Source organism: Pelodiscus sinensis, chromosome 16 (genome assembly GCF_049634645.1).
Source record: "Pelodiscus sinensis isolate JC-2024 chromosome 16, ASM4963464v1, whole genome shotgun sequence".
In the NCBI taxonomy this organism is placed as follows: domain Eukaryota; kingdom Metazoa; phylum Chordata; order Testudines; family Trionychidae; genus Pelodiscus; species Pelodiscus sinensis.
Window position 1 is genome coordinate 14225306 of NC_134726.1, and position 288358 is coordinate 14513663.

Sequence of the window (288358 nt, forward strand, 5' to 3'; positions counted from 1 at the left end):
TATTCTCCCTACTCATTAGTAGCCTGTGTGTTCAATCACCTAAGCATCATGGAAATATCATAAATTCTTATCGCTCCTGGAGTATCACACATTTTGTTGCCTGAATTGCAGAATCAGTGTATTTTAATCTTATTAGCATGTAATGTTGAATCTAACAGATGACTGATGCATAGTCACCTTTCCTTAGCTATACTATTACCTACAGGCTTATGAAGATCAATGTAAGCTAACAGTATTGAAAAATGTCACTGATATCATAGTATAAATAGTAACAATTATCTGATATGGCAGTGTTTGGAATAATCAGCAGTTCTTGCTCTCTGTGGATCTGATCTTCTGTTCAGAATTCAGTTCTTTCGAGTGCAAGTTTCCCTTCAGGAATTAGCCAGATATATGTACACATTTTAAACTCTTTTCAGCTAGAGAAATACATTTTGCTCCACAGATCAAGACAACTTTATTTTTAAGAACAGTTAAGGAAAATACATCACAGGAAAAATAAGGTAAAGTAAAAATGTTCAACATACATATTTCTGAACCCCATTCTTCCAATTTATGACAATAATTCTGAGCAACTGCTATTGAATATTTACTTAATGTTTCCCTCACTTAAAAAAAACTACTTTACGGTAATCCCAGTATTGACTGGAAAATCAAATGTCAAAAAGAAAATGTTTTTTTTCTTACATAAAGATCAAAATATTGAAATCCATTTGATTTAAAATATCCAAAGTAATTTAGCAGTAAGATTTCAAACTATGATATATAAAGATGCATCTGCATTTTGTTTGTAACTACCAAAAGGCAACAGATTAGATCTGTCACCTAAGGCTACATCCTGACTACAAGCTTCTTTCAGAAGAAGTTTTTTTGGAAGATATCTTCCGGGAAAACTTCTTCTAAAAGAGAGAGTCCACACTTAAAAGTGCATCGAAAAAGTGATCTGCTTTTTTGAAAGCGCGTCCAGATTGAATGGATGCTTTCTTACATGTAAGCGGAGATTACTACGAACGGAATGGCCACCAGGGCACCTGGGCTTTTTCCTCTTTCCTCTTCTTCCAAAAGACCCCCCACTTCCCCTCCACACATGCCTTTTTGCGAAAGAGCTCTTTCACAAAAAGGCTTCTTCCTTGTAGAAAGAGGATTACCAATGCCGGAAAAACCCTTCTGTTCTTTCAATTTTCTTGTGGAACAACGCAATTGCAGTGTGAACGTTCCTCAAGTTTTGTCAGAAAAACGGCCATTTTTCCGACAAAACTGTAGTGCAGATATACCCTAAGCTAATGTACATGATGTGTGCTAATTGTTTTGTAATGGGAATCAGGTGGGAGAGCACAAGGAATGGCTATTTTTTAGCATCTCAAAAATCTCACTTTTTGTGCTCTTCTCTTAGAAAGATGTTAGACGACGAATTAGTTAGAAGATGAATCCCTCTAGAACAGATCAAATGGCTGAATTGGAGTCCTACAGAATAATGAAATGTACTTTCGTTGTTTAATATAACCTTCAGACTTAGCATTCTGATAAAGCAGCCAGAGTTTATTGATCTGGGATGCAAGATATTGTAATTGTTTTAATTATATTGAAATTATAGTTCAAGACTTGGGATAAAAATGAGATTTGTAACCAAACAACAGTACTCTTATGTTAGAATAAAAAGTACTCTTATGTTAGAATTACCCTGGTGTGATTGTAATATAACGACAAATAAGTGTAATAATTAAACTTTCTTCAGGCTCAATAGTCTGAAAATCTTTTCTTCTTATAATCTGTTGTAATTCATGGGTTTCATGGATTCTATTTCTCTTTTCCATACTGTTGCTTCTAGGTTGTCAAACACATTTTTTTTCATCTTCAGGGTTGACAGTTGCCATTAGAAGCAAATTCAGACTGCAAGTAAAAGGTGATACAATGCTAGACAGTGTGCCCTAAAATCTCAGATGATAAAAAGGCAATTAGTGAACCAGAGTATAAAACAAGAACAATTTAATGTCACATTCAACTAAGACATCCATAAAAAGGTTCAATGGAAATAAAGTTTCACTGGATTATCCCAAAGCAGGACAAGAAGTTTTACTTACACTATGAATATGTGACTTTGTACATTTAAAATAAAATTAGTCCATCATAAGCATAAGACTTTGTACATATAAAATTAAACCATCCATGGAAGGTTTTTTCTTTTTAACTAAAGTTTAAAAACAGACAGGGTTCAATGCTGAAATTCCTACTTAGGAAAAACTAGCATTCAAACTAGTGTGAGGTTTTTTTGAATGAGAAATGCCAGAATTGGCCCGAATATTTGTTGATAGGACCCTAACTTTACTAAACTTTTAATGAATTACATAATTACTACTATTAGCTGATCTCACGGACTTTGCCATCTGCCTGTTTTAAACATTGTTTGAATGCAACATTAACTAAATATTCAGTGTCAACACACTTCATATATGTATCTAAAATCTATTAGATGGAGCCCAAATGAAACAGATGCATAGTCACCTTAGTTTTAGTGGATTTAGAATAAAGTCCACATGCAAATTCTGCAGCTACTGATTTATCACTAACTCCTCTGAGGAGTGTGTAATGCACATGCATAGACCTAGAAGTGCGAATGCATATGTGTACTGAGTGTTCTCTTGATAAATCTTTAATTATGAGGCCACATCCAGAATTATTTGCTGGTTTTCCCCTGTGGTCATGTGTAAAAGAATCTCATACACTTGTTTTTGTAGATTGTTAAAATGTAATTTTATGTGTATACTCACCAACTAATCAATCCTTTGCGGTAGCACTGAGTTTACAAATGCCAGGTAATAACTCTTCATTTCATGTATCAAGAGAGCCGCAATTTTTTTTATTTCCAAGCCTCAGCAGTGCATTCAGCAGACAAATTAGTGCAAATCTAAGTGCTTCTATCTTGGCAACTGCATAATTGCCTATCTGCATAATCCTATCAATTACAGTAAATGTTTTTCTGTGCAATAAACAAGTTGAAAATGGATCTTAAATTATTATTTGGACAAATGTGGCATGGCAATGATTTGTATGGTTGTTTCCTTTCATGTTCTCATCAAGGGAAAGTGATGTAAGGATAGCACATTTCAGAAGGTGATTCTTCTTTTCCTCCAACAAACTAAAGGACTGTACTCTACGGGTACCCAGAAGCCTCCTGCTACGGGACAAGCCCAAGAAAGAAACCAACAGAACACCATTGGCCATCACCTACAGTCCCCAGCTAAAACCTCTCCAACGCATCATTAGTGAGTCTATAAGGTGCCACAGGACTCCTCGTCGCTTTTGCAGATTCAGACTAACACGGCTACCCCTCTGATACTCTACGGGTGTGTCTAAACTACATGGTTCTGTCAACGGAGCCATATAGATGAGGCTGATCGGCAGAGGGAAATGCAGCCGCGATTTAAATAATCGTGGTTTCATTTAAATTTAAATGGCTGCCACACTCTGCTGACCAGCTGATGATCAGCTGTTTGTCGGCAGATAGGGGCAGTTTAGACGCTTCCCCATCGACATGAAAGTCCTTTCTCAACCTCCCTGGTAAACCTCATCCCACAAGGCATAAGGGGGAGGTCGACAAAGGGCTTTCATGTCGACGGGGGAGCGTCTAGACTGCCCCGATCTGCCGACAAACAGCTGATCATCAGCTGGTCGGCAGAGCGCGGCAGCCATTTAAATTTAAATAAAGCCACAATTATTTAAATCGCGGCTTCATTTCCCTCTGCCGATCAGCCTCATCTACATGGCTGTCGACGAAGCCATGTAGTTTAGACACATCCTACATGTCTATCAGGGATGGTCTAGACAGTATTTGGTCCTGTCATGAGGGCAAGGGACTGGACTCGATGACCTCTCGAGGTCCCTTGCAGTCCTAGTATTCTATGATTCTATGGAAATAAAATATTCATTATTGAAAACAGCTGCAGAAGATTATAGTCTCAAATGTTTCCATACTTGAAGCTATTCTTTATTGTACTTAAGTTGCATATAATGCAGAACAATAACCCATGTCAGCAGTTATAGTAGGCTTTTAATTATTTATGTATCTACTGTAGTCAATAAACAATACATACAGTTCAAAAAGGGTGCGGTTATCTCTAATACGTGGAAGCAAAGAAAGATTAGGTATGATGTAATAATTCAGGAATGTATGTGATTATGTGAACATCTAACCTACAGGATTTATCAAAACACTGTAGGCTGCTTTTGCAGAAAAACTTGCCAGCTGTCTACACTGGCCGCTTGAATTTCCACAAGAACACTGACTTCCTACTGTAAGAAATCAGTGCATCTTGCAGAAATACTATGCTGCTCCTGTTCAGGCAAAAGCCTTCTTGTGCAAATCATTTGCGCAAGAGGGCCAGTGTAGACAGCACAGTACTGTTTTGCGCAAAAAAGCCCCGATGGCTAAAATGGCGATCGGGGTTTTTTTGCGCAAAAGTGCGTCGAGATTGGCCAATCCGTGCCAATCTAGACGCTCTTTTCCGCAAATTCTTTTAACGGAAAAGTTTTCCATTAAAAGCATTTGCGGAAAATCATGCCAGTCTAGACGAAGCCTGTAGTGTTTGCATGTAGCTGATTGTTTAGCTACTAGCATTGCACATGTGTTTAAAATGGCACTAGGATCAGCACTAGAACTACTGTGTATTGAGGCAGAGAACAGATGATTCCATACATGGGAATAACAGAAGCTTTCTCTTGCCATTGAGAAATGATCACTATAATTCAGCTGCTTTGAAGAAAGAAAACAATAGGGTAGTAAGAATATAGGTGGAATAGTGAAATATGCTACTCGATATGCTGTTGGGCACCATCATTTAGAACAGATGATGGGCCTTATTCTGATTTTCACACTAGCATAAATCGGGAGTAAGTTTGCGGAGATATGCGAATATACAGTAGAGCCCCAGTCTTCCTCTAAATTTCTCAAGAGTATGAACATACTTTCATCTGGGCAGTATAAAAGGTTACAATTCCTGAGAATCACTCCTTTTGAAAGTTTTTCTACCTCTGCATTCTAAATAGCTGCATTCTGAAATAATTGATGGCTACATCAAATCCCCTATTTTAATCTTGTAATTTTAAGAACAATTAAGGAAGATGAGCAGATTTCATTAAAAAAATGGAAGGAAGGGAAACTTTTTTTGTATTGTTTGTTTTTGAATAACAATATATATATAAATATATTGATAAAATGAGTCTAGATAAATTATTCAGAAGAAAAACAAAATATCAAAGCAAAAATAGCATTACAAAATCATGGGGGGGAGGAATCAGAATCAATTTATAATACTGTAAAATGTTTTCAATAAGCAAATTGAAAGGAAATAAAGTAGCCAGCAGGAATAAGAAATGAGAGGTTGTGATGATCCATTGAGTGATAAACAAAGGCTGAATAATAAGACAAAGGGACAAAACTGACCATGGAAACAAGCAAAAAAAAAGTGAGAAATGATGTTTCTGTTTTTACTTAGAGCCATATTACTAGACAACTTTTGCATCTCCCAGGCAGAGTGTTTGGAATGAACAGAAATGAAACTTACCACACTGAGAAGGAATTTCCAAGGGGACGAAATTTCTGCTGCACAAATGAACAAATGCAGCTGCCAAGTTGCAGACAGCTTTCAGTACATTGGAATCACAAGCATCATGCACACACATGCTGTAGAATGGTTCAGGGTCCACCTTAAACATGAACAGAGTTATATTTAATGTTTCAAGTTACATGACGCACAAGAACACAATTCTTCTAACGGTTCGGTAATAATTTGGAAATATGAATAAACCTTCCAAATAAAGACAATATATTTCAAGAAGGTAGACTTACACACTCAGGGAGATGGTATGGGATGCAAGTCTAAGGGGGAAAAGAGTTATAGAGCTGGCAATTTTTCAGAGCCATTAGGAGCACAAGAGCAAATGTTTCCACCATGCACAAAAGATATGAAGACCAGGCTAGTTTATTCAGGAGATCTCCAATAATCTAAAAATTTAAAAGGAGTCCTACAAAAAGTGGAAACTAGATCAACTTACAAAAAGATTAATATAAACAAATAATATAACTACAGAGAGACAAAATTAGAACCTCCAAGGCACAAAATGAGATCAAACTAACTAGAGACATAAAGAGTAACAAGAAAACATTCTACAAATACATTAGGATCAAGAGGAAGCCAAAGTAATGATCCTATCCGTTCCTCAGTGGGAGGTGGGGGGAAATGGCGGAGGTGCTTAATAAGGATGTTATGGACTAGTCAACTATCTGATAAGCAAATGCTTATTGGATAGTCCAGTCGACTAGTCAATTCTCCCCCTCTTGCTGCCTCTATTTAATAGAGGCAGCAAAGTGGGGGGGAGGGGGAATGGGTTACTTCAAAGCCGCAGGGCTGCATGGAGCCTGTACTCCAGGCTCCATGTGGTGCTGCTTTGAAACGCCGTGGTGGTGTTTCAAAGGGGGCAGCACCGCACAAAGCTGACCCTGGGCTCTATGTGGCGCTGCCCCTTTGAAATGCTGTGGCACTATTTCAAAGGGGCAGCACCGCACAGAACCCGGGATCAGTTATGCGGTGCTGCCCCTTTGAAATGCTGCCACAGCATTTCAAAGTGGCATCACTGTGTGGAGCCCAGAGTCAGGTAGGGACTCCCTAGCTGACTCTGGGCTCCCTGTGGCATTTACGTGGAACCTGGAGTCAGCTGGGGAGTCCCCAGCTGATCCCATACCCCCTGAGGCGCTGCCACTTTGAAATGCTGTGAAGACCCTTGGCTCCGTGCAGCATTTCCACAGAACCTAGGGTCAGCTGGGGAGTGCCCACCTGACCCCAGATCCGTTGGCATTTCAAAGCAGCAGCACTGCATGGAGCCCGGGATCAGCGGGAGACTCTGAGTCCCCAGGCTCCATGCGGGTGCTTCCACTTTGAAATGTTTGAAAGTTTTGTACATTTCAAAACTGGCACATCGTGTGCAGTCCAGGGCCAGCAGGAAGTCCCACTGACTCTGGGCTCCACGTGGGCACTTCCGCTTTGAAATGCTCAAGAACCTCTGGGAGCCCACATGGAATCCGGAGTCAGCAGAGTTCCGCATTCCTACTTTGAAATGTACAAGAGCCCCTACAGGGGCTCTTGGGTATTTCAAAATTGGAGGTGCCTATCCACTAGTTGAGTAGTCGGAAATTCTATCAACTATTTGACTAATAAATTGTTATTTAACATCCTTAGTGCTTAATGACTTCTTTGGTTCAGTTTTCATCAAGACGGTTGATGGCAATTGGAAGTTTAACATAGTGAATACCAGTGAAAATAGGATAGGATCAGAAACTAAAACAGGGAAAGAATGAGTTAAAAATTATTTAGACAAATCAGATATTTTCAAGTCACCAGGGCCTGAAGAAACACTCAAGAAGCTGACTGACGAGCTATGTGATGAGGTTCAAAATGGACAACTGCAGAGACCTGCATTTGGGATGGAAAAATTCCAAGCACTGCTAAAGACTGATGACTGATTGGCCAAACAGCAGTTTAGCAGAAAAGGACCTGTGGATTACAGTGGATGAGAAGCTGGATATGAATCAACAATGTGCCCTTGTAGCCAAGAAGGCTAACAGCATACTATGGTGCATTAGGAGGAGCATTGCCAGCAGATCTAGAGAAATGATTATTCACCTTTATTCAGCACTCATGAGGCCACACCTGGAGTATTGCATCCAATTCTGGGCCCCCCATTTCAGAAAGGATATGGACGTATTGACTTGAGTCCAGTAGAGTGCAACAAAAAGGGAGCACATGGACTTATGAGGAGAGACTGAGGGATTTAGGCTTATTTAGTCTACAGAAGGGAAGAATGAGGGGAGGATTCAATAGCAGCCTTTATCTACCTGAATGGGGATTCCAAAGAGGATGGAGAGAGGCTGTTCTCAGTAGTGACAGATGACAGAATGAGGAGCAGTGGTCTCAAGTTGCAGCGAGGGAGGTCGAGGTTGGATATTAGGAAAAACTATTTTACTAGGAGGGTGGTGAAGCACTGGAATGGGTTACCTAGGGAGGTGGTGGAATCTCCATCCCTAGAGGTTTTTAAGTCCAGGCTTGACAAAGCCCTGGCTGGGATGATTTAGTTGGGGTTGGTCCTGCTTTGGGCAGAGGGTTGGATTCTAAGACCACCCTGAAGTCTCTTCCAACCCTATAATTTTATGATTCTATGAGTCTGAGCCATTAGCTATTATCTTTGAAAAGGCAGGAGAAATTCTAGAAAATTGGAAAAGTGCCCATCTACAAAAATAAAGACAACCCAGGTAATTACAGACTTGTCAGCTTAACTTCTGTACTAGAAAAGATAATGGAGCAAATAATTAAGCAATTTGAAAACATCTGGAAGATAATTAGATGATAAGAAATAGCATGGATCTGACAAGAATAAATCATGTCAAAATGTATAGCTTTCCTTGACAGGATAATAAGGCTTGTGGATTGGAGCAAGTGCTAGATGTCATATATCTAGACTCTAGTAAGGCTTTTGATACAGTCTCTTCTACCAAACTACTGAAATACAACCTCCATGGAATTACTGTAAGGTGGGTGCATAACTGGTTGGATAACTGTTCCCAGTCATTCTGGAAGGGCATAATGAGTATGATTCCACAGGGATCAGTTCTGGTTCCAGTTCTGTTCAATATTCTCATCAATGATTTAGAATAGATAATGACATAGAAAGTACACTTACAACATTTGCAGATGATAGCAAGCTGAGAGAGGTTACAAGTACTTTGGAGGATAAGATTATAATTCAAAGGGATCTGGACAAATTGGGAACATGGTATGAGGTAAATAGGATGAAATTCAGTAAGGACAAATGCAAAGTACACGATTTAGGCAGCAGCAATCAATTGCACATGGGAAATAGCCTAAGAAGGAATATTATGGAAAGAAATCTAGTGGTCATAGTGGACCACAAGCTAAATATGAGTCAACAGAGTGATACTTGCAAGAAAGGCAAACATGTTTCTGGGATGTAATAGCAGGAGTGTTGTAAGTAAGAAATGAGAAGTAATTATTTTGCTCTACTCCACAAATCAGGCAAATCAACTGTAAAAGAATGAAATCAAGAACTTCAGAGAAACTGACTTTTTCTTTCCACATGTCCGTTGTCTGACATGAGTATTAACACATCTTTTATTGCAACTGGTTCTAGGGCTTTATGTAGTTCCAGACTCTAGACCATACATTATAATGTCAAGGCAAGATGATATTCCATAGCTCAGAGAAATGTATTTATGTGGTAGAGAGACTGTGACATTTGGTTAGTAATTCTGTGATACCATTCTGATCACTAAAGCGATTGAGTTTTCAATTAAACTGATGGTTAAAAGCAATGATACTGTGTGGCATTCACTTGTCCTGGAAATTTTCATAATTCAGCAAAGCAGCTTTGAAGAAAGTTGCTAGAAGGTACAACCTAACTGAGTCCTAATAGTACTTACAACTTTGAAGCAGTTCCTAAGAAGAGAGTGGGGATCTTGAAAAAACATTTTACAAATGTTTGTCTTAGCTGTGCTGGAACATGGCTTTGCTTTCTTCTGCACGTAGCTGCAATGACTGCTCACCTGAGAAAACAAGACTAGTCAATGAATAAAGACAGTTTTTTTAAAGCACTAACATGCTGTAAACCCTTTCAGGTACATTGGGAGATATGACTGACTGCAAGTCATTTAGATTAAGGCTTCTTAGACTTATTTTTCTTTATACCACTCTGAATACTTTTTTATTGTTTCATTATATTAATGTAAGCAGGGACTGAACTGCTGCTTGCTATCAGCCAGCTAAAAGGAGAGAGCTGCCCTGGGGTGGGTTGCCCCCTACAATTGTTTAGCTCTGAAAGATAATTAACTGTTAACTGTTGATATGTAAATACAGCTCATGCCAGGATGGGGAGACAATACGAGGTGTGGCTATGTTAATCCAATTCAGCCAGGGCTGATGGAGGATCAGTGTTGGAATGGAATGTGGTGTATTGTAAATAATTTGGGGCTATTGTGGGGGGGTCACAAATCATGCTACAGGGGTACTGTAAAACATGCCACCAGTGCTTGCAGGAGAGACACCACTATCATTGTAACAGGTCTCCGTGGAACAAGCCTCCCCACTTCCAGAGTTGAGTGGACTGAGCTGGGGGAAAGAATTAAAGGGCTAAGACTGGCCCAACCTGCCCCTTTCCCCCTTTCATTTAAGGACAGACCTATAGCAGACTCTATGTAGAAGCTGGAATCCTTTGCCAGTCCAGGTGCTGGCTAAAGCATTGAAATCACTAAGAGCTGAAATCACTGGTTTGGCTGGGAGCCAGACCCATTGCAGCCAGCGAAGCGGCGGCGGCCAGCAGAGTGGCTGGTGGGAATCATTGGCCGGTGGTGTGGCATGGCCGGTAGGAGTGGCAGCAGGCGAGGAGCGGCGACCAGCGGTGTGGAGTGGCAGTAGGCGAGGAGTGGTGACCAGCAGCATGGCTTGGCTGGTAGAAGTGGCGGCAGGCGACCAGCGGAGCATCCGGTGGCGTGGAACGAGACAGCTGGTGGAACGTAGTGGAGTGGCTTGTAAGGTGCCCCCTATCTATTCCCCCACCCCATTTCTACCCAGGTTGGGAGGTGAAACCCTGCAGGTGAACTTTTGGACTCTGGGTGGCACTGACCAGAGACAGAGACTTTTGAGGTGTTGGACTTTGGGTGATTCTTGGCTGGGTGGGGGGCTTAGCTCATGTTTGGGTCATGAACCCTGTTAGTGGTATTTTCCCAAGTTAATGCCGTATGACTTCTCTCTCTGTTTCATTAAATGTTTCTTTCCTACACTCAGACTCTATGCTTGCGAGTGGGGAAGCATTGCCTCTCAGAGGCACCCAGGGCTGCATCTAGACTAGCAAGATTTTGCGCAAAAGCATGTGATTTTGAGCAAAAACTTGCCAGCTGTCTACACTGGCTGCAAGTATTTGCGCAAGAACACTGACTTTGTACTATACAAAATCAGTGCTTCTTGCACAAATACTCCGATGCTCCCGCTCAGGGATAAGCTCTCTAGACAGCCATATTAATTTCTTGCGCAAGAATGCCCGATGGCTAAAATGGCTTTGCAAAAGATGTGCCAGTGTAGACGCTCTTTTTGATATTGAACCCGGTCCTGATTGCTGCCAGGCCTACCTGGCAGAAGGGTTACATTAAGGTGTGGCTTGCACACTTTATAAACAAAACAAAGGTGGTATCATCCTATAAATATTACAGGTTACAAACACTGTTTCCTTTTTCTGTTGATTTTTGTGATTCATTATAGATTTTTTTTCTTTTTTATGGCTGCTGAATCAAGTTGTTGGCTAGCATTCTTTTTTTAATCTTTCTTTAACCTTTTTTTAATGATGCTAGTAAAAGCACTTCTTTTAATAGGTCCTTTTATAGAGAGCAGTTACATAGATTCTGACAATGTATATTCTTTTTAATAAGTGAAATAAATTTTAAAAGAAAATTATCACAAGTGAAAGCAATGACAAATACTTCTGGGCTGCATCTAGACTGGCAAGATTTTGCGCAAAAACGTTTGCTTTTGCGCAAAATCTTGCCATCTGTCTACACTGGCCACGAGTATTTGCGCAAGAACACTCACCTTATACTGTACAAAATCAGTGCTTCTTGCGCAAATACTCTGATTCTCCCGCTCAGGGAAAAGCATGAACATTGCACATCTGTGCATAAGATTGGTACACCATGACTGTGTCTACATTGGCAGCCTTTTCCGGAAAAGGGATGCTAATGAGACACTTCGGAATTGCAAATGCCGCGGGGGATTTAAATATCCCCCGCGGCATTTGCATGAACATGGCTGCCGCTTTTTTCCGTCTCGGGGTTTTGCCGGAGAAAAGCGCCAGTTTAGACGGGATCTTGCGGAAAATAAAGCCTTTTCCGGAAGATCCCTTATTCCTACGTTCCGGAAAAGGCTTTATTTTCCGCAAGATCCCGTCTAGACTGGCGCTTTTCTCCGGCAAAACCCCGAGCCGGAAAAAAGCGGCAGTCATGTTCATGCAAATGCATTTGCAATTCCGAAGTGTCTCATTAGCATCCCTTTTCCGGAAAAGGCTGCCAATGTAGACACAGCCCATATGGTCAACTCTATATTCAGTTAAAACACAAAAGCAAGGTCATGTTCTACTATCTCCTTAAGGAGAGAATTTTAATGTGACAATTTAGCCTCCCAAACAATTATTTTTCTATGCAGTCATTCAGTTGCATGGCTCCTGGCTTATAAAGTCTCCTTTTTAGCCTCTGCTTGTCTAATGGCGACTAATTCCACAACTAAGAACTGAACAGATTGTGTTCCTGTGACACCATTAGTGATGTAATTGTATGGCATGGTTTGAGTAGTAAAGGCATTACCCACTTACCAGTGAGCACCAAATCTATCACTTTTGCAACAGTATTTGCATGATTTTCACTGACCTACAATGTAAGAACCCAGAGGTGAGTCCTATAAAGCAGAATACAGCATATTGTATTCCTTCAGGCTGGTCTCTGACCAATTATAACATATGTTCCTGCTGCTTCCCGTTTCTGGCTCCTATTATTAAGCCAAGTCTCCTGATCAGGAGGGAGAGAAGTAAGCTCCATTTTACAACTAAATACATTAACCAGCAGATTATTTCTGATGTATTGTCTCATCCTATAACTTTAAAAAAGTTTGTACTAGTTAGAATGAGTTCCTGGCCATTGCCTTAATGATCCACAACAATGGTACATCATCATCAAGTCAATCTTTTCAGTACTTTTTCTGAACAGGATATGAGTCATATTGACTGCAAGCAGCACAGAGTTCAGCTAAAATCATCTATGAAGGATAGGCAGGGGAAAAAAGAGAGGAGGTGTTGCCTTGTATATTAAAAATGAATACACTTGGACTGAGGTGGAGATGGACATAGAAGACAGACTTGTTGAGAGTCTCTGGGTTAGGTTAAAAGGGGTAAAAAATAAGGGTGATGTCATGCTAGGGATCTACTACAGACAACCAGGCAGTAGAGGTAGATGACACTTTTTTTAAACAATTTAAAAAAATCATCCAAAGCACAGAATTTGGTGGTGATGTGGGACTTCCAGCTATCCAGACATATGTTGGGAAACTAACACAGGAGGGCACGGATTATCCAATAAGTTCTTGGACTGCACTGGAGACAATTTTTTATTTCAGAAAGTTGAAAAAGCTACTTGGGGGGAAAGCTGTTCTTCATTTGATTTTAACAAAGAAGGAGGAACTGGTTGAGAATTTGAAAGTGGAAGGAAGATTGGGAGAAAGTGAGCATGAAATCATAGAGTTCATGATTCTAAGGAATGGTAGAAGGGAGAAGAGCAAACTAGAGACAATGGATTTCAGGAAGGCAGATTTTAGTATATTCAGAGAGCTGTTAAATGCCATGTTTAACTGCATACCTCCATCCATATTAGAATTAAAAACTTCAGAGGGGTAGCTGAGCTAGTCTGTACCTGGAAAAACTTAAACAATGAATAGTCTAGCAACACCTTAAAGACTAATAAAACATGTAGATGGTATCATGATGGACACATTTCCTCCACCTTATACCAGAAACCTACCGACTGCTTCACTTACCTTCATGCCTCTAGCTTCCATCCCAGACACATTTCTCAATCTATTGTTTACAGCGAAGCCCTAAGATACAACCAGATTTGCTCCAAACCCACAGACAGAGACAAACATCTACAGGGTCTATACAGAGCATTGTTAAAACTGAAATAGCCACCCGGAGAAGTGAAAAAACAGATTGGCAGAACCAGAAGAGTACTCAGACATGAACTACTTCAAGACAGGCCAAGAAAAGAAAACATCAGAATTGCTTTTGTCATCACCTACAGGCCACAACTTAAACCCCTCCAATGCATTATCAACAATCTACAACCTATCCTGGAAAATGATCCCTCCCTCTCACAGGCCTTGGGGAAAGGCCTATTCTCGCTTACAGACAACCCCCTAACCTCAAACAAATTATTTCTAGTAACCATGCAGCATACCTATGTCATAATCATCCAGGAATCCATTCCTGCAATCAACCCTGGTGCCAACTCTACCCACACATCTACACAAGCGATTTCATCACTGGACCTAAACACATCAGCTACCATATTAGAAGCTCATTTAACTCCACATCCACTAATGTGATCTATGCCATCAAATGCCAGCAATGCCCCCACTGCCATGTATATTGGCCAAACCGGACAGGCTCTACAGGAAAAAATGAATGGACACAAATCAGATAGCTGAAAAGGTAACACACAGAAACCTGTTGGAGAACACTTTAACCTGCTTGGGCACTCATTAACGGATCTCAAAGTCATTGTTTTGTTTCAGGCCAATTCCACAAGACAAGTACACAGGGAAGCCTTGGAATTTAACTTCATTTACAGGTTTAGGATCCATCACAAAGGTATGAATAAAGACATTGCCTGGCTAAACACTACCTTCCACATATTAATGACTTAAAAAACCAAACAATGGTTACTTCAGAAAAGTTTGCACCTTCTCTATCAGCTTCATGTAAGATGAACACTTTCATTCACTTTTTTTTCCTTTTCTTCCCCCATTCCCTATGTATTTCGAAACTGGAACTTTAATAACACCATTCATCTGAAGAAGTGGGTAATACCCACGAAACCTCATGATACCATCAACATGTTTTGTTAGTCTTTAAGGTGCTGCTACACTATTCATTGTTTTTTTAGTTTTTTCATATTAGAATTGTGTGCATGTAGTTGTACTGGCTGAAAACACAAAGGGTATGTCTACACTACAAAGTTAATTCGAACTAACAGACGTTAGTTCGAATTAACTTTGATAGGCGCTACACATGCAAACCGCTAGTTCGAACTTAATTCAAACTAGCGGAGCGCTTAGTTCGAACTAGGTAAACCTCATTCTACGAGGACTAAGCCTAGTTCGAACTTGCTAGTTCAAATTAAGGGGTGTGTAGCCCCTTAATTCAAACTAGTGGAAGGCTAGCCCTCCCCAGATTTCCCTGGTGGCCATTCTGGCCAACACCAGGGAAACTCTTCTGCCCCCCTCCCGGCTCCGGACCCCTTAAAGGGGCACGGGCTGGCTACGATGCCTGTACCAGGTGCAAGCCTGCCAGCACCCAGCTAGCAGACCCTGCACCTGGCACGGCTCAAGCCAGCCACCCGATGCCCCCCAGCTCTCCCCCTCTTCCTGGGACCAGGCTGGCGGCTCCCGGGAGCTTGCCTGGGACCGCAAGAGGTGGGCACCCGCCTGGACTAGTGCGGACATCGTGGACCTCGTCCACGACCTCCGCACTAGGCACAGGAAAGCGGCCGTCTAGGGCAGGAGAGCTGCCAGCCTGGCCACCCAGGAGCAGGTGTGCATGAAAATCAAGGTGGTCCACTGAGACCCCCGACCCTGAACCCTGAGCTTACAATGGCCATACTGGGTCAGACCAAAGGTCCATCTAGCCCAGTAGCCTGTCTGCCGACTGTGGCCAACCCTAGGGACCCTGGAGGGGATGGACCGAAGACAGTGACCAAGCCATTTGTCTCGTGCCATCCCTCTCCAGCCTTCCACAAACTTTGGGCAGGGACACCACTCCTACCCCCTGGCTAATACCACTGCATGGACCCAACCTCCATCACTTTATCTCACTTCTCTTTAAACTCGGTTCTAGTTCTAGCCTTCACAGCCTCCTGTAGCAAGGAGTTCCACAGGTTGACTCTTTGCTTTGTGAAGAACAACTTTCTGTTACTAGTTTGAAGCCTGCTACCCATTCCTTTCCTTTGGTGTCCTCTAGTCCTTCTATTATGGAAACTAATGAAGAACTTTTCTTGATGCACCCTCTCCGCACCACTCATGCTTTTATCGACCTCTATCATATCCCCCCTCAGTCTCCTCTTTTCTAAGCTGAAAAGTCCCAGTCTCTTTAGCCTCTCTTCATATGGGACCTGTTCCAAACCCCTGATCATTTTAGTTGCCCTCCCCTCTCCCAGCCTCTCTCTTCCCCTCTCCAACCTCCTTTTCCCAGTCTCCCCGAGTTTTGTTCAATAAAGAGAGATTCTATTTTTGACCACACGTTTTCTTTATTTTGTACATCAGGAAGGGGGGCTAGGGAAGGGTAAATGGAAGAAAGTGAGGGAGGAATGGGGTACGAGCCCCCGATGGGGAGGACTGGGCTGGCTCTGCGGGCTTATGGGGGTGGAAGCTCTCCTGCGGCCCCCCAATTGCCCCCTCTCCCCAGATGGCAGCCTGTGGCAAGTGCAGCCAGTCTGATGGCCGAGTGCTGCTTTGCAAGCGGGGCACCCCTGAGAACTGTCTGTCCGGGGTGGGGTCGGGTCCCTTTAAGCACAGCCCTCAGCTAGCCTGAGGCAGCAGCTCCACGCTCTAAGTCCTCATCTGATGTCCTGCCGGCACTGCTTCCAGCCATCCTTAACCCCGGTTCAGGGTCCACTTAATATGGACATGCTAGTTCAAATTAGCAAAATGCTAATTCGAACTAGTTTTTTAGTCTGGATCCGTTAGTTCGAATTAGTTTAGTTCGAATTAACTAATTCGAACTAAGTTAGTTCGAATTAGCGCTGTAGTGTAGACATACCCATCGAGAGGAACTGCATGCAGAAACAACCAATGTGATGTTTAATAGGTCATAACTGATGCATTTATTTACTTAAATTGTCCAAGAAAATTCACCATTAAGCAGATACCAGGCAGGCATGGAAACTTTCAGCCTAGGTGAAAGATTCCAAAATTTCCATACTTGATTTCTGTCTGCAGGTGAATTTTCTTGGAATGTTTAAGCACATAAATGCAGTTTTCCTCTAAATAAATGGAGAGTGAATATTTTGGCCCACGTTGCCAGTATTCTGTGGCTAACTCATCTGTTTCCATTTTCACTGTGCAGTTTTAACCATTTCAGTAAAATAGAACTCTGTCGCATGTGTGTTACATGCAAACCTCTGTGTTCCAAGTGCCACATGTGCCTGAAAAGACAGATATTTTGCAACTGTCCTTTCAGATAGCAGTGAGGTAGCCAGTATACCTGCCAGCTCCTTGTGAATTCCTGCATGCTACCAGCGTAGGAGTGATTGGGAAGCATCCATTCATTTCCAGCTTCATTATCATTGGTACCAAAAAGACCAGCTGACACACCTGAAATCAGATGAAAATAGGGTAAGACAGGAATGGAACCATAGAAAAACTCTGGTTTTAGAAGTCACCACTGGCCTCTTGCTCTCCTGCCTTCTATAGCTGAGGTGAAATGCAGAGGTGATGTATTTGGGTTCCTGAAGGAGAGCATCCCTTGGCAGAGTAACAGGTTGAGAGGACTACATTATCATCCTGTGTGCTAGTCTTCACTCTGCCTTCCTGGCCAGAGAAAGGAGCTGCCATGATGGACAACAGATTTCTATAAAAATTGAGGGTGATGTGCTGTACAGCGGGGAAGCCATGACAGCTTATATTAATAAGACCAGAAGGATGCTTTTGTATAAATGTTCATGTGCTCTGTTATATCTGACACAGGGGCATAGCCACACGCAGGCCTGGATGGGCCGTGGTCCACTCACTTTGCATCCAGACCCACCCTTCTCCAGTTTACCAGGCGCTCCAGCCAAGAAGCAGGGTCAGGGCAGTGGGGCTTACTCTATTCTACCTGCTGAACCAACGGGGGAGTGGGACCAGGGTGCTGGGGCTCCACCTGGTGTTCTAGCCAAGGAGTGGGACCAGGGTGATGGGGCTTTCCCTGCTCTGCCTAGTGTTCCAGCAGGGGAGAGGGGCTAGGGCAGTGGGGCTTACCCCTCTCCTTCCAATAAGCCAGGTGGGGAGCAGGAGTAGCAGGGCTAGAACCCACACATGATCAAGTGCCAGGCAGGCAGCGAGCGGAACAAGGCAAGCCCCTGCATGAAGACCCTGCTCTCTGGGTGCATCCCTGGGTTCCCTGGCCAGTTGTGTGCGTGTGGGGGAGAAGTGGCCCCATCCCTCCTGTCCTTCCCCCCCATTCTTGCCCACACACTCAGGGGCTGTGTCTACACTGGGCCACTTATTCTGGAAAATCAGCCGCTTTTCCGGAATAAGCTGCGAGCTGTCTACACTGGCCCTTGAATTTCCGGAAAAGCAACGATGCTCTACTGTACAAAATCAGCCACTATTCCGGAAAAACTATTCTGCTCCCGCTTGGGCATACGTCCTTATTCCGGAACACTGTTCCAGAAAAGGGCCAGTGTAGACAGCCCAGTAGTCTTTTCCGGAAAAAAGCCCCGATTGCGAAAATGGCGATCGGGGCTCTTTTCCGGAAAAGCGCGTCTACATTGGCCACAGATGCTTTTCTGGAAAAAGGGCTTTTCCAGAAAAGCAGCCTGCCAATGTAGACGCTCCTTTTCCGGAAAAACTGAAAACAGAATAGTATTCCATTTTAAGCATTTCCTGAAATTCATGCCAGTGTAGACACAGCCAAAGTCAGGGTCCACCCAAGTCAGCCTTTCTGGCTACAGCACAGATTATTTTGACATAGAAGAGAGCAGCTCTCAGACTGGCTTGTGGAGGTGGACTGGCTGGACACACAGTACTGCACCGCAAGCGGCTACGCTCAATTACAAGACAGCAAAATTGTAATTATTCTGTGTAAACATTCGTTGTTGTTACTGTAGGGACATGTTATATGTTTCATCACATTCATTGGTAGGATCTTGTGCCAGGACTTGAAGGACAGGCTAGTTCCGGTCAGCCCATAGTCTGAAACCTGAGCGTTCTAGAATTCAGAGAGAAAAACAAATCAGAAGGAGATGGGAACAGCTGTGCTGAATGTTTAGTGGTTACCATGATGCCATCCATCCAGTGTAAGAGTACAGAGATCATAGTGAAAGTCACAGGAGACAGAAACTGAATTTTCATTCGATACTTCTATTCTGTTAGCCTCCTTTCTTATGGTGAGTCCGTTCTTTTCAGACTGATTCAGACTGAGGCAGTTCTCCTCCAGCAGGGAAATATTGTAAATCTTGTATGTCTGTTTTAAGATAAGAATTTTCAGGGTAACTAGCTTAGGATGGATCTTGCAAGGTGTTGATTCCCCTTAACTACCCAATAGAATTGTACTTTCAAATATTTGAAACATCATTCCTGATTACTGGGTGAGCTCAGCTTGCACATGTGCAAATGGATGGTCCCATTTATGCCCAGCCCTATGGGGAAGGTAATGGTGTTCCTGAGGGACCGGTGAAGTGCGAAGCCTCCCAGCTGAACAGAAGCTTGTTCCTCCAAGAGTAGGTGCTGTTGTTCTTCTTGGCTTACACAGGATATACAAGAATTGGGAGAAAGGTTCTTTGAGCCTTCTCTACCCCATGTATCCACATACAAGTCAAGAAGAACATGGCCCATTATTGATAGGACTGATTGCCTTATTGAGGGCTATTCCCTTTTGCTGAGATATTCACTGTGTTTGCATTAACTTATGCGAGCCCCTGTGTGCTAAATCTGGGGCACAGATAAAGTCAGTGTTTGGCTTCTTTGTCAAAGTGCAGTGATTTCAGAGTTGCATATTCTCTTCTGGAAGGGAAAGAAGTTTGACTCTCCTGTCCTACCTTCAATCCGGGGTAGATATCAATGGTTGTCCAGTTCATTTTCACATGCAGTGAACCCAAGCCACTACTCTCCTGGTTCAGCACTACAGTAAATGTGTTGTGAACAAAATCCTTGGCAAGAAGCACACTGCACCTCGATGTCAGATCATACATTCTTCCATCAAAAGTCCTGATGTGCTTGTTTCCCATCAGTACAGCATGGTCTAGAGCATGGTATTGCAAAAGCAATGTCACAGTGTTGTTCACAGAGCTCATCGGGTAGCACTTAACTGCTTTCCAGAATCTATCTATTTGTTCTTAGGAAAAATGTACCCATTTCCTTATAATTTTATACCAGACTGGATCTCAAAGTCCTAGAACTTTGGAAAGTACGAAAAGAGGCTCCAAAGTTTACATTTGAGCCTATCTTGGTTTATAATCTTAATGCTAATTATACATATTCATAAACAGAAAGCAGGAATAAAGATTAAGAATCTGCCTTAAACAGAGGAAAGCCAGCAAAATCAGAGGTAAGACTGATTTTTATAGGTGCCAAGCAATGTTCCCTGTAAGCTGAGAGCTTGTGCAGCTGCTCAGAATTAGGAAAGCTCCCATAGCTAGGTTTTTGTTTCTATGGGTGGTTCACATTTGCAAATGTGTGGGTGCACATATTAAAATTTATTCAACAATTAGGTGGCAAGAATCTGCACATGGGAGGAAAAAATTAGAGGCACATTTGTGCCAAGGAATCTACATCAGCAGAATTCAATGGAAACTAGTGCACACCTCTGAAAATCTTACAGTCCACTCTTAAAACCCTCCAATCTGCCCAGATACTGGAGCTAATGAAGCACTGTCCAAAGCCTACTGTTTCTGGGAGCTCTCTTGTCTACTAATTGATAGCCAGATGTTCAGTGAGGACTGCTATCAATAGCAATGCTCTCTGTCTAATGTGATCTCTGAAGTTTCTACACAGCCAATCTTATACACTCTGAAGTTAACGGGAATTATGTCACCGACTTCAATGAAATTAAGATCAGGTCCTCAATGTGAGATCCTCAGCTCTGAGACCAATCATCATACCTCCTCACAATGGGATGTGGTTGAGATACCGATATATTCTACCTGCTCATTTCAAGCTTCCCAACAGAGTGGTGTTATATAGGCCTGCCAATGCAGTGGGGATGAGGAGGGCAAAGGGACATTTGTACCTGGGTCCAGTAATTCAAAGATTTGGGATTGGTCCTGCCTTGGGCAGGGAGATGGACTTGATGACCTCCTGAGCTCTCTTCCAGCTCTATGGTTCTATGATTCTAAAGAGGCCTGGGACTCCGGACCACTGCTACTGCTGCAGTGGTAGGAGCCCCAGGTCCCTTAAATCGCTGCCAGAGTGGGATGCCACACTCTCCTCACAGCTCTGCGGGCCAGAGTGGCTCAGTGTGGTGGTTCAGACAGCGCAGGGCTGGCTGCCCCATATCCCACCCCTTCTGCCCAAAACCTCACCCCTTCTTGGGGCACAGAGCTGCCCTCCCACCTTGCCCAGGGGCTCACGGAAGCTTTCAGCACCCCTGATGTTATAACACAGCTTTTCTGTACTGTATGTAATTAAAAAATAAGAAAAATTCACATGGAAGTTTGCTGGAGCTGAAAGTTCACCACAAATGGCTTATTTACCATAAGTGACTGCTGCGCCACCAAAATATCAATCTACATAAAATCATTTAAAATACGACCCAGAGAAATATGATGTTAATTAACAATCCTCTCTTTGTATGCAAAATTCTATCTGGAGCTCAGAGGAAAATGGGAATAGCTGATTAGAGCTGCCAAGGAACCTACATTCAAAGGGGCTCTCCATCAGCCTCTGTTTGATTCTATAATACTCAGCAACTGGGTTGATGTTGTACAGGTCCCGGAGAGGCCGCATTAGCTTTTCCTCAATGAGGTAGTTAGTGATATTTGCCAGGCCCACAAAGTGGTCTCCTTTAGGCAGCACTGGCAGTTTCACTGCCATTGAACAGTTCCTGTGGGATACAAATGATTAACTTGTGGTGTTACTGGTGTTAAATTGATTAAATGTAGTCAATGTATCAAGTGGTATAAAATGGAAAAGAAAAGTGCTTCTTAAAGCTGAGTGTAGCATAGCTATATCATTTGCTGCTGGATATTTATTCTCCAAAGTGGGGAAAGCAGCCCATGACAATAGATGATAATATTACTTAGTATAAAGGGAGTCCAAAGCACAGGGTAGCTGCTGAGTTCTGTTCCCTAATACTGTAATTTGATGCAAATAACCGACAAGTATCTGTTTAGAAGACTATGCTGGGTGTAGAGCTTTCCCAAACGCTAGACTGCCCACTGTTACCTGGCTGAAAAACTGTACAGATTTGATAACGGTTTCCGGATCTTGTTCACAGCTCTGGAAATCCTGGCATCTGCCCATCTCAGTAGCTGACGTGTTGCCTAGTGGGGACACATCATTAAAAAACTTCAACACTGAAGTGGTTTTTGGACATGCTAAAAGGACTATCAAAGGACTATTAAAAACATAACACTTGACCCTCCCTCACATTTGTCACTTGCCTAACAGCAAGGCTTCCTGTTATTTAGAGGTGGTTGGTGAATGAGAAGTTAATCACGTTGGTATAAGAGAGAAATATATCCTCCTGATGACAATGCCATTTAACATGTACGCAGGCCCACTACTGGAGGGGTAAAGGGGGGGGGTCCCCAGAGCTATTTACAAACTATAGTGTGACAGGAATGACACGCATACCTCTGAGGTGGGAAGACCGCAACCATGTGGGTGACAAGCACACTGCTAGTGGTGTCATTTTGGCCAAAGACATCAGATTGACACACCCTCTAATATTAAATGTGCCACTGAGGTACCAGGCCACTTTTTCGAAAGTAGCAAACAGCCAAATCCATATCCTAGAGGTATGTGCACAAAGCAGGGAAGTGAAAATCTACCTGTGCAATTTGCATACACAGAAATGTTGCTTAGAATTTAGGTGCAATTTTAGTAGTTAGTTTGAGATCAGGTTGAGGCATATGGCCCTTGAAGTCCACAAAAAATGCAAAAAACCTTGAATTTTATCTCGTGTGAAGAGCCCCAAAGAAGAAAAGGATCCAATGGTGGCATCAGCCTTGAAAAGATGCATGATGAGTCAACCTGAATGGAACCTGAACCTGTATTTTGAAGCTGATGCTTAGCTCTGTATACAATCCCCTCTGGACCATATAAAAATTAAGCATTATTTTATACTAACCAAATCCAAGCTTGTTTTCATGGCTGTTAATGCCACCTGGATTGGTTCCATTAACCACACATCTTTTACAATACTGGGCACAAAAGCCTGGATTTTCTTCATATATTCCTCAGTTTTCTCTTGCCAAACTTCGTCCAGTGACTTCAAAGTCACATCATAGTAGGCATCCTTCAGGGTGGCTAATGGTTCTGAAACAAGTGTGAAACTGACCTTAGCAAATACATTTTAACGTGGACCTCAGTTGTAATTCAGGACAAAATCGTCACCACCTCAACAAAGGAGGGGGGTATTCTCTGAACACTAGGTTATGGGACAGGCTATGGAAAACATGGCCAGCCCTGATCTGCCTCCAGCATCCAGAAGCAGACACTGAGGAGGCAGGGAGTGCATGGAGCTCTTTCAAATCCACTGGCAGGCACGTTAGATGGCACTCCCATCAGGCTGTCCACATCTGCTTTGCACGAGAAAAATGCCGCCTCTGCTCTACCTCTGACACTCTACCTCCCACCTTATCGCCCTCTGAGGAGGAGCACAGGGACAATTTGGTTATTATAATTGAAAGCACAAATACACATTGCACATGTAGACAAGGTCTAAGTGCTCTTTATTGGCATTGGGGGACAGATCATGTTCCGTAGCTCCAAGATCATGTACCAAAGTTTTCTCTTGTGCCATAATCAGAGATGGATACAGTCCACTTTATTTTCCTCTGTTAGTTTTACTGCAAAAATCGTCCTTCTGAAACATCATGGCTACGTCTAGACTGGCATGATTTTCCGCAAATGCTTTTAACAGAAAAGTTTTCCATTAAAAGCATTTGCGGAAAAGAGCATCTAGATTGGCACGGACGCTTTTCCACAAAAGCACTTTTGCACAAAAGCATCCGTGGCCAATCTAGACGTGCTTTTGCGCAAAAAAGCCCCGATCGCCATTTTCGCAATCGGGGTTTTTTTGCGCAAAACAAATCTGAGTTGTCTACACTGGCCCTTTTGCACAAAAGCTTTTGCACAAAAGGACTTTTGCCTGAACGGGAGCAGCATAGTATTTCCGCAAGAAGCACTGATTTCTTACATGAGATTGTCAGTGTTCTTGCAGAAATTCAAGCGGCCAGTGTAGACAGCTGGCAAGTTTTTCCGCAAAAACAGCTGCTTTTGTGAACCGCTAGCTCATGTGAACCGCTAGCAATGGAGCGGCTGGCAGCACCCTAACCACAGAACAGATACAATGCCCAACATCTCGTTACCATTAGTCCTAGCACTTTACTCCTTCAGTTAATGGTTTAAGTCCCAATGCGGGAGGAGATGGGGAGAGGGAAAGGTTGGCAGGACATTTCAGCATGTACTCCTTGACTGAAGAATCTGCTTCCAGCCTTAGTCTGACAGAGCCTAGATTTACTGACATTCAGGCATGAGTCAGAGACTACACTTACCATGCTGGATTTCATTAGTGGATGTGTTAAACGGGGGCTACTTGGAGGCTTTCTTACTGTGGCAACTAGAGAAATGATCTATGTGAATATGGAGTCCAGCGGAGCTTGTATATATTTATACATAACTGAGCAGAACCCAGAGCTTTTTGTAAGATCAAATAAAAGCATTTGTGCTATTCAGCCCCTTATTTACTCAGTTTGCTAGGCCCTGCTTCCTCTCTGTGCTACATATCCCCTTCCTTTAAGTGTCTCTGCTTACTTTGTAGTTCATTTTGCATTTGCTGTACAGTCTCTTGAATTTTTTCCAAGTACAGTGGGAGGTTGTTCCGCAGAGCTTGCTTGATTCCACTCTGCTTCCACATCTGGGTGACAGCTCCCCCCCCATTTTGCAGGATTCCAGCAACTTCCCGGGAGGCTTTCAAAGGCCAGCCAGCTGCTTCATACAGGAAATCAATTTGCTGCACCTACAGTGGGCCCCAAACAGCAAGAAATGTAGAAATATGCTATGATTTTTAGTAAACTTATGGAGCATGTTGTCTTGCGACAATAATGAGTGCTTGGGAAGGAGAGCAACAGAGACCATATCCTAAGCCTGATCCTCTCATGCTAACCCAAAGACTTTAAGATTCTGCATGCGAGGTTATGAATACATTGTTAGCTCATATTGAAGAGGCTGCCTGATGTAGCTGCAGATATAAAGAGTAATGCATCCTGAGGGTATAACGACCAAGCCTCCCACAGGAATATGGTCAGTCTGGGCTTGATGTAGGGAGTCACAGGCTGTGTCTAGACTGTATCCCTCTGCCAACAAAGGGATGCAAATCAAGCACTTTGGAAGTGCAAATGAGCCTGGAATTTAAATATCCTGGGCTTCATTTGTGTACTCACCTTCCGACGCTGTGCCGATCAGGCTCAGTGTCGAAAGTGAAAGTAAAGTGTAGCCGCGGTTCTGCCACATTTCCGCTGACAGCGGCGGCTTTTCCGACAGATCCTGTACTCCTCAAAAAATGAGGAATAATGTTAATTTAAACCAAGGGGTTTGGTTTGAACTAACGTGACCCGGCGCGCACTTTCATTTTCAAAACAGCTGTTAAGCAGAGAAACGCGCCAGCGAGATCATGCTAATGAAACGTAGGATATTTAATTCCCTGCTTCATTAGCAATTTCAGTCGCCTACATTTGCAGCCCTAGTTTGAACTAGGAAGCAAGTGTAGACGTACCCTTAGCATGTATTCAAACCCATGTAGCCTTGATTAGGCAAAAGTTGTTAAACAGTCTGGCTACGTCTAGACGGGCATGATTTTCCGCAAATGCTTTTAACAGAAAAATTTTCAGTTAAAAGCATTTTTGGAACAGAGGTCTAGATTGGCACGGACGCTTTTCCGCAAAAGCACTTTTTGCGGAAAAGCGTCTGTGCCAATTTAGACGTGCTTTTCCGCAAAAAAGCCCCAATCGCCATTTTCGCAATCGGGGCTTTTTTGCGGAAAACAAATCTGGGCTGTCTACACTGGCCCATTTGCACAAAAGTTTTGCGCAAAAGGACTTTTGCCCGAACGGGAGCAGCATAGTATTTCCACAAGAACACTGACAATCTTACATGAGATCATCAGTGCTTTTGCGGAAATTCAAGCGGACAGTGTAGACAGCTGGCAAGTTTTTCCGGAAAAGTGGCTGATTTTCTGGAAAAACTGGCCAGTCTAGACACAGCCTCTGTTGTAAACAAAGGCATCTGTGTTTGCTTCAATTTACATATAAGTAATAAACAACATCTTTGAGATTGCAAAAGAGGGGTAAATCTTTGCAACAATAAAGGACCAGTTGCCTCTCCTAGCCAGGTGTCAAAGATTACTATAAATTACCAGTCAAGTGACCATTCTTGGACAATGAAAGGGGCCAGGTTTGAGGGAACATTGAGCAAGAAAAGACGGATATGTAATTTAGCCAACAAGATGGAATCTCTTTTCACCACAAACCTGCATGTCTCCATCTTCACAAGAACTTTATCTACGGATAACCCCCAGGAAAATGCATTTCAAGGGGGAATGGACTACAAAAGTGATGGACAAAAACGCCCCACAGAATCTCTCTTTCTTTCCCATCAAAGACAACAAAAGAATCAGCCTATTGACTTTGGGAGGGATCCTGACATGAAGATTTGCTGGAAATATGTGGCAAGGATTTTACCTAACTCCTAGAATAAATTCTTTTTATTTCTCTTGTAACCATTTTTTACTCTCTGGCTATGTCTAGACTACATCCCCTTGTCAAAAGAGGGATGCAAATAAGCCTGACTGAAAGTGCAAATGAAGCGCGGACTTAAATATCCCACACTTCATTTGCATATTCGTGTCTGATCGCTGTTTCGAAAAAGGGTATTACAAAAGTGGAATTGCAGTTTAAACGCAGTTCTCTCTCAAAAAAACCCTTTTTTTGAAAGAACCCGTACTCCTGAAAAAATGAGGAGTATGAGTTCTTTTGAAAAAGGATTGTTTTTTTTTTGAAAGAATTGTGTCTAGACTGCGGTTTCACTTTCAAAATACCCTTTTTCGAAACAGCGATCGGACGCAAATATGCAAGTGAAGCATGGGATATTTAAATCCGCACATCATTTGCACTTTCGATTGGGCTTATTTACATCCTTCTTTCGACAGAGGGATGTAGTCTAGATGTGCCCTAATACTTGTACTTCTTAATCTCTCTCTTTGTAGTTAAATAAATGTCTATTGTTTTTATTCAGAACTAATCCAGAGCTGTGTTTAAACTGAACTGTTTGAATAACTCCAATAAGAGAAGCAAACTGTTGGATATCGACCCCTTGCAGGGGCACTGGACCTCTCATAGCTGAACTGCCTAGGAGAGGGCTGGACTGTGCAGAACACACATTGCTGGGACAATTTGAGACTGGGAGTGTGTTGGGATCATCCTGCAAGCAGTAACTAGGCTGGTGGATGCAGTGTGACTGGAGTGCTGCTAGCAGGCTGCTGGTATCAGAGCTGTTAGTCCAGGATCACAGCTATATACAGACCTCAGGCTCTTACCTGAATGCTGTTAGGCTGTTTGTGAGTTGCCCACTGCAAAGCACCTTGAGACACACACGGTTGCAAAACAGATGGTGAGACTGACCTGGATTGCAGCCCAAAATGACCCCTTCCCAGAAAATATCAAAGATGCTTCTTGCACCGCGTTCCATGGTGTGCTCAGGTATACTGCATGACTGCATGGAACCATCCTACATTAGGTGATTTGGCCATTTCTAAGATATTTATCATGCTAATTACTTACTGAGCTCCTGAATTTCCAAACCGATTCATCAAACTTCTTGATCTTCTCCATGAGTTTGGCTTTAAGGTGGCACCCAATTTCATTAAGTTTATACTGTGAAAATACGAAATATAAAGATTTTATGATTGAGGAAACATTTGTGCCAAGCTAATTAAGAATCTAGTCAAATCCAGGAGGGGTGGTTGACCTACCAGTGCAGAAACTAGCTGAACGTGAACATTGCTTTAAAAGGAGCCATAGGGGAACAGGAGAGACTTGTTGACTCTACAGCTCTCTGAAGACTTTTCCCCTTGCAGCGCTCCTATGAAGGCCTTTCAGGAGTTCACAGGCTCAGCACTGAACTAGGACTCAGGAAACCTGGGTTCTATTCTTCTATTGGTGCTGAATGACATTGGAAACTGCTTCTCTTTCCCCTTTTGTCTGTCACTTCTATTTGTGCTGTCACTCTGTCTCTTACAACATTTGCACCTAATACAAAGACCACCCACCTGAGACCTGGGATCCTAAATTATATTGTAATACATATCATCTCCAACCTCAATGCCTAGCACACAGGAGCCAGTATAAGGGAAACCCTACCTGTCTTTCACAGAGGTAAATCAGAGGTAATTCTTGCAATACAAAGGGCCTTGCCAGTGCAGTAAGGCATGTTTAACATGTCCCTGCAGAATCTGGCCCACTATTATTTCACAGTAACACTGTTACACATGTTCTATATTCTCCCTGGGATCTGAGCAGAGAGCTCCTATTAGTTTCAGTAGAACTTTTGTGCTGTAGAATGTCTGTACTGACTTTCTGGCTCTTGGCAAAATCCACCAAAATGTTGACTCATCCCAGTTATAAAATGGTAACATAATTACATTGCTATCAGGGGAGAATCCCAAACACGTCTAATATGCCATGTTATTGGATACAATCCACAAATGAAACCCCTCTGGAGGATGTTCCACTAGTTTGATTTTAAGAAAAATATTCTGTAGCTTGAAATGCAGCACTACTATCAACTGCTGCTGAAGGCATCTCACCTCAACTTTAATTATTGAATTTCCACACCCATGAGCTACCAAACTCAAGCTCTGGTTAATAGCAGTTAGGGTCAATTGTCCCAATCTTTCTTGCCTTACACCATTAACATTGAGATAGGTATTAATGGTAGCCATCCGTTGTCCATCAATACATGCAGTGAGCTCTATTCCTTCCTCCAAGTCTCCTGGGTAAGTAAAAGGAGATATTCATTTGCACAGACAACATTGACAGGCATTGTTGTTTTACAGCCAGCTTTACAATTAGAGTGGGATTTATGCAATTATTATCGAGGTTGTGTGCTGCAGAGAAAAGAAAGGACTATACAGGAGAAACATCAAACCAGCTTCATTAGGGTTTCTCCTTGGTATAACTTTACTTACTGTATATACTTTACAGTAAATGTGTGCAGGCTTTCTGAAGCTATTGGCTAACTTAATAAGGTGACATTCTACTCTCAGATCTTCACAATGACTCAGGTCATAGATCCTGCTGTCTCTTTGACTTCACAACTGGAGATTTTCATTCAAATCCTGCTTAGGGCACAAACGAAATGTGTTGGGCAGTCTGATTGCTCATTCACCCATGAAAAGGGGCTAAATGAAGGAAGCACTGATCAGTTACAATGATCAGTTCCTTGCTCAGTTTCACACACTGAGCCATTTCTGTTCAAGAGACTCCCAAGAATGGAGGACTGAGGCATTGTGTGGCTTTTGCAGGCATTTTTCCTGCTTCTACATGCACAGGCTCTGAGTCAAGTCATTACCAGCAAACCTTGATTTGCACATTGAACCCATGTAGGCAAGAGAAGGATCAGTTTACTTAAGAAAAGTTTTCAACTCCATCCCTGCCTATTCAAATACAGACATGGTTAGTGGTTATACCACCCAGCCTACAGGAAACAAGTTGTTGGGCTCAGTCTATAGGGTCCAGATAGTGACAAACCTACCATAATTGGCACCCTTGTTCATAGGCTCAACTGCTGGGATTGAATGGCAATGACAATGGAAATGAGCTGGCTCTTTCCTCTCCTGTATGTGCGATGCCATGGGCTGTCACTCAGCTTATTTTTCATAAACAGCAGCTCTAATACATTTACCTTTTACATAGCCCATGTAATACTGGTGACACTCCTTTGCTTTAGACACAGTTACTTTTACTTTCTCTTTTCGATCAATATTTCCCTCCATCAGGATTTGGCTTTGAAGAGCAGAGGAAACAGCAGTTCCTGACAGGCCTAGCCAAATATCTTCAGATGCTTTCAGCTGCATTCATGAGAAAAAAATACACTGATGCCGAACCAAGACAAAGAACAAATGAAGCAACATTCAGTGAGGTGGTCGGAGTGCCGCTGAGCTCAACATAAGATCAAATGGCATTGGAGATACTTTTCAGCACCTGTGCTTTGCACACAGGAGCAAGCCTGTGCTGAAAACCTCAAGCAATAGGATTGTTGGCTCGAGACAGAATAGTTTGATAGCGCTATAGAGTCAATAAATTACACCACTGCAGACTGTGCCAGGTATGAGGATAATCTTTTCAAGCTAGCAATGAAGGAAACAGTGAAGATCAATTACTTGCTATGTTGCCAGTTTGTGCCGCTCATTCCCAGTGCATGTACCAGTGTACAGAGTCCATAGGCAGGAACTGAGTTCCCCACCTTTAATATCTCTTCTTTTGACATAGTTCCTTTAGAAGACTGTCCAAGCCATTAGAATATTTCAAGCAGTAGCTAATGTTCCATAAAATAATGATGTTTAGCTATCAGTTTCCTTCCCAAAACATGTTCAAGTGTCATGATGCCGTTGACAATATTTTTCCCTTCCCCATGAATCTATCTGGATTACTTGCATCTACAAGTTAAAATACAGGGAAAGGAAGGTGTTTGGCTGACTGATGATCAAAATACCTGGCAGTTCTCCATCTCTCTTGCAGAGACCAGTGTTGTGTTCTGGCAACAGACTCTTTGTCTGAATCTAACATTGTGTTTCCCTGTGAATAATGTATATTTGCTTTTGCTAAGATCCTGTTCTATGCTTTGCCAAATAGGCCAGTCACTTAAATTGCAGATGCTGAATACAGTAGCAGGCTGTGGAGGCCATTTAAAAGCATAACATTCACTCCAGGAAAGAAATACTGCATGTCACCAAAATCTGCAGCTGACTAGTCTTAGTATTTTCTTTTCTCTTCTGGTTACACTACCTCTGCAGTGCAAGCCAACACAGGAAAGGGGATTGTTACTGAACTCAGGAAGCAATTTTTAAAAATTATTTTTAGCTTGTATTTCCCCCCATTTCACAACCTTTTTAGTCACTGGATGTACTTACAGAGTGTACACACTAGATGGCAGTATACCTTCAACAAAGAAAAACTAACGGGGTGGTGGAGGAGGGGGGAGGGAAGGAGGTTGCAATAAAGCTGATATCTTAAAAAACTTCACAGATGTCAGTGCCCAGCATTAAACTCACTTCAAATTCCATCAAATATTTCTTCAGTTCAGCTGTGCTGTTATTCTTTAAGGCTATTGTGATCACCCTGTCGTCTCTGCCATCACCAGTAAGGCGGAGTCTTCCTTCTGACTGCAGGATGATATCTCCTCTGTTGAGCTGATGCTTTCCAGCAAGAACAATTACCTAGATATGGAAAAGGTCACTATTTAGGCTTAGTTCTGCTATGGAAAGTACAAGTAAGAAAATATGCAGAAGTTGCCACAGATATTGGCATTCTCTTGGTCACTTAGCAAAATAATCAACTATACTTGTCATTTTGGAAACCAGCCCCCTCTTACTTCACTATGCCTCTAAATCTTTGTAATTTAACCACTGCACATTCAGTGATCATTTATGTGTACAACACTAGATGAATGGCTGAATTAAAATTGCACTTCCAATAAAACAAGTGAATTTCTTTTTGGTCTTGTACTGAACTACTGTACCCGTCATTCTTACAGATACTATTTTTTATATAGACAGAAGATTTTTAAAGCAGGAAGATGCATCAGATTTTAAATTGTCATTTTAAATATGGGCCAAACAACTGCCGAACGTTGAAAAGTGTTATTGGGATCCAGATGAGAACCCTATCTTCAACCTGCTGTGCTTGCCAACAAGGGAAGCAGCTGGGAAGAGAACAAACTGATTTTACAAATACAGACTTTAAGTATGCTGGTGAATATTGTGAAGCTTTTAATATCTATAGGAAGCTCTGGAGTCCAAGCATGAAAACAGGACAGAACACAGAAAGATGTGCGTGTAAACTAAAAACAAACACCAAGCATGGGACCAAAGCTTGACCTCCATGTTCTTCCACCAGCACCACATCAGGATGGGAATAGTCTCAAGGCAGTGTAGGGATGAAGGATAACTGGGTGTATTGGTCTCAGCTGACCTCTCTGACCAACTGCAAGAACTGCTAGGCCAAGGCCTTTGAGGGAGGGCAGGGAAATAGAGTCACTGGCATTTTTAAGGGCAGAGTGATCATGTTTTCCTATGCTAAATATGGGACACCTGGTAAAATAGCTTGTATTCAATCAAGAGAGTTAAATGACAATCAGAACTACTCAGTACAAATATTCAAATTAATATCAAGTTGTCTGAGCCCGTTTAAAAGAAATATTGAGTAGCCAGAGTCTTTTTCATTACCTTCTTATCTTTAAGATTTGCATAGGCAAAGGAAACAACCGTACCCACACCACCTTCCTTGTACACCTCTCTCACATGAGGTTAGGGATGGTCGACTGACCTGATCCAACCTGGTGCTCTCCACCCTCCATGCCTGGCTGGGCTGCCAGACAGAAACCACCTCTCCTGGTACCTGGTGCCACACTCTCTCAAGGCAATGTATGGGGGCATGCAGGTTTATGCCTCCCTTACCCTCCATTTCTGTGAGGGTTCACACCAGAACAGCAGCCTTTTGGCACTGTGCAGGAGGGAAGAGACGGGAGCTGTTTCCAGGTGTAGGGGAGTGAGGATGGGGAATAGGGATGATTTGGCCTGTGTCTTCGTAGAGATCATCTCCTACCCCAGCCCCCCCACACACACTCCTTTGTGGCTTGAAGAAGCGTGTCGTTTCCTGCCCATAGAAAGGCAGCTAACACCTCCAAACTTCTAATGGTCACCCACATAACCCAGCCAACTCCTTTTCTGTTGCTATAGTGTGTGCAGGAAGGGGTTAAGCCCTAAGGATGCCTTGGTCACCATGGCCCACACAGGGCTTGGTTCCTCCTGGCCAGTGTCCTGGGCCAGAGGGTCTTGAGCTCTCCCTGGCTGCCAGCCCAGCCAGAGGCAGTGGGGGAAGGAAAGGAGCCTGCCAACCAGGCTGTTGGTGAGCTGAATGATCTGACTAGGGGTTGGTTCCCTCACAGTGCTGAGAGCAGGCTGCACCCTGCAGGTGCGGATATGGAGGAGCAGCAGGACAGTGGGAGGGTGAATGGGCACAGCAGGGAGAGGACGGTGAGAAAGGAGCATGTAAAGAGCCAATGGGTGGGCAGCGGAGGTGACACTAAGGAGTCACCACCTGCCTGCACTCACCAGGCACTGCAGCAAGCAGCCAGTGCTGGCTGGAAATGCGATGAGGGTGAGAGGGGCCTGCTGGCCAAGAGGAGTCACTCAGCAGGAACTGCACTAATAGACCAGCAGGGGCAGCAGCCAGCCCCACACACGGCAGCTTTGCCCAACCACCAGCCTTACACATCCACTGCAAGCATCAACCACTGGATCCCTCCCACTCACTGCTGGTGGGGGGTAGCTGGTGAGCAAAGATCTGGACAGCAGCAGGATGCACCCATACTGATTGGACAGGAGAGACCAAAGAATAGGAGAATTTGCCCATTTTTCAGAAAAAAATAGTGACAGCTGCAAGAGAGCTTAAATGCAGGACTGTCCCTTTAAAAACAGGACATCTGGTCACTCTATTTAAGGGGGACTAGAAAACCTGGTATATATAGAAAAGTAATAAGAGTCTAGTGGAAACAACTCTTCTTCCCCACTCCCAAATCCCATTCAATATGTACTTAAATTTGCTAAATTCTAGACACAAATATCTAGTGGTAATTTTGGGGGCTGAAGGTCAATGAAAAATAAGTCATTTAACTGGCAGATTCTTGAGAATTACACTAGCAGCAATACACTGTCAGACTTACATTTGGAAGGTCACAAAGGGCAAGACTCATGTAGTAATCTAGCCAAGTAGAGAAGTCTGTTCCTATTTTACTCAGCATGTGTTGCTTGCTGCATGAGGTCAGAAAAACATTTTCCAAAGTGACTTCTAACAGAAATTTAGCTGGATACAATGGTCTGTTTCTCTGTATTAAACCAAGGAAATACTCTGTTAATGTAGCAATTGAATGAAAAAGTATAGTTATCCAAACCAATAGTTTTCCCCAATACATCAAGTTGCCAACTTCCCTCCCCAAAAGACGGTCCGATATACATAGGTAGCCAGCTAACTGGTTGTGTCACTTCCATGTAACTCCCAGCTCCTGTGACCCGAAGAGCTAAAGCTTCAACATAAGCCACAAATACCTTCTTTCAATATGGGAGCATGATGGTTTCTTAGCTGGGCGAATGTATAGCATCCCTACAGTCTCATGGTACATGCAAGGCAAAGGGGAGGCCTGCATTTTATTTCAGTTGATTTATTCTTAGCTATTATGCAATTCTCTTTTTTCTATGTGAAAATAAAGGGAAACTATTAATAGTGATAATTTACAAAATAATAAGAGTAACCTTTAGCTCAGTGGAAGATGTTTATAGACAGTGTTTCAAATTCCATTCTATATTTTTCACTGAGTTCTCAGGTGATGCATGTGAAATTCAAAAACTAAGGATAAACCCATATCTCCACAGAAATTGGTGCTGCAAAGTAGATGATGAATAAACAGATATGGTAGCTTTTTGATACCTCATATGTCAGATTTTGTCTGATATTTTTTCCATCCCAGTTCAGATCTAGATACTCATTAAGGAAGATTGTTGTTTGTTTTATAGCCCCACATGCCTGAAGACTTCCTACAGTTAGTACTTTCTGAAGCTGGAAGAGAGAAAAATAGAAGATACATGTGGATGCCTTTGCCTGTCTTATATTTTCTTTCTGGAAAATTAATTTACAGATATACACAAATGTAGTTTATAAACTCTTAGATAATTGCTATAGTGGAATGTGCTCCAAAGTAGAATCAATTCCAGTACAGACAGCTATTGCAAGTGGAACCTATGCACAATTTAAGTCCTGCTTTGCTCCCATTGCAAAACTTAAGTGGTGTGTCATAATCATCAGTGCAAAAGTGCATTTCATCCCAAATGAAAAAAATAGGTTTGGACTCAAAACAGAATTTTCCTGAACATTTGTGAGTAATACAGTAAAGATTCCACAGAGGTTTTATTTTACTCACTGATTAAAAAAAAGTCTTACAATCAAAGCTCAGATTTTCATGACAACAGATGGAAAGAACTTTCAATTCTCATAGCAATGAAAGCTCAGAAAGTAAAGCATGTTACTTTTAAACTCCTATTAAACTCCAAATTCATACCTGACCTGAAGAAACTACCACACAAGCATCCCACAGGGTGATGCTGAATTTAGATTTGTCTTCTAGAGTAATTTTGAAGTCAGCAGGCTTCCCACCATTCCAAGTAAGCTGCATCTAAAACCAGAAGAGATAGATTTTGACAGTGATCCTGGGATGCAGGGACTAGAACTAATGGAACAGCCAGATAGAATCCCCCCAAGGAAGATGTCCAGAGGAAACAACCATATTTGTTGCAATAACTACTATGGAAGGCCAATATTTTCTATTCGCAACATTTTGAGGCATTTCTAAGACTGTTCTAAGCATGTTCCATGTCCTAGAGTGTGAATACTTTACCAAACTGCATGCTGTCAAGCCTCAAAAAACACCTTCTGCTCCTCTTGGCAAGTCCATCAGTAAATTGCATTTTTAGAATGAGGTCAATGAAAGTCTTTCATTGATTTTATTGGGAATTGGATTGGGCCAATAGTCCTCCATCCCCAAAATTACCTTTGAAGTTAATCATTTCGGTGGAGCCATGTCTACACTACAGAGAAAATCAAAGCTGCTTGATCTTCTGGGGTTCAAATTAACAGGTGTAGTAAAGACACACTAATTTGAACTGAGAGGGCACTCCTGTGGACACCGGTATCTTGCGCCTATGAGGAAAAGAGTGTGTTCCCTTCAAATTCCCACAGTGTAGACGGTGCCAAAATTCAAGTTAAGATACTTTGACTCAAGCTACTCAATTAATGTAGCTAGAGCTATGTATCTTAATTCAAACTTATCCCCTAGTGTAGACCTAGCCTGGGAGTTTTGCCTATGTAAAAACTGGACAAACAAGACCTATCCCTAGGCAAATGCTGTTCATTGCAGATACAATCACTTTTTTATGAAAACAAGTTGCAAGCTTTGTTATCTGTGCAAGGATCAGAAAAGAAATCCCAAGCCCCAGAGACAGCCCTGCACAATTCATGCAGCTTAGGCTACATCTAGACTGCAGGCTTCTTTAGGAAGAAGCTTTTCCAGAAGAGATCTTCCAAAAAAAAACTGCCAAAGCGCATCAAAAAAGCGGTCTGTTTTTCCAAAAGATAGCATCCACACTGAATCGACGCTATCTCGCATTTCAGCTGTGATTACTATGGACAGAGTGGCCACCAGGGCACCTGTGCTTTTTCCTCTTTCCTCTTCTTTCAAAAGAACTCCCTCTTCCCCATCCACACACACCTTTTTCCTAAAGCTCTTTCGGAAAAAGGCTTCTTCCTTGTAGGAAGCCCTCTGTTCTTTCCATTTGTTTTTCAAAAGAATGCGATTGCAGTGTGGACATAACTGGAGGTTTTTTTGGAAAAACAGCCGTTTTTCGGAAAAAAAACCTCTGTAGTGTATACATGGCCTTATTATTGGGCATTGTCATCAGCTTAAGGTGATGACAATATGCAAAGGTCCTGATCCAACATTGCAAAAGCTATGTCACACATATAGCCTTTAGATAGGTCATAGAATATTTTCCATTTCTAGCATAAGCACTTGGCAGACAAACCTGACAAAAACATACTTAAATCCTTTTTATGAATCAGCTTTTGTTATGGCTCCCCACCTTCTTTTGGGTGTGGGACTTTTATTTGGAGGCTAAACACTGAAGCTTTGTATGTTCTGTATATACATTAAAGAATTCAGAGCACTTTTTAGAGGAATAGGGGTTTGTGTGGCTGTTCTAGGCCCAAATTCATTTGGCCCCTTCCCTACTCCACTGCTGTGTCCTTCATGGTGCTATAAGTACACCTCAGTAAGATGTTGTCTATTCCCAAGAGCTGCATGCAAAGGTCTCTGATAAATCACAGCATGTGTCTATACTTAGAGGAAGAAATAATGAAGGTATTTGTAACCCTAGGACATGGCATGCCTTGGTTAGTTCCAGCGTTTTAATGATTCTCACTGTATATGAAGATGTTGGATACAGATATTTAATTTGAAGCATCTCTGATTATCATACCTGCTGGTTGTACTTTCCACCGATTCTTTCAGACAGGGAACTGACCTCCAGTTGCCTCAAGGTGAAATTAAACGGGTGAACAATAGTGACTTGGTAGTTTACATGCTCTTTTCCAAATTTCAGGGATGATGAAACTAACACCTGTTCAACATCAACAGACACAGAAGTGGCATGAGTAACAAAACTCCTTATACTAACTGAACTGGGAAACTAGTTCGAAGCTTTCAGTAGCTTTCACTCACATGAATGACAGGCTTAGCATTAGAAGTCAGTTTTAGAACAAGGTTATTCTGACCACATAATCTCCTCTGTGGTTTCAGTGGGATGCACTTTACCACTGTAGTAAGGCCATAATCCTGCAAAGACTCACACAACTTTAAGCACTGTAAACAGGTCCATTGTCTTCAAAAAGACTTTGCATTGTATGTGAAGATTAAACATGCATAAGTTTTTGCAGAATTGGGGTCTAAATTGTGTATGTTATGTGAGAATTGTTTAACATCACACACTACATATGGAAAGAAACTTCAGGGAGTAGCCAAATTAGTCTGTAATGCAAGAATCTTAGTACCTTTCCTATCTAATTGCGATCCTTGGATCCTTATCCGCTTCTTTTTAACTATCCGACCTTCAGATGCTTATAGATTACCAGTTCTGCATACTTGTTTTTCCCTTTGATATTTTCATAGCTTCTGCTCCTTGTTTCTCAGCCTCTTCCTTTTTTTCCTTCCTTCTCTCTCCCTTCTCCCCTATTTATTTTGGGTCTGCACATCCTAAACTCAAAACTCCAGTCATCTGAAGAAGTGGGCTGTGCCCACGAAAGCTCATGATACTATCTACGGCTACGTCTAGACTGGCATGATTTTCCACAAATGCTTTTAATTGAAAAGTTTTTCTGTTAAAAACATTTGTGGAAAAGAGCGTCTAGATTGGCATGGACGCTTTTGCGCAAAACCACTTTTTGCGGAAAAGCATCCGTGCCAATCTAGACGCGGTTTTGTGCAAAATGGTTCTCAGCTGTCTACACTGGCCCTCTTGTGCAAAAGCATTTGCGCAAGAGGGCTTTTTCCCAAATGGGAGAGTCATTGTATTTGCGGAAGAATACTGACAATCTTACATTAGATCGTCAGTGTTCTTGTGCAAATTCAAAGCAGCCAGTGTAGACAGCTGGCAAGTTTTTCCGCAAAAGCAGGTGCTTTTGCGGAAAAACTTGCCAGTCTAGATGCAGCCTATATGTTTTGTTAGTATATAAAGTGGTACCAGACCATTTGTTGTTTTTTAAGTTTACATATGGAAAGACAGTATATATTTTAGCAATGGTTGAAGTATTCCCTCTATAGTTCTCTTCTAAATTTAATTCGGGATTTTGGTCTTTGTATATTTTACTCTGAGGGAAGCTTGAATCTTTATGGAGACAAATTCATTTTCCATTAGGGTAATGTGTTTACAATTCACTTTCCTCTTCCCATCATTAAGAAAATAATGCTCTTTGAAATATACCTGTCTTGAGTAACATTAGGCCAGTATAGCAACCCGTTTAGTGTCTCAAGATGTTAGCAATTATACCTTAGGTACAAATTCAAAGTATACACAATTTGCTGTAAGTTAGAGCTTGAGATAAACTCAACAGTTCACCTGTGGTTTTATATTATGACTGAGATGATTCTGATTAAATTAGGTCCTATACCAATTATTTTTAAAGGCAAATTTGCACCTTTATTTTGAAAATGGAAACTGGTTTACCTGTAGTGTAATATGCATTAGATATTTCATGCCAAATGTATCATTCTTATTGCTAATTAGGAGAAATCAAAGAAGAAAAGGCAGTGACTACATCACTAATGTTAAAAATGTTGCCACTTGTAGTATTTATTGTCTAACTCCTGTTAGAATGAATCTGACCCTCTTCATTGAAAGAAACAGTCTTTTAATCTCATACAACTACCTCCCCCTCTTCAGTGGCTTCTCATCTAATTAAAAATTCTTCTTTTGGCTTTGAAATTCCCTCAAAGACTTGCTTCATTCCACTTTTTTTTTTTTAACCTTAGATTGCCCTCTTTCCCATCCTGGTCATTTGCTCTTCCAAATCGTAGCCTGTATGGGTACGTCTACACTACAGTGTTATTTCAAAATAGCTTATTTCGAAATAACACGTCTACACACAAAATGCATTTCGAAATAGCATTTTGCTATTTTGAAATAGTGCGTCCACATTGAGTGGACTCTGAATCACATTTAAGGCTGGCCAGAACCAGTTCCAGCAGGGCACCAGGTCAGGACTTACTGAGGTCTGTGCTTAAAGGGACACCCCTTCCCCTGCCCCCCTGGACAGCCAGTTCTCAGGTTTCCCTGCTTGCTTGTCTACCTCGATGAGGGACAGCAAAGCATTTTGTCTCTGCATGCTCTGGTTGCCCTCACTCAGGACACCACAGAACTCGGCAACATGGAGCCAAAGCTGCCCCTGGGCACTCTGGTGCTTCTCTTGGACATGTTGCTGTGAACCTGGCTGCACTTTCTGTAGGCTGACATCCGGGAGGTCCATCGGGGGGCTGTCAGTATCCAGGAGGCCCTGTGGGAGAGCTTCCACCCTGAGGAGCACTAAGAATCTCCCTGGTCTGCCCCACTGAGGGCTTGTGCCACATTCCTCCCTCAAGTCCTTCCACTTACTCCTCCCTAACCCCCTTCCCGATGTCAAATAAAATACACGTATTTTCATGAACACAAACTCTCTTTATTTAAAAAAACTGGGGGGGAGGGAATGAAACTCTGGTGAGACTGGGGAAAGGAGGCAGGAGAGGGGAGAAGAGAGGGTAGGAGAAGGGAGGGGAAAACCTGGGAGGAGGGAACTGGAAGGCGGAAGCAAGGGGAAGAAGGGGGAGGGGTAGCTCAGGGCTCAGGGTTGGGGGGCTCGCCGGACCAACTTGATTGTTATGCAAACCTGCTCCTGGGTTCGCATGTGGCCTTTGGTGGCCAGGTTGGCAGCTATCCTGCCATAGACGGCCATGTTTCTCCATCTAGTGCAGGGATCATGGATGTTGGGGGCATCCCCCCCGAACCTGAATAAGGTTCATGATCTCCACCCTGGATCAGGAAGGTGCTAGCTTTCTCCAGGCCCTGGCAGGCTCCTGGGAGCTGGCAGACTGCTCCTGGGGAGCGGTGGAGGGCTGGCTGCCAGTGGCTTGCTGGCTCATGTTTTGGGGCCATGTTTGGGGCTGCCAGTGGCTTGCTGGCTCATGTCAGGGGCAATGACTGCTGGCTCTGGGCTGACAGGCTTGGAGCTGGCATAGGCACTGTGGCCACAGTTTACCCGTTTAAGTGCTCCGGAGATGGGGGGAGGGAGAGAAGTGTTCTTGGTGTGAAAGCAGGCTCTTTGCTGGCCAGGCCTCTCACGCGTATTGCCATCCAAGCAAAAGGTCAACTTCCCCTTGATGAAAACCCTTACACTATGTAACTTAAAGATCAGCGACGAACAGGAACCAAAACCAGACCCAAAAAGTTCATGTAAAGTTCGTGCTGGTTGTGCTGACTGTGCCATGCCCGATAAGGCAGAAAAGGAAAAACAGGAAACCATCTTACCCCCTTACTCTTGTCACTTAACAGACAGGGTCTGCTAGCCTATCACAAAAAGTGCGCAAAAGCTTTCTCTATAAAACAGCTTCCCCTCCTGTATCAAATTGAGGAATCCCGAATAAACATTGGATGGCAGAATACGAGCCAGGCCCAAGGACTGATCACCCTAAGGCCACCTCCCGCTCAGCAAACCAGAGTTCCTGTAGAGCGTAACGTATACCGACTATGCTGTTGTTGCTGTTGTACTTTGTGTTTTTTCTAAGTGTGAGTATTGCTATCTAAACTTAGTTAAAAGTTTTGTTAAGTAGTATTGTTAAGAGTTTTAGATAAGTAATTAGACTTATGAGTAAGATTAATGTAAACATAACTGTTGATAATCCCTGGTCCCTTATTGACAACTATTGGGACTTAGAAAAAGCTCAGGGAATTTTCATTTATTGTATTGCACTTTGCTTATTGCTCCTACTAATAGTTATTTGGCGGCCACGCATGTAAGAGACTAATAAAGAAAAACTATAATTGGAAGTATTCTAATAAAAGTTTAAAAGATATTTAGTAATAGTTTGCCTGTTTCTGTGCCTCCCTGGGACTAGCCACATTTCCGAACCTTTTACTTTTAACCACACTTGGTTGAGTCCACAGTGGCCACCAGGGCACCCTGGGAAGGCTGGAGGCCCCCTATTTTGAAATAAGTGTCTACACAGCACTTATTTCGAAATAGCTATTTCAAATTTGGCATTATTCCTCGTAGAATGATGTTTACCAAATTTGAAATAAGCACTCCGCTATTTCAAATTTATTTCGAAATAGCGGTTTGGCTGTGTAGATGCTAGGAAAGTTATTTTGAAATAAGGGCTGTTATTTCAAAATAACATTGCTGTGTAGACATACCCTATGTTATTCTGAACAGCTGGTTTATGCCCTTTCATTTGGGTTGAAACTGCTTCAATCTCCCATTCTGAACAATGTCCATTTAGCCTTTGGATGCATCTGCACAGAAGTTTGTAGGCATTGCATTGAAGTAATTCTACTAAGAATAAGGCCTGTTCCACTTTTGTTGTTTTACAAAGATCTTAATATATCCACAGTTTTTCTCCTGCTCAAATTCCTCAACTATCTTTTATGTCTCATTTAGCCTTTTTAAACACACTTGAAAGTCCATAAATCTCTTCTGGCACATAGCTTTCTGTGCTGTTGTACCTGGTCTTTGTTGTTCCAACCAATGGTGATATCATCCTGATGACAGTGTGTTGAATGCTCCACATATATATTGACCTTGGAATGCTGGGGAAAAGGGATGGCAAAAGGATGGGAAATCTCCACTGAAAGGAAGAGTTCAAACAGGTTAAGTTCAGATTACAGCACTGGTTTTCTGTTACTTTGAAAAGGTACATGGAAGAACGCCGTTTTCTCTTCAGATAATTGTGCAGTGTGTTGACTTCAGCATCGAGGGCCATATGGTCTTTTAAAAAAGGTCTGAGGTGGGAGAGGGCCACTGCCCCAGAGAGAACACCACAGGTAATGTGCACAATGACCAGAGGGTTGCTGGCCTGCCCTGGTGGAATGTAATTTACTACAAGTTCGTTCTGAGGAAGGTCATATGAAATAAACAAGTTGCTTTCCAGTCTAATCCCAAATGATGGAAACAAAGGACTCAGTCTTGAAGACTTACTACTTGAAGTCATTGACAACTTTGCCTGAGCAAGATCTATAGGATTGGTCTGAAAATATTTGAACCTATCTGGCATTAAAATATTTAGATAACCAGCTTTTGTGTCATTCTCTTTTAAGTTTCCTTTATTTTTAGCTATCAAGGCTTTGTAGAAAGTTGAGTAACCTACCCTTAATGTCATGAGCTCCAGATAACTTTGGGAAGAATCCATTGTAAGTGGCTGTTACTTTTCCCTCCTTGCCGTCCCACAGTACAATGTGTCTCAACAAATGAGTTCTGTTATTTGTCTGGTATACTGTTATGAAGACAAGCTGCCTTGGAAGGATTTTTAACTGTAATTAGAGGGGGAGAGAAGACTCCATTAAAACTCAGGGTTTAGGAGACAGAAAAATCTAAAATGTGTGATTTTGGGTTAAATTCACTAGGGCCAGTGGTCATCTATTACATAAATATGTATTACATAATACATGTATGTAATAACTGTATGGTGTCTGGAACAATGGAATGTGGATCCTTCACTAAGGCTTTTAAAACATAAAAAACAGCAAATAGTCTAGCAGCACCTTAAAGACTAACAAAACATGTAGATGGTATCATGAGCTTTTGTTGGCACAACCCATTTCTTCAGATGAATGGAGTTATTAAAGGTCCAGTTTTTAAGTAAATAGGAGTTGGAGGGGAAGAGAAGGAAAAAAAGGGAAAGAAATGGTCAATTAGAGTCTGCATGTTACATGAAGCTGATAGAAAAGTTGCACATTCATCTGAAGAAGAGGGTTGCACCCACAAAAGCTCATGATACCAACCACATGTTCAGTTAGTCTTTAAGGTGCTACTAGACTATTTGCTGTTTTTAAAGTTTTTCTAGTTACAGACTAACTCAGCGACCACTTTGAAGCTTTTAAAGCTTTTAAGTTAGTACCATTATATAAATGACAATGAATGTCTGCAGTCAGACATGCTTCTTTCTCTACTGTAACCAAACATATGCAGTGAAACATACTGTGCCCTCTTTGCAACATACGTTTTCAAACACATTTCTTACTCCACCATCTCTATTTGACTACACATATAGCAGTACTCTGGTGCACTCACAGTATCACCATTTAAAAATTTCCAGCATTTGTGCAAGCAGTTACTGTGAACAGGGGTGTAAGAAGTTTCCAGTTTTCATCTGTACGTGGACTAGAAAGCATGTTTAGTAACTGTGCAGCAAGAGTTGGCCAATGTTCAATTTGAAATATTTTAGAATATTTTTTTATTTTTTCTATAGCATATTTTGTATACGCTGATCACTGGCTTATATGCATACACAGAGAAACCAAACCAAACCAATCAGTGGTTACATTGTTAGACATAGCCTGGTCCTGCTGCTGATATAGCAAAGCTCCTTATGGAGTTAGTCTTGAGCTTATACACAAAATGACGGTGGGCATTTAGCTGCTGATACTAACCTGGGGCATTGTGTGCATCATTTCAATGACTTTTCTGTATTTGGTCTCAGTGAAAGTTAACTTAGTTGCAACATGGAAATCCTTTTTTTCAATCCCGATAGAAAGTCTGCCTTCCGCTTCCTTTCTGGAGTAATTTACCTGCAGGAATTTCAGTTAAAGGAAGAGAGAAACCTGACCCTAGTCTCTTGTATCTGTGGCAGAGTGGACAAATGGCCCTGGTATTTTTTCCCTCCCATTTTGCTTTTGTTTTTCACACCCAGTGCTAGTAGCCAGTTTCCTTACTGATTGTTATGTTTTATAATAACCAAAAATTATAAATACAACTTTGGGATTCAAACACAATTATTTATAATACAAATTTCTACCATTGCTTTATCCTTTGCTTAGTAAGTGGTATCTAGTGATATAAATGGATCCCTCCTATTATGTTAGGAATGCCAACAATTATTGTTTTGGAACATCTCCAGCATCTTGGAAATGTGCAGTACTAATAAATAATAACTAAACTGAAGTTAGTGTTAGAAATCCTGCTGTTGGAATCTTGAAAACGTTAGAGGGGGAAAGCAAAGATGTGGAAGGTGGATAACCTGTAGATAATTTACCTTTGAGGAAATTTCAGTTGAACCAGGGAGGTATTGAAGAAGGAAGGGGACATTCTGTAGGACCTTTATATTCAGTTCTTCACTAGAAGAAAGAAGTGCATAGTTTGTTCACAAATATTTCTACATTTACCAATAAGTCACTGGAACACAACACTCAAAAGGGTACTAACTCAGTGCTGGAATAAATGGGTGCAATGGCACGAGCTGCTGAATCAACTAAAGTTTTGTGAATTATGAATTGTTCTTAATAGATTTGTTCAAGCCAAAAGAAACTGAACAACGAAATTTGACCTCTATGGAAGATATGCATGTGTATTCCAAAGAAGTATATGGCCCAATGTATAAGCATATGAATTACTTGGAATGTTTCACATGTGCATCACTTATTTAATACGAGATTTGTACTAGGGAATATAAGCTATTAATGCATTCAGTTATTCAGTTATTGTTTCCAGATGAAAACTTGCTATTGTCAGAAATTCTAGCTAAAGGTGAATGAATTCTTTCTTGGTGCAAAAGTCCCTGCTGGGATATACTGAAATACATGAGTAGTATTCCAGAGCTTCAAGGGCCAAAATAATACATTTCTTTGACCCCTTAAAAAGCTCAGAAGTTTGTGTTTTAGTCTTCCCCAGACCTTTCTATTATGATATTTACTATCTAAGGGTATGTCTACACTACCCCGCTAGTCCGAACTAGCGGGGTAATGTAGGCATACCACACTTGCAAATGAAGCCCGGGATTTAAATTTCCCGGGCTTCATTTGCATAAGCGGGGCGTCGCCATTTTTAAAACCCCGCTCATTCGAACCCCGTGCAGCGTGGCTACACGGGGCACGAACTAGGTAGTTCGAACTAGGCTTCCTAGTTCTAACTACCGTTACTCCTAGCACAAAATATCCATCCACTTTCCCAAACCCCTGTGTTTGGAGCAGGCCAGGGGAACATCACCAGCTATTAGGGACAGATACCACTATTCAGCCCTGCATACATTTCCTGGAGCTAACGGTCTGTTTATGAGGGCTATGTGTTTTATTTAAGATTTTATTATATACTTCATTAGTATTTGGGCCATTTAAGAAGGTCTTAACTGTGTTTCTGTGATCTCGCCAGCATAATTAAACCTTTACAATTACCAAAATCGCTCTCTCACCTTTGCTGTTTGTTTTTCACATGGATAGAGAGTGAGAGGCTTGTATTGAGCTCATAGGTCAACTTCAGAGAGCCTTCAATTTCATTTTCAGTCAGGCCTTCAAGGAATGCTACCTGGGAAGTAAGCAGAAAAATATCAAACAGAATGAATAAAGGGCAACCTCTCACTATAAGGCTCTCTGATATAAAGCAAGTCTATTGTGTTGGAGCTGCTAACTCATGCAAACCCAAATCAAAGTACGTCCTTAGACAACACACAGTAACATGTGCAGGGTCTTTTAGCGCTTCACAATAAGTCATATGGGTTGTGTGCCCCTTGCAATGTTTCTCGGAGTTTCCCTAGTCATGATGTTGCTTTAACAGATCTTAACATGTTGGGCAAAGAAATAAAGAGCTGACCAGTGGATGACAATTCTGCTTCATGGAAGCTTTCAAGTTTTCAACATTTGTTTTCATTCTGTGAACAAGCCTTCTGACTGGCTGAATGAAAGAGGGAATGTGCAAGACTCGGTCAAGCTCACTTGATGTAGCTGGCTGGTCAGAGCACAGGCTTGCGGAGATGGGGAGCCCATGTTCAAATTGCTGCTGCCTGATTCAGAGCAAACGTTTTCATCCTAAATCAAGCAGAGTGAAGACATGAACCTGCATCTCCCACAAAAGGTTTGTGGAAACTGACAGAGCTTTGCAGAATAGCTCAGCTTTAATAAAGCTGAATATTTGTTGAAGCAGCTCTACAGCTCACACAATTTAATAGCTGTTGATTTTAAAACTGAGCTATAGTGGGGAGCAGCAGAAGACTTAAGCCATATTAAATGGAATTTCCTGCTTTAGCAGTTATAAGTCTGACTTACATTTCTGTGAGTAGGTTGTTTCGGAAGTAGACTCCCTCTTTTTTCACTTTGATCCCTTTATCATAGTTCATCATACTTAGACAATGCAGGCTCAACTGCACTGCATTAATATTGTATCCATGAGCATCAGTTAACAGAAATGTAACCATAAGATTTGAATGCTTGTAGGCTTATTGGGAGGTAGCTCATTTAGAGCTTGACCCTACAAGCTGCTGAATTCCTCTTCACGGTCAGAATGTTTTGCGTACACTGTGTCAGCGGTCAGCATTAGCTGGAGTGTTTAGTAATTCAGAGTTATACTCTTGCTTCATACTGAATTATTAGTACTGCTTCTATGTATGTTAAGGTAAAGGAGACATTCCAGTGTAGGACACTGAAATGTGCTGTAGTCATTACATTTGGTCAAACATCCATACTAACAGCCTGCAAATGACTTAAACCAATGTGAAGAAATTCTAGACACATTGGCTGTGTCTAGACTGGCCAGTTTTTCCGGAAAATCAGCCACTTTTCCGGAAAAACTTGCCAGCTGTCTACACTGGCCGCTTGAATTTCCGCAAAAGAACTGACGATCTCATGTAAGATTGTCAGTGTTCTTGCAGAAATACTATGCTGCTCCCGTTCGGGCCAGTGTAGACAGCTCAGATTTGTTTTTCGCAAAAAAGCCCCGATTGTGAAAATGGCGATCGGGGCTTTTTTGCGGAAAAGTGCGTCTAGATTGGCACAGACGCTTTTCCGCAAAAGTGCTTTTGCAGAAAAGCATCCGTGCCAATCTAGACGCTTTGTTCCAGAAATGCTTTTAACGGAAAACTTTTCCATTAAAAGCATTTCCGGAAAATCATGCCAGTCTAGACATAGCCATTGTGTGTAGAAGCAAAGTCTTTCTGGTTTGCTAAGAATCTGGCCACATTAGAAAAATGTGATTCCCATGACTTATTTTAAATCTGCTCCTTTCTGAAGTATATGTTTGGACATGTAAGAACTACCTACTGGATTTATTTGAAAGTGGACTGTTAGCTCTGCATGGTATTTACACTGAGCCAAAACCTGCTCTCACCATTGTAAATCTGAAGAACTTCCACATAAGTTATGGATCCATGCCAGTGTAACCAAAATTAGAATTATTATCCATGGTAACGCAATACACTCCTCTAATCCAAGCACACAAAGCTATCTAGCTAAGTTTTATTACCTTAATCATGAAGGGAAGTCCCAAATCCTTGAGGGAGGTTATTGAATGTTTTACCTCTGCCATCAGTTCAAACATACCATATAGTTCAAAGTCAGCAACAACACCCATATTCAAAGTTATATATTTGTCATCGTATCGAATTTCAAGAGTTGTCCTGGCTTTTTTTTCTAAAAGCAATGAACACATTATTAAAGATGCCATTTTAATGGGTTCCATACCAGTCAGTGCAGGTTTTTACAAAAACAAAAGTGCCAGTGAACACACGCCTTTGGAATAAAGCCATAAAACACCAGCCACTCTAAAATGACATGGTCTGTGGTCTTGGGTTTGCTGAACCCAAACTCTGGCTTCTTTAACTGCATTTGCACATATTAAGCACTTAAGATTTTGGTAGAAATGTAGCCGTATTAGTCTGGTGTAGCTGAAACAAAATACAGGACTATGTAGCACTTTAAAGACTAACAAGATGGTTTATTAGATGATGAGCTTTCGTGGGCCAGACCCACTTCCTCAGATCAAATAGTGGATCTGTTCATTTTTTTTAATTGTATCCTTTGGTATATATGGTTGTGACTATTTTCTTCCACTATTTGATCTGAGGAAGTGGGTCTGGCCCACGAAAGCTCATCATCTAATAAACCATTTTGTTAGTCTTTAAAGTGCTACATAGTCCTGTATTTTGTTTAAGATTTTGGGTAACTTAAAAATGCAAGTTGTCACACAGGAGTCAGTGTGCTTTGCGAAATCAGGGCTTTATTGTCTGTCAATACACATGATTTTCATAGCATCCAGCAGACTGATATAGTTTCCTTTAGCAAATAAGACTTGTTTTGAGGTCAGATGCAAACAGAGATTAGCATAATTTTTCAAATTAATTTTTTTGTTCTTTCTTTCATTTCCATTTTTTCAGTAACAAAATGTAAAAAGGACATAAAAGGAGGGAAAAACAGGAGGGAAAAAGGGGGAACCTGAAAGCCAGAAAAGGTTTAGAAAAGCAAGCAAAAATATAGAAAGGCATATGTGAGGCTTGTGAGCCACTCTCATTAGTGGCTGGCTCAAGTGAGAAAGAGGACCTAAAAACAGCTAACCTTTTGATGTAAGTAGTAAGGGCTTTAAGCAGTTGATACTGAGAGCATTGGCTTGGTCTGCTGACCTCCATGACACTTTTGATTAGGAGACTGTTGTTTCCTTACATCATACAGAGTTTACTTAAAGGTGACTGTTCTGCCATTTGAACACAGAAGACATTTGTTGCAATGGGAGAGAGGAATGCAGATGGATGTGCTGTGCTCTGTGATGGCCTGCAGATCCACAGGCCACGCCATGTGGTGGGGGTAAGATTTATGCTTGCTGTAGAGAAGACTACTATAGTCCTTGACACAGAACTGCTGGTCAGTTCTCCTAGGCTAAGCGAAGTGGGACCAACAGATTCACCAAACCATTGGGCAAGGTGTGATGGGGGGGGGGGGAGAGATGGCTCTGCACCCCTGGAAGGGCAGGGCTGGAACTAGCCTCCCTCAGGCAGCCCCACTGCTGCCCAGCGCACATCGCACATCACCCAGGCAGCCTGTAGCACTGCCTGGTGCATGCTGCATTGGGCTCCAGCAGCAATTTGAAGGGCCTGGGACTCCGGCCACCACCGTTGCCATTGTTACAGTGGCAGCAGCCTGGAGCCTTGGGCCCTCTGTGGTTGGGCCGGGCCAAGCCTGCTTACATGCTCTTGGTTCAGAGACCAGGTTGGGCGTAGGGGGTACAGTTTGTGCCACCTCACCCCCAGGTTTTTCTGCTCAAAGTTCCATATGCCACAAAGCTGAGGACCATGGGCCAACCACTTCAATGCAATGGTATGTGCACGCAGAGCTGCAACGCCACTCCAATTGGCCTGAGGGGCCGCTAGGCCAAATGGGGTCAGCAACCCCCCCCACAAGGAAATCTGCTCCTGTGCAGCAGAGTCTGCCAAGAATCTGACTCTTGGCTGGCTACCAGCATGTGTTGTGTGGGTGAGAGGGGAGACTCCCTGGCCCTCCCTTCCCGCAGGAAAAGGTGAGCAGGAACCAGGATCTGTGTCAATGACCCTTTCCTTTTATCTAAGAATTGTGGGACAAATGTTAATGATGGTGTGTGACCTGAATGAGTGGGCTGTGTGCCCACGTGGGCTTGAGAGATGGAACTCCCTTCCTCTCCCCAACTGCCTACTCTCTGTGGCCAGGAGTGCAGCAATGTATGCTCCAACCGAGCCCCTGCCCTCCCTATTGACAAACTCACTCTGCACTGCAAATCCCTTTGGGTCTGTGTTCTGCTACATGGTATTTGGTTTCTGTGCACTGCATGGGGTCGCTCAGTCCTACCATTCCCCTACATACAGAAGAACTCCCTTGGTTCCCAGTGGTCCGGGATCTGCTACTAAACCTCAAATGGAAATCTCATCACTGCCAGCTGCTCTGCATTTTGGGAATGAAAGGAGAATTTCATGCTGCAAGCGTTGTTTGATAGGTCTTTGAGTTTTCTTTGTTTTTTGTATGCTACAGATGGTGGTGGACAACCCATTAATCAGATTGATCATTAATGCTTGCCTTTTATCAATGCTTGCCTTTTATCTCCGCTTTTATTATCTATTATATATTTGAGAGAGATTTAACAAACAACAAATAGTCTAGTAGCACTTTAAAGACTAAAAAAACATGTAGATGGTATCATGAGCTTTCATGGGCATAACCCACTTCTTCAGATGACTGCAGGTTGTGCCCATGAAAGCTCATGATACCATCGACACGTTTTGTTAGTCTTTAAAGTGCTACTAGACTATTTGTTGTTTGTTAAGACTAACGCAGTGACCCCTCTGAGGATTTTGAGGATTTTTGTTTGTCTGTCTCTTTGTTCAAGAACTCCTAAGCTGTAAGAGTTCAGACAACCAAATTTGGTATGCAGCTTCCTCTTATCATAACTAAAAGCAAGATCAGGGTTTGGTTGTGCCAGGAAAATGGGATGTGTCTGGAATGAGATGGCTTCTCATTAAGCCATATAGAAAAGAGACAGAATCATCAGGCAGGTGAAAGGCGCTCTGTCCAAGGCAGCTCCAGCCCCGACTCTCCCACTTCCCAGGCACCCTTTAGGAAGGTCACAGGGGCTGAAGCTTCCCCCCAATTTGTACCAGAACATTGCTGGCTATTTCCCATTGTCAGGCAGTGAGGGGAAAGTGCACATTTTGCTGAATTCCTCACTCTGGCTGGGTAGTACGAGGGTGCAGATAAACCTGGATTTGTTCGGGGGACATACACCTCTCCCTTGCTGTGCCAATGGGGACTGCAGTGGCCATGGAGTGGTGCTTCTCACCCAGTCCCAAGCTGATGCAGTGAGAAAGGACTGGGGTAGTCCTTGCTGCCTGATGCAGCCTGCATACCGAACCTGCCCACCCCAGCCACACCCCCAAGCAATCATTTAAATGAAGCACATACATTTTCATTTTATTTTCCAAAACAAAAAATAATTGATGTAAGGACGTGGGCAATGCTTAGGAAATCTTCTAGTTGTTACATAAAGGAAACATATTTGATGGAGACACATTTGCAGTAGTTTGGCTATTTAAAAACAAACAAACCTGGAAACTCATCTTTCTCAGCATGAATAAACCCCAAAACAGCTGAATTGTTTTCAGTAGAAATAGCTAAATAATCCTGTAAAAGCTGGCTGGAAGATGAAGACAAAATTGTACATGATGCAATTTGTAGTACAGCAAATTCCCTTTTGGGGTTAAGGAGCAGGGCTCTGGTGATTGAGTCCAATGCCACCACAGCCAAAGATTCTCTGTGTGACCTGGGGCAAGTAATTTTTTCTCTCTGTGCCTCATTCCCCCATTTATAGCACAGCAATAATGTTGACCTTTCTCCCCCAGTCTTGCCTACTTCAGTTGTGAGCTCTTGGTATAAGAACTGGTGTTTTTCACTATGTTTGTCCAACATCCAAATCAATAGGGCCCTGACCTGAGCTGGAATACAAAAAATAATAGATCGAACCCATCTGAGAACACACACATTTAAGTGCTACCATTTGTATTGGCAAAAGGAAGTACTGTGCCCTTTTTGACATTTCAGCAGCAAACAGCAATTCAATTTACAAATAATTACGCAAACAGTAATAACGTATACAAAACCCTGTTACATAAAACAGCTACAACCCTTCCCCCCCCAGCATCCTACCTAGTTTCTGTAACACGAGAGTCAGATTGGTCGCCTTAGGGTAGCCAAACGTCAGTAGAGCCTCACTGTTATGTAAACATTGGCAGAAAAATTCCATTTGCTGGCCAACGTAACGAGAGTTAACTGTGTATGTGACTGATGTTTGTCCAGCCATAATTTGCATATGTCTCTCTTGAGAGGAATTTAATCTTTGAAGGGACACAGCCATCTGATAAAAGACATGTAGATGTACTGAGAACAGACATTCAAAGATAATATCCTGGCCTGTTTCTTAGGAGGACAGTAAAAGGAAAAGTTACTTTTATCTATAACGGTTACTGAAATCTACTCCTAAATAGCACAGAGTTTTAACCCATTCATTCATTATCTATAAACATTTCTAGTATCAAATATACCCAACTAAACAAACTGCAATTTAACGTAAGTGTAATCAGTTTGATGTCACAAAGGGTATGTCTACACTACCCTCCTAGTTCGAACTAGGAGGGTAATGTATGCATACCGCACTTGCTAATGAAGCCCGGGATTTGAATTTCCCGGGCTTCATTAGCATAAGCGGGGAGCCGCCATTTTTAAATCCCCGCTGCTTCGAACCCCGTGCAGCGCAACTACACGGGGCTCGAACTAGGTAGTTCGGACTAGGGTGCCTACTCCGAACTACCGTTACTCCTCGTGAAACGAGGTGTACCGGTAGTTCGGAGTAGGCACCCTAGTCCGAACTACCTAGTTCGAGCCCCGTGTAGTTGCGCTGCACGGGGTTCGAAGCAGCGGGGATTTAAAAATGGCGGCTCCCCGCTTATGCTAATGAAGCCCGGGAAATTCAAATCCCGGGCTTCATTAGCAAGTGCGGTATGCATACATTACCCTCCTAGTTCGAACTAGGAGGGTAGTGTAGACATACCCATATTGCTCAAGTTACCTTATCCCATAAAAGGATGAAAATATCTCAAGATTATATAATAATCATCACAAATATACGGTTTAGAAGACAGGAGGATTTTACTCTTAATTCCATGAGAGATAGGATGACCAGACACCCTGTTTTCAAAGGGACAGTCCCCTATTTAAGCAGGGGAAATCTGTCCTATATTTTCTGTCTTCCCACATCAGTACTGATGGATCCTGCTGCTGGCCAGATCCTTGCTCACCAGTTGCCTGTCCATTAGCAACGAGTGTGGTGGATGGGAGTGGGGCAGTGACCAGTGGAGCTGCAAAGCTGGTGGCAGGGTAAAGATGCAGTGTGTAGGGACAGCCATTCTCCCTGCTGGTATGTCACTGCGGCCCTTGCTGTGTGCTGGCTCATGGCCAGCAGAATCTTCACTCCGTCCTGTTTCTGAATGGCACTTGCTGTACTGTGAGCTGCATGGGCAGGTGAGTGCAGATAGGTTCCAGGTGGTGTCTGGTTATGTGGTACTCTGGTGCCCACCCACTGGACTTTTATGTGCTCCCTCTTGCTGTTCTCTCCCTGCCTTGCCTGCTCATCTCACCTCCCAGCTCCCCTGCTCCTCCATATCCTCCTTGTGGGGCACATCCTTCCCCTAGTACTGTGCAGAGAACAAGCTCAACTCACTATCAGCCAGGCCAGCGGCAGATGATGATTTTGCAGGGCCCACCGCAGCACAATTTCGCGGGGCCCCCCCTTTGACATGGCGCATACGCGGGGCTTCTTGAAGAGCGGGGCCTGGGGCGACCGTCCCACTCTCCCTGCCCTATAGCTATCCCTGCAGCAGGCTACTTCCTTCCCCACTGACTGTGGCTGAGCCAGTGCCCCAGGATATCCCACAAGCCTCTGGCTGGGCCTGGCTAGAATGAGCCAAGCCCTGGATGTGCCATATCCCCGCTCAGTGCTGTCATGGGGAAGCCTGTCCACTCCTCAACTAAGCTCTGCAGTGTTGGGGGGGAAGTGATTTCCCTGAAGCTGCAGGCTCCACAACAGCCCCCCCCCCCCCCCCCACCTCCAGACAGGCACTTTCTTCACTCCTTACTTCTGGGTCTTGTCCTCAGGGACTGCAGAGCTGCTCCATCCCCTAAGAGCTGAGCCACCTCTCTGAGTGGGTTCACTGAAGCCCTTGCAGTCAGGTTCTCTGGGCCCTGGTGCATAATAGCGATGTACAACCCTCTTTAATCAGTTAACCAGTTAAGCGTTATCACTTAAAGGGAATCCTGTGGGAGGGAGGGGGAAGCTGGAATGGCTGCTCCAATCTGGCTGGGTCACTGGTTAACTGGTAAGCATCAACCAATATGGATGATGCTTATTGGTTAACTGGTTAACCGCTGACAGACCTAGTGAATAATGCATTCTTAGGGTTTAATGCCTTCCTGCCCATGCTGTAGCCAGGGGACAGGTGGTAGCTGGGTTAAGTTGGTGACCAGCTGCCTTTTGAAACTGTGTGGGCAGGAAGGGACAAGCTACTTCCAGCCATGGGGAGTTGGAGGGGAGGGGAGAAGAAGAGATGAGCTCTGCAAAGACACAGGCCAGGACATCCCTCTCCCTCCCATTTTCTTCTCCAGCCACTGGAAGCAGCCCATCCCTTCCCTCCTGTACAGTGCTGAAAGGTGGCTGCTGACCACATTCTGGTGTAAATCCTGGAAGAAATAAGGGGTGGGGCAGGGGAAATGCAACCTTCCCATGTTACCTTGAGACGATGCAGTGCCAAGTAGCAGAAGGGACGGGTCTGTCCCAGGGGCCAACAAGACATGGAGGGCAAAGACAAATGGGCAGGGAAGTTTGAATTGGTTGGTCATCGACATGGGAGAGAGAAGTGTCTGGGAATGTGTGTGACCTCTTCACATGTGTGTTGGGGAAGTAGGAGTATCTGTGTCACCCTCCCCATGTCAACCCTAAAGCCTTGAAGATAAAGATGGTAAATAAAAGAATCCAACTACACAGAAATTCTTTTTAACAGGTTCAGTCAACCTGATGTTAATTTGAACATTTGTATTGCTTAGCTCTGGTAGGTTGCAGTTGAACTCACTTAAATTTGAGTGTTTTTACCAAATGTCCTGTATTCAGCATAGGGAAAATATAGTTACCACAGTAAGGGGACATTGAAGGAAATATTTCCCTGTAAATTTCACAATTCCCATTAAAATAATGAAAGTTATATCTCCTGAGCAATGCAATGCTCTGAAAAATGTATTTCTTCAGGACTTGCCTTTAAATGCCTTATCATTATATGCTCTGTAGTATCAATTATCAAAATGGACCAGACTGGTTCACAAAGCATCAAATTCATCCTTAAGACTCACATTTTTTCCTTGTAAGGACAAAAAGATTGCCAACTTTGGGAGTAGATACTATGTTTATGTTCTGTGTGTGCAGAATGCCGAATACAGAAGGGTTCTAGTTCATGACTGGAGTTCCTTGGTGCTACTGACACACAAATAATAAATAACAAGTCAATCAAACTATTTTAAAATAAAGAATACCTGGATAGATGCTGAGACTCCAAGTTGTGTCAGCCATGGCCAAGTATGCTGGAAATTCCCAGTCGCGTTAGTTCTTGACTCAGACTTTTGGATTTGTCCTCCAAGAACCAACAGACCAGAACCATAGAGTGTTTTGATATTGAAACTCTTGCTATCTCTCAAGTCAATGGTAGCCTGTATGTGATAATATCAATTATATGAAAAAAGGGTGATTTTACAGAAATTAGAACTCTCGTTAGTCAGGATTCATTGAATCCTAGGGCTGGAAGAGATCTCAGGAGGTCAGCAAGTCCAGCCCTCTGGCCAAAGCAGGACCAATCCCATCTAAATCATCCCAGCCAGGGCTTTGTCAAGCCAGGATTTAAAAACCTCAGGGATGGAGATTCCACCGCCTCCCTAGGTTACCCATTCCAGAACTTCACCACCCTCCTAGTGAAATAGTTTTTCCTAATATACAATCTAGACCTCCCTCATTGTAACCTGAGACCATTGCTCCTTGTTCTGCCATCTGAGAACAGCCTTTCCCCATCCTCTTTGGAACCTTCCTTCAGGTAGTTGAAGGCTTCTATCAAATCCCCCCTCACTCTTCTCTCCCGCAGACTAAATAAGCCCAAATCCCTCAGTGTCTCCTCATAGGTCATGTATTCCAGCCCCCTAATTATTTTGGTTGCCCTCAGCTCGACCCTCTCCAATGTATCCACATCCTTTCTGTAGTGGGGGACCCAGAACTGGATGCAATACTCCAGATGTGGCCTCACCAGTCCTGAATAAAGGGGAATAATTACTTCCCTAGATCTGATGTCAATGCTCCTCCTAATAGAACTTAATATGCCATTAGCCTTTTTGGCTGCAAGGGCACACTCATATCCAGCTTCTCTTCCACTGTTATTCCCAGGTCCTTTTTTTGCTGAACTGCCACTTAGCCAGTCAGTCCCCAGCCTGTAACAATGGGATTCTTCCCTTTTCAGTTCAGGATGCATCTTTGAGATGAAGTGTAAAAGGGAAGTCCCAGGAGCTTGTGGGTCATTGAGGATCACATGGCACTTGTAGAAAGGAAAAGTTAACGTAGGTGTTTAGCATGAAATTCCAGTTTCAAATTCACATTCTACCTCAGGGTTCCCAGCCTCGGTTACTTCTAGACTGTTTCCTTGTTCAGAGTTGTTAAACATGTAGCATCCTATTACTCTGCATTACCTCTCTGTTTGCTCTTAGGTGCAATTCAAGGTGCAGTTGATACTGATTTATGAAACCTTAGCAAGTTTGGATTCCTGTTACCGGAGGAAGTTTGCCACTCTCTTTGTGCATCAATACGCTAGGAGAGTGCAGCTGGTTGCCTGGACACTGGCATAGTGGAGGACCCCGGGTTCTGGAATTCAATTTCTCCATGACAGAGCCCAAGCTCAAGGTGTAAAACAAAGCCAGTCTTGCCTGAGATGGCACTTTTACTTCCCTTACTCCTTTTAGCTCAGTGAACAGACTGAGCCTCATGCATTATCCATACATTTCTGTTTTGTTTTGCAAATGTCAGTGCATGTACCCAGAGACCTACTGTATGAAAGACATTTAAAAAAAATTATGACATTTTCCCTGCATTTTAATGCATCAGCTTTTCTCCATCCTATAATGTAGAGTTGCTATATGCTGTTGAACAAGTTATTGTGTTTCAGCCCAGCGGGGAACTTAATTTGATGATGGATCCTTGCGTATGATGAGTGATGTGCTTAGAGGGAAAAGGCATTAAGTATATGTAATATTACTAACTAGAAGAATATTACCAGCATGAGGCCAGGATAGCTAATTGTAATTATTGGTTATTAAATAGCACAGCATGAATTTTTAAGGAGGATAAGCATAAGATGTGATGTTTACAAAAAGAAAATTAAATTGTATTTTCCAGAGACTCCGTGCTTTACAAATGACTGTTCATTTGTCTGTCTAGGCTAAAAAGCCAGTTGTACCAGACATTTTTACTGGGTGTCTGATGATTGAGCTACAATTTAGAGGAAGCATTCAACTGTTTTCAACTTCTGCTTCCTACCCCATAAATAGGATGTGTAATTCTCTCTGTTTACTTGGCAAACCCATAAGAGAACCATGCTTCAGAGCCACATTTTCCAAGTATTTTTGGCACTCCCTCCTCTTCTTGAAGCCGCTTTTATTGCAGAGAAGTTTAGAGATATTTGAAAGCCCCACATTTTCTTCATACCTAGACAGTTCAACCCAGACATTTGTTGGTAAAGTTTATCTTATTCTCGTCCATCCAGGTATGCTGTTAATCAGCAGCTGGTACCATTTCATGGGCCTCTTATCTCACAAGGGCTCTCCAGTGTTTAATTTCAGTAGGCCATTTCAGCTACATATAATTGAAACAGAAGAGCCCAAAACCATATGAATAAAAACACTATCCAGTTCTACACATTGCACAGCTGAAGTGGCTCACTGCATGTGGACCAGGACTTATTTAGGGTGTGTCTACACTGCACCATAAGTCAAAACCAGATACGCAATTTGAACTATGCAAATTGCATATTTGCATATCTTATTTCAATGCTAATTCGAAATAGCTTATTTCGTCATTTGGCACTGTCTATACAGTGCCAAATTTTGAAATAAAGTTCTATTCCGAAACATCCCTTACTCCTCATAAAATGAGGTTTACAGAGACATCGGAATAGCATGCCCGAAATAACAGGCTTGCTGTGAAGACACGAGATAGTTATTTTGGTATATTCCAGTATCCCGAAATAGCTTTGCAATGTAGATGTAGTCTTAATGTGCAGAGGAGAAGAGTTAGGGGTAGCTCTCAAGTATCTGAATGGGGCTTCCAAAGAAGATGGAGCCAGGATATTCTCAGTGGTGGAAGCTGACAGGACGAGGAGCAATAGTCTCAAGTTGCAGTGGGGGAGATCTAGGTTGGATGTTAGGAAAAGCTATTTCATTAGAAGACTGGTGCAGCATTGGAATAGGTTGCCTAGGGAGGAGGTGGAATCTCCATTCTTTAAGGTTTTTACGTCCCTGCTTGACAAAGCCCTGGTTGGAATGATGTAGTTGGGGTTGGTCCTGCAGGAAGTTGGACCTCCTGAGATATCTTCCAACCCTGTAATTCTATGTTGATAATCTGGGGGCTGTGTCATACATCACCAATGTATTGCGTAGGGTGATTCATGTTGCTTTGGAGAAGAATGTCTCCAGGAATTAAAGATTGCTCTTCAATTAAAGATTACTACAGGGTGCAGCTCCACGCTCTCTATGCTTGTCAATTTCCCTGTCTCTGGGGGTAGGCAGGCCTGGCTCTGCCCCTGGCTGCACCATCCTCTGCCCCTGTCTCTGGGGGCATACCAGCCCTGGCTTCTCACCTCCCTCCCCCACAGCCACCGAGGAGGGGAGCACCAGGACCGTGCCAGCCCTGGCCTCTCAGCTCCCCATATACCCCGGCTTCTCGACCCCTCCCAGTGCCCCAGCCGCAACCAGCCCTGGCCTTTCAGCTCCCTTCACAGCCGCAGCCAACTCCGACCTCATGTCCCCTCCCCACCAGCCAGGGCTGTGCTAATCCCTGCCACTTGGCTCCCCTCAGGCCTCTTGGGTCCCGCCCCAGCTTCTCACCCCCACCCCTTCCACCGACTGCCAGGGCTGCACCATCCCTGGCTTCTTGGCTCCTTCCTGGCCTCTTGAACCTCCACTGCCTCTGGCCGCAGCCAGTCCCACTTCTCACCCCCCTCTGCCCTCTGGTTGTTGGGACTGCAGCCATCCCCGGCCTCTCAGCTCCCGCACAGCCTCCCGGCTCCCCCAGTCTGTCACCTCTAGCCTGATACACCCGCTCCCTGGTCCACAGCCCTGGCCTCCCAGCCTCTCCCCCCCCCACACCCTTCCCCGGTCACAGTCCTAGTCTCTTGGCCCCCCTCTGGCTGCCGGAGGAGGGCCAGGACTGAGCCAGGGGATGGCGGGAATGGTGACAGTGGCTCCTCGCTGTTCTTTGGGGCCCTGACACTCTAGGACCCAGCGGGGAACTACCACCTCTGCCTAGCTCGTACTCAGGCCCCTGCCTGCCAGGCACTCTAGCCTCAAACAACCCCTCTCCCCCAGCAAGATTACAGTGTCAGTGTCAACTTCCTGCAGGGGAGAAGAGGAAACCCCAAGGCTCGTGCTGGATTTGGCTTGTGGGGGAGCATACATGCTGCTTTGGAGAGTCTATCACAATGTTAAGAACATTGTGCATGCAACCTGCATCTCCTGCAAAACCGTCACACACTGGGGCCCATTTGTGGTACCAAATTGCTACTCATGCTAATTTAACTTTTGTTGAACAGAAAGGTTAAATAAAGTTGTATTCTACAGCTGCTCCAGTGTCTTGATTTCTTCCAGAAGGTATGTCATGTTATTGGATTGTGAGGGGAGCAGCCGGGTCACTGCTGCACCCATGGGGGGGGGGGGATGTTGCCCCAAAAGTGGTACAAAGGGGGCCATGTGAGGGGTCAAACAAAAGCTTACTTTCTTCTGATTCTGTATCTGCTCTTCATATATCTGTATAATGTCTGTGTGTGTAGTTAGGAATCTGTACTCTGTATGGAGACTGAAAGTCTCTCTGAATGTGCTTGAGCGATGGGCTCGCCCTATGGACATGCTAATTGGCAAGGTTCCAGGGACAATAGGACCCTTAAGTACCCAAGACCCACCTGTGAAGGATTAACTGTTACTCCTCAGGAGCTTATCTCGGAATCCCGTTTCTCTGCCGCGTGTAGATGTGGGCAGTTACTTCGGGCTAGTCAGTTTCCAAAATGGCGACCGGCCGGGATTATGCTAATCAAGCATGGGATATTTAAATCCCACGCTTCATTAGCAATTTCAGTCACCCTCCTTAGCCTCTCTAGTTCGAACTAGGGGGCTAGTGTAGACGTACCCATAGGTAGTAGGTACAGCACACAGTAACATCTACAATCCTCTTTTTTTTCCCATTGCAGTTCTGTTGTATACTTCCATACAAACCAAAGGACAACATACCTGCAACTCTATCCTGTCTTCTATTCTCAGTGCCTTCAGTGCCTCTATGTTATGTGTGAGCTTGTAGTTAATCGACACATGGTCCAGCTTCCAAATGAAGTTCAGTTCTTCTGTAATCTGTTTTGTCAGCACAAAATATGTTATCACCTGTACACAGTGCATCTCCAGCATAGACTACATAGTGACCAATCAGAACGATCATTTCTGATCATTCAGTATTCCCTTCAGTTTTTAGAAAAACAGTACTTCCCAGAACGATCATTTCTGCTGGATTACAGAAAACATTTCCTAACAGAAAATATAACATTTGTATAGGCTATTAATGGAATGTGAATTTTGTCAAAATTACTGTTTTTCTAAAAATGGAAGGGAATGCAAAAATGATGGTGTTGCACAAAGACTTAAAAAATGAAGAGTTTTGCTACCCCTTTGGTGATTGGCATCATGTATCATTCCTAACATTTTCAAAAGCTTCAAACCTTTAGGGGGTAGCTGAGTTAGCCTGTAACTGGAAAAACCTAAAAAACCAACAAATAGTCTAGCAGCACCTTAGAGACTAACAAAACATGTAGATGGTACCATGAGCTTTGGTGGGCACAACCCACTTCCTCAGCTATTTGTTGTTTATTAAATGCCTTGTTATGGGGATAGTGCAATTTGAAAGATTGAAAAAAAAAACATATTGGAGACTGGGCAGGCTAATAGTTAAGGCCCAATTCAGTGTCCATTGAAGTCAATGAAAATCTTTCCATACCTTTAAAGGACATTGGTTTGGGGGACTTACACTTGATTTAAAGCTCAGTATAGTCAGTGACTAAATGGACTTTAGAACAGGCTCTTAATTAGCAGGTCTGGCGACAGACTTTGTTGGGCCCTGGGCAGGAGAGGGGAATATTCTCCAGGTCCTCCTGATGGGGGAGGGCTCAGTTGGAAGGGGCGGGACCTGGGAGTAGTCTCCCTCCACTCAGCCCTCAGTTCCACCTAGACCATGGGCTCCAGAAGCACTTTAAATGACCCGGGGCTCTGGCAGCTGCTGCTGCCACAGTAGCAGTGGTGGCAGCTGGGAACCTTGGGCCCTTTTAAATTGCCAGAACATGGGGCAACTGCACCTGCCCTCCCCCTCCACCTATGGCTACACTAATTGGTCAGACTTTCTGTTTGAGAATGTGGCTAAATATCCAGGGTAAGTCACAGAGGTCTTGAGAATGGTCTCATGCTATTTCTGGATGGGCAAGTGTCCATGGTTCAGTGACTTTCAAGCCTTCTTTAACTGAAGCTTGTAAGGCCATGAAAGAGCCCCCACACAGTAAATCTTTTAATGCATCATCCACAGTTCTAACCAGGAGCACTTTGTCACCTATGCCAAATAAAAAAAGTAAATAGTCATCAAATCATCTCAATGTTTCTAATCTTTACTCTGTGCAACAGGGATGTGGTGACACTTACTTCTTTGCCATCCACACTAAACTGAATGAATCTTCTATAGAGGTCCCCATTTTTTTCTGAAGTCATATCCACTAATGTTCTTGCAGGAATGCCAACATCAATGGCTCCTTGAATATTATGAGTTATTAAGGCATCCAGCTCTTGTTTATCCTGTTAACAATTTCAAACACACATAGTTTTGAACTAGGAGGGTCTTCTTCACAGAAAGCCTTCCCTTGTGGTTTATAACCAGCTCAAAGAACAACTCAGTAAGCCTCTATCTCCTCACACTCTGGAGAAATAATTTCTGTAAGCTAAAAGTAATAATTGTATTGATACTAATGCCATTATACTGCTCATTCTCTGCTATCTAACACTATCTGAAAACAAGTAAAGCCAAGCTGTACAATGGTAAAAGCAAGGTGAGCTATAATCACCATAATTTTATTGTGTTATTGAAGAAATAAATAGACGATTGAACTGGCCACTACTCTATCAAGTTCCACTTTTAAACTCAGTGTTCTCTTTATTAATCAGAAACCTTTTACTTCTTGTATGTACACTGCTGTAGACTTTTATGGTGTCTATATGATATTACAGTAGGGAGATATATTGTAGCTTCTGTAGCATTGTATTGAGCATAGTAGTTATTGTCCAAATATAATAAAAGGCATAAAAGTACAATATAAAAATAAACATCTACAAGGAACATAAGCAAGTAATTCAGAAACCTGAGGTGGGGTGTATTATGTTAGCCATAGCATTTGACTTACAGTACATTATAGCAATTTCCTAAATCACATGCTGGGCTTTAATGTTGCCTCAAACTATATATTTGTTGTTTGTTAGTTAAAAGACAAAATTGCAGTTTCCCTACCTGTTTTTCCTAGTAATAAAATAGTTGTTTGTAGATACAATCGCACTTTATCTCATACTCATTCCAATAATCAGCATGATACTTACGTCAGTGGCTTTTAATATAAGAAGTCCCTGTAATGTCCTTTCATCGACAATGATTAGCATTTGTGAATCTAAGTTCATTTTATCTATCAGGATGTATCCTGATCCATCAATTTTTATTGGTGTTCCAAGATCCTGTAATAATTAAAATAAACATTCCACTTGAATCTTTTATGTTTATTTAACCTTTTTTCCCCTTAATAAATGGACTATGGGGCATCTGGCTAAGAGACTAGTAAATCAGACAACATGATTATCTAGTCAGTGCATGGTAAATATCAGAATTTTTTTTAAACAGTAAATAAGTATACATTGCTTCTTCTTCTTACCTATTTTAAAATGTTTGCTTATATTTTAATATGTGGAATAGCATAAATGGGGAACAAAATAATGTGAAAGATTTTCATGATTATTCTGTCAGATTCAGTGATGTGCTTTACATTGCTGTAGTGACAAAGTAGCCATAAATTGAGTGAAGCCAAGTCTATGGCTGCCATGCATGTGGTGCAGAGCAGCCAGAGTATTCTGGGATGTCTGGCTCATTCAGTGATTACAAATTTCCAAAATTTTCCATCTTAACCTCTTCTTCTTTTCATTTATATCTCTAAGCACAGCGGTCTATGAGATGTAGGCTCATGGTACAAAAATGTAGGTTTTCAGTAAGATTTTCCATAAAGGACTATATATTACTTAGTTTAGCTGCCTTTTTACTAGGAGTCTGATTTTATACACACATAGCACATGGGTATAAATGGTGCAGAACAGTAATGTGCTGCAGAGCCCAGAATGGCAGTGTTTTGCACTCATTTCACACTGGTGTATACAGCTCACAAAGGCTATGTCTACACAGCTTCCTTCTTCCACAAAAACCTATCCAAATTAAGCACAGATTAGCATATTGCTGTGCTTCATTTGCTTAATTAATTAGGAGCCATTTTTGCACAAGAGGTTTTTGCTCAAAAAGGAGCTGTCTACTCAGCACTTTCTTGTGCAAAAAAACCCCCTTGTGCAAGAGCCATTCTTCCTGAAAAAATAAGGAAGCCTCATGCAAAAGCCTCTTGCACAAAAAGCGGATGCTCATTAATTATGCAAATGAGGTTTGGCAATATTCCACACAGCCTCATTTGCATATTTTTAGTGCAAAACGGGTGCAGTACAGACATAGCCCTAGTGAGTGTAGTTCACTGTTCTATGTAGTGGCGCTTAGACCACCTACAGTAAGAACTAAGAATGAGTGAGCTCTATAGCCTAAGCTGAGAGCCAGCTTGCTTAATAGTTCAAGCTGTAGAGTCTCCTATACTAAGGTCCTAAGTTCAAATCTGCCAGCTGGTGGTTACACTTACATGGATGGAACCTTCCACTTTGGAGGAAAAAAAGTTACAGCACTTCTCAGGGCATGTCTTCACTACAGGCCAGATTTACAGGGCTCCAACCAACACAGGAGGGGTCAATTTATTGCATCTAGTATAGATGCAATAAATTGACAGTACTTCACCTCAACAAGAAGCAAAAGGGGAATCAACAATAGTGCAACTTTAGTTGACACACAGCAGTGAAGAGATTATTATAAGTAGATCTAAATACATTAACTTCAGCTATGTTATTCACATAGTTGAAGTTGTGTAACTCAATCTCCCACGGTAGTGTAGAGTAGCCCTTAGACATTCTTAGATTATGATAAACTGTGGTGAAGAAGATATAATTCTTTAGGGCTAAATATCTACTCATGTTCATTTGCTCCAAGTAACTGCCATGCTATGAAGGTTAGCCCCATGAGCAGTAAATGACAGCCCCATGAGCAGTGATTAATCACAAAACAAATGGAAACCTATTGCATTTATTGACTAATATGCTAACAGTGACAGTAGCAGGGCAGGATCCCCCCCCCCCCACACACAGCATATATGGCTGCAGTAAATCTTGACAGATTTAGGGTTTTACCTGTGAATGACACAGATGAAGAATACTCATTAAAAATAAAATATAAATGAATTAAATGGCAGATGCTAATGGGATATTTGCTTCCTGATTCTTTTCAGCTATATCAGTCACAGCACCATTGATTTAGTATTCTGCCAGAAATGCTTGGTTTCCTGCCAGTCTGCCAGTCTGCCTCGGAGTCAGGGATCCTAGGACTTCAAGGGTCCACAGCTCTGGGCCAGTCACCTGGCAGACTGCCCTAGAGCCAGTATTCCATTTCCTTTTGTGGCAAAAATTGAATTTTTGGAGTTTTGTTTCATGCAGATTTTTTAAATATTGAAATCTTCCATGAAACTGAATTACCTTTCCCTGTACTGCTCTAGTTTTCACTCTGTTTCCCTTGGCTAGTGAAGTTTTTATGGACAAATAAATCAGACTTGTTTTTGATGAAGCTGTCCAGAGCCACAGCATTTCATACTAGTCATAAACTCCAGGGAGAATTTTGTAGTTGGACCCAAAGACAGCTGTGCCATCTGATTAAATACAGTTGGTGAGACAGGGGAGATTGTAGTTTTGGATTCTACTCTGGGGGAAGTCTGCTTGTCACTTGGAAGGAGTGTCTGTGGTCAGTGAGGGGGAGAGACCATGGTATAGTTCACCCTGGAGCCATAACCCAAACATTTTGAAGAAAATTTTGAAAAAAATCCATGATTTTTTTGTTTTTGTTTTCAACCACCCTTTTGAATAACTCATCTCTAACACTACGGTATGTGGCAACTGTTGGTAAATACTGACCTTTCAAGTCTGATTTCTAAGCAACCCATTTTTTAAATAAGACTATTAGCAGTCTCAATCTTGTTTTCTATAAAGATGCATGAACATTTCCATAACTTGAAATTATCTGATTAAAATTCTATTTACATTTTGTCTCTGCACGTTGTTTGGATATTTTTATACAAGTCTCAGGAAATGCTTTTCAGCAGTGCTGAGCAACCCCAACTCTAGCTAAAGCCAGCATGAGTCCCGTGTTTTGACGGCTGTCCCTTATGAAATAAATTACCAAAGTATTTTACAGTAAATTTCCACAAAGAGTAAAGGCCAAATACTACAAATCCATTCACTTTTGAGTGTAAGTCAGGGCAGAATTTGGCCCTGTGCTTTATGAGAGCATTGCTACAGTTTTTTTTCTTTTGCTCTTATAGTGGGAACGTTTTTTTATAAAGCCTTCTTCTTTAAACTCAGAAAGGAACATAGAGTCCCTATAGGATTCATTTTTGTTACATTGACAATTTTCTAAATTTCTGTATAGCAAAGTCCTAGCGTCACCCTCACTGACGTCATCAGCAAATCCTCCATTGACTGCAATGGGAGCAGCACTTAGCCCTGTGTTCGAACTGGGTGCAGCTAGTAAAGATTAAAAACAGCTCATCATTAATATGCCAGGCAGTACCTGCATTGTTTTGCATTTGTTCTCAATAAGCATTTTCCATTGAACTCTGTTTTCTACTTGAAGGTCCCCATTGGCTTGAAGTTCACAAATGCCTGATTTCAATTCTATGTGAATACTGTATTTTAACTCTTTTTCTGCCATGATGGACAACTTATTTTCTCCTGGTATTCCCTTCAGCTGAGGCAGTTCATGCCTGAATTCAATTTCCATAGTGACCTTTGGCTGGCTCTCCGTTCTCACTTTCAGATAGGCAGACTTGCCATCCGCTTTGAGGGTACAGAAAAGTTTTGCTTGGCAGCCATCCCTCTGAACAGATCCAGTGAGCTGTGACTGAGCCGGGATATTGAGATCCTACCAAAAGAGAAACATCTTTTTGAATTATAAATCCACATTGAGACTAGTTTACTCCCTCCCCCGCCCCAAGTTTGAGACATGAGATGGTCACAATTAAATATTCAGGGACAAAGCCTGAAGTCTTTATCCAGACATTTACTCAGGCAAAATTGACACTGCATCTAGTGAAATGCAAGTTTTGTTTGAGTTAAAGACTGAAAAAGGACTTTGCAATTTGATTCTAGAATTTACAACTTCTGTATAGATCGGGGTGGGCAATAATTTTTTGCCAAAATTTTTGAAGTGGCCCTGGGCTGCACTGGAAGGGGTGTGGCCTCAAACAGAAGGGACGGGCCAGGATGCATCCGGGCTTCCCCACCCACAGACCATGAGTGGTCTGGGGGTGAGGGAGCCCTTTTGCCCCCCACCCCCAGGTTCTCCCTAGGCCCATGCCTCTAGTAGTGGGAGGAGACTTCCTGTGCTCCCCCACTCCCAGGCCAATCAGGGCCTGGGGGTGGGGATAGGGCAGAGGAAACTTCGTGCACTTTCCCCGCCCCCAGGCCAATCAGGGCTTAGGGGATGGGGAGTGCGCGAAGTCTCCTTCCGCCCTGCCAGGAGTGCGCAGCGCTTCAAAGCACCGTGTGCTCCTGGCAAGGCAGAGGAAGCTTCCCCTGCCCCCAGGCCATAATTGGCTGGGGAGGGTGGAGGAACGGCAGGGCCTCCGCAGGCTAGATCAACCCACTTGGCGGGCCAGATCTGGCACATGGAGGCACTTTTGTACACCCCTGGAATAGATAGTATAAAGTCTTAAAATTAAAAGAAATCAAACTTCCTAGTTCCTCTATCTAGAAATGTCTATTGACCAGAACCATTCTGAATTTTGAGAATACCCTAATCTGCATAAAAATAGATAAGGGTATGTCTACACTTGCAGCCTAAGTCAAACTAGGGCTGCAAATGTAGGCATTTAGAATTTCAAATCAAGCCCGGGATTTAAATATCCCACGCTTGATTTGCATCTTCCTGGCCAGGCACCATTTTTTTTTTTAATTTACAAGCCCAAAGCAACTGCCTGCGTCTACATGTGGCAGTGAAATGGGTGTTCGAAATAAAGCCCTAGTTCGAACTACCTGTTAAACTTCATTGCAGGAAGAATAAAAGGTAGTTCGAACTAGGGCTTTATTTCAAACGCCTGTTTCACTGCCACGTGTAGACACGGGCAGTTACTTCGGGCTTGTAAATTTCAAAAATGGCACCCGGCCAGGAAGATGCAAATCAAGCATGAGATATTTAAATTCCGGGTTTGATTTGCAATTCTGAATGCCTACATTTGCAACCCTAGTTCGAATTAGGCTGCAAGTGTGGACAGACCCTAACAGAAGTTCTTGCAAGTGGCATTCTATGCAACCCAATTGAAAAATGGAAAAACAATTTAGCAAAACCAAGTGAAATTCCAAAACTCCTTTGGAATGGTTTTTCATGGTTCAAAATTGATTTCTTTCCCAAATTGGGACTTTGATTTTTAGTTTTTTCTTTTTCTGTCACAGAAGGCAACCCAATGAATGGGATCAATTATCTACCTTTTTCCTTTTGACTCTTCATAGCCATTTTAAAAGAAGATCATATTGGAAAAATAGTAGAAAAAATGAAAAATTGGACACAACTTCTCCCCCATGGGCCTTGGGAATCATTCTTTCTATCATATTCAGCAGGGATGCAACAGAAAGCCCAAACATTTCAAAAATTCCAATTTTAATGAAGAAAAAAAAAGGAATTCTTGAAAGAAACAAAAACTTTTGATAATGTCCGCTAGAGTCTGACATTCAAACTTTATCATGGTGATAACGGGCTATAATCATCCTCTAGTTCTATTCTGTAGAGGGCATCTGTCAACACCTGAGATGTGTAGTTTTCAGAGTCTCTATCTGGTGCTGCAGTTAAAGACTGAGATGAGTTTGCAAAGCTACACAGAGAGGCTTATACAGCCCACCCATAGCGTATTATAGCTAAATCCCCATTAGTCCTTCACTGTATTTATCCAGGATCTCTTTTAAAAGTTGCCCATGTACCTGCAGTAGCTGACATCCCATTTCTGTCTCCAATGTCCATTCAGTTCTATTCTGGGTCTGTAAATCTCCTCTTGCCTTGAACTTGCATTCACCAGCCTGTAGCAACAAAAGGCCCTCAATTGCAGATCCTTTAGCTGCAGAAAGTAGAATGGAGTTTTGGGCAGGAAGCCCTAGGTCACTGAACTGGGGAACAGAGTGCCTCAATATTCCTTGGAAAACATGTTTGTGTCCGCAGGAGCTCTCTATTTGCACATCAGCTGTTTTGCCATCACACTGGAGGTTGATTGTTGAGCTAATATTACGGGTGTTCACAATGAATGAGCCCCAGGTGGCTAAAGTCTGAGGTAATCCCAACTTCTGTGACAGAAGAAAAAAGTTGTTTCAAACAAATAAGCCACATATTCTTGTAAACACAGCTGCCCTGTTAATTGGATTCTGAGGACTGGCTCAGCTTTCCTGCTTCAACAAGCCTGGGGATGGGATGAGTAAAACTCTGTAATAAATAGTAGATATGGAAAAGTAGATTTCCAAAATTCTAATTCTAGAATGAAAGAATATGGATTTATTAAAACTACAGTTCTCAAACCAGGAGTCAAAACTTCTCAGGGGGTCATGAGGTATTACATGGGGATTGCAAACTGTCAGCCTCCACTCCCTGTTCCCACTTCACCTCCAGCATTTATTACAGTGTTAAAGAAAAAAATGAGTTTTTAATTTATAACATGGGGAGGATCACACTTAGAAGCTTGCTATGTGAAAGGGGTTACCAATATAAAAGTTTTGAGAACCTAGAGTCTAGGAGGAAGAATTTTTTTAATTACAAAGTTGAGATTAAACATTATTTTATGGTAATGACAGTAGCATCTGTCTCTGTATTACTCCAAACTTTCAACTTTAGAACATGTGTCTCTGCAAACACTCTCACTTGCTGCTACTGCAGGGCACCTTTGATAACCCACCTCTACCTGTTCCACCTAAAGAGCAAGATTCTGCCACCTTTCCAATGAGTAGCTTCTTACTCCAGCAGTAATTGTGGCAAAGGGTGTTAAACATGGAGAATAGGAGGCAGCTCTCTATGCCCACTTAGAATTAAAACATAGAGGCTAAAGCACTTTATAGAAAAATCAGCTGGGCAATTACCTGAAGGGTGACACATGTATTCATCAAAGTAACTGTCCATTCTATATTGGTTTCATTTTTTGCTGGTTTCACTTCTCCAGCTGCTTTGAAAGTGCACTGTCCAAGGACAATGTCCATCAGGCCCTTATATTTGTCTCCTTGTACTGATGACATCTTCACTTGGTTCTCTTTGGTTATGCCAAGAGACTGAAGTTGAGGCAAGGAATGGTTGAAGCCAATCTCCACACTATGCTCGAGGCCAGAGGTGGCATGCAGGTGCAGGCGGATGAAGGCATCATTGGAAGAAACATGACCAATGAACTTGGCTGTAGAGTTGCTGGTGATCAATGACCCATTAAATGAAACTCTTGCTGGCGTCTAAAATGGAGAACTATATATATTGGCAATGTTGTTGTCATGCTACATTACATATTGTTTTAACATGGCCCTTTGGTGAAAGAGAGTCTGATTCTGTACTGCAGTGAACCTCATGTAGTCATTTATATTTGTTCTAATAAGATACAAAATGCTAGCATCAGTGTGAGTGAAGAATTTTCATCTGGTGTCATACTATACCCAGTACACACAGGTATAAATGACTACACAAGTAGAGAATCTGAGTCTTCATACTGAGTTTTTCCGTCACTTTCTTCATAAAACAAATAATACTAATGAAGTAAGACTGGAGTTATTAATTTGGAGCGCTCAATATGGTTAGCTGCAACCAATAGGCAGAATTCTGACCTCAGACAGATTCAGTTTCCCAGTGACTTCTATTGCCCAGTGTTAGTGGGGATTGGATGCGTGCAAGTGAGGTTAGAATTAAGCCATGTTTGTCTGTTGTGCCCTGTGAAAAGCTGGGAATAGGTGACAGGAGATGAATCACTTCATGATTACTCCTCTGGGGTACCTGGTATGGCCACTGTCAGAAAACAGGATACTGAGCTAGATGGATCTTTGGTCTGACCCAAAGATCATGTGTTCAAGTGCATCTATGAGCCTTCTCTTAACCACACACATCTCTTTTATTCTGATGCCAACTTTAATATCCTACACATGTTGTTAACTGTAAGCATATTTTTAATCAAATGTTCAGAAAATATTAGAATATAAGAGATGTCTGAATTTGCAGGTATCTTCCCAAGCAAACCACTACATAGGAAAAAAAATAGAGTTTGTACGAGAAAATTCAAACACTATGAAGTGCATTGGTAACAGGCTACACCAGATGAGGATGAGAGGATAAAAACAACATCAGCTGTGTTAATTTTGTCTAATATGTTTAGATTAAAAACACTGGCTATATTTACTATCTGTCACTGAACCTGTTGCCTTTGAAATAACTGATCTAAACAGAAAATACGTGATTTGTCAAATCCCAACACATCTTGGCCATTGCAAGATTCAGTAACTAAAGGTCTCTCTCAGTTTTGCCTTTTAAAAAAATAGTTCTATTTTTGCAAGTCTTGAATGTATGTAGTCTTAAAAAATGCTGATTTGGAGAGTCATAAACAGTCCGGCTGTGTCTACACTGGCATGAATTTCCGGACATGCTTAAAACAGAATAGTTTTTGTTATAAGTATTTCCGGAAAAGGAGCATCTACATTGGCAGGCTGCTTTTCCAGAAAAGCCCTTTTTCCGGAAAAGCGTCCGTGGCCAATGTAGACGCACTTTTCTGGAAAAGAGCCCTGAGTGTCATTTTCGCGATCGGGGCTTTTTTCCGGAAAAGACTACTGGGCTGTCTACACTGGCCCTTTTCCGGAACAGTGTTCCGGAATAAGGACTTATGCCCGAACGGGAGCAGAATAGTTTTTCCGGAATAGCGGCTGATTTTGTACAGTAGAGCGTCGTTGCTTTTCCGGAAATTCAAGGGCCAGTGTAGACAGCTCGCAGCTTATTCCGGAAAAGCGGCTGATTTTCTGGAATAAGTGGCCCAGTATAGACACAGCCTCCCTGTCTGTGGTTCTTCAGCTTAAGAATCTGAGTGCTGGCCATTTCCCAAGAGAACAAATGTAAAACTTTATTTTCAGATCAATCATATTAGCGGTGTGGGCATGTGTGGCAGGCAGGGGGAGGAAGAGATAGCTATTAGCTGAAAAGGCCAGGCCCATGTTCCCACTCATTTTTCATGTCCATGTGCAGAATTACTTTTTTTCTGTGCACCGATAAGGCTCTGTCTACACTACATTGCTCTTCCAGAAAAAGCTACGCAAATTGCAAACTGCAAATTGTGTAGCTTTTTCCACTTCTTTTTTTCAGAAGAGGCTTTTCTGACATTTGGCCCATCTACATTGGGCTAAATGTCAGAAAAAAAAACCTTTTTCAGAACATCCCTTCTTCCTCATAAAACAAAGTTTACTGAGATGCCGAAAAACCATGTCTGCTCTTCTGAAAAAAATTTCGGAAGAGCAGACACATTCCCTGGATGCCACACAGTTTTTCCAGGATACCACCAGTATCCCCGAAAAACTCTGTAGTGTAGTCATAGCTATAGGGAAGTGATGTATCATACAACAAAAGTCATTTGGCACATGGACATTGTGTGGTGAGGGTGGGGAGGAGGAATTGGGGTGAAGGTTCTAAATGGGGATTCCAGGCTGGGGCAGATAGTTGGGGTGCAGGAGAGGGTGAGGGATCTGTCTGGGGATGTAGGCTCTGGAGTGCAGGAGGGGCTCCAGGCTGAGGATTGGGCCGAGGCATTTGGAATATCAGAGGGGGCTGTGGGTTAATGCAGAAGATTGGGGTTCAAAATGGGGTAAGAGCTCTGGGATGAGCCCAGGGATAAGGAATTTGGATGCAAAAGGGGGCTTCCAGTTTGGAAAAGGGTTCAGGCCTGGGGGCTTAGGGTAGGGAAGGGATGGGGTTCAGGCTTACCTGGGTGGCTCCTGGTCATCAGAGCTGAGCCAGGGTGCCTGGCACCTGTCTGTCCTAGGGCACTGTGCTATGCTCAGAAACAGTCAGCAGGCCTAGCTCCTGGGGGGAGGGGGGGGGCATAAGGCTCTGCAGTGCGCAGTGTGCACTGCTCTTGCCTGCTAGCACCCCTCTCCCACCCACCCCAACTCCCACTGGTCAATGGGGGTATGTCTACACTACAGCACTATTTCAAATTAACTTAATTTGAAATAGTTAATTCGAATTAAACTAATTCAAAATAGCACATCTACACACAAAAACTATTTCGAAATAGCATTTTGCTATTTCAAAATAGTGCATCCACACTGAGTGGACCCTGAACCGAAGTTAAGGTTGGCCAGGACCAGTGCCGGCAGGGCATCAGGTTAGGACTTAGTGTGTGGGGCTGCTGCCTGAGGCTAACTGAGCTCTGTGCTTAAAGGGACACTACCACCACCCCAGACAGACAGTTCTCAGGGTTCCCCGCTTGCTTGTCTACCTTGATGAGGGACAGCAAAGTAGTCCTGTCTTGGAGTGCCCTGAGTGCCCGCACTTGGGACACCATAGAACTAAGCCACATGGAGCCAGAGCTGCCCCTGTGCATGCCGGTGCATCTTGTGGGGTTGTTGCCATCAAACCGGCTTCACTTGCTACAGGCTGCCATCCAGGGGTCTATCAGGGGGCTGTCAGGATCCAGGAGGCCCTGAGGAAGAGCATCTACCCCGAGGAGCCCTCAGAGCCTCCCTGGTCCTCCCCACCGGGGGCTCGTGCCCCATTCCTCCCTCACGTCCTTTCACTTACCTGTCCCTAGCCCCCTTTTCTGATGTCAAATAAAAGACACGTATGTTCAAAAATAGAAACTGGGTTTATTGAACCAAACTGGGGGCGGGGGATGGACCTCTGGGGAGACTGGGAAAAGGAGGTGGGAGAGGGGAAGAGAGGGTGGGAGAGGGGAGGGGGAAACCTGGGAGGAGGGAGCTGGAAGGGGGAAGCAAGGGGAAAAAGGGGGAGGGGAAGCTCAGGGCTCAGGGTTGGGGGTCTCATCGGACCAACCTGACTTTCATGCAAATCTGCTCCTGGGTTCGCATGTGGCCTTTGGTGGTCAGGTTGGCAGGTATCCTACCATAGACGTCCATGTTCCTCCATCTAAGGCTGAGATCATGGAAGTTGGGGGCATCCCCCCCAGACCTGAATAAGGTCCATGATCTCCACCCTGGACCAGGAAGGCACCCACCTTCTCCAGCCCCTGTCAGGCTCCTGTGAACTGTCAGACTGCTCCTGGGGAGCGGTGGAGGGCTGGCTGCCAGTGGCTTGCTGGCCACTGCTGGCTCTGGGCTGGCAGGCGTGGAGCTGGCACAGGCACTGTGGCCAGGGTCTACCCCTTTAATGTCTCCGGGGCTGGGGGAGAGGAGAGTAAGTTTTCCTGGTTGTGCCCAGAGTGGCCACCAGGGCTCCCTGGGAAGGGCTGGAGGCCCCCTATTTTGAATTAAGTGTCTACACAGCACTTAATTCAAAATAGCTATTTCGAATTTGTCATTACTCCTTGTAGAATGAGGTTTACCAAATTCGAAATAAGAGCTCCACTATTTCGAATTTATTTCAAAATAGCTGTTTGCCTGTGTAGATGCTATTAAAGTTAATTCGAAATAACTGCTGTTATATTGAATTAACTTTGTAGTGTAGACATACCCTGGTAGTGCAGAGCCAGGGCAGCATGCAGAACCCTGTGGTCCCCCAGGGCCTCTGACCATTTCCCTGCCAGCCTGAGTGTGACTGAGATCAGTGCTGGAACACCAGGCATTCTTTCAGCACAGCCATTAGCAGCTTTTTCATCTGATCAGATTCAATATTGTATAGACTCTCAGACACACATCCTCCCTCTCCCCCAATCCCTTTCCTAGTACCCCAAATCCATCCTTCTGCTATGCTGCGAGGTCGCTGTAGTCACAGCAGTATTACCCCTCAACATGTTGAAAAGTAGGTAAGTGGTAGTCTCAATGGACAAGAACCTTCCTATGAATTTCCTACCCTGCTCAGAATGGCAGAGATTTCTTATCCGAACAACTCTACTGGAAATCCAATGACAGCATTTCACACATGCAAATTTGATTCTCTCACTATTACAGCCTCTTTCTGGGTGGCTCTCCTTCTGTCCTGTGTCTTCTTGGTGGGATGAAAGAGGATGAAGGGCCATGTTAGATAACACCAAAGAGCAGTTCACACTACAATTAGTTCTTTGCTTTTTTCATGCATGTCAATGGCATAAAAAAAGGATGAACAGGGAATTTGGGGGTAATCCAGACACAGAGATGAGTCTTTTTACACGAGTCTTAAACTCTTTCTTTTATCATTGGTCCAAGGGCCAGTGCTGAAGGGAAAAAACTTTACTGATTCTCAAATCATTTGTAATTGGCCTAATAAAGTGTCTAGGTCTTTGTCAAATGACATGAATATAAACCTTAAAAACATATCAATTTGTTACCCTTTTACCTTTCCCCACTTCTATTCTGATATATTATTTCATCATTAAAACTATTATTTATACTACCTGAAGCTAAGATTCTGTGAGCTTTCAGATAATAAAAAGAACTGGTTGGCAAGGAAGTGGCCTCAGAAAACACATTGGAAATAAAGTGGCAGGGTGAGGGGAAAGATAACAGTCAGAATGATGTGATGATAAGAGTTGCTAACTCGTGATGTTTGAGACACAAAAAATGTCTTCTATCATGGAAAAGCTGAACATACCAGCTTTCCACTGGCATATGAGTTGTCTCTCTAGCTCTAACAGCTGTCAGGATAATGGATTTTAAAATTGCTTGTTCCTCAACTGAACGTTTTAAAAGTGCTAGTTCAGGACCAAATATAGCAGGTCCCATAACTTGCTCCAGTGTAACTGCAGATGTCTGCAAGTAATCAGGTGTCTCATATTTGTGGCTGCAAGACAATATCAATTCAAAATTAAGCTCAAAGTAATCTAAGCTCATTTCTGGACACTGGTGCTCCCTCCCTGAGGGCTTTGGGGCTTGAGCACCAATGGAAAAAAAGTGCTTAGTAAATACTGGTGGACCATATGAATCAGCTCCTGCCCTCTTTCCCCATCACCTCCCACTTGCCATTGGGTCCTATTGATCAGCCCCTCCCCCCAGCTCCTCCCATCCACCACTGATCAGCTGTTCAGTGGTAGACAAGAGGCAGTAGGAGAGAGAGGGAGGAGTGGGAGCAGGAAGAGGTGGAGCGAGAGCGGGACACCCTTAGGGGATTAGCTTCCTTTTCCACATCTAGATTACAGATATAGTTGGTTTTTTAGGGTTTACCCAGTAACATCAATGAAACTCTTTTGCCTTTGCTTTTACGTGCTCCCTAATCATAGAATCCTAGGGCTGGAAAAGACCTCAGGACGTCATTGAGACCAGCCCCCCGCCCAAAGCAGGACTGATCCCAACTAAGTTTCATGATGCCACTGCATTCCTCAGGTATGACTGCTTGCACTGAGTTCTGATTGTAAGCAATGCAACTTGTCTGCTAAATGATGCTCAAAAATTACCTTTGAAAGTGCACTTACCTGGTCTGTAATCTGCTTCCCTGCCCGCTATGAGCTTTAAACTAGGTATATATAGATGTATCAAGGATGCAATCTGTACTACTGGAATGTAGTTTTACCCATGCAGCTGTGGTAAAATGGAACATTAATACGTGCATGGCCAATTTTTGTTTAACAATGCTTTGACCTGCATGTCCCTTGTGCTATTAAAGGAGTGAAGATATTTGAAAGCATGAACAAAACCTCCTGGTAACCCAGACCCATTTCTGAGCCTACAACAACCTTCCATATTTACTCTGTGGGAGCTAGGTCTACACTGTTGGTGGAAGAGTTCTGAATATCAAACTTGTACCTCAAATAAACAGCTTGTAACCTCTCCATAGCAATGTCCAGAAAGCTGATCAGAGGTAGATTCTCCATTGCAATTGACCTGCAGGCATGTCAGTATAACATGTTATTAAAAATATGAGTAAAGCAGACTAAATACTGAGCAGATGTACAAATGAGTACATTAAGAGATTGCTTTTCAGGAGGAAAAAATAGCAGCCTAAGTTAAGGACAGTAGCTCAAAAAGGTAAGTAGTAGGTGAGCTCTAATGCTAAAGCTTGTCGTTAAGCTGACCCAATTTACAGGAATGAGTAGAATGTCTTCAAACACAAGCAATGTCTATTTACTGAACATAGAGTGAGGTCCATTTTAAAAAATAACTATTGAGCATATAATGAATTTGATTTTGCCACGTTTATGGTCTTTCCTATATTTAAAATGAAAATGACATGGTAAATGGAATTATCAGAATAAATATTAATGTTTCAATACCACCTGCTGTAACAGGAACATATTTTCAAGTAGTATAGATTGTAGGATCTATGGGGCAGGGATTGTGTTTGCATATTTTGGCCAGTACTGCAAATCTTAATAATGAACAGTAATAGCAGCTGGACCCACAAAATCAAGCCTGCTTCATCTGTAAAATCCCATATTAGAACATGAGTTATGAGGCACCTGACTACCTGATAATCACGTAAATGAGGTAATGCATTTTGATGGGGTGAACCATTATGTCTCACTTTGAAAAAAAATTGCTTAAAAGAACAGTGGGATTTTGAATGGTGTTCAGACTTTTCATACTGGCCTCATTTGGGAAAAAGTCTCCTCTTCACTATAAGATTTTAAATTTGAGAAACAGAGCATGAAAGACAGTGAAATATATCGCCTATGCCCAAGGCAAGGGTTTTCCTGCTAACCTGTACCACAGTTGGGACAATGGTAAGCAGTCCTCTCAGGTCATGGTGGAACGAAAGGACAATTTCCACAGTACTCCTGGTGCTTTTCTTTTCTACTCCCATCTTGAAATGTTCCTTCTCCACCCTGGCTGTTACCCCAGCAGCTATCTTCTTGCTGAAGTTCTGAGCAGAAGAGAAACCAAATGGTGAGAAAACCCAAACAGCAATGTAATAGTAGCAGCTGGCAAACACGGAAGAGTTATTTCCACTAGCTATGAACACAATGTGTCTGCAGAGAAAGCACCATTTAGAATCACGATTAAAGGGACACTGGACAGGCTTGGCTTTATCTCCAAGTTGGAATCTTCATGTTGGGCTACATCCTGCAAACTGCAAGTTTGGGATCCCCTGCTCTCTGGATCCCAACCGGTGTGAAGAGCACTCAGCCCTGTGAAGGACCAGATCTCAACAGCTTGCCTGATTACGATATTACTGCCTGAAAGAGCAGTTGCACGGCGCTCCTTCCCATAGTATCTGACTACACCGTTGCCAGGAAGGATCTTAGCCTCACAACATAGTCACGCAGAAGGGATAATACATTGCACCTTAGTTTCCTCCATTTACATAGCAGAGACTGAAGAGGTTGTGCTTTGCTACAGCAGAGGATTGTGTTTAACCACAACAACAGACAAGGAAATAGCACAGGGGAAGAGAGAAAGCCCATGTTGATAAACAGCTCTGAAGGAAAGGGACATGAAGTTCAGCTCTTTAGAACAGATGTTAAAGGGATTTTGTCAAGGTTGGTTACTCCAATGTTAGATCCATCAGAGGCGCTTTGGTTTGTGGGCACTCTCCTGACAGCAGCTGTCCCTCTAGGCTCTGCCTACTTGCTTCATTTTTCTGTACAATCAGGCCTATACACATGGACAAGATTCTGTTCTTGTACAACAGGCTACAACTTACATCCAGAATTTAACATATTTCATTTAGTTTAAATACAATCTAGGTTCGATGCAAAGCAGGGGTGAGGAACCTTAGTCTTGTCAGAGGCAGGGGAACGGATCCTGCCTGTGGACTAGAGGTTCCCAACCCCTGAACTGTAAAGTATGACTAGAAGAGATGCAGAAATCTTTCTTCAATACAGTAATTCAGCACACATGAGGAGGGACTATTCCACTCCCACTAATTGGAATGAAACGCAGCCCATAAGAACAATCGTAGAATCCTAGGGCTGGAAGAGACTTCAAAGAAGTCACTGAGTCCAGCCCCGTGCCCACAGCAGAACAATCTATAATTGTTTCACATGATTCTGCCTGAGGCTGAACTAATCACTCTTTTTACCTGGTAATAGCAAGCACCTTCTATAGTAAAAGGGATACCATGTTTCTTTAGCTTTGTGATGTTGTGCTTCAAACTTGCAGTTAGTTGTAACTTAGGAGATTCTAAGGACAGTCTCTCAACTCCAAGTGCAGCAACAATCCTTTCGCTGCCACTCTGTAAGGCTACAGTAACAGTGTGGTTGGCAATGACATGGTCATATATGGCAGTGATAGTACCATCTGTAGGAAATCCTGTTGACAGAGAGCCAAATAAGAAAATATAATGCATGATGCTGAAAAGAACCATGCAAGGAAATTTCAGTACTGTTGAATGGCTAGCAATTATCGATAAAATGTAATAAACAGAGAAACTGAGTTTCTTCCACTTTTCATAATAATAGCATAGCTTTTGCTTATACCACTACAGATCAGTGAGTTGCAACTTCTACAATGAATTCACAACATGCATAGACGGCAATGAAACCCCCTAGAGTATTAGGCTACGTCTACATTGTGCTTTCTTGCACAAGAACATATGCAAATGAGGTGTGGCAATGAATATCGCCATGCCTCATTTTCATACTTAATGAGCCGCCATTTTGCACAAGGGGCGTTTGTGAAAGAAGGAGCAGTCATTTTGTGCAAAAAACCCCTCTTGTGCAAAAGCCATTCTGCCGCTTATTTTCAGGCAGAACGGCTCTTGTGCAAGAGGGGGTTTTTGCGCAAGAAGGAGCAGTGTAGACTGCTCATTCTTACACAAAAGTCCCTTGTGTAAAAATGGAGCCTCATTTGCATATGTTCTTGCACAAGAAAACGCAATGTAGATGTAGCCTTACAGTATTAACAAAGGTAAATTTAAAGACTTTACTTGGATTTGGAATGTATTTTTGGAAATCAAGGGCTCCTCTTTCCTAAATAAAGAGATAAGTGATTCTTAACTCTCCTACTCTTTATAGTTTTTGAGAAGCTATACCTCAGGCTTGGTAGGCCATTCAAAGGAATTCAGTATGATACATGTACGTTGTCTGTGGTTCCACCATACTGCTATTAGAACATTTCAAGGGGAAAAAACTGTGAAAACAACCAAACCAGACCATTCAAGGCAAGAGAGGTAGGTGCATTCAGCCTGTAGGAAGTTATCAAAGTCTACATGCCAAATAGGACCTGGTTTATTTTTACTCTACAAATGGATGTTTAGAATACCTCATTCCACAAGATGGTTCATTCTTACATCCATTCTGTTTTATTTTCTTAAGACTATCGGTAAGACTGTTGTTGAAGTTAAGGTGAAGATGGGGAAAATCTGGGCCAGAAGTAAGCAAGTACAACCCCACTGACTCTAGACTGTATGGGCTTGCACCCATTTACGTGCAGTATAAATTCTTTTGTTACATGTTGTGTTACCCACCGATTTGACTGAGTTGTAGTTTTCTCATACCTGCAATTTTCAAAGAGCTGATGTTATGTATGAGAGTCCCAGTGATTCCTCTGTGTTCCCGATTCATGACATTGGAAACATCCATAGAGAGAGCTTGCCCATCCACCTGAAAACTAGCTAGACCCCTTTTGACTCCTTTATTGAGCTCCAGGTGTGTTTTTAACTTTGCTTCCATTGGGATTGCCTGGCTGCCGTTCTGGGTCAATGTGAAAGTGATATTGTGCAGACTGATGTTCCCAAATACATTTCTGTTCCTGAGCTGCAGCCCATACAGTGCCTTATTGAGCACCACACTGATGTTACCTGCAAGGGACAGAAACAGTAATTGCACAGAGCCCTTTGGCTTGGGAAACTGGCACGAGAGGAGAAAAAATAATCAGATTGGACAACCATGAAGAGTAACCCTTTAATTTAATATAGACAGGAATTAAGGGCATGTCCATCAGCTGTGATAAATTATTTAGCTCATTCCAGTTAGGCAATCTGCTTAGTGAAAGAGAGAGACAGCAATTAGCTAGTGGAAGTACCTTTTGATGAGAGCATTGTATTAGCATTTCTGATTAAATTAGCATTTCTTAAAAATTAGCATATTTTAAGAGCCAAACTGCTTTCCAACACCCTGGACTGAGTATATTGCATCATCCAAGGCAGGGGTGGGCAATAATTTTTGATCAGGGACCACTCCAAGATTTTGAAAAGTGGTCAAAGGAGGGTGTGTGGGATTTGGGATGGTGGTCGGGTGCAGAAGGGAATTTGGGGTAGGCGTCTGGGGTGCAGGAGGGGATGTGGGGTCTGAGAAGGAGTTTAGGTGAAGTAGGTGATTGTGACGTTGGGCAAGGGATTAGGGTGCTGGCTGGGTCTGGGAGGGAATAGGGGTGAAGGAATGAACTTTGACCTGGAAGAGGGGTGTAGCAGAGGTGCAGGCTCTGGGAGGAATTGTGATCTGGGGCAGTGTGCAGAGGATTTGGGTGGTGTCCTGGGGCAGGGAGTTAAGAAGTGGGAAGGGCTGGGGTGCAAGAGGCAGGAGCTGAAGTGCAGAAGGCAGGCCCTGGCTGGGAGTCACTTACCTTAGGCAGCTCCCAGCCATCAGTCCAACAGGGTCCCTGAGGCAGGATACCTCCTGCAGCAACCCCAGTCACAACATGGTTTCCCTCCATGTGCCGCTCAGGATCATGCGTCCCTTGGAGGCAAGAGACTTTGCACGCACTTCCATGCCCTCTGGCCTACCAGGTCCTGGGGGCAGAGGAGCGCGCAAAGCCTCTCTCCCCTGTCCCCCTCCCGCACCAAGGTGGGCTGCAGGCCAGATGGTGCCAAGCCCTGATCCAAGGGAACCTTGTAGAGGGACTGTGGCACAGAAAGCGCATGGTGACCCAAAGGCACATGGTACTGCTCCCATACATGGTGGGGATGGGACCATGTGCACAATCCCTGTGTGCATAATCCCTCCCCGACCTCTGCAGCACACTTTCAGCAATTCCTCTGTTGCAATCCATAGACCCAGCCTAGAGGGGGAGGGAGCTGTGGGCCAGCCTCACCCTGTATTTTCTGTAGAGACGGTTGGGAAATATATTGCTCCCAATGAAAAATGGCAATGGAGACAAACTTGTTTCATTTTCCTCAAAATTTGTTCAAAATGTTTTGGGGTTTTTGTCAAAAAATAAAACTTTGAAAACCCAAAACATCTCATTTTAAGTCTAAAAGAGTATAAAATGATTCCCATTGAAAACCATGAACATTTTCAGTCAAAACAGAAACATTTTAATGATCTGTATTGCCAATTTCCATTTAAAAACAATTTTTATCTCTACCCAGTGGACAGCTGGTCACATCACAAGAAACTCACCATAAATATTAAATTGATGCTGTTAGGATATAAATTTTCAGGCCTGTGTTAAGGGTCAATATATTAAGACTTTAGGTATTTTTATCACTTACAGACGTCTAGACTGGCATGATTTTCCAGAAATGCTTTTAATGGAAAAATTTTCCGTTAAAAGCATTTGCGGAACAGAGCGTCTAGATTGGCACGGACGCTTTTCCGCAAAAGCACTTTTTGTGGAAAAGCGTCCCTGGCCAATCTAGACGCGTTTTTGCGCAAAAAAAATCTCAGCTGTCTACACTGGCCCTTTTGCACAAAAGTTTTGCACAAAAGGGACTTTTGCCCGAACGGGAGCAGCATAGTATTTCTGCAAAAAGCACTGATCTCTTACAGAAGGAAGTCAGCGCTTTTGCGGAAATTCAAGCGGCCAGTGTAGACAGCTGGCAAGTTTTTCCGGAAAAGCGGCTGATTTCCGGAAAAACTGGCCAGTCTAGACACAGCCATTGACTACAGACACATAAAAACAAAGAATCAAAATCACAGTCTGCCTGTGTATGGGCCTTCTCTCACTGTGGTAGTCTGTGGTCTTATTCTTAAACCAAGGCCTTTGGCTAAGCAGCAGGGGCAGCCACAGAGGCGTAATGAGGGGAGGCGGGGGAGGAGGGGCAGTTGCCCCTGGATGCCATGCTAGGGGGCAACTGTCTGAGGTGGGAGTGCACAGCCCCACACATCATTGCAAGTCCAGCACTGCTGGGCCACATGCTCCCAGCTGAGGCAGAGCTTGCTGATGGGATCGGAGACTTCTAAGTTAGGGTTACCATCCACCCGGTGCTTGGCTTTGCAGGAGGGGGTGGGGGATTGGGTTAGAGCAGTGGGGGGGCCTAGCTCTGAGGGTATGTCTACACTACCCCCCTAGTTCGAACTAGGGGGGTAATGTATGCATACCGAACTTGCTAATGAAGCCCGGGATTTGAATTTCCCGGGCTTCATTAGCATAAAGCCGGCTCCGCCATTTTTAAAAGCCGGCTTGTTCGAACCCCGTGCCGCGCAGCTACACGCGGCACGGGCTAGATAGTTCGAACTATGTAGCCATTCCGATCTATCTGTACACCTCGTTCCACGAGGCGTACAGATAGTTCGGAATAACTACGTAGTTCGAACTATCTAGCCCGTGCCGCGTGTAGCCGCGCGGCACGGGGTTCGAACAAGCCGGCTTTTAAAAATGGCGGAGCCGGCTTTATGCTAATGAAGCCCGGGAAATTCAAATCCCGGGCTTCATTAGCAAGTTCGGTATGCATACATTACCCCCCTAGTTCGAACTAGGGGGGTAGTGTAGACATACCCTGAGGGAGGGGTAGGTGCATTGGGTTAGAGGGGGAACTGGGGTGCCTGGCTCTGGGAGAGGGGCATTGGGTTGAAGGGGGGGAGGGGCTGCAGTGCCTGGCTCTGGGGTAAGGATGGCTGCATTGGGTTAAAGCAGGGGGGCTGGTGGTGCCTGTTTCTGGGGGAGAGATGGCTACATTGGGTTAAAGCAGGGGGGCTGGAGGTACCTGGCTCTGGGGGACGAGTGGGTGCATTGAGTGTACTTATAATTTTTTTAAGGGATACTTTACAAAAAAAAAAAAAAAAAAAAAAAAGCTTGAGAAACACTGCTCTAACCATTCCTTTCAGCCTCCCTGTTTCCTTTCTCCTTTGGCAAGCTGGGCAGGCAGCAGTTTTGGTAAAAACATATCAGACATGTGCGCACAGTTCTTGTGGCCCCTCAGCTGGTGCTGGATAATCAGGGCCTCAGTTCAAAAGGAGGTGGCATTACTGAGGTGATCAATCCGCCCACATTTTGTTGAAGATTTTCCAAAGAAAATGCCGGTGTTTTCTATAGGTCACCCACATCTCCCAGTCATAGCAGAGACTTGGGATTAACATGGCTTTCTCAACTAAAAGTTGTATATGTATTCAGATGTTGTGATTATGAACACCTGGTGAGGCAGTCTGCTCAAGGCAAGTCTGGTCTCAAATCTTGACATCTATGGCTTCAGTTAAATGGCTTATGTGAAATTTGGAAGAGCAGCTCAGAGAGACCTCTCTCCTTTACTTAAGGATAGACTTTCACGGCAGCCTGAAGGAAAAAGTCCTCGTGGCAGACAGAAAGCCATGCCTGAAGTGTAATCTCAGCCTTAGACTACTTATTGCTTCAAGTGCCCTGAAGAGAGTGAGGGCGATTGTCGTGTTGTGTGTTAGTTTTATTTAAAAGATTTTCTGTGTGTTATTTTAACAGGTAAATTAATCTCTTACATTCATAACTATGATGTAGTTTATCGCTGTGCGAAAGTATGAAAACCAGCTAGGTTGACTAGGTAAGTAATTACGCAGTTAGGAAGCATTACAGATTTCTTACAATAAATTTGATATGCTCAAAATCTTTTTACCTTTTATTCATTAAAGCAACGAGTTACTCGTTTGCTATAACAGTGGTTTTAAATGCTTGATTGAAATATAGTGATGAAATTCATATTTAGGTTATATAACATTTATTTCTCTTGTGTTTTATAATACTTACATATTTTAAGAATTTGACATTTTTAATATAAAAGACAAGAACGTCACGAGAATGGGATACGAATAAATTAAAGAGAAAAAATTATTTAAGAGAATGTAAACCACAAAAAATCTCATTTATATTTGTCTGTAGTTAGTAAAATAAGTAATTCATTAAACGATAAATATCCTAAGAGGAAGATTATTTACAGTAGTGTAGCAAGGGGGGACAGGGGAGAGTTGCCCCTGGGGCATCATGTTGGGGGGCCAATTTAGTCCCCCTCCACTCCCCCATCATATCTCAGCTCACCTGCTCCTACTCCACCCGCCCTCACCGGCTGGAGCCGCCTCCTCCCTGCCTCTCCGCCCCCAGCCCAACCTCCTCCATCTCTGCCGGTGGGTTAGTGCGTGCAGGGGCCTGGCCCCAAACTGGAGAGGGCGGGGGAAGACATGGTACAAGCTCCCCCCCTCCCAGGATCGGGCTCGGCCGTGAGCCAAGTTTGGGGCCCTGCTGCGTGGTGGCAGCGGTGGGGGGGGGGGAGGGGGCATCACAAATGTTGTCTTTGCCCCCAGGCACATAACACCCTCACTACACCTCTGGGAAGACAGTAGCTGGGAAATCTATAGTCACGTCCTCACACTTCCCAAACCAATCACACTGAAATACAGCAATTCTGGGCCATTTGAAAGGCAATATTATCTGTTACTTCCAGATAAAGAAAAGAGCCTAGAAGATTTAAAGAAAACTTGGGTTTATAGCTTTCTGTCTGACAAGGGCTGACTTATCAAATGTTGGGTTTTAAAATCCTTGTTTCTTTATTGTTTTTGTCATTTTAGTCCCCACTTCTTTATTCTTCATCTGGATGGTCTCAGTCTGGTTCTTTGATTATTTCTGTCTGCCGGGTGCGAACCAATCAAAGTAGTTGGATATAAATGGTTAGACAATCATGGTACAGTATGTTTGGATTCATTAGTTAAATTTCAGTAAAATGATTGGTTAAGGTATCACTGAGAATATTACTATATAAATTGGGGAAAAAGAAGATATGAGGAAGAAAGGAAAAAAGAAACTGGATTCAAGCTTGCTGAAAGCTAACCTCAATAAACATTGAGTTTAACCTCAATAAAACTCTCTGAATTCCGGAAACTGATGCTGTCTGTTCATGCGAGAAGGACGAGAGAAGTGAAGGCATAAGCCTTCTAAACATCTGTTTTCTGTTCTAAGCTGCTAATAGTGTTAAATACATAAAAAAATCATGGTGATATTTATACTCAGTGTATAATAAGAAACCTCCCTTGGTAGCCACACACATACAACTATCCTCTTGAATTTAAGAGGAATAAGGGATCTTCCGGAAAAGGCTTTATTTTCCGAAAGATCCCGTCTAGACTGGCGCTTTTCTCCGGCAAAACCCTGAGCCGGAAAAAAGCGGCAACCATATTCATGCAAATGCTGCGGGGGATATTTAAATCCCCTGCAGCATTTGCAATTCCGACTGGTCTCATTAGCATCCCTTTTCCGGAAAAGGGTGCCAATGTAGACACAGCCATAGTGAGGAAGTACCTTCATGAATGTTGTTCTTGCGCTTCAGAGATCCATTCAGAGAAAAAAACTGTGGTATGACCTCCAAGCCACCAATGTTGTGTTGGACTTTCCCATACAGGGACAGGACAAGACCAACTTTCTGCTCCTTGGCTCCCACAAAATCTAGATGAAGCCTGTTCTCATTTAGCTTCAGCTCAGAAGATAATAAAAGTCTAAGAAGGAAAGAAACAAACACAAGTATCTGGCGTAACATTATCAATAAAGATGTGTTATGAGCATTCAATATTTAATATCACTCTACCTCTTTATTAACGTATGGCAAAACTGAACCTCCATTTTGCACAGTGGCTGTCTAGTGTATATTCTGCGCTTATGCTAGATAAGTGTTGAACATGGTAAAAGAAATCCATGAAACAAGTTGGAGAACAATTTTTCCTTCATCTTTGGTGACCATAACACACCAAACATAAGCAAGCTTCCTTATTTCCATTTGCTTAGAGCAGACTCCACTGCTTCTCACTAGAAAAAATAATTCTAGAGATTACATTCAAAAGGTCAAATTTCAAACAAGACTGAAGGCCACTCCTATTTATTTACATGCATATTTGTGCAAGCAACGGAGCTTGTCTGACATGCCACTATTGGTTGACTGCTCACTGTATTCCCACACCCTTCATGAGTATGCACAAGAGACTCTTTATGTGTACAAAAATGAACACTTAGGCTGAAAGAGTGGTCCAATGTACTTGGAGAATTTTTAAAATCTCCCGTGGAGTAAATTTTAAAAGTTTGTACCATGTTCAACTAGCCGGTTACACCAGCATGGTCTAGTGTACAAAGAGAAAAAGGACTTTGCAGTGTTCGATTGAGAGTGCATGAGATGCACACATCCTGCACCAGAACATCCATAAGAACATATACTTGAAGTAGTAATTTCACAATTTTTTCTTCCCCTGCCAATGGAATTTTGAACAAAGTACTTGAATGTTTATAAAAATTCAAAGCCTCTTTCAGGAGATAATTTTACACTGGGGAGATATGAACAGAATTGCTGCAGGAGTGAAAGGTGGTGCTGGTGCCAATGCCGTCTGTAGCCACCTTCCTAAACTGTCAGGGAAATCTGTGACTGGTGCTGGTCCATGGACTGGTTGTTGAGAAACTGTGCTCTAAAAGAGGCATGGTCCAATGGATTAAATCCAGGGCTTGGTGTTAGACAGACTAAGGTCTACACACCGGTCACTGAAGGTCCTTCACAGAACTTTTCAGATATTGGGTAATACTGATGCTTCTCACTATGCCTCACTATGCCTCCTACTCCCAGGGAAGCTGGCAAATAGCAATTCTGCTTCACTTGCCAGAGAAAAATGAGAAAAAAAATTGATGACCTAACATGAAGAACTAATTTACTCACAGGGTTTCTCTCCTGCTCTCTACTTAATCTATGAACATTGATCTAAGAAAGCAGCCAGTAGAGAGAGGCTTATAACATTGTTCTTGTGTTTCAAAAACTCAAAGAGCAAAATATTGCCATATCTAGGAGTATGCAAAGAACATAGTCTCTACTCAATGGCTTTCTGCAGATGTCAGAATGCAAAATTTCATGCTTAAAACTGAAAAAACCCACATATATATTAAGGAGAACTCTTCAGAATGTCCATTATGGAAGGTTACTATTACATTGTTTTCTTTACCTTGTTGGAGATACTTTGCTCATTAGCTGCAGCTGTACTGACTCTGGTTCTGTCAGAATTGCCTGATACAGAAGAGCGCTCACTCCAACAACCCTCATATTCTTTCTATTCTCCTTGCTCATATCAGCCTCCAGCAGCACTAGATCCTTTCCACGAGAACGAAGGTAAAGTGATCCTCTGAAGCTGTTCTCACCATAGCTCTTAACAGCTGCATGGGCCTAAGTGCAGGGGGGGGGAGGGGGATTGAGAACAAGACACTTACCGCATTAGGAAAGTCGGTTGACACATGACAAAACAATGCAGTGTCACATTCAGTACCCCTAATGCTGAGAGCGATGTACAGATGGAGGGTCTCAGAAATCCCGTGTTAAAATCTAACCAGTGGAACTAAAAGGAAGGCTGGAGTGATTTTGCTCTCTCTGGACACTGCTAAATCATTATCCATGGGGCTCAGAAAAAAATACTTCAAAGCAACAATTTGCTTTGCCTTTGGTGATTACTGAATAGGTATTTCCAGTACAGTTTCCCACTGAAGGATAGTACAAGATCTTCACCAACACAAAAAATTCAAGTTATACAACCAGCACACTAGGCTAGACCAGTACTGCACTTGAGACATTTGAGAAAAGAAATATAAATATCTCCAGTGAGGTGCATTTAATAGAAGTTTGTTTGCCAGGTGCTATCACTTACTTCCTTGCAAAAGCATTTTTGATTAAATGGGAAAATGATCAGATTCCCTGACCACTCATTCCACTATTTTAATCATACAATCCAGATATGAGGGATTTATTACAGGCTGGAGGGGAGTACTTGATCAAAATACAGATCGTATTTCACTGGCAACAGTGAGTTAAATGACAACAGTTGGAAAAAAGGGAGACCTGTTGGCTCATTTAGGAGATAATGACTTGATAAGAGACTATATAAGATCTTAGCCAGAGCGTTACCTCCATGTCAGAGTTTTAACTTGAACTTGAACTTATTGCACATCTGCTTGTGATTAGAATGAAAAAGTGGTTAATTACCTTTCATAACTGTTGTTCTTCGAGATGTGTTCCTCATGTACATTAAATTTAGGTATGTGTGCATGCTGTGTGCACACACTGTCAGAAGGTTTTCCCTTCGCAGTATCAGTTGGGCCAGCATGGGGGGCCTTTGAAGTGGTGCTGCTATTTCGGCTAATATATACCCCTGCTGGCCCACCACCCTCTTGGTTCCTTCTTACTGGGCAGGATTTGGAATGGACATGAGCAACACAACTCAAAGAACAACAGTTACAAAAGGCAAGTAACCATTTTTTCTTCTTCGAGTGATTGCTCATGTCATTCCATGTAGGTGACTCCAAAGCAGAAACCCTAAGGAGGCGGGATCGGAGTTCTTACCTTCAACTGAGCGGAAAACAACCCTACCCATGCCTGATGGGCCAATGCAAAAGTATGGACCAAATCACAGAATCATAGAATACTAGGAATGGAAAGGATGTCGAGAGGTTATCGAGTTTAGTCCCCTGCCCTCATGGCAGGATCCAGTACTGTCTAGACAATCCCTGATAGACATTTATCTAATCTACTCTTAAATATCTCCACAGATGGAGATTCCACAACCTCCCTAGGGTGTTTAACCACCCACAGTTAGGAAGTTTTTCCTAATGTCCGAACTAAAACTCCCTTGCTGCAGTTTAAGCCCATTGCTTCTTGTTCTATCCTCAGAGGCTAGGAAGAACAAGTTTTCTCCCTCCTCCTTGTGACACCCTTTAGATACCTTACAACTGCTATTATGTCCCCTCTCAATCTTCTCTTTTCCAAACTAAACAAGCCCAATTCTTTCAGTATTCCTTCACAGGTCATGTTCTCTGGACTTTTAATCATTCTTGTTGCTCTTCTCTGGATCTTCTTCTATTTCACCACATCTTTCTTGAAATGTGGTGCCCAGAACTCCCTTATCCACAAGACTTGTTATCCTATCAAAGAAAGCTATCAGATTGGTTTGACATTTGTTTTTTACAAATCCATGTTGGCTGTTCCCTATCACCTTATTATCTTCCAGGTGTTTGCAGATGATTTCCTTCATTACTTGCTCCATTATCTTTCCTGGCACAGAAGTTAAAACAGACTGGTCTGTAGTTTCTTGGGTTGTTCTTATTTCCCTTTTTATAGATGGGCACTATATTTTCCCTTTTCCAGTGTTCTGGAATCTCTCCTATCTTCCATGATTTTCCAAAGACAATAGCTAAAGGCTCAGATACCTCCTCTATCAGCTCCTTGAGTATTCTAGGGTGCATTTCATCAGGCCCTGGTGACTTGCAGATATCTAACATTTCTAAGTGATTTTTAACTTGTTCTTTTTTTATTTTATCACTATGTTAGGCATTCCTTCATCAGACTTCTCGGTGAAGACCGAAACAAAGAAGACATTAAGCATCTCTGCCATTTCCAAGTTTCCTATTACTGTTTCTCCCTTCTCCCTGAGCAATGGGCCTACCCTGTCGTTGGTCTTTCTCTTGCTTCTAATATATTTATAGAATGTCTTCTTGTTTCCCTTTATGCCTGTCACTAGTTTGAGCTCGTTTTGTGCCTTTGCCTTTCTAATCTTGCCCCTGCATTCCTGTATTGTTTGCCTATATTCATCCTTTGTAATTTGTCCTAGTTTCCATTATTTTATGACTCCCTTTTTATTTTTAGATCATGCAAGATCTCTCGGTTAAGCCAAGGCCGTCTTTTGCCATATCTTCTACACAGCGGAATACAGGCAGTCCCCGGGTTACGTACAAGATAGGGACTATAGGTTTGTTCTTAAGTTGAATCTGTATGTAAGTCGGAACTGGCGTCAGCCGCTGCTTAAACTGATCAGTTCTGACTTACATACAGATTCAACTTAAGAAACCCAGGCGTCCCTAAGTCAGCTGCTGCTGAAACTGATCAGCGGCTGATTCCAGGAAGCCTGGGGCAGAGCAACTCTGCCTCGGGCTTCCTGTAGTCAGCCACTGGTCAGTTTCAGCAGCGGCTGACTTGGGGACGCCTGTGGCAGAGCAGCTGGGGTGCTGCTGGGTTGCTGGTCTGCAGGGAGACGGGGAACAAAGCCTTGGAGCACGCCTGCAGCGGGACAGCCCAGGCACGCCTGGGCTGTCCTGCCGCCAGCTTCCCCCGAGGCAAAAGCTGGTGCGCCTGGGCTGCCCTGCAGCCCTAGCCCCTCCGCGGCTTTGCAAAGCCTCGAGGGAAGCCGGCGGTGGGACAGCCCAGGCGCGCCTGGGCTGCCCGGCTGCCCGAGCCCCTCCGTGGCTTTGCTCTGCGTCTTCCTGGTCTGCAGACCAGGGAGACGCGAAGCAGCTTTTCTTGCCCCGGAGTACACGGGCGGGGGGACCCAAGGTCCCGCAGTCCGTGTCCTCCGGGGCGAGAAAAGCCCCGTTCGTAACTGCGGATCCGACATAAGTCGGATCCGCGTAAGTCGGGGACTGCCTGTAGCTTGCTTTTGGGCCCTTAATAATGGCCCTTTGAAAAACTGTCAACTCTCTTCAGTTGTTTTTCCCCTCAGACTTGCCTCCCATGGGACCTTACCTACCAGCTCTCAGAGCTTACCAAAATCTGCCTTCCTGAAATCCATTGTCTCTGATTTGCTTTTCTCCTTTCTACCATACCTTAGAATCACGAACTCGATGATTTCATGATCACTTTCACCCAAGCTGCCTTCCACTTTCAAATTCTCAACCAGTTCATCCCTATTTTTTAAAATCAAATCTAGAAATATCACGTGGCAGCCTTACAAATGGCCAGAATAGGGACCTGAGCCAAAGGCCAAAAAAGAGGCCTGGGCCCTAGTAGTGTGAGCTGTGATGGGAGGAGCTGGCACCCCAGCCAGCTCATAACACTCCTTGATACAGGACGTGATCCACAAAGAGATCCTCTGCGAGGAGACAAGCTGCCCCATCAACTGTAGCGTGATTGCTACAAACAGCTGAGGGGACTTACGGAAGGGCTTTGTCCTATTTCAATAAAGTGCTAAAGCTCTCCTAACATCTAGAGTGTGTAACACATGTTCTTTACCAGAAGCATGGAATTTGGGGTAAAAAAACTGTGAGCAAAATATCCTGGGAGACACAGAAACAAGACACCATTGTTGAAAGAAAAGCTGGGTGAGGGGGGTTACATGACCTTAACCTTAAAAAACTTTAAAAACAACAAATAGACTAATAGCCCCTTAAAGACTAACAAAATATGTAGATGATATCATGAGCTTTTGTGGGCACAACCCACTTCTTCAGATGACAGGAGTGTTAGAAGAAGTTTGTTTTTCCTGTTACACACTAACTCAGTTACCCCTCTGAAGCTTATTCTTAAAGAAAACTGTATAAGGGCAGGGCCTCCGTTTGGATACACATCTGGCCAACATGATGGCTACCAGGAAAGACACCTTGCTGGAAAGGTATGACAGTGAACGTGTCGCTAAAGGTTCAAAGGGAGGGCCCATGAGTTTGATCAGAATCAGGTTAAGGTCCCACTGAGGGATGGGTTGATGGACATGAGGATAAAGTTTGTCCAATCCCTTCAGGAACTGATGGACCATTGGTTCTGTGAAGAGTGTCTTGTCCCATGAACCCAGGTGGAAGGCTGAGATGGCCGCTAGGTGCACCTTAATTGATGAGGAGGATATTCCTTGGACCCTGAGGTCCAGTAAGTAGTCCACGACCAGCAGGACTTGGGCATCCATAGGTGATACCCCTTTCTGGATAGCACAGATAGAGAAATGCTTCCACTTAGCCAAGTAGGTGGCCCTAGTGGAAGGTTTCCTACTTCCTAACAGTACCTCCTGTACCCACTGTGAGCACTGCAGCTCCCCTGCTCTCAGCCGTGGAGCAGGGATGCAGGTTTGGGTGGAAGGGCCTGCCAAAGTTCTGCGTTTTCACATTCGGGTCCAGCGGAAGGGCTATTGGCCTCTCGCAGGATAAGTTCAGCAGGGACATGAACCAATGTTGTCCGGGCCATGGCGGCACAATGAGAATGAGGGAGGTCCTGAATTCCCGAACCCATAGGAGCACTTTGTGTACCAAGGGTGGAAATGCATAAAGCAGCCCCTTGGGCCAAGGGGTAACGAGTGCATCTCCCAGTGACCCCCAACCCAGCCCCAAGAGGGAGTAGAACCTGGGACACTTCCTATTCTGGCAGGTCACAAACAGGTAGGAGAAATCCCCACCTACGGAAAATTTGGAGGGCCACATCCCCCAAGGGACCATTCGTGGCCAGAGAAGGACCTGCTCAGCTGGTCCGCCAGCGTGTTCTGAGACCACAGAATGTAGGAAGCAAACAGGTGAATACCCTCCCCAATTCACACCTCCCAAAGCTGGAGGGCTTACCGACACAGGGGAGGGGAATGGGCCTAACCCAGCCTGTTTATGTAGGAAACTGCGGAGGTGTTGTTGGACAGGATAAGAACCATTCTGCCCCTGAGCAGGGGAAGAAAGCCCCGACATGCAAGACAGACTGCCCGCAGCTCCCTGTGACTGATATGCAGGGAAAGGTCCTCCCGCAACCATATACCATGGATCTGCATGTCACTGACATGAGCTCCCGAGCTAGAATCAAAGACGTCCGTCATCAAATGAATGATCAGCCATGGCCTGGAGAATGGGACTCCCGTGCAGATCACCTCTAGAGTCCACCAGTCCAGGGAGTGGAGGATGTTGGGAGGGGAACAGTCACCACTCTGTCCAAGAGTGGAAGGATGGGTTGTGAACTTGTGGCAGCCACAACTGTAGTAGGTGCATGTGAAACTTGGCATACTGGATCACATAAGTGCAGGTGGCCATGAGTCCCAGGAGGTGCATGCAGTTCCTGGCTGTGGTCATTGGGAATGCCCGCATGGTCATGACAGTTTCTCTGATAGCCAGAAAACGTGACCTGGGCTGGGAGGGCATGGCCCACGTGGAGTCCAGCCAGGTGCCCACGAACTTTATGACCTTAGTGGGGACCAGGGTAGACTTGGCCACATTCAGTAGAAGACCCCGTTCCTGAAAGAGTTCTCATACCATGCCAATGTGGGCCAGCACCTGGTCCAAGGAGGGGTCCTGGACAAGTCAGTCATCCAGGTAAGGGAACACTTGGAAGCCCCACTTTCTCAGGATGGCGGTGACTATGGCCATATATTTCATGAGGAGCCATAGAAAGGCCAAAGGGGAGAGCTATAAATTGGTAACGGTCCTGGCTAACCATAAAGCGGAGGAACCATCTGTTGTGAGGGGTAGTGGAAATATGGAAGTAGGCATCTTTTTGATCGAGCGCAATGTACCAGTCTCCAAGCTTTAGGGATAGGATGATGAATGCCAGGGTCACCATCTTGAACTTGGCTTTGGTAATGAAGGTCTTGAGTTCCCTGATGTCTAGAATGGATCGAAACCCCCCTTTTATCTTCGGAACCAGGAAGTACTGGGAGTAAAAACCCCTACCCATGAACTCCTTGGGGCCCGAGTATCTTAAGGCAATGCAGATGCTGATCAGTCTGTTCAGAGAAAAGGGACTGCCTTTCGAAGGGGAGGTCCTGAATAGTAGCCTGGAGCTCAGGAGGGACTCCAGATCCCTGCAGCCACGAGCTGAATCATGAGACCAGTCCCATGGCCATGATGTGGGCCACTGCAACCATGGCATCTAGGGCAGCTCAGGAGATTACCCTGCCCTCCGCTGAAAGGGACCTAAACTCCAACCGGAGTATATATTAGCCAATATAGCGGTGCCACTCTGGGGGCTCCTCTGCTGGCCCAATGGATACTGTTAAGGGAAAATCTTCCCACAATGCATGCACACGGTGCGTGCACCTACATGGAATCGACATGAGCAATCACGCAAAGAAGAAACACTGTTTTGTTTTGTTTTTTAAAAGTCCTCTTCCCTCACGTTATAAGGATTTTGGCTGCATTATTGTGTGTGTGTATATATATATATATATATAAAATATATATATATAAAATACTAGCATATTAATTGCTTTAAGGAAAAACTTTTTCAGTATAAGTCATGAGTGCCTTTTGGAAAGATAGTAATAGAAATGTAGCCATGTTAGTCTGGTGTAGCTGAAGTAAAATACAGGACTTTAGAGCACTTTAAAGACTAACAAGATGGTTTATTAGGTGATGAGCTTTTGGAAAGATAAGCACTGCTTTAGAACTGCCATGTGGCCCTACTCTGATCAGACCAGATGCAAGGGGTTAGCCATATTTCACTATGTTTGGAGTGCGGAATCGGAGGAAGAGAAAATACCATCCTTGACTGTGGTGACTAAAACTGCCTTTCTTGAGAAACCAGTAAAGAAAGCCTCCCCCTTCCATTGTGCATCACCCCTCAAAGACCCTGTGCTGCAGCCAGTCTCACTCATGCCAAGGTAAGCTGCACCCAGATCCTGCTGACAGAACAGTGTAAAAAGGATGCAATCAGCACTAATTCCAGAGCAAACTGACGTCAAGATTCTGACCATGAGGTTAAATGGTGCCTGGTCGTATGCGAGACAAAGGCTACAAACTGTGACTTTAACTCAGATGGTCAAAATACTTCTAGTAAACTGCACAACCAATCTCAATATAGATGAGGTAGGGTGTGAGCTACTGATTCAAATGTCCTGGATATGGAGTGATTGATATTGGACATTCTACAGCTGACTCCAGTGACTAAATGTCACCACATGGGTTTTGTGTTTCATTTGCTTAACTAATAATACAACTGAAAAGTAGTCAAAGAAGGAGAATGAAAATAGAGAGAGAAAGAGAAAGCATACTCCAATTACAGTTTCAATTAAATGTAGTCTGTACCTGAAAGTCTTGGGGGAATTTTGTTTGATATGGATGAGTAAACTGGGAAGAAAATCCGAAGTGAGTGTTTGATCCATTTAGCTGAGCAGTAAACTGTTGACACAAGAAGAGTCACACTGCTGAAATCAAGAATTATGGTGAAATTCCAGCACAATTTAATTTGAGTTTCAGGATAATTTACTTCAAAATGTTCTGAATTTTAGCAAAATGCTGCTCCCAGTACATGAGTACACACACAGCTTTCAACACCTATTTAGGGGCATGTCTACACTGTAGAGTTAAATCAAGCTCCTACTCTGAGGTTGGCTGTAATCCCTTCCTAGCCACACAAAACCTAGGTTTGATGCTTTTACCCCCAGTAGGTCAACTAACATGGGCATTAGGCCAAAACATGGATGCTGATTTCATTTGGACACAGTAAATTGGGTAGAGCTTGCAGTGATCACCCGAGAATACTGTGCAGTGAAGACGTACATGCAGGGGCAGGGAACCTCCCAGCCCAGGTCAAGAGACTCAGGTGAGAAGGGCTTGCACTAGACTTAGCTGCATAGACAGCACTTGGAAGATGCATCTCAGGCTGGAGCTCAGGCTCTGAAGAGCTCTGGGTGGCTTGAAAACTTGTCTCTTTCACCAACGGAATTTGGTCCAATAAAGGATATTTCCTCATGGACCTTATCTCACTAATATCTGGGGAATACATGGCTAGAACAACACAGTTTTTAATGTGGCTCTATTTCTAGTTCTGAAGAAAATATCCACTTTCTGGCACTGATACTTTCAACTAGCAAATCTTTTCTGGGAGCATTTTATGTTTAGAATGTTGTTAAACAATTGGAAGGTTTCTATAGTTTCAGTAACAGAGGTATTTTATTTGAGGAGAAATTCCTCATAATGAAGAACTTTCTGTAAACTTTTGAAAGTTTGCGATCTCTGAAATAAAAACGAATTCCAACTGTGCAAAGGAGTCAAGCCACAATCAAACTCAGAACCCAGCTAACTGCTCTGGATTTCTCCCTCTACATAAGACTCATCTAATTCTCTGAGAATTGCATGGTCTTCCAAACCCTGTACTCCCCTCCCTAAAAGCCATTCTCCAAGAATTTATAGTGTTAAACCAGACCATGTAAGCTTTACAGTAAGTTAAATTCACTCCTATGGAAAAAGCCAACACAAGACCTATGCACCATTCAAAATAGGTCTGAAGCAACACACTGGTTTTATGTGTGCCCTTTGCAGGAATGAATTACTGAATAGGAGCCTAGAACATTAACAATATGAAGGCATACCACAATAACTCCAGCTCATGCTGTGGAATCTCAAGAACTAGTAACCTGACCTGTAAAGAATCATTTCTGTTGATTGTGACTTTCGTATTCAGACCATAATCAAAGACTCCCAGTTTGGTTTGTGTAGAAAATAGCTCTCCACCCAGGGCCAGTGCTTGTGGAAACTTGAGCTGTTTAGTAAGACACAATGTTTACATAATGGCTACTTTTATACAAGTTCACTTTCATCATTTTCTAGTCTTACTTTTACTGCGAAGTACATGAGCTGTGTGTGTAAACCAGTGTTTCCCAATTTTATTTGGCCACGGAATCCTTTTAAATTCAAAAGAAATTTGCAGAATCCCTAATAACAGACTAATATATGGAGCTGAAAAAATAGACCACAAATAAGTAAGGATAATAATAAACAAATGCTAAACAAGGTCATGAGATCAACATTTAGTTTAATTGCACATAATTAAAAACAAAAATCACATAATATTATTTTTTTAAAATCATAAAATATTATTTAATGGCATATTCTCGGGGAACCCTTATTTTCATTTCGTGGAACCCCAGGGTTCTGCAGAACACCATTTGGGAAACACTGGTGTAGACAAATGTTTTATTCAATATATACAATGACCCCTTACCAGTTTCAATAAACCTCTTAATTATCACAATGAAAAAACAAATGGATAGTATATTTTAGCTCCCCCCAGAAAAATTATTTATTAATTATTATTATTATTAATTATCTATATTGTGGTAGAACCTAAGAGCCCCAATCATGGACCAGAATCCCACTGTGTTATGTGCTACGTAAACAAAGAAAAAATTAACATTAACTAGAACTCTCCAACCCAAAGGAATGGTAAAGAAAAGCAATGGCACTGAGTGATAATTTAATGGCCAAAAGGAAGACACATAAAGAAAGGGGAAATTATATTTTGGGGGCAGGGAGAAGGAAATAATTGCTCTTAGTAAGTCAGTCAGTGTCAGCGCAAATACCTGGAAGGAGTGAGCCATGTCCATGTGTAAGAGATGTCTGAAATCCGTCTCACTGGATTTGTTCTGGTACTTGCCCAGAAGCCTGAGGGCATCTTTCTTATTGACTTTCAGAACAGCTTCAACCTCATGCTTTGCCTGTGTGTTGAGATTTGAGTTGTTAGAATGAGCAAATCAAGTAGACTATTCTAAAATGGGAGAGCTGTCCATTTAGTATGGAGCTATTGCTTAGGACTCAGAAGGAACTTGCCGAGCAGTGTAAGAAAAGAAAACTAATATTGGTAATGAAGGTGAAATGACTTGCCCAAGGCCAGGATTTGAATGTAGAACTTCCACCTTCCCAAAGTGCACTCATAATAATACTTAACATCTATTTGCACAAATGTACTTGTTCCAGTAACACAAAGGAGACCCATCCCAAAGTAATTCACTTGGTACTTCAGTTTCCCCACCTAAACCAATCAAACTTCTAAGTAAATTGATAGACTTCAAATTGCTGTGTTACTGACATATAATGGAGCCTTCTTTATGAATTAACCCCAATGTGAAGTTTACTTACACTTTGGTGATTTCGGGTTAAGGCACATATTTCTATGTTTTGGGGGAAAATCTTGCTGTTATAAGGATGAGCTAAGCCAGCACAAATCTAAAAAAATGAGAAAAGCCAGACTTGTGAGTTATATAGAATAGTCTGTTTATTTTCTGGCTGTCACTTTCTGAACTTACAGGCAAATTGTTACATCAGGTTCACTCACATAGGGATGTTCAGCTTGATAGCCAAGTGTAAAGGTTTGAACTGATTCATCCAGCCCATTTATCAAAATTTTAGTCTCCAAGAAGTAGTGGCTTTGCTTTTTGTCTACAGTAAATGTCTCCTGGAGAAGGAAGCTCTGAGGAATGGGCAGTTTAAATGGATGTCTGGGATAAAATAAAGAAATAAAGATCGTAAGGAAAAATCACAGAGGAAACCCTCCCCCCACACACAGTTTTCATCTTCAGCTCATACTTCTAGACTTCAATTGCAAACATCTCTAGTGTCAATTACTTAATCAAAGCAAGCCTACATGGAAGGTTGGACAATTACAGGGATAGAGGAAGGAGCAAGAAAGGAAAAGAAATGTGTGAGAATGGTACCTGTATACATGTGATAGAATGCCATGCATGGTTAGTGGTAGAATGCCACACATGGTTAGAGTTTCACTCTAGTTCAGAATGTTACCTCTGGGGGCAGGAACGCTCTCTTTTTAGTTTGTATTTGTTCAGAATGTAGCACAATGAGCTCCTGATCTGTGACCAGGGCTCCTTTGGTGTATGGGAATACAAAGAATAAATAGTACATAAAACAGAGCTACAAACTAGCCAGCATTTCTGATGGAAAATTCCTACTCTAGACCACATGCCATATCCAACATCTTTCAGCATGTGAAGTCACTGACATGATGTTGCATTCTATGGTGTATGCAGGACAGGTACAGAGCACCTAAAGCAATGCCTCATGTATCACTCTCACAGGGACTTCGTGTATCCTATAGACAAAGCCTCCAGAAAGATATGGCTGCACAATTCCCATTAATTTCTAATGAAAAGGTACCCGCTATTCTTTAGGCAACTTTGAAAATTTCAGCTAGCAAGTACATTTTTTTTTTATTCTGGAGAAACAATATAATTTACACTGAACTAATTTAGTTGTCCTGGGAACAGATGGTCAGCTAATTTATACCCTTCTGTAGCACTTATTACATGGGTGCATCTTTGTATAGGCAACTTTGACTTTAATTAGCTCAGCTGAAAGAGATATTCATATTTATAATGCCACACTGGACTGAGTTCATGCACAGTTGGACATCTGACATCTTTTCTCTTTTTTCAATCATCTATTTTTTCCATTACTTAAACTACCTCTTACACAACCTTTCAGCAGCTCCTAAGCAATCCTAGTACTTATATCTCCTCCTGGCCTCCCTAGATATTGAGAATGCTCAATACCTCTCTGGAGATGGGTCGACATCTCATTGAATTGAGTCCTGAATTTCTGTAGGATCCCTGAAATTACATTTCAGTAGTTACATATCAAGGGACAGATTCTAGGGGTCCCTCTCCCCTCCGACAAACAGCATTTACACTGCCAGACTTTTCGTAACATGGACGTATTGCTAAAAGATGGGATAAGTGTAGGCAAAGCCTCAGTCTCCAGACATAGTCTGTGTGTGTCCACGTTGTCTAGGCATATAGACAGATGGGGACTTTTGTCTTGCCAAGCACAGGAGCTCTAAAACTCACATTAAAATGCAAGGTGGAGATATGAAAAAAGTCACTACACCTGAAATGGATAGTTCCACGTTTCTGGTAGAGCATTTTATCTTTCTTCAGCTCTTCTATCTGACCCTCCAGCAGCAACACTACTGGCAGACTCTTGTGGTCCGTCCATTGGGCCCTCACAGAGACATTACTCCGTTTAGGCTTCAGTCAATGTAGCAGGATCATCAAGGTAACATTGAGAGAGAAGAATTTAGTCAGATTTTTTAGATTCAGTGTGTAGAGAGGGCCAATCACAAACCACATAGTAAACCAGGCTGAAATGAGGTTGTTGTTTTACTGAACAAGCCCATTGCTGCTCCACATAAAGCCAACCACAAAGCCTACAATGGCCCAGTTCTGACCTTATATAAACATTGGTAAATTCTAAAGACTTCATTGGAGCTACTCCCAATTTACACCAGTTTAAGTGATGTTAAGATCTTAACCAATTTCAGACCTTAAATTACCCCATGGCTGTTACAGTTTTTCAATGGAGATGCTCAGCAAATTTATGCAGCAAAACACTGGGCAAAAATGAGAGGTAACTTCTACAATACTTACCACTGTACAACAAAGTAACCAAAGATTGTTCTGGAGCACAAATATTTCTATGTATGATTTTAAAACATCAAAGTAAATTTGAACATGGTTCTTTTATATCATATTAATACTGGAAACAATAAGTATCCATCCTGCAAGATGCTGAGCAGCATTGATTCCAACTAAGTTCACTCTTCACAAGATTGGGCCTACGATACCAAATATATTTAGAATGCTATGTCTTGTAAACGCAAAACAAGCAAGAAAACTCTGAATTTACTGCCTACTGTGTATTAGTCTTAAAACTTGAATGCATCATACTTGCAGAATATACAGTGCTGCGTAAGTTTCCATTTAAAAGAGTCATCATGCTGCAACAGATTAAAGCATGTTCTTTTCTCAGAAGGGCAAAAGGAGTTACCTTTGCAGAAATGCAAACATGAAGTACATATGCAAATTACAGGATGACAGATGAAATTGTATTTTTTCAGGGATACAATGCTCATGTTTTAGAATGGATAAATTAAATTATTGTATTTTAAGGTCAGTTTCACTTTTCAGTTAAGCTGGTTTGATGTAGGAAGCATCTGAGTACCATGAATAGAACAGGGCTGACCAAGGAATCTTTTTAGAAGGTAGGCTGTTGATTATCTGTCATGTGCTATAGACTCCAAACATTATTTGTACATTTAAAGGCTAGTTTCTGATATTAGGCACACTGCGGTGTGAGTAAGTGGTGTGCATAAAATGAGTTACTTGTTGCTAGAGCTGGGTGAAATTTTTCATCCATTTTCATTTGTGAAAAATGCAGATTTGAGTCAAAGAAAACATTTTTGTGAATTAATGTTAATTTCCACAAAGCATTAACAGTAAAAAATCCAAGACTTAAAATTCTAAAAAAAACTCAAAACATTTTGTTTTAAGTAATATTTTTGAAACTAAAATTTTCAATTTTAAATCACTTCTTCTTGAAATTACCTTTAATTTTATTTTTAAATTTAAAAAGAAAAAAGATCAAAATCAAAACAATCTTCTATTTGACCCAAAATGAATTCTGTTTTTTGATTCACAGCAAATTTTGAAATTTTCCTTTTTAGGTCAACTTAAAGTTTCCCCTTCCATGTTTCACCCACATCAAAGCTTCAGTATTTAGGTTTCCTATTTTCTGTAATTTACCCAGGAACACACCATCCCTCAGCACTTAGTGTGTGCCACTGGCTTTTAAGGGTGCACCTTCACAGAACCTTAAACTCAAAATAAGGTACTCAATTTGCACTATGCAAATTGCATATCTTATTTCGACTGAATGTAAAAATAGCATATTTCAAAATTTGGCACATCAAAATTTCAAAATAACACCCTATTTCAAGACATCCCTTAACCCTCATGGAACAAAGGTTACAGGGATGCCAAAACAGCACATCTGTAATTTTGAAAAATAACAGGCAACTTGTTAATATGCAGGGTAGCTATTTCGAGATACTTCCAGTATCCTGAAATAACCATACAGGTTAGACATACCCCAAGAGAACAGAGAAGGGCACAAACTGAAGTACACTATAAAAATGGAGGAGAAATCTAGTGATGACAGATTTCTTAAACCTGCATTAAGTTGCCTGCTTCATGCCAGTAATGTAAAGGGATAAAATAACTAGCTACAGGTGTGCATGATTGGAGTCTAATAAAGGAATGACGCTCCTCATCAGGGAATACTTGAGAGATATAGTCCCAAATCCAGAAAAGTTTAATATTTCTACAATCATCTTACCCCCTGCAGGTGTAAATAATCAGCTGTCAAATTAAACTCCTGCTTCAGAGTCTTTATCTTAAAGCAGAAAAATTTGGCTTGCTTGCTATTCTCCAAATGAACCTGATTTCTCACAAGCTGATTCCATACAGATACCACTTCATTGTAGCTATGCAGAACATTTCTCTCAAGGTGATTGACTGTGGATGCCTGAAAGATAAAGAAATATTTTGGCCTTATTGAGTTACAGTAGGTAAAATCCTTTTCTCTCTGCAGCACAGCATTATAAACAGCACCTACTAGAGATAAATTGTGAGCATTTTCATTGTAAAAACAATAATCTCACTTCAGGGTATTACAGTTCTCACGAGGAATTCGCTATTTATTTTTGTTCTGTTTATTTTACGTTCCCCCCAGACAAGGGAGGGATAGATGGCTGGACATCTTCAAAGAAATTAACAAGTAAACCAATTCTTTCTTTGCAACAGCCTTCAACTGGAACTAGACCAACAGAGATCTAATGGGGAAAGGGTGAGACTCAAAGGACTACCCTAAAGTATTGAACATAAGAAAATGGCCATACTAAGTCAGACCAAAGGTCCATCTATCCCAATATACTGTCTTCTGACAGTGGCCAATACCGGATTCCCCAGATGGAAGGAACATAGCAGGTAAACCTCACATGATCCCTCCCTGTCATCCAATTCCAGACAAACAGAGGCTAGGGACACCATTCCTACCTATCCTGGCTAATAGCCATTGATGGACCTAACCTCCATGGAGTTTGTCACATCACGAAAGACTTTTTAGATGAAGGCTGTCTTTTGTGAAACACTGACCAATCGTTTTAATTCTGAACAATGTATGCTATAAATGGACCTGACCCTTCAAGCTGAAGAATCCTATTCTGATCTCATTTGCATAGGGAAACCCAAATAATAGCAAAACATACAGGCTGTGTCTACATTGGCCCCTATTCCGTAATAGGGATGCAAATGTAGCACTTTGGAATAGGCAAATCCACGGGGGATTTAAATATCCCCCGCGGCATTTGCATTAACATGGCGGCCGCTTTTTTCCGGCTTGTAGATAAGCCGGAGAAAAGCGCCAGTCTGGATGCGATCCTCCAGAAAATAAGCTCTTTTCTTGAGGATCTCTTATTCCTACTTGAAAATAGGAATAAGAGATCCTCCGGAAAAGAGCTTATTTTCCGGAGGATCGCGTCCAGACTGGCACTTTTCTCCAGCTTATCTACAAGCCGGAAAAAAGCGGCAGCCATGTTAATGCAAATGCCGCGGGGGATATTTAAATCCCTATTTGCCTATTCCAAAGTGCTACATTTGCATCCCTATTACGGAATAGGGGCCAATGTAGACACAGCCACAGAGTTACTCCAGGGAAAATTTAGTGTTTAATGGCAAATGTTAGTTCTATTGTTTCATGCACAATGACCGGCACTCAGAGGCTGTGTCTAGACTGGCAAGTTTTTCTGCAAAATCATCTGCTTTTGCGGAAAAACTTGCCAGCTGTCTACACTGGCCACTTGAATTTCCGGAAAAACACTGACCATCTCATGTAAAATCATCAGTGCTTTTCCGGAAAAACTATGCTGCTCCCATTCGGGCAAAAGTCTTTTTCTGAAAGACTTTTGCGCAAAAGAGCTAGTGTAGACAGCATAGTACTGTTTTCCGCAAAAAAGCCCCGATTGTGAAAAAGGCGATCGGGGCTTTTTTGCGGAAAACTGCGTCTAGATTGGCCACGGACGCTTTTCCGCAAAAAGTGCTTTTGCGGAAAAGCATCCTGCCAATCTAGACGCGCTTATCCGAAAATGCTTTTAATGGAAAACTTTTCCGTTAAAAGCATTTTCGGAAAGTCATGCCAGTGTAGACATAGCCAGACAGTATGAGGTCATGTTCATGGCATTAGAACTTGTATAGATCACAGTTGTGTTAGTGTGATTAGAATCAGTCATAGGATCAGTAGACAGAGTCTTTTGTTAAAATCTATTCTGCATGTCAGGTATTAGAAGAGTCGCACATCCAGTGGCCCAAAAGCTTTAAAGAAAAGGGGGTACGTAGGCTAGATTAGTGACGGGGTAGAACTTCATTCCCAAAGTGCTTTGTGCAAGAAGAGATAAATGTCACCCTCAGGAGACATGTGGGCTACGTCTACACTGGCACCTTTTTCCGGAAATGCTTAAAACGGAACAGTTTTCCGTTATAAGTATTTCCTGGAAAAGAGCATCTACATTGGCAGGCTGCTTTTCCGGAAAAGCCCTTTTTCCAGAAAAGCATCTGTGGCCAATGTAGACGCGCTTTTCCGGAAAAAAGCCCCGATCGTCATTTTCGCGATCAGGGCTTTTTTGCAAAAAGACTACTGTGCTGTCTACACTGGCCCTTTTCTGGAACAGTTTTCCGGAAAAAGGACTTTTGCCCGAGAGGGAGCAGCATAGTTTTTCCGGAAAAGCAGCTGATTTCTTACAGTAGATTGTCAGTGCTTTTCCAGAAATTCAAGGGGCCAGTGTAGACAGCTCGCAGCTTATTCCGGAAAAGCGGCTGCTTTTCTGGAATAAGTGGCTCAGTGTAGACACAGCCGTGTTGCATATGCATGCACGGCTAGCACACTTCTCATTTTTCAGAACTGGCTAAAAAGCATTGACTATGCTTGCACTGAAAGGTGGGGGAGAGAGAGGTTTAACAGGCTTCCATAATGAGGATGGAAAGCACACTATACAAGCCCAGGATAAGGCTGAATGCATGCTTTTCAAGACACTATCTGGTAGATTCACACACAAAGATCATTGCAACATGTGTGCTGAGAATTGCTATATAACTACCGCTATAATAGCCATCCATGCTGGGCACTACATACGAAAAGAAACTATGTGTTACCAACCCGCAGGTATGTAGTAGTTGGTGTATAGATATAGATTTTCCCTTCTTTTTCATTGTCTTTGTCTTTACAGAAGATTTCCACCACCAGGTTCTTGATGGAAAGGGCTTTCCCGGTTGTTAGCTCCACAGTAGACAAATAAGTAGCTTGCTCAGGTTGGTGTAGTTTGTGAGCTACATACAGATATAGCCATGGGGTGTCCATGTTTAGTGCACCTGAAAGCAAGTAAAATAGTTGTAGTAAAGCTGATAGAAATGTTTGCTACTTTACTATAAACCTGCAACAAAACAGACTTAGACTGAGGCTAAAACATGTTGGTATACTGACAGGGTGTTTGGATTATATGTGCTGCACTGCTGAAGGCTATTATGGATGGGATAAAATGTCGTCTAGTGGTTACATGGCAAGGAACATGGATTCCACTGTATGATCTGCCACAACGTGTGTAATCACATGGGCTACGTCTACACTGGCCCCTTTTCTGAAAGGGGCATGTTAATTTCACAGGTCGTAATAGGGAAATCCGCGGGGGATTTAAATATCCCCCGCGGCATTTAAATAAAAATGTCCGCCGCTTTTTTCCAGCTTTTAGAAAAGCCGGAAAAGAGCGTCTACACTGGCCCCGATCCTCCGGAAAAAAGCCCTTTTCCGGAGGATCTCTTATTCCTACTTCAAAGGGCTCTTATTCCTATTCAAAGTAGGAATAAGAGATCCTCCGGAAAAGGGCTTTTTTCCGGAGGATCGGGGCCAGAGTAGACGCTCTTTTCCGGCTTTTCTAAAAGCCGGAAAAAAGCGGCGGACATTTTTATTTAAATGCCACGGGGGATATTTAAATCCCCCGCGGATTTCCCTATTACGACCTGTGAAATTAACATGCCCCTTTCGGAAAAGGGGCCAGTGTAGACGAGCCCATGAAGCCATTCTTCATAGCTTGTAATATGTCCAAGTAACTCACAGATAAGTATGTGCTATATCAAATGATATTTATGGCCAGATGTTGCAAACCTTTGAAAGAAAACCTCAAAAAGCAACTTGTGAGGGATTAAATTAAGCTTTTGTGTGATTCAACTAACCTCAATGGAAATACCGCTGGGTGAATTTGGCTCTTTACATCAGACTACTCAATTTGCAACAAAATGTCTGTGTGCACACACAAGTGAATTTGGTGCAGATGACTTTGGAAATGTAGATCTTCAGGGCTGAATACCACACAACATGTGACCATACTGAAGTCAATGGAGGGTAAATTTGGATGGATTTTGACCCAGTTTGTTTGATCAATAAATGTCAGAAAATTGATTTTTTTTTTTTTTACAGACAACAATGAAGCAGGTAAATCAATGCAACGCACACTTAGAATCATAGGGTTGGAAGAGACCTCAGGAGCTCATCAGTTCCAAACCCCTGCCCTAAGCAGGATCAACCCCAACTAAATCAGGGTATGTCTACACTACAAAGTTAATTCAAACTAACAGACGTTAGTTCGAATTAACTTTAATAGCAGCTATACATGCAAACCGCTAGTTTGAATTTAATTCGAACTAGCGGAGCGCTTAATTCGAACTAGATAAACCTCATTCTACGAGGAGTAATGCCTAGTTCGAATTAAGTAGTTCGAATTAAGGGCTGTGTAGCCACTTAATTCAAACTAGTTGGAGGCTAGCCCTTCCCAGGCTGCCCTGGTGGCCACTCTGGGTCAAACCAGGGAAACTTTTCTGCCCCCCTTCTGGCCCTTATAGAGGCACGGTCTGGCTACAGTTCCCGTGCCAGTTGCAAGCCTGCCAGCACCCAGCCAACAGACCCTGCACCTGGCACGGCATGAGCCAGCTACCCACTGCCACCCAGCCCTCTGCCTCTCCCCAGGATCAGGCTGGCAGCTCCCAGGAGCCTGCCCGGGGCCGCAAGAGATGGGCGCCCGCCTGGTCTAGTGTGGACCTCATCCAGGTTTGGGGGGAGGCCTCCAACGTCCACGACCTCCGCACTAGGCACAGGAATGCGGCCGTCTAGGGCAGGATAGCTGCCAGCCTGGCCACCAAAGGCCACATGTAAACCCAGGAGCAGGTTTACATGAAAAACTAGTTGGTCCAGTGAGACCCCCCGACCCTGAGCTCAGAACATAAGAACGGCTGTACTGGGTCAGACCAAACGTCCATCTAGCTCAGTAGCCTGTCTGCCGACAGCAGCCAGCACCAGGTACCCCAGAGAGGATGTACTGCAGACAATGACCAAGCCATTTGTCTCGTGCCATCCATCTCCAGCCTTCCACAAACAGAGGCCAGGGACACTGTTCTTACCCCCTGGCTAATAGCACTCCATGGACCCAACCTCCATGAATGTATCTAACTTCTCTTTAAATACTGTTATAGTTCTAGCCTTCACAGCCTCCTCTGGCAAGGAGTTCCACAGGTTGACTATATGCTGTGTGAAGAAGAACTTTTGCTTATTAGTTTTAAACCTGCTGTCCATTCATTTAATTTGGTGTGCTCTAGTCCTTCTAGTATGGGAACTTATGAAGAACTTTTCTTTATGCACCCTCTCTACACCACTCATGATTTTATAGACCTCTATTATATCCCCCCTCAGTCTCCTCTTTTCTAAGCTGAAAAGTCCCAGTCTCTTTAGCCTCTCTTCATATGGGACCTGTTCCAAACCCCTCATCATTTTAGTTGCCCTTTTCTGAACCCTTTCCAAGGCCAAAATATCTTTTTTGAGGTGAGGAGACCACATCTGTACACCGTACTAAAGATATGGCGTACCATAGTTTTATACTTCCCCTCCTCCTTCTTCCCCTGGCTTCCCCCTTCCAGCTCCCTCCTCTCAGGTTTCCCCCTCCACTCTTCCACCCTCTCTCTTCCCCCTCCCACCTCCATTTTCCAGTCTCCCCAGAGGTTAATTCCCCCCCCAGCTCCAGTTTTGTTAAATAAAGAGAGTTTCTATGTTTGAACATACGTGTTCTTTATTTTTTACATCAGGAAGGGGGGCTAGGAAGGGGAAAGGGAGGAATGGGGCACGAGCCCCCGATGAGGAGGACTGGAGTGGCTCTGCGGGTTCCTCGGGGTGGAAGCTCTCTTGCAGGGCCTCCTGGATCCTGACAGCCCCCTGATTGACCCCCCCGGATAGCAGCCTGTGGCAAGTGCTGCCGGGCTGATGGCAGAGTGCTGTGATGTCCTGAGTGAGGGCACTCAGGGCACTCCAAGTCAGGACTGCTTTGCTGTCCCTCATCGAGGTAGATAAGCAAGTGAGGAACCCTGAGAACTGTCTGTCCGGGGTGGGAGTCGGGTCCCTTTAAGCACAGCTCTCGGCTAGCCTGAGGCAGCAGCTCCACACTCTGGGTACGTCTAAACTACATGGCTCCGTCGACGGAGCCATGTAGATTTGTTGTTTTGGCAAAGTCAAATGAAGCCGCGATTTAAATGATCGCGGCTTCATTTAAATTTACATGGCTGCCGCGCTGAGCCGACAAACAGCTGATCAGCTGTTTGTCCACTCAGTGCGCTAGTCTGGACGCTCCCCTGTCGACATCAAAGCCCTTTGTCGGCAGCCCCGGTAAACCTCATCCCACAAAGAATAATGGGGCTGCCGACAAAGGGCTTTGATGTCGGCAGGGGAGCGTCCAGACTAGCGCGCTGAGCGGACAAACAGCTGATCAGCTGTTTGTCAGCTCAGCGCGGCAGCAATGTAAATTTAAATGAAGCCACGATCATTTAAATCGCGGCTTCATTTGACTTTGCCTATGTGTCTAATCTACATGCCTCTGCCGACAGCCTTAACTTCGGATCCGGCCAGCCTTAACTTCAGTTCAGGGTCCACTCAATGTGGACATGCTATTTCGAATTAGCAAAACGCTAATTCGAATTAGTTTTTAGGTCTAGATGCACTAGTTCGAATTAGCTTAGTTCAAATTAACTAATTTGAGTTAAGTAAGTTCAAATTAGTGCTGTAGTGTAGACATACCCTCATTCCATCCAGGGCTTTGTCAAGCCGAGACTTAAACACCTCGAGGGATGGAGATTCCACCACCTCCCTAGGTACCCCATTCCAGTGCTTCACCACCCTCCTAGTGAAATAGTTTTTCCTAATATCCAACTTAGACTTCCCCCACTGTAACTTGAGACCATTGCGCCTCATTCTGTCATTTGTCACTACTGAGAACAGTCTCTCTCGATCCTCTTTGAAACCCCCCTTCAGGTAGTTGAAGACTGCTATCAAAAATTCCCCCTCACTCTTCTATAAACTAAATAAGCCCAAATCCCTCAGCTTCTCCTCATGAGTCATGTGCTCCAGGCCCCAATCATCTTTGTTGCCCAAACAAGTCTGGAAAGGCAAGAACATAACAATAAAAGCCTAGTTCTTGTATTTGCTAAAACAAAAATTTAAATATTCAGACACAAAGATATTGCTATACACACTGAGATGAATTATTATGGATACTCAAGTTACTGTTCCCTCATATTTTTTGCTTTCTTGATTGTCAATAATGTAGATCTGGTCGGTACCTACTAGAGCAAACTATTCACAATGTGGGTCCGCCTTTAAGAACAATTAATTACTTAATAAATTCAACATATATCTAGAGATATCTGCTTCTAGAAAGCATCTCACTAACTGCTCACAGGAAACTCTCTACAGCTAATTCATTAAGATACCAGGAGCCCCTTAGCATGACTGCTGTTCAAGTCAGAGGTTGGAAATGTTTAGTGGTACTTCACCTTCCCACTTCCTAAGGAAATTTCTGGATGTATCTTTCCACTGCAGTCCTGCCACAAATGGCATGCGGTCATTATACTGCACCTTAAAGTTGGTGCTACTCTCCGATCGGCCCTGAGAGATATGAGAGTGCTGCAGCTGGGTTCTGTAATTCACCTGCTTTTCAGGGACTTGCATGGTAAACTGGAAAATAACAATGAATTCTGATTACAATTGGAAGCATTTCTCATCATCTAAACTGTCAAGACCAAGAGAACATTTACAATCTGATTCAAAGCCCACTAAATTTGATGGAAAAATTCACATTGAATTTAGCTGTCTTTGGATCAGCCACTCTGTGATTTTTAAAAAATCATTATAATTCCATGGCATTTGGTACTAGGGTGGTCAGGTAAAATCTGTGTAATGTACAGTACTGGAAGATTTTAAATATACAGAACTGGAAGATTTACCCAGCATTGCTCAGGTCCTTTTTGTTTTTCTTCATTGAAATCACTGTTCTAGGGTGGGTCTGGAGATGAGGGGTTCAGTATTCAGGTTGGCCCACAGAGAGAAGACTACCCCAGCTCTCTCTCTCCATAGCAGCTTGGGGCCAGGTGAGAAGCGTCTCTCCATGGCTGCTGCAGGCCCCGCAGTCATAGCCAGAGGAGCAATGCATCTCCCCCTGATTGGGCAGGTTCAGGTTTGTCTGCCCCTTGCGTTACCCAGGCAGAGTGAGGAATGCAGCAAACTGTGCACTTTCCCCTTGTTCCCTGATAAAGGGGAACAGCCAGCAATCTTCCTGTACAAATAAAATGGGTCATTTCAGCTCCCCCGGCCCTCCCTAAATGATGCCTGGGGAGAGAGAGGGCTGGAGCTATCACGGACAGATCCCCTTTTCACCTGCCTGGTGAGTCTGTCTCTTCTGTATAGTTTTATATGACACAATCCTATTGCAGGTACATTCCATTTTCCTGGCACAACCAAGCCCTTACCTTGCTTTAACTTAAAATAAGAGAAAGCAGCATACCAAATTTGGTAATCCTAGCTCTTACCATGCAGGAGGAGTTCTTGAACAGACAGATAGACAGACTCCTTCAAATATATAGTAGATGATTTATGATACTTCAACTACAGGCCATATGAAAAGGTCACCATCTATTCTAAAAAACAGTGTATGTTTTCATGTGCAGCTATTGTCTGAGATTTGTAGCAGCTATAAAATCTGTGCCCCTGTGATGGGGGAATACCTTGCCTTTGTGGTCCACTCAGGCCTACTGACAGACGAGGGGGAGGGGAGGGAGGCAAAAGGGATAGCTGCCCTGGGAACTGGCAATTCAGAATGGCCTGGGGCTCCTGGCTGCTGCTACTGCAGCAGCAGTAGTGGCCGGAGCTGTGGACGCTTTTGATAACCAGTGAAGTGCCTCACGATTCTGAGGGATTACTTGTGGCAGGGTGGGAGGGCGAGGGCAAGACACAGCATGCTCTGGGAGACATTGAGGACTAGCTGCCTCCAGCCCCACCCCTTCTCTCTCAGGCCATGCCCCTTCTGGGAGCAACAAGCCAGCCCCTCTGCCCAAGGCCTGGCAATTCTGTCTGTCCCTTTGGATCCACTGCCAGAAGCTCTGCAGCCCCAGGAGTAGATGGCAAAGGCCTACCTAGAAGGACAGCATCGAATCACTGAATTAGAGCCCAGGATGTTCAGATAAAAGGAGCTGCAATGCCTTACCAGGTAATTCCTGTCTGGGAACAGAGGAGCAAGGCAGAGTGCTCCTCTCTGGCCAAAGATACTTGGAGGATAACCAAATATTGGTTCTGGCTGAATTTGCTTCAGTTGGGTGGGAGAGGACCTAAGAAGTGTAATCTTGAGATATGGCATGAAAATAAAAGGCTAACAGGAAAGAGGCCCAGGGAAATAGCAGCAATGAATTGAAGCGAGTGGTATGAAGCTCCTGTTTATAATGTCCCTGGGCAGGCCGGCATTCCCCTTTGGCAAAGTGGTATAAATTCCAAAAAGGAGACAAGGAAGCTTAAGTGAAGGGCTAAATTTAAAGGCCCCAGAGCTGTCTGAAGAGCCCAGGTGAAGGCGGATAGCAAACATCCAATAAAAACATCGACCACAGAAGGGGGTTCATTTTCAACATTCTGACTTGGTTGGAGGGTTGAGACACAGAAGGTCTCAAGCCTCTGAAGATCTGCCAAGTGACACTGACAATTTATAGAGGGCACCAAGAGCAGGAAAAGGACTACAGTACTGCATGCAGCAGCAGGATGCACTTAAGAGGTGACTGTTTCTTGTCACCGTTTCCCTAAGAACTAATTTAGAAGTTTATATGCATAGTTTCTGTAAAGATCCTGTATGGATTTGTAACAGAACATGGGTTACACAGGAATTACCATATGATCTATTAATCTGTATCTTGCAGCATTTAATAATATGCTTCAAAGGAAAGCACAAATTCACCATAATGCATCTAATTATTCTCTGCTACATTATTCGAGAAACATTTTTCTGATCCTACAGTTTATGTCTGGAGAAATTTGAAAGATGGTTTTGTACAGCAATGGAAATTCTACAAAAAGACTTCTACCTAGATAGTATATGCTTTGAACCCCTTCTTGTGTTAAATTGCTAACTTTACAGATCACACTGCAGTATCTTGTGAACCAGGTAAGCTTTTTTCAGATGGGCAAATCAGCTTACGTAAGCCAACCAAAAACCTAGAAAAAACTCAAACCAAATCAAGCTTGACTTTTTTTTTTGAGGCTTGAAAAAGTCCACTGAATGGGTTCTTATTGTTTTCATACAGCTTTGAACTTCTTGGTCTCAGATGGATCTCAACTTCCACATATCTGGTTTATCTAATCAACACAGCAATTTTACCTTTAAAAACTTTTAATAGGACATATATCCCATTCATGCATCTTATTCAGTATTTAATGTCATGCAATCCACATCAAATAAGAAGATATCACATGAATTAAATAGAAAGTTTTCAAGTAATATTTGTGCAAGGGTTTAGTTCAGGGGTGAAAACCTTTTTTGGGTTGGGGGCTACTGACCCACAGAAAAATCAGCCGGAGGCTCCGCACAAAAAAACTCTCACTGACATGGTGCCCGAATAAGAAGCAGAAGGACACTCCCCACATTACTCTTGCACACCAGAGCCTCGGGGAGCCCAGCCTAGTAGATTTTATGTGTTCTTGCCCTGTGGTGGGACAGCAGGAGGAGGGGAATTTGGAGTGCCAGCACAGGCTCCCCAATGCTGGGGGGGGGAGGGCTCTGTACCTCAGGGGCCAGATCCAGGCATGCCAGGGGCCACATTCGGCCCTCGGGCCTGAGGTTCCCCACCCCTGGTTTAGTCACTGTCACATAAAATTCTGACTTTATACAAATAATAACATTTGATGAGATGGTATCCTTCAAAATAAGCAGAAAAATAAATATACAGTAGACTTCCGATAATCCGGAACCTATGGGACCTAGGTGGTGCCAGATTATCAGATATACCGGAGTATCAGGAGGTACTATAAGCTTGTTATGTATATACTGCATACAGTATATACTGTATATAAAGTGTTCTTAACCCTTTTTATTGTACATACTGTATACAGTATACTATAATGTTTTAGTTTTTTTAACCCTTTTTTACCCTTTTCGCTCAGTTCAGCTGCTGCCGCTGTTACCTTGTGACTCATTTTTTGCCGAAGCTCACTCACTAGGCTCTTGCCATTTTGATGCCGGACTATCAGGAGTGCCAGACTATTGGAGTTTTACTGTACAAGCAATGGAGCCGTCTCACTCAGACTGTTATTGACGAGTGCTCCATCAGTTTGCTTTAATGAAAACAAAATGTTTAAAGGGCTAAAACTGTTGAGAGGGAGTGGGCTGGATTCTATTCCCTGTGTTCTGAGAGAATTTTTCAGTAAGTTCCATTTCCTGTAGCCAAGTTGTTTGCACAGGAGTAAGGCTGTGTCTAGGCTACACCTCTCTGTTGTCAGAGAGATGTAGATTAAGCACATTGAAATTGCTAATGAAGCGGGGATTTAAATATCCTGCGCTTCATTAGCATAAACATGGCCACCGCTTTTTTTTGAAACTGAGCTTTTTTGAAAAAAATGGCAGTCTAGATGTGGATTTTTCTAAAATAAACCCTTTTTTGAAAGATCCTGTATTCCTCAGAAAATGAGGTTTATAGGATCTTTCAAAAAAGGGCTTATTTTTTGAAAGATCCACGTCTAGACTACCAGGGTTTTTTTCCAAAAATCTCCGTTTGCAAAAAGAGGCAGCCATGTTTATGCTAATGAAGCACGGGATATTTAAATTCTCTCTTCATTAGCAATTTTGATGTGCCTAATCTAACATCTCTCTGTTGACAGAGAGGTGTATTCTAGATGTACCCTAATGGAGGGAATCATTTGAACAGCAGAATTTTTATTATTAGTGATGATGGTTGAGATCAGACGAATTCATCTTGACTCCCAGTTCCAGGTTGAGTTTGCTAATGTGGTAGTCAGAAAGAACATCTTTTCATTGCAAGCTGAATGTATTTGACCTTCAAGGAATTGAAAGAAACATGGCTGGCCACTATGCCACAATCACTTTTTCAGAGCACAAGCACACACACTATGCCTCATTCCACATTTTATATGTTGTTTGCGCTTCATATCCTGGCAACATAATTGTCATCCATTTGCAGCTGCTCTTACCTCCATTAAGTAGTTGACCTGAGATGGGGTTGAACTATTTTTAAATGTCTGGCTGATCAGTAGCTTCTTCTTGTTGTTGATTTCATCCCAGTGTTTGCCATAGCTGATTTCCAGCTGGGAGTAGAGCTGAGATGAACTCTTTTCATGCCTCAAATGAGCCTGAAGAACATAACATGTAATTTCCCGGTGTCGTGCTTTTCCCCCTCATCAATGGTGCCATGTAAATATAAAACACTACTAGCCCTGCCTGCAGAAATATCCTTGGGTAGCAGGCAAGTGATAGTAAAAAGTTACATCACAGCTAATGCTCAATATTTATGCTAGACAGAATTATATGCTATTAACCTTTAGAATCCTTAGGATGAACTGAGAGCGCACAGGGTTATGCAGGACTCACTAAAAGTAGAAATTTTGCTTCAGCTCTGTCTCCTAACAATTTAAAGAATGGGCAGTTATGAAGATGTTAATCAGCTAATGGTTATTTAGTTTACATTGCAGCATACTGAACTCTCTACCTTGTGGTTATAGGATGGAGTCTGTGTACAGTGAAGCTCATGCCCCAGATCCAGTTTATACACTTCATTTGGACTGGTCTCCTCTTTAATTTTCTGTCCTGCATTACATTCATGCTGAAGATTTTTTGCATTTCCTGTTTGAGTCAAAACAGGCATATATGTAAATGCTTTGCCTTTCCAAAAGTGAAACATTCAACTCATACAGAATAAATGATCAATATAGCCCTAAGTCTGCACTATAGTTTTCACTTAATGTAATCGTAACACCAGGTTCTTTACAGAAATATAATTACTTCATCCTAAAAATCTTGAGGCAGGAACACTCTCATGGTCACAATGAGAATGCATTTAGGGATTATGGCTTTGTGTTTCTACATGAAAAATTGCCTCTGAAAATGAAAATGTTAATTAATAAAGTAAGAACCAGATGATAAAGAAGTGTGCACTTCATTCATTTAAATGGGTTGATAGTTTGTAACCCTCCTCTGAGTCCTCTTCTGATTTAAACCAAAGGTTCACAAATACTGATATGTATTATTGGTAACAGCATTTCAGCATTTTAATCCAAGTGTCCCATTCTCCCTAACATGCCAGGGAGCTGTACAAGTTCTATAGTAGAGTAGAGTGCATGGAAGTATGCATGAAAGGTATCTAGCAGAGGCTGTTTTCGCTGAGGAAAAACTGCTTATGAAAGTTGGGGAGGACTGGATTAAGGTCATAGAAACTTTCATTTATCCCACAAGTTCCATTAGAAATTAAATCCTGAAAAGTTGGGCCACATTATAGGATTTACTCATGACTTGGCCCTCTGTTTATTTTATTTTCTAATAAAATAAAAGATGGTTCCAAGTTCAGGAAATTGGAAACATCTGTTTTACATCAGAAGGCAAAATTAAAACAGTCACATATTTAGGCTGATATTTGCCTCGGGAAACTCAAGATACTGCTTATGTTTGCTCTGCCTTATTTTCTACAATTTCTTTCTCCCCCTACATCTCAGCAGTAAGAAAAACATCCACATACTAATTTTACTTAATGAAAATTTTATCTGGATAAAACTTTTCATAATCTGAGCAAGCAGAGAATTGCCAGAGTTTTTATTTTATTATGGGTCTGAAAATACTTGGTTTTTGTTTTTAGTTAAAAGTCTAGCCCTTGGAGCCACATGGGGTGTACCTAGACTATACCTCTCTGTCAACAGAGAGATGTAGATTAGGCACATTGAAATTGCTAATGAAGCAGAAATTTAAATATCCCATGCCTCATTAGCATAAACATAGCCACCACTTTTTTTCGAAATGGAGTTTTTTTTAAAAAATGGCAGTTTAGATGTGGATCTGTCAGAAATAAAACCTTTTTCAACAGATCCTGTATTCCTCAAAAAATGAGGTTTACAGGATTTGTCAAAAAAGGGTTTATTTTCAACAGATCCACATCTAGACTGCCAGTTGTTGTTTTTTTTAAACTCCATTTTGAAAAAAGTGGCAGCCATATTTATGCTAATGTGGCGTGGGTTATTTAAATCCCAGCTTTATTAGCAATTTCAACGTGCTTGATCTGCATCCCTCTGTCGACAGCCATGATGACATGAAAATCTTGGCTTTCAATTAAAAAAAGGAATGGCTACTGAGAAAAACTCAAAAACTCAAACCCTTTAGTCTCAAACACCAGAAGACATAAAATACACAGAAATAATGTATAAGTATATCTGGAATTGGTCCTTATTTTTAACATCAAGCTCAAATATATTTGCTTTCAATGGGTAACACTATAAACCAGAACAGTCATTGTAATACACAAACTCTTCCTATTTACTGACATGATTTAAGAATATTTGTGACCCTGTAGGTGATATTCTAATTAACATGTGACTAATGATGACGTTTACCAAAGAAAAGCACTGTACTGGTTTAAGAAGAGTTAAACCACTACACATGAACCAGCATTAGTCTGTCATATGCACACACACATACATGCACACTATGCACCAACTGCTATCACTATTTAGCAAAAGCTATAACACTCCTTTTATTGTCTGACTGTTTTTGCTGTCCAGTACCACTTTATATCCAGGTATTTCTAGTCTACCAAAGGGAGCTGGAGAAATACTGCAATTGAAATACTGAAATTTTCTTGAAATATTTTCTCATTTTTACATGAATTCACTAAATTTGTGCATCTATTTTGTTTATTTTTATAACAGTTTAGCAACTGTGAAAATATTTGCAGAAGCAGTGTATTTACAGCAAACAAAATTTCACAGAAACCACATTTTAAATTCATTTTTTTTTCCCCATCGGAATTCCAAGAGTTACAGTTATCCAGTTGGGGAGCAGAAGCATGCTACAGACCTTGGATGACCACGCACAACCTATAAATCACAAGGCATCCATGTTTTCCTCTCCTGAAAGAAAAGATACCTTGACTATATAGGAAAATAATGTGCAGAAAAATGTGAGGCAATTCTAATATTTTGGCTTTGCTCTTTAGCATAACAATAAATGTCATTGACACAGTACCTAGAAGTCCATATTTTATTCTCAGAGCACTAGACCACATGCTTCCTCGTTGCTGCAACAGACCAATGGTATGAGATCCAAGAACACCTGGAAAGTAGGTCTCCCCTTCAAGTGAGAACTGCCTCAATTTATCATCAACTTTCTTCTCCAGAAATACTAACAAAAAAAAAAAGCAGAGGTTACCCTGGAGCAGTGCAAGATGAGAACTGTGCAGTCAGAAGGATAATACATTCACAGAATCCTAGAACTGGGATGGACCTCGAGAGGTCATTAAGTCCAGTCCGCTGCCAGTCCCCTGTCATCAAGTCCAGTCCATAGCAGGACCAAGCACCATGTAGATCATCCCAGTGTGTTGGGGAAAACACACACAACGCCTTCTGAAAAGCAACCTCAGAGCCTAGTCCTGTGAGATAACAGGTGCCTTCAGCTCCCCCTCAGGAGGTGACAAGGACTGCTCAATGGCTATGGAGCTTTTCATGTCTACAGTAGCGCATTGGTTCAAAATCTGCCAAGATTACAATAACAGATATGTAGCCGTGTTAGTCTGGTCTAGCTGAAACAAAAAACAGGACTATGTAGCACTTTAAAGACTAACACGATGGTTTAATAGGTGATGAGCTTTCGTGGGCCAGACCCATTTCCTCAGATCAAATTGTGGAAGAAAATTGGCATGACCATATATACCAAAGGATACAATCAAAAAAATGAACACATATGAAAAGGACAAATCAAATTTCAGAACTGAAGGGGGATGGACATACCCCACTAACACCAACCCTGGAACTTTCCCTTGCAACAAACCCCGTTGCCAGCTTTGTCCACATATTCACTCTGCTGATACCATTATTGGACCTAACCAATTGAGTTATGAGATCAAGAACACATATTCCTGCTCATCCAGAAATATAATTTATGCTATCATGTGCCAACAATGTCCGTCTGCTATGTACATTGGACAAACGTCTCAGACGCCAAAGAATCAATGCACATAAAACAGATATTAGACAGGATCACAAAGAAAAAACAGTTTCTTGCCATTTCAACCAGAAAGGGCATTGTCTCAACGATCTGATTACCTGCATCCTGCTTCAAAGACCTTTTAACACCAGACTTGAAAGAGAATCCTCTGAACTGTCATTCATGCTTAAATTTGACACTTTACGCCAAAGTTTGAAGAAAGACTTTAATTATCTTACCCATTACAAAGATAGCTTCCCCAATTATCACCTCTAATATAATTAGCTCACAGACATTTACCTCCCCCCACCCCCCTTCTGTTCTGAAATTTGATTTGTCCTTTTCATATGTGTTCACTTTTTTTTAATTGTATCCTTTGGTATATATGCTCGTGCCAATTTTCTTCCACAATTTGATCTGAGGAAGTGGGTCTGGCCCACGAAAGCTCATCACCTAATAAACCATCTTGTTAGTCTTTAGAGTGCTACATAGTCCTGTTTTTTGTTTTGCCAAGATTACAGAGCTTCATGCACTATTACCCTGGTCTACATGAAAATAGGAGGAGAATCGGCCCAATTCCCAGTGGATAATCATAGAATACTAGGACTGGAAGGGACCTCAAGAGATTATCGAGTCCAGTCCCTTGCCCTAATGGCAGGAACCAGTACTGTCTAGACAATCCCTGATAGATATTTATCTAACCTACCCTTAAATATCTCCACAGATGGAGATTCCACAACCTCCCTAGGCAATTTATTCCAGTGTTTAACCACCCTGACAGTTAGGAATTTTTTCCTAATGTCCAACCTAAACCTCCCTGGCTGCAGTTTAAGCCCATTGCTTCTTGGTCTATCCTCAGAGGCCAGGAAGAACAAGTTTTCTCCCTCCTCCTTGTGACACCCTTTTAGATAACTTAAAACTGCTATCATGTCCCCTCTCAATCTTCTCTTTTCCAAACTAAACAAGCCCAATTCTTTCAGCCTTTTTTCATAGGTCATGTTCTCTAGACCTTTAATCATTCTTGTTGCTCTTCTCTGGACCAAGATAAGTCATTCCAGCTGCCCAAGCTAATGCTAGTCTTGGTAGCATCAGCAATCTGGTCTGGCACCAAACAGAGAGAGATGCTGCACTCTCATTCTACGGATAATCTGCCTGGACTAGGGATACGATGAACTATGTGGGGAAACTGCCACTTGGACTGCCTGTGCTACAGATGAAGACAGGAATTTACTGTCAGGCTTTTCGATAAAGCATCTTTGGCCTTATTTCTTCATTGTTGCTGGCAGCAAAGCTACCTTCAGAGCAGGCATAGATCTGAAAGCAGCATCCCTACCACTAGCAACAGAGAAGTAAAAGTTGCATGGCATCTCTTATACCTGCACTACTGCTGGTGACAACATTGCCTTCAGGGCTGGGCGCACAGCAGGCAGCCACCAATCTCCATGCTGCCTTTAGATCTGGGCAGCAGTACACGTACCAGGGTGGCGGGACTCTGTATGTGGGTGTAAAGGACTACAGACAGAAAGTGGGGGCACAATGCACTGCACTAAAATATTTTGTAAGGGGGAAAACAGAGAACCAAAGTGTTATATCTTTGGCTTATTCCTATATATAAGCAGTCCTGTGGCACCTTAGTGACTAACAAAAATATATAGAATAATGAGCTTTATAGAACATTTTAACCTGCCTGGTCATTCGATCATGGATTTAACAGTAGCCATTCTTCTACAAATGAATTTCACTAACCAATTACAGAAAAAGTCTATAGAACTGGAATTCATCTACAAATTTGACACTGTTAACGTGGGCTTGAATAAAGACATTATCTTGCTGGTGTATTACAAAGCCAATTTCTCCTGCCTCTAACAGCCATGTTTTCACATTAAAAGCTATGAATGGGATATATTATATATATGTGTCTTGTTTTCTGTTATTTTCACTCTAATTCATCTGATGAAGTGAGGTTTACCCACGAAAGCTCATAATTCTATATATTTTTGTTAGACTCTAAGGCTGTGTCTAGACTACATGCCTCTGTCGGCAGAGGCATGTAGATTAGACAGATCAGCAAAGGCAAATGAAGCCGCGATTTAAATGATCGCGGCTTCATTTACATTTACATGGCTGCCGTGCTGAGCTGACAAACAGCTGATCAGCAGTTTGTCGGCTCGCCGCTAGTCTGGACGTTCCCCCTGTCGACATCAAAGCCCTTTGTCGGCAGCCCCATTATTCCTCGTGGAATGAGGTTTACCGGGGCTGCCAACAAAGGGCTTTGATGTCGACAGGGGGAACGTCCAGACTAGCGGCGAGCCGACAAACAGCTGATCATGGCTCAGCCATGTAAATGTAAATGAAGCCGCGATCATTTAAATCTCGGCTTCATTTACCTTTGCTGAACAAACAAATCTACATGCCTCTGCCGACAGAGGCATGTAGTTTAGACGTACCCTAAGATGCCACAAGACTGCTCATTGTTTTTAAAGTTACAAACTAACACAGCTATCCCTGAGACTTTCCAGTATATGAATACACCTCTTTTTTAGGCATAGTACCAGCATCAGTGTTTTGTAACACAATAGTGAATGATGGAAAATAGGATTAGTATTGCTTTAAATAAATGGCTCCTTGCAGATGTTAGTGCTCCTAAAACTTACTTTTCAGGCTAAAGGAGTCAAGAAAGATGTTTAATATACAGTATAACTGATATTATTTTTCAATGGTAAGTAAGTGTAATCAACTCTTACATTTTAAAGGTACCTCCATTGATTTCAAAGGGATTTTAGTTCCCATAAAAGCAGGGAGCTAGAACATATGCTCTTTCTCAGCATATATACTGTATGTCCCAAAGATTCCAGATACCACTCATTTATGTTTCATGTACTTTGTCCACCAACCTGAAAGAAACGCTGCATCCTTCAGTAAATTATGCAGGGACATTGAAAAAGCTATCTTTTTGCCAAGTTGCTTAGTGAAGTTTCCTGACAGAATGATAGGACTGCCTTGCTTTATCAGCTTAACCTCCAGCTGGACTGCATATCTCTGCTCTCCACTTGCTGTTTGCAAATCTGTCATTCCCTAAAAAAATCCCAACAATACAGCTTGATTATGTTTTGAGAAACAGACCCAGTATTTCTTGCGTAGATACTAGAGATGGGCACTTTACCAATATGGGAGAAGGGAAAGGATTGAAAAAATTGAAACACAAAATGAAAACAAATTTTTTTGATGTTGTGGTGTTGAAAACATTGAGTGGTGACAATTTAGAACTTTATTTTGATTTGCTGGAATGCAAGCATAGTGCTCTGCAATGTTAATTAGTGTTTCGTCTTCAGTTCTGCTGAAGAGGAGGAAAGTTCAAAATGGCTGGTTTGGAAAATCTACTGTAGGAAAAAACAGCTGGTAAACTATTATATTTGAAGAAAAAAATATGTAACAAGTAGGATTGTGGCTACGGGCCCACAGTAGATGCAGCTTCAACTGCTAAATTGCTAATCAAATAATGAAAAATGTGAATTATTACAGACTAAATCCATGGGGGAATAAAACTCTCAGCAGGATTTTAACGTTAAAATTCTACCCATGTGATTTTTTTTTCTTTTAATAGTTTTAGCATTGGAAAGATTCGGGGAGGGGGGGTTCAGCTCAGATGCAAACCTCATCTTTAAAAGAGGAATATTTGGGACCTTCCTGTATCTACAGAGTTCAATCTAGTGAAAAGTTAACTCTGGGTTCAGATAGATACATGACCAGAATATAACTTTCCATTGTAAAAATGGACAGCAACTGAAAACCTGCTTTAAGAAATCACTTCAGTTTATTCCTGTAGTACCAACTACAAATGAAAAATAGATCAAATACAGTTTAAAGCCCCAACCCTGCATATAGAAGCATATGTGTAGATGGGAAAATGGGTTGCTGCATTCACACAAAGCCCCATAAACTTTAGTAGAGCTCTGCAGATGCAGTGGTATGCCTACTTGATTTACTTTGAGAAACAGCCCCTCAGAATATTACCGCTAAGAACAAGATTAAGGCCAAAATCATTTCACATAAGCTACTTGTGATAACTGGTAATGTGGAGCTAGCAGTGGAATAGTACATTTTGTAACTTTGAACTTTGTCGACAACCAGGTCCAGAAAATGCAATTCACTGTGAGAACTCTCCAGTCTGACAGGTCATTAGCCAATGCTGCTATGGGCACAAATGAAAATAGCCAGAGATAAAAGACTCTGTATTCTATTACCAATCTTCCAAGCTACTGATCACCCAAACATCTGAGCTCTCTTCAAAAGTAGCCAAGAGGACATAAGAGTTTAAAATAGTATACATCCTTAATGAACCAAACCACTGAAGTCAACAGGAGTCATTCCACTGATTATAGTGCAATTAGTGGTAATTTTAAGCAGAAAATCCAAACAGAGCAAAATTGCTTTAGCTTCTATGTTAGTGCTTAAAGATATTTCTTTGTTTATAAAAACAACAATTTAGGGATTATCAGCCAATATGTGTTATCCCTGCTTGAATGATAAATGTACTTGTAATAGAGAACTCACCATTTGGCTAACTGATTATTCAGACACTATTTGGCTGTGTCTACATTGCATCCCTTTCCGGAAAAGGGATGCTAATGAGACACTTGGGAATTGCAAATCCGCGGGGAATTTAAATATCCCCCGCGGCATTTGCATTTACATGGCTGCCGCTTTTTTCCGGCTCGGGGTTTTTGCCGGAGAAAAGCGCCAGTCTAGACGTGATTTTCTGGAAAATAAGCCCTTTTCCGGAGGATCTCTATCAAGTAGGAATAAGGGATCCTCTGGAAAAGGGCTTATTTTCCGGAAAATCGCGTCTAGACTGGCGCTTTTCTCCGGCAAAAACCCCGAGCCGGAAAAAAGCGGCAGCCATGTAAATGCAAATGCCGCGGGGGATATTTAAATCCCCCGCGGATTTGCAATTCCCAAGTGTCTCATTAGCATCCCTTTTCCGGAAAGGGATGCAATGTAGACACAGCCAAATAGTGTCTGAATAATCAGTTAGCCAAATGGTGAGTTCTCGATTATTCCTGTAGTACCTGAAAGTACTTGAAAGTAGGAATAAGGGATCCTCCGGAAAAGGGCTTATTTTCCAGAAAATCGCGTCTAGACTGGCGCTTTTCTCCAGCAAAAACCCCGAGCCGGAAAAAAGCGGCAGCCATGTAAATACAAATGCCTCGGGGGATATTTAAATCCCCCGCGGATTTGCAATTCCGAAGTGTCTCATTAGCATCCCTTTTCCGGAAAGGGATGCCAATGTAGACACAGCCTTTCAGTATACATGTGTCTCACTGCCCTATAAGAATTTTTTTCATCCCATTTCTATTTGTGTATTTCCTCTTAATATTGAAAAAATTGGAATTTTCAGATGTACCTTAATGTAATAGACTTCTTTGTCATCTAGTATCAGCTTCAGGTGTCCAATTTGTGAATTCTTGGATAACTCAAGTTTTCCTTAGAGAAATAAGAAAAAAACACAGCTGTTTTCTGGTTTTGGTACATATATAGGTACATTTTTTTACTGTGTCTTTTTACATTTTTTTACATTAAAATTTGATGCAATGTATTAGTCACAAATGCTGTGAATAATACATTTACAGAATTAAAGAACAAATAATAGCAGAGTAAAGGAAAACAGTAAGGCTGTGTCTATACTGGGCCACTTATTCCGGAAAATCAGCCGCTTTTCCGGAATAAGCTGCGAGCTGTCTACACTGGCCCTTGAATTTCTGGAAAAGCAACGACGCTCTAATGTACAAAATCAGCAGCTATTCCGGAAAAGCTACGCTGCTCCCGCTCGGGCATAACTCCTTATTCCGGAACACTGTTCCGGAAAAGGGCCAGTGTAGACAGCCCAGTAGTCTTTTCGGGAAAAAAGCCCCGATCGCAAAAATGACGATCGGGGCTTTTCCGGAAAAGCAGCCTGCCAATGTAGACGCTCTTTTTCCGGAAATACTTATAACGAAAACTATTCTGTTTTAAGCATTTCCGGAAATTCATGCCAGTGTAGACACAGCCTAAGAGGTATGGAGTAAAATTTTCAAAAGAGACTTAGGGTTCTACAGTCTTAAGTCCCATTGATTTTTCAGTGAGTCTCAGCTTCCTAAGTGGCTGCCATATTTGAAAATGGCACTTAGGCTCTTAAGTAGAGTTGGCTAGAGCCTTCTATTCCTTTTCTGCAGAAAATTCCCTTCCCTCCCCATTCTGAATTTCGGCTCCCAGTGAGCTTATGAACTTTGGGAAGCATGTAGCATTAACACAGATGCAATTACTCCAGCCAGTGAGAATGTATAATGATGTCATGTACATTAGCGGAATGGCTGTCACGCAATTCAGAGCAAACTTGCAGCTGGTGTATATTGGAGGAGCTCCACTGACTGCAATTGCCCTGATTGCTACTAGCAGAGGATCTTGCTGTTAGCTGAAATACCTACCATCAAGTTGGATTTTTTTCTTTGGTTGTATAAATTTGACTTTGAATGTCTTCTGTAGGATATTAAAACTGAAGTCAACCCCAACATCCCTTTTCAGGTCTGACTTTGGTGTCCCAATAAAGAAATAAAGGACAGCTTCACTTGGAAGCCAAGAATCCTCCTGGAAACAAAGAAATAATCATGACATCTGAAATTGGCACAGTATTCACAGTATGGAGCTGCCATATGGAATTACATCAAGGAATCATAGCAGGCTCCCTGCTATGATAGTAAGTCTGTTTTTCTAATCCACATCTTTAATGCTTGTGTAAGACATTTCCAGGTGTGCATTTCCCATTTAATTTAATCTTATATCCCCAATGTTTCTCATACGTAAGATGGTATTAATTTGCAACTAGCTGAATTTTCACGCCTCTGCCCAATGGCAAACTTATGAATTCTCATTTGAGCACCTAGGATTTCACACAGCTCTCTTGACATTGACATGTACTCTCTTGACATGCTGCCAAACTTTGAAAAAATTCTGACCCATGATCCTGGTACAGAACTTCACTCACTCAAATCTTTTCTGCTATTTTCATATAATTTGCTTCATATCCTAAGGCCTGAGATGAGTCGGAGAGGCATTACTTTTTCTGGACAGTCCAGCCATTCAATTAACTAAATTGCCTGTAAGGATTAAAACCAAAGCCAGTGGGTCCTATAGAATCTTCAGTAGTTCTAGGGAAGCTGGAAGGATGTTGGCAGGAAGCCTGGAGAGCCGGCCGATGGAAACAGAGTTTTGAATTGGAAGCAGTGACCTTCCTGTGCCAATCTTTCTGTGGCCAGAAGAGAGCCAGGGAAACATGATTTAAGCCAGGGAGCAGGGCATTGAGTATTCAGCAACATCCATGTCTTGGGAAGGAGAAAATTTTAGAACAAGAGATACGTGAGTAGAAAAGGGAATGTTTAGTCAGATCAGGTTATTTCCTTTATTTTTCGGTTTGTTGGACTTCTCTGTGCTCAGCATTGTAACTACCCCTCTTACACTAAAACTCTCCAAACTAAAACCCAGGGAAGCAATTCTCCACAGTGCAGAAAATCCTCTCTTTTAGACCTTGTCTATACAAAAAACTCTAAGGCTATATATCTACAATACAATGTTATTACAAAATAAATTATTTCAAAATAACAACTCCCAAAATAGCTATTTTGAAATAACATGTCCAAACTATGATTCCCCATCAGAATAGCACAGATCTACATTGAAATAGCATGTGCACATTCATTGGAGCCTGAATCACATTTAAAGCCCCACTGGAAGCACTCCAGGCAGGGCATCAGGACAGCAGTCACTTCTTGTAGTTGCTTCCTGAGGCTAGCTGAGGGGCTTGTGCTTAAAGGGATTCCCCTCTACAGCTGTGTCTCAGACTCTTCACCTTTGCCCACCTCCTTGAGGGATAGCAAACACCACACCATGAGCTCTGGATGCCCTTGCAGATGCCACAGCACTTCTGCCATGGAGCCAGACCTGCTGCAAAGCAGCCAATAGCTCTTATGCCTCATGCTGCACCTCCTGGCACAGTTTTTGCAGGCTGCCCTCATAGCACTACTTTAGGATGAAGAATGGCCTGGAATGGGGGACCCCCTCACCCATGACTGGGTGCTCCTCATGAACCACAGTCCCTCTCATCCTCATGCCCCGCACACCGTGCCCCACTGCTTATGGTGACAGGAGACCAGTACCAACAGGTGGAACTGGATGGTCATGGAGCGGGGTGATGACCAGTAGTAGCTCCAGAACTTCTGCATGCAGAAGGACACCTTCCTGGTGCTATGCAAGTGACTCGCCCCTGCTCTCTGGTAATGGATCACCTACAAGATGAGACCCACCATTGCCCTCAAAAAGCGAGTTGCCATTGACTTCTGGAAGCTTCCCACACCAGACAGCTACCACTGTGTCTGGAACCTGTGTGGCATGGGGAGATTGACTATTAAGGCCATGATCATGCAGGTATGACACTCTTGCTATTGTCCAAGGAAGGCAGTGAAGCACTCAAATGGGGTTCCCTAGGGAAGGGGAATGGTGGAATTTCCTTCCCTGCAGGTTTTTCAGTCCTGCCTTCACAAAGCCTTGCTGGGGATGGTTTAGTTAGGGTTGCTCCTGCTATGAGAAGGGGTTTGGGGAACTCCCAAAGGCTCTGGTAAACCTGTGATTCTACGTTCCTATGTTTTTACAGGTGGTGAGGGCCATCAACATCATCCTGCTGCACAGAGTCATCATCCTGGGCGATGTGGACCCCATCATTGCTGGCTTTGCCACCATGGGCTTCCTCAGCTGGGGAAGGGGGGCTACTGACAGCACCCACATCTCCATCCTGGCCCCCAACCATCGGGCTTCCAACTATATAAATAGGAAGGGGTATTTTTCCATAGTACTTCAGGCCCTCATGGATCACCAGGGTTGCTTCACCAACATTAATGTTGGGTGGTCGGGGAAGGTAGATTTTTGCCGACATCTTCAGAAACTCTAGCCTCTTCCAGAAGATGTATGCCGGCAATTTTTCCCCTGACTACACCATCAGGGTTGGGGACATGGACATGACTATGTGCATTATGAGTGACACAGCATTCCTCTTGCTCCCGTGGCTCATGAAAACCTACCCAGGACAGCTGGACCCCACCAAGGAACAGTCCAACAGCAGTCTAAGCAGGTGTTGCATGGTGGTGAAGGGCACCTTCAGCCGCCTCAAAAGGAGGTTTTGGTATCTCCTCATCCACCTGAACTTTGGCACTCAGAACATCCCCAGGTGGTGGCAGCCTGCTATGTCCTCCACAACATATGAGAACAAGGGGGAGACTTTCCTGCCAAGGTGGGGGGCAGAGGCTAAGCAGCTCACAAGGGCCTTTGAGTAGTCACTGCTATCTGCCAGGCCCATCGGGGGAGCTGTGGCATTTAGGAGGCCTTAAGGGAAATTTTCAAACAAGGCCACCTATGAGAAAGGCCAATTTCCTCCCTGACATAACAAACGTATCTGATTGTTTTTCCTGCTTTAAAAAGTGGGGGAACTTGATCAGTTTTTCTACATTGCCCCTCTGAGCCCTCCCCTGACGATAATATAAACCAGACTTTTTGTTTATGAAACAAACTTGTGTATATTTATTTGGGGAATATATATCTGTGGAGGGACTGGGGAAAGAATCTGGGAGGGGGAAGGAAAAGAGAGAAGGGGGCAGGAAGACCTCAGGGATGGGGCTGGGACTGACGGCCTCAAATGGTCCCACTGCTTCATGTGCAGGGCCCTCAGCAGCCCCGCTGGGAGCTAGGGGGAGAAGCCAGTAAAACAGGGGCAGATGTGGGTGCTGGGGGGTGGCTGCTGGACTGCTCCATTGCAGCAACCATGCACTCAACAGCTCTTGTGTATGCTGCTCACATCATCTCCTGGTGCTGGGACACTGCTGCCAAATGCTTTGTCACAGCTCCCACTCAGCCTGGCGCTCCTAGCGTTCCTCCTGAAAGCTCCTGTTCATGGAATGGAGACAATCCAGGTGTTCCCACTCCAGGTCGTTCTGGGGTCGCTAGCGCATGCGGCGCTCCCGGGGTCAGGAGGAGGAGGTTGGGGATGTGCCTCACTCACATATGGCCCATCTGTGAAGAACAGTGACTAGGGCAGTATTCCCAGGAGACACTGTGCACGAAGCCCAGCCCTTATCCATGAACCATCACTAAAAGGTCTTGGTTCAGACAATGGCGATATGCTTTGAGCAAGGTCATCTATTGCGTAGATAGCAGGCACTGTCCTGCAGGGACACAGATGTCCCAGGGGAGCCTCGCTATCCCCACATCCCAGAGACAAGCAGGCATGAGAAGGGGCCAGACAGGCCCAAATCCTGCAAGCAGGGGGTGAGAGGGAGGAGATGGGGCGGCTCGGCTGCCCTCTATGTCACACAGACACTGGGTCTGACAGTGCCAGCATCCCACAGTGAGAGGACTTCTATCCATGCCAGCCGGAGGAGGGAGGGGGAGGGTGTTGGGAGATGTGAGACGCCGCTTTCCAGGGACGGTGCTACAGGAGCTCTCCACTTCCTCCCCACAGCAGGCTCCCCTGCAGGGGATCAGTGTCCTCTGACTCATTGCACTTGATCTGGAGCAGTTACTGCCAGGGGGTATGTCTACACTAGAAAGTTAGTTCGAACTAACGGACGTTAGTTCGAACTAACTTTCCTATGCGCTACACTAGCGCTCCGCTAGTTCGAATTTGAATCGAACTAGCGGAGCGCTTAGTTCGAACTAGGTAAACCTCATTTTACGAGGACTAACGCCTAGTTCGAACTAGCTAGTTCGAACTAAGGGCTGTGTAGCCCTTTAGTTCGAACTAGTGGGAGGCTAGCCCTCCCCAGGTTTCCCTGGTGGCCACTCTGGCCAACACCAGGGAAACTCTATGCCCCCCTCCCGGCCCCGGACCCCTTAAAGGGGCACGGGCTGGCTACGGTGCCCGTGCCAGGTGCAAGCCTGCCAGCACCCAGCTAGCAGACCCTGCACCTGGCACGGCACAGAGCCACCCACCCGATGCCCCCCAGCCCACCCCCTCTTGCCGGGACCAGGCTGGCGGCTCCCGGGAGCTTGCCCTGGACCGCAAGAGGCGGGCACCTTCCTGGGCTAGTGCGGACATCGTGGACCTTGTCCACGATCTCCGCACTAGGCACAGGAAAGTGGCCGTCTAGGGCAGGAGAGCTGCCAGCCTGGCCACCCAGGACCAGGTGTGCATGAAAATCAAGGGGGTCCACTGAGACCCCCGACACTGAGCCCTGAGCTTACAATGGCCGTCCTGGGTCAGACCAAAGGTCCATCTAGCCCAGTAGCCTGTCTGCCCACAGCGGCCAACCCTAGGGACCCTGGAGGGGATGGACCGAAGACAATGACCAAGCCATTTGTCTCGTGCCATCCCTCTCCAGCCTTCCACAAACTTTGGGCAGGGACACCACTCCTACCCTCTGGCTAATAGGACTCCATGGACCCAACCTCCATGACTTGATCTCACTTCCCTTTAAACTCTGTTCTAGTTGTAGCCTTCACAGCCTCCTGCAGCAAGGAGTTCCACAGGTTAACTATTTGCTTTGTCAAGAACAACTTTCTCTTACTAGTTTCAAGCCTGCTACCCATTCCTTTCCTTTGGTGTCCTCTAGTCCTTCTTTATGGGATCTCAGGAAGAACTTTTCTGAATGCACCCTCTCCACCCAACCCCTGCTTTTACAGACCTCTATCCTGTCCCCCCTCCGTCTCCTCTTTTCTAAGCTGAACAGTCCCAGTCTCTGTAGCCTCTCTTCATCTGGGACCTGTTCCCAACCCCTGATCATGTTAGTTGCCCTCCCCTCTCCCAGCCTTTCTCTTCCCCTCTCCCACCTCCTTTTCCCAGTCTCCCCCAGTTTTTTTCAATAAAGACAGAGTCAATGTTGGAAGAAACGTTATCTTTATTTTGTACATCAAGAAGAAGGGGGGCTAGGGAAGGGCAAGTGGAAGGAGGTGAGGGAGGAATGGGGTACGAGCCCCCGATGGGGAGGACTGGGCTGGCTCTGCGGGCTTATGGGGGTGGAAGCTCTCCTGCAGCCCCCCAATTACTCCCTCTCCCCAGATGGCAGCCTGCGGCAAGTGCAGCCGGGCTGATGGCCGAGTGGTGTGATGTGCCCAGTGTGGGCACTCAGGGCACTCCAAGCCAGAACTTCTTTGCAAGCGGGGCACCCCTTAGAACTGTGTGTCCGGGGTGGGGGTCGGGACCCTTTAAGCGCAGCCCTCGGCTAGCCTGAGACAGTATCTCCATGCTCTAAGTCCTCCTTTTATGCCCTGCCGGCACTGCTTCCGGCCATCCTTAAGCCCTGTTCAGAGTCCACTCAATGTGGACTTACTAGTTCGAACTAGCAAAACGCTAGTTCGAACTAGTTTTTAGTTCTAGATGCGTTAGTTCGAACTAGCTTAGTTCGAATTAACTAATTCGAACTAAGTTAGTTCGAACTAGCGCTGTAGTGTAGACGTACCCTGAGAGTGTAGGTTTGTGGCACTGCTATGTGTTTCCCTGACCCCAGACACCTTAGTGGTGGCTTGTGGTGGGAAGGTGTGTAGGAACCTTGTGAGGAGGAGCACAAGGTTCCTGTGTGAGAGCCTCATGGGTCTATCTGCTCTAGACTGGCACTTCATGGGCACCTACATGCACAGGCTGCTGTGCCCAGGCTGAAAAGGCTGAGCAAGGAGCGCACTGCCCCTCTCAGCCCACCAGCTCCATTCACGTGTATCTAGGGAAAGAAATTGTTACTCACCTTGTCCAGTAACATCTGTTCTTCGAGATGTGTGTCCCCGTGGGTGCTCCCTACAGGTGTCGGGCTCGTCCTGGCGCCGCAATCCGGAAAGTTTTCACCAGCAGTAGCCCCCTCCAGAGGACCGCGCATGCGCAGAGTGCCCCGCGGCGTTCGTGCCTTTTTTGCGTCGCGCGGTCCGACGCACCAGTTCCTCCTAGTTCCTCCTGAAAAAGAGAAAGACAAGAGCTCCGAAGCAGGGAGGAGGGCGGGTCATGGAGCACTCACGGGGACACACATCTCGAAGAACAGATGTTACTGCACAAGGTGAGTAACAATTTCTTCTTCTTCGAGTGATGTCCCCGTGGGTGCTCCACTACAGGTGAGTATGAAGCAGTCACCCTGACAGTTGATCGTGCTTCGGAATTATTTGCGCACAGATGAAAGGACTGCCTGAGCGACTGCTACATCCGCAGCTCTGAGACTGTCAAGGGCATAGTATTGAGCAAATGTGGATGACGACGACCAGGTCGCTGCACAGCATATGTCATGTAAGGGGACGTTCTTCAGGAATGCTGTGGAGGCAGCCATGCTCCTGGTTGAGTGTGCCATTGGTGGACAGGGTAGAGCTCTGCCTCTAAGGGTGTAGCAGCGAGAGATACAGTTAATGATATGGGACGATATATGTTGTGATGATAGCTGATGACCTTTAGAACGGGTCGCCACTGATAATAGCAATCGTGGGGACTTCCTGAAGGGACGTGTTCTGTCCAAGTAGAATGCCAGCGCCCTTCTGACGTCTAACGTATGCAGGCGCGCTTCCTCAGGTGTAGCATTTGGTTTAGGGTAAAAGGTAGGAAAAACCATAGGCTCGTTGATGTGGAATGACAAATTAACTTTTGGCACGAAGGCGGGGTGACATCTCAGGGAGACACTGTGTTGAGTGAAGACTGTGTAGGGAGGATCGGCGGAGAGTGCCGCGAGCTCAGAAACTCGACGGGCCGAAGCGATCCCAAGAAGGAAGGCAACTTTGATAGTGAGAGTTTGCAAATCACAAGTTGCGAGAGGTTCAATGGTGGGCGAGTAAGAGTATCCAGTACAAAGGTAAGGTCCCAAGGTTCTGCGATAGGCCTGTGCGATGGGTAAAGATTAGAAATACCCTTAAAGAATCTCTTCGTGAGTGCGTGTGAGAAGACGGAAAAACCTTCTATTCGAGTGTGAAAGGCCGAAATCGCTGCCAGATGCACTCTTAAGGAAGCAACCACCAAGCCTTGCGACTGTAAGTGAAGCATATAGTCCAGGATGCATTGGATATGTGCCTTGGGAGGATCAATGGTCTGCAATTGGCACCAAGCATAGAAGCGACGCCACTTATAGAGGTAGGATTTCTGAGTGCTCTCGCATCTGCTTTGTACCAGTACATCTCTTACTGCTTGGGAGCAGGTCAGCTCTAGGCCTTGGAGCCAGTTAGGAGCCAAGCTGTCAGGTGCAAATGATCGATGTTTGGATGGAGGAGATTGCTGCGTTGCTGAGAGAGCAGATTGCTCAGCTGCGGGAGTCGTTGAGGTCGGGATATTGACATCTGCATGAGCTGCGTCAGCCAGGTTTGGCGAGGACAAAAGGGAGCCACCAGGATTACTGTCGCAGCGTCGGATAGTATTTTCCCTATCACCCGGGGTATAAGGGGAATTGGGGGAAAGGCGTATAGGGGTATGTCTACACTTCAGCACTAATTCGAATTAACTTAATTCGGATTAGTTCATTTGAACTAAGCTAATTCGAATTAGCGCATCCAGACTTAAAAACTAGTTCGAATTAGCGTTTTGCTAATTTGAACTAGCATGTCCACACTGAGTGGACTCTGAACTGAGGTTAAGGATGGCCGGAAGCAGTGCTGGCAGGGCATCAGATTAGGACTTAGAGCAAGAAGCTGCTATCTCCAGCTAGCCGAGGGCTGTGCTTAAAGGGACCCGACCCCTACCCCGGACAGACAGTTCTCAGGGGTTCCCCGCTTGCAAAGCAGTCCTGTCTTGGAGTGCTCTGAGTGCCCACATTCGGCACATCACAGCACTCGGCCATCAGCCCGGCTGCACTTGCCGCAGGCTGCCATCCAGGGGAGGGGCAATTGGGGGGCTGCAGGAGAGCTTCCACCCCGAGGAGCCCGCAGATCCACCCCAGTCCTCCCCATCGGGGGCTCGTACCCCATTCCTCCCTCACCTCCTTCCACTTACCTCTCCCTAGCCCCCCTTCCTGATGTACAAAATAAAGGACACGTGTGTTCAAAAATAGAAACTCTCTTTACGGAACAGAACTCAGAGAGAAAGGGAAAAGGAGGTGGGAGAGGGGAAGAGAGAGGGTGGGAGAGGGGAGGGCAACTAAAATGATGAGGGGTTTGGAACAGGTGCTATATGAAGAGAGGCTAAAGAGACTGGGACTTTTCAGCTTAGAAAAGAGGAGACTGAGGGAGGATATGATAGAGGTCTATAAAAGCATGAGTGGTGTGGTGAGGGTGCATACAGAAAAGTTCTTCATTAGTTCCCATAATAGAAGGACTAGAGGACACCAAATGAAATGAATGGGTAGCAGGCTTCAAACTAATAACAGAAAGTTCTTCTTCACAAAGCAACTAGTCAACCTGTGGAACTCCTTGCTGCAGAAGGCTGTGAAGGCTAGAACTAGAACAGAGTTTAAAGAGAAGTTAGATCAATTCATAGAGGTTGGGTCCATGGAGTGCTATTAGCTAGGGGGTAGAAATGGTGTCCCTGGCCTCTGTTTGTGGAAGGCTAAAGATGGATGGCATGAGACAAATGGCTTGGTCATTGTCTTTGGTCCATCCCCTCCAGGGTACCTAGTGTTGGCCGCTATCGGCAGACAGGCTACTGGGCTAGATGGACCTTTGGTCTGACCCAGTACGGCCATTCTAAACTTAGGGCTCAGGGTCGGGAGTCTCACTGGACCACCCTGATTTTCATGCAAACCTGCTCCTGGGTGGCCAGGCTGGCAGCTAGCCTGCCCTAGACAGCCACTTTCCTGTGCCTAGTGCGGAGGTCGTGGATGAGGTCCACGATGTCTGCACTGGACCAGGCGGGTGCCCGCCTCTTGCGGTCCTGGGCAGGCTCCTGGGAGCCGCCAGCCTGGTCCCGGGAATAGGCGGAGGGCTGGTGGGCATCGGGTGGCTGGCTCGAGCCGTGCCAGGTGCAGGGTCTGCTGGCAGGGTGCTGGGAGGCTTGCACCTGGCACGGGCACCGTAGCCAGCCCGTGCCCCTTTAAGGGGTCCGGGGCCGGGAGGGGGGCAATAGAGTTTCCCTGGTGTTGGCCAGAGTGGCCACCAGGGCAAGCTGGGGAGGGCTAGCCTCCCACTAGTTCGAATTAAGGGGCTACACACCCCTTAATTCGAACTAGTAAGTTTGAACTAGGCTTAGTCCTCGTGCAATGAGGTTTACCTAGTTCGAACTAAGCGCTCCGCTAGTTCGAATTAAGTTTGAACTAGCGGAGCGCTAGTGTAGTGCCTATCAAAGTTAATTCGAACTAACGTCCGTTAGTTCCAATTAACTCTGTAGTGTAGACATACCCTAGGAGATGATATGTCCCCCAATTGAGCAGGAAGGCATCTCCCTTCGATTGCTTGCCTATGCCCGCTCTTGAGCAGTAATAGCGACACTTCTTGTTGTCGCGAGTGGCAAAGAGGTCGATTTTTGGATAGCCCCACCGTTGAAAAAGGTCGCGGGCTACGTAATCGAGGAGTTCCCATTTGTGTTGGGATTGGAAGTATCTGCTGAGTGCATCCGCAATAGTATTGATCCTGCCGGGGAGGAAGGAGGCTGTGAGCGTGACGTTGTGGCGAATCACCCAATTCCAAAGGCGTACTGATTCCGCACACAAAGTTCTGGATCTGGCTCCACCTTGTCGATTTATATAGTATACGGTGCATATGTTGTCCGTGAGACCCTGTAGTGTGGTTCCCTGGATCTGGTGGACAAAGTGGCGGCAAGCATTGAAAACCGCTCTGAGCTCCAGGAAATTTATATGGATTAGGGATTCCTGGTGGGACCATAAGCCTTGAACCCAAAGTTGCAGTATATGTGCTCCCCAGCCTACATGGGACGCGTCCGTGGTAAGCTGGATTGACGGGGGTTGAGCACGAAAGGGGACACCGGCAAGAGTATTGGCAGGATGGAGCCACCACGCAAGTGAGTTCTTGACATGGGTTGGAACCGGCGTGAGTGTGTGGATATTGGTAATACCGGGTTTGTATGTTGCGAGAAGCCAATGTTGCAGGCACCACATACGAAGGCGAGCGTGCGCTATGACGTACGTAGTAGAAGCCATGTGGCCTAACAGCTTCAGGCAGGTAAGGCATGAGACTGCCGGAGCAGTAAGTAAGACGTTCGCTAGATCTCGGATGGCGTCGGCTCTGTCCATGGGCAGGTACGCCATAGCGGTTATAGAGTTCAGTCTGGCTCCGATGAATTCGATGGTTTGGGTGGGAACCAGAGAGGATTTTGGGAGATTGATGATTAGTCCAAGAGTCTCGAAAATACCTCTTGTAACTGTAACTGCAGTCTCGGTCTCTTGTATGGAAGGGCCCGTGAGGAGGCAGTCATCGAGATAGGGAAAGATGGTAATGCCGGCCCGACGAAGGTACGCAGCTACGACTGCCAGGGTCTTTGAGAACACTCTTGGGGCTGCGGAGAGGCTGAAGGTGAGCACCGCACATTGGTAATGATTGCTGCCTACAGTAGAGCGTAGAAATCTCCTGTAAGCTGGATGGACTGCAATATGGAAATATGCATCCTGGAGATCGAGGGACGCAAACCAATCCCCTTTGTGTAGCGCTGGGATGATGGAGCCCAAAGTAACCATTTTGAATTTTTGTTTTCACAGGTGGCAGTTGAGGCCGCGAAGATCCAGGATCGGTCTCCATCCGCCGGACTTCTTCTCGGTGAGGAAGTACCGGGAATAGAAGCCTCTGTCTCGGAACTGGGAGGGAACTTCTTCTACCGCTCCAATGGTAAGTAGGTGCATGACCTCCTGACGCAACAGAAGATCGTGAGAGGGGTCCCTGAAAAGGGATGGGCATAGGGGGTTGGAGGGAGGTAGAGTGGAGAAGGGAATGGCGAGTCCAGAGGTTACGATCTCCCTGACCCAACGGTCCGTGGTGATGGCGAACCAGCGATGGCAATAAGGGTTTAGGCAGTGGTGGAAAAGCTTGGTTACTCGCGACGAAGCCTCCAATAGGGGGATGGTGCGCAGACCCTCGACAAGGGCGTCAAACCTACTGCCGAGGTTGTTGGTGACTCTGCTGTTTATTAGGTTGCTGGCAGCAACATTGGGGGCGCTGCCTTTGTTTCTGTTGGTTGTAGGGTCTGAAGCGTTGGGTGGAATAAGAGGAAGAAGGCCTTTGTTTGTTATATGGCCATGCCCTCCTGCGCCTGAAAGGAAGAGTATACATCTCGAGGGTTCTTAGAGTAGTTCGGGAGACTTTTCCAGAATGGAACACCTGGTCAGTGTTCTGGGCAAACAAGGAAGCCCGATCAAATGGAAGGTCCTCCACCTTGGGTTGTAGATCTTTTGGTACCGAAGCAAGGTGGAGCCAAGAGGCATGTCGCATGACGACCGACGTCGCCGTAGTGCGGGAGGCCAAGTCGGCAATATCCAGCGATATCTGGAGTGCATTACAGGCTGTTGTATAACCCCCCTTCAGTGTGTCCCGCTTGGAATCTGGTAGGTGTTGAATTAGAGGCACCAACTTCGAGTAATTATCGAAGTCGTGATTGGCGAGTTGGGCGGAATAATTGGCCATCCTCAATGTGGCTGTGGCCGAGGAGTATACCTTCCTCCCAAGCAAATCCAGGCGCTTGGATTCCTTGTCCGCGGCAGAGTTCCTTGATTGTGCGGACTTCACCCTTTGCTGAGCTGCGTCGACGACGATGGAATTTGGAGTGGGGTGTGTAAAAAGAAATTCCACATCTTTGGATTCAATAAAGTACTTCCTGTCCGTGCGTTTGTTGGTAAGAGGCACAGATGCTGGGGTCTGCCAGATGTCGTTAGCTTTCTCAAGGATCGCGGCATCAAAGGGGAGAGCGAGTTTCGGCTTATTAGAGTGTTGTAGATTTCTGAGAAGGGCATGTTGCTTCTGAGGTGCCTCGGAGGTACGCAGATTTTGCGAATATGCTACACGCTTAAAAAGTTCGTGGAATTGCTTATAATCATCCACGAGCACGGGTTCATCATTAAAAAGCACATCATCTGGGGAAGAGGAAGAAACATCTGTTGGGGAAGCTGCGGGTTGTTGCTCTGCGATGGGTGACTTATTGATGTCGCCATGCGGGACCAAAGCTGTTAACTCATCCCCAGTAGGTGTTGGAGGACGTTGAGCCAGCGGGATAGAGTCTTGGATCGTTAGCTGTGGCGAGTATAATTGACGGCGCTCTGGAGATAAGGTTGGTGAGTGCCTCGTGAAGGAGTATGAACGATCACGATGGGGCGAGGTGTACCCACGGTAACAGGAGTCGCGGTGTGAATATTGCGGAGAGTAAGAAGCGGCGCTCCTCTGACGATAGTAACGGGAGCGAGGAGGAGATCCCGGGGATCGTGAGCGATGCGAATGTTGACATGGGGATCTTGAGTAGTATGCGCGGTGGTAACGTGGCGGTGTAATAGAGCACCTCGGGATCTGTAATAACGGAGAGTGGAAGAATAGCTGTAGTGGTGGTCTCGTCGTCTTTGGCGAGGTGAGAGCAATGGCTCAGGGGAAAAAGCCGCCCTGTCGGGACTGGGGGAAGGCATATGGGGATGGTGTGTCTTCCTTTGCGCCTTAGTGGATACCCCCGTGGATGGGGGAGCCACGGGAATCGAAACGACTGAGGCAGAGTCAGAAGCCTCCTTCAGGTGGTGTGGAGATGGTGGTGCTGTTTCGTCCCCTGAGCTTTGGTGTCTCGGTGCCACAGGAGTCGGCGCCGAGATAACTGAGTGTACAGGAAGGGCATGTGGGGAAAATCCAATAACTCCAATTGTGTCTAAAGGGGGGACTGTGCAGAAATCAAAACTCTCTAAAGAAAACTGCTGTAAGGGTTTAAAAGTTTTCCAGGCCTCTCTCCCTGTAACAGAGAGAATCAAATTAACTCTAATCAAAGACCCTTACAATGCCTATCTCAAATTCATGGATACTCCTAGTCTGTCACAATTTGTCATGTAAACCCTTATCTTTGTCACAGTTTGCCTTGTAGACTCCTCCACTCAAGTTCTCATGTGGCTTTGTGTACTGTAAAAACTTACTTCTAGCACTCCTGGGGTGAACAGAAGTCTCAGAGTACTTCTGCTGAGACTTTGATATGTTAAAGAAGAACAATCCACAACTGAACTGTCTAAGCATTCTGTATAAAGGATACCTGAATCTGTCTGTCAGGGCTGCTGCTTCACTCTTGGAAGTGACAGCCTGCATGCATGCATCATAAAGTTTTCTCTTTTAGGTTTCTTTCCTGCCTCACTGATTTGACCTCCGGCCTCGAACCCTTCTGGGGGCTCTGTACCCCAGGGGAGCGAGATTTCCCCCTCAATTTGGTGTCAGAAGTGGGATGGCTTGGAACTCCAGTTGGAAAGGCTGATGACGGGGAATGGGAACGGACTACAGCGCGCATCTGGAGGGTAAGGGATCCATTTAAAATCCCCCGGTCCGCCTCCCTGTTCTCGTCACCAGCTGGACTGGCTGGCGGTAAGAGTCATCTTTTACTTAAAATTTTTGTTAAGAGGCTTGAGGGAAACTTAAAATGAAAACACTGGGTATAGCCAAATAGGGGTTGGATTTTGTTGTTGTTGTTGTTTCTGACTGATTGGTGGCGAGTCCAAGCGCATGGTTTTGAGTGAGTGAAGTCCGGAGGGGAACTGCAGCCGCACCAGTGCTGTCAGTGTCACTGCACAGCTGCTGAAAGCAAGGGCAGTTTCCCCCGGCACATAAGGAGTGTGAGTGAAGCTGACAGTTTGTGTGGACTCCCACACTATCCTTGGAGAGGGTAGTGTTGCTGGACGCCTGTACTATCCTTGGAGAGGGTAGTACTGTTGGGCTCCTGCGCTGTCCTTGGACAAGACAGTGCTAACATGGATAAGATTGCTCCTTCAAGTCTGTCTCCTACTGAGGGAAAGGTTTCTCGCAGCCTGGGACTCCCTTGTCTCAGATGATCAGTCAGCTAGGAATTGCCTGCAGGTTTGAAACTAAGGAGACTTAAGGAATTATTGAGCATTTGGAATGGCTATACTCAGGGGAATTCCCAGAATACATGACAATTAGAACTTTGACTTACAAAAGCTTGCTTATCTTAGAGTTTTCCTCGAGGAAAAACATCCTAACCAGATGGAATATTGGTGCCTCTGGGAGGATGTGGCAGTAAAAAAAAATATAATCAGAGCATTATGGCTAGCAAAAAAGATTCTATTGAAAAGCTGCAGCAAGAATTGGCTACTCTAAAGAAACAGCTTGATTCCCCAGATGTGCCATCTGCACCCCCACCCTGCTTTGGACCCTTGTCAGCTGAACATTGTTTCCTGTTATCTCCCTGTTCTCCTGTAAACCTTATGGGACGTGACTTGTTGTGTAAATTGGGTGCAAACCTTCTCTGTAGTGAGGAAGGGATATTTGTTGACCTTTCCCCCTATCAGACTCCAAATTTGATGGCATTACTACTCTCAGAGGAATCTGATGAGACCTCAGGACATACACCCCTCCTGGACCTCTCAGATGTCCCAGAGACATTGTGGGCAGCCCATTGTGAATGAAGTGGGGTTGCTAGCCTCTGCAACACCAGTGCAAATAACATACAGACACAACAAGCCTTTTCCAAAGGTACCCATGTATCTATTGGCTAGGGAGGCACAAGAGGGCATTAAGCCTGTAATCTCTCCCTCCTTAAACAAGGGATACTTGTTTATACAACTTCACCATGTAATACACCTATACTACCTGTGAAAAAGCAAATCTATAGATTTGTAGAAAACCTAAGAGCCATTAATAAGTTTGTAATCCCTAGATTTCCAGTAGTACCTAACCTGGTTTTCTGTAATAGATTTATGTTCTGCCTTCTTTTCTATTCCAGTGCATAAGAATTCCCAATTTCTCTTTGCCTTTTCCTTTCAGGATAATCAATTAACCTGGACATGTTTTTGTAAAGTTATTGTAAAAGCCCTACTTTGTTTTCTCTGTTTTTAAAAAGCTGACCTTAATTCTCTCTCTCTTCCCTGCAGTTCTGTGTTAGTTCAGTATGTTAATGATGTGTTAATTGCTAGTAAAACTGAGGAAAGATGTAAAACTGATACCTCATATGTGTTAAAGTGTCTTGCTAAAAAGAGTCACAAGGCTTCCAAAGCCAAATTGCAGTTTGTAAAACAAAGAGTTCAGTACTTAAGGACATTTACTTTCAGGAGATGGCCGCCAGTTAACACCTGAGGGAATCTCAAGTTTTTTTCATTCCTCACCCTTTCACCAAAGTCAGGTACACAAATTTCTGGGTACTGCAAGATATTGCAGACAATGGATTCCTAACTTTTCTGGACTCACCAGGCCCCTTACTATTCTACTCTTAATCTTAGCTCCTGACCCAGTGACCTGGTCCCCAGAATGTGAATCTGCTTTCCTTTCCCTTAAAACTCTTCTCTCACAGCCACCTGTTCTAGGCTTACCTAAATATAGCAAGCCTTTTACTCTGTTTTGTCATGAACAGGATGGCATTGCAGCTGGAGCTCTCTGTCAACCCCTTGGACCCACACCTCGTCCAGTAGCTTATTTTTCTGCAACACTGGACTCAGTAGCCCGTGGGTTCCCACTTTGTCTGAGGGCAGTTGCAGCTGCTGCTGAATTACTTAAAAAGGCCCAACCTGTCACATTAGGCCACAGCATTATCTTACAGGTCCCTAATGCTGTCTCTGCTCTCTTACAGAGACACCGCACCCAGCACCTATCTGTTCAGAGACAAACCCAGTATGAAAATGCTATCCTCTCTTCCCCAAATGTGGTAATTCAAAGATGTAATGTACTTAACCCAGCTACTTTTTCTCCTTTACCCTCTACTGGTAAAGCACATACCCATAACTGTGAAGAATTGCTTAAGCACTGTGTAAAGCCTCCCCAAGATTTGTCTGCTCAACTGCTGGAAAATGCAGATCTTGTATTGTATACTGATAGCTCATGTAAAAGAAAGTTGGTAAAGTAGAGGCTGGATATGCAGTGGTCTCAGATAATGATGTTTTAAAGGCCTTTTCTCTTCCAGGAACCAAAATCGGCTCAGTCTGCTGAGCTCATCGCTTTAATTCGTGCTTGCCTTTTAGCGTCCGGACAGTCTGCTGCCATTTATACTGATTCAAAGTATGCTTTCTCTGTCTGTCATGCCACAGGAAAAATTTGGAAACAACGAGGTTTCCTTACCTCTTCTGGCTCTGCTATCTCTCATGGTCCCCTTATCTCTCAACTCCTTGATGCTATTCAGCTACCCACATCCCTTTCTATTACCCATTGCCCGGCCCACACAGGTGCCACTGATCCTGTTTCTCTGGGTAATGGAATGCTGATGCAGCAGCCAGACATGCAGCAGAACATGGACCTCTGGCTCCCTTTCAGATTCTGGTCTCTCTTTCCCTCCCTGTTTCTTTGCAGGACCTGATAGAACTACAGCAAGCTGCTCAACCTGCAGAGAGAAACCTTTGGGAGAAAGCAGGCTGCTCCTTATCCCCAGCTGGGATAATGGGTGCACCTGATAGCTGGAGCCCAGTCGCCCCAAAAATCTCTCACACGGCAGCTTGCTCAGGTGTCTCATCAAATGACACACATGAGCAAAAGGGGGGTGGCCTCACAAATCCCAAAACAATGGTACGCCCCAGGCATGCACCTAGAAGCTGTCTCAAGAATATCTAATTCATGTGTGATTTGTAAGCAGTTTAATGTTGCAGGAGGCCCACAGGCTAGCAGCCACACAGAAAGAAGAAACCTAGACATAAAATGACGGTTAGGAGAGCTTGCACCTGCAGGTAAAGGAAGCCCTCCCAGTATCTACTGATGTGCCGTGCCACAACATCCAACCAGGCGACTACGTGTTCGTGAAGGAACATCGCAAAAAGAATTCCCTGACAGCCCGGTGGGAAGGACCGTTCCAATTGCTGCTCATCACCCACACAGCAGTAAAGGTGAAGGAGCGCCGCTCGTGGATCCACGCAAGTCATGTACGCCGAACTGCAGATCCAACAGAGCTGATTGACCCCGTCACCCAGGACCCCTCCCTGGAGGAATCACCTGAGGACGAGGTTCAGCGGACCGAGGCGGCAGACTCTCAAACCAGACTGTTACCAAACCGGCCTCCACCAGGAGCTTCGAGGTACAACCTGAGAGGTAGGACTGTACCAGCAAAGACCTACAGGTGAGCCTGGCGCCCCATAGCAAGGGGAATCCATTCCAGTACTGAGTGAACTAAGAGACTACGAAATCTCGAAGAGTGCCTGCAGAGGCAAGCCAAACAATACTAACTGATTAAGTTTAGTTAAAAGACTGCTTTGCTAGTTGCTAGATAATTACTATATTATTATTATTATTATTATCCTTTCTACTTTAGAAATTTAAGATACTATACTAGGATGAGGATTGTTTTCCTTCTTTTAGTAGTCAGAATAGCCTTAGTATATAACTTTCCCCACCCTTATTGGGAAGCCCAGCAAAAGGTTGTGTCCCTCACCAATACAAGTGACTGTTGGATATGTGAACAGCTTATAAAAGGCTCTGAAGGCCTTTTACCATTACAGTTTATCCCAACTCCTGCCTCCCTGTGGACCAGACCCCTAAAATTCAGATCTACTGGTAGTCAGTACTCTACAGGAGAGCGGGAGTGGGTAGATGCCCAGAATGATAACACTGTGCCAGAAGTACATAGTCATGGGGGGGGAACAGGCAGATTTGGCATAAAAATCTGATTGCCTCAGAGATTCCCCTTACTCAAGCATTACATCCATCAGGGAATGCTTCCCTTATGTTTCCCTTATGTTTTAAAAGCAATATTGGCACTGGTAAAGATCTGGGGGTGAATGGGCAGTGGATCATTTACCCAACTGATAAAGAAAACCTCCCTCTAAGATAAGAATTCATCCTAGCAAAAGAAAAATACCTAAGAATGTCTAGAATAACTTTGAGTAATACTCCAATAGGAGTATTAAAGGGGGGAATTGTGGGGAAAATCCAATAACTCCAATTGTGTCTAAAGGGGGGACTGTGCAGAAATCAAAACTCTCTAAAGAAAACTGCTGTAAGGGTTTAAAAGTTTTCCAGGCCTCTCTCCCTGTAACAGAGAGAATCAAATTAACTCTAATCAAAGACCCTTACAATGCCTATCTCAAATTCATGGATACTCCTAGTCTGTCACAATTTGTCATGTAAACCCTTATCTTTGTCACAGTTTGCCTTGTAGACTCCTCCACTCAAGTTCTCATGTGGCTTTGTGTACTGTAAAAACTTACTTCTAGCACTCCTGGGGTGAACAGAAGTCTCAGAGTACTTCTGCTGAGACTTTGATATGTTAAAGAAGAACAATCCACAACTGAACTGTCTAAGCATTCTGTATAAAGGATACCTGAATCTGTCTGTCAGGGCTGCTGCTTCACTCTTGGAAGTGACAGCCTGCATGCATGCATCATAAAGTTTTCTCTTTTAGGTTTCTTTCCTGCCTCACTGATTTGACCTCCGGCCTCGAACCCTTCTGGGGGCTCTGTACCCCAGGGGAGCGAGATTTCCCCCTCAGGCAGCACAGAGTGTGTGTTCCGTGCGGGCCGTTGCGGACGTGCTCTGTATGTGGGGCGAAGCTGCGTCCCCAGATCTCGAAGGAGGTTGGGCTGCCGTCGAGTCCTTTCTCGGTGCCGGCTTCTTAGACTTTGGTGCCGGCCTGGACTTCGGTGCCAGGTCAGCTCTCGGTGCCGGGTCGGCTCTCGGTGCCGGGTCCGCCCTGGAAGTGTGCTGCGGTGCCGCATGGGACAACGGTGATGGGTGCCTCGGTGCCGAAGACCGCACCGTATCTGGTTGCGGTGCCGCGCGGAGACTCGGCGTCACAGATGACGGTGCCGACTCCGGACGGCCTGACATGGCCGAGCGCACCAAAAGCACGGGACTGGGTGCCGAGGTACTACGGGCTTTGGCTGGCTTGTTGCTACCTGTTTGGGAGGAAAGCCCAATGAGTCCCGTACCTCTCCTTCAGCCCGTTCTCCTGATGACTGGGGCTGAAGCGCCTTATTGAAGAGTAACATCTTCAGGCGCATTTCTCTGTCCCATCTCGCCCGGGCGGTCAACTTCGAGCAGTGACCGCATTTCTGGGGAATGAGGCCCTCTCCCAGGCAGTGGATACAGTGGGAGTGGCCGTCTGAGGCTGGCATGGCGTCGGCGCAGGAAGCGCATTTCTTAAAGCTGGAGGAACCGGGCATGTTTAGCGCGGCGGTCCCCGAGAGAAAAGAAGAACTTGAGGGGCAGGTGGAAACAGCCCTCAGAGGTCGTAATGGCAAGAGAACAATAAAAGTTGGGTTTTTTTTGTTTTTTTTTAACTACGAACTAATTAACTAATATAACAATTAACTAACTATGAGGGAAGGGGCTAACTGGGAAGGAACGAATGAATTAACAATACAATTTCTCCTCAGAGGGGAGCGTGTTCCAAGTCCGTCTGCAGCCGTGGACGGTTAGGAGGAACTGGCGCGTCGGACCGCACGACGCAGAAAAGGCGCAAACGCCGCTGGGCACTCTGCGCATGCGCGGTCCTCCGGAGCGGGCTACTGCTGGTGAAAACTTTCCGGATTGCGGCGCTGGGACGAGCCCGTCACCTGTAGTGGAGCACCCACGGGGACATTACTCGAAGAAGAAGTTATAGAACTCTCATGAAGTGCCTTCTCCATCCTTATCTGAAGCCTGGGAGAAGAGGGGAATAGCTCCAGGATGAGGATGAGCACCTGGCTGGCAGACATAGTGTCAGTGCTGGCCTCCTCTTCCTACTCGTCCTCCCCAATCCCACCTTTGTGGAAGCTGAGGTCGGGCATAGCCAGGCTGGAGTCCACAAAGAGGGGGGAAGGCAACCTGCCCCCTCCCAGGATGGCACCTAGCTGCTCCAAGTAGTGGCATGTGTGAGGTGCCCCCTCAGAAAGAGAACTTTGTTCATGGCCTTCGTGTAGGCTTCCCAGAGTTCTTTGAACTTCATCTGGTCCTGGTCTTGGGTCCAGTGGTGCCCATCTGGACCAGCCTGTTGACCATCCAGCTGTAGACTCTGGCGTTGAGCCTCTTGGTGCGGAGATCCTGGATGTTGGTCTCCTCCCAGCAGACCTCAATGAGATCCAAGATCTCCACACCAGTCCAGGAGGTTCCCTCCTCTTTTGCCCCTGACCAGGGGCTTCAGAGGTGGCGGTTGGTGTGCTTGCAGCCATGAAGAGCAAGGTGGAAGCACTGGGGTCTGCCATGGCAGCAGGGAAGGTAGTGCAGGGTTCTGCAGTATGGCACAGGGCCAGTGTGGTGTCACAAGCCTTCTCCCTTCTGCCTGCATCTTTAAAGGCTGCAGGAGAAGGGAAGCTATAGATTTGGAGGGTTGTGGACAGAGCCGCCACTAGGGCAGCTGTGAGAAGTCCTGGAGGCCAATTATTTTGAAATAAGCATAGTTGAGCATCTACACTCAGCCTATTTTGAAATAGCTATTTCAAAATTGGTGTTATTCCTCATGAAATGAGGGCTTATTATTTCAAAATAGTTTGGAAAGAAAGAGCTTGCTGTGTGGTTGTTCACCTTGTTATTTTGAAATAACATCAGTTATTTTAAAATAACGCTTTAGTGTAGACATGCCCTAAATGAATCTAAAAACCAAATCTTCTTAAACTGGAACAAAGTCCTAAAGTAGACATACTTAACCCTGGTTAACGTTTGTTGAATTCATTTACCTTAAGTTGATTTCTTACTGATATCAGTAGCAATCGTGTAGCCTCATTAACAGCTCATTCTGGTTTAAGAAGATTGATTTTTAGGTCATTTAGGTGCAAGTACAGAAAAGGGATTAAAGAGAGAGCATGTTACTCTGTAGTTAGCTAAAGGGACCAGCTCTATCAGCATCTGATTATATGAACTTAGTCAAATCAGTTAACTTATCTGTTCTTTGTTATATGAGGATAATAAATTATCCACCATAAATGTCAGATAGTAGTTTCCATGTAACTTTTTTCTTTCTATGCCAAAGTGGATCCTTCAGCTGCTGGCAACTAGCTGGGCTGGAGTATGCAATGTGCTACAACTCTTTTTTCGCTCAAATCTATGGAAATGAATATACAGGCAGACCCCGGGTTACATGGATCTGACTTACATCGGATCCCTACTTACAAACGGGGTGAGGCAACCCCGCACTAGCTGCTTCCCCCCAGCAGACCAGGGAGACGCGAAGCTAGCGCCCCCCCCCCCCAGCAGACCAGGGAGACGCGGAGCGGCTTTTCTCAGCAGACACCTCAGCTTGAGAATAAAGGACTGAGGGAAGTGAGGTGTGGGAGAATAAAACTGAGCTCTGGAGAAATGTTTGGCTAGAGTTTCCCCTACAATATGTACCAGTTCCGACTTACATACAAATTCAACTTAAGAACAAATCTACAGTCTTGTACATAACCCGGGGACTGCGTGTACCTACCAAATGAAAAATAATAGGTGGTGTAATTGTACCTGAGGAATATATTTGTAGGCCGCTTCCAACAGGTACTGTTGCAAGCCTTTATCTTGTTTCTTTAATGTCACAGCTGCTTTTGATGGTCCAGAGAGTAGGAAAGGCAAATTACTGGTTTTACAAGGATAAGACATTTCAGAACACAACTGCCAGCCAAAAATCTTGGACACTGGTGAAACACAAGATCATTGGGTTCAGTTAGAACAGCATTATGATTAAGTCAAAAGAAACCTCAGACCACCAGAGGAGAATTAACATGTAGATTGTTCTGGAGTAAAGGAATGAGAAGAAATTCACAATTGTGTCAAATGTGCCATTTGTTATGATTCAGAACACTACACATATCTGAGAGGGATTGAATTCTGTAGGATAGCTATAATATCCACAAACTTACCTTCCTCACTAGTGCAGGATTTGCTTTCTATATGGTCTTGGAAGCCTTCAATATTTTCCATCTCATCCATTGTTCTGAGGTAAAATTTGGAGCTATAACAAAGAAATGCAAACAGCCATATTAAATTATGTATTTGATCACTGCTAAAAGTTTGTATTCATTATTGTGCTGACTTGCCTTTCTTTTCATTCTGTTTAACCTTTTAGGTTGAAAAATGTTATTAGAAAAGTGGCTGATCTGCTGGGGGTTTATTTATATTAGAGGTGTTTATTTATATTAGAGGTGCAAGTCACTTTGTGAAATTCTTGCACAAAATTTGTGCACAACTTTAAGCCTTAATAGAGACTTAAGTGGTGAATAGATGGGTCTCAGCACAGGGGTGAATTTGCCCCTTGGAGATGAAGCACAATCCTTACTGTAATCAGCACATTTAGAAGTAGAGCAATCATGTAAGATCTGATTCTTCCCTGATTCACACCAATGCAACACCCTTAACTTCAGTAGAGTGACTCCTAATTCACAATGAGGAAAATGATTGGAGAATAAGACTCATCAGTTCTACAGATAAGGAAGCACCTATCAAATGAAAAAGGAGGGAGACAATGCATATTAGTGCAGGGAATTTGAAAGCAGCAAATTACAAAAAACCTTTGTGTAAACTGTAACGTGACAGTCTTTCTTGCATATAATTGCTGGCAGGTTGGAGGAAAGGTGATGCTGTGAATGGCCGCCATCCATTTGGTCTCACTTTCTCTCCACACAGCCATGCCTCTGTCCAAAACAAGGGAGCACAAAACCTACAAAGAAGGATGCTGTGAAGTTGGAACATGACAGAACAGATGCTGCTGTTTAGCTCCCGTAACTAGTTCAGCTGGAGGGCTGTTTGTAGGTGAGGATTGGACTGTAACCCAAGGCTTTGGAGAGTGAGGTAATTCCTCAGGTCAATCTTCACCTATAGACAACCCCCAACCTGAAGCAAATCCTTACCAGCAGCTACACATCAAACCTCATCCAGGAACCTACCCCTGCAACAAACACCATTGCCAACTCTGTCCACATATCTATACAAGTAACTCTATCACAGGACCAAACACAAGCCACAACATCAGGGGTTCATACAACTGCACATCCTCTAATGTGATATATGCCATCAAGTGCCAGCAATGACTCTCTACCATGTATATTGCCGAAATAGGACAATCTCTATGACAAAGGATAAATGGACACAAATCAGACATAAGAATGATAACACACATGAATGTGTCGGGAAACATTTTAACCTGCCTGATCACTCAATCATGAATTTAAAAGGAATTTCACTAGCCAATTAGAGCGAGTCTATAGAACGGGAATTTATCTACCAATTTGGCACTGTTAACCATGGCTTGAATAAAGACATTAACTAGTTGGCGCATTACAAAGCCAATTTCTCCTACCTTTAACATCTGCATGTTCACATCAAAAGCTACGAATGTCCATCCCACTTAATTAGCCCCATTAATATGGTCTTACAATTGATAGGTACTTCTACTGTTTATATATGTCTTGTTTTCTATTATTTTAATAGAATTAAAATAATTCTAATTCATCTGACAAAACTTAAAAAATAACGAGTAGTCTAGCAGCACTTTAAAGACTAACAAAACATGAGCTTTTATGGGTACAACCCTCTTATATATCAACACATGATACAGCCATCTTGCTGATCCAGAATTTTCCACTTGGAGGTCTGTCAAATCTGAAAATCAGAAGAGAGAAAACTGCTGGAAATATATACTACACTGGCATATTCTGTCACCAAAGCACAAGTTTTTGTGATAAAGCCCTCCAAGCATTCACACTATAACACAACAAATGTTGTAACATATGGCCAGTTTTGGCAACAAAAAACTTCCAGCCCCGCGAAGGACTTTTGTCTCTGTACTGTTGACTGTCTTGCAGTGTGTACTAGGTAGGTTTGTAGTCGAATTTATTGGACTCTAGCATGTATCTCACAATGCCACGTTTAGCCACTCTGGACATCACCTTGAACTTGACTGCCCCTCAGCCACGCATTGTTTAGAGGTAAGCAGATGCTTCTCTCCCACGTGCAAACCATGGGAAATTTAAATCCATTCCCTATATTTGTGGCACGTTGTATGGTGATCCTCATGGTGTCATCTCAAAGAAAGGGGGTGGTGGCTATGGATCCAAATGCTCTCCTGCTTGGTGTATGAAGAGTTGGTGCAGTCAGAGCTGTGCTATTTCGACACATCCCTTAACCCTCGTTACACAAGGGTTACAGGGATGCCGAAATAGCTCAGCCATTATTTCAAAAAATATTCAAAATAACGGGCGCATTTAAAAGACGCAGAGTAGCCATTTCGAGATACCTCTGGTATCCCAAATAGCCCTGCTGCCTAGACATACCCTAAGAAATAAAGATACATGCTCCAACACCTGTATCCATGCTTCACAAATCTGCAAGACTTTTCCTAATCAGTAATTTACTTGCAAAACTCACTGAAGAAAACTTTAGTCACAGAAAACTGAGTCTAAAAATCTTTAATCAGTTTTCTCTCAGTCCTTATTCAGCAGAATTTCCACTAAAACAATGGGAATTTTGCTTGAGGAAAAATCAAGCAAAAATTGAATGACATCAGGATTTGGCCCAGTACGTTTTTCCACTTTTACTAGCTCCCAGTGGGCCTTCACAAACAACATATGAAAGATCTGAAGTGTGATAGACCTTATAAGTGTCCTTTTTTCAAATTGGCAAGTTTGTACAAGGCAAGGCAAGTCACCCTGCTAAGTTTAATACCAAAGCACGGTCACTAAAGCTACAGAGAGAAAACGGAATTCATATTTAGAGTCACAGTGTTAACAAACATGAAAGCTTAGTTCTGATTTCAGAATGTGGTAATTGTTAATGTTATCTGGATGTTGCTCTTAACTGTTCTTACCTGAAATCAATTATCTCCATGGATTCTTCAGGGGTGTTCAAGAAAATTTTAAGTTCTTGTCCCTTTTTTGCCTGGATTCCTCCGTCAAGGTTGGTTGATGTCCTCATTCCTGTCACCCAGTTCAGGCCAGCTTTTCCCAAAATCCCCACAATTCCCATTTGTGCAGAAATTTGGATAAATGCACTGTCAAGATATGTAATGAAACATAGTTCCCACTGCAAAGCACCTTCTTTATTTACCAACATCAATATCTAAGCCACAGGATTCTTATCTTCTGTGGTACTGTATATGCTTCATTGCTAACTTTTAAATTCAGGTACATATTTTGTTTTTTTTAAACTAACTGTGAAATATTCAGACACACACATCTTAATACAAGCCCTAGCAAAAATCTGTGTTATAACAGAGATTTACACAAGCTGAGGTATTTAGTCCTGTATTCAAATGCAAACTCCATCAGAAGAGGAGAGGAGAGGATGAGTCTGAGTCTCATCAACACAGAAGAATTCGGGGGTATATATTTTTTAATTAGTAGCCTCAAAAGAACTGTGTCTAATAGAAGCCGTGGGCTCAGAGGGTATGTCTACACTACAAAGTTAGTTCAAACTAACAGCTGTTAGTTCGAATTAACTTTCATAGGCGCTATACATACAAACCGCTAGTTCGAACTGAATTCGAACTAGCGGAGCGCTTAATTTGAACTAGGTAAACCTCATTCTATGAGGACTAATGCCTAGTTTGAATTAAGTAGTATGAATTATGGGCTGTGTAGCCACTTAGTTTGAATTAGTGGGGGGCTAGCCCTTCCCAGCTTGTCCTGGAGATCACTCTGGGCCAAACCAAGGAAACTCTTCTGCCCCCCTCCTGGCCCCAGAGCCCGTAAAGGGGCACGGTCTGGCTACGGTGCTTGTGCCAGGTGCAAGCCTGCCAGCACCTAGCCAGCAGACCCTGCACCTGGCACGGCATGAGCCAGCCACCTACTGCCACCCAGGCCTCCGCCTCTTCCCAGGACCAGGCTGGCGGCTCCCAGGAGCCTGCCCAGGCCCGCAAGAGGCGGGCGCCCGCCTAGTCTAGTGTGGAGATTGTGGACCTCATCCAGGTTTGGGGGGAGGCCTCCAACGTCCACGACCTCCGCACTAGGCACAGGAAAGTGGCCATCTAGGGAAGGATAACTGCCAGCCTGGCCACCAAAGGCCACATGAGAACCCAGGAGCAGGTGTGCATGAAAATCAAGGTGGTCCAGTGAGACCCCCGACCCTGAGCTTAGAACCTAAGAACATAAGAACGGCCGTACTGGGTCAGACCAAACGTCCATCTAGCCCACTAGCCTATCTGCTGACAGCGGCCAACACCATCTGTACACAGTACTGAAGATATGGCGTACCATAGTTTTATACTTCCTTTCCTCCTTCTTCCCCTGGCTTCCTTCTTCCAGCTCCCTCCTCCCAGGTTTCCCCCTCCCCTCTTCCACCCTCTCTCTTCCCCTCTCCTACCTCCTTTTCCCAGTCTCCCCAGAGGTTAATTCCCTCCCCCCCCCCAGTTTTGTTAAATAAAGAGAGTTTCTATTTTTGAACACACGTGTCCTTTATTTTTTACATCAGGAAGGGGGGCTAGGAAGGGGTAAATGGAAGAAGGTGTGGGAGGAATGGGGTACGAGCCCCCAATGGGGAGGATTGGGGTGGCTCTGCGGGTTCCTCGGGGTGGAAGCTCTCCTGCAGGCTCTCCTGGATCCTGACAGCCCCCCGATTGACCTCCCCCCCCCCTCCGGATAGTAGCCTGCGGCAAGTGCAGGTGGGCTGATGGCCGAGTGCTGTGATGTGCAGAGTGTGGGCACTCAGGGCACTCCAAGCCAGGACTGCTTTGCTGTCCCTCATCGAGGTAGACAAGCAAGCGGGGAACCCTGAGAACTGTCTGTCCGGGGTGGGGGTGGGGTCCCTTTAAGCACAGCCCTCGGCTAGCCTGAGGCAGCAGCTCCACGCTCTAAGTCCTAACCTGATACCCTGCTGGCACTGGTTCCGGCCAGCCTTAACCTCGGTTCAGGGTCCACTCAATGTGGACATGCTAGTTCGAATTAGCAAAACACTAATTCGAATTAGTTTTTAGGTCTGGATGTGTTAGCTCGAATTAGCTTTGTTCAAATTAACTAATTCGAATTAGTGCTGTAGTGTAGACATACCCAAAGTCTGTAGATGAGGGGGCACATAGAGCCACTGTTGTACATGCCAGCTGCTTCCAGGAGTGGTGCAGGATCAGGGCATGAGTAAGCCTGCCTTGGCTCTGCTCTTCCATCCCTGAGGCAGCTGTCTGTCTCCTCCAGGCCACTTCACCTCCCTACCTTCTGAGGGCCCCTTATCCTGCTTTCCTAATGCAGGAGCCAGCTCTATCCCTCAGTCCACTCAAGGACTCACACAGCCACCCTACCTTCAGAGGTTCCCTTATCCTGTGTTGGCTGTCTTGATGCTTCCAGGGTGGGTGGGAGGGACTTGAACTCACCCCCTTGTGCTCCCCCACAGGAATGCTGTATCTCCCAGTCCATTCCAGGACCCAACCCACCACCCTGCCTTTGGAGGGTCAGCTGTCTGGTCATTCCCAGGATAGGCTGAGACAGGGAGAGGATTCCTCAGAGGAGGTGGGGGGAGGAGAAATGCCCTATTGCCTAGTCCATTCTAGAAACCACCACCACACCTTCAGGGTATCCCTGATCCTGCCTTCCTAATGCAGGAGTCATCTCCATCCCTGGGTCAACTAATATTGGCTGCTAGGCACTACCTGAGTCCACCAATCTGTGGTCCAGAGGCTGATGCCCTATCCCTGAGTTCACTGGAAACCCCACCCCCACTCCACCTCCTGCAGGTCCCTTAGCCTATATTCCTTAGTCCACTCAAGAACCCAACCCAACCCAACGCACCTCCCTACTTTCAGAGAGACCCTTATGCTGTGTTGACTGTCTAGTCACTCCTGGGGGGAGGAGGACTTGAACCCAGTGATGCTCAGGCCACTGCCCAATCCCCTAAACCACTCCAGACCCCTTATTTCAGAGTGTCCCTTATTTTGCCTTCCCAAAGCAGGGGTCAGCTCCATCCCTGGGGCAACTAATGTTGGCTGCCAGGACCCTGCCTGAGTGGGGCCTGTGGGGTACTCCACCTAAGCCCCCTACCTCAGCCTGGTGAAAGTGATTACGATTTGGGGAGGAAGGCGAATGGAATGAGCGTGGTGAGATCTCGGAGAAGGGGTGGAGCAGGGGTGGAGCCTCAGAGAAGGTGGGGAAGGAAGCCAGGCAAGGGCATTTGGGTTTGAGGTAGATCTTACATTGGACTTATATTAAAAAAGTGATCTTGTGGTTAAAAAATGTGGAGACCACAGCACTAGACCATGCTGCCTCCCTTCTGTTACTGAAGTTCTTGGGTTAAAAATGTCAGCCAAGCTCTTTCAAAGATTGCTAGGAGACATTTAATGATACCGATGTACAATCCACAGTCAAATCAGAGTATGTTTCAAAGTAATTAATATTTAACAATAATGTACCTGAATTATAAAGTGTACCTGCTCTCTACTTTATAAAGCATCTTTTTACCTTGGTTTGATATATCCATTTATGAAAAAATTTGATTGTTGTTTGAAATCCATATTCCCTTTGATCTTTACATTGATTGCTGCTGAAGCATTTAAAGCCAGTCTAACTTGAAAGCCTGAAATTGATGGAAAAAGCAATTCTTCGGTAGCCAGACTTAATCTTTTATTAAACTGGACCTCTTGTCCCTATGGCAAAATAATGAAGCAAAATATAGTTGTTATGAACATCATCAAGTCAGCCACAAGGATTTTTCCAAACTTTTTCTTGGGACAGAACCATCAGTTCTGTTTTCCATAGCATTTCCCCTTCCATGGCAAGTCCTTTTTATTGAGCTGGTTTTGGAAATTAATGAGAAACCTGCACCAAAGTTTTTCTTTGGCAAGGACAGAAATGCAGCTAGAGTAAGCTCTGTGCATATTTTAAGATGAGGTATTTTGCTCTGAAGTCAGAACATTTTTGGACAAGGAGAACAGGGACAAGTATAATCAAGTCATTAAACCAAATGCTGTTCATAGCGACACAAACACATCCTCTTCTGTTGCAACCCATAGTATACCACATGTGTTTCCCAGTCTCAGAGGTTTCTAAAAAAAATTCTAACTTGGTTCAAAGTAATGAAATAGTGATCCCTGATTGTCACCTCTTACATACCAGTTCAAACTGAGTTTCTGCAAGCACCCACTTTCAGACAGCAAAATGGTTCATTTTACCTTTAGAAGCTTGACGGCCAGCTCCGCCACACTCAGGGAATAATGTTTCAATTGTTTCTTTATATCTTTACAGTCCAAAATGCTGAGTTCATTGCCAAAGATTTTCATGCTCAGTTTGCATTTCAGCTCCTTTTTTCCCTTCCTTTCAGTAAACTATTTAGAGAGTGGTACAGAGTTATTAGGAAATAGGGGCTATTTACACAAAATGCCATTCAAACTCCTAGCAAACACATGACTAGTACCAATCAGATTATTAGCAGAGGGGGTAGTGGGAATCTGAACGCACAGAAATATAACAAACCTACATGAGCCCCGGGTATTAAGCCTGCTGTGTTCTGTACAGAAGCACATACGTGCCACTTCACACACCAAAGCTCAATGCTTTTAGCCAGGAGCAGAAGTGATAGCAGCTCCCAACTGAGCATGTTCTGCTCACAATGGATGAGTGATGGAATTCCTGAAATGCTGAACATGACTGTGCCAGCTACAGCAGTGCTACAAGCTACAGACATACATGTCTTTGGACAAACAAAATCATTAACCCCCTTGGAATAATAATATTTGACTCATGCTGTACATTGACTACCACCTTGATTTCAAATGCCTCAACCCAAAGCCTTACACCTGACTACAATGTTGACATACTGGAGTCAAGTGGCTGCTGTGAAAATCTATTTTTTCCATATGCCCCATAATCAGGGATCTCCAGCCTTTTTAACCACAAAATCACCTTTTCAATTTAAGTGCAATGTAAGATCTACCTCCAACCCACATACCCTTGCCTGGCTTCCTTCACCGCTTCTCTGGGGCCCTGTCCCTGCTCCACCCCTGCTTCGAGGCCTCACCATGCTTGCTCTGTTGTCCTTCCTCCCTGAATCTCATTCCCTTTCACCAGGCTGGGGTAGGGGTGCAGGCTCTAGTCTTGGGCATGTGGCAAATGCCCTATCCCCTAGGCCAGTGTTTCTCAACCTTTTTTATAAAATACCGCCTTTAAAAAAATTATAAGTACCCCCAGTACCTACAGTTTTCTCACACACACACTTTTTTCGTTTTACTGTTGCAACACATTTGTTTAAACAACTTAATTGTAGCTGGGCGGGTGATGAAATATTTGGGTGTAAAACGTAAAAAAAGAATACAAATGCTGTAAAACGTAAAACAAAAATTCAGTTTTCTCCAAATTTCAGTTGTGTTGATATGCCCTCAGATTTCTCTTGCATGTCCCAGGGGGTTGAGAGGCACTGCCCTGGGCCACCCCACCTTCAGCATGTCCCTTATCCTGCCTTCCTAATACAGGAGGCAGGTCCATCATACAGGCAGCCTGTGTTAACAGCCCAGTTATTGCCTGGGTGGGTGGAAAGGGGCAGGATCAAGCCCACCACCCTGTGCTCCAGAGGCTAATGCCCATCCCCAAGTTCACTAGAGATCCCACTCCAACTCCCTACCTTCAAGCCACCCAACATCCCCTCCACCCACCTGGGAGTGACCAGACACAGGATAAGGGACCCTCTGAAGGTAGGGAGGTGGGGTGGGCTCTGGAGTGGACATGGGGCTAGGGCAATTGCATGGGGAGCACAGAGTGGTGGGCTCAAGCCCTGCCCACCCTGGCAGCAGCTGGACTGCTGCCCCAGGGATGGAGCAGCAGAGCCAAGGCAGCCCCACCCTCACCCCACCCCCAAAAGCAGCTTGCATGTACAGCAATGGCTCCATGTGCTGCCCCTCATCCACAGGCACTGGCCCATCACTGATCAATGGGAGCTGCAGGAGTGGTGTCTGCTGGCAAGGACAGTGTGTGGAGAGCCCCTGCTCTGACCCCCCAGGGACTGCAGGGACATGCCAGCCACCTCCAGGAGCACAACCAACCACAGGGATAATCACTGCAGACATGACAGGTTAGGCATTTTAGAACTCAAAGAATTAAATTTAGGCATAAGAGAGAAATGAAAGTTATGCAATGCACAGACCAGTCAAAAACTAAAACTAACCCACTTTGCAAGCAGTAAAGTAGTAACAACCCCCCATGTATGTGCTGGGTCAGGAGATGAGAGGGAAGGACAGTGTGTGTTTGTGAGAGTGACAGAGACACTCACAGTGTGTGTGACAGACAGAGATTTGCATTGCTGAGCTCCTTCCATCCCCTTCTCTTTGTGTGGAGATGGGGTACAGGACTTGGGGGAGGAAGGACACCCAGAATATAGCACCCCCCCTCTCCCTCCCACACCCTGCACAGCAAGCAGGAGGCTTCCAAGGGGCAGCTCCAAGACAGAGGGCAGGAGCAGCATGACAGTGGGTGGAGGGGCAACTGACATGCCAGCACTTGATAGCTTCCTGGCCAAACCTGTCAGAGGCTCCAAGATCTACCGGTAGATCCTGATCTACTGGTTGGTGACCACTGTCCTAAATAAGAGTTTCAGTAAAACTGGCTGAAATTTTTATTTTTTTTCAAATTTCAAGAAGAATGAGGCAAATATTTTTATGAATTATCTCTCCACATTTTTTTACCATCTTTACTTTTAGGGGTGCTATATTCTTGAACCTTTCAGCCTTAAATTCCTGTGTGATGATTTAGCGCAGGGGTCTCCAACCTTTTTAAGCATGAGATCACTTTTTGAATTTAAATGGTTTTAAAACCTGGATCTACCTCAAACCCAAATACTCTTACCCCCGCCTCCTTCATGACCTTTCTGTGAGGCCCTGCCCCTGTTCACTCCATCCTGCCTCCCCCACTCTCCCTCTCTTTCATCAGTAGGGGCAGAGTGTTGGGGCACAGGCTCTGGTCTTGGACTAAGGGATATGGAGTGTGAGAGGGGCTCTGAGCTGAGCCTGGAGCAGAAAGTTAGGGTGCTGGAGCGGGTCCATGACTGGGGCAGGGATTCAGAGCTGGCTCCAGCTGGACACTGCTTACCTCAGGTGGCTCCTGGTTGGTAGTGCAGTGGGGCTAAGGCAGGCTCACCCCTGCCCTGGCCCTGCACCACTCTCAAAAGCAGCCAGCAAACTCCCTCCATCTCAAGTTCTGTTGTGTCCCCACATGCTGTGAAGATAATATACAGGGTGGGGGGGGGGCCCTGACATTAGCACCCCCTCCTCTCCCTTCCCTGCTCTGTATCGCAAGCACGAGGCTCCTGGGGACAGGCAGCTCCAAGGCAAAGGTTCCAGGTTTACTGCTTCTGAATTATGGGTGAACTTATGAAACTGTATCATGAAACTGCGGTGTCACACTAACCCTATACTTAGGTGGATCCACCATGAGTTAGCCAGGTCATGTCACATCCCTGCCAAGTCTGAGATAACAATGGAGGAACAGCATTGTGACTGCCTAGTCACAATAGGTTTGCTCTAGCTGGGAGAAGATGTTCTTACGTCCTGCTCTGGTTTGGGAGCAGTGGAAAGTTACCAAAAGGCACAACAAAAAAAATAGGTAACTGGCAGGAATCTACAAATGGATGAAAGGGGTGAGGGCTAGAAGACAGAGCCATTTTGCACTAGTTTAAGGTGAGGAAGGCTGTTGGAGGGCTGAAGCAGGTTGGGAACAGAGGATCCTGCCTTCCTGAGGGAAGGCATATGAGCCCCAAGCACTCTCTGGGAAAGGTGAGTTAGTGAGGAGCACTGCATTTCTGAAGTGTTATTGTTCTCTGTGTGATCTGGGCTCGCCTGTGATTACAAATCACAGCATTAGCGTTTGAGACTCAGAGCAAAGAGGGGAGCCATTTCAGATTGGAGGGCAACCGCTGCATGCTATGATGGTGGGGTAGAGTGAAAAAATGGAGGCAGACTAAGGCTAGCAACTTCAGCAGTTTTACTGGGCATGCTCAATACAAGCTAAGCATCAAATTGAGGGGGGACCAATCTCATCTGCCCTCTCCCCCACACAAAATATCATCTCTTTCCAGGGGCTACTAAGGCATTGGAAAGGTAGGGTGGGTTTGGGTTTTTTGGCAGATAACTTAGCAGTTAACTGACAGGAGCACTGTATCTAATTCCCATATAAAGAAAGAAAATTAAATAAATATTAGTCCCACTCAGCTCTTATACTGACATATTCTGACATCTTGTGAACAGTCACTTAAAGGACACTGGTTAGCCTTAACATTTTAATATATACAGGAGACCCTTGCCATTCATAGTGAATGTGTTCCTGGCACCACTGCGAATGGCAACATTCAGAAATAGTAGGAGCCACAGATCCCGGCCCCACAGTGAGCTCCCCACAGTGAGTTTGGGAGCTGCACGGAACTCACTCTCCGCCCAGGCCATGAGACACCTGTGAATACATGGAACAGTCAATAGTGATTCCATGAATCACAAGGGTCTCCTGTATAGTTACTTTGTTACTAACTCTATGGAGAGAGAGAGAGACAGACAGATTATCAGGACTCCTGGGATCTCTCTCAGCTCTGAGAGGGGAGTGGGGTCTAGTGAGTTACTGCAGGGGATAGATATATTTGGGGTCTATAAGAAGAACATCAGAACAGCTATACTAGGTCAGACCAAAGGTCCATCTAATCCAGTATCCCGTCTTCCAACAATGGCCAAGGGTAGTTGCTTCAGGAGACAAGCACAGAAGCTGCAATTATCAAATGATCCAATCCCCGTGGCCAATTCCCAGCTTCTGGTAAACAGAGGCTAGGAATACCATCCCTGCCCATCCTGGTTAGTAGCCATTGATGGGCCGATCTTCCTTGAACTTATTTTGTTCTTAATGGAATCCTGTTAAAGTTTGGACCTTTTTCTTGCCACAGAGTTTTACAGGTTGACCGTGAAGAAATTTGTTTTGTTATTTTACATCTGCTGCCTATACATTTCTTTGGGTATTATTTTAGTGAAGGCATAAATAACATTTCTTCATACTATTTTTCCACGCCATTTATGATATTCTAGACCTCTCACATATCCTCCCTCCCCTTTAGTCATTTATTTTCCAAACTAAAAAGTCCTGGTCATAATCTCTCCTCATATGGAATCTGTTCCTTACCCCTAATACTTTTTGTTTCCTTTTCTGTATCTTTCCCAAACCCAATATATCTTTTTTAAATGAGGTGACCAGATCTGCATGTAGTATTCAAGTTTTGGGCGTACCATGCCTTTATGTAGAGGCAACATGATATTTTCTGTCTTCTTATCTATTCCTTTCCTAATGATTCTCAATATTCTGTTAGCTTTTTAGACTGCCACTGAATATTGGGCAGAAGTTTCAGGGAACTATCCACAACAATTCCAAGATCTCTTTCTTGAGTGGTAACAGCTATTTCAGACCCCATCGTTTTTGTATATATAGTTGGATATATTTTTTGCATTTATCAGTACTGAATTCCATCCACCCTTGTTTTGCCCAATCACACAATTTGGTGAGATCCCTTTGTAACTCTTTGCAGTCAGCTTTGTACTTAACTATTTGTATTATCTACAACAGGGGTGGTGAACCTTTTTTGAGTGGGGGGCCACTGGTCCACAGGAAAAAAAAAATCAGTCAAGGGCCACACACAAGTGAGAAGAAAAAAAAGACAAAAACAAAAACAACCACATACAAGCCCTCACTGACATGACCCCTGACTGAGAAGGAGAAAGATATTCCCCACATTCCCCTCACACCATAGCCTAGGGGACCCAGGCTAGTAGATTTTGTGTGCTCTGACCCCACAGGTGACAGGGGGGACCTGGATTGCCAGCATGTGCACCCCAATGCTAGGGGGGATCCCTGAGCCTCAGGTGCCAGATGAAGGCAAGCTGGATGTGGCCTCCTTAGGTTCCTCACCCCTCATCTACAAATGTTGCCACCTCATTGTTTATCCCTTTTTAAAGAACTTTTATGAGCAGTTTAACAGCAAAGGTCCAAATGCAGATCCCTGCAGCACACCACTATTTTTGTCTACTCTTTTTTTACCTCCATCTTTTAAGTGGCATACCCAGCAATGTTTTCATGGTGATCTAACAAGCCTTTTGTTATTTTAATCACCCTCCCTCCCTCTGTTTATAAACAAATTCCCTTTGCCTCAAAGGCAAATTGTTTTGGTTAAGAACTGCTTCTGGAGCTAGTATGGCAATATGAAATCCAGGGGTTCAAACTTTAGTAGGACACCTGACCCCTCTAGCCCCTCATAAATGGCACTCTTGGCAGAGTCTCTCTGTTAGTTTCCCAATATCTATACACCCCAGAGTGAGCTGAACTCTGAATGAGAAGCTTCATGCCTTTGAGGTGGATTTCTGGGAGTAGTTGCATTTAAATAACGGGGGAGGGGAGACGGAGTTCTTGGGGCTACAGCTGCTCTGGGCCCTAAGGCGGTGGAATGAGGAGTCCCATTTCTGTGAAGTGGTAACAGACTGAGAGTCAGTGCCTAGGAAATATGCCAGAGAGGCCAAAGGTGGAACTGTCTGTTGCAGCTTCAGAAGCTTTACACACTCTGGGTGCATCTATACAGCACAGTTATTTCAAAATAACAATGTGAGTGTCTACACAGTAATTCCGTTACTTTGAAATAAATCTGAAATAATGGATGGCTTATTCTGACTTCTGTAAACCTCATTCCACGAGGAATAACACCTATTCCGAAATAGCTATTTCAGAATAGCAGTAGTGTGGATGCTCCACTACTGCTATTTCTAAATAATTCCTCCCCGGGGCCATTCAAATTAATTACTCCCCAGTGCTTCCTGGGGCTCTAAATAGAGGTAGCACATCCACATTAGGGAAACCTGTAGTGTACACGTGCTGTTTCAGAGTATTCCTTCTGGAATAGCTTATTTCAAAATAAGTGTTCAGTGTAGACCAACCAGAAGATTGGGATCTACCAGTAGATCTTGGAGCCTCTGACAGGGGATCCTGACTGGTTTGGCCAGGAAGCTATCAAGAGCTGGCACGTCAGTTACCCCTCCACCCACTGTCATGCTGCTCCTGCCCTGGAGCTGCCCTTGGGAGCTTCCTGTGCAGGGTATGGGAGGCAGAAGAGGGATGCAGATGTCAGGGTGTGTCCCCCCCCCTCACCTGTACTCAATCTCCACACAAAGAGAAGGGGATGGAGGGAGCTTGAACCCACTACCCTGTGCTCCCCAGACAAATCCCCTAGGCCACTGCAGAACCCAGCCCACCTCCCTACTTTCCATGGGTTCCTTATCCTGCCTTCATAATACAGGAATCAGCTCCACCCCTGGGGCAGCTTGTGTTGTCTGTCTGGCCACTCCCAGGGTGGGCTGAAGGGGAAGGGGGAGGGACAGAGGAGGTGCTCGAGCCCCCAGCCCTGCACTCCCCAGTAAAATTCCCTACCCCCCAGGCCAGTGTTTCTCAACCTTTTTTATAAAGTACCCCTTTAAAAAAATTATAAGTACCCCAATGCACTCACCCCTCCTCCAGAGCCAGGAACCTCTAGCCCCCCCACACTAACCCAATGCCCCTCCCCTTCCCTTGAGCCAGGCACCGGACGTATGATAATCCTACCTGTGAAGTGCCCTCCTGCTGTCCGGCCCTGCCTCAGCAGCTTGGCTGCAGGGAGCAAGTGGCCCACCAGCGCTGCTCGCACTCCCACCCAGCACCCTCCTAGTGTGGCACCTGGGGGCAACTGCGCCCCCTCACTACACCACTGTTGCAGGAGGGTCCTTTGAAGCAAAGCTTATTGTGCCGCTTCACCGTCTTTTAGCTCCTCTCTGCAGCGCCACAGGGAAGGGGCAATGGGGATGTGCTGTAATGAGCTGCTAGCAGGGGAGGGGGCAATGTGCGTCTCCAGGTTCAGTCGCCATCCCCACTGGAGCACCCTGGGGAGGATGCCAGAGAGGAATCAAACTAGTAGAGGCGGCCGTGGAAGTGATTTTTTTTCTCCCTGCCCAAACCCACCCACCGACTTGGAACTGCCCTGGGTTTTACCAGAGCTGCCGCTGCTGCAGCCACATGCTTTTCCCACTAGTGCTGGGGAGCGTGTGCAGAGCAGCTGTTAATGTCTGGACATGCAGCTCCAAACATTCAATTTGACAGGCACATGCAGCCGTCCCCTCCCCGATCCCCTTTGCAGGGCAAAATCCCAGATATTTTTGCCAAATTTCACTTGTGTTGACGTACCACCCAGACTTCTCTCATGTACCCCTAAAGGTACCTGTACCACTGGTTGAGAAACCTGCCCTACGCCACTACAGAATTCTCCCTACCTTCAAGGTGTCCCCTCCCACACTCCAAACCCCTTGGCCCAAGACCAGAGCCTGCACCCCAACCCCCTACCGCAGCCTAGTGAAAGTGAATGAGATTTGGGGAGGAAGGGAGATGGAGTGAGGAGGATGAGTCCTCGGAGAAGACGTGGAGTGGGGCAGGGCCTCAGCAAAGCGGGGAAAAGAAGCCAGGCAATGGTATTTGGGTTTGAAGTAGATCTTACATTGCACTTAAATTGAAAAAGTGATCTTGTGATTAAAAAGGCTGGAGACCACGGGTGTAGACGTACCCTCAGAGACAGAGGCTTGGATCCCCTCACAGCAGTTCTATACAGTAGCTGGAAGGGAGTGCTTGCTAGGCTCTGTAACATCCTGGTAGTGCACAATAAAGCCTCTCAGGCAAACAGTCACACATGCTTAATATGAAGTATGGAAGCAGTCTCCTATATATTTTAATGGAACTTCTTAGGAATTTAATGTAAAGCACTAGCATAAAGTGTATCCAAAATCAGGATCAGAATTTGTATATAAAATGAACATATTAAACAACTAAACATTAACCATTTAAAAATGTAATTAGCCTTTGTTTCCAGAATAACCATGAACAGATGTGTGTGTCTCAGATATATTTGTTACTTGAACTTATTAGATGATGTTATGTGCCACTAAAAACTGTCTTGTGTTGGGTAACTGTGATCATGATATTGTTTCTCTCCTCTGATTAGATTAAAATAACATGATTTTGCTGAGTAAATTCATAATTTTCCCTCCCGGAGTATTCACGAAAGCTTAAAAGTTGCTTTCTGAGAATAAATATGCTAGTAAAAGCTGATTATAAGAAAGTTCATGGAGATAGGCACAAATGCAGCCAAAGGAAATCCAAACACAAATGTGATCAATGTAGTGCTTGCAGAAGTTTGTTTCCATTATCTGCTCAGCTATTATGGGTACACTCCTATAACCCACAGTTATAGGAGGGGAAAAAAGGGTATGAACATTGTATTCCAAAGAGACCAGTTCACTCTTAAGTAAATGATTAATAATTGGGGGGAAAAGGCAGCCTTTCAGCCAAAGGACTTTTCTCACACCCCAAAATATGAAAAATTGAATCCCTATTTATTATAATTCATAGTAGGCAATACACTATCCTAACTCTGGTTCATTGCTGGGGCAGGATTGTGTAAAAACACATTTTTTTGCAGAGAATCAGGCATGAAATGTTTTCCTTGATTCTGATCTTAACCATTGGACTTTGTAGTAACATTCTCCATCACATAATGTGCTACCAAAGACACTGGCTAACACCACTGCAAAGCCTAAATCGGGAGATGATCTGAGATTTAGGCCGTGTCCAGACTCAGGGGTTTTTTCGGGAAAAGTAGCCTTTTCCCGAAAAAACTTCCCCTGCGTCCAGACTCAAGCCGCGTTCTTTCGAAATTATTTCGAAAGAACGCGGCTTTTCTTTCAATGGCGGTAAACCTCAATTTACGAGGAAGAACGCCTTCTTTCGAAAGTTCCTCTTTCGAAAGAAGGCATTCTTCAATGTAAAGAGGCCGTCTTCGAAAGAGAGCATCCAGACTCGCTGGGTGCTCTCTTTCGAAAAAGCGGATTTCTCTTTTGAAAGATCCGCCTGCAGTCTAGACGCGATCTTTCGAAAGAGGCTCTTTCGAAAGATGCTTTCGAAAGAGCCTCTTTCGAAAGAAGCCTGCAGTCTAGACATAGCCTTAGAGTAAACTAAGTGAGTGCAGTTGCCAGCCTTTCTGAGCAATTGTGGTCATCTATCAAACTATTCCTGTTGCTGCCAGTCCCCACCATCTCCCAGGGTATGTCTACACTACAGTTTTGTCAGAAAAACATCAATTTTTCCGACAGAACTTGAGGAATATTCACACTGCAGTTGTGTTCTTCTGCAAGAAAATCAAAAGAACAGAGAGGTTTTTCCAGCATTGGTAATCCTCATTTTATGAGGAAGAAGCATTTTTGCGAAAGAGTTCTTTCACAAAAAGGCGTGTGTGGATGAGGAAGAGGGAGTTCTTTCAGAAGAAGAGAAAAGAGGAAAAAGCACAGGTGCCATGGTGGCCATTCTGTCCATATCAATCACAGCTTACATGCGAGATAGTGTCCATTCAGCCTGGACACTCTCTTTCAAAAAGCAGATCACTTTTTCGATGCACTTTTGCAGTGTGGACACTCTCTTTTGGAAGAAGTTTTTTCGGAAGATCTCTTAAAAAAAAAAAACTTCTTCTAAAAGAAGCCTGTAGTCTAGACATAGCCTCAGAGCTTGAGTTGCTTCAAACTCTAGTCTGCAGTTCATTAGTTGTTGCACAATGGACTTCCACTGCAACTCAGAGTGCACACAGCTAATCTGGAAATAGGTCACGGTGCATCAATGCAGAAGCTCAAGATGAAGAGCCTCCTTGTGTTCCTCTTGAAATGAATGAAGGAAAAAAAAGACACCAATAGGAACAAGATTCCGACTCAAATTATGGAGGCACAGACCAAAGTATTGATGTATACCACTGCCTGGGAACCAATGCTCTGAGTTAATACTGTAGCTTCTGAGGGGAAAAAAAGAGGGAATGTTTCTCCACTTCCTTGCACAGTCATTAAAGCCTCTACAAAGTGATTCTAAAATCATGGCAGCTCCAGAGGGTAGCATCCTTTTAATGCAGGATTCTAGGCAATTCCAGATCAGACCTAGGATGCCACTGTTTTTACTAGAATATGTATATTCAGTTACCTTTTTCATTAAATCACTCATCTTATTGAACTTTCCACTTGGACAGCCCTGCTGTGCTTCTCTTAACTTGGGCTTGGCAATTTTGGTCACAAGACGATCTCCCCGACTGTATCTCCTTGAAGTCAGCTTCTTTTGTTTGGGTTTTCCAGCTGTCTCCCGTGAATCTTCCGATTTGGAATTTTTTTCATCAGTATTTGTAAAGAAGTATTCACTAAAAATAGCAGAGTGTTGTCCAAGCATCTTCTGCATAAGATCTTCCGCATTCTCTAGCCCTACACTAAACTAGAGGAGAATATACAGTATTTAGAAGACTATACATGGCTGGACATAACCATTTCCATATTCAGCAAATAGAAATTTAACTCTCAGACTGGCCCTGGACTGGCAAAATCTAGGCTTCTAAAGCAACAATGAATTAGCCATACTAAGCTATTTCTATCAAGTTCACTACCCTGCCTCAGGAAGTGGCCGATACTGGATGCCTCAGTAATAATTTCCATATTGCATCTACTCTGGGAAAACATTTCTTTCTTACTCTGGCAGCAACTCATTTGCATCCTTTACCATGTAACAAATGATATTTGTTGTAAAATTACACACCTCTTTTTCTGTGTGATATAGAAACAAAATGTGGTTCTGTTCAGAAAACTGACTAACATGGCACTAGGAAGTCAATAGCCAATCGGTGCACATTACATATGAAAATATATTTTCCTAACCACTCAGCCTGCAAATGCAACCTGGGTTCTGACTTAAGCTGAACTCTTTCCTTCCTTCATAGGCATCTTCATCAGCAATAAAGATTCTGAAGGCCAAACTGCCTTCAGTTCCAGCTGCACCATGCCAGGTATGAATAAAGGCACAATTTAAAGACAGTGAAGTTACATATGAGTTATTTTGTAATGACCATGGCCATGACTCAGCAGGGATTGAACTTGAGGCCTTTGGCAACATAAAGCACAAGTCTCCCTTGAGCTATAGGAATAACTCTGGTGGGTTGAAGCCAGCTCCCACTGAAGCCAATGAAAAGATTCCCAATGAATTCAGTAGGCGTTGTAATGGGGTTTCACTGGCAACAGTGCTAGATTTTATCTTCAGTGTGGATGAGGCACTAGTGTAGGATATAAGCTGCTTGGCTAGTATGCTACAGTATAGTGGAGACATTTATCAATCTGAATACAAATCGGCCTGTTAACTGAAGTGTTGAAAGGGCACTTTCATAAACTGAACAAATGAATCTTATGTAAAATATTCATTAATCTCAGTAAAAAAATGCATCTTGATGAAGAAATTGTAACTTGAAACTATAACCAGAAACTATAAAGTATTTGATTCTCTTTCAATAAACTAGGCATCCCTCAAAGAGGGAAAAACAGAATTTACCTCCAGTAGATTTATAGCCCGACCTAGAACATGTATAGTGAAGTTTGTCATTATTGATCGTGGGATGAAAGAAGCAGGAGAAAAGACCAGTGATGCCTCCACATTTGCACCTACAGTTGCTGCAATGACAGAATTGAGAGCAGAATCAGGCCCCATGTTTGTATATCTGAGTTCTGTTCATTCACTAAAACTAAAATATTCGTTGGGAAAGTGAGGAATAAAGGAACGAGAAAGCCACATAGGGATTTAAATCATGAACATGCAGCACAGGTTCCGATTTTAAGCTCAACTTACCTGACTGAAAAGTGGCATCTGAATATGAGGAATATTTCCATATCTCCCAGTCAAACTCTCTGCTAAGGATGTCATCAGGAAGAGACTCTCTAAGATGCTGTTTTAATGGGTCATCTGTCTCCAGGAGCTGAGAGAGGTGACTCCAAACAAAAGAACCCACTTAAATTAGACAAAAAGGCTTGTCAATCACAGACAAGGATTTTTTTAATTTATTTTTTAAAGAGCTATGAAATAGTACCAGATTATTCACTTTTTTACACCTGTGCAAATCCAGAGTCACTCCTCTAGCTTCACTGGGGTTAACTTCACTTTACACCAGTGCAACAGAAATGAGAGTCTAATCCACTAACTAATCTCCTCATTCACAAAAAACATCCAGTTTTAATGCATTCTAGTAAAAGTCAGAGTCTGTGCTATGTGTCAGTGATGGTATTTACAGATTTTCCAATTGCTGTAATTAACTAACTCGTATTTAAAGATAACCAAGCTCACTATTTGCAGCTTGATTTTTCATGTGTTTTATTCTGAACAAGGATCTTGAACACCAATGTATGCCTTATGCCCTGAAAGGCATTTATTACTTATGTATCTATTATATAGTTAGTATAAATTCAGCAAGCTAAGACCAACAACAAAAAAATCAAGACAGGCTCTAGATTTCAGGGTTATTGCCGTCAATCGCTGGTGCAGCCAGACAACAGTTTTCAATTTCTGTGCAGATCTGGCTCATAAATCAAAACTAAGATTTTGTCTAATAGAAGAGACTTGCACAAGAGAATGAAGTAGACTGGAGGTAAAATGTGCATGCTGCTCAGTACCAGCAGTGCAGCTCAGAGGAGTTAGAGTTATTCTGGAATTACAGTAGTGAAACAGAACAGAATCTGGCTCTGACACCAAATAAACCCATAAGGAAGAGGTCACTCTGTTATGTAACTACATTAAAAACTGTATTAAAACAGCATTAAGGTTGTCCATGCAAACTTAATTCAGTACCTTTGTAAATATTTATTATGAGCATTTTCCCCAACATTACATAAGAATTATATGGAGAAATCTGGAATAGAGCCTTGTTTTCCTGAGTTTCAATCCAGTGCTTTAAAATCAAGAGAATGGTCTTTTCTTGGAACCTCTGCTCCATTTTATTGCTAGCCTCTGAACTGCCTTACGCAAAGGTCTTGTAGAACAACTAGTACGTGGTCATATAATTAAAGACTGCATATGTAGAAGGGGGGTTAAACAAGGCAGCATGGGCAACCCAACTCAGGCATTTTATGAATTTTGAGTGCAAGACTTTATGACCCTCACATTCTTTTAATAAAGTTTGTGGACATGTAATTCCTGAAATTGTTTTAAATAGCATTATAAAAATGTATCATGTAGACTTACACTGACCTCCTACATGAGTCTTCAGCAAAATCAGAACCAACAGCTTTTAAATCTAGCACAAAGCTCAATTATTTAAGCTACGTAAGTTACTGGCAGCAATCGTTGGCTTTTATTTTATACTTAAGGCATTTACTTTGCCAGGAAACAGGAGAAATTGGGGAATCAGGAATCTTGTGTTTTATTCTTGGTTGTAAAGTACAGTCTAGTTGCTACCTACAGTATAGCCAAATATATAGATTAGTATCAGACTGTGTTAGTCTGAATCTGCAAGAACAACGAGAAATCCTGTGGCACCTTATAGACTAACAGATTTATTGCTTTTGTGAGCAAAGACCCACTTCATCAGATGCATGTGGTGGAAATTCCAGAGGCAGGTATAAATATACAGGCATAAGAAAAGAGTTCAAATCATGAGTAAGGTTAGAGATAACGAGGTCAATTCAGTCAGGGAGGATGAGGCTCACTTCTAGCAGTTGATGTGGAGGTGTGAATACCAAGAGAGGAGAAACTGCTAGCCAACTACAAAATTGATTACTTTCAAAAATTTTAAACTTGACCAAAACTAGAGATAGCATGGAGATAGCATGGAGATAGCAGGAGGCCTTGCCAAATTTCAAACCCCTACGTCAAAGAATAGAGGCACTAGAATGCCTCAACAATGGTCTAAAAAATTGGCCACATGATTAATTTATTCCCTAGTCTCATTCTTGGAAATAGAGCGATTTGGGTGAAACTTGAAAAAATAAAATTCAGTGTGAGACAGAAAGCAAGCATAGAACATTCCGTAGTAAACAATTAAAATCTGGAAATTATAGCAACTGAAAGCAGAGAGATTTACAATGTAAGGTGTTAGGCAACCTTAAATACAGACTTCACTATAGTTCCTTTTCTACTACCACCTAAATAAACTCATGTAATGAGAACTTTTCTCAAGGTTTACAATTCCATGTGCAAATCTGTTTCCATCTCACAATACAACAGGCCATGAATGCTCTTTACATAAAATAAATAAATCTGAGGCTGACACAGTTTTGGAACTCAACTCTCTAACAAGAAAGTGTCAATTGCTTGCTGCACTGGCTGCAGATACAAGTTCTCATGCTTAAGCTTCACATGAAGAGTTGCAGTATTTGTATGATTATTTGGTGAGGGGTTGTACTGTAGCTTGATCTTTCATATGTTTTTATCCTGAACAAGGATCCTGAGGACCAATGTATGCGTGGTGCCCTGAAAGGCATTTATTACCTACACATCTGTTATATGACTGGTGTAAATCCAGCATGCTCAAAAGCCCAGCAAAAGAGTCAAAAGAGTATCTAGCTCTGCAGTGGGCAAGATGCAGCCTGTGGGCCAGATCCGGCACACCATGCCATTGGATCTGGCCTGCAGGCCACCTAATGGGGACACTCAGACACAGAGCAACCTCAAGCCATTTTAAACAGCTGGCTGCTCCCTGAAGCTCTCTGCTCCAGGCACCAGCGAGAGGGGAAGGCTTTTCACACTGTCCCTACCCACCAGCACAATTTCTCAGCTCCTATTGGTGGGAAACCTCTGCACCCTCTGTCCCTCAGGCCACACCTTCCTTACAGACCATGCACCCCCCTCTAATACTCCTCCCCAAACCATAATCCTGTCTTGCACCCATACTCCCTCCCTGACCCTACACTCCAAGCCCAAGCTCCTGCACCAGATCACAAACTCCCTCTCAGACCCCACACCTCCTCTTGCACTCCAGTCCTCTACCCCAAGCTCCCTTCCGAAACCAACTTCCATTCCAGACCACACAAACCCTCCACAGAAAAGTGTAGCCCTTGACCACTTAACAAAATCTTAGAGAGATCCGTCCCCATCAAAAATTATTGGCCACCCCGATCTAGATTTTAGGTTATTGCCCTCAATCATTGGTTCAACTGGAGAAAAGTTTTTTATTTCTGTGCAGATCTGGCTCATAAATCAAAACTAAGACAAATGTTGTTTCTTCAAGTTAAAAAGAAGAGGGTCACTATTTGGACAGAGCTGAAAATTCAATATCACATTACAAAAAACAACTAATATTCTGGTAGCACCTTAAAGACTAACAAAACAAACATGTAGATGGTATCATCAGCTTTCGTGGGCAAAACCAACTTCTTCATTGTCATTTGTTGTTTTTTAAGTTTTTCCAGATACAGACTAACTCAGCTACCTCTCTGAAGCTTTTTATCACATTACAATTATTCCTTGATTATGGCAAAGCTTTTATGTGAAATCCCATAAAACCCCACTCCAAATCCTTAAACATATGCGCTTTTGTATAAGAAGCTGGTGGGATTCTTCACATTAGATGCTTATTTTCTCCCTAGCTAAAATGGCTTCTGCTCTGGAAAATCTGCCACATAAACAAAGGCAGTGTTTTAAACCAAACACAATGGCTTTCTACACAGCATCAGTTTTCAGTTCAGCATCTAATATAAGCAATCTGACTTATGTCAGGCAGCAATCAGTCATGAGTTGGGAAGGAATTACTGAAGAAGGCAGTACAAAGAAGAAAGAGCCTGCCATACTGTTGCCCAGAAACTATGCATCGGGGCATATTCCAAATAAGTAAGACCGTCAGAGAGCTATCTTTAAACAACCCGCCTAAATCCCTCCTAATCCAGCATGTTCCCCTTCTCTTCTGGATTATTAAATGTTTTGCTGTTGCTGTTTGCTACTAGGTCCAAAATTGTCAATCTTTAGTCTCCAGAGCACTTCCAGGTGGCCTGAAAAGCTGCTTCTGTCATAACAATGAAGCATCACTCAATAAATCTTGCAGCTATCTGCAGATGAGTCCAAAACTCTTTCGGTTTCCAATGAATGTGTAATCAACTGCATTAAAATACATATAGCTCTCTGTACCTTTCAGAATTGCATTTGTCTTTGATGTAAATTCAACCATGATTAAATACACAGATAACACCAAAACTGATGGATGACAAATGAAAAGGGGGGCACTGCTGTGTCCTGAAGAGAAAAGTGGAGGTGAAACAATAGGCCATAAGAGGGGATTAAATATTAATAAATGTGTAGTGTTATACCCAGTGAAGAGCACATATAAAATAGGGAGCATGGGTACTTTTTAAGGGGCACAGTGAAAATTTTGTAAACGGCTTTTGTAGTACTTATTGCCTATAATAATCTTAGACATTTATTTTTCTGCTATTTTTTTCCTTCTCCATTCAGCACATTTTATAATCAGCCATTTATGTTTGTCATGCAATAAAACTCACTCAGCATGACCAGTTGTCCCTCTCTCAGACTCCTGGATGATGTCAGTCTGTGTTTATTTAATGCTGCCAGCTAGGGGATCTCACACCTGGGTTTCTTTTGTGCACCACACCAAATTGTTGACAATAAAAAAAAGTAAAACCTCAAATTCTAATAGTTTTAAAGTCGTTAATAGGTGGAGCTCAAATGGGTTGGTAGCTTATGCACCTCCAATAGGAATCAAATAAAAATCAAGACTAGAAAATAACTTATGTAAGCATGCTTAATGTTTCAGTAGCTGTCTGCTGACCTTGGCTGGATGTCTCCTCCTGCAAAGTCTGTTGTACTTGGTTAAACAGCTCTTCACTTGGACACTTCATTGCTGTATAATATGAAGCAATTCTTATTTCCACATCATCATCAGTTGCTTGATATAGCTGGGCTAATATAGTACGCTTAAAAAAGAAAAATTAAGGTACTTACTCTCCCAAAAAGCTGAGATGCATTCATTTCTAGGGATAAAGTGATTAGCCATTGCAACAAGCATCATGTGAAAAGTAAATTGCTTTATATAACATCAGCAAACACACATGTACATCACAGCACTCTGGACACAGAGGCTAGGTCTACACTATAGAGTTTTTGTGCAAAAATGGCTGTTTTTGCTCGCAAAGCATCCACACCTCAAGTGCGTTTTTGCACAAGTAAAACAAAAGAACAGAGGGGGTTTTCTGGTGTAGATATTCCTCCTTCTATGAGGAATAACTCCCTTTTGTGCAAGAGTTCTTGCGCAAAAAGGTGTGTGTGGATGGGCAAAGGGGGGGTTTTTTTGCGCAAGAAGAGGGAAGAGGAAAAAGCACAGTTGCCCTGGTGGCCATTCTGTTCATAGCAATCACTGCTTACTTGTGAGAGAGTAGCCAGGCAGTCTGGACGCTGTCTTGTGCAAAAGCGCATCACTTTTCGATGCACTTTTGTAGTGCAGATGCTCTCTTGTGCAAACAGCTTCTTGCACAAGGAATCTGTAGTCTAGACATAGCCAAAGTCTCAGGATACTATACTGCTAGTTACACAGATTGGGCTGGATTTTATATCCATTGAGCTCAAGAGGAGCATTACCATTAACATAAATGAGTTCTGGACTGGACTCGCAATCTTAATACAGTTTCAAGAAGCAGAACTTTCTAGTACAGGACCAAATCCTCAGTTTCTTATGCAGAGCCTGACCTTGCTAACACTTCTGTGTCTCAGTAACTTTTCTTTCCATGGCCAGGTCTCCTTCAATATCTTTCAGGTAGACGAAAGTTATCTTGCTCATTTAGTAGTTAGTTCATTAATGTCATTTATTCTTTTTCATTTATTGGTGCTACACATGATAATTCCTTTTTACCAATGAGTATATAGCAATGAGTGGTATCGCTGTATAACCCAGTTATATCCTTGAACAGCAGACAAAATGTCAATAGATTTAATGGTATTAAAAATAGTACCATGGGAGGACCCGGCTCCAGCTGGAGTTAAATGGCAGCTGCACGAGACGTACTCTTGGACCAGCCCGGTGCCACGCCTGCCACAGTGGCCGCTGTACAATGAGCAAGAGGCTGCCTCGGAATGGAAGAGGTGGCAGCGGTAGCACGGCCAGATCAGGCCATGTGCAGCAGAGGCATCCCGCGGAGGGAGGGAGGGAAGGAGGGAGGGAGGAAAGGAGGGGACCATGCGGTGGTGGGGCAGCAGCTGGCAGGGGGTTGCTACGGGTGGCATACACCACACTGGAGCTCACAGAATGCTTCAGGCTCCAGCTTCCAACTCCACCCAGAAACCGTGCGTTACCGGAAGTGACCCTGGTTGCCTGCTGGAAGAGGGGGGTGTTGCTGCTGCGCTGCACTAGTGTCTGCGAGGCTGTCCCAGCGGGGGAGGGAAATGGCTGTGCCATTTCTAGGTGGATCCAGTGGAGCTTTCCAGGACATTTCCCTACTTGATGAGGAACCAGGATAGAGTATTTAAGTTTGGGACTGTCCTGGAAAAACCGGGACATATGGTCAATGTAGCTATAGGCTAGCTTTGCCGCAGTAAGGCCTGCTGAGTATGTGTGCACCAGGCCCACCAGCTGGGGAGGTGGTTACCTAGGGAGGTGGTGGAATCTCCATCACTAGAGGTTTTTACGGCCTGGCTTGACAAAGCCCTGACTGGGATGAATTAGCTGGGATTGGTCCTGCCTTGGGCAGGGGGCTGGACTCAATGACCTCCTGAGGTCTCTTCCAGCCCTAGGATTCTAGGATACTATGAAAATAAACAGGACATGAGTCCTCAGGGGCTTCACCAAGGCAAGATAAACCAAGCAGCTCTCAAGCTGCCATCTGTTATCAAGATAGCACAATGGAATGCTGAAGTTTTCTAGGAACAGTGCTAAAGTGATACCTCCTATTGTAATGTAGTAAGTATATTGTACTTTCACTAGGCTAAAAGTGACATGATGCCTGGGAAAAGCTCAGATTTGTCAAGAAAAACATCTGGATGCTCTTTTTGCTTCTTCAACAAAAACACAATCCTTCCCAGCCTCCCCTGCAGCAGAAACTGTTCAGCCGGGAGATGCTTTTGTACTCCATTCCCATTTGTTTGCACACAGCAGAATTATTTCACACAGCACAGAATTATTTCACAAAGCATCAGCCACTGAACACATCACTTACATTGGCAGCACAGGGGATGCGTCTGAAGGCCTGTATGGCGGCCAGGCGAATTTCTGTAGGGTTGCTTCTCAGGGATGCACAAGAACTCAGGACAGGTGTTAGGGAAGTTGCTGCCAGCCCTGCATTTCCAATTGCTTTTAACACTAGCTGCAGCCAACAATAGAAAGCAAGGCAAAATGAAAAATTAAGGTTATGGCGCATAAAAACATTCCAACATCTGCACAAGATACTTTATTACTTTTACATTATCACATTCTCTTTCAAAATATTCTACCTAAAATGAATCTCTGCTCACCATTTTATTGCCACGTGGGGAATTCTCAATAATGAAACACAACATTTTTTTTAAATTGTACACCTAAGTGAAGTTGCGGCACCAAAAACTAATGCAGTTACACTGGCAATTCAGTCAATATGCTTATATAGCTAATGTAATTCAGGGCATTAGTGTAAGGTACATCTCCCCTAAGAGAGTTGCTACTACAGGGCTACTGGCAAACCCTTCCTAGTATAAAGAAGACCATACTTACACACAGTTTGCTCTTCTATAAGCAATGTCGCACTTTTGATTTGGAACTGGGATACTTTTGCAGTGTCTAAACGATGCAGTATATACAAGTTTCAGTGTGACGGCTGAGATAATAGAACTAGTGGGGGAGGGGCATGATTTTCAAATACATTAAAGAATGTTGCAGTTTGATTATCTATCCATCAAAATGCTGCTGGGTAAAATGCTTAGTGATAAAGGCCTGGGATTCTGAATGCCACAGTTGATTTACTCACAACTATGTTACCATGGTCATTTCCTATGCTAAGTATAAAGGAAAGCTGAAGAATTTCAGAAACCAGTGGACACATTAAGGGTACTTCTAGACTACAGGCTTTTGTCAACAGAGGCTTTGTCGACAAAGAACGTCTAGACTACATCCAGTTCTGTCAACAAAGCAAGCCGCTTTGTCGACATGAGTGTGTAGACACAAAGGACAGTGTAGATGCAATAACGCCTTCTGTTGACAGAACTCTGTTGACAAAAGGCGTTATTCCTCGTAGAATGAGGTTTACCGCTGTTGACAAAACTGCCAAGTTCTGTCGACACTATGTCGACAGAACTTGGTGGTAGTGTAGACGCAGGTATAGTTTTGTTGACAAAAGTCCACTTTTGTTGACAAAACCCTGTAGTCTAGACACACCCTAACTGTTGGAAAATGACAACTTTTTGATACCTCAACTTCCAATATCCAGAAGTTCAACTCTGCATAGGCTGACCAATCTTGCATAATTCTTACATAAACTGTCATGTGGTCACACACACACGCACACACACAGATGTAGTTCAGGAGTAACTGCGAATTTAAATGTGTAAGAAACTGTCGTCACTGTGAAAGCTAAAGGAGACTCAGACACTGACCCTATGCTGTATAGTAGGTTGTTTTGATGAAGCTGAGGCATGAGATTCTATCAACCAGGCATGGATATGAAATGTCACATGGAAATTTTAATAGGTGTAATCCAAAAATATCCTCTCCTTCAAACCCATTGCAGCATATTGTTGCTTGGCTGGTGCCTGAGAAGGCTGCACTTCAGTGATTCTCAAAAACCCAGCCATTCTGATTTAGATGCCTATCTTTGCGTTTGAACATTTTGGTCCAGAATCTGTACAGTCCTGTACAGTTCTTTAGGACTGTAAATGGAAATTATTATTTTCAGGACAAGCTCATGCATGCAACATTGAGGGAAAAGCCCTTCCTATTTGAATGGTCTTTTAAAAGAAACTTAGCTTTATTCAGAAATGCATGTTGTAGAGATTAAGAGAAGTCTGGCTTACTCTCAGGAAATAGTTCCTTGTGACGAGAACTATTTGACACTGGGATAGTCCCGCAAGGGAAATGGTGAAAGCCCTATTGCCCAAGTTCTTTAAAACCAGATTACGACACAGCAGTACAATATATACAATAGGGAACAATTCTGCTCCTCGCTAGGAAAATGGACTCCATGACCTCATGCAGCAGATCTTTTCCGGCTGTCTTTTCATCTTCCTTCTCTGACTCCTTTCCCCGCAGGGGCCATCAAAAAGCTCAGGAATGGAATATTTATTTTAAAAGCTCAATTACATAATTTCTGGGGTTTAAATTCCTGCTGTAAACAGAACTGAGTGTGAACACATTGCTCCGATGATAGGGGGGAAAACCCTAAAACCAAGTGTGTTTTGCACATTGGGACCTTAAACAAATACAAGAAGGTATGAAATACCTCAGCTATAGGGTTGCCGGGTATTCAGTTTTCAACCTGAACATCTGATTGAAAAAGCATCCTGGAGTCTTCGGTCAGTAGTGCTGACCAGGCCAGTAAAAGTCTGGCTGGTGGGACTGTCAGGCTCCCTACCCGGCTCCTATTGCCCCCACTCCATGAACCAACTCCACATCTCCCATTGGCTGGGAACCACAGCCAATGGGAGCTGAGGGGGCAATGCCTATGGGAGGAAGCAGCATACACTGAGCAGAGCCACACGGTCACCACTATGCCTAGAAGCCAAGTAACATGTTGCCACTCCCAAGGATTTCCCACCCCGAGATAAGTGCTGCCCAGAGCCCACTCCCTGCACTCTCACACCCTGCACCAGATCTGAGCCCCCTTCCACACCCCACTCCCTCCCAGACCCCAGAACCCTCCCAGACCACAACCTCTGCCCCAGCACCAACCCTCCTCCCTCCCACACCCAAACTGTCTCCTGTAGCCCATTCCCCTCATATACCCCAAAGCCCTGCCCTAGCCCAGAATCCCCTTCCACACACTGAACCCATTTCTGACCCAATCCCAGAACCAGCATGCACAACCAGAGCCCACACCACCTCCCACATCCCAATCCCTGGTCTTAGCCTGGAGCCCCCTCCTGCCCTCTGGCCCCACTCCAAAGCCTGCATCTCCACCTGGAACACTTCACCCCCACTCCTGCACCTGAACCCCTGCCTTAGCCTAGTGAAAATGAGTGTGTGAGCATGGGGGAGAGCACACTGTCACTGTGGTCTCTACATGTGAGAAGGATGGAGTCAATTGCTTAGAAGGATTGTGAAACGGAAGGTTAAAAATGAAGAATCCAGAAATATGAACCTAATTGCTCCCAGTCCAACAGGGAAGTCACCCACAAGACAATATAATTTCCCCTTCCTTTGGCAACATTATGCCAGTCTCCTCAAGTAATACTGTGATTTCCCAGAGTGCATCATTCTATGATGTCACAGCTACCACTAACTTCATGAAGCCAATCAAAAGAAGGGACAAGTAAATTATTTCTCTTGTGTTATCTGTTGTTTTTAAAAAGTGTTTCATTTTATACTCTCAGCTTTTAAAACAATATTGTCCAAACAAAGTTTTAAAAATTCATATAAAAGATTTTAAAAGATCCAGTACACTTTTGCATGTTTAGACAAATTTCCTAAAATATTTTGTTGTCTGAAAACCCCAAAAAGTCCATGAGGGCAGCTCTTTTCTGTCCAACAAGCATCTTTTGCCCCATACATACTACCAAAAATATAGCTGAAATGAGTAAATGAACCTGTGCCTATAGATTCAAAGGGACCCATATTCTCACTCCGTAGAATGCCATATTCACCAGACAGGTTTTTATTTTGATTGTGTTTAAAGGGAGAAATGAGTGTTGGAAACTTGTCTGCAGGGTTACTCCATTCTTGTCTGAATGACTGATACCTGGCTGCGTCCTGATTCTTGCAAGGTGCAGTTTCCTCCTAAATATGCTTCCAGAATACTTGTCACCATCTGTACTGCAGGCAGAAGGTCACAGGCACTGTTAGCTGAACAATAATGATGCACCAGAGCAGTTATTCCTAAGAAGATGCTCTGACTTGCTCCTGGTGACTGTAGCAAAGGCTGTAAATCAAGACAAAAATGACAGGCTGCTTAAAAAGTGTAAGCCTCCTAGTTCTTATAATACTCTGAGCACTCTGATGCCTTGTACATGTTCACAAAGATTTATAAGCATTAATTAATTCATCCTTAAACACTCTGATGAAGCCACAGAAAATACCCCTCCCGCCCCTTTTCAAATTTTTTTTTTTTTTTTAGATTTAATAAAAACATGATGGTGAGACTCAGAGGAAAACCCCAGTTGATATGAAGAAAAAAATCGACTTGCATAGGTGCAAATGAAGAAATGCTTTCCAAGACACTCTGAGTGCTAAGAACACTCACACCGTTTATGTTGCAAAATATACTGCCTGTCCACATAGCAATGGGCCAAGTCAAGATTAAGCTGTAGCAAATAGAAGCTTTTAATGTAAAGGTGTTGTACAGTGCCTAGAGTGGAGCTTAAGTTAAGTGGCCATTGCCCAGAACTCTCAATTAGGGAGTGCTTTACATTCAGGATAGCAGTGCAGTGTGCATGTAATTTAGATCGGCTCTAACATTATCACATACACCTTCATTGAGGTGTAGCTAGAGTGTTTTATTTCATAACAAGTCACATTTATGGTAAGATTCCACTGATAAATAGCTTCTAAAAAGATATTAAATGATAACAACAATTGATTAATCATGTAGGCTGTTATTGTGTCCAATAGGTTGTTTATAACCAGCAGTACCTATCCACTGCAGAGTTCTGGTCCAAGACTAGATGCGACAATAATACGAACAATAAATAAATAAGCTAAAACACATATCAGGGTTCTTATATAGCCATTTGTAACATATGCTAATTATGTCTGTAACAAGATTATAACGCCTATAAATAATTTATTGGCCTTTTTTTAAGGAATCTAAATATAAAGTGTGACTCATGTTGTACAGGGCTCAAACCTGAAAACCATTCCTCTAGCAATTCCATTAAATGAAATGGGATCAAGATTAAATGAGGCCACAAGGACCAGAAGATCAGGCTTATGGTTATGCCCAGCTTGTGTCTGTCGTAACTTGTTTTCTTTTTTACTGCACCCTTCTACTGAAATTTTCTCTTCCTACGGCTGTAGCAGCTATTTATTCTTTGCCAGCTCTATAAAAGAGAACGCTCTCGTGTAGATCCTACTTTTGTTTGTTCTTGTAAAAGCAGTTCTGATAAATAAATCTGATCAAAATTGATTGCTGTTTGAATATGCAAAATCATAACAGGCCCCCATAGGCTATAAATGTGAATAAGACCTGACAAAATGGTATGTTACATAAGAACACACATAAGAACATAAGAACATAAGAACGGCCGTACTGGGTCAGACCAAAGGTCCATCTAGCCCAGTAGCCTGTCTGCTGACAGTGGCCAGCACCAGGTGCCCCAGAGAGGGTTGACCGAAGATAATGATCAAGCGATTTATCTTCTGCCATCCTTCTCCAGTCTCTAACAAACTGAGGCCAGGGACACCATTTCTATTCCCTGGCTAATAGCCTTTTATGGACCTAACCTCCATGAAATTATCTAGCTTCTCTTTAAACTCTGTTATAGTCCTAGCCTTCACAGCCTCCTCTGGCAAGGAGTTCCACAGGTTGACTACACGCTGTGTGAAGAAGAACTTTCTTTTATTAGTTTTAAACCTGCTACCCATTAACTTCATTTGGTGTCCTCTAGTTCTTCTATTATGGGAACTAATAAATAACTTTTCTTTATTCGCCCTCTCCACACCACTCATGATTTTATAGACCTCTATCATATCCCCCCTCAGTCTCCTCTTTTCTAAATTGAAAAGTCCCATTCGTTTTAACCTCTCTTCATATGGGACCCGTTCCAAACCCCTAATCATTTTAGTTGCCCTTTTCTGAACCCTTTCCAAGCCCAAAATATATTTTTTGAGGTGAGGAGACCACATCTGTACACAGTATTCAAGATGTGGGCGTACCATAGTTTTATACAGGGGCAATAAGATATTCTGTGTCTTATTTTCTATCCCTTTTCTAATAATTCCTAGCATCTTATTTGCCTTTTTGACCGCCACTGCACACTGTGTGGAAGTTTTCAGGGAACTATCCACAATAACTCCAAGATCTCTTTCCTGATTTGTCATAGCCAAATTAGCCCCCATCATCCTGTACGTATAGTTGGGGTTATTTTTCCCAGTGTGCATTACTTTACACTTATCCACATTAAATTTCATTTGCCATTTTGTTGCCCAATCACTCAGTTTGGTGAGATCTTTTTGGAGTCCCTCACAGTCTGCTTTTGTCTTGACTATCCTAAACAGTTTGGTATCATCCGCAAACTTTACTACCTCACTGCTTCCCCCTTTCTTCAGATATTTTATGAATAAGTTGAACAGGATTGGTCCCAGGACTGACCCTTGGGAAACACCACTAGTTACCCCTCTCCATTCTGAAAATTTACCATTTATTCCTACCCTTTGTTGCCTGTCTTTTAACCAGTTCTCAATCCAAGAAAGGATTATGCCTCTTATCCCATCGCAATGTAATTTTCACAAGAGCCTTTGGTGAGGGACCTTGTCAAAGGCTTTCTGAATATCTAAGTACACTATATCTACTGGATCCCCCTTGTCTGCATGTTTGTTAACCCCTTCAAAGAACTCTAAGAGTATGTCTACACTGCCACCTTCGTTTGAACTAGGGTGGCTAATGTAGGCATTCAAACTTGCAAATGAAGCCCGGAATTTAAATATTCCGGGCTTTATTTGCATGTCCCTAGGCGCCGCCATTTTTAAATGCCCCGTAGTTTGAACTACACTTGCACAGACTAGGTAGTTAGAATTAAAGATCTTAATTCGAACTACCGTTACTCCTCCTGTAATCTCTATGAATGGATTCTCCTCTAAGGCTGTGTCCAGACTCCATGCCTCCGTCGACGGAGGCATGTAGATTAGCCAGCTCGGAAGAGGGAAATGAAGCCGCGATTAAAATAATCGCGGCTTCATTTAAATTTAAATGGCTGCCCCGATCTGCCGATCAGCTGTTTGTCGGCAGATCGGGAGAGTCTGGACGCGATGCCCCGACAAAGAAGCCTTTCTTCATCGACACAGGTAAGCCTCGTGAAACCAGGTTTACCTGTGTCGATGAAGAAAGGCTTCTTTGTCGGGGCATCGCGTCCAGACTCTCCCGATCTGCCGACAAACAGCTGATCGGCAGATCGGGGCAGCCATTTAAATTTAAATGAAGCCGCGATTATTTTAATCGCGGCTTCATTTCCCTCTTCCGAGCTGGCTAATCTACATGCCTCCGTCGACGGAGGCATGGAGTCTGGACACAGCCTAAGAGAAGTCTCCATCCGATTTATATGCATCTCCACACCAATCGGCTTTCCCCCATTTCTTAGTTTAAAAACTGCTCTACAGCCTTTTTAATGTTTAGTGCCAGCAGTCTGGTTCCACCCTAATTTAGGTGGAGCCCATCCTTCCTGTATAGGCTCCCCCTCTCCCAAAAGTGTCCCCAGTTTCTAATAATGTTACTTTTCTTCTAGAAAACAGATGGAGTTTGTAGTTCAAGACCAATTTAAAGAGATGTCCTAGTAACAGGTCTCTATTGCACTCTCTGACAAGCAATCAGTTTCTGGTTGCTCTTTATTTCATAAGAGATCAACCAAGAACTTTTCAAACTACAGGCAGTCCCCGACTTACGTGGATCTGACTTACGTCGGATCCGCACTTACAAACGGGGCTTTCTCGCCCCGGAGCTCGCAGGCAGCGGTCAGCCACCTCGACCTCCGGGGCAAGAAAAGCTGCTCCCGGTGCCCCTGGTCTGCTGGGGACCGTCTCCAGCAGACCAGGGGCATCGGGAGCAAAGCCGCGGCCCAGGCGGGTTTGCTCGCGGTGCCCCTGGTCTGCTGGAGACGGTCCCCAGCAGACCAGGGGCACCGCGAGCAAAGCCGTGGCGGGTTCCCGCGCTTCTGAGGCTTTGCTCTGGCAAAGCCTCAGAAGCACAGGACCCCGCCGAGGCTGCGGATTTGCTCCCGGTGCCCCTGGTCTGCTGGGGACTGTCTCCAGCAGACCAGGGGCACCAGGAGCAAAGCCGCAGTGGCGGCGGGTCCCGCGCCAGAGCAAAGCCTCAGAGGCGAGGCACCCCGCCGCTGCGGCTTTGCTCCCCGTGTCCCTGGTCTGCTGGGGGGAGGGCGCAGCTAGTGTGCCCCCCCCCCAGCAGACCAGGCTTTTGTTGTGGACCCTGGGGCAGAGCAGCTGGGGCACTGCCAGTTGGTCCCGCAGCGCCGCTCTGGGCACTACTGGACCAACCCGGCAGCACCCCAGCTGCTCTGCCCCAGGCGTCCTGATTCAGCCGCTGCTGGTCAGTTTCAGCAGCGGCTGAATCAGGACGCCTGGGGCAGAGCAGATGGGGTGCTGCTGGGTTGGTCCAGTAGCGCCGAGGAGCGGCGCTATTGGAGCAACCCAGCAGCACCCCAGCTGCTCTGCCCCAGGCGTCCCCAAGTCAGCCGTTGCTGAAACTGACCAGCGCTGACTACAGGAAGCCCGAGGCAGAGTTGCTCTGCCCCGGGCTTCCTGGAATCAGCGGCTGATCAGTTTCAGCAGCAGCTGACTTGGGGTTCTTAAGTTGAATCTGTATGTAAGTCAGAACTGGCGGTCAGTTTCAGCAGCGGCTGAATCTGGACGCCAGTTCCGACTTACATACAGATTCAACTTAAGAACAAACCTACAGTCCCTATCTTGTACGTGACCCGGGGACTGCCTGTACCTCTATTCAGCTTTCTAAATAGCAAGTTAATAGCTGCAGCAGCAAAATTGAAAACCCAGATCCAACCAGGAGACTGAGTGCAACTGTCCTGGGAGAAAGAAGAGAAAAAACAGCTGGAGACGGTAGTCAGAGCAAGAAGAAATGGAGTAGGAAAAGCATCTGAAGGGAGAAGGGGAGGAAGGGGGGAGAAGGGGCAGAGCAAGCAAAAGGCAGGAAAAAACTATAGCTGATGCAGGAAGAAAGATTTTGTATAGAAAGCTGTAGTTCTCACATTCTAAAGACCATAACAAATTCAACCTCATCTCCTTATGAGGTCAGTGTATAATGAATTTATGCACATCAGTCAATATTTTAACATACTGTAGAATACATTTAAATGTTAATACTTGCATGAGTAAAGAGGCATGTGTTTTTGGGAATGGAGTCCATGTGTTTATATGGGACCCTACTCTGAATGTTTGCATTCCACAGTCATTAGCAGATTCTTTCCCACTACCCAAACTTTCCATGAATTGCAAACATTTCTCAGCTATAGACTTTGGAGAAGAGCAGCATTGGAAACTAAAGTAAAATCCCATGTTTCCATACATCCTATCTACAAAAAGGGGAATTACACATGATTTTGTTGCAAATCCCAGCATTTAAGTGATGATGTAGAAACCTAAATGAGCTAGATATGAATTATCTCAAGTAGAAATTTGAGAAAACCTTCAAAACTCTGGCAGCTGTCGCTTCGTTATCCAGGCCTGGCCTGTAATTGTTTGACAGGAAACAGCAACTTGTGAGAAATATCCAGCATGATTCTTCACAAGTCTGACCAATCAATGGACCTTTTGCTGCCAAGACAAATAGACCCATATAATTTATTACTGAATTATTTTACTCTGATAAAAATAATTTGTAATTGCTGACTTTTCCACAAAGGGACCCCAGGCTTCTCAAAGACAGTAAGCTACAGAAATAGTCCTTAGCATCCCCACCTGAAATAGAACAGAACAAAACAACCGTAGGAACAGTGTACTAGGCCCAAGTTCTCACTCACTGGGCACAGGTAAGTAAGGAAGCGCCAATCCCCCTGCCGCATAAACCCAGCAAGAAGATTCTGCCGAGTTAGGGCTATTGCCTGCTGAAGCATTAGGCTTCCCCATCCCATTGAAGGCAATAAATAAATAAATTTATTTATTTCCTTCCTTCCTTCCCTAGGAGATACAACACACACACAAAGCCAGTTCCCAAGGTACCAGCCTGTAATTTCTACACTTTGGTCTGACACTGGCTGTGGGCAGAAGGATTTGTGCGAGCTTTTCCCGTCTGCCTCCACATGCTCCTTGTGGCTGCTTTCTCCACCAGGGCTGTGTCCAGACTCAGGGTTTTTTTCGGGAAAAGTAGCCTTTTTCCGAAAAAACTTCACCTGCGTCTAGACTGCAGCCGCGTTCTTTCGAAATTAAATCGAAAGAATGCGGCTTTTCTTTCGACGGTGGTAAACCTAATTCCACGAGGAAGAACGCCTTCTTTCAAAAGTGCTCTTTCGAAAGAAGGCATTCTTGAAAGCAAACAGGCTTTTTAGAAAGAGAGCATCCAGACTCACTGGGTGCTTTCTTTCGAAAAAGCGGCTTGCTTTTTCGAAATTCCGCGTGCAGTCTAGACGCTCTCTTTCGAAAGAGGCTCTTTCGAAAGTATCTTTCGAAAGAGCCTCTTTCGAAAGAGGCTTGCAGTCTAGACATAGCCCAGGGTATTTGTGATTTATTATAGCTGAAAACTGGAATAAATCCCATGGGAGTTGTATGTACTAACTAAATGAGTGACGGAAAATGTCAGATGGCGAGAAATACTTAAGAGTATACATGTCCCATTGCCTCCCTTCCTTTGTTTTTCCATTCCCTGCAAAAGCTGTGGAAAAATAGACATTTTTCTTACAAATAAGTTTGGAACATTTTGTATCTCAGTCGGAATTTAGTCTGCTATTTATTTTATCCCACATTTTGTTATTACCTAGTTTTCCAGTCACTAAAAAAAAAACCCACAACACGAGAAAACTGAGCATTATCCAAAGTGCTGTAATAGCTCTCTCTCCTTTTTACAGACACACACATCTATGCATGACCCCAGAGTGGAAATATTACAAGATAGGTTGTTCATTCCAGTCTGCACTGATGTAGGAAGTACTTGGAATCTTGCAAACATATTTCCAGTTTGCTCGTTTTGCTCAATCCTGAGCTTAATTTTGCATACGCAGGAAATGTGTTTACTTCTTCGGATAAGTGCACAAACTGAACCAAACTTTTGAGGTCCTCCAATCACTAAAAAAAAGCTAATTTACAGCAGTTTCAATAATAGTGTCCTACAGAAAGTGATGCCTAAAGAAGATGGCATGTGCAAATGTAAAAGCCATTGAGCATTAGCACCCTCTGTGTATGTAAAATTCCTTGTATTCTTTCCTCTTAATCTCAGGAAATGATACATGAAAGGTGACAAATACCATTCTGATCTGAAATGCATGGTGTACATTATAATCCACATAGGAGAGGGGACTGCATTGCACATTACCTTAGGGTAAAAACACACTATAAAAATGTATAGCACATATAATCAATAAACAATCTGAAAAGCAGCTGTAGGCCTGAAATGTCTGGGGATGTTATAATACCTGTGTAGGAGTGCTGAATTGACAGCACTGGGGAATGAGGCTCTCTATCCAAAACTAAGGACAGCAGAATGTGCTATAATAGCAGTTTCCTCACACTGAACTACTTTTGAACCTCTATCTTAATGGGCAGAGAGCACCTTCCAGGGGCCAGTTTAGTCTCTTCCCTTCCCACTCTCAGCTGCCAGTTCAAATCAAACCCTAGTAACTACAGGCTGTTTGTACCCTCTGTTGAGTCTTATATGAAATGAGTTAGCAGTTTCAGTCCACTCCCAGTACACACCACTAAAACCACCTCCAGACATGGGGTTTTATATAAATCTGAATGCGAGTTAAACTAGTCTAGTCTAAAGGCCAAAAAACTAGCCTGCTCACAGCGAGAATGTCGATCATGCTTGCGGTGGGCTCAGGGATGAATGGCAATGACCAAAGGAAAGATTCCATTTTGTCTTCCTCCACTTCTTTTGCAACAATAATTTCTTTCATCAGGACAACACAGGCCTCTGTAGCACAGGATGGGAGAGCATCTACTAATGGCTGCCTGAAACATAACAGAAAAGCATCAAAACATAACAAATGGAAATACCTAACAGTCAAGGAATATTTGCCTTCTGTCTTCCTGGGACTCTGTGGGTTTTTATTTCCTTCTAAGCATCCTAACAAACTCAGGGCCAGATCCTGACTCTACAAAAGTTCAGGTTTGGCATGGATTTCAATGGGTGCATCTTCCCAGGCCAAGAAATTTAAATTTGACTAATAATTCTGGGCATCCCAAGTTTTTGTGCCTCCTCAAGGGATTTGATTTTCAAGAAAGGACACACTGTCCCTCTCTCAAAAACAGGTCCCTCTAAGATGTCTCAAATTGGGCACCTAAAGACTGAAATGTCTCAAATCATTAGTCTGTGGTTCAAAATTGCATCACTTGGAAAGAAGTTTATAACTAAAGTGAAAAAGGCATTTGTGTAGTAGAAGAAGAATGTCCACACAGCGAGTTATCCTGGTGTAGCTAGACTTTCCCACATAGATAAGGCCGGAGATTACAGTGGGCAAAAGATGAGGTACAGTTATGATTTTTCTGTGAAGAGTAATGTAGCTATTTGTCAGCAAGAGTGAAATTAAGTGATTTAAGGTTTTTCTTATAACTAATGTAGCATTAATGTCAATTTTCCAATTTTATATCAAGTGAAATCAAGTGAACCATTGTCACAAATCCAGAAGAGCTATTTGGAAAATTTAGTTTTGTTTAAATGAAGCTAGATAATAAGTTGGCCTGAAAGCACATTAACTGCCTGTTTCTTGTATTTACTAGGAAAGCCCACACTGTTGGAAAAGGAAGAAAAAACAAGATTATAGGCCTGATCCCACTCTTACTCAAGTTAAAAAGACAAATTTTTGACCTCAACAGTATAATACTGAGCTTTAACAAAGACCCAAACCCTCAGATTTGAACCATCCCCAATATCAGAGATGTTTGGATCTTGATCTAAATGCTGTGGTTGAGGCCTAACTCTAGATTATACCAAGGAAATAGTTTCCATCTAAGTTTCTTCATGCAAAACCGGGGAAGCATTTTCAACCAAATTTTTGTGGACAATGGTTGAGGCTTTTTTATTCAGTTTTGGAAAGGCTGGAAAAGGAGTTTTGACCGTCCGTGTACAAAGTCAGCATTGTTGGTGAAAGGACATTCCGTTAGGAAGGATATAATTTTGGGTTGGATCAATTAAGAACAGACCAAAACTTTTGCCAAAAAGATCCCAAAAGTTCTGTTCACTTTTAAAATTAATTTTTCACTTTCCTTTGCTATTCTCATGGTATTTCTGATAAGATTGAAGGAAGGAAGTGGCAGAAATTCCATAAGAAAACTTTTTTTAAAGTAAAATCTCCACTAAACCAATTTTACAACCTCAGAAGGTTTGATCATGTTGGGTTAAGCATCTGTTTGGTACTTACCATGCATTAGACCAGGCCTCAGAATGTTTTAATGCTCCCATAACAATAGTAATTTGACAATGTCCAGGTATTCCTGATTTCACCAAGATAGAATTCTCCTTGCTTTAAAGAATTATTTCTTATATCTATAGTTACCATATGAATAATTTCCAGAACATTTAATTTATACTAACTGAAGTGGAATGCAAGATGGACAAGATGCATAAAAATTGAACCAAAATGATTTATTTGGTCTTGCAAAAATGTCAAGACTGATCCAATGTTTTAGAAGCACAACACACAGAGAACTAAACAAAAACAGCTGGACTTCCAGAGTGCAGAGAAATCCTCAAACACACACAGAAAAGTCACATCCTACACTCCACCAGTTATTGTTTCCTGCACAGATGGCCCTGTTAACCTGGGGACCAACCATCAAAGGATGCATCACAAATTGATCAGCTTTGGTGAACATCAGTCAAGATTTGTTTCTCTAATTAAGCACATCAGGAGCAGCTGACACTTCTAATTTATTCCACATTGGAAAGTTCACTATATCCCCAGTGGGATTTTCCCTACCGGGATTTTCTATATTTTTTCCCATTATGGTAGGTGACTAGCAACATAAATCTTGATTTATATCAAAGAGGGTGGATACATGATCTGAGCTTCTTCCCTTTGGTATTGTTCCTGAAATGGCTGTCACATCACCTTGTAACAGACCTTCCCTGCCCTGAAGCACTTACAGTCTAAACAAATAAGCCACAAAGAATGGGAGAAGAGGAAGTATTGTTATCCCTGTTTTACAGATGGGGAAATAGAGCCCAGGGACTTGACTAAGGAGTCCAGGAAGACTGTAGAAAAGCTGGTCAGAGAACTCAGACCTCCTGAGACTTAATCCAAAATCTTAAATACAAGACCATTGATCCCATCTGAAAGCACATCTCAAAACACATAACTGACCCACAGCAGGGCTTTCCCACTTACGGTCTGAGAAGCTTATTTCAAATAGTAGCCAGAAGATTCCTTTTACTTGGAGAGCAATACAAGTCTTCTTGTGCACTTACCACTGTATTCTACCAAAGAAATCACCTGGCTTTGTGGGAAGTGGGTCCTGGAATTGCTTGAATACCTTCTGATGCCTGCCTTGGATAGTTATCGAGATGCATGCGTGAAGGGGGACATCATTTTCTGTCACTACTGTGAGAGCCCCATAGTACAGCAGAGCAGAACTTCACACTACTATTTTGGCATAGGATACAATCAAAATAAAGGGAAAGGACATACATTTGTCCACCATAAAAGAATACAGCTAATAACCATGAAATGGGTCTTACCAGTTGTCCCTGCATTTAAATGAAGATCTGCGCCAAAGGCCTATTAAAGCCTCAGCAGAGAGACTTCGAAGCTCAAACACCAGAGTCATGAAGAGGTCTGCAGTCTAGAAATAAAGGAGGTCAGTACAGGTTACATAGGAGTCAAGAGGAAGCATGGCTTGGTGTGCAGGACACTAGACTAGGACTTAGCTCAGCCAGGCTACAGGATCTTGCACAAAAGGGTTTTTTTTTTTTTCAACAAATGGCCCCATCTACATGGGGCTTTTTAATGGCAAAACCTCTTCTGCAAAAAGGATTGGAAGAGGATATGCAAATGAAAGTGCAACATATGCTAATGAATGCTTCATTTGCATATCTTCTGCCGAAAAAAACCTGTAGTGTAGACATAGCCCCACTGAGCCTGCAGTGTATCACAGAATCATAGAATACTAGTACTGGAAGGGACCTTGAGAGGTCATCGAGTCCAGCCCTCTGCCCTCATGGCAGGACCAAATACTGTCTAGACCATCCCTGAAAGACATTTATCTAACTTATTCTTAAATATCTCCAAAGATGGGGATTCCACAACCTCCCTGGGCAATTTATTCCAGTGTTTGACTACCCTGACAGTTAGGAACTTTTTCCTAATGTCCAACCTAAACCTCCTTTGCTGCAGTTTAAGTCCATTGCTTCTTGTTCTATCCTCAGAGGCCAAGATGAACAAGTTTTCTCCCTCCTCCTTATGACACCCTTTTAGATACCTGAAAACTGCTATCATAGCCCCCCCTCAATCTTCTCTTTTCTAAACTAAACAAACCCAATTCTTTCAGCCTTCCTTCATAGGTCATGTTCTCTAGACCTTTCATCATTCTTCTTGCTCTTCTCTGGACCCTCTCCAATTTCTCCACATCTTTCTTGAAATGCGGTGCCCAGAACTGGACACAGTACTCTAACTGAGGCCTACCCAGCTCAGAGTAGAGCAGAAAAATGACTTCTCGTGTCTTGCTCACAACACACCAGTTAATGCATCCTAGCATCATGTTTGCTTTTTTTGCAACAGCATCACACTGCTGACTCATATTCAGCTGTTGATCCACTATAACCCCTAGATCCCTTTCTGCCATACTCCTTCCTAGACAGTCACTTCCCATTGTGTATGTGTGAAACTGATTGTTCCTTCCTAAGTGGAGCATTTGGCATTTGTCTTTATTAAACTTCATCCTGTTTACCTCAGACCATTTCTCCAATTTGTCCAGATCATTTTGAATTATGACCCTATCCTTCAGATTAGTCGCAACCCCTCCTAGTTTGGTATCATCTGCAAACTTAATATGTGTACTTTCTATGCCAATATCTAAATCGTTGATGAAGATATTAAACTGAGCTGGTTACAAAACAGACCCCTGAGGAACCCCACTTGTTACACCTTTCCAGCAGGATTGTGAACCGTTAATAACTACTCTCTGAGTTATGCACCCACCTTATAGTAGCCCCATCTAAATTGTATTTGCCTAGTTTATTGATAAGCATATCATGTGAGACTGTATCAAACGCCTTACTAAAGTATAGGTATACCACATCCACCTCTTCCCCTTTTTTCACAAGACTCATTATCCTATCAAAGAAAGCTATCAGATTGGTTTGACATGATTTGTTCTTTATAAATCCATGCTGGCTGTTCCCTATCACCTTGCCACCTTCCAAGTGTTTACAGATTATTTCCTTAATTACTTGCTCCATTATCTTCCCTGGCACAGAAGTTAAACTAACTGGTCTGTAGTTTCCTGGGTTGTTCTTATTCCTCTTTTTATAAATGGGCACTATATTTGCCCTTTTCCAGTCTTCTGGAATCTCTTCTGTCTCCCATGATTTTCCAAAGATGATAGCTAGAGGCTCAGATACCCCCTCTATCCGCTCCTTGAGTATTCTAAGATGCATTTCATCAGGCCCTGGTGACTTGCAGGCATCTAACTTTTCTAAGTGATTTTTAACTTGTTCTTTTTTTATTTTATCTTCTAAACCTACCCCTTTCCCACTAGCATTCACTATGTTAGGCATTCCTTCACACTTCTCGGTGAAGACCGAAACAAAGAAGTCATTAAGCATCTCTGCTATTTCCAAGTTTCCTGTTACTGTTTCTCCCTCCTCACTGACCTGTGGGCCTACCCTGTCCTTGGTCTTCCTCTTGCTTCTAATATATTTATAAAAGTCTTCTCATTTCCCTTTATTCCCGTAGCTAGTTTGAGCTCATTTTGTGCCTTTGCCTTTCTAATCTTGCCCCTGCATTCCTGTGTTGTTTGTCTATATTCATCCTTTGTAATTTGTCCTACTTTCCATTTTTTATATGACTCCTTTTTTATTTTTAGATCATGCAAGATCTCGTGGTTAAGCCAAGGCGGTCTTTTGCCATATTTTCTATCTTTCCGACACAGCGGAATAGCTTGCTTTTGGGTCCTTAATAACGTCCCTTTGAAAAACTGCCAACTCTCCTCAGTTGTTTTTCCCCTCGGTCTTGATTCCCATGGGACCTTGCCTATCAGCTCTCTGAGCTTACCAAAATCTGCCTTCCTGAAATCCATTGTCTCTATTTTGCTGTTCTCCTGTAATCTTTGGCCTCCCCTGTTCTCTGTGTTTCTGACTCCCCTCGTACTCCCATCTATCTTTTTGTTTAGATAGTGGTTCCCAAACTTTTTGGCATCATGCCCCCCTTTTTTGAAAAACCCTCACATACACACCGCAAAATAGCAGCAAAACTTGAACAAAAAAAAAAAAAGGAAAAAAAGAACTGAACAAGGCAGCAAAACTTGATGGGGGGAGGGAAGCTGAGTCACCTCGTGCCCCCCCTGGAATTTCTTCACACCCCTCTAGGGTTGCACGCCCTGCAGTTTGGGAACCCATGGTTTAGATAGTAGTCTCTTCAGAAAGGAGACAGTCTCTAACTCTGTCTGCGTGCTTCCTACCACAGTGGGGTGCCAGTCACAGTTAAGGGCCTTAAGGCATTTCCACAATGCAAATCACTGCCAGTGTTACTGGGTATGATTTGGAGCATGGACCATTCTTTTGTTCTGTGTTTGCATGGCACCTGTTTGCAGTGTTTTGATAGCCATGTTGGTCCGAGGATATTAGAGAGACAAGGTGGGTGAAGTAATATCCTTTATTGGACAAATTTCTGATGGAGACAAGCAGAATCTGAGAGACAAGCTTTCAAGCCACACATAATTCTTACATACAGCACCTATACCTAGTACACAGCTTCTGAATAATGGGGGTGATGCTCCAGGACTGCAGATTCTAGGATCATTGTTGTATGGTTTATATTGAGGTGAAGTATAGTATCATAGGATACTTCACGTGCTTATTCAAGTCGTCATTTATCTTAGTGACTTATTAAATGAGTTATGTCTCTCTTCTATGAAGTAAGTTAGCAAAACTCTAAGCATTTATTTCATGTCAATTTATTTAAAAATGTTAAAATTTGGGCCTAAATTGAACTTTTAGTATTCATTGCCCCATGAATATATAGCAAGTGGAAACTAATGTTGATTTGGAACTAAATCAAGCTTTCCAGTTCGGAGGAGGCTCTGGAAAGCAAAGTGACCATACTAGACTGTGCAAGTCCACAATACATTAATAAAGAGTGAAAGGCTGCTCTTCCCTAAGCCCCTTTGGATGATGTATACTGCACTTTTGGCACTACCTTTCGCTCTCTAAAGCCTGATGCTGGAAACAAGATTAACTAAACAAGCAGATCTGTTGCAGCTGGCCAGTTTTTGCAGTCAGCTATGCTTTCCAAGAACAATCATAGTATTGTGTATCCAATTATGGGCTCATCTGTTGCTAGTCAGGCCTCTCTTTCCTCGCCAATGGTTTCTTCCCCCAGTCAGGTGCCTCCTTCAGGGTGTGGTAAGTTGTGCTCTGAACAAAACATTTTCTAAATAAAGTTTTTCAGTCCTCTTCATTCCATGTTTACTCCTGATGCAACTTATTTTGGAATCTATCAGTTCATTTTGACCAACTCAACTGTGACATTTTTAAGAAGGAAAAATATGAGAAAAAGCAAATGTTTATCTGTAGTTCTCCTTATCATTTGTGAAACTGGTCCATTTTTTTCTGATGGAACACTTTTCCATCACAAGATACCATATCTTCATAATCAAATCTTTCCAAGGGAACATCTCTATTTTGATTAAATGTACAGCCGCTCCCCGAGTTGCGAACGGTCGAGTTATGACTGTTTGCACTTACGACCAAAGCTCTCATGGAGTGTTCGTAAAGGTGGTCCCCAAGTTACGAACACGACCCGCACTTACGAATAGCACGGTCGCGTGTAACTCAGTGGGGTCCGAGTTACGAACAGCCTGAGTTACGGCCAAGTGTTTGGTCCGTAACTTGTTCGTAACTCGGAGAGAGGCTGTAGGTTAGAAAAGACATCTAAAAATTAAATTTCCTGCAATTTGGAAATTCTGTAAAGCACAGTGCTAAAACGCTGTCCTGAGCTGGGGCACATGGATGGCCATTTTTTATCCTCAAAGATGCTATAGTCAGTGTGAATGAGATGTGCCCCTTCACCCACACTGTTCTGTCTCTTGGAGGCTTTAGTGTATCTCTTTTTTGCTGTTGCTGTTTCCTTTAATCTAAGAGCTGTGCCGCACTGTCCTTTGAAACGTCGTCACAGAGTTTCAAAGTGGCAGCCCAGGCTCCATGCGGCGCTACCGTTTTGATGTACTCCCTCTCCCCCCACCCCCAGTCAACTCAAACTATAAGCATCCAATAAGCATTTGCTTATTGGATAATCGACTAGTCAACTAGTCCTTAACATCCTTAATCCCACTAGCTTCAACTACTGGTACTCTCAGGGCCAGATTGACGTGGGGCTTTAGGAGCTGTAGCCCAGGGCCCTGGGCTAAGGGGGACCCTACAAAAATAAATCCGTAATGGTCACCAATTCATTGACCACAATCAGCTGGTCAATCTGGCAGCTTCTGCCAGTCAATAGCGATGTCCAGGCCACCCCTTACCCAGACCTACACCCCAACACTGCCCCAACCGGGGTTCCTTCCTGTATCTAAATTCCCTCCCAGAAAAAAATGACAATAACAGCAGTTCTAAGATACAAATTAGGCCATTTTGAATTAACTTAACTGTATTAGACACATATTAAGATGAAAATGTTACCACAGAATGGTTTATGGTACTTAAAAGACAAGTTTAGCATAATGATAATAGCTTCAATGCCATAATAGTGATCATTTTGTTTTCAATTAGGAAAAAGACTTGTACACAGGGGCCCCACACAATCTAATAGACCTGGGCCTACAGAAGAGTTAATTTGGCCCTGCGTACTATATAGTCCCCAATTTAGCAAAGCATTTAAGCATGTGTTTAATCCCACCTCTGTTTGGCAAATACATATGAGTTTTAAGATGGTGCTTTACTGCCACTGACTTCACTGGGATATGCACATCCTGCAATAGTTTGCTGACTCAGGGCATTAGTTCTTTGATGAAGAGGGAGGGTATGAGAAACACTCAAAAGCTGCTGACCAGAGTCTAAAGCAACCTTGTCAGGAGATTGGGAAAATGATCCAAGCAGTGATAATGCAGGGGCCTAAACAGACCAAGTTAACTTCATTTCAACACTCATCTTCAAGTCAAGGAAGCTCTTTTCCTAATACATGTTAAATTTAAGAAAGACATCTAGGACATCTTCATTTTTCAATAGTAAATAAGTAAGAAGAAGAGAGAACTATGTAATTCAGGAGCAGCATGCTAACAGTACCGGATAAAAGGAAACCATACTTACATAAAGCCCATCATATATATAGTAGCGTCGCTCAGCTGGGTCCCGGTGGGGGAGCATGGGGAGCTTGGACCCCAGCTGAGCATGCCAGGGAAGGAGGGGAAGGAGGCGGGGCACCACGGAGGGAGGGGAAGGGGGTCGGGGCTGGCCGGAAGGGAGGCGGGAAGCAGAGCTGGGGGGAGGGAGGGATCGGGGGCTGTGGGGCTGGAGCAGAGGATGGGGGGGCCCAGAGGAAGGGGGGCGAGTGCCACGTGGGAGCTTGCGGTGGAGGGGAAGAGGGGCGGGGGCACTGTACATGGCCAGAGAGCGGGGCCTGGAGCTGCCAGCACGCCCCCGCCCCAGTTCGCCTCCCACCGTGGCACTGAAAAATAAAGTCATGGGCGGGGCCACACCACCACACTGCCTGTGGCAAAGAAAGAGTGGAGGCTGCTGGTGAGTCACTGCCCCCCTCGCTCTGTGAACCAGAGCCCCGGGACCGCAAGGCAGCCCTAGCCCACAAACAACCACATAAGCCTTGCCCACACAGCACCCCGGCCAGCACAGTGGCAGGCCCCACAGTTCACACATTTACGGTCTTGTGACATCCCACTGCCTTACCCCACAGTAAGGTCCCCAAACACAATGACACCTCAAGCTCCCCAGCTTCCTAAAAATAACCCCCACTCACAGTAGCTTCCATAGCAATGCCTACTCTGCCCCCTTCTCCCCCACACCTTGCCACTACCTTGCCACAGTAACACTTCAACAACCACTATGGTGGGTGATTGATAGCCGCTCAGCTGGGCCCGGGGCAGCAAGCGGCCGTTTGGGAGCATGGACTCCAAAGGGCCGCTTGCCGCTGCTTGCTCCCCTGCTGGGGCCCAGCGGGAGCGCCGCTGAGCTGGGAGCAGCGCAGCGCGCCACAGAGGGGGAGGGAGGGGAAAGGAGGCAGGGCGGGGCACCACACAGGGAGGGGAAGTAGAGCTGGGGGGCGATCGGGAGCCATGGATCGGGGGCCATGGGGCTGGATGGGAGGAGAGGGGCGGGAAACAGACCTACTGAGGGGGGGGCGTGCAGCCACGGGCCGCTTGCCACTGCTTGCTCCCCCACTGGGGCCCAGCTGAGCGCTGCTCAGGTGGGCCCGGTGGGACAGGAAGGGGGGCGGGGCGGTGATGTACACGGCCAGGGGGCGGGGCCCTGTACGTCACCAGCCCCCCTTCCTCCTCCCACTGTGGTGCTGAGTGGTGTGCCCCTTAGCTGGGCTGCTGCGGGACGGGGAGCGGTGACATAGACAGCCCCGCCCCCTGGCCGTGTACGTCACTGCCCCGCCCCTCCTCCCCCGCGGCGGCCCGGCTTAGTGCGCAACACTCAGCCAAGCTGCCACGGAGGGAGGGGAAGAGGGCAGGGCGGTGACGTACACAGCCAGGGGGCGGGGTCATGTACATCACCGCCCCCTTTCTCCTCCCACTGTGGCACTCAGCTGAGTGCTGCGCCCCTCAGCCAGGCCGCCAGGGGAGCCAGCAGTGCAAGGGGCTGTTTGGGCTCCCCCGGGGTGGGAGGGGAAGGGAGGGCAGTGATGTACACAGCCCCGGCCCCAGCCATGTACGTCACCACCCTGCCCCCCTCCCTCACAGCAGCCCGGCTGAGCAGGCAGCACTCAGCCAAGTGCCACGGCGGGGAGGAAGGGGAAGGGGGGTGGGGAGAGACAGAGGGGAGAGAGAGGCAGGAGGAGGAGGGGAAGAGAAAGAAAGAGACAGAGAGAGAGGCAGGAGACGGAGGAGAGCTAAGGGGGGGGGGGAGGCAGTAGGAAGAGAGAGAGACAGAGTGAGAAAGCTCAGGAGAGAAGACCTGAAAATCCCATTTTATGACAGGCTAATTGGCTAGTATACTAATAATCAAGCTGAACACATTTTCAAATCAAATTCCTCTGGGACTTTATAAGCTCTAGTAGTTGGCAACAAATAAGCTTTAAACAGAGTAAGTGCTTGTATTTAATGTCAATAAAAATATTTTATCTGGAAAAAACTAAACAGCTCTTCACTTTGTAGCTTATTACATTACCTCCTGATTTCAAATACATTCTAATATTTATGTTGTCAAAGAGGGGAAAATATTTTTTATGTTTTTGCTAGAATTACAAAATTTCTTGAGGTGTGTGTAAGAGAAAAAATAAATAGCTACTTGACTACCCTGTCTCAACACCTAACATCAAGGTTAAAAAAGACCATTGCATCCTGTAGCGAAGCAGTGAAAGAATATTTGTATTTCTGAGCCAAGTTAAGTACTGATGTATAACAAGCTCAATGCTGTTGAATTCACATCAGCTGTGGGAATAGAGAGGGAACATGATCCAGTTGGTTGGGTATTAACCTAGGATTTGTGCAGAACTGGGGTTAAGTCCCAGTATAAGCACAGATTTCCTGGGTAACCACAGGCAAGTCATTTTTAGGCCCTCTCTGCTTGTTTCTCATCTGTAAAATGTGGAAAACAATAGCTCCCTACCTCATAGAGGTGTTGAGAGGGTAAATATGCTAAAGATTGTTCCCTCATCCAGTTTTTTCCAGGAACTGAAATTAGGGACAGCTGTTCAAAAGGGTGTGATGGGGGGAGCGAGGACCAATGAGGGGTTAGACTGTCAGGACAATGTTGGACTGTGTAGTACCATAGTAAAAACTGAAAAATGTTTCACAATAATTTTATTAGATTTAATTTATGTTTTTAAGTCATCATTGGAATTAAATTTTTCTATATAAGCCTGCCATGGAGTACAGTATCTACATCCTTCTTGGTTTCTTGTTGCAATTTTGCACAACTGTTAATGAGCTTCTCAAATGCAGTGCATTCATTTTTGCTGGTTTCTCATGTATCCAGTACTTCATAATATGTTCATGATAATACAGAAGGCAATTTCTTTCAGAACATAAAATTCTATTGAATGAGGAGAAAGGAGGTTTAACTGTCTGTAGCTATTGTGACTGGGAGTAACAAGAGATAAATTCCTGCTTCTTTCACCCCAGAAAACACTGCACAAACTAGATTGAACTGCTAGTGATGATAAAAAAGAAGATGAAGCTAAATCTTCCTTTGTTGATCATATTATATTCCTCTCTGTGTTCAAATTCTCTGGTGTGTTCTGATCACACAGCAGTCTCTTTGCAGGTCATGCCTCACTCCACTCCAGTGTTGGTGTTTTATATGACAGACATGTCTAAAAGCTTCGATAGACTTTGATAGAATGCAGAAGCTGGTGGTATAGATCTGCAAGAATCAAGTTTGTGTAATTCACTCATTATGTGAAGACGACAAGAAGTGTTTGACAAAGTAAATATACGTGCCCTAATTAGTCAACTTCTGAACTGAAGTCTTTGCTTCTTCCAGTACATTTTCAAAGGATCTCTCTCTGAATGAGCCAATTTGAACCTCAGTTGCTGTGTATCTTCTGTATTTGCTGGACAGAGGTCCAGTACTATTGTAGCAGATGCCTGGATGGCATTGTTTAATGTATTCTCTGAACTTTGCACTTGTATTCTGTGAACATCCAGCTAGACCATGGATGTTCCTGGACCACAGAGCCCAGGTGTAGGGAGGTCTGGCTGCAGGAGTGTGGCAGGAGCATAGCAGGGGGAGCCCCATATTGGGGAGGTGGGCAGATGGGCAGGCAGGGCAGCAGAGAGTTCTGGCCCCAGGGGCCAGGTGGTAGCAAGAGACCAGCCCCAGCTGCAGAGCTCCGGCCCTGGCGGGGGTGGCCAGGAATCTCCAGCCCTAGCCAGATGTCTGACCCAGGCAACCACAGATGGGCAGGTAGCCACAGGGCCAAGCTGGAGCCCTAGCCAGGGGCAACGGCTCATCATGGGCCATGAGGGGAAAGACCTCCCCTGGTCCCACAAATCCCCTTTGTTTGGGACTGGTCAGGTCCTGAGGATGCCAGACCAGGGAGGTCCAGTCTGTAGTTTTAAGACAACAGTCAAGGATTGCTCATGAGAAAGCCAATGGGTTTTCCTAGGTTGGACTAATTTGAACCTCAGTTGCTGTGTATCTTCTGTATTTTCCAAGAGGTTAAATTAAGTCTTTTTGCTAAAAAGAGATATAGTGAAGACAATTAAATGTATAGCTTTTTAAGTGCCTTTTGAAAAGTTTAGAATTACTCTTTTCTGAGCAAAGTTTGTACTTCACTATGTCTTCCAGAGAAGTTTGCAGCTCCACCAAATGCACAATCCCCATCTTTTTAGGGTTCAGTTTACAAGCATTTAACTCTTCTAAGATGTGGCTTGTCAGATGCAGCTGATGTGTCATGTCTTCTGTAACCTGAACATCTAGAAATTCATCTACTGACCTATCACAAACATAGGTGACTTCACACCCATTTGCATCAGTGCATTCATCAGCCACACATGGACATTTTATGAATGTGCTGAGAGAGTTCTTCACTTTTTCAATTGCTGAGTCTTTCACTGTTGCACTGCATGCTTTTAACCAGTTAACTGAATTTCTTGCAGAAAGATACAAAGCATTTGCTGTCTTCATCGGAACCAATTTCAGGATTAACAAGTGACAATGCACTTAATACTGGCCTCTAGTTTGTGGTATGTGGTATCTCTTGCTTAAAGAGCAAGTATGATGTGACAGCCATGTTTGTTTGAATAAACTGTCTCCAGCATTTTTAACAGCCTTGTTCCATACTTCTTATATTGGCTTGGACAATGACTGGCTTATAAGGCTTTCTGCATGTCAATGCAGTCGAGAGGATTGGTGTTTTGTAGCCTTTTCACATAGTTTGTCAGCATTGGCTTTGCTGATCTGTCTGGAAAATTAAGCTCCTCCACATTTATTACACAAATCCATAGTATGCCCACATCTTAAATACTGTGTGCAGTTCTGGTCACCCCATCTCAAAAAAGATATACTGGAGTTGGAAAAGGGCAGCTAAAATGATTAGGGGGTATGGAAAAGCTTCCATATGAGGAAAGGAGCAAGTCAAATAGAGCCTGTGAATCCTAGGCTCAGACCACACCACCAAGCAAACTCCTGTCCCCCCCACTCCATACTGAGATCTGCTATCCAAACCTCTTGCTTATTGACTATAATTCATCTGAGGGTGGCCAGTGCTTCATTTGTGATGAAAGAGGTGCCAGGATTCAGGCAAGGGTGTTTTTTTATTATTTTATTTTCATAACTGATGCCGCAAGCAGATCAGTCCCAGAGCTACGAACTGCCAACCCAGAGGTTCAGCCCTGGTAAAAATTAAGCCCTGAGGGTGAGCCCCTCAGTCAGGACAGGCTAAGTACAGTTCAGCTGTCCTTTACTCATACAATAAAGATAACGTTTCATGACCTCTAATTCAATCCTAAAATTATTTGTAATCCAACACCAGCCAAAATTGAACATGTGGGCAGCAGAGCTCTGCCGGCTGCATATCTAGGCCCAGTAGGTGAATTCATGCAAATACAGTCAGGGCCAAAAGCCTTCCCCTCTCCCCTGGCCCATTACTAGTTTGGCCAACATTCCTGAAACGAATGTGCCAACATTGTCAAAACAAAACAAAACAAAACAAAACAAAACAAAACAAAACAAAACAAAACAAAACAAAACAAAACAAAACAAAACACACAGTGTGGGACAGATAGTCTTTGTTCATACTTTTCAAACCTATTATACTTTTTCAGGTAGAAATTCATCATATACTGTGTATGTTTTTAAGGTGTGTATTGATGTTTCAATTTCAATTCAAATTCCCAACCAATGCCTAAGTTGGCAACACGGCATGTAACTAGTTGACCACTGGGGAAATTTGGGGGAGAGAGGCCACACCCTCATTGAGGAGGTGTAGAGAAATCCCTGCATTCATCACTATTGTAATGGGAGCCATATAATTACCCAAGACAGATAAATAGTCAAACTTTACTTGTATATATATTGACTAAATTCTTACTGAGTAAAATGGGGAAACCACTCATAAAATGAAGATAATGGGATCATGAGTAGAGCCCTGCATGGATACTAAAATGTGGATCCATATCTGTCAAGGCTGTTCCCCACTCTGGTACTCTAGGTGCAGAAGGTGACCTTAAAAATACCTTGCCTCTATAAGATTATGCTTAAAAGCTCTCCAAGGTCACAGATTTCCTGGCCTTGGGAGATAGGATGCCACCATCAAGAGTAAAACCCCTTTCTTCTTGAACCCAGGAAGAAGTACTTGGAGCTTGGAATCCTAAGCTATTCTAATATAAGAAAGCTTGACTAAAAAGAGAAAACAATCTGTAATCTCTGATAGCTGACTCTCAGTCTTAGGCATGCATACACAGGACACAAGAATCAAATCATCGCCTTAAAAAAGGTGATTTTATTAACAAAACAAAAAGATATATTTGACAAAGCATACTTCATTGCTAGGGTTTTTTAAAGCAACTGAAAAAAGAACAATTTAAAAACAGAGAAATTCTCTCCCTGGATTATAGCTTGGAGTACAGTGTACAGGGAAGAGTGGGACATGGACTTAGCATAGAGAAGTTTAAACAAACAACAAAACAAAGAAAACAACCTGACTGCATGTAAATAGCTATTCCCTATCTACTTACAGATCCTCGCTTCAAGGTCCAGTCAATATCCATGCCCAGTTTTCTTTGTAGGCATGGTAGTTCTACCTGGTTCAATTCATCTTGTTCCCCCAGCTCTTGGGTTAAACTCACACAAAGAATAAAAAGTAAGCAGGGTTTCCTTCATTTCAAATCTTAATGCTTTCCCCTAGGCTCTCCTGGCTCCCTGCCAACACCATCTAGCTACCTGAATTTAACCCTTTTGTTGCTGAATGCTGGGATGTTCAGAAAAGGCCAGCACGCCTCCTATCCATCACAGCATCTGATCCACATCTTCCAGGCTCAACACATCATCCAATCTGCAATCCACAAGCCATATTTTACTTCCATCTGCATCACACAGCAAGTCATTTGGAGATGAGCAGGGAGGAAGCACAGATGAGCAAGGAGGGGGCAGGTCATGTAGGGAAGAAGCAGGCAGCACAAGGCAGGGGCAGGGGATAAGGGGCAGCAGGGACACAGGCTGGGGCTCCACTGGTCAGTGCTCATCAGATAGGGGGAGTCAGACAGGGCCAGCACTCTGCCCTTCCTGCAGGGAGATTTATGGTGGAGCTTGTTGCATCCTTTCTCATGGCACTCTCCCTCCACCTGGTGACTGTTCCATTTCTGCCTCCTAAGCATTCTATGTGAAGTTTTCTGTTCATAACTGAGGCCAACTGTGCACTAAGAGTAAGTACTGACAAGCCCAGGAGATATGGAACTGGACCTTGCTAAAAGAACTTAGCGAAAAGAAAAAATCTATACTATCTCCCCAGCTCCTTTTCTCTTCCAACATCTGGGTATCAGTGAAGGATTCAGCTTTGCTCCGTAGAGTCAAAAGCCATGAGATCAGCTCACTGCACACACGCGTCCAAACCACCGCACTTGATACTAATTAGCAACTCTTCTGAACACTTTAGGTGTGAGTCCAAGGAATGAATGGGGATGGAGAACTAACCTCTGGATCCCAGGGGTCATCCAAACAGGTCAAAGCTGGCATGGCTGGGGGCTGTAACAGTGCAGCTGTGCCAGGCTGCACCTGTTTGATGACTAAAAGGCTGTGTTCTCAAGATCTGTCAATCCAGTCCCACAGCTTTAATAGAGGCCCTACAGAAGCTGCAGCAAAGCCTCACTGTAAATGTCTCTGAAAGTGACTGTTGCGTCTCTCCTTTCTTTGATTTTTTTTATTCTGTGCTTGTTCTGTTAATGGTCCATTAGCTAATCTTCATCTGCACTGAAATTCAATTCATTCTCATAATGGCATTTTAAAAACCCTCAGCTTCCTGGGGAGTGACAATCCCCCCTCCTCTTTCTCACTGTTCTCTGCTGTGGGGGATTTTCCTCTATTTATTCATGTTTTTGTTTCCTGAACAAAATGGGTAATCTTGCCTCATTCAGAGCCAGACAACAGAGAGACAAATAAGTGACACATGGATGCCAAGGAATCAGTCTCCCAGACAACGCCATGACAATTCCCATAACTCCCTTCCTGGCCCAGAAGACATTTTCGTGGTTGGAATGAGGTGAATGAAAAACAAAAAAGGGATATAGGAATAACGCAGACCCTCATTTGAATCTTCTTGTCACACAGGAGTCCCATGGAACACTGAAAACAACTGACAACCAATTGTCTCCAGCGTTGGGACATACATATTATGAATAATTTAACTCTCTTTTGGGCAACTGAACAGACAACAGCTTCTTGTGCTAATCTTAGCAATCTACAAAACAAGTCTCCCATACAAGAAGTCAGTGTGACTTTTTGGAGAAACACATGACAAACTGCTACTGCGAAAATTAACTGACATTCCCTAGCAGACATGTTATTCTGGATTCTATATTTTAAAAAGGCTCCACATCTTATTTGAAATAGCTTCCGGGGGCCAAGGTGGCAGCATTACGACATTTTCCAAACTGCACAGAGCCTTATAATCTGTTCTTAAATGTCATCACACATTCCCTTTTTTAAGGGCCAACACATATAAAATAAATCACTTGGAGGTTTACTTTTATAGCTCTACTAGCCACACTTGGCTCCCTGCTATTCAGCTAAATGGGAAGCAAACTACCTAATACTCAAAAAGGGAGCTTTCTATCATTCCAAGGGAGATCCAGGCAGTTCTTCCTTCCTTCACTCCAGGCCTGCCCTTACTCACTGTCCTGTGTTGGTCTGTGATACAAGGGTCAAACTATCATGGTCAGCTAATAGGCTAGGAGTAACTGGTGAGTTTGTAACATAGCACGATTGACTTGGAGACCCCATGTTCCAGTTGCGGTAACTGTGACCTCTTTCCCCAGCCCTTTCCCCTGAGTCTCATGCCACACAGAACAAACACTTATACTCACCCTGTCATCTCATTAACCACTGCCCAGAACCAACTACTGACTGAGAGGTCCACTTTCCAGACAAGAGTTTATAGACTTATATTAAAACAACAGGCAGCAATCCCCTGCAGAGCAGGCACCACAACTTCTGGGCAGTACACATGCCTTCCATTCAACCCCCCCCCCTTTTACCAGGGACCCTCCTCATCTATGGAGGGTGGGGAACAGAACTGGGGGTTAATTGGGCTTAAATGAGCCAGAAGGTTTTGCTTTCCAGGGTTACATTTCAACCCAAATGTTGCTGATTGTATTCTAGTTGCATTTGATAGTTTTTGATACGGTTTGCTACAATATTATTGCAAACAACTTAAAGTAGTATGGATTGGATAAATGGACTATAAGCTGGATAGAAAGCTGGCCACAAGGTTGGGCTCAATGGGTAGAGATCAAGACTCAGTATCTGGTTGGCGGTTGGTATCAAGCTGGTACATTAGTCGGAGCATTGCCAGCAGACCTAGGGAACTGATTATTCCCCTTGTTAGAATTGAAAGTTTTATTCTTTTTATATTTCTTATTTTAGGTTTAGTAATATAAGGTATATATATTAACATACATTTAACATTTTCAAATTAAGTCCTTTCAGTTGAAGGTCTATTTTCTTTGTTCTGAAGTTTGGTAAATGTCCTAAAGTAGAAAAATGATTCTGGGTATTGTGGCTGTGTTAATAAGATTAGAAGAATTCTGCTAATGTGCAAGGCCAAAGCCTTAATTGCTTGATTTACAATTGCAGATCTGTAACCTCGAAAGTCCTTGTAACATTGCTCATGTGTGTGAGAGGAGTGTGAATGTGTCGAGATAAGATGCAAAGTTATGTTGCTTAGAACCAGATGGCCAAAGAAAGGGGGTTAGCAAGAGTGGGCAAAGGCCAGAGGACAGATAACCTGACTGCAGAGGAGCCATCTATAACCATCGATGTATGCCCCCTACTGACAAGAAGATTGGCTAATTGGCAGACTGACGACTTTAAAGTGGAGCAAGCACCCCGAAAGGACAATTGATTATAGGATGAGCCTTGGAGAGATGTTTTGGGAACACTCACATCAAAAAGATAACATTCCGGTCACAGAATGACACAGTGGAATATATTGATTTCAACAGGAAAACGAATTATAAAAAGCAGGGTGCTTTGCTATGGAACTTGGGTTCGTCTGCCACTGTCTTGAGAAGAGTATTGGATCGATCGACCAACAAGGCTCTGCTCCCCCCTGTGCTCGATCTAGCTGGCCACTAGATTGACACAGACTTTGGACTGATAACCATGATATCATCTGGCAGAACTGTGCATGCATGATGTCGTGTGTGTGTGTAATTGAAAAGCATATGCAGCTGTTGTATTCTCAATAAATGCGGTGTACTGCCTTTTCCCCTATAAAAGATCTCATGTGCATCGTTTAAGCATAACACCCTTTATTTGGCACTGGGGAGGCCACATCTGGAGTATCATGTTCAATTCTGCCCCCCTCCCATTACAGAAAGGTTATGGATGCATTGGAATCTAGAGGGCAACAAAAATTATTAGGGGGCTACAGCAATTAACTTATGAGGAGAGGCTGAGGATTTGGGCTTATTTAGCCCATCGAAGAGAAGAATGAGGGGGCATTTGATAGCAGTCTTTAACTACTCAAAGGAGAGTTTCAAAGAGGATGGAGAGAGGCTGTTCTCAGTGGTGACAGATGCCAGAATGAGGAGTAATGGTCTCAAGTTACAGTGCGGGAGGTCTAGGTTAGCTATTAGGAAAACTATTTCACTAAGAGGGAGGTGAAGCATAGAATGGGTTACCTAGGGAGATGATGGAATCTCCATCCACAAAGGTTTTTAAGTCCCAGTTTGTCCAAGGCCTGACTGGGATGGTTAGTTGGGGTTGGTCCTGATTTTAGCAGGGGACTGGACTCAATGACCTCCAAAGGTCTCTTCCAACCCTATAATCTGGAGCCCCTCAATGGAGACCAAGGTCCCATTGTTCTAAGATCTTTATATACACATATTAATTGAGACAATCCCTGCTCCAAAGAGTTATTCTAAAAAAGATGGTAAGGGAAACTGAGGCACAAGTGACTTCTTCAAGGTCACACAGCAGGTCAGTGGCCAAACCAGGTATTTCACACAGATCAGCCTTATCCCCTAGTCTACACCATGCTGCTTCTCTTGCTGTACGTTTAACATGAATAACATTCAAGCAACAAGCACAGCCTTCTGTTCCCACATCTATTTGTTCTTGTTGTTCTGCTTTGAAACACTTTTTTTATTGTCAACAAAACATTTTACCTGCAGGATAATGGGATATGGATCCTCTCTCTTTCAGGTCACTGCTATAAAGTCAGCTCAGGTTAGTAATGATCTGACATCATCTATTGACAGCTCAGTGTCTTACATGAAAGGCATCACAATGTTCTCTGCATTTCCCACTGATACTAACCCATGCCAGTCTAACAGAGAGGCCGGGGTGTGTAGGATCATAGCTAACAGATTATGGCCCCTTGAAGGGGAAAACACAGGGGCCCTCTGCTGCCTGCAGTCAGCTGCTTAGCCTTATCAGCTCCAGCCCTGTGAAGCTGGTAATTCACCTCACTATCCTCAGTTAGAGGGAGCTACCCAGTAGCTCCTGAGGCAAGACTTGAACCCACAACCCCAAATTCTGGAGACTAAGGCCCAAGCCATTAGGCCACTGGAGTGCCCAACCCAGACCCCCACTTCTCAAGTCTTCCAATGTATTCTCAAATGTTCTCTGTGACAGACGGACACCTCTCCTTTTATAATAGTATAGATTCTTGGAGGTTGTAAGAGTCTCTTGACACCAGATCACTTTACTCAGACCCAGCAGCCTGTGTTTTTGAACAATGTTAACTGATAATCCAAACATTGGGCTTTGGGTCCCCAGCTACATACCATGTGGAAACTCACACTGAACTGACTTGAAAGGTAGCTACAGCACACCACCGTCTCTCCTCTTTGTCTCCCCAAAGAGTTTTGAAACAACAAATTGAGCTAAAATTCAACTCTGGTATAGCTCAAATGAATGCAAAAGAATTATGCCAGAGATTAATGTGGCCCAAATCTGTATTTTTATTTAATATGCTGAACAATCATCATTTTCCAGCTGTGTGATGTAAGAAACTAGACATTTTGCAACAAACAAAAGAAACTGCCGTCACCTTTCTATGATTGCTTAAAAGTGAGTTAGCATTTGCTCAGTAATTGCAATATGGTTACATTAGACTAGAATTATGAAGAGATATTTGAGTCTTTCCTGTCACATGTGTGGGAGAAAAATCAAATAACTCCAATTGTGTCTAAAGGGGGGACTGTGCAGAAATCAAAACTCTCTGAAAGAAAACTGCTGTAAGGGTTAAAAAGTTTTCCAGGCCTCTCTCCCTGTAACAGAGAGAATCAAATTAACTCTAATCAAAGACCCTTACGAATGACTATCTCAAGTTCATGGATACTCCTAGTCTGTCACAATTTGTCATGTAAACCCTTATCTTTGTCACAGTTTGCCTTGTAGACTCCTCCACTCAAGTTCTCATGTGGCTTTGTGTACTGTAAAAACTTACTTCTAGCACTCCTGGGGTGAACAGAAGTCTCAGAGTACTTCTGCTGAGACTTTGATATGTTAAAGAAGAACAATCCACAACTGAACTGTCTAAGCATTCTGTATAAAGGATACCTGAATCTGTCTGTCAGGGCTGCTGCTTCACTCTTGGAAGTGACAGCCTGCATGCATGCATCATAAAGTTTTCCCTTCTAGGTTTCTCTCCTGCCTCACTGATTTGACCTCCGGCCTCGGACCCTTCTGGGGGCTCTGTACCCCAGGGGAGCGAGATTTCCCCTTCACATGTCATGAATAATTCTGTAACAATTTAAAAGCATGTATCATGACCATGAACACTGAACACAATCCTATGAAAAACACTGGGCAACTCCACTATAAAAACCCCCGCTATTTAACCCTATATAGCTTTACAATGAGACTCATTGCCATAGTAGTCGAGCCTCTCACACACGCTGCAATTAATTCTTCCAGGGACTAAGGGAGGGAAATATTATGAAGCTTATATGAAGATGAATAAGTGGGACACAGAAAGCTTGAGTAATTTATCCAGAGTTACAAAGGAAACCTGTGACAGGGGCAGAAATGCAACCTTGCAAGGAGTCAACAGGAGTTAAAATTGGGTAGGTTGAGCAGCAGTCAGGAATAGCCAACTTTCTATATTTAAAAAATATATCAAATGATCTGTAAGGAACCATCAAGGTGTGCAATAAGTGACCTATGAATCATTGTAATCTTGTCGCTGTTACTCATATCCTGTTTGTTATTCAACTTAGGTTGCAAATTTTCCACAGCACTGATCATATTTTCCTCTTTTTATACAGCACCTAGCACAGCTGGGCCTGGGACCTTTCAGTGCTTACTACAACCCTAATGACAATGAGAAAGAAAATCATCCTATGCCCCCTGAATCTCAAATGAGTTCACACCCTTCCTATCAAGGCTTTGTTCCTATGGCAGGATTAAAAGGGATAACAGCATTAGGATATTAACCTGCCTTGCTGGGGGTCAGGAATTACTTGTGTGAAACACATCATAGCACCTGCTCCTCTAAAGAACAGGAGGCAGATGTTGTATGAAGAAGGCTTACCTCAAAACTCATGCCATGTACTAAGCAGAGCTTCCGCACCAGTTCAGCCACCTCCTCTTCTGTGGATGGCCTCTCATTTCCCTCTCGTTCATACAGCAGATTACTCACATAGAGATCACTGGAGTTCACTAGAAACACATTCAAAAAACTAACCATGCAACAATTGACCATTTTCTGTGACTAATACTAAATCCCAGAGTGGTATAGTGTGCACCAAGGCTACATCTTCACTGCCAAAAGTGTGTTTTTACTGTGGAAGGGATAATTAATAATGTGTAAAATGCTAGTGTAGTGTAGGCACTGTAGTTTTGCAAGCTAAGTAAGGCCAACCATACAGAAGACTATAGCACTGACCCTGCCCCTCTGCTCACATTAAAAACTATCTCCACTAGGATTGTATAGAGGACAGCTAACAAGTGTTAGTTAAACTACAGTAAAAACACACCTATTTTCAGCAGTGAGGACAAAATCTACAGCTTCAGTTCAGCAACATTCTAATAAAGATGCTACATTCAAATCAATAGATGTATTCTCATACTTACATTTAAGCACATGTGTAAGAACATTGCCTGAAGGAGCATGTAACCAGCAAGAAAAAAAGTTGTTCAAAGATATGGAACAAACGAGACAGACATGGAACAAAAAGAAACCACATGTTCATTTCATACGCTCCTCCTCACACCTTGCCCATCTGTTTTCATCATGCCCCATCTGCTTATGGCCGAATCCTCCACTTCTGAACTCCCAGTCAACCCAACTGGAATGCTGAGTGCCAAAGAGACATGTTTGGATGCATACAGTAAACTCTTAGGCTATGTCTACACTGGAGAGTTCTTATGCAAGAATGACCATTCTTCCACAGAGTGTCCACACTGCCCGCCCGCTCTTGCGCAAGAAGATTTACAGTAAAGTGTGGGAAGAGAGGGATTCTTGAGCAAGAGGTACACTCTTTTCTAACAAGTTTAAGCTCTCCTGCGCAAGAGCTCTTGCGCAAGAGGGCTGCGTGGACGCGCGGCTGGGGTTTCTTGTGCAAGAAACCCCTATTGCTAAAATGGCCATCAGAGCTTTCTTGCACAAGAGAGCATCCACACTGCCATGGATGCTCTTGTGCACATGGTAGTGTGCAGGACTGGATTATCCAATAAGCAGACTAAGCACATGCTTAGGGCACCAGCAAAGCAGGGGCACCAAAAAGAGAGATTTTTTTTTGAAAAACTTTGATATTTCAAAAAAAAGCATCAAAGCTGTCATCATGGGAAAAGTCAGAACGCCGCAGAACGCTCTTTTTCTCAGCTGAAAAGAATATAAAACCCTCAGAGAACAACAATATGTCAGGACAGACTCGATTCACTTTCCCTATTGTGTATGGAAGCGGACGTGCTTCGTCAAGTCAGCTTTGATGAACGTCTCCAGAATTTTGCAATCAGAAAATCTAGAAAGAAGCTATTTTAATTTCAGAAGACATGTCAGTTTTGTGTCATTTCGAAAAATAAAATTTTATATTACAGTATAGTATTGTTTTTATTTTGAATTACATATGGGGGCACCATAATCTTTTCAGTGTTTAGGGCCTCTAAAAGTCTTAATCCGGCCCTGGTAGTGTGGACGTGTTCTTGCACAAGAACCCTTGCACAAGATGTTCTTCTGCAAGAACCCGCTAGTGTAGACATAGCCCTGGGGATCTTATTTTACGTCAGCATATAAATATTCTGAGAAATTAGGATTTAAAAAATAATGTACAGAGAAATACACACCAGCAAAATAACAAGTTTCACCATTTAGAGATCCACTCCTTAATCATTACTCAGGCAAACTTCCCTTTGACTACACCAAATTCATTCTACTAATGGAGACAAGCCCAGGGAGATGAGAAACTGATGGAAACAGGAGCTCTGTTTGGTATAGTCCTTTAAAGTCCATTGGAAAATATGATATTTTAGGCACCATACACTAGAGAAAGCTAAGCATCACACTCTGCCACTGCATGGGGACTATGTGCATTGTTGAGGGCCTGAATTGGTGCTGCAGGTCAAGGGTTGGGAAAGACACAGAGCAGAGGTCGTCCAAAGAGGAAATCAGATCTGCAAGCTGTCACGTGTGGATACCACCCTGACCATTTTGGAAACTCATTTTCTTCCAGGCCTACAAAACTTCAGGGCCCTGATCCAGAGTAGGCAATGGGCAACAGCCCAAGATCCCATTCCATGCCTTTTAGCACGTGAAAGGAAAGATCTGGTACAAAGAGAGTTCCTACAAGCAGACTGACGGCAAGAGGCAACATAAATACTTTTTTTCCCCACCACTCCTCAGGAAAGTACTTTAATTTGCTATTACTGGAAACATCAACTCACCTGTACTGTATAACACCCCTGCTTCCACTTGCAGGAGTTTCAATGAGGACTGTGTCTGTGTCTTTGCCCCAGTGCCCTTCCTAGAGAAAGGCGTGACAAGACTGGATTCAGTGCATTTGGCTTCTGTCAAGATTCCATCCTTAAAGCTCTGGGCGCATTCCAGTCTGGAGGATAGGATCTGCTGCTGTGACTGAGAGAAACAAACATTTCAGAGAAACTCTTTTCATTCACACAATCCATTCTGGGGAACACAGACTTCACAGAGGACTCCAGGTCTGTGTCATTCTAGGAGTTGCAGCAGAGGAGACTGGAGAGGGATAAGGTCCCAGTTTCCAATCTGCATTTCCCTTTTCTGAAATGAAACTTGCACCAACTTTCATTATGAACTTAACTCATTTCATTTTATTCCATAACGCACCTACTTTACCAGGTCTACTTTGCCAGCAAAGGTCTGAATGCAACAAAAAGCCATTCATGTCAAGTGGTTGACAGCTGGCTGGTACCGTAGGTTTAGATAACTTATTTCTGTTACTAGCATTTGTAAAAAAAGACATGAACACCGATTTGTGCTTGGAAAAGCCTTAAGTTTAAAAAAACTTTTAGTGATTTTTCCAAAAACATGACACTTAGCTCACAAGCCTTTTTTCATCCACAGCTTTCTATTTTTCCCTCCAATCTTAGTTTTAAACAACCTCATTAAGCATCATATATTTGGGTGGGAGGGGGGAGTATTATCCAACCCATGAGTTTTAGCCAATCCAGTCCTTCGATACTTTACTGACTGCTAACAGTTATATGATTAATGACTTCCTAAAATGCATTTCTTCATTGCCAGAAGAGTTCAAAATCAGTTTTAAAGCTGTCTGCTATTTGTGTTATGTAAGTGTTGCCATTTCAAAGGATCTTTATCAATTGCATAGAGACATTACATAGTAGAAAAGCCAGGTGTATGTAGAGACTGAATCAGGAGTCCAGACAACTCCTTCCACTACACGCACCTCACACGTGGAATGGTGTGTTATGAATGAGGCTTGGAACTTATAATTGAACAGTGAGGATAAAAAATACTAATCAGATGCCTTATCTGCTACTTAAACACTAGGGAGATGGATTCCCAGAAAAAACTTCAGACAGATCTATCAAAAGGTTGACTACACATTTTCCAACCTGCACATTAAATGATGAAGAAAGCCTGGCAATGCGATCTTATTTCTGAGGATATGAGGAGGGATGGAAATATATAAAGTGTAATTGTGACTGTTATTTAAATTATCAGAAACAGTTTGATAAGCAGAAGCACACATCACTAAATATATTTGACATCAGCATGTGGTTATAAATAAGTAGGCTTTTTAATCACTTCAAGAAATTAGCAAGGACTTTTGATGGGACCACAACAAATCCCTCAATACTTACCTGTACATCAGGCAGAGCTATGGATTTCGGGGAAATAAAACCCGAATACCGGTGAGAACACAGATGTAAGTCTTTTGTCTTCAAAATAAGAGGGCCTTTCCGCCGATATTTGGTTGGGCATTTTCCCAGAATGTCCATCTAGTAACAAACACACAAAATCAATAAAGCAACCTATTCACATATACTCACACACAATACGGACAGACTTTATCCTCATTACAGCACTTTATTACACTTGCTTTCCTGAAGTAGCAAAGACCCAGGGAACTGATTTGCCTCTTTCAATTCATTGGCTTTGCCACAGATACCATGGCCAAGCACATGCATTTAAAATGGCCTGATGACATGATCTTGCATTTTAAAAGTCAGGCAGGAGGGTTTTACTTCAAAATGAAAGATTTTTATAATGCATCGTTTTATTTGTTTTGTACCTTAAGCTCTGATTCAGAAAACACATTCTCACTCAAGACAGTGTTAACATATTCAGTATTAGGCATATACATAAGCCCCATTGAGATTTTTGGCTGTATTGCACTCATACAAACCCTGATTTCCATAAGTTATTCCAGTTATATTAGTACAAAAGAGCAGAATTAGACCTTATGTTTGCAAACAGTGTTCAACTAATGCTCAGCTAAGAGCCTTGAGGCCTGATTTCACAGCCCCTAGAAGTCAATGTCAATGCTCCTGTTGAGTTCAGTGGGTGCAGAATCAGGCCCCTGGTGAGAGAAATCTGGACTTGTGCTGTATCAACTCTTTGGGCAAAGTCTCCTTCCACGGCTCTGCTCTAGAGCAAAAAGGAGCTATGGCCTGGGGGTAGCATAGTGGTAGCTGACCCAGCTCTTTTAGGACTTCCACCAAGAATGCCAAAAAGAGCCAGTTTTGTCATGTGGCCACTTGGAAAAACAGTGAGACCATCAGAGGCTGCTGACCGGCCATGAAGGGGCAGCCACCTCTGATCATGTAAAAAGGAGAAAGCTAAAACCACCCTGACATTCAGCAACACACACCTCTTCAATGGATCCGCCGCCAGCAGCCACAAGGGAGGTCTGAAGCATACTGAGAATGCCCCGCTTGATGTTCAGCACCCAGGCCTGTTCGCGCTGCAGAGGGCAGATCTTCAGAATTTTCCCATTATGGAAAGAAAACGGAAGTGGATGGTGCTCTAGTGCTCCCCTGCAACAAAGGAATCCATAGCCGCTAGGTTCAGACACTAATGCAATGGGAATTTATGAACCTTGATGGATGCATTTTGACTTGGCAGCGTCTCTCCCATGGGACTATGACTTACCCCTCATAATCTGTAACCGCCCCTCTTATTTCACATCATCATCTGGTACCTACAAGCCTTCTAAAAAAACCATCAAGCCAAATGCTTTGAAACAGCCCAATCCATTTAATTGGGACATACTTAATCGGGGCAGCTCCCAAAAGACCATTTAAGGCTAAGTATACTTAATGGCAATGGCTCTGGCTGAATGGGAGATAGTAATGTCACTTAATGGTGACAATTCAGTGAATCTTGGGCCATACCTGGTATATGTGTCTCAGTTACATACTGGTGCTCTCTGCCTTTGTATAGCTGTGGTACATGCAGAAAGGAGAGGAATGGCTTCCCCCACAGACTTATTGTTAATGACTTCTTCCATGATGCCTGCATCTGCCTGAACACCATAACAGGGGTCATATAGATCTGTCCTTGCTGCAGGCAGTAAACTCAGTCCCTATCACAGAGTAGACAGTGCTTCTGCCCAATTCTATAGCCATGAGCGGCCCTGTAGGCGGTATATGAATGAAAATGTTGACCTCCGTTCATCAGGAATTCCTCTGAGAAGGGAAGGAAAAGACATCCATGGGCCAGGGTACTGGAACTAAGGGTGCAGTGGTTGCAATAGCACCCGCAGCTTGATTCCATCATCTACAGGATTTACAGCTTTGCTCAATGGATTTCAGCACCCCCACTACAAGAGCTGTTCTAATGCAACTGCCCATGGGCATGTCCCAGGGAACAGAGTTCAACTTTGCTCCTGTCACAAGGACTGGTCCTATTGTGAGCAAATCAGGGAAAGATACATTTCTTTTGCTCCTTCCCCACCGAATGAACCATTCTCCCCACCCACTGAGAGGAAAAAGTTGCCTCAGAGAAAAATGTCATTTATGAAACATCCAGATCACGTTCTCACCAAAGGAGACATGGCTCTCTCTAGATCCAGGGTATTTCCCATGGATATGCCCCTGTGAGTCCTATTCGACTTAGTGGGAGTTGTATGCATGTATGGAGGGCTGCCTAGACCACAGAATATACACACTGGGCTGAAGAGAATGCTAATAAGGTGTCATTCTGAATAATTATTTTGGTAGCCAAGCTTCAATGAATCCTTTTTTCACCATTTCTCCCTGGCGTTTTGGTGTCTCTGCAGAAAACAATAAACATGACAGCTCTTATCTCTACAGAAATCCCCAGAACCAGCATTCCAGAGGGAAAGTGCATTTGTGCCTGAAGCTGTCTGAACACTGAGATCAGTGCTCATATGGTGGAACAAAAGCTTTTACTGATGAATTTTTAAAAAGCGGCGCATTTACTCAAAACGTGCTCTTTCTGACCCTCTGAATTGAGCTAATTATTTTTTCTGAGGGACTGGTGCAGATCTCCATGTTGTTTAAAGGCTGGGAATCCAAGCACAGGGACAATAAAGGGAGATTAGCCGGCTCAGCCTGCCAGACAACAAAACAGCTTTTCTTGAGGGTGCAATGAACCTCAGCTTTGGGAAAATACCACCTTCCAAGGTCTTAGGGGCTTTATCATGTAGCCACCTCCTAAGTTTCCATACATTAGTTAGCCAGAAGGCTGCCCAGGAATAGCATGCTGTGAATGAACTCTTACTAAATATACAAGGGAGAAGCTGACATTTGAAAATAAATAAATGATCTTTAAATATTCTGGAAAGCTACAAAGCTTATTTTCATCATGCAGAATATAAACTACTCCATGATTACACCTTATGGTTATGAGTCAAGCTGTCAAAACCTCAGCATCCTAAGGCTTATGTGAATTGCATGAAACTGTGACTCAAGATCAGGTATCTCTTCATGCAGTTAGGCACCTAATGCATTGTGCAGCCAAATGTGATAACTATCCACTGCATGTACATTTGCTACACAAAATTCCAAGAGATCTTTAACCACATGCCCCTTAATTATTATGAACAATGCTGCAAGCCTAATCAATGCTTTTTCAACAGGCATCTAAAAGGAAATGGAATAGGAAACAGAAAATGGTAATATGATGCTGCTAAGCCATGTTGTTTCTAAAGAGAGGAAGTGAGCCATATATGAACCAATGTTACCTTAAACTGTCCATTTCTTTCAGAGACTCCTCTCTGGATGCCAGGGTCTTCTTTAGCTGAACATCTTGCAACTAGGAGGGAAAATTCCAATGGAGCAAACAACACTGTCTACAGGAGCTTGTAGGCTTTTATGCACATGAGAACAAGAAAATACAAAATAGAATACAGAGCAATGGCATGATCCTCCAGCCCTTAGTCGTGTACCCACATGGACAACTTACAAGTCAGATTAATTCCCCAAACTGGTTGCCTGATATTTACCCCCTATGATAAAGGGTTGGAGGAACAAGCCTTACTGGGCCTGTCTATACTGCATCTGGGAGCACCTCTCTCAGCCTAGGTGGGACTAAACTCTAAAGGGGAAAGCTAGGGCTTGGCTACACAAAGTGCCTTGAAGAAAATACTTGGCCTGCAAACCATGAATTGAACCAAGGACCTCCAGAGCTAACAGCCCAAGCTGAGGCAGCTGAACTAAAGTTTTGAGCAGGGGAGCTGACAGACTCAAACCCTGTGTGGGTCAGATACAGCAGGGGACTGGTTTAACACCCAGCAAGTTAAACACTCTGTGTCGTCTGGGCCTTCTTTGGTGCATGTTATGCTCCCTCCCATCCCAATTGTTTGTACTTTTACAGAAAAATGAGTTAGTGTATTTCTCATGTGTGGGGATGGTGTGTGTCATGTACAGCAGATACCACAGACACTGGGGGTAGGCCACTGAGAAAATGGTGTGTGAAGCTACCATCTTACCACATATCCTGTGACAGAGTACACAGCAGAGAGCAGTCTCAGTAAGCCAAGCAGTTACCAGCCAAGCAGTTATCAGTTTTTGAGCGCTCACGTTCTGGGCATTTCCACCGCCCGTTAGGGTGGGGCGTTGACCTCTCGAGCCCATGGTCAGAGGAAGAAGAATCCAAGCTTCTCACTCCTCTGGCTGGTTCAGGGGTTGCAGGGAGACGCTACCAGCTCCTGACCAGCTGGGTATAATACAAGCACCCAGCCTTTCACTACCCTCATTGGTTCCAGGGAGATATATGCTTGGATCAGGTGCTAGACTTCATAAGGGTCTGGGGATTTGGCTTGTTAGTATTTGGGGTCAGGAAACTGGCAGTCCCCATGGTGGCCTGTTTATTTAGCTGCCTTTCAGTGTCCAAGAAGCTGAATCAAGATCATTGTTTGGTTTGGTGTTAAGGTTTGTTGAAGATTCTGAAATAACTAGACAAGTGTCTACACAGCTAGCCCATTATTTCAAAATAATTTCAGAATAACGGGTGGCTTATTTTGGCATTTGTAAACCTCATTCCACGAGGAATAATACCTCTTCCAAAATAGCTATTTCAGAATAGTGCCTGTGTGGACAGGGCGGCTGGAGTTATTTCAAAATAATTGGCCTCCAGCCCCTCCCATAGTGCCCTGCTGGCTGCTCTGTCCCCACACATCAAAACTCTGTAGTCCCCCCCCTTCCCCTGGACCTCTTAAAGCTGCAGCCTCAGGAGAAAGGGCTCATGTCAGACAGCAGGCCCAGACAGCCCTGAGCCACCCAGCAGCTACCACAACTTTGAGTAAGCTCAAAATAAGTGACTCTGCTGCTCCCACCCAGCCCTCCACTGCTCTCAGTGAGCAGTCTTCCAACTCCCAGGACCCTGCCCGGGGACGGAAAAGACGTGCATCTTCCTGGTCTGGTGCAGAGATCACGGACCTTATTGAGGTTTGGTACAACGAGACCAACCTCCAGGATCTCCACCCCAAATGCCAGAATGCCAATGTCTATAGCTACATGGCTGAAAGCCTGGACACCGAGGGGCACATCCACACCTATTATGAGGACCTGCACCACATATTAGGGAGCAGGGCAATCCTTTTCCTACCCCCAGTAGTGGACTCAGGGCTTGAGACACCCAGCATCACTCTAACAGGGGGCAGACACGCAGAGAAGGCCAGCACAATAACCCTCCTGACCCTGGAGCTGGTACCCCATGATCTGGATGTGTCCCAGGTATCATCAGAGGCTGGGGAAGCCACGTCAGGTGAGTGCCATCATGTTCCCTTCACACACTGGGTGGAGGTGACAGGTGGCAAGGAACAGCTGCGTGCCTCTCACTCTGCCTTTGCAGACTGGGGATCACATAGCAGCCTGTGCATGTGGGATCACGTGGAGCAACAGTCTGGGGTACATAGCCTCACGAGGCTGCAACAAAGGACTCTTGTGCTATTGGCCACAGGGTGTCTGGAGAGGCCTGCCACTCTCCCGACACCAGGGTGGGACACCCTCCCGGCACAAGAAGGAGGCTGGGAACATGGAGCCACACACACACTCAACAGTGCTGCACATGGCACATGGACATGCCCACACTCTCAGGGCAGCATTCACTCCGGGGACAGCACAGCGAGGTGCAGGAGTGTCTGCTGCTCTCACACACTTCCCCTCAACACCCTGCCTCCCTCTCCCCCAGCAGGCAACTTCCTGAGGGACGCCGCCTCTTCTGGACCCAGCATGTGCGTGGCACAGAGGGAAGCCCAGCTGCCCCATGGCCCCCTCCTGCCTGCACATGCCTACTTGTCCTTGGGACGTGGGGGTAGTGAAGCTCCCCGGTTGGACATTTGGGCCCCTGCAGGAAAGGGCCCACTGGCTAGGTCACACATGCCCTTGCTCCAGGCACATTGCCTTTGTCTCAACCGGCACCATTAGGTCTCACCTCAGAGATGAGTGCTAGGCTTTAGGCACAGTGTCTCCAGGGATGACTGACTGTGTCTCTATTCTCCACAGCCAGACTAGCTGCGACAGAGGGGCAGTTGACACCACCCATAGCAGCATCCCAAGCCTGAGGGACCTGCCAGCTCAGGAGACCCAGGGACAAGTTCCAGTGGGAGCACCTCGCAACACTCCGATCCCTGGAGCAGATCCTGGACCCGAAACTGCAGGAAGACATCCTCCTGCCAGGTGTCTCGCCATAGCTAATGCTGGAGCAGGGCCATACCTGGTGCACAGCAGTTCAGTCCTTGATCGTCAGCATGCTGCCTGCTCCTGCTCCTTCCGTTTCTCCCCCAACCCTCTTACCCACGGCCACCGAGGCCCCTGCACCCATGATGATGGGATCACCAGAGCCAGGTGCCACTCCCAACCTCAGCCCTAAGCCTCTCCTCCCCTCCTCTTCTCCCCCCTCCGTGGTTCTTTAACCAGTCCCTCCCCAGTTACTTTGATCCCAAATAAAAAAAGCAAAGAGCTTATTTTTTCCAAAACAAAAAGTGTGGTTTATTGTCTCTGCAGGGGAGGGGGCAAGGTACAGAAGATGTGGGCATTGTGCGCTTTCCCTGATCATCCCATGTAGGTGTCTGTGAACTGGCTGTGGTGGTCCGTGATGGCCAGCAGGACCATCAAGAAGTAGCCCTTCTAGTTGGTGTATGTAGATGCCCGGGAGTTAGGAGCCTGGATGGGGATTTGGGGATATGGGTGCTGTCAATAACGCCCCCTCCCCACAGTTGGGGATGCCCATGTTGGCAAAGCTGGTGATGATGGCATCCACATCACCAAGGTTGATGTCCCTGGGCAGCAGGATGGTGTTGATGGTCCTCACCACCTGCAGAAGGAGACAGAGAATCACAGGATTGCCAGAGCCCTTGGGAGGTCCCCAAGCCCCCCTCTCCCTCCAGCAGGAGCAACTCCCCACTTACCCCATCCCCCGGCAGGGCTTTGTGAGGGCAGCATTGAAAAACCTCCCAGGGAGGGGGCTTCCATCACCATCATCACCAACTCCCACTTTCCTTAGGGAACCCCATTCCAGCAGTCCACCACCCTCCTGGGAAAAGAGCACCATACCTGCATGAACAGGGCCCTAATCGTTGATCTCCCCACGATGAACTAGTTCCCAATGGATCGGCAGCTGTCCAGCATGGTGAGCTTCTAGAGAGCAATGGTGACCTGCTTCTGGAGGGGGAAGGCGGGTCTCATGTGACTGTCCCATTGCCTGAGGGCAGAGTCGAGCCACTCACACAGCTCCAGAGATGAGTCCTTGCTCATCCGGAAATTCTGGAGCCACTGCTGGTCGCCCCACCACTCCATGACAAGCAGGTACCACCAGTTGGAACTGGTGTCCAGACCCCAGAAGTGGTGGTTCACGGTGCGCAGGGGACAGTGGGCGAGATCCAGCAGCATGAGCCATGCCTGTAGAGAAGTGATGAGGGTCTCCAAGATGAGCAGGGGGTTGGGTTCCTGCAGGCCCTGGGAGGCAGACTCCAGAAACTGCTGCATGAGGCGCAGTATTAGATGTAATAGCCATTGACTGCCCTGAGTCAGCTCCGGCTCGCAGGCAAAGGAATGGGTTTTGCTGTCCCTCAAGGAGGTAAGCAAAAGAGAAGAGCCTGACACACAGCTGTACAGGGTGGGGAGGGGGGTCCCTTTAAGCAAGAGCCTCAAATAGCCTTAGCCTCAGCCATGGGAAGTGAGTGCTGTTCTGATGCCCTGCCTGAAGTGCTCCTGGGTGGCTTTAAATGCAGCTCAGAATCCAATGAGAGTGGACGCTCTATTTCAAAATAGCTCAGCACTGTTTCTATGGGCATTTGGCATGTAGACGTGCTATTTCAAAATAAGCTAATTCGGAGTATTTCTTCCAGAACAGCTTACTCCAAAATAATCATGAAGTGTAGACGTAGCCTTGGAGTCTTCTTGAGAATGGCCCTGGACCAGTCCCTGATGGTAATTTTGTAAGGAACTGTTCAGTCCCCATTTCTTTCATTAGACATGTTAATAAACTTACACTTTCCATTTTTGTGCCTTCTTCCAATGTCTGGGGTAGTGAAAACTACTAGTGTGCCATAAAGTCAGCCATAAGCATGCGCAGAGGGTGTGCCGGGCGTGCCCAGGCACACCCTAATGTCTCAGGCTGGCTAGCAGCTGCTGGAGGAGGAGGAGGAGGATTTGAGACGGGGTACCATAGCCCGTCACTTTCCCCGTGAACATCTACAGGGCACTTTGGAGAAGAGAGCGCACGTGCGCAGCGGAAGCAGCTGGGGCCGGACCAAAGATGCCAGCCCGAGCCATTTTTTCGCCCCGAGCCCCACCCGGCCCGGCACCCCTTCTGCGCCTGGGGTTGGGGTTCCAGCCCCAGCGTCGGCCCTGGCCCGGCAGCACCGCGCAGTGCCCCTTCTGCCACTGGGGCCGCAGCCCCAACCCCAGCCCTGGCCCCAGCCCGACAGCAACGCGTGGCACCCCTTCTGCCCTCTGGCCCCGTCCCCGTCCATCCCAGCAGCACTGCACAGCCCCCCCTCTGCACCTGGGGGTGCCCCCACCTGGCACAGCCTGGCTGCACTGCGCAGCGCCCCTTCTGCACCCAGGGCCTCGTTCTTGACCCCGCCCGGCCCGGCAGCACTGCGTGGTGCCCCTTAAAGTGAGGCACCCCAGGCTAGAGCCCGGCCGGCCTGTAGTTTGGGCTAGCTGTGACTCTAGCCCGGAAAGCTGGAAGGCAGAAGCCAGCTTAGCCTAAGGTAAGGGAAAAGGAAAGGGAGAAGGGGAAAACAGGCAGGGGTCGGAGAGGAAGAGGCCTGTGCTCAGGGGAGGGGGGCAGGTCAGGAGAAGAAAGGGGAAAGCACCAAGGAACAGGGTGAAGGAGAGACAAATGCCAGGGGGCCAAGTGGAGACAATGAGGAAAAGGGCAGGAAGGAAGGTGTCAGTGGCGGGGGGGGGGGACAGGGTGATGCTGGGAGAGGAGAGGGGAAGGGCACTGGGTGCTAAAGGGGGAGAGGGAGGTGCTGGGAGAAGGCTTGAAAGAAGGGGTGGGCATGAAGAAGGCAGGGATGGAGCAAGACGTGTATGGCTACAGGGGCATGAGGGGAATGGGGGCAGAGGGTGGTGATGGGATGGGCATCAGGGAAAAAGAGGGCAAAGGGGGCAGGAGCAGTGAGGGAAGGGGGGCACCAGGAGGGTGCAGGGCTAAGGGAAGTTGCAGGTGCCAGGGGATTCTGGGGGTGAAGCAGAAGGGCAGACACCTGCAGGGGAGGGACCCACACCCAAGGAGAGAGGCAGGGCAGGTGTGTAGAGGGAGGTGTTAGGAGAGGGGATGAGGAGGGGTAACTCTCATGATCAGAGTGGGAACAGGGGGGAGAGAAGGGCTGGGGGAGTGGGGCAGGTCTCAGGAAGGCTGAGGGCAGTGAGAAGGGCAGGAGTCAGGAGAGCAGAAGAGGGTGAGGGCTTGGGGGGCAGCAGGCACGAGGGGAGCTGATGGAGCAAGGGGAGATTTGGCAGCAGAAGGAAAAGGTAGCAATTTATAAGATATTTATTAATAACAGTGGCACATCCAAACAAGCCATATGAACTCAGTACTGGTGTACAACACAAAATTCAATCTGCTCATGGGAGGAAACTCTTAGAGGGAACACTTCCCCCAGCCTCTCTGCCCCCGAGTTAATGTCACACACATTGAGTTAATGCAACTGCAGGATAGTTGCATAAGGGGGGTTTGGTGGGGGCCAAACTAATTCCTATTGGTAGGAGGATAGTGGGCAAAGTCCTTAGAGGGGGGTCACATGATACCTTTTACTCTGGTCACGTGTCCATCTTGCCCCGAGAGTGTTACCTCTAGAGGTGTGGCCAATGGGATTTGGGGTGTGGCCAATGGGGGTCGGGGCGTGGTTAACAGGGGTCAGGGGCATGGCTAAGGGGGTCAAAGTACATTTTTAAAAAATTCTTCGTGTGCACACCCTAATGAAATGTGCTGCGCATGCCTATGAAGTCAGCTAATATCATTCCAGTTCCTGCATATACAATCTCCCCCCAAATCACACCCACAAGGACCTAGGGGCTCTTGTTACCCTGGGACAGTGTAAAACAAGAACTTAAGTGAGTAGACATAATCTGAGCAAAGGCATGTGTACAGGGATCATGACTAAAACCCAGGTCATACACATGTCAAAGTGTGGGCCTTCCCCTAACCTACAGTCTCACCTGTAGAGCCTCTGTGGGTCTTTGTTCACAGAATCTATGAATTAACTCTGACTTTGAAAGGAAGCCAGGGATGATGCAGGGAATTTCTCCATGCTCCCTCTGCTGGGCAAATTTGGCCTGGATAAAATGTCCAATCTGAGTCCTTGAGCTGCTCCACTTAAGTCCATGGCAGTTAACCAATGAGTTCAATGGGAACATTATGTGGCCCTGTGAACAGTATACTGTGCTGGACATGCCTTAATCCCAGTAGATTCCAGACCTTGCAAAGCTCTCTCTAACAATATAAGCTTCAAATCATAATACCATCTACATGTTTTGTTAGTCTGTAAAGTGCTACCAGACCATTTGTTGTTTTTTTAAGTTTATCTAAAAATATACCCATTGCTATTTTTCAATTGCAGATACAGATTGGAAAGTGATTAAACATCCCCTTTGTTTCTGTCAAGGGCATATGCTTTGTCTCCTCCTCATCACCTCATGCAAAAACCATAAAACAACAGCTTTGCTCAGGGAAGGGAGTGATTTATGTAATTTAGCCTTTGCAGTTCTTTGCCGCAATCTAAAGCTGTATCTCATCCATGCAATTTTGCAGCTCTAATTATGAGTCCTAGGGATCTGTATACTTTCAGATAGACCAAGTATTTCATATGGTGCAGTGAGTCACTCGATGGAGGGGCACTATCCCATGTTCATTAACTGCAGTCCTTGAGGCACTTTTGAACTCACCTTTAAGAACATGTGGCACTTTCCTAGGGCTTCAATGATCACTTTACCTTCCAGAGCTATGCCACTCCTTTTGTAGATGCTTCCCTGCAGGAACGTATTGGTAGCTGTTGAATACCTGTAGCTGTATCTGGATCCCGTGGAGAAATTCAGCTCATTGTGTTCTAGGAAACAAACAAACAAAAATGCGGTGTGCATGTCTATATTTTATCAGCAATGGTAGATTTAGGCCATTTTGGCACCTGCTCCCTTTTAGGCCCATAATGGAAGTGGTCAGATTTTCAGGAGTATGAAGACCCCCCAGGAGCTCCTGCATGGAGGGCAAAGGGGAAAGTTTTGGCTTCCTTCCTCCAGCACACTCATTTAGGGCTCAGCCTCAATGTGGCCCATAACATCCAAAGCCCTGTAGTGTTTCCCACCACCCAAGCAGGCTATTTTTGATGACAGTGACATGAGACCACCTAGACCACCTTTTCTTTATGAAGTACCCCTTTAAAAAAAAAGTACCCCCAGTACCTACAGTTTTCAGACACACACAAACTGTTCTATCGTTGCAACACATTTGCTTAAACAAGTTAATCTTAGCCGGGCGGGTGATGACATTTTTGGGTGTAAAAAGTACGAAAATAATAAAGCGTTGTAAAACTTAAAACAAAAATTCAGTTTTCCACATTTCGGTTGTGACGACGTACCCCCCCAGACTTCTCTCGAGTACCCCCGAGTGTACTCGCACCACTGGTTGAGAAACACTGGTGTAGAGTAGGGCTTGGGGAGGCAAAATACTTACAGTGATGGGAGAAGCTCTCCCATCAGCATAGGTAGTTGTCCTCACTAATGTTTTGTCTATACACTGACAATTGAGCAATAAAGCTTTTGTTATTCACAGATGCTTAATACTCACTTTTGAAACAAAAAGCCAATTTAAACAAAAAAAACCAAACCCCTAGCCATTTCATTTCAACATTGTCAGAATTTTTTTTTACCTAATTTTCTTCTGAGCAAAATTTTGGCAGAATTCACGATTTCAACAAAGCTGTGTTTTACTGATATATAAGTTATGTGTAATGTAAAATGCTACCCTTGATTTCAGAGAGAAAGAATAGCAGGCAAAACAATGAAAAAAGCAAACAGCAAACGGTGATGGCAGGGCAGGGCTAGAAAAACGTGTACAGTGAGGGTGTTGAGAGCCATTGAACCAAATTGCAAATCTTGCATATGAGGGAAACCACTTCAAGCGAGGGGAGTGCAGCAGCACCCCCAGCACACCTTGTTAAAGCACTTATGGCTATGCCAGGATTAATATGGATTAATATGCCTATGCCAGGATTAATATGTTTGCTCTATCTTGGAAACATGGAATCTTGCTGCTTGCAAAATGTCTTCATCTATTTTACAGGTACTTGATGAATGATTCAATTTAAATGACAATGGGGCTTTAATGAAAACTGTGATCTGATTGCATGACTTGGATATCAACCCATGTAATTATCTTCTGTTGCACACACGCAACTGGAAAATATTGCTTCTTCCACTACAATCCCATAAAAGATGTGTAATTTAAAACTGCCACTTAATTGAAATTAATTGGTTAGTTCATATATGGTGTGCTGCCTCTACTGAAAAAAGTAAAAAATGCTAATGTATGTCATAGACGCTATACTGCTAGAGTCTAAAAAGATTCTCCTTTAGTACAGATTATTGTAAACTATGCTTAAGGTTTGGAGGATCAAAGCTGTGACCCTTCTGAGAGCTTGAGTTCTGGTGGCCAAAGCATGCCACGGTAAGACAGTAACAGTGGTCAAACTCCTAAAAGAACACAAATTTGTGGCATTATATCTTAGTAATGAGACGACCAACATAGAAGCAGGAGAGTTTGATTAAAGCATTCTCTCTTGCATCAGGCCAAGTGGCTGCTGAGGAAAGATGGCTACATTTCCCTGCTTACTTATCATTTGCTCCACCTGCAGGCTCAGTGGAGGATTGAGAGCCCTTTAAAAACAAGAGGTTTGTGTTAGCAACTGGGAGATTGGATTGGAGCACACCAGTGGTGGCTGTGCAGGACATGGGATCAGAGTGCTCTCTGATGAGTCTCCTATTGTTGTTCTGTAATGGAGCCATGTGCACTCAAGTGCCTGCTGCCAGCCTTACTGAGACATATGTACAAGCAGCCAACCAAACTTTGAATCTGTGGCACACCAACAGGAGCAACAACAAGGTGCTGTGGAGGGAGTGCTAGGCCTTTCTCCTAGCTTGATACTGTGCAGGTAATGGTGGGATGTGGAAAGACTCAGCACAGGGCAGGATTTTGCATTACATCTGTTGTAGCACACCATAGGCTAGCTTTCATGTTTGTGTGAGCTGAGTCTAATGTACAGCAACTTGGGGCAACATAATATTCAGCAATGCTAGGCAGTTAATATAAATTAACTCAATATCAGTAAATCCCAGCTCAGCTATTACTATCATCCTTCCAGTGAACCAATGCTCACTGAAAAGTCCAGCATGTTACAAAGAGCAGAGTCGTGTGGTGTGACTATAAATCTGCTCTAAATACCAGTTTGGCCTTACTCACCAGCACAGTCAGTCATACAGGCAGTTTCTGGGCCTAAATTCTCCTTGGATCCTGCAACAACAAATCAGAAGTAATTGTAGAAAGGCACAAAGAAACCCACATGCAGCTTCAATGACTGTCACCCTAACTATTTTGCCCTGGTCTACAGTAGGGAGTTATTTCAAAATAACCCCCCTATTTAGAAATAATAAGCGGAACGTCCACACTACCAAGCCCATTATTTCAAAATAACAGGACTTATTTTGAAATCTATACTCCAGCTTTCCTCAGCGAATAATGATTATTTCATTTCAAAATAATGTAGACACTATGCTGCTGCTATTTTGAAATAACTACTCCCCAGAGTAGGGTTGCCAGGTGTCTGGTATTCACCCGGACAGTCCGGTATTTTCAGCTCCTGTCTGGTAAAAAAAATTCAGAGAATACCGGATACCTAAGATGTCTGGTATTTTCTGAATTTTTCCCTGGCCAGGCAGTGAAAATGCTGGGCACCTGGCAACCCTACAAACACTCAGCTCCCAGCCCCCAGTGACCCCAGCCCCCATGCTTACCTAGTTCCCCAAGGCTCCTGGCACAAAATGGCTGCCAGCCAAAAGACCTAGGGGAAGCAATGCTTCTCCCGTTCCTATCCCTGCACTCACTGTTAAAGGGGACATGCTGTTTTATTTTAATTTTTTTTTTTTGGCTTAATAAGTCCTTGGAGTCCTTTTCTCTCTCTCTCTCTTTCTCTCTCAACAACTTTGGTCTCTCCCCCCCCCCCTTTTTTTCCTCCTTCAACAGAATTTTTCCTGGTGTTTTTTTTGGGGGGGAGGGTCGGTATTTTTGTTTCAACCATCTGGCAATGCTACCCCAGAGTAATTTGAAGTATTTACTCCCCAGTGCTTCCTGGAGCTGTAAGTCGAGGTAGCATGTCCACAATAATAGAGCCTGCCTCGTACAAATTTTAAGGCTCCCCCGTATTGGGGACATGTTATTTCGGTTTTGTTATTTCAGGAGTTATTCTGAATGTAGCTATTTCAAAATAATTTCCTAGTGTAGATATGGCCTTACAATAACACTGCGATATACACATGGCAAAGTCCTCTAATAGAATTTACCACAACGATTTTATTAGGGGAAAACACCCTATACAGCAAGAGACTTGTTACCACACAGTCATTTTGCAGTCTTCTCTGACAAAGAGTAAAAGCTCCACCATTTGAGCACCATCTTTTTCTAAATGTCACAATAGAAAATATTAGCTTACAATCCTCAGACCTTAATGCGTGAATAAAATGGGTCACATAATGGAGTCTGAACTGAAGGCCTTTCCATGACTGCTTAGTTCAGGCCAGGATGTGAGCCCCAGCAGCACAGGTTCTGCTGAATTATTCTGGGAGATGGAGAACTAAAGACACAGTCTGCGTCTGGCAGCTTCAAGAAAAGAACCACCATTGTATGCATTACAAGAGAGTTTTGTCTCCTCTGTACTGCGTGCAGGGCTGCGCAGCAAAGTTGAGATTTATGCAAAGTAAGAGCTAGGGTAGGGGTGGTCACAATATGACCCATGAAACAGATCCAGCCCATGGATGCCCTGGCAGGGGGTAAAGTGAGAGACTTTGTGAACTCCTCTGCCCCTAACCCCTGAGTGGCCTGAGGACAGTGGAGTGTACGAAGTCTCCTTCCCCTCGTCTGCCAGGGGCACATGGCACATAGAAGAAGCTGCCAGCTGTTCAAATTGTTGACAGTTCCCTCTACCTGCCTTGCAACCCTGGGAGGAGGCAAGAGAATTTGTGTACTCCCCTGCTCTCAGCCCCTACTCCCAGCTGTGATGATTGGCGTGGAGGCAGGGGAGCACACAAATTCCCTTAATCCCCAGGGACTCATGGCCCTGAGCAGCACATGGAGGGAACCTATGTGGCTGGGGCTGTTGCAGGAGGGACCCTGCCTCAGGAACCCTGTTGGATTGCTGGCTGGGAGCCACCTAAGGTAAGTGACTCCTGGCCACAGCCTGCCTCTGGCACCTCAGCCCCTCCCACTTCCTAACACCCTGCCCCAGGTCACAACCCCTTACTTCACCCAAACTCCCTCTCCGACCCCATGCCCGCTTCTGAATCCTGAGCTCCCTTCTGCACCCAACCTCTGTCCCTTAGTGTGGCCCTTGACCACTTTCCAAAACCTTGGAGTGGCCCCCAATCAAAAATTATTGCCCACCCCTAATTGAGATGCTGCTGCTTATAGAGATAGGAGTCAAAGTGCTCATGTGGGCCTAAAGTTCATTCAGGGGCATTCAGATGCACAGTGGTGGTTTTGATCCATTTGCTCATGTTAAACCATCATTAACTTTGTGCACATGAACACTCATGAATTCCCTTTCTTCCTTCTTCTCCTGCTCTAAAGAGGATAAACACTGTGAAAACCCAAGCAAATACATGAGATTACTATCATGTTTCCTGTTTCTCATCCATAAGCCAAGAAAAACCCAAGAGCTTTACCATCATTTTTTTTGATTAGCTTGATTTTTACTTCTTGAACGAGAGACTAATTGCTGTGGTTAGAAGGATGAAAGAAAATTCTCCTTTATAAGTTCTGACAAGCCTCATTCTAACTGTATCTGAATAAATGCCTTCTATTTGTTTTAAGGATGTAATAGTGTAGTCAATTAACGATAAGCAAAGGGTTATAGGTTAATGCTATAAACTACACGCGTTCCCCCCAGTCCCCACCAGCAATTTTTTTTAGTAGGCTGGCCAGCAGCCCAGCTCAGTCATACCTTGGGTCCAGGACCTACCCCCCACTGCAGCTCTTCATTTAAAGTGTACTAGGAGCCACGCGGGCAGGCATCCCAGTTCAGTTCTTGCTTGTGCCAGGTCTGTGAGCTCAGCTGCTCCGGACAGTGGCTGCTGCCACCCTGCACTGCTGCCTTTGTGTCAGAGGCTGCAGGGCAACAGGCAGCCAGTCCATGAGGGGAGCTGGTTTTTAAACTGAGTGTCAGGGGGTTCCTCAGGAGGGGGCTGGAACACACTGGATGGCAGCCCCACTCCTGGGGACTGCAGAATAGTCAAGTAACTGATAAGAATTCATAAGGTTAATCAACTAGTCAATTAACTGATATTTAACATTGCTAATTTGTTCCCTGGAAATGTCCTGGTCTTACATTTTATTTTATTTTACATATTTCACAGTTATTAATATTTTGGATACATGCATTAGCCCAGTGGTCACCAACCAGTAGTTCAGGATCTACCGGTAGATCTTTGAGTCTCTGACAGGGGATCCTGACTGGTTTGGCCAGGAAGCTCTCAAGTGCTGGCACTTTAGTTGCCCCTCCCCCACTGTCATGCTGCTCCTTGGAAGCCTCCTGCTTGCTGTGCAGGGTGTGTGAGGGAGAAGGGGTGTATGTGTGCTGATATCAGGGTATCCTCCCTCCCCCAAATCCTGTACCCCATCTCCACACAGAGAGAAGGGGTGGAGGGAGCATGGCAATGCAGATCTCTGTCACTCTTACACAATGTGTCTGTCACTCTCACAAACACAACTGTCCTTCCCTCTCCTGACCCAGCACATACATGGGAGTTGTTACTACTTTACTGCTTGCAAAGTGGGTTGTTTTTAGCGTTTGACTGGTCTGTGCATTGCATAACTTTCATTTCTCTCTTATGCCTAAATTTAATTCTTTGAGTACTAATGTACCTAACTTATTATGTCTGGAGTAATTATCCCTGTGGTTAGTTGTGCTCCTAGAGGTGGCTGGCATGTCCCTGTAGCCCCTCGAGAGGGTTAGAGCAGGGGTTCTCCACATGTTGTTCTTGCCAGCAGCTACCACCCCTAGAGCTCTCATTGATCAGTGAGGGAGAACTGTGGCCCGTGGAGGTTGCAGGCTCAGTGCCTGTGGGATAGCACATGGAGCCATTACTATACATTCTAGCTGCTTGTGGGGGTGGGGCTACCTTGGTTCTGCTGCTCTATAGCTGGGGCAACTATCTAGCTGCTCTGAGGATGGATAGGACTTGAACCCACCACTCTGTACTCCCTATGCAACTTCCCTGTCCCCTAGTCCACTCCAGAGGCTATACCACCTTACTGCTGTCAGAGGGTCCCTTATCCTGTGTCTGGTCACTCCCAGGCTGGGCGGAGGGGGTGGCTTGAAGGTAGGGAGGTGCAGTGGCATCTCCAGAGAACTTGGGGATGGGCACCAGCCTCTGGAGCACAGGGCGGGTGGGCTCAATCCCACCCCTCTCCACCCACTCAGGCAATGGCTGGGCTGCTAACACAGGCTGCCTGGGGGATGAGCCTGGCTCCTGTATTAGGAAGGCAGGATAAGGGACCTGCTGAAGGTAAGGCAGTGAGGTGGGTTGTGCAGTGGCTTAGGAAATAGGGTGTTCAAGCCCCAAGTCCCCCTGCACACCCTGGGAGCAACCAGACACAGGACAAGGGACCACCCCAAAAGAGGGTGGGAGGTGGGATGGGTTCTTGAGTGGACTAGAAAATACAGCACCTGCCCAAGCTGGACCTCTTGGAAATAGTGATCATAATATAATTACATTTAACATCCCTATGGTGGGAAAAACACTACACAACAGTCCAATACTGTGATATATCATTTCAAAAGGAAGAGGTTAGTTAAACAGAAATTAGAAGATTCAATGCAAAAAGAAAAATCCCTGCAAGCTGTATGGAAACTTTTCAAGGACACCAAAATAAAAGCTCAACTTAAATGTACACCTAAAGTAAAAAACACAGTAAGCAAATCAAAGAAGTGCCCCCCCCCCCCCCCCCATGGTTTAACAACAATGTAAAACAAGCAGTGAGAGATAAAAAGGCATCATTTAAAAAGTGGAAGTTAAATTTTAGTGAGGGAAATAAGGAGCATACACTATGTTAAAAATATAATCAAAAAGGCCAAAAGGAATTTGAAGAACAGCTAGCCAAAAATTCAAGAAGTAAAAGCAAAATTTTAAGTACATCAGAAGCAGGAAGCCTAATGAACAACCAGTGGGGCCACTGGACTATTGAGATGCTAAAGGAGCACTCAAAGATGATGAGGTCATTGTGGAGAAACTAAATATATTCTTTGCATCAGTCTTCATGCGTGAAGATATTTAGGGGATTCCCAAATCCGAGCCATTCTTTTTTAGGTGACAAATCTGAGAAATTGTCCCAGATAGAGTTGTCAGAGGAGCTTCTGCAGCAAATTGATAAACTAAACTAAAATTAACAAGTCACCAGAACCAGATGACATTCACCCAAGAGTTCTGAAAGAACTCAAATATGAACTTGCAGAACTACTAACTGTGGTTTGTCACCTGTCCTTTAAATCAGCTTCTGTACCTAATGACTGGAAGATAGCTAATGGGAAACCAATCTTCAAAAAGGACTGCAGAGGTGATCTTGGCAATTACAGACCAGTAAGTCTAATTTCAGTTCTGGGCAAATAGACTGAAACTATAGTAAAGAAGAGAATTGTCAAACACATATGAACATAATTTGTTGGGGGAAAGCCAATATGGTTTCTATAAAGGCAAATCATGCCTTACTAATCTACTAGAATTCTTTGAGGGGGACAACAAGCATGTGGACAAGGGGGATCTAATGAATACAGTAGGGATGTAAACAAGTAGTTGACTATATGATTAACCAGTAAGTCTAGTCCAGAGGTCTCCAACCTTTTTAACCACAAGATCACTTTTTCAGTTTAAGTGCAATGCAAGATCTACCTCAAAACCCAAATACTCTTGCCTGGCTTCCCTCCCCCGCTTCTCTGAGGCTCCACCCCTTCTCCAAGGCTTCACCCTGCTCACTCCATTCCCCCTTCCTCCCCAAATCTCATTCACTTTCACCATGCTGGGGTAGAGAGTTGGGGTACAGGCTGTGGTCTTGGGCCAAGGGGTTTGGACCATGGGAGGGGACACCCTGAAGGTAGGGAAGTGGGGTGGATTCTGGACTGGCCTAGGGCAGCATTTCTCAACCAGTGGTACGCATACCCTTGGGGTACATGAGAGAAGTCAGGGGGTTACGTCAACACAAGTGAAATTTGGCAAAAAATGTCTGGGATTTTGTCCTGCAAAGGGGATTGGGGAAGGGATGGCTGCATGTGCCTGTCAAATTGAACTTTCAGAACCATGCATCTGGATGTTAACAGCCGCTCTGAGCACGAGCCCCAACGCTGGGCAGGAAAGCGGGTGGTGGCAGCTTCAGTGAGACCCAGGGCAGTTCCAAGTTGGTGGGTGGGTTTGGGCAGGGAGAAAAAAAATCACTTCCACGGCCACCTCTCCTAGTTCGTTTCCTCTCCAGCAGCATCCCTGGAGTGCTCCAGGGGGGAGGGTGGTTGAACCTGGAGACGCACATTACCCCCACCCTCGCCAGCAGCTCAGTACAATGCATCCCCATCACCCCTTCCTTGTGGCACTGCGGAGAGGAGCTAGAAGATGGTGAAGTGGCACATTAATTTTTGCTCCGGAGGACCCCCCTGCATCAGTGATGTAGTGGGGAGGGGGGAGCTGCCCCCAGGCATCATGTTAGGGGGGCGCCAGGCTGGGGAGGGAGTGCGGCGAGCCCGACACTCGTGAGCCACTTTCTCCCTTCTGACAAGCCACCGAGACAGGCCCGGGCAGCAGGAGCGGGCGCTTCAAAGGTAGGGTTACCATACATCCAGTGCCTGGCTCTGGGGGAGGGAAGGAGCATTGGGTTAGAGTGGAGGGGCTGGGAGTGCCTTGCTCTAGGGTAGGGGTGGTTGCATTGGGGGTACTTGTTTTTTAAGGAATACATTATTTTAAAGGTTGAGAAACACTGGCCTAGGGGATAGGGCACTTGCCTGTGGAATGCAGGGTAGCACTCCGCTGGGAGTAGCCAGAGAGACAACACAGGATGCTCCAGGGATGGAGCTGGCTCCTGTATTAGGAAGGTAGGGAGGTGGGCTTGGTTCTGCAGTGGCCTAGGGGCTAGGGCATTCACCTGAAGAGCTCAGGGTGGTGGGCTCAAGTCCATCCCACCCTCCTCCGAGGCAGCACTAGTCCTGCCCTGTCCTGCCCTCCACCCACCCTGAGAGCAACCAGACAGCCATCACGGGCTGCTACAAGGATGGAGTTGGCTCCCATATTAGGAAGGTAGGGAGATGGAGTGGGATATGCAGTGAACTTTTGGGATACAGCATCAGCCTCGGGAGCACAGGGTGATGGGCTCAATCCAACACAGGCTGCCCCAGAGATGGAGCTTGCTTCTGTATTAGGATAAAGGATCCTCAGGGGTGGGGTGGGGGGCATGGATTCTGAAGTGGCTTAGGGGGATAGGGCACCCCTCTTGGGAACACAGGGTGGTGAACTCTAGTCCCATGGCAGCACCCCTGCCCACCGTGGGAGCAGGTGAACAGCCAACATAGACTACACCCCCAAGGATTGAGCTGGCTCTGGTATTAGGAAGGCAGAATAAGGGACCTCCTGAAGGTAGGGAGGTGGGCCGGGCTCTGGAGTGGACTAAGGGCTTCTTCAATGCAGCGTCCTCCTACAGAGGTTGCAGTGCAAGGTGGCAGGGGGCTCCCCAGGAGTGGAACCAGAGCATGCTGGCTACTTGCCCCATCCCTGGGAACCATAGGATAGTCTGCTAAGGATTCATGTGGTTACTCAACTATTTAATTACCTGCTATCTATGTACTTAGATTTCCAGAAGGCCTTTGAAAAGGTCCCTCACTGAAACTGTCAAAATCAGACTGGTGACTAGATTCACTATTGTTTATGACACTTCCAGATGCCTTGACAGAAAAGAAGGTGATTTTATAATTAAACTTTTACGACTAAACCTCTTTGAAAACCACCGAACATTAGCTTGCTATAATAAACAAAAAGTTTTGCTTAAGATAATTCTTCTCAGTATTAAGACCAGCAGCAATATTTACACCTCTTCCACAAATCTATGCTAATAAATCAAGGTCCTCCGAGCCCCATAGATCAATTATTCCTACAGAAGACAACAGTTAACAATACCTCTATCTTTACTAGCTGTTGCTAGTACCCAAGGCAATATATTTCATCTGTTCCATCTTCCTTACAGAAATGCTTTTGACAAGCTAGCACATTTAAAAACATCATTCAGATTATTTTATTGAAACCACATTTTCCACCTTTTCTTCATTAGATTTTGATAGTGGTGGGGTGGGGTGATTTCACTGTTTAAAAAAAAAACATTTTTAAATCATTCTTAAAGTAGAATGAGATCTTAATTCTCAAGAGTAAAATTATATTTCTAGCAAAGTACATTTGCCAATAATTTCTTTTTCTCCCATACAAGATTCTGTTGCTTCTTTGCAGAAACTGAACTCCCTTATGGAAATACAGACTTGAACAAAAAGAGCAAAATGAAAATAAGCTGGTGGTTGTTGTTTTAAATAAACTTTATCTAACCATTAGTAAATAGAAAGCAAGAAGATTTCTGGAATGGTTATTTGTCTGTCTAACTGACCACACCTCGTAATATCATTTTAGGACTACAAAATCTTGCTAAATCTATATTATTTGTGTATATAGATTTACCATAGAATAAACAATAGAATTCTAACTGCACTGCATTTGGAAAGAAATATAAATATTCTGCTTCATTTTCTCACAATCCCATTAGAAATTTAGCATACACAAAAAGAAAAATTACAGCCTTGCAGATCTAAATAACCAAGTTTGGGCCTAGAAGTGCCTCAGATAATTAAAATGGTTTCTTCTTTCTTGAAAAGGTCAGCTAGAAGCATAGAAAGATTCATCATCAAGTTAATTGCCTTTAAATGTTATAAATCAGCAATTTCCTTCGCAAGAGCTTAGAAATAAACACCATACACAATTCACCTTAATCATAGAGGGCCAGATTTTCAAGAATGTTCAGCACTTGTGTTTGGGGCCAGATTTTCAAAGAGCTCCCAGAACACTGTGGGCACCTAAATGATACCTCCTGATTCTCAAAAATGCTCAGCACTCAACTAAGCAAACGGAATGCTTGAGCCCTTTGGAAAATCTGGCCACTTAATTTAAGTCCCTGATTGGGAGCTGATAAATATAGAATTCTGTGAATTTATTTTATTTTAATTTCCTACCTTTTTGCTTTAGATTTAGGAAACAGCATGTCTCCGGACCTTTTTTGGTCTAAAATGGGCAAAATTGTTAGTTTCCTTCATTTATTTGGCTAGTTTAAGAACCCTTCATTTTCAAGATACTGGAGTTTTTGAATACTAAACTAATGCGGCCTTTTACAGCCTCCACTTATTCTGTAATGAGTGCATATACACTCACTACAGCAGTCTTATTTTCCTGGGCTTCCCCAGCTAATGCTGAAGGAAGATACAGCAACACTGTGCTTTTTAACATGCAAGAAACCCTCCCACCTGCAAAAGCACCACCCAGGCAGGCCAGCATACAGAACTGATGTACAGAAAGCCAAGACAAAGTTACTACAAGAAAGCGTTCCTACAAAAGCTGCAAGTCCTGACATAATTCACACTCTCCCAGATGCTTTGCAAGTGAGATCATTGCTCTGCAGAAACATTGTATATTGGAGAGAGAGCAAGCTGCGATTTTAGCAGAGGAAACAATATTTTCTTCTACTTACTCCTAGGCACTCCTGCGACAACCGCACAGAATAAAATGACTGAATGCAGGCCCATGACCATCCAAAGTGCCTCCTTAGCCCAGCAATAACAAACCCACATCAGTCCTCTCAGAGGCAGCCCTGAGCCAGGCAGTGAAAGAAAACTTTCTTCACAAAGCAGGAGCTGACTTAGTTTAACTCCCCTCTTCCAGCCAGGGGAGGGGCTGAAAGGGGAGAGGGGGGTGGTGTGTGTATGGGAGGGAGGGGGTGGGGAAGCGTAAGGGAACATGTCAGCCACTCTGAGTTCTCTGATAATGTTTTAGACTCAAGGTACCCAAGCAAGGACCATTTCTAACCTATGGAAAAGTCACCCCTCGGCAGAGGAAGCTGAAGTACTCAGCATCGAAAGAGGTGCGACAACCTGACCAACCCAGGGCAGCCATGCAGATGACAGAACAGTGATCCATTCCAGCACAGCATGGGGAAATGGGCACAGGGTTTGGGGCTGCAAGGAAGGTGTGTCCGTGGTAGGGGGAGAGCGAAGCAAACAACTGAGGTTTTCTCCCTCCATGCTCACCCAGGGCAGCAACATCCTCTCGGCGGAAGTGCCATTCCTCAGGTGACTGAATGTTCGCTTAAAACCACACAGACAGGCATGTAAAAAAGAGCCCTGGTGATAGCTGCAGGGTTTTAAGACATGACTTCCAGTGTTCCCTGGTCTAACGCCTTCCCCTGCAGCAGCTGCCTTCCGTTTGCTTTATTTCCACAGCTCCCACTTCTCCACACAGGCTCTTTCCCTTGCTCTGCCTGGCACACAGCAATCTTTGCAGTACCTGTCCTCAAGAAAGGAGAGCTGGAAAGGACCTCTGGGGTTCAGCCCTGCAAACCAAGGCACAATTATAAACAACTGGAAGGCTGCCTGCCTCAGCCAGAAGAGCACCAGGGATGGGTGTCTAGGGCTATGTCTACACTACGGCTACGTCTACACTGGCATGATTTTCTGAAAATGCTTTTAACGGAAAAGTTTTCTGTTAAAAGCATTTTAGGAAAAGCATGTCTAGATTGGCAGGATGCTTTTCCGCAATAGCACTTTTTGCAGAAAAGCGTCCGTGGCCAATCTAGATACTGTTTTCCCCAAAAAAGCCCCGACTTTGCACGCTCCATCTTCTGCCCGCATGTCAATCAGGGCCTGGAGGTGGTGGGGAGCACATGAAGTCTGCCCCACCCTGCAAAGGAGGGCTGTGCTTAGAGTCACCCGCCAACTGAGCAGCAGCTGGCAGTTGACTAAGTGCCGAGCCCCTTGTGTCAGCCAATGGTCAGGGCAGTGAGTGGTGTGTGTGTGTGCTATACACCCGAGACTTCAACTGCTGAGACCGGGGTCGCTTGCAGCGGGCAACCTGGAAGAGGTTAACGAGCGCCCCAATAAGTTTGCAGGAAGAGCTTATTACACATCAGATTTTAGCTGCTAGAATCTGTGATTCCTTCACAGCTGGCAGCCTGGGGGAGACTGAGAAGTGCCCCAACAGACCTGCCACCTGGGAGTGACACAAATCCAAACACCCAAGCTCTCCCTATATCTGTCCCTTAAGACCAGCTAAAGTTCTTTTAAATTGTGCCTGGTTCTGTTACAGCAACTGAAGGAGTCAGGTTAAAGCTTAAACAGTTACAGGTTTATTGAGGAAGCTTATAAATCATATGGTTGCAATGGCTATTGTTCTATTTCTTAACTGCTAGCAAAATATAGATCTTAAAAATGGTTACAAAGAAGATAAACATAGGAAAAACAGAAATAATAGTACCAAGTAACAGCTTAACCTTTAAAGAGCTCTAAGTCTGTGTACACTTAAGACAGAGGACCACATCCAGGTACAATTTTTACCCCCTTCTGTGCCTCTCCACTCCAGCGTGTCAGGCCAGGGCCGGTCCCTCAATTCCTAGGAAAGACGAAAATACGAGGTGGGCGTCCCCATAGAACCTCGGGAGGTCAAACACCTAACCCGACCAGCAGGTAGAGGGTAGATTGACAATCAAAAGTGAGTCTGCTGCTGGACCTATTTTTATACCCGTGGGGTCACGTATTTCTCTTTCTTATCTATGATGCCAAATGGTGCTGGTCTGTCTTTTGTGAGACCAGTTCTTACAAGGGAGTTGTGAACTTAATTTACACTTGTAAGAGAGATAACTAAATTGGAAGTACTGGGGATTCTTTTCTCAGTGGGAAATTCCTCTCCCAGGGATTGTGTGTGTTCGAATCAACATGGGTGCCAGCCTGGGCAGTTCTTGCCGCCTCGAGGCCAGCTTATTGCCTTAATCACTCTCTCCTCATATCTATGTTTTCAGCTTCTCAGGATCAGATGAGCCAGCATAGACTATGCTGATTTTATTGCTCCTTCTCTGTCCTGTATGCTTCAGGAACCTCAGAGAGGCAAATAAGATGGATGAGATGGGGGTGGGAGGGTGGGGAGAGTCTGTCTGGCTACACCTTGCAGAGCAGGAAGAGACTTCTCGCACTCCTCCCACCCCCCAGGCCAATCAGGGCTTGGGGGTGAGGAGAGCACACAAAGTCTCCTCCCTGCAAGCAGAGCGCAGGCCCCTGATTGGCCTGGGTGTGGGGGGAAAGGGGGAGAGCACAAAATCTCTTGCTCCCTGCCTTCCAGCTCCCAGCGCTTAAAGTCTACTGCCAGGGTTGACTCTAAGCACCACACACACCCCGTCCCTAGGCCCTGGAAGCCCTTTTGCCCATCCCTGGTATAGGGATAACAATTCAGATCAGCTAGACAGTATCAGCCATAATTAAAGATGAACTGAATCTAGATCCAAATTCTCCAGCTTGGACCAGCTTGGATTTCCTATAATCAATACCAAATGTTATGTGAGAGAGACCAATTTGATCTTCCGAAGTCATGTTTTAAAACATTAGTTTGGCTGTGAAACCACTTCAGAAATTCCATTTTAGTGGTCTAGTATACTGTTTTTTCCAAATCTGCAATGAGTTTTTGAAAGTACAACCCATTGCACACTATAGGATACCAATTCATTTGGAGTCAGTGAAAAAGTTTGTAGTAAGTTATTTAGTAGTCAATTAGTTCTGCAATTAAACTGCATTCAGAAGCCATTAGAGGCAGCAGAAGCAAGGAGGTGTGTGTTTGTGTTAGCAGCAAACTTGATTTGCAGCAAACTTGTTTTACTAGAACAATTTCTCCTTTTTCCAAATAATGATGTTGCCAATTCTCCACAATAGTCTGGCTTCATAGTGTTTATATGGAAAAATCTATTTACTACATTTCATCTATGCTGTTACTGAATACCATGGCAAGTCTTCCACAAAAGTCATTGGGACTTTTGTGAGTGGAATGATGTCCAAATTAGGACGAGAGAGAACTTTTGTGTGCTAGCTTGACTTTCCTAAAACCTACATGGCCCAATATCAACAATTTACACCACAGTATTTATTTGTTGGATTCATTTTGTTCCGCCAACCCTCACATGGAAGAAATAATTTACAACACATCAGGAATGCCAACTTAAGCTAATATTTAAAAAAGTTAGTTTCATGTATGTTGATGTCACATATAGCAGCAATGTCCAGAGCCACCAAAGCACACCTTAAGCACGAGAGTACATCCCCTGAAATTAAGCAGGTAATTAAGGTAAGTGAAGTGGAGCAGGGCAAAAGTAGTGTTATTGACTATGTATCTCTAACCCAGGCATGTCAAACTCGAAGCCTACTGAGGGCCACACAAATGAAAACTGATGGTTTGTCGAACAAAAAAAAACAAAACATTTTAGGTGGCACCAATACCGGACACCTGGCAACCCTAGGGCCACCAAAGAAAATTTACTTTGTCGCAAACTCATAGTTGTTTATTATTATAGATTATGTTTAGGTATATTTTATAATATTACAATAATTTAATGTGTAACATTATTTGCTCATATTACATAATTTTAAAATTAATTTTACATAATTTTTAATTTGAATATAAATTTAAGGTGCTTTTAAATTTTGGCTATGATACATAACTTTTGTTGAAATAAAAACAAGTATAGACCATGGTTAATCAAATAGAACAGGCTTCTGTGAAAATTTCAGATACTTTGTAAGTTTCAGATTTTTCATAAAGATATCATTATTCACGCAATTGAAAAAATCTACATATTTATTGATACAAAATGTATATACCTTTTGGCTGTGTCTACATTGGCAAGATTTTGCGCAAAAGCAGGTGCTCTTGCGCAAAAACTTGCTGCCTGTCTACACTGGCCGCGAGTTCTTGCACAAGAACACGGACGTTCTAATGTAAGAAATCAGTGCTTCTTGCACAAGAACTATGACGCTCCCTCTCAGGAATAAGCCCTCTTGCACAAGTGTTCTTGCGCAAGAGGCCAGTGTAGACAGGCAATCGGAGCTTTCTTGCGCAAGAGAGCGTCTACACTGGCACGGATGCTTTTGCACAAAAGCACATGCCAGTGTAGATGCTCTCTTGCGCAAATACTCTAACGCAAAAACTCTTGCTTTAAAGAGTATTTGTGCAAAATCTTGCCAATTTAGACATAGCCTTTGTGATTTTATTTGGGAATAAATAAAAAAAACAAAACAAAATAACCCCTTCCTCTCCCTCAGAGCCAGGCTTTCCCAGCCCCCCCAAACCTAATACCTGGGTCCCGGAGTCGACGTTGCCACTTGAGGTGCTGGGGTGGCATGAGCACAGCGGCCGGCTGTGAGCGCCTGCTGGAGCGCCCAGCCGGTCATGAGCGCATGCACAGAGCAGCCCGACCGGCCATGAGCAGTTGCTGCAGGGCAGAGCAGCCTGGCCAGCTGTGAGCAGGCACTTGACCATGTGCTCCGAGCATCCAGCAGGCTGCACTTCATTCTTTTATAAAAATGTTCTGGTAGGCCGCAAAAAATTTCGATCGGGCCGCATGCAGCCCTCCAAACGCCGGTTTGACATGCCTGCTCTAACCGAAGCACTACAGACTGTACTGGAAAGTAGCATGCAGGACTAGCAACACCGTAAATTACATTTCTAGTTATATTTCTAATTTAAAAAGTAGCCATTCTTCTACAAAGGAATTTTACCACCTAATTACAGAGAGATACTGCAGAAGGGGAATTCATCTACAAAACCAGACTTTTTTTTTTTTTTTTTGGTTGGTCCTTAGAGAGAGCAATTCAACCTAGTATATGTGAACCTCTCCAGTGGGTGACTTCAAAGGCTGATAACCAGAGGAGGTACAGTAGCATACACCATTCCTCCTAGAATACAGTAAATACACTAAACCATTTGCCTTTTCCATACAAATGAACTCCAAGGATGTTAAATTTAGTTCAGTGAGACCTAACTTAATTCTTCAAAGTATGTTCAGGATATTGTCCCTGTCATTTTTGCATCCAGCAACGTAAAGCATAATTTCAATAGTGTTACAGCATTTCCTGTTACCCCTTCTTACATCTACCATTGATTATGAGATCTGAGACATTACAAAGTATCTGTCATACACATTACCCTTTATGAATACAGAACACCCTGCAAGAGGTGTTTAGAGCAGTGAACAGGGGCTTTTTGCCAGCTGGTCTCTCTATTACAGGGTTACTCAGACACATGAAATTAAGGGCATATATCAGTTTCTAGGACTGTTGTGCTCAAACTTTTTGGCCCACAGCCCACCCCACTCAACACAGATCTTTCTACCAACTACCAGCCAACCTCCCATAATGATATAATGAGTGTAGGGGAGAAGGGGCTGGCATGGGATCTGGGCAAGAAGTAGGGTGAAGGCAGGCCCATAGATGCAGGGGTAAAGAGGACAATTGCTCGGGGACCTGGAGCACCTTTGAACTGCCACAGGAGCACCGGAATGCCACTCTGCATGGCTTTGAGGGCTGGGGAGGGCACTGCTGTGATCTGGGTGGCACTAAGCATGGACTGCCCTCGGCCCCCATCTTCTGGTGATGCGAAGCTGCCACTGCACCTTGCCCCAGGGCCCATGGTGACTGTTGGCCCTGCTGGGTGCAGTAGAAGGCTGGGGTATCTAGCCAAGAAAAGGTGCAAGAGCAGGCTGCGGTTTCTGCCCAGAGAGAGTGTGCAAGAGCAAGGTGAGGGTGCTGGGCCTGAGCTTTGAGCTGCAGCCCACCTGCAAGGTGGCCATGGACCATTAGTGTTCCACAGACTGCACTGAGAAACACTGCTCAAGGATCATGGCTCCCACGTTTGTGTAACCTCTTAATATCAGCTGGACAGGGGAAAAAAGTCACTAAACTTGAAAATGTCAGCTCACGTACTTGAGGCTGAATAATTATCAGGTAGCCTATGAGAATAATTGATTTAATTTCTGATATATACACAGCAAATGCATTTATTTAAATAGGAATCCAAAATTGGCCCCTGCATTCTGATTAAAGCAATGTGTGCAAGCCTCTGGTAGAATCACCCTTTCTACCAAAAAGGTCCAGCTTCTTGGACTCTCTTGCTTTTGGTGTTGCTTTTCACAAGCCCCATCTTTCCCTTTCATTGACTGCAGGGACAGGAGCCTGGTGGGGGAGGGGAGGGGAGGACGACAGTACAGGAACTCAGATCCCCAAGTGGCCAAAGTGCTTCCTTTTGGCTCTTTTTGATGTGGGCAAAAGGGAGTCTAGGGTTTGCCACAGGGCCTTCATTGGCCTGATAGAGAGGATGGGCACTTTTGATGCCCTGCAATGGCCAAGATGCTGACCAGGCTATTGGAGGATTCTTTCACTACCTCCACTATAAGCCTAAGTTCAATGCCTCTTTAGCAGCTCCTGGCAGGATCATCCCTTTGTGGGGAACAGGGCCCAGGACAACCTCCCCTCACCCATCCTAGGGCCTGCACCTGCCCCCACCCCTCCTTCATCCCCACCCCACTCCACCCCTGCCCCTGCTCCACTCCTCCTAGCTACCCCGCCCCTTCCTTCAAACCCCCTCCCCAGAGCAATGTGACCTAGGGAGATTACTAGAGGGATTGGTACCAGCAGCAGCAGTTAGTGTTGGGATGGGCCCCGACTGCTGCAGCAGGATGCAAAGTGACATTTCCAGCTCCCAGCCACATCGCTCAGGTGAGTGTAGCAGAGCAGGCTGGGGCTGGGTTGCTCCACTCCCCATGGCTCCCACCACTACTGGTGAGTGCAGGGGCAGACCCAACTCCTGCTGCCAGCCCCAGGCAATCCCCCACACCTCCATGGGCTCCTCCAAAGCACAGGATGGCTGCCTCAAACCATCCTATGGAGAAAAATCAATCTGCCTCCATGTGGGTCTTGAAGTCATCCTGAGGGAGTGGCTCACTCATCCCTGACCCTGCCTCATCTAGTTCAGAGCACTGCTGTGCCTCTGCACTGCAGGCAGCACTGATGACATCAGCCCAATTTTTGCATGCTCAGATTTTGAGAAAGAAATAAGTGGCAGGGGTCACTCAAGGATCTGCACAGGGAGCCGTGCTGTTCAACATATTCAGAAAGGAGCCAAAACACTGAGGTGGCAAAATTTTCAGAGGATTCAAAATTACTTAAATCTAAAGCCGATTGAGAATAGTTACAAAGGAGCTCAAAAAACTGGGTGACTGGCCAACAATGTAACAGATGAAATTCAAAATTCAGAAGTGACATATAATGCATATTGGAAAACAATCTCAATTATGCATACAAAATGCTAGAACGTAAGTTAGCTTTTACTACTGAAGAAAGATCTGGGAGTCATCATGGATAGTACTCTTGAATGAATATTTTCAATGTGCAATGGCAGTCCAAAAAGCCAACAGTCTACTAGGAACCATTAGAAACAGTATTGAAAAGACAGAAAAGATCATAATACCACTATAAAAATCTATGGTACACCCGCACTTTGAAATATTGGATACAGTTCTGGTTGACCAATTTCAAAAAACTTTAAAACTAGAAAAGGTATAGATAAGAGAAACAAAAATAATTGGGGCTATGAAGCAGCTTCTATTTGAAGACAGACAGAAAGACTAGCCCTGTTCAGTTTAGAAAAGCAACAGCTAAAAAGGGGATATGAGATTTCTATAAAATCATGAATGGGTGAGAAAAGTGAATGGGGAAGTGTCATTTACATCTTTACATAATATTTGAACTAAAGGTCACCCAACTGCCTTACAGTTTAGCTGATTTTAAAACTAGCATAACTAACTTCTTCACACAATGCTGTGCCAGCCTGTGAAACTCATTGCCAGGGATGGTGTGAATGGGGAAGAAAAGGAATAAAGGGGAGGGGGCAGGTCAAAGAAGAAAACAGATTCATTCATGGGGGATAAGTCCATCAGAAGTTATTAGTCTAGGTCAGTGGTCATCAACCAGTAGATCGGGATCTACTGGTAGATTTTGGAGCCTCTGACAGGTGACCCTGACTGGTTTGGCCAAGAGGCTATCAAGTGCCAAAACTCCACCCACTGATGTGCATCTCCTGCCCTTTGCCTTGGAGCTGACCCCTTAGGAGCCTCCTGCATTCTGTGCAGGGCAGGGGAGGGTGAGGAAGTTGCTGATGTCAAGGTGCCCCCCTCCCACTCTGTATCCTATCTCCACAGAGAAGAGAAGGGGCACAACAAGACTAGGGGGAGGAGGGAGTTTCTGGTTGCTTTTGGGAATGGTAGAGGGCCAGGACAGGGGTGAATCTGCCAACCCCACTACACCACCCCTCAGGAGCAACTTGAGGTAAGCAGTGCCCAGCTGAAGCCCACAACCCTATCCCAGTCCTGAACCCCCTCCTGCACTCCCAAGCCCCAGTTGTAGCCTCGAGCACCCCTGCATCCAAACACCCTCTTAGAGCCTGTGTCTAGAACCCCCTTCGGCACCCCAAACTCAGCTCAGAGCCTCGCACTCCAAATCTCTTAATCTAAGACCAGAGCCTGCACCCCAGCCTGGTAAAAGTGAGTGAGGGGGAGAGAGGGTAGGAGGATGCAGGGGCCAGGCCTCAGAGAAGGGGTGGGAAGGAGGTGGGACAAGGATATTTGTGTTTGAGGTAGATCTTGGATCGCACTTAAATTCAAAAAGTGATCTCGTGCTTTAAAAGGTTGGAGATTCCTGGTCTAGGTAGTCAGAGATGCAACTTCATGCTCTGGTTATCCCTAAACCTCTGACTGCCAGAAGCTTTCATTGGAGAACAGGGAATGAGTCACTTCGTAATTTCCCTTTGTTCTGTTCACTCCCTCTGGCACTGGCCAATGATGGAAGACAGATACTGGGCTAGATTGGTCCAACCCAGTACGGTCATTCTTATGTTCAATATTAATTAACTCCCTAAACTTAACCATTCTAAACTCCCCCTCAGAACATTTGTGTGTGACCACTGAATCCATGCTGACTCACTAGATTAATGTGAGTATGTGCCTAAACCTTTGCAGGATCAGCAACTATCTGAAAGATTGGAACACACAATCACTAGGTCTATTGATACTTGTGAGCTGAGAGGACTTGGAGTGTGACCAACAGGGAACAGCAATAGCATTCACGAAGACCGGAGTTCAAGCTGGGAGACAGATTTCTATTAAACTAGAACTACTGCTTTACACTCCCTTACAGCAGTAAAGCAGATTGTTGATACATTTATTCCTTACATTACGTGCCCATTATAACGTTAAGAAATGGCACCATTGAGTCCCAATTCTGAGCATCAGGGTAGACAGAGCAAGGCATTGCCATCTACAAGACTGAGCTTTAAGGAAACTAACATTTTGTTCTTAGAACTGAAACCTGAAGTCAATGCAAAAAAAAAGAAAATTCATCACATCTCAAGAAGCAAAGGACAGCAAATTAAGCACGAGTTGTTGTACATGCCATTTTGCACATACAGATCTCATTATCACATGCTCTTTGATCTCTGCTAGGTAAAGTGTATCTGAAATTCCTCTTTCCTCTGTATAGGCCCTACTGCCTTCAGGGAATAACATGAGCACCCTCTTGTGGTAAGCAATTTAATACCTGCAAACAGCTACCACCCAAAGAGACTAGAGAGCCCAATGGATGAAGCAGGTGATCTGTGGTATGAGGTTGATAGTTCAAATCCTTAATGGATCATTTATAGTTTAAGTGCCTAAAATTTTTTTTCAGAAGACAGAATGGGCTCAAAACAGCTTTGGCCTTCTCTAGTAAATAAAGACTAACTCTTATTTGAAGTTAAATTATTTATTTATTCTGATGAACTTTTACACAATTCTGCAAAGCCCACATGACACCAGAGTTGTCTCACTTCCATCCACATAAACTTTGCCACAGTATAAATTGCAGGGCCATCAAACTGAGGGGGATGTCCCACGACTAGAAAAGGAATCTAGAGTAAGGTCCTAAAAGCTGCTGGTTTGCAGGCATTTGCCATCTGCCTTTCCTATAGAAAAGGCGTAAATCTCATTTTAATCTTCTGCATATTAGAGGGCTCAGCTAAGATAAATAGAGGATGCATGAGCCAGTAAAGTCACAGATGAAAATTTCCTGTTGTAATCAATGAAGAGGACTCTTGGCTTCTGCAAATTCTCCTGCAGAAAACCACGAAGCCTTCTTGATTCCATTGGTGTCTATGACACCAGCCAGTGAACAAAGGCCCTGTGTTTGCATTCATGCACAAAGAGTTGGCATGTAACTTTTTTTTTTTTTAATTCAAATGTTACAAAACACAGCCATGAGCACTGGTGTCAACTGCAGCCATTTGCAATTTCCCATCTGTTTCTGTAGTCCAGATTCACCTGCCAAGGTGAAGAATAACCAAGTGTCTGCAAAATATGAACAACCTTCTTACATAACTGCTGCTCCACAACAGCTGCTCAGTCAGAAACAGAGGCAAATTATGGTATACATATGCATGTGAGAATCTTTCTTGTAACTAGTCTAATGCTTTTGAGAGACCAGTAACTTATTTACAATTTATTATTGAATTTCCATGCTATGCTTTATAACCACTTGGCTATTTGGCATCACAATGATTCAATATTTCAAGAGTCCTCATGACCACGTTTTAAAGTGTTTTATTGAAATATTTGACTTTACATGAACTCATTCTATACTGTGCAGAACCATTTTTAAGCTCTCCACCCCCCAAAACAACCTACTAATGAGCCAGGTTTAAATTCTTACTTTTTAAACGAGAGAGAGAGAGAGAGAGAGATGGGGAGGAAGGGAAAGAATGCAAGTTTGTATGAGAGGCTTTTTTCTTAAACCAGCAGATCTTAATGTACCCCCCCCCCCCCCACACACACACAGAGTCCTGGTTAAAAGGCAGTTGATTAGCCACCCATGTGTTATATAAATGTCAACAGTTTAGCTGCTGAAAGATTATAGGAGAATGCAGAAGCTTCAAGAACCTGTTAAAAAGTCATCCTGAGATGACAAGTTTTATATCTCGTAATTTGATCATCTGTGGCTAACAATGGAAAGCAGCTAGAGCCACAAAAGTTTGGTTACTATGAAATACAAGTAAATCAAGTTCTACATGAGAAGTGTGTTCCAGTGCATTTAGATTTTTCTTTTTAAATTATCAGGATGGCAAAGTCCACTCAACCACTAACGATGCTGCTCAGCTATAAAGTACATTTAAACTTACACCAGTTTTATGAGGTCACACTGCTGGTACCTCAGAAGAATGAGTTGTGATTAGACAATAGACATCTGTAATGAAAAGTGCTTTCAGAAGGGGCTACTGTGAATACCCACTACATAAAAGGATTGCTTTTACTCCTCAGATCTGCATCTTGCATGTGATCACTCGATAGCTGCTTGTTTTACTTCCTGCTCCTCTAAGCCAAACAGCAAGTTTTATTCCATTCTGGCTTGTTGTTATTGCTGATGGCCACTCAGGCTGAAACTGCCTCAGGATTGAATTGCTGAAGGGAACTCTGAAGCTTGGTCCTCGGGGCCTGCCCCCCCAAAAAAACACACACACAAACAAAGCACACTCTACCCTGCAAATGGCACCTCCTTGCCTTTCCTTTTGTCCCCTCCAAGATTCCCCAGAGCAGCCCTGCTTTCTCATCTTTAAGGTCAATGTTTGAATCTCCTTCACTTTTATTAGGACAATTCACAAGTGGCTGATATTTCCAAGTTGGGGGGTGAGGGGGGAGGCGCAACAAGGCCAGATACCTTCCATGACCCTGCTCCTCTTCCCATGACCCTGCTCCTCTTCCTACCCCAAGCCACTCCCCTCCAGCCATATTGGAAGTCATAGCTGAGCCAGCGAGCACAGGCTGCTCTTGTCTCAGAGCAGTCCCCTACTCAGGGCAGGTGGAGGACCCACAGATCTCCCATAGCTGCCATACTGCTCTTATCCAGATCCAGTCTCCAGCTTGGCCTTGGGGCCAGAGGACCACAGCCAGACCATAGTAAGGTGATCCAAAGATCTCCGGGCCATTCTTGGCCAGGCTCTGACTTTCAGCCTGTCCAAGGGTCAGGGCCTGTGGGGGGAGGAGGAGAGGAGAGAGAGTGCTGGGCCATGGCGTGTTGCACCCCCCCCCCCCCCCCACCCCCAGGATCAATTTACTGTTGAGGGTTTTGGCAATTTCCTTAAGGCAACCAAATATAAGATTTCCACACATTTAGACCAAGATCAAGAAGTTCCCACTTGGAACCTTGTGTTAGGCACCTAGAGCAGAGGAGAGTGTGTATTTATTTATCCCAACAATTACCTCTCCTTCTAACATTGTCATACTCCCGGATGCAATATTCCATAACACTTTACCATTGTCACTGTACAAAAAAAGTCAACTTTATTGTAAAGATATTAATCAATAAAAGCCAATTAACTTCAATGTAACCCAGAACACAAAAGCTTTTTAAAACAGTCATATTTCCTGCATTTCTTTGATACACTTTTTCGGACACTGAATTATTTTGGTCTTTGCAATGTAAAACACCTGTACGTACACAAGAAACAATACTTAAGCAGTAATGCTCAGAACAAAGGCTTAAAAGAGGAAGTAGATGGCTTTTGCAGGTGGTTTCACAAGTCTAAATAAAGCTCAGACTCCTCCCACACTAAGAATCTTATTCTGGTTCTGACAGGACAAAAGATGTGACAAAACCCACCCTAAACAAAACCCACACTCTGAGCCTTATGAGGAAGCATTGCAACACTATCAACTCAGACTTTCCATGATGCCACTATGTAGGGATAGCACATCTTAGGTGAGTAATTATTAGACAATGTATTCTACAAAAGAACAACAGATACATAGGGCTGCTTACATGGAAAAGGAGTGATATGACCAAAGAGAGGTGCAATTAAATCTGTCTCTTATGCAAATGAATGAAGTTAATAAAACAGATTACCTGATTTGTTGTTCCATCTGGTCTCAAACATACTGAGCCCAAGATTTGCATTTTGAGATATTGATAAAATAATAGCATGTGTCATTGTGACATGTGAGGTTATGAGGATTAACTAATGCTTGCATAAAGTAACTATCAATAGCCCGATTGCGATTTCTGTAATGCAGAAATCAAGTTAGTATAGCAGCTTTAGATCCATATCCTGCAAAATGCTCTAGGGCAAGCGGTCTCATACCCTGCTGAACTGCAAGGAGTTCAAGTTCCTCCTCATAGATGAGACCCAGAAACTATTCCATTTGCATGTTACATTCAATATAACCTGTGTGCGGGGTGTTAATATAAATTGACAGAAAACTGCAAGAAGTAGGTAAGCAGATCCACTGGGTTGCATAAAACTACTGTGGAAAGCAGAAGTCACCCCCTACTGATGCTTCTGGCACTATTGGGTATTGCTATCATCAAGCTTTGATTTTCTTTAGTTTAACTTATGACTACAGATAGTGTATTACAGGGAGTGCTAACATACATAGAAACTTGGAACTATTTTATTTCCATTATTTTGCTACCAATTACCTACTAGGTAAATTCTTGTGGTACAGCTAAATATCAGACCTGAAAACTTTGTTCCTAAATACAGAAGGAAGTTCTTATAACAATGCTTTTATTTTGGGAGGGCCGGGGGGGTTCATAAGAACCATGAACAGTTTAAGGAAAAAGAAATGAATCAACTATATATGTGCTTATTTGTATCTGTAGAACAGCCCCTGCATTTCAATATTAAGAGGTATAATGTTTTTGGAAAAAAGTTACCTCTATTCCAAATATTTAGAGAGAGACACATTTTTAAAGAATGATAGTTGCAATGTTTATTGTTTACATAGGTTAATACAATTTTAGAATCATAGCCTATATTTAAAACTCAATTTTTAATGTTGCTTTTTTAAACAGACATTCAGCTAAATTAAGGCAAACACATTTGAACCTTCAGTGGTGAAGCCATGCTGTACTTCACACGAGGAACAGTATTAGACTGTAGTCCCTATCAGACAGGTCTACAGCAATCATAAATAGTACTTCAAGCTTCAGATAATCAAACTCCAATTTCTGTGATCAATCTCTGGAAATTCTTTCATTTTGGAAACTTTTCTTTCATCTGAAATATCACTATACAAGTCTTGTCCAACTAGTGCTCACTCAGTGGAAAAAAAGTCACCTTCTTAATTAAAAGATGTGATCATCAGATTACACCAATTGCAAGTAAAAAGGGAGTTTTAGGGTTTTTTTTTTATAAAGTTATGCAAATGGGATACAAGTTTTTATAACATTAAAGGCCTGAGGGTATTTTTAGGAATTACCATTTGGCTCATATAGTTACATTATAGGAAAGACAACACTGATAGTCATAACTATCATAATTTCCACTAGAAAGCTATCTTCACAGATTTATAACTCAGCAGTTAAAAATATATATACACATATGCACACAGACCTATAAAACAATCCTGCACAAAAATACTCTGCAATGCTAAAGGTCTGACAACTCACAAACAACAAGGAAACTGGGAGACTATGTTGAAAAGCCATCTGACATGGTAGCCTAAGCAGGCTTGACTTCATAAAGCAGCCTAAGAGAAAAGCCAAATTTCAGGCTATTTTTGGTTTGGTTTTTTTAAAGGCACAACTTTAAAACAAAAATGTAAAGTGAATTTTAGTGCATGTAAAAGGTGCCAGATTGAAAAGGATTCTGGTCTTCACTGTAGTCAGCCACAGAATAGGCAGCCCCTACCAAGATGCGTTGGTGCTTTTCTGGAGGCATCACTTGTAGGGGAGAAAAGGTAAGTTTGTGTGCACACCAGTTCAGACCTTGATCTTCAGGGTGACGTGATCAGCTCAGGTCACAGTGCGCACAAAGAACTCTCTCACATACTAACTGGACTCACACAATCAGTTATTTTGCATAAACCATAGACACAAAAACAGCATTTGGTCAATATCAACTTAAGTGGCTGTGAAGTGACAGATTATATCCCCTGCCAGTCCTGAGTCCCCCTAAGTAGATTCTTACTAATAAAAACAATATAGTGAGATTATCTTGATCCATTCAAATGACGATAAACACAGATCTTCATGAACTTCCGAAAGAGCTTGAAAAGGTGCTGAACAATTCTGGACGTCCATCTTCACTCAATTTGATATGGCTTACAAGCGCTTATAGGTACCAAGGAGAGCTTGGCAGCTTGGACAATAGTGATCCACATCTTGAAGGGCATCAATACAAAACGGGATGAAACAGCAACCAGCAATGCACCTGCAAAGACAAAACAGCATCCTTCATACTGCCTTCAATTCACAGCAAGTAACATTCGGCCCATGAAAATGGGATGGCGCAGTACTAGGAAGAGCATAGCCGAGTTTGGCAATGTACTTCCACTCTGGTTTTTAAGCAGTGCTTGTGAACCCTGCAGGGGTTGTGTACGTGAGAGCCACTGAACATTGAGGTGTGCCATTTACAGGGAGTGTAGCTAGCCACACTCACCAAGTAAAGACAGACAGTAAATTTACAGAAGCTGCTGACAGTTATGTCTGGGATTCTTTTATTCCACATGTTAACGGTCAAAGGGATTCTGAATGAGTGCTCAGTGTGTGCATGTGGGAGATGGGAGTGTTAATATACATTCAACGGAAACTTATCTCCACATAATTAGCATATTTAAAAGGCTTTACATTAATAGTTTAATAAAACAAGATGTGGGTTTCAAGCTAAGGCAAAGTAAGGAGAGAGCATCACAAGATGTAGGCTCCACCCCTCTTTCAGAGCCGCCTGTCAGCTATTTTGAGCTAAGGAAATGACAAGGGTAGAGAGATTCACAAACGAAATCATGCAATATCAACATACCCCAGCAGGCACAGGCTGCCACATGACAGCCAGGTCAGTGCTCCTGCACTGTGAGACAGACGTGTCACTATCATCTTGTTGCAGGAGAGGCAGCACATCTGAACTGGGCGATCATAAAACATTACAGGCTGCTGCACGTACACAGTCTGAACTGCAACTGAGCAAGCAAAGAGAAATGCACCATTTACCCCAGGTGTAAAAAAGGAAAGAAGAGGTCTCATCTGAACCACAACATACAGAATTAAGATGAAAGGAAACTGCAGTTTTGGGAAACAACTTCAATCAATGGAACAGTATCTTATGATCTAGGAATCAATCAACTTGCCTTCTAAGCAGGGGTGGCCTGAGGCAGGCTGCCGGCAGCTGGCACCCCAGGCAGAACGTGAAATCAGCGCCCCCACCTGCATGGCCCTCAATGGTGTATCATCATCATTGGGTGCCCCATTGAAGGCGGCGCCCTAGGTGACGGCCAAGTCGGCCTATACGCACAGGCTGCCCCTGCTTCTAAGCAATAGAAAGCCAGATATGGCAACTATAAAACAGGCAAGCTTCAGGTCACTCTTGGCCCATGAAATGTATATAGTGGGACAAGTAAAGAAATCTCTCCATTATCCTTACTTTATGTCTGTGTGGCACCAGTGATTATGCCCCAAGGTGAAACTACAAATATAAAGCTCTTAATTGTATTTCAGACTTACTTGGGTTAGGAGCTGAAACTGGTCGTGAAGGTTCTATGATTCTATGATATGGAGGAGGATTCATGCCCTTCATATTCGGTCCATGCTCAGATTCTTGGACAGGATATAGATTTGGAGGGTAAGTGTTGATTCCGGTTGTCTCTTCATAAGTAGGGGGTGCTGATGGTGCTGATGAGATTGGGTAGCCACCTGGAGCTGGCACATGGGGTGCTGGAGCTGACATTGTGTCTAAAACAAACCTGGAAGAAAGTTAGAATGTACAAGCTAATCAGAAAACAAAGTTACAGTACAGCATGCATCCAGATAAACAAGTCAGAAAATGCTGGCTATGGGTGTGAAAACACACACACCCTGAGCACAGCAAGTTATAGCACTGTAGAGCATCCGAGTGAACCAGGCTACAGTGCTGTTAGCTACTTCCCTTGCACAGGTGGTTTACATAAAGCACAGGGAGAGCTCTGCCCCAGGATATGTGCCATAGGCACTTTTTGTTTAAACAGCAGCATTTTCAACTGTAAGTGTAGACAAAGTCAAACACTTTAATCAGAGCAAGCAGTATCACCAGGCTTTTTGTTTGTTTTCTTATTTATAAACTTGTTCTTCAGAGTTTATTTATATGGTGTCTCTCCTTATCCAAAAAAGGATTTCCAGAATAACTTTACAGTTTCCCAGCCTTCCTTAATTTTTCCAATTGAATATGTTGTAAAAGATCCAGCATCTTCAACATCATAACAAGATAGCAACACCTGGCTATTGTTAACCATCAACCAGGCAGTACATGTTCAGCACATAGGATTTAACTCAATACCAGAGCTGCTACATAAAAATCATGTTTAAAATATTATCTTTGACCTTCCATAGGTTTTCAATTTTACCACATTTGCTAAAGCAGCAATTAACAAGAGTTAGATTGTTCACTCAATCTCCACCTCATGAATTTTGTATGAAAATGATGACCTTGTAACAATCATATCCATGGGAACAGACGGTCATAAAAGTAAGATTATTACATGAATGTGGAATTATTTCCCTGTACACCTTTACCACTCCCCCACCTCCTTTTCATGCTGGCCCTACACAATGGCAATATCTACACTACGGAGCTTCAAGCAGCACAGCTGTACTGCTGCAGAACTATTAAAACCTCTTGTGTAGCCACTCTATGCTGTCAGGTGAGAACCCTCCTACCACCATAATTAGTTACCACTCATTGAGATGGTCTAGGTCAGCAGGAAATGCTCTCCTGGCAAAATAGCACAGGAGGTAATAGTGTACGAAGTTGATTAATCGATAAGCAAAAGCTTATACGTTAATGCTATAGACTACATGCATTTCCCTCCCCACCCACCCCCCACAGCCAGTAAATTTTTTAGCAGGCTGGCCAGCAGCACAGCTCACTCTTGGCTTGCGACAGGTCTGGGACCTACCCCACTGCAGCTCTGCATTTCAAGTGTATTAGAAGCTGGGCAGGCAACCTGGCTCAGTCTTGGCTTGTGCCAGGTCCAGGACCTATCCCTGCTGTGGCTCTACATTTTCAGTGTATTAGGAGCCAGGCAGGGAGGCAGCCAAACTCTGTTTCGGTTTGCACTGGGTCCAGGAGCTCAGACATCACCTAGACGGGCTGCTGCATCTATCAGCTTGACTCCTCAGGAGTGAGGTTGGAGTGCACTGGCTACCAGCCCCGCCCCCGGGGGACTATAGAATAGTCAACTAACCAATAAGAATTCATGAGTTTACTCAAGTATTCAATTAATTGATATTTAACATACCTAGCCCGCACGGACACTTTTGTGAGAACATGCATCAATCAGCCCCTGCCATACCTAACCACCAGTTTTACCAATGAAACTGCTAATATAAACACCTAAGTGTTAAGAGAGTCTTCTCCCTCCTTTCAAAGATTTCTAAAGACTCATCTATTACATCAAACATCCCAGCCATGCCAGCCTTCTAGCCTATATTTGTTCCATGTCAATGTATGGCGTGTCTACACTGAATTTGTGCCGCTATAGTAATTTAAGTTTAGCCACATGCTAAGTTACATAACACAATTTGATTTCCAGAAAAGAAAATTGACGCTCACCCTCTTTGGTCATCTGTCATGCGAGACAGAGTTCTGTATCACCCTTGTGAGGCCAAGAATTCTTCCACTGCCTGCCCGATATTTGTGTAGATAAAAATATTCTTCATTCAGCACTATAAACTTACAAATTTTACATGCCTATTGTTAAGAGACCTTCCTACTTCTGAAACTGGCCAATTGGATAATCTGATGTTAACCGAAAAAAGTCAATAAAGTAGCTGACACTAATTCAAATCAGGATCAGATGCTAATTAGAACGCTAAGCTCATGGCAGTAGTTTCAACAGCACTTTCAACATTACATCTCAGCTAAAACTAGATTGAGGCTACCACGTGAATCTAATATATAAAGGAGAATGTTTGTATGTTTCTGCACTTATAACTTGGGCACTATAAGAGCTACCGCAACCAAACTTTGCATGGGGTAACCTTTCCTCCAGAAGAAGGTTTTAAGGTACTTTTGCCAGTGCAGGGAGAAGCAGCTTCCCGGGGGAAGCGGTGGGGACAGTCACTCACTAAGGGTACGTCTAGACTACCGCGTTTTGTCGACAGATACTTTCGACAAAACTTCCGTCGACAAAGAGCGTCCAGACACATTGAGTTCTATCGACAAAGCAAGTTGCTTTGTCGACAGAACTCCATAGTCTGGACGCAATGTTACAGGCAATAACACCTTCTGTCGACAGAAGGTGTTATGCCTCGTAAAATGAGGTTTACCAGTGTCGACAAAACTGCTGAGTTCTGTCGACATTATGTCGACAGAACTCAGCGGTAGTGTAGACGCTGGTATAGTTTTGTCGACAAAAGTCCACTTTTGTCGACAAAACTAGGTAGTCTAGACATACCCTTAGTCACTCACAGAGGAGCAAGGGGAGGGGTGGTGCTCCATGCGGCAGCTGGCCCACTTGCCTCTACCAGGCTGTTCCACTTCACAGGCGCATCCGGGGAGGGGGATCGCCCTCCTCCCTCCCACCCCGATGTACTCGGCCTGGGCCCCTCCCCTCCGGCGGGGCCCAAGGGTTGCTGAGTGGTGGGCTCGAGCTTGCAGCCACCGCTAGGGGGCGGTTGCAGGTGCTATGGGGCAATTCCCAATGGGGAGGCAGCGGCCACGGTGCTGGGAGCAGCCTAGGGTCTGGTGCAGCTTCCTGGTCACATGGCGGGGAGCCCCTAGTGCGGCAGGTAGCGGGGTGAAAGTTTTGGGGTGGGCAGTGGGGGTTGTTGCCCCCAGCAGCACCTGCAGCCCCATGCGCAAGATGGGCCGCCCCACCCACCCTTGGTCCCGTGCTTGCCCCCTCCCGCCCACCCTTCACACAGGGCACCCCTGGCAGGACCCCACCACCGGCCCCGAGCAATACCAGGTAACTCCAGCTAGTTACTAATACAGTCTACCAGTGCTCAGCACTGCTTAGACCAGGAGTTGGCAACCTAAGGCTCGCGAGCCAAATATGGCTCACTAGGGAGAGCTAGATATCGCTCTTCTGGAGCCTCCCCTTGCTCTCCCCACAGCAAGGAGTCAGTGCTGGTGCTAGAGTCTTATGGTCCTCTGCAAAATTGGAACGCCAGCTTCTTGCAGATGTGGGGGGGGGGGGGCAAAACCCCGAGCCTCCCCCTCTGACCCAATGTTCAGGGAACAAGCAGAACAAAAAGTGTCTGTGTGCTGCTCTTTTCCATCCCTCTGCATGCAGGAAACAAGCAATGGGAAAACACTTCTCTGGAGGCTTCCCTTGTGAATCCCTCGTGGAACAACAGCAGCAGGAGGCCTGCCTGCCATGCAGTGTGAAAAAAGTGTCTCCTCACCCTACCTCCAGACACCTGCGGGCCAAAACACACCTGGCAAAATGCTCCCCACCCTCTGCCCAGGAACCCCCTGGCCACTCCTGCCCCCTTGCCAGGCAACCTCTCTCCAGCCTGCTCCTGCCCCCAAGCCAGAGCTCGCACCTTCACGCCCTCCTACATCCCATCTCCTCTGACCCAGATTCTGCACTCCCATCCCTATCCCATTCACTGGCAATCCTGTTTCTCTCCCCCCCCCCCCACCCCTCATTTTTTGCCCCACCCCAGAGCCTGGGGCGGGGTGGAGGAGGGAGAGAGGCTCACAAAATCCACTCTATGGGGCTGGAGCACCAGGGGAGTGAGGTGTTTCAGTTGGGGTGTTCTGGAGGGTTCCCCCCCCTTCTCACTCGTGTGGCCCCCGACTGATTTTTCTGTGGGTCAGTGGGCCCCGACCCAAAAAAGGTTCCCCACGCCAGCCATAAATCAAGTCAACGTTAAAACCTTTTGTGTTGCACATACTTTATTTAAAAATGAATGTTAAGTCCAGCCAACAAGCCTCCAATTGGGGCCCAGCCCCCATCTGGCCACAGCATCATAAAACTCCTGAACAAACACTCCACACCAAGCCTGAGCCCATCATACACACCTGAACGCTCCCCTGCCTTGAGCCTCTCATACCCCACACTTGCAGAGTCCTGCACCCCCACATCACCCGTCCCCTGGCGTAAGATTGATAGAAGACAACCTAAGGCTACGTCTACACTGGTAGCTTCTTGCAGAAGAACAGCTGTTCTTCCACAAAAATTTGCCAGTTATCTACACTGCACGAGCATTCTTCCAGAAGTAAATTTACAATCTAGCATTGTAAAACAGGGCTTCTTCCGGAAGAGTTATTCCTCTCCCCACAAGGAATAAGCCCTCTTATGCAAGAGTTCTTCCAGAAGAGGCCAGTGTAGACAGGTAACATGAATTTCTTGCGCAAGCAGCCCCTATGGTTAAAATGGCCATCAGAGCTTTCTTGCGGAAGAGTGTCTACACTGCCATGGATGCTCTTGTGCAAAAGCATATGGCAGTGTAGATGCTCTCTTGTGGAAGAGTTTTTGCACAAGAACTCTTCTGCAAAAGAGTTCTTGCAGAAGAAGCTGCCAATGTAGATGTAGCCTAAATGTATGCATGAAGTTGGATTTGACCAGTTATGATGTAAATATCACAAAATGTGTGAAAAGATGCAGCAGCAGAAGTCCCATTAAATAAGCCTGAGTGTACATTTCATTTATGCTATTAATCATGTCAATTATCAATAGCATGTTATATATTTTCAGTCATGCAAATGAGTATTCTTATACAGCTCTCTGTTGACCACTTGTTCTGAATTTTGATGTAGTTGGGCTCTGCTTTAAAAAGATTGCTGACCCCTGGCTTAGACAGTGCATGGGCATTCTAGGACATAACATGGGAAGATCTTTTTATTTTTTCCCTTTTCTGTTAAAGGTCAGCAAGGCCTTGAGCAACTACTCCGGAAGTGGAAATGGAAGCAGGATTGTGAGAAGTGAAGATGAAGGTAGTTGAGGTGCATGGGAGAAATAGGAGAGAGGTTTTAATTAACCGCTGTTCAAAAATAAAGCCAAGGCATGTTAAAAATCAGGTCCTACATAATCTTGCTGAATTAGAACAACATTTTAAGAGTTATTTATATTTTGGAGAGGAAGCTCCTTATCTAAAACCAGCATACAAAGTCTTTTCGGAGAGAGGGAAAAAACACCACTTCACTGAAAAAACCCTTAATCACAAATAAGGCCAGTTTATTCCAGAATAAGAGCGTTCATATATGGAGTGTCTCAGAAACAGCTCTTCATGACTAAGTAAGCCTTTAGTAGATAAGTGCCAATGACATTTAAGTATTATGTTTTTATTCTGTTTATTGTTCTCCATTACTGGGACTTCAGACACATAAACAGAAGCTGCTTCGTCTGCTTGAGTCTTTCAGGGGCCTTGCCTATATTCAAAGTTGGCTTAAAGTTCAAAAGTTGCATTGGTTTAGACGAAAAAATGCGGAAAAAAATGAAAAACCCTGACTGAGCATTAAACTGCATTCAAGCCTAGCTTGTAGCAACCGGGCTCAAGTTAAACAAGTGTCCACACACAATTGCCTCTGTAAAACAAGAACAGCTAAGCAGCATGTTAAATCTACACTTACAACATGCCACTGCACTGGGAGAGAGCTATGTAAACCACATAAGCAAGGAACAGGGCTCCCAGTGCCAGGAGTCTGTTTACACTGGCACTTTACTTGCTGCACTCAGGGAGAGTGTGTTTTTCACATCGCTGAGCCAAAAAGTTGCAGTGCAGTAAAATGGCAGTGTAGACATTGCCTTAAGTCAGTCAATAAAACACCACACACCTTTAGTTAAACCAATGCCATTTTGAATTCTTGCTTATGGTGACAAAAATGAATTCCCTGGTAGTAAATATCAATCAAGACTGAAAGGACAGACCATAAAAAAAACCCCACAATCTCAGTGCCTCAAAATAGGCATATGTTTCTTGGAGTTTATTCATGAAGCTTGACTTAGAAGCAGGTGTGCAAGCAGGGAGCCATGTACCATGATGCTATGCCAGCAAGAAATGTTAGTGAATGCGAGGAACCGGAAAGGGCTGGCCTTCCCTTTTGGGGGGAGGCAAGAATGGGGCTGGGCACTTCTCCTTAAACAAAACAGCGCTAGGGAGGATATTCATTCTTTATACGGCTTTAACTGCGGAACACATATGCAAAACAACAAAGGCTTTATTCACATGACTGTGTTGTGTTGGTCAGGACTCAATCAAGAGGGGAGGAGTGCAGGGAATTAAGGTGATTTATACAGTGGTTTTTATTCGGTTTTTCTCTATTGGTCTGAATTATCAATGTTCATACTGCATCACATCAAGTCCCAAACATTAGAGGAATGCCTCTGCTTGCACTGATCAGATGATATCTGGATTCTGATGTCAGCCCAGTTGGGCAGCTAGACAATGCTAAACCAGGTGTCCTAAACGTGTACAGAATTTTTCTTTGCAGCCAAACTAGTCTAACATGCATTTTGTTAACTGGAATTGGAACAGCAAATGCCTCATTTTCCAGTTTTGTGGGTGACAGATTATAATGCCAAAAGCTTCAGCAGGGTAGCAGAGTTAGTCAGTAACAAGAAAAACTTAAACAAATAGTCTAGTAGCACCTTAAAGACTAACAAAACATGTAGATCCGTGGTCACCAACCAGTAGATCGTGATCTACCGGTAGATCTCAGGGGTTCTAAGAGTAGCTCTTGAGCCCTCTCTGAACTGCACGCCTGCGCAGTACATTTACATTAGATTTCCTTGTTTGAGGAGCAGCTACTCACCGAGCAACACCACAGGTGAGTAGCTGTGAGGAATGGTGGGAGCTGGGAGGTCAGGAGGGCAGAAACACCCCAACCAGCTGACTATGGCTTTCAGCTGAAAGAGGCTGCCCCGTGCTCCAGCTGATCGGCGGCTTCTCCTCTGCACCTGCCCACGTGGAGCTTGGTGCACGCTGGCTGAGCGCCATGGCCAGCTGGCTGGGCAGCTGCTTCTCTTCCCTACAGCCCGGCTGCCCTGCACTCAGTCCAGGGAGGCTGCGTCAGGCTCCAGCTGTGCTGGAGCAAGCTTTCCCGGCTGAATGCAGGGCAGTCGGGCGGGAGCAAAGAGAATCGACTTCCCAGCCAGCTGGCCATGGCGCTCAGCCAGGGTGCACCAAGCTCCACGTGGGCAGGCGCAGAGGGGAAGCCGCCCAATCAGCTGGAGCGTAGTTCAGCCTCCTCCGGGCTGAAGGCCACAGCCTGCTGGCCAGGCAGCTTCTCCTCTGCGCCAGCCCATGTGGAGTGTGGTGCACCCTCGCTGAGCTTCAAGGAAGGGGCAGGGCGGTAGATCTTGGCTTGGTCTGTCATTTAAAAAGTGATCTTGGGTGTAAAAAGGTTGGAGACCACTGATGTAGATGGTAACATGAGCTTTCATGGGCACAACCCACTTCTTCAGATGACAGGATCCTCATGATACCATCTACATGTTTTGTTAGTCTTTAAGGTGCTACTAGATTATTTGTTGTATTATAATGCCAGACACAGAAGGCCTTAAGTCAGCTGCCTCTGGAATCTGTAAAGATCTTTGCTAAGATGAGGAACATATTTCACACATCTGCCCACCTTTATTCAAATGAAACTCCTGATCCTACAGCTCAGGTATGGTCAATTTCATCAAGAATAATTTATGAATCTACAACTTAATCCTGCAAACCTTTTAATCAATCTCACTGGAGACAATGGGACTCTGTATTTCAAAGAATCAGTTTCTTTTATAGGAATGGAAGTGACTCCTGAAACAATGTGCGGAGTACAATACCATAATGCAATGTAGGATAGAGCAATTTTTAAATAGAACTGAAATCATATATATGGGCTATGTCTAGACTACATGGCTCCGTCGACGGAGCCATGTAAAATAGTTTATTTGGCATAGGCAAAGAAGCGAGGATTTAAATAATCCCCGCTTCATTAAAATAAACATTGCTGCTGCGCTGTGCCAATGATCAGCTGATCCAGCACAGCGGGACAGTCTAAACCAGTGGTCCCCAACCTTTTTAGGTTGTCGGGCGCCAGGGGGCGTGGCCATTTGCCCGCCGCGCGCCCGGGGCCGGCGCTCCCCCCCCCCCCCCCGCCGAGGGCCGCGCGTGCTCCCCCCGCAAGCGCCCGTGCGCCATGTGCCCGGGGCCAGGCCAGCCCCGAGCACCTGGTGGGCGCATTGGGTTTAGCACCTGGGTCTAGACGCACTGCGGTTGACAAGGGAAACCTTTGTGGACCGCTCTGGTAAACCTCGTTTCACCTACCGTATTTTCCGGCGTATAGGGCGACTGGGCGTATAAGACGACCCCCTATCTTTTTAAATTAAAAGATAGGGTTTCATCTTATACCCCAGCGCCCCCCGCCTCCTTTGCTCCCGGTTTTCCTGGTCTGCTGGAGATGGTACCCAGCAGACCAGAGGCACCGGGAGCAAAGCCGCCAGGAGCGCCTGGGCTGCCCCCCCCCCCCCCCCCGCCGGAGCCCCTCCGCGGCTTTGAAAGCCTCGGGGGAAGCCGGCGGCGGGGCATCCCAGGCGCGCATGGGCTGCCCCCCCGCCGGAGCCCCTCCGCGCTGCCGCGGAGGGGCTCCGGAGGGGGGGCAGCCCATGCGCGCCTGGGATGCCCTGCCGCCGGCTTCCCCCGAGGCTTTCAAAGCCGCGGAGGGGCTCCGGCGGGGGGGCAGCCCATGCGCGCCTGGGATGCCCCGCCGCCGGCTTCCCCCGAGGCTTTCAAAGCCGCGGAGGGGCTCTGGAGGGGGGGCAGCCCATGCACGCCTGGGATGCCCCGCCGCCGGCTTCCCCCGAGGCTTTCAAAGCCGCGGAGGGACTCCGGCGGCGGGGCATCCGGCGTACAAGACGACCCCCGATTTTTGGGGGATGTTTTTTAACTTCAGAGGTCGTCTTGTACGCCGGAATATACGGTAACTCACATTCCATAAACAGACTGAATCTACTATAGATTTGAGACTTCCATCTGTTTGGACCACCAAATTAGGTATACAACTTCCTTTTGTAACAAAAAGCAAGTCAGGGTACCAGGGTTTGGTTGTGCCAGGAAAATAGGATCTGCCTAGAATGCGATTGCTTCTCATAAACCATCTCTTTCTGGGATCCCTCAAATCGAGGGAGATTTCCTCTTAGACGCTGGTCCTCAGTTGAGTGTAGAAAATCTGTTTAGGCATCCTGTGTGTCAGGCATCCTGACCATGTGAACAGACCATGATAGCTGCCTATGGGCGACTATTGCCTCAATGCTGCAAGAATCAGCCTCAGCGAGGACACTAACAGCAGTCAGTCTGTCTGGCCATGTGATGCCCAATATTCTCCTCAGATACTTCTGGTGGAATTTCTCCAGATCTTTAATGTCTCACCTATAGGGAGTCCAGGCTTCAGCTCCATTCAGCAATGTTTCTTGGGATAACCCTTATCCCAAGATAAGGGAAGCTGCTGATATGCTTCAGCACTTGGTTACCTGCAGTGACTGCTGGTTCGGATAACAGTATTGTGGGTGTTGGCTGAAAGAGAACCTTGGTCTTTCATGCATGGAGAGTCAGTCCCAACCTGCATAAGGCCATGGCCAAAATGTCAACGATTGCTTGGAGCCTATCTTTTGGGGTGGCACTGATTTGGGCATTATCAGCATATTGAGTTCTACCACCAGCGTTATTTTGGTCTTGGCTCTGAAGCAGCCCAGACTATAAACCATACTCTTTCCCTAGGGTGTGCCCACTGGAGCAGCAGCAGCCACGGAGAAGCACTTTTCACCTAGCCACAAGCTGCTACAGCGAGAGCACGCTGGGCTAGTCCTCTCTCCCCAGGGTAACATGCATACTCAACCCCTCATTCCCACTCTGCCCCCTCCCCCAGAGCAATTGATTTAAAATGAAGAAAACAATTGAGCTAAGGACCCAAGCAACATCAGGTAAATTTTCTAGTACTATCTGAGGGGAAATGAGTAATTAAGCATGTTGATCTACAAATATCCATTTCATCACTGTACTAGAAAAGAGTCAACTATATTTTCCATGTAATTTGAAGAAAGTAACAGCCTGAATTTTCTGTGTTAATCAGCCCATACCTGAAAAATATTACTATTACATGCCTTCTAAGAGAAAAGAATCAGTCTACACCAACTGAAAGGAATTTTTAAACTGGTGTTCAGAAGAGTGCTATAACCTCGTGAGCAAAGTGCAGAGAGGGTACCCTCCCATATTATGAATAAGAAATAAAAACAGAGGAAAAAGTTCACAGATTTGCAAACCAAAAAACCTGTATTATGTTTTAAACCATGGGTTCCAAAACTGGGGGGCACGAAGAAATTCTGGGGGAAGGGGGCGCATGAGACAACCCAGCCTCCCCCCCCATATCAAGTTTTGCTGCCCTGTTCCGTTCCTTTTTTCCTCCCCCCCCCCCCCAAAGTTTTGCTGCTCTTTGGGTGGGAGGGGCTTGAGGGTTTTTCAAAAGTCAAAAAGGGGGGCATGATGCCAAAAAGTTTGGGAACCACGGCTTTAAACCATCTAAGCACACACCAGGTTTTTGAACATTAAAAAGTTAACTGCAAAGGAACACTGAAGCCCACTAACCTGAATGCGTGGCAGCCAGTATGCCTTGACTAATGGCCCACTCATACCTGCACATCTAAGTAACCTTGCCCTGTTAGGCTAAACAGCACCATAGCTCTGCCTCCATCTGTCACACAGATAATAAAACTTGAGGGGGTGGAAGGAGAAGACATGCACACTGGTGCTGGCACACAGCATCTCAGGTACATGGTGTGATTTTTCACAATATCTTTTGGGAATATGCATGTGAAATTGCTAGTATTTATAATTATACTATTTCTATGCATGTATGTACATTACTTCAGGCACCAAGGTGAATATTAGCTAGAGATGCATCTACACTGCACCATTATTTCGAAATAATGTGAGTGTCTGCAGTCATTCAGTTACTTTGAAACTTCAAAATAAAGGACAGCTTATTCCAAAATGTGTAAACTTCTATGTACAAGGAATAACGCCTATTCAAAAATAGCTATTTTGAAATAAGGCACGTGCGATGCTCCACTGCTGCTATTTCGATATAGCCCCTCACAAGGGCCCTTCTAAGGGTATGTCTACACTACAAAGTTAATTCAAACTAACAGCCAAATTAACTTTGATAGGCGCTACACATACAAACCGCTAGTTTGAACTTAATTCAAACTAGCGGAGCACTTAATTCCAACTAGGTAAACCTCATTCTACGAGGACTAATGCCTAGTTCGAATTAAGGGCTGTGTAGCCACTTAATTCGAAATAGTGGGAGGCTAGACCTTCCCAGCTTGCCCTGGTGGCCACTCTGGGTCAAACCAGGGAAACTCTTCTACCCACAGAGCCCTTAAAGGGCCATGGACTGGCCACGATGCTTGTGCTGCTGCACGGCATGAGCCATCCACCCGCTGCCACCCAGCCCTCCGCCTCTGCCCGGGACCAGGCCGGTGGCTCCCAGGAGTCTGCCCAGGGCCGCAAGAGGCGGGCACCCGCCTGGTCTAGTGCGGAGATCGTGGACCTCATCCAGGTTTGGGGGGGAGGCCACCAACATCCACGACCTCCGCACTAGGCACAGGAAAGTGGCCATCTAGGGCAGGATAGCTGTCAGCCTGGTCACCAAAGGCCACATGCGAACCCAGGAGCAGGTTTGCATGAAAATCAAGGTGGTCCAGTGAGACCTCCGACCCTGAGCTTAGAACATAAGAATGGCCGTACTGGGTCAGACCAAAGGTCCATCTAGCCCAGTAGCCTGTCTGCCAACAGTGGCCAATACCAGCTACCCCCGAGGGGATGGACGGAAGACAATAACCAAGCCATTTGTCTCGTGCCATCCATCTCCAGCCTTCCGCAAACAGAGGCCAGGGACACCGTTCCTACCCCCTGGCTAATAGCACTCCATGGACCCAACCTCCATGACTTTATTTAACTTACCTTTAAACTCAGATATAGTTCTAGCCTTAACAGCCTCCTGTGGCAAGGAGTTCCACAGGTTGACTATTTGCTTTGTGAAGAAGAACTTTCTATTATTAGTTTGAATCCTGCTACCCATTCATTTCATTTGGTGTCCTCTAGTCCTTCTATTATGGGAACTAATGAAGAACTTTTCTTTATGCACCCTCTCCACACCACTCATGATTTTATAGACCTCTATCATATCCCCCCTCAGTCTCCTCTTTTCTAAGCTGAAAAAAAACCCCAGTCTTTTTAGCATCTCTTCATATGGGACCTGTTCCAAACCCCTAATCATTGTAGTTGCCCTTTTCTGAACCTTTCCAAGACCAAAACATCTCTTTTGAGGTGAGGCTACCACATCTGTACACAGTACTGAAGATATGGCGTACCATAGTTTTATACTTCCACTCCTCCTTCTTCCCCTGGCTTCCTTTTTCCAGCTCCCTCCTCCCAGGTTTCCCCCTCCCCTCTCCCACCCTCTCTCTTCCCCTCTCCCATCTCCTTTTCCCAGTCTCCCCAGAGGTTAATTCTCCCCCCCCCCCCCATCCCAAGTTTTGTTAAATAAAGAGTTTCTATTTTTGAACACACGTATCCTTTATTTTTTACATCAGGAAGAGGAGCTAGGGAGGGGTAAGTGGAAGGAGGTGAGGGAGGAATGGGGTACAAGACCCCGATGGGGAGGACTGGGGTGGCTCTGGGGGGTCCTCAAGGTGGAAGCTCTCCTGCAGTGTCTCCTGGATCCTGACAGCCCCCTAATTGACCCCCCCCAGATGGCAGCCTGCGGCAAGTGCAGCCAAATTAACTAAGTTAGTTCGAATTAGCGCTGTAGTGTAGACATACCCTAAGTTATTCCTCCCCAGTGGGCCAGCGAGCTAGCATGTCTACATTAGGGAAGCCTGCCTTGGACTAATTGTGAGGCTCCCCTGCAGTGTATAAGCGTGCACTATAGACGTACCCTATGTTCATTACGTTTGCTCCTGCGGTAAGGCCCGTATTTAGCTAGACAGTGGAGCAGGGGTGGCCAACCCGCAGCTCTTCAAAGAAAAAATTGTGGCTCCCGCACCCGCAGCTCTTCAAGGGGCAGCTGTGTGAAAGAGAACCGCAGCATCCCGAGCATCCTTCAAAATGGTCACCATTAAAAGGGCATTGCCTGCTATTTACTTAAAAGGGCAGCGTCTAGCTCCCCCCCCCCCTTTTTTTTTTTGCTCAACAACTCCCGTCCTCTCCTGCCCATCCCCGCCATCCCTCGGTTCTTTGCGCTGTATCCACCACTATTTTGGCTCTTTGTCTGTAATAGACTGGACACTCCTGCCATGGAGGGATAAGTCAAGCTGCATGGCCCATTAAGGAATTCTTAGCTCAATTTCCCAGGTGATTCTAAACATTTTTCACAGTGAGATTTCCTTTTACTTAGCACTTAACAGGAGCTAGAAGGTCCTGGCCTGAAAACACTGCTATTTCGCTTCTTCATTGCTCTGGCCTTTTTCCTGCTCCAGCTCTCCACTATGAACATACACAAATGGGAGCATTTGTCAGCAGACTGAGATCTTCAACGGACTGAGATCTTCAATTTCCTTGATCCTTTGCAAATGGACTCATGAATTGGCTATGATACAGAGACTATTCTATCCTCACTGTTCACTGCAAGGAAATCACTTTATCACATGAGTGAGCAGCCTATATCACAGGTATAAGCAACATAGCCTAGGCTATGTTTCCTCTCCAAAAACCAAAACCTGTTCCCATTTAACTCAATAATAAAATTCCTTTTGGTTTCAATGGGAACAGGATGTGACCCCAAGAGATCAGATTCTATTAATGTGATTCTGATCAATTGCTTATCTGCGCAGAGACAGCTCTCATACATGTTCTACCAGGCTGACTTTGATTGCCCCTCCTATGCCTGTGCCTAGCAAAGAGCAAAACTTAAAGCAAACTGTGAGAAGCTTCGTTTGGATGGAAGGGAGGCCCTGAAAGTATGTTAAAGGAAAGTGGAGTGATTCTCTTTCTTTCATTTCAGAAGTTTTCAGTGGGGTATGCTGCTGGATTCTCAATGACTCCGGAAGTACAGGTGGCAGACGGGGCCTGAAGGATCATTTTATAATTACATCCATTAAACAGATGCAGTTGTAAAATTTTAGACAAGAAAAGGAAGTACCAGAGGGGGGGACAGAGAATCGTGGGGGCCCTGGGATAGGTGATGAAGAGGAGTTACATGGAAGGGGGATGTCATGTGCTTGCCTTTGTGTCCCTCCCATGAGTGCAATACCAGAAAGAAATTATTTCTACTTGCATCACTCGATGGAAGATAGACATGACTTTATTACTGCTGTTTATCAGATCACATGGCCTCACGTCAGTAAAAGCATGCTCAGTTTCAAATCAATGTGGTAAACTGCATCCAGACATTTTACAACATGTGGTATAATATACCTGTAGTATGGTAGGTAGCTGCAACTTAGAAATTTAGCAGCTTATACATATCTCAAAATCTTGCAATTGACCAACGTTCTCCTTACACTATAGCATATGTGGAAAGCCAGAAATACAATCACCAACCAGTAGATCGGGATCTACCGGTAGATCTTGGAGCCTCTGACAGGGGATCCTGACTGGTTTGGTCAGGAAGCTCTCAAGTGCTGATGCTTCAGTTGCCCCTCCCCCTACCGTCATGCTGTTCCTATTCTCTTCCCTTTGAACTGTCCCTTGGAAGCCTCCTGCTGAATTCTTTGAGTTCGAAAATGCCTAACTTGTTATGTCTGCAGTAATTATCCCTGTGATTGGTTGTGCTCCTGGAGGTCGCTGGCATGTTTCTGCAGTCCCTGGGGGGGATCAGTGCAAGGGTTCTCTGCATGCAGTTCAGCTGAGGAGGAAGAAACAGCAGTGCACCTCTCCTCCCACCTGAAAGTACTGGCCCAGAACACAGAGGCTTTAAAGACTACAGCCCAGAGCTCTGGGTTGACGCCCCTAAAGATCCTGCTGTAGCTGGAGGAAGAGGCAACAGGTGGCTGCAGCAACTCTGTGTGCGGCAGCCTGAATGCCTGTACAGGCAGTCCCCGGGTTACGTACAAGATAGGGACTGTAGGTTTGTTCTTAAGTTGAATCTGTATGCAAGTCGGAACTGGCGTCCAGATTCAGCCGCTGCTGAAACTGATCAGTTTCAACAGCGGCTGAATCTGATCAGTTTCAACAGCGGCTGAATCTGATCAGTTTCAACAGCGGCTGAATCTGGACGCCAGTTCTGACTTACATACAGATTCAACTTAAGAACCCCAGGCATCCCCAAGTCAGCTGCTGCTGAAACTGATCAGCGGCTGATTCCAGGAAGCCCGGGGCAGGGGCTTCCTGTAGTCAGCCACTGGTCAGTTTCAGCAGCAGCTGACTTGGGGACGCCTGGGGCAGAGCAGCTGGGGTGCTGCCCGGTTGGTCCCGTAGCGCCCAGAGCGGCGCTACGGGACCAACCGGCAGCGCCCCAGCTGCTGTACCACAGGTGTCCGGAGCAAAGCCATGGAGCATGGGGGCAGCGGGACAGCCCAGACGCGCCGTGGCTGTCCTGCTGCCCTCGGGCTCCGTGGCTTTGCTCTGCTTTGTTCCCCGTCCCCCTGGTCTGCAGACCACGGGGACAGGGAGCAAAGCGGCGGAACACGCGGGCAGCGGGACAGCCCAGACGTGTGTGGGCTGTCAGCTGGCCGGGCGCTCCGCGGCTTTGCCCCCCCCCCAGGGGAACGGGGGGGGGGGGAGGCAAAGCAGAGCCAAGCCGTGGAGCGCGCGATCAGCTGACAGCCCAGACGTGTGTGGGCTGTCAGCTGGCTGGGCGCTCCGCGGCTTGGCTCTGCTTTGCCTCCCCCCTCCCCCTGGTCTGCAGACCAGGGGGACGGGGGGGGGGGGGGGCAAAGCAGAGCCAAGCCTCGGAGCGCGTGGGCAGCGGACAGCCCTGTCCGCTGCCCACGTGGTCCGCCGCTTTGCTTCCTCTCCCTGGTCTGCTGCAGACCAGGGAGAGGAACGGCCCCGTTCGTAACTGCGGATCCGACATAAGTCGGATCCACGTAACTCGGGGACAGCCTGTATTAGACTTTTTAGGCAGCTACACAGTTGCGTAGCTTAATGGGAATCTTGGAGGTGGGTGCTCTAGAGGAGGAAGTAGGCAGCCTCAGTGGTATGAACAGAATATCAAGTAATAGGATCTAGAAGATCTCTTGTAACTGAACCCATCACAAAACCAAGCTAGGGTCTGATAACACCAGTCCTGGGAAGGGACGCTGCAGAAACATTGAGCAACATGGAAAAATAAAAAAAGCTATTGGCCCTGATGGAGTATAAGTACTTCTTGAACAAAACATCTAGAGTAGCAACACCTTGATGGTTCTTTTTGCAGATGATTATGAGTTCAAGAGGGAAGTACAAAGGAAAGGGAAGAATTTGAAAAATCAGGTGTATACGTGAAAATGGCACACAACCTGCAGAAAGAGGATACATAGTCTGCATTTTAAATAATGCCCTGCAGGAAGACTAAAATTGGGAGGTGAGGGTGGAACGCAGCCATTACCAGGAGACACTAGGGATGTTACATGTCTACACAAAAATTAACTGTTGAAATTTTCAGTAGTTACATGTTTACGGGGGGGAAGGGTGGGAAGGGAGGGAAAGAAGAGAAGGCAGTGCATGTGGGAAGCCAGTCCTGCCTCAGAGTCCTCTCAAAATGCTCTCTCCATACAACGCAGATAGCAAAAGTGGTGGGGAAGACAATAAAATGGGCAATTGGCAGAGGATAAAGGAGGCAGTAGAACAGTATCAGTTAAGCACAGTGCCCCTCAGTTATTTTTAAGCTGTGTATGCAAATTAGCAACATTAAACGGTCCAAAAGCAGAATATACAGAAGTACCTTAATGGTAAGACGCAGACTAGATGTAAGGCTGGAGCTGCTTTCATGCTGATGCGCAGGCATTTCCCTTTCACTTTAATAGGTTTTATACACATTATGTCCTTAAAGCAGTGGCACAAAATAGCTCCGTTGTGCAGGCTATCCCTTCTCAGCTGCCAATCCGCAGAACCCTGAGGTGGAGGCCAGGGCCAAAGACTCTAGTCTCCGGCCTTCCAAAGTAATCTGCACATCTCCCCACCCCAATCATAGTGGCTACAGATTCACTGCAGTCGAGAATGCTGCGTTATTTGGTGGGGATGAATCAGGGAGTGCTCTGTGGAGTGTCAATAGGGCAGCATAAAAACCACCCACAATTAACAAGAGAAGCTGGGGTACCTTTGGATTCATAACTACTCAGTGCTGTGCCTCCTCCCTTGCCCTGCCCATATTCCTACAGGTCCAGATCTCTGTCTTTTAGAGAGGGGAAAAGATTGTTTATGGGGAGGAGGCAGCATCCCTTTTAGCATTTCCACCCAGACAGCCTCCCACTACAGATTTGTTCCTATGTAAAGCATAAAAGTCACTGAACTGAGGGGCAGGCAAGGCTGTTAAATCACACTGGTGAGCAGCTCCACTCAAACTAAGACGGATACTCATTCCAACTAGCTGTTACCTTAAATAAAGACAGCTGAATGCCAAGTTCTATTCCAGGGAGTGACGCACAGATACTCTTCTCCCATGGCAAAAATGAAACATATTATGATTGATTGTGAAAGTTTTTCACAATCATACTCAAGCCTAGTGATGACACATCTGTGGGTGAGAATAGTTTGAAACAATTTCAAGCTAAACAAATCCTGAGTAGTTAGGATTCTTCTCCCCAATAAATTAGGAGGTAGTTTCAGGTTGGAGGCTTGAGTTCATGCTATCCCAGAACCTCCAACAAGTTCCCAAACTATAAACCGAAAGTCCAAATTCACATCCTAACCTGAAACTACTGACCATAACAAGCAGGAAGTGGTGCTGGCCATGCCTCACGGAAATAAGAGACACCTGGTTAGACAATCTATTTGTCTAGCTATTAGAGACATTAAAAGCTTTAGGGAAAAAGTTATCCCCAAAAAAGCCATAACGTAGTATGTAAGGATTTATTGCTGAAATCCAGATTTCAGCATTTCCATCAGATCCAGTTCAGTAAGGATGTACGTACGACAGATACAAAAAGTCACTCAAGGTAAAACTTGACTCGGCTCAAAGGTGCCTGTGCTCAATGGTGAATCTCAGCAAGGTATGTGGAGATAAATACACAAACAAATATTTTTCAATTGTGTTAGATTAACTATTAAAAAGACCTCTGAATCCTCATTGAAGTGGGGAGACAGGTCTTATCTACATAATTTTTGTAACACTACATGCATTTATCTTGATTAAGAAAAGATGTGGGAGGTTTTTAAAGTTGCTAATTAGAACTAGCTTCTGCCTTGTAAAATCCTAGTGGAGACAAAGCAAAGAGAACAGTCACATGGGAAGGAAGTGATATGCAAAATAGATTGTTTCAGTAGCATAGGAACAACCATGACTTGAGTAGTTAGGATTCTTTTCCCCATTAAACGAGGCAGTACCATAAACAATGGCTCTGCTGTAATCCATGGCCACCCCTACAACACAATATGGCCAGCTAATTCTAACATTAGCCTGAGGCCTTGGCTTCACTAAGCAGCCCAGTGGTGCACTGTGGGGAGCCAAAAGCAAAAAGGAGACCAAAGGAATCAGGAAGTGCTTAAGCGCAAATATTGATTGTATTAGCAACCAAAAATGACTGGACTAGGAGGAACAGGTCAGAAGTAAAAAGGAAAAACTGAGTCATTGACTTAACCTTTAATCCATAATTGTTGGTTGGTCTGGTTTCCCAGAGTCTAGTTTTAGTTGGTATGTATTTAAACAGTTACACAGCAGACACAGTATAAGGAACAAATTCAAGCACTAGAAAAAGGATAAATTTGAGACATTTATTGGGACTTTTTTAAAATACAGGTTAATGAACAAATAAATGGCTAAACATGGTGTCCCATTACAGCAATATTTATATTTTAAACATATTTTCCTATATTACCAATATTAAAATTGAAGCAAACTTAAAAATGACTTATTTATCTGTTAGGGTGGTTAAGATTTTTACTTTAAACAGCAACTAGTTACAGTATTTGCATACAAAACATTTCCTGCTTTTGTACTAATTCAACACAATGGTTAGCATTAGACACTCTCCCGTACCGTGTTTGCAAGCCAAACTAAAAAATGGTTTCTATGAAGATTTTTGTAATGTATATTAAAAATACATAATACCGATGTGAATGACAAATCGACTATCCAATAAGCAAATGCTTATTCGATGGTCACCACACTAGTCAACTAGTTGCTCCCTCTATCAGAAAGTGGCAGCAAGGGAGGGAGGGGGAGAAAGGGGTGCTTCAAAGCAGCAACACCATGTGGAGCCCGGGACAGACCCTTGGGTCTGCTGCTTTGAAACACTATGTGCAGCCTGGGTACCTGCAGCTCAAGAGAAATCAGTTAGACTGTGTATATTAAGAAGAATGCTTGAAAACATGCCAGTTCACAAAACAAGCGACAAAAAAATAAAATGAGGCATGTGCATAAGGTTGTGACCTACATACCATTTGGGAGGGAAAAGATCTAGCAATGCAAGATAACAGCAACAGGCACCTCAGAGATCTGCCTGATACCTTCCGATCTGTTTAAGATCCTTGCACTAACGCAAAAGCAGGAGACCAAACTAGTTGATCACGATGGTTACTTCGAACCTTCATGTCTGAACACAAAATGCTTCTTTTCCAGATCTTGCAAAATAAGTACTTCCTTAGGGGAAAACCTTTTGCATTTGGAAATCCATTAATGCCAACGGTCCTATACAGTCCACTGTTCTTTATTCAATATGGCTCAACCATCCTGAAATTCAGTGGTTCTGCCTGTATTTTAAGATTCCTGATTTTACAAGTTGAAAAGATATTTTGTTCATTAGATTTTAAAAAAAGCTCCTTATATTTTAATTCCCAGACCCCTGTAGTGTGGATTGCTTAAAAGTTATATTTGTTCCATTAAAAGGGTAACTCAAAGACCTGGACTCCTAGTGAATATCCATCTTGCTGTATCACACAAACTTGAGGACACAATGTTGTAAAAGAATCTGGCCCATGCAGACCATTGTACATGTGTTACTCAGGAAGGGAACTTGTGGGAGGGGTTGTTTTGGAGAGGGAGTTGGGGGGGGGGGGGGGTATGTTTCCTACTCTGGGATGGGGGGGGAGGGGAACATACCACAAGAACAGTATTGGAAGGTTTAAACACATGCACCTGGCCAGGAAGTCCTAACTGGCTGGAAACGACAGCTGTGGCCAGGTGAACTTCACCAGAAGGAAACAAAGGCATGGTGGATGAGTCAGAACTAGCTCACATAGAATTCCCCCACAGGAGTCATAAACAGTGAAGATAATCTCTTTGTAAACTGGAGGTCAAGAATGTCAACGTCAAAACAAACTGGGCAGAGGAAGTAGAATGAGCACTCTGGGCCTGAGTCTACTTTCACTGACACTGATGTAAGTTAATTTACTTCAACAGTAAGTCTTGAGTTGTACTGGGATACATCTGGAGTAGTAGGAATATCCAGCCTTTAGATTTACTGGGCCCAGCTCTCCTGACATTTGGTTAGGAATCACACATGCTGCACAGTGGGATGGAGAGTAGCCTGATCTGGCCAGATAAGAATTTTCCTGGTGTGGGGAAGCTCTATGGTGGAACCGAGACAGCCTCGTTGTTTCAGGCACCACCCCCTCACTTACTCACAACATAGGCAAAGCTGATAGCACTGACTGTACAGGAGGGGTGAGGAACCTTTTTTCTGTCAGGGGATACTGACCCACAACAAAAATCAGTCATGGGCTACACATAGTCCTGAGGAGGCCAGATGCTTAGGACTTCCCCTGCACTCCAGAGTGGGGCCAGAAATTAGGGGATCAGGGTGTGGGAAGGGATCCTGGACTGGGGCTAAGGAGTTTGGAGTGGGCTAGTGGCTTGGGGAGGAGGTGGAGGTAGGCTCTGGAAGGTTAAGCAGCAGTAAGGTATTCTGACCTTGGGAAGGGGGGGGGGGGGTGCAGATAGAGTTGCGGAGTCTGGAAGGGAGACCCAAGAGAGGGTTCTGATCCTGGCCAGAAATTCCAGATGGGGGTGCAGGCTATAGGAGGGCACTTAGAGCTAGCACTAGGAGTTCAGGTGCATGTGTGGGATGAGGAGCACCAGCTCTGGCTGGTGCTGCTTATGTCAGGAAGCTCTCACTCAACAGGGCTCCTGGCCAATGGGAGCTGCAGGAGAAGGGTGCACCCTGATCCAAGGATGCAGATGGATCAGGAGCCAACCTAGCTTCCTCCAGCAGCATGACAAACCTGTGCCGTAATTCCATCCCTGAGGTGGTGGGTGGGTGCCAATGCTCAGGGCTTCCAACCAGCAGCAAATCTCCACATCATGGCTACGTCTACACTGGCCCCTTCTTCGAAGGGGCATGCTAATTTTGAACTTGGGGATAGGGAAATCCGCAGGGGATTTAAATATCCCTCGCGGGATTTAAATAAAAATGGCCGCCACTTTTTTTCCGGCTTGGGGAAAAGCCGGAAAAAAGCGTCTAGACTGGCGCGATCCTCCAGAATAAAGCCCTTTTCCGGAGGATCTCTTATTCCTACTTCAAAGTAGTATTTAAATCCCCCGCGGATTTCCCTATTCCCAAGTTCAAAATTAGCATGCCCCTTCCGAAGAAGGGGCCAGTGTAGACGTAGCCCATGGGTTGGAACAAATGCAGTGCATGGGCCGGAGGTTCTCTCCCCCCAAAACCCCAGTAGTACAGTCAGAAAGTCCATTGCCAGTGCCCAGCTACAACAAGTTTAATGCCTACCAGATTAACCTGTACCAGGGCAGAGCAAATTGACTTTGATAATCTGGAAGCTGTGCCATCTGTTAGCCACTTACACCAGGAAGGAAATAAGACAGAGGAAATTGTGTCAGTACAAGGATGCTGCAAAAAAATACTGTTTCACAATAGGACCTGACTTTCTAATATTTCACAAGAGAAAATACATGTGAACTGATTTAAATGAACACAACTGCAAATTCAACCAGTTACAAGCAAGGAGCTCTAAGACAGATATGCCTAATATTCTAAATCAGGGCTATTCAACTTTTGAAGACCCCACGGGCATGATGATACTCTCAGCACATGCCAAGGGCTGCATACTCAAGTGTGGTTGCATATACATGCAAATAGTTTCTTTCACACTGACGGGCATGAGTACAAAGATTAAGCCTTAAACCGCAGCGCCAGACTCAAACGTGGCCAGCATGAACCAGTCAGCACCTCTCAAGCTCTGCCCACAAGGCTAAGCAGCCAGCACTTCCCGCAGTGCCCCCATGATCCTGGCACTTCCCTCCCTGGGGGCTAGAAATGCAGACACCCCCTATAACCATCTGTTCCAGCCCACCCTCCTGCTTGCATCTTGCAGTACTCATGCTGCCTGGGAGACGCACTGCTATTGTGGAGTGTGTTCCCAGTGGAGGCCATGTTCAAAGGATCCCACCCACAGGCTGCAAACAAATGGGCCATGCGTTGAGTAGCTCTACTCTAAATGATACTGGATTTAGCTTTTGAGGCTCACATTTTCCTGAGCAAGATTCAAGTGCCTTCATATTAAAACTCCAGTTCCAAAATACAAACCAGGCTAAGGTTTTGTCATGTGCTCTGAGACAGCTAAGGCAGGTGGCTTCTCAGTAGATATTTTGAAAAGCCACCCTTTCACAAGCAATGAAATCCGGGAAGCATTAGTGTTCTGTATCAGTGTTAGCAAGTGTCACATCCTACACCACAAGAAGAATAAGCTTCCAATTTTAAAGTGATCTACTAGATTCTGTCATCAGTTCAAACTAGGGACGTAAGCGATGTAAGCACATGCTTACCAGCAGGACTCACCAAACCACGGCAAGCCCCGCTCGCCAGCTGCGCTGTCCAGTGATCTGTGCATGCGCAGATCGCCCGAACCCGGCTCTTCCGGGTTTTATTTATCGAGCCCTGCTTATCAGGTACTCAGTTAGTGACTTGACTAGTTGCTTCTCCCCCTACCTTGCTGCCTATCAGAGACAGGATGCGGGGGCGGGGAGGATAGGAGTGAGGGGGCTTAAGAGCCTTTTCCTCCCAGCACCGTCTCCGTGGGGAGAAGGGGCAGGAGCACAGTGGGGAACTGGTGGCACTTCTTGCTACATTTCAAAGGCAGAAGCACTGCAGGGAGCATGGCCAGCGGGGGGACTCAAGCAGTCCTCTGCTGGCCCCACGCTCCCTGCTTTTGAAATGTACAAGAGCCAGGGTGAAAGGAAATCTTGTACATTTCAAAAGCAAAGCAGAGCTGGGAGTATGGGGTCAGCTGGGGACTGCTTGAGTCCCAGGCTGGCCTTGCTCCCTGCTGGTTCTTGCTACATTTCAAAGGCAGAGGCACCCTTACTGACTAATCCAATAGTTGATGCAAGTTACATTGACTCTTCAATTAGTTGATTAATCTAAATTTAACATCTCTAGGTTAATGCTCTTCATCCACGAGTTACTTTTTAAGTAGTTCTTTAAAATCAGACTCAAAAGAACTTCATCATGAAATCTCACAGGATTCACACATGGCAAAGTGATCTATACAGATCATGGAATTCAGTTTCACTGTATATCAGCATTCAAGTTGCAGACAGAGCAAAGATGCTATTTCAATTGAATTAAGAGTAAAAGAGAAATATAATTACCCAAATTGGAACTTAGCCAACAAATAATAAAAACATCCTTTGACACTGACATCTTTCATAGCAAGCAACAAGGTCCTCATTTTTATGTATAGTGTGTCTCATGAAAAAAGGTCCTTTCAGCAGTTGGCATGACACAGGTGGCAAATCCTCCCAATTTCCCAGAAATTTGGAGATTTGTAGGATCCAAAACTATCCTAGCATGAGGCTCTTGAAGTTGGACTGAGTTTGCAGACTGAAGTATAAAATGGGAACAACTATTTTATGGAAATGTTTTGTTTTAAACAAAAACAATTTGCTTTCTTCAAGCTTCTGGGGTTGGATTCAGGAGGAATTTCAAATATTTCTTTAGTATTTTCCTTATGTCTACACACTCATCTCAAGCCAGATCTTCTCAATAAGTTAAAGTTGTCTAAACATTACTTGTCACAACGTAGAAAGGGTTCAGCAAATAAAAAGGCATCTCATGCCTAAATATTTGGCTTATGTTAGGGAAGCTCTCAAATAATGCAATGTATGCCAATGGCTTGTCATGCAAATCTATCTGGCAATTATGGAACTCCATCCACGTCCGAAGTTAAAAAATTCTGTAAATATTCCTACTTGCTCCAGTGGGAGAGTTCAACAAAAATCACAATGTTTAACAGAAATTCTACAACTGCCCGTCACAAGTTTGCTCCCTCAACTTAGTTATAGGGGACAACATACCAAACTGCAGCAGTGGAAAGATGAGGACATACCAACATACCCCACCAGTCAGTTTTCTCATTTCAATAATGAAGTGAGAGAAAAAGCTTAAGATTCTTTGTATTTACTCCAAGGAGAAGTTTTCAGTAGTGTCTTATCTTAGAAATGTCACATGTACCAAACTCTAGTAGATAAAACTCCAGGTACAGTTGGTTACAATATTGGGTGGTGGTAATATCAAAAATGATTAAAAGACAGCATGGTTCTTACTCCACAGAGCTTGCAGTCCAAAGATTAATAGAAAAAAAAAAATAAAAAAAATAAAAAAGAGACAAGCAAAGGAGCCAAGGCAATCAGACACTCCCACATGTGTTTTGTAGGCAATTGGGAGAATTGAGTTGATTAAATAGCAGCATGGCTGTAGTAGGGTATCATGGCAGAAATGAGCCTGCTTTCATATCCCGCCTGAAGCGAAGGTAGCGAGCTTCCAGGCCAATATACGTAAGTATTGAGTTTTTACAACTCAGGTCAGTATAACTAATATGATCAGGAGCATAAACAATTTACATGAGTGCTATGGCAGCATAACTCAAACATAGATGCAAGCAGGTCAACAGAAGAATGCTTCCCTCAACCTAGCTACCATTACTCCAAAAGGCAGAGCTCCTACAGTGACTGAAACCCCATCCTATTGCTAGTCTTCATCCATGCTACAGGAACATAGCTAAGGCAGTGCAACATCTGTAGAAATGGCTCCAAACCTGTACAAACCCTGGCAGAGTGTTCTCTTCTTGTTTCTGTGGTGAAGTTCCCCGGGTGATTAAAATGAAAAGCTGCATGTTTACTGTACCTTTACCAGCAGTCACCAATCACTGCTATTTTTACAGTACAGTGACAGTAGAATTCTTGAGCTTCTAACTAAAATGCTCTAGGATTCCTGATTACTATGGGATAAGAAGGGATGTTTAGACCACTGGAAGAAAGCCTTTATTAGTACCTGTATTGTGCAAAATTCTGCATCTGAAACAGAAATGCACAATCTCACAGCTCACACTGGCCAGTTTGTGGCCAATGGGGGCTACCTGTTTGCAGGACAGGCAGTGCAGTAAGTACTCCCTTCCTGCCCTCGGGGATTGCAGCACTCAGAGCAGCATATAGCCCCTGCAGCCAGCTGCTGAGTGGCATGCAAGAGTATGAAAGGCAGGGAGCTTGCCTGAGGGAACTGCTGGCAGGGATCTGCCTAGGTAAGTACCTCCTGGCCAGAGCTTACCTTTAGCACCACAATCTCTCATGTCCCCTAACCATCTGCCTGCCCCTCTTCCTGCATCCCTACCCCACATAACCTAAACTCTCTGCAGCCTCTGCTCCTGTACCCATATCCCCTCCCAGACTCTGCACCCCTATTCCCTGCTTCATGTCACAACCCAAATCCATGCATCCCCTCCTGCACCCCTGCCCCAGATCATAGATCCCTCCCAGACCCTGCACCCCTTCTCCAATTCAGAATCTTCTCCTGAACCCATACCCCCACCCAGACCATGCCACCCCAATCTCCTGCCCAGGTCACAATCCCTTCTTTCACCCAGCATCCCTATCCCAAGCTCCCTTCTGTACCTAAACTCCATCCTAGAGCCCACACCACCTCAATTAATATTCTGGAGGAATACAGTTCTTGATCACATACCAAATTCTTGGAGTAATCCTTCTTCCCCTCCCAACATCAAAAGCACTGCCCACCCCGGCTATACCTGAAAAGAGTATTCCTCATTTCTTATGCCTAAACTATTTGGAATTGGTAGCTCTGTTACAATAGCTGCCACATTTCATCTAGTCATAGCGGTGTACTTTAATAGCAGGTGAGCATTTTCTTGCATATGCGTGTAATTCTACAGAGCACCTTGTAGTTACTAACCGTATATCATCTTTCACTGGTTTCACTTTCTCTTTATTTTGTTTTACAAGTATGCTTTGTTTTTGTAGTTGATTTAAGCTATTTTGTTTTTGTCACTTCTCTGTGGTAAAAGATATGGTCAAACATCAAGTCTTATCAGCTTTTGCCACAGTCAACACACAAATTCTCACAACAGACGTATGAAAACATCAACACTGGGAAGGGTATAATCTCCATATACATATCGTGTTGTTAGAGGAAAAGCCAAAGCTGTCCACAGTAGCGCACCTTCCTAAGGTGTCATCTTTTAAGAGACAAATTAAAACTATGACATCTGTTACTGTATATATTTTCCATTACCCTGTACCTAAAGCCTGAGTACACACTGCTTTGATGGACAAAGAAAAAATAACTTAGCTGCACACTTGAGGGCAGGGTTGCCACCTCTGTCAGGAACAGTCAGTATTACTAAGCCCATAAAAATGAGGCTGCTGGCAATGCATACTGAGCACCCATATAGATTTCCTAGGACAACCACCTTTTAAAAAAAAAAAAAAAAAAAAAAAAAAAAAAAAACCCTCTCCCTTGGTGAGTGAGAACCCAGAAGAGAATGATCTAGGAAAAACAAGAAATTTTTCTTCTAAGCCAATTTGTCCAATACGCAGTAGATCTCAAATCTGGCTCCCAGAAGAAAAGTGATTGTCTTTCCCTCCTGCTTAATCTTCTCATATGATCTGACTACCATTTGCGTAGTAAAATATACCAAAACTACTCTGGCTCTTCTTCACTAATGAGCCCATACTATTCTTTGAAAAGTGCAGATGGCTAATTGTGTGCGTGCTCCAGCCACACAGCAAAGCATGAGACAATTGCTCTGAGAAAATGGAGACAAGTTTCACTACAGCAAGTGCCACAGCACCCAGAATTTGTAAGCGTATGGCTAAAAGTAAATAAACATATTTGTCCAGAGCAACTTCTTGGTTGCCTTAACAATAAGATTTTTTTCTAGTTTATTATTTTCCTAGTTTTTATAGCAGTTTTGAAAACTGAACAATTGCAGATTCCCCAAAAGTTTATTGAAGAATAAAAGCTCCAAGTGTGTTCCAGAAGAAGATCACAACTTTGAAATAGGAGGTCCTAAAAAATTGTTTTATAACTGAAGTAATGGGAATTATATTCCAGCTTCAACAGAACTTCACCAACAAAAAGTTTTTTAGAAAATGATCAATGTTCACCCTTGATTTTTTTAAGTATTTTGTACTTAAACTGTCTTAAAACTGTGGTAGTGTCATTTTAAACGAAAGATGCTACTAGGCCTTATAGTAATAGAGAGGCAGCCGTGTTAATCTGATCTTGCTAAAACAAAAAGGAAAAACTATGCAGAACTTTAAAGACTAACAAGATGGTTTAACAGAGTCCTCAGAAAAGTGACTCTGGTCCACAAAAGCTCATCACCCATTAAACCATCTTGTTAGTCTTTAAAGTTCTGCATAGTTTTTCCTTTTGTTTTAACTAGGCCTTCTGGAAAGGCCAAGGTTTAAGAACAGCTTGAACAAAAAAAAAAAAATTATATTCTGACAGGACTTGTGGTCTTGGCTGCAGATCATTTGAGATTTTTGTAAGCTACTAATTTTAATAGTCAGCCAGACCACCCACAAAACCTAGCTAGAGACAGACCTAGGTGGCATCCTACCTGCCAAGAGTCCACAAAACTTTGGGATTTGCCAGGAGAATAAATATTTTTAATAATTGCTTAGGTGCTGAAGCTATGACATTTGTTTCTCATTGGGCATGACTACATATGGATTCTCAGAAAAGCAAAAATTAACTAAAGGTCTGAATTTAAAGCACATTATTGACTCCTATGTGGCTACTCTCATTCAGAAAAGTCATCGTACACCACACCACGCTTCTAAATGAAAGTTTACACTCAGGAACTTATGCTTTTGTGTCAACTTTCCTGCTTTACCTTGTGTACACTGTGGTGTTCCAGTACCAGTTTTAAGGATTGCCTGCACAAGGAATAGTGATAGAAATGTAGCCGTGTTAGTCTGGGGTAGTTGAAGCAAAATGCAGGACAATGTAGCACTTTAAAGACTAACAAGATGGTTTATTAGATGATGAGCTTTCGTGGGCCAGACCCACTTCCTCAGATCAAATAGTGGAAGAAAGTAGTCACAACCATATATACCAAAGGATACAATTTAAAAAAATGAACAAATATGAAAAGGACAAATCACGCTCACTACTGGTCTATCCAGCTATGTAGACACTCTTCTCAAACCCTTCGTAACCAATACCCCCAGCTATCTCCGAGACACTACTGACTTCCTAAGGAAACTACAAAACATCGATAACCTCCCCAATAATACCATCCTTACCACCATGGATGTAGAAGCTCTATATACCAACATCCCACATGAAGACGGTTTACAAGCAATTAGAAACACTATCCCAGAGGACACTACTGCCAACCTGATAGCAGACCTATGTAACTTTGTTCTCACCCACAATTATTTCCGGTTTGAGAACAACTTATACCTCCAGATCAGCGGCACAGCCATGGGTACACGCATGGCCCCACAGTATGCTAACATCTTTATGGCTGACCTAGAACAACGTTTCCTCAACTCCCGTCCCCTTTCACCCCTCCTCTACCTACGGTACATCGATGACATCTTTATGATCTGGACACATGGCCAAGAAACACTGGAGATATTCCACAGAGATTTCAACAACCTACACCCCACCATCAACCTCAGCCTGGACCATTCTACACGAGAGATCCACTTCCTGGACACCACCGTACAAATCAACAATGGAAAATTAGACACCACTCTCTACAGAAAACCCACTGACTCATACAGTTACCTACATGCATCCAGCTCCCATCCAGAACACACCACACGATCCATCGTCTATAGCCAAGCCCTTCGATACAACCGCATCTGCTCTAACCCCACTGACAGAGACCAGAAGCTTCAGGATCTCTACCAAGCATTTATAAATCTCAACTACCCACCCAGAGAAACAAAAAAGCAAATTGAAAGAGCCAGACGAATACCTAGAAACCATCTACTTCAAGACAGACCCAAGAAAACCAACAATAGAACACCACTTGTCATCACCGACAACCCCCAACTTAAACCTGTCCAACACATTATCAATAAACTACAGCCTATATTGGAACAGGATACCATACTCAAAGAGGCTCTGGGAGACAGACCCATAGTCTCCTATAGACAACCACCTAACCTCAAGATGATTCTTACCAACCACCACAGGACATACCACACTAATACCAACCCTGGTACCTTCCCTTGCAACAAACCCCGTTGCCAGCTTTGTCCACATATTCATTCTGCTGATACCATTATTGGACCTAACCAAGTGAGTTATAAGATCAAGAACACATATTCCTGCGCATCCAGAAATATAATCTACGCTATCATGTGCCGAAAGTGTCCGTCTGCTATGTACATTGGACAAACATCTCAGACACTTCGCCAAAGGATTAATGCCCACAAAACAGATATCAGACAAGATCACAAAGAGAAAACAGTTTCTTGCCACTTTAACCAGAAAGGACACTCTCTAAATGACTTAGCCACCTGCATTCTGCTACAAAGATCTTTTACATCTGCACTTGAAAGGGAATCCTCTGAACTGTCATTCATGTTAAAATTCGACACTTACCAACAAGGACTTAACAAGTCTTTGAACTTTCTCACCCATTACCAAGACAGTTTCCCCAATTATCACCTGTAATACCATTAACTCACAAACATCCCACTCTCCCTACCTTTAATATCATCAATTCACAGACACTTACCTTCCTTCCTCCCCCTTCCCACCCCCCCGCATCCCCCTTCTGTTCTGCAATGTGATTTGTCCTTTTCATATTTGTTCATTTTTTTAAATTGTATCCTTTGGTATATATGGTTGTGACTACTTTCTTCCACTATTTGATCTGAGGAAGTGGGTCTGGCCCACGAAAGCTCATCATCTAATAAACCATCTTGTTAGTCTTTAAAGTGCTACATTGTCCTGCATTTTGCTTCAACTACCCCAGACTAACACGGCTACATTTCTATCACTACTCCATAGGAATAGTTACTCTCAGAGCAGACAAGCCTCCAGAGAAGCCCATTTCAGTGTCACTTGTTGACATTAAACGTTTTCAAACTAAACCTTAACAAGTTGTGAACTGATTTAGTAGCTCAGCATTAAAACAATTAGCCCAAACCAGAGGATTCCAGCTCCAGCGCAAACAAACAGGAAGATGAGGAAAAGCGGCCGAGTCACTCCCAAGGTGACAGGAACGGCACCTCGCGCCCGCGGGGAGGGGATTGCTGCACATACTGAAATGCTGGTTTCGCTTAAGAGTCCCTCCGAAGAGCGGACAAACCCCAGGCAGCTCGCTCCAGCCTGCGCCTGGAAGGCACCGAGAGGAAAGTCCGCCCGACCCGCCTGTGCGAGCGGGCAGCACGAAGGGTCCGAGGGGCTGGGCTGGGGGCCGCGTCCCGGCCCACTTACCGCTCCCGTATCTGAGTCGCCGGGCCGCGCTGTTCACCCCGATTCTCCGGAGCCGCCACCCCGCGGCTGGTAACGTGGCCAGGGGGCCTGGGCGTGTCACGCGGGGCCGCTCCGGAGGGGAAGCCTCTGGCCGGCCCCCCCACGTGGCACCACGGGGCGCCGTGTCCCGGGGTCTCCGCGGGCCCGCGCTGGGGGGCGGGGCAAGCGGCGCCGGACTCCCCCCTCTGCGCGAGACCCCAGGAGCGCCCCTGCCCGGCGCGCGGATCCGAGGGGGGCAGCGCCGCGCTGCTCTTACCTCCCGCTGCCCGGGCTGAGCTGGGCTCACTGCGCTCCCGGCCCGAGTTTCTGGCGACTGGCGTGGCGGAGACAAAGCTGCACCCGGACAGGCCGCTCCTCGCCCCCGCCCCTCTTTCCGACCTGGCGCTCGCCTCCCCCGCCTCGCAGCTGGGACGGGGGCGGGCTCCGGCAGATAATGAGCGGCCCCGCCCAGCGATGGACCCTGCCCTGCCCCTTGGCAGCCCGGTCGGGGGCTCCCCCTGCAGTTGGGAACGAGCGCCCCAGCCACGTGGAACCCTGCTCTGTCTCCCCCGCCACCACGCGTGGGCTCGGGACTCGCCTAGAAACTTGCCCATGGCCTGGACCCGTCCAGCCTTTAGCTTAAGGCTGTTCTTGCTGTGGTCACTTGTTCGGTACAGAACACGAGAACAGTGTTCCAGAGCCAGCCTTCCAGTGGGCAACCCGAAACCAAGCCACAAGAGCACTGAGGCAAGGGTTTAGAAATGTAAAAGTTGAACTTCTGGAGAGTAAAAGTTCAGGTGTCTGATAGTGATACACAAGTGGTTGTTCAGAAGGGTATGTTCAGTTACCAAAGAATTTACTTGATCTGGAAAAAACCTGCCAAGTTCCAGCTCAACACTATCTGGAAGACCTTGGAGTTCATTGCAAATCAGCTTTTTCCTAAGCTAAAAAGTCAAAACAACAAGATTTACAAATTACTGTATCAGCAAAAGTAACTATCAGATTTTATGTGCAAAACACAAAGTAACTTGAACAAGAGGAAAATTCCTTTTCCAAATTCTGTAATGTATTTCTTTTTATGTTAATAGGTACAACTATGCAGCAAAATAATTCCCATCAGCAAACAAATGTAGGTAATCACTAAGTATCATTCCTCTAAAGACTCCAATTATTTTTTGCCAAAAGAAATATTTTGATGCCTGAATGAAACAGCCTGGCACTGTTTTCTGACTTGTTTCCATGTCCCCTTCTGTGAGGCACCTCAAGATGAAAGTGAGCCAACAAAGGGAGATTTCCCTGTCCTTTGGCACAGGCAAGGAGATCACATTCCACAGTCAAATTAAAAACTTACATTCATAGCATAATGGATGTGGCTAGAGAGAAATAGGAAGATGGTTTCAGTGTTCCTGTCTACAAAAAGAAACCCATTAAACAAGATAAACCTCTAAAAAGCAAGCTGACTTCTAAATGCTTCAGGGGGTAGCAGAGTTAGTCTGTTACAGAAAAAACAACAACAATGGACTGGTAGCACTTTATAAACTAACAAAACAAGTAGATGGTATCATGAGCTTTCATGGGCACAGCCCACTTCTTCAGATGACCGGAGTTATGAGTGTAGGATGCGCACACCCAAAATAAATAAGAGATGGGAAGGAGAGGGGAGAGGGAAAAAAAGAAGGGGGGGTGAAAGACAGGAAGCTAGAAGGAATCAGTAAGTATCTGAAAATTGGGTAGTTAAAGCAAATAAGAATCAAAGTCAATAGATAGTATCCTTCCTGAAAAGTAGTAGAGCTGTTTGCACCTTCAACGGCTGTTAAGTTGCTAGTGCCCCATTGAATTTGCCAATGTATTTTAATTGCAATGCTTCTCTATGGATCTGGCTAGTAGCACTGATTTGTGACAAAGACAGCTACTTGAAGATCTTTTAAACAGTGATTTGGAAGATTGAAGTGTTCCCCAATAGGTTTCTGTATGTTTCCTTTACGTATATCTGATTTGTGTCCATTGATGCTTTCCCGCAAAGACTGTCCAGTTTGTCCAATATATATAGCAGTGGGGCATTGATGGCATTTGATGGCATAGATCAAATTACTGGATGTGTAGTCAAATGACCTTTTAATTTGGTAGCTTATGTTGTTGGTTCCAGTGATGAATTTGCCAGTATAGATATGTGGGCAGAGTTGGCATCATTTTTGGTTGCAGAGCTGGGTTCCTGGAGGCTTATGATATGGTTGTATGGCATGGTTACCAGAAAGAATTCGTTTCAGGTTGGGGGGTTCTCTGTAAGCAAGAATAGGCTTTTCTCCTAAGGCTTCTGAGAGTGAGGGATCATTTTCTAAGATGCGTTGCAGATTGTGTATAATGCGCTGGAGGGGTCTGAGTTGTGGACTATAGGTAATAAGAAGAGTTCTATTATTTTCTCTTTTGAGTCCGTCTTGAAGTAGCTCATGTCTGGGTACTTTTTTGGCTCTGTCAATTTGTTTTTTCACTTCTCCAGGTGGGTATTTCAGTTTTAGGAATGCTCTGTAAAGATCCTTTAGGTGATTGTAGGGTTGGAGAAAATCTGGTTGTATCTTAGGGCTTGGCTGTATACTGTAGACTGAGAAATGTGTCTGGGATAGAAGCTGGAGGCATGAAGGTAAGTGTAGCAGTCAGTGGGTTTCCGATATAGAGTGGTGGAAATTTGTCCATTATTTAACTGTACTGTAGTGTCCAGGAAGTGGATTTCTTGTGTGGACTGGTCCAGGCTGAGGTTGATGGTGGGGTGGAAGTTTGTTGAAATCCTTGTGGAATTCTTCAAGAGTCTCTTTTCCGTGGGTCCATATGATGAAGATGTCATCGTTGGAGCATAAGTAAAGTAGGGGTGTTCGGGGGCGAGAGCTGAGGAAACATTGTTCAAGGTCAGCCATAAAGATGTTGGCATACTGTGGTGCCAAGCGAGTGCCCATGGCTGTGCCACTGACTTGGAGATAGAAATTGTCTCCGAATTGGAAGTAGTTGTAGGTGAGGACAAAGTTACAGAGCTCTGGAATCAAGTGTGCAGTGTTGTTATTGGCCTCTTTGATTATGATGTTAGGATTGGTTTTGAGGCTGTGAATAGCATTGCGCTGTGCATGACTGAGATATGTTTTATGTTATTTGCTGATAATGTCAGCTTGAATGCATTTGCGGAAGCAGTACATGTAGAAATCAAGACTTTCGTTACGTCCATTGGTGGGTGTCCACATAGAAGCCATTTGTTGACTTCTAAATGTAACTAACCAAACTCAAGCTCATCTGATGGAGTGTGTTTTGCCCATGAAAGCTCATGACACTCTACATGTTTTTGCTAAGTGCCACGGGACTACTCATTGTAACTAAACTCAGTCTTTGTAGCCTCTCTACAGATACATCAGTGCCTGTTTTTGGCTAATTCTGCAACTCATAGTTTACTTCCTCTTTTTTCAAAAGCTTTAGTGGGGTAGCTGAGTTATTCTGTAACTGGAAACACTTAAAAATCAACAAATTGTCTAGCGCAGTGTTTCCCAATTTTATTTGGTCACGGAACCTTTTTAAACTCAAAATAATTTTGCTGGACCCCTAATAACAACTGGTTTGACAGCTGAAGCTTGGACTTTGTTGGACATGGTGCTAGTATATTCATATTTAGTCACCCATGTGATCCACACTCCCTGAGAATGAGTACGGGAATTTATAGTGGTATATAACAGGCGATAGCATCAGTGACTGACTGCACACGCAGCGCTGAGTAGTGATATCATCGTCACCACTCTCTGGCTAAGCTGGCATTACACAGGGACACTTACTGTGGCAAACACAAAGGAAAATTGTTTTCAATAAAATTCAGAAATGCTTAAATATATTTTTTAAAATCATAAAATGTTATTGTAATGGAATTTTCTCGCTGAACCCCAATTTTCACTACTTGGGAAACACTGGTCTAGCAGCACCTTTTGTTAGCCTTTAAGGTGCTGCTACACCAGTGGTCACCAACCAGTAGATCTTGGAGCCTCTGACAGGTGACCCTGACTGGTTTGACCAGGAAGCTACCAAGTGCTGCCACTTCAGGTGTCTCTCTACTTACTGTCATGCTGCTCCTGCACTCTGCCTGGAGCTGCCCCTTGGGAGCCTCCTGCTTGCTGTGCAGGGTACAGGAGGGATAAAAGGGGGGCACTGATGTCAGGGTGTCCCTCCTCCCCCCACTCCTGTATCCCATCTCCACACAGAGAGAAGGAGACGGAGGGAGCTTGGCAATGCAAATCTCTGTCACTCACACACTGTGTGTGTCTCTGTCACTCTCACAAACACACACTGTCTTTCCCTTTCTCCTGACCCAGCACATACATGGGGGGTTGTTACTACTTTTACAGCTTGCAAAGTGGGTTAGTTTTAGTTTTTGACTGGTCTGTGCATTGCATAACTTTCATTTCTCTCTTATGCCTAAATTTAATTCTTGGAGTAGTGTGTTCTAAAACGCTGAACCTGTCATGTCTGGAGTGATTATCCCTGTGGTAATTGTGCTCCTGGAAGTGACTGGCATGTCCCTGCCGCCCCTGAGAGAGTCAGAGCAGGGGGTCTCTCAAGCTGTCCTTGCCTGTGGACTCCGCTCCTGCAGCTCCCATTGATCAGTAATGGAGAACTGTGGCCAATAGAGGCTGTGGGGTTGGGGAAGCACTTGGAGCTGTGGAGCCATTGCTGTACATGCCAGCTGCTCTAAGGAGTGGGGCAGGGCTAGGGCCGAAATAACTCCAATGCTGCTCCCAGAGGTAGGGGATGGCCTCAGGCCCCCAACCCTTCCCTCTCAAGGCAAATGCTTTATCCCCTAGGCCACTGCAGAACCCAGCCCACCTCCCTACCTTCAGCAGGTCCCTTATCCTGTCTTCCTAATACAAGAGACAGCTCCATCCCTTGGGCAGCCTGTGTTGTGTGTCTGGTAACTCCCAGGGTGTGTGGACAGGATGTGTGTGTGTGAAAGAAACTTGGACCTCCAACTCTGTGCTCCCCAGGCAAATGCCCTATCCCCTAGGCCACTCCAGAATCCACCCCACCTCCCTATCTTCAGGGTGTCCCCTCCCACATTCCAAACCCCTTGGCCCAAGACCAGAGCCTGCATCCCAACCTC

General features: G+C 44.4%; 2 protein-coding genes across 8 annotated transcripts; both read right to left on the bottom strand.

The window, feature by feature from the left end:
• Window positions 1–501: 501 nt before the first annotated feature.
• LOC102446612 (uncharacterized) lies at window positions 502–235293 on the bottom strand. Of its 6 annotated transcripts, XM_006128511.4 has the most exons (74): window positions 235105–235293; window positions 225541–225591; window positions 222972–223132; window positions 215312–215382; window positions 212975–213140; window positions 211965–212102; window positions 210549–210738; window positions 208198–208325; window positions 188847–188950; window positions 185956–186121; window positions 178017–178196; window positions 174312–174458; window positions 171935–172079; window positions 167014–167172; window positions 166720–166838; window positions 165337–165618; window positions 154470–154622; window positions 153760–153944; window positions 150186–150368; window positions 147244–147335; window positions 146849–147018; window positions 124888–125047; window positions 123828–123907; window positions 121318–121498; window positions 117467–117622; window positions 114948–115081; window positions 114433–114591; window positions 109746–109926; window positions 105040–105251; window positions 102166–102354; window positions 99880–100019; window positions 98315–98477; window positions 98119–98205; window positions 97563–97697; window positions 96623–96742; window positions 95287–95379; window positions 87495–87712; window positions 85822–86015; window positions 79904–80206; window positions 78488–78717; window positions 77168–77329; window positions 76273–76350; window positions 69508–69864; window positions 68368–68724; window positions 65966–66316; window positions 62599–62730; window positions 61657–61806; window positions 60211–60327; window positions 55213–55386; window positions 51784–51991; window positions 47588–47754; window positions 45546–45658; window positions 44394–44475; window positions 43792–43929; window positions 42510–42672; window positions 41869–41990; window positions 37099–37239; window positions 35127–35240; window positions 34499–34627; window positions 33738–33899; window positions 31066–31230; window positions 29697–29862; window positions 28600–28784; window positions 27575–27667; window positions 24552–24756; window positions 22864–23051; window positions 21957–22054; window positions 21431–21615; window positions 19613–19815; window positions 18852–19038; window positions 17077–17186; window positions 9488–9610; window positions 5562–5703; window positions 504–1890 (listed from the first exon to the last, which is right to left on the bottom strand). In XM_006128511.4, exons 1-74 carry the CDS (start codon window positions 235202–235204, stop codon window positions 1886–1888), a joined length of 11697 nt encoding a protein of 3898 aa, XP_006128573.3. In that variant the 5' UTR covers window positions 235205–235293; the 3' UTR covers window positions 504–1885. The 6 variants fall into 6 exon arrangements, with proteins under 6 accessions (XP_075755432.1, XP_075755430.1, XP_075755429.1 ...); XM_075899317.1 differs by lacking the exon at window positions 68368–68724 and having other exon boundaries at window positions 502–1890; XM_075899315.1 differs by lacking the exon at window positions 96623–96742 and having other exon boundaries at window positions 503–1890.
• A 13912-nt stretch (window positions 235294–249205) lies between these two features.
• LITAF (lipopolysaccharide induced TNF factor) lies at window positions 249206–283699 on the bottom strand. 2 transcript variants are annotated; one of them, XM_075899322.1, is made up of 4 exons: window positions 283514–283699; window positions 251960–252198; window positions 251262–251418; window positions 249206–250673 (listed from the first exon to the last, which is right to left on the bottom strand). In XM_075899322.1, the coding sequence occupies exons 2-4, from the start codon at window positions 252180–252182 to the stop codon at window positions 250565–250567; spliced, it is 489 nt and encodes a 162-aa protein (XP_075755437.1). In that variant the 5' UTR covers window positions 252183–252198; window positions 283514–283699; the 3' UTR covers window positions 249206–250564. The 2 variants fall into 2 exon arrangements, with proteins under 2 accessions (XP_075755437.1, XP_006128561.1); XM_006128499.3 differs by lacking the exon at window positions 283514–283699 and adding an exon at window positions 283219–283350.
• Between the last annotated feature and the right edge of the window lie 4659 nt (window positions 283700–288358).

Bases quoted from the DNA above. Each gene is read 5' to 3' on its own strand.
- LOC102446612 (XM_006128511.4), bottom strand. From the start codon at position 235,204: ATGTGGGTTTGTTATTGCTGGGCTAAGGAGGCACTTTGGATGGTCATG. The intron at 121,499-123,827 runs GTACATCTGAAA...GGATTTTTTTAG, and splicing joins AAGAAGTCTATTACATTAAG to GGAATGACAGATTTGCAAAC. The intron at 43,930-44,393 runs GTAAATTATCTA...AAATTCCTGCAG, and splicing joins CAACTGAAATTTCCTCAAAG to GTAAATTACTCCAGAAAGGA.
- LITAF (XM_075899322.1), bottom strand. From the start codon at position 252,182: ATGTCAGCTCCAGCACCCCATGTGCCAGCTCCAGGTGGCTACCCAATC. The intron at 251,419-251,959 runs GTAAGTCTGAAA...TTGCTTGCTCAG, and splicing joins AGTTTCAGCTCCTAACCCAA to TTGCAGTTCAGACTGTGTAC. The intron at 250,674-251,261 runs GTATGTTGATAT...TTGTCTTTGCAG, and splicing joins GGCAGCCTGTGCCTGCTGGG to GTGCATTGCTGGTTGCTGTT.